The 288,358-nt window shown below is 43.1% G+C and overlaps 2 protein-coding genes across 3 annotated transcripts; one reads left to right on the forward strand and one right to left on the reverse strand.

Annotated features, from left to right (window-relative positions):
* The first annotated feature begins 103,475 nt into the window (after positions 1-103,475).
* LDLRAD3 (low density lipoprotein receptor class A domain containing 3) lies at positions 103,476-216,429 on the forward strand. The gene is given in 6 exon segments (XM_075712950.1): positions 103,476-103,590; positions 137,688-137,834; positions 160,618-160,743; positions 162,895-163,029; positions 214,198-214,543; positions 216,168-216,429. Coding segments are annotated over 6 exon segments (1,131 nt in total).
* A 40,119-nt stretch (positions 216,430-256,548) lies between these two features.
* COMMD9 (COMM domain containing 9) lies at positions 256,549-262,948 on the reverse strand. Of its 2 annotated transcripts, XM_075712745.1 has the most exons (6): positions 262,883-262,948; positions 262,653-262,778; positions 262,172-262,311; positions 261,349-261,383; positions 257,528-257,631; positions 256,549-256,691 (listed from the first exon to the last, which is right to left on the reverse strand). In XM_075712745.1, the coding sequence occupies exons 1-6, from the start codon at positions 262,931-262,933 to the stop codon at positions 256,551-256,553; spliced, it is 597 nt and encodes a 198-aa protein (XP_075568860.1). In that variant the 5' UTR covers positions 262,934-262,948; the 3' UTR covers positions 256,549-256,550. The 2 variants fall into 2 exon arrangements, with proteins under 2 accessions (XP_075568860.1, XP_075568861.1); XM_075712746.1 differs by lacking the exon at positions 262,653-262,778 and having other exon boundaries at positions 262,883-262,933.
* Between the last annotated feature and the right edge of the window lie 25,410 nt (positions 262,949-288,358).

Consider the following 288,358-nt stretch of genomic DNA (forward strand, 5'->3'; position numbering starts at 1 on the left):
ATCAGACTGTAAGGTCTTGTCTCCCCTAATGACAGCAGGTGATAGACTCTCCTGTTCCTAAGTGTTTGGTTCAGAAAGGATGGTTTTCTAAAGTGCTGAACCTAACACACTCTCATCTTTCTCTTTCTTTCTTTTCTTTTTTTTTTTATTCCCCCTCCCCTGCAGAGCCAAGATGAGGAACGTCGGCAAGAATACTTTTTTACCTCTGCTTTTCTAATCCTGCCGCCTTTGATATCTGAAATTCAGTTCTGAGAGCAGATGCTTTTAGAAATTTGTATGGGCCAGCAGGGACTGGTCACAGCGTTAATGCTGAAAAACCTCCTTCTAATCTCATTTGTGCCAAAAGGTGCTTGCTATTAAAATGCTCGAACACATGTTTCTAAAAGCATGCTGAAATGGTTTGTTCTTAGCCTGTGTTACATGACCACAGCTCCCATTAGCTTTGACTGGACCTGTACTTTGACTTTTGTTTATTTAGGGACCAGTTTTAACACTACATTCTTTTATGCCTGTCAAACACATTTAGACTGGAGTGGAGAAGAGAGCTTGTAACCATCAGATGAGGTAAGTTCTTGACCAAAAGAAGTAAAAGGACAAGATACCAAAGAGTTCTAGCATTGTTGTGTTTACTAAAGGAATTACGTGCTTGAATCAAGAATGAGCTTGGGCTGGTGGGAGAAGTAAATAAGAACTGGTGGACACATAGTGTTTTAAATAGCCATGGTACAAACGCAAAAGTTAGCAAATAAGTTTATTGAAGTCTTAGGTGTTTGTGGGTATGGGTTCTTCAGCTTACAGGATTACTTCCCATTTTATAGCTGTAAGCTAGAAGCTGGGGAAACCATGGATGCTGACCCATTGGTTACTAGTATTATGTATAACCTGTATTCAGTCTGAAATCTTTTCCCTTAAAATTGAGGAAATTAATGAGCACAGGAATGTGAGAAACAAGCACTGAATATGATGCTTCATACTACTTTCTATTTTTTATCTTATTTTTTTAGCATCTCCAGCCTCTTATTTATCTGCTTACAGAATTACTCATTCACAAGTCCATCTCCTAGATTGCATCTGGGAAAAAATGGGGATTCATCTGGAGAATATGATGTGACAACTTAGGAAGCATTTTTTTTTCTGGACTAATGTCAGCTAGTCAGCAATATTTAAGCTGTAAGCTCATAAGCTGACATGCTGAATAACTCTTTCTAGTTCTTCTTTTCCCAGATTCCTGCTGGACTTTTAGAACCCCTTTGCTGTTCTGCACTGAAGCTGTCTACTTCTGCACCGATGCCCATTGTTCTTAGATTCCCCAAGGAAACTAGTAGCATTTATAGTCCAGCTGAGACTCAGGAGGGATGCATACCTTTCTGAGAACCCACCCTCTCCTACCTGGATGAAATCTTGAAGATCTTTGACTTTGTGGATAGACCAAGTTGAATGCTGTGGTGAGAATGAGTTGATGAAAGTAACTGGGTGATGGAGAAAAAGCAGATCTTCCCGCTATATGGCTGTGGGACTCTTGGTCTGGTGGCATATGTTTTAATGTTATTTTGATACTAAAGCCAGGAAATTGGAAACAGTGCTAACTTCTTAGAAGCTGGTGATGGAGTGCTGCCTCCGCAGAGCTGCCCTGCTACACTTGTTGGTGCTAATTAGTTTGTGTCTGAGCTTCCTTGTGACTCAGTCTGTTCTAATTAACACTTCCCTGTAGATCGCTGCTGAACTCCAGCAATCTCATTCATTTGTGACATACATTTCACCATCCCAGGGAGACAAATATATTTTCTTGACAAAGATGCTGATAACACTATCAGACTGCAGTTTAATGTGTGTGTCTCAGAGATGGAGAGAGGTGACAAGACAGCCTGAATGGGAGAATGGAGTTAAAAATAACACTAAGTATTGCATCTGCAGTTTGTCTACTAGTTTGAATTGAGCCCCAGACTGTGTGATACTCTATCTGCTGCAGACAGTTATAGGCAGTGTTTATTCCTTCTATCTCTGCCTCTTTATCCTATGTAGTAACATGAAAACATACAATTGTTAGAATAAGAAGCTTAGGAATTATATATATACTCTATATATATTAACATGTAAACACAATCTATACAGATATAGTCTCTGTCTCTCTATGTAGTCTATATATGTAGTTTGCTTTAAAACATAAAATATCAGGAGCTGCTCTATTAGTTAAATATAAGCCTTGCAAATACAATATACCTGAAACTACTGCAAAATTTGCATCAGAGGCTGCAGCACCCAGGGACCTTGCAACAGGTTTTAGAAATAATTTGCAGCTGAATATATGAGACCTTTTTCACATGGGCTGTGGCAGCTGTCAGTGAGGCTGTCTGCTGCAGCAGAGGAAGGAGTAATTGCAAAAAGCAGGCTGACTGCATAGGTACTGATGAAACAGCACTGGGCGGGGAGACCTGTGCCAGCAAAGAACTCTGGAAATTCTGGAAACGCTTCCTCTGCCACCATAACTACTCCTGCACCCTCTCCATAGACACAGTGCATTGTCTACGGAGACTGAAGCCTATCTGAAAGTGGGAAGTGCTGGCCCAGGAGCTAGAGCATTTGGTCCTTTCTAGTAGGAGGAGGCACCAACTAGAAGGTACCACCCTTCTAGTTTACATGATCTACTGTATGTAAAAGTCCACCTCTTATAGTTAAAACCTTTGAAGTCAGAAGTTTGTATGGATGTTAATGTGTGCCCTTCATGAGATGGGCTTTTCCTTGGTGTTCTTGGGCTTTCCCCTTCTCTGCATCTTGTATCATTGACTTCTGTGTGGCCTTTGTGTTTTACTGCTGTTCCGTTGTAAGACAAAAGCTCCTCTGTAAATACAAAAGGCAATTTTTCTGCCTTAATGGCTAACTCAGAATGACTTTGCTTTTGCCATTTATCTTCAACCCTCTCTACAACATAACAAATGGCTCATCTCATAGTATTGTTTCCTTTAGCCATTTCAGTGTTGGCAATGTTAATATACTGCAGTATGTCAGAAACTATACTTTCTTTCCACATTGCTCATTTTCCTGGGTCTAGTTGGTAGTTAGCATCGCTTACATCCCTAAGAAAGCCGAAGAGACCGGCCTAAAACTGAAAAGGACAAAATGAGCCTTGAACACTCTGGTAGAGCATGGGGTGTATGGAGCATGCATGGAGTTCTCAGAATTTTGGTGATATTGGACTCTAATTCTGTTTTTTATGGCCATGGGTTGCTTTTGCAGCCCCGCTTACACAGAGCCTTCAATTTCATGTATCAAGAATGATCTCTGTTGTAAAAATAACTTCCAAAAGTGACTTTGGGCCCCCATTCAACCCTGGACTGCCTTTAGGGAATCCAAGCCAAGCTAAGGCTGTTTCCATCACAATAAAGACATGTTAACAGGATCCCAGCAGAAGAATAAATTATGAACTAGAACAATCTGCTCACCTTACACAGACCAATACTGAGCTAATAGCTTAGTTTTGCCACCAGGGAGTAGTTGTCCATTGTCTTTCCATCTGCACTTCTTCTGTCTCAGCTTGATTAGAAATAGCTTGAGTGGGGGCATATTGATTTGGCTGGAAAAGGAGATTTAACTAATGCTTAGTCATTTTAAAAGGGTTTTTGCAAAGAATAGGTTTTAAGAGTGGATGTTTAAACAGGAAGCTTCCTGTTTTGAAGAAACATTTTTTCTGTTTTCTTTCTGCTCTTTCTGAGTTTTCTTTCTGTTCAGCTTGGCTTTACGCTTCCCCTGCTTAATCTGAAGGGAAAATGTTGAACCATACCAGCCCAAGCACAAAATATTCCTGGGATGATGAAAAAGCAAGGGGTTTGCTTGATTTGACAAGCAAGTATTTACCCTATCTTTTATATATCAGAAAGCACTATTACACCTTACAGTCTCCATGTAATGCTCATCTCACTTTTCCTGTCCCCAGTATAAGCCATACTTTGCTTTAGTAGTAAGTTGTATACAAAAAAAGGCATGAAATAATTGGAAACTTGAGCCATAACATCTCTGCAGTTTGCACTTGCTAGATTACAGACCTTCAGGGTTTCCTACGCCAGGACTCCTCACGGAGGGGTAGCCTAGCTTTAGAAATACCGTTCTGCTCTTGTAGAGCTGATCAGCTTTCCCATACTGGGAACAGAGGCCCAATTCCTCTCATGCTGAGATGAGAACAGTGTAATTCAAAAATTAATCAAAATAGTTCCCAATTTCCCTGAGTATGCATAACAGGAGATTCTGGCTTCTGTTTTCACTTTAACATCAGCATTTTTATTAGAGATAGTTGGCTCTGAGTAAAGCATCCATACTGGTGACCTGAGCACCACCTTCTGCTTTGAAGCATGTTTCATTAATCCTTTGCCCACTGCTGCACGTTGGACACACAAAGTGCTTCTCCAGCTGCTTTGTTGCGCAAAGAGCAAAAGCATTACTTCAGCCACTTCTTTTTTTCAGTTACTGGTCCATTACTCTGTTGTTGCATTATCTTAATTTCAGTGCACTTGCGAAGAAACACAGGCTATGTGGGACAAGGCTAGGGAAGCATGGGATGTGGGAGCATATAGCCAATTCATCATTCAAAGAGATGTTGAGGCATTCATGTAGGACTGGTGCATGAAGTCCTCTTACAGTGCAGATAAGCTGAGTCTTTTTCCTCTTCTCTCATGTAAGATGAAAACATTTTGTATAAATTTAGGCAGTTTTTATTTTGGTTTAACTGCTAATAAAACAAAGTAGTAATTCATTTTCAGATTAAACAGCTCGGTAATCATAGTTCTCACTCTGTAAGCTTCAACATGCTTTTGACAGACTCCCCTCCAAAACAGAACATGTGAAGTGGTCTGTTAATTGCTTATTGTATTGATTTAAGGAGGCCATCTCTAATTTATGATAGTTTGGAGTTAACAGCAATCTTCTCCATAAATCCTCATGCCTTCATTTTCTACTAGCATCTTCAGTGGACTTGCCTGCATGCCACATAATTTTTAAGCATACCTTTTGCACAGTAATTAAAAAAGGGAAAGATGATCAGTGTTCAGAACAGGCAGTAATAAAACCCCAAGTAACAATACTTTGCTCTGTATGACTCGAGGCACTTCACAGAAGACAAATCACATCCATTTGACATAGAGAGAAATGGGGACTAGGAAGTTTTGCTAAATTTCTAGAGGTAACAGTGGCAGAAGTCAAAGTAAGATTTGAGGTTCTTGCCCAATTTCTCAGGCCGATAGCCCTTTTCTTACTCCTGTATGTTCTTGGTTATGTTGTTCAGTACTGTCTTTGAGGAGGAGAGATTTTGCAGAAGCCACAGCTGGTCAGTTGTCCTTCTCCAAGAGGAATGACCCTACTCTGTTTGTGGTGGTGTTCTTGTAGTGAGGAGGTGAGAGGGTTGTTCAGAGCAGCAGGCAGCCAGACAGTGCATTATGCTGCTTCTTGGAGAACAGCAGAGCACACAGGGAATGCAGCCACATCAAAGGGTTTCAGTAAATGCCTCAGTGTGAGTCCCTTTGGCATGTGTTGGCTATCTTCCTTTTTGATGTTAATTGTTTACCAAAAGTAGATCAGGTGTTGGGAAACCAATAACTTCTAGTCTGTTGTTACAGAGCTTTTGTTAGCTGTCTTCAGGCCATGGCCTACATCGTCTAGGCTTTGAAGCAACTTCTTCAACATCCTGAGAGCACCCTAGTTAGCGTGCCACGGGCAAACCTCAGGAGTGCTCAATCCATCCCTGTGTAGAATCCTCTGGTGTGGTCTGGATGACCCCACTCCAAGAACACATGTGGTATGCAGACGTACTCCACACATTGCTGGTGCAGCTGCGCCAGGTCTCCTGTGTCTGCCCATAGAAACATAGAATATCTCGAGTTGGAAGGGACCCATAAGGACCACTGAGTCCAACTCCCTGCTCCTCTCAGGGGAGCCATGGTAGGTTTGAGGTAGTGTGATATAATACAATCAATCCACCAGGCTTCCCCATATTGATATTTCAGCCACTGTCCTCTATACCAGAGAAGCTTTAGCCACTTGGCTGTTCGATTATGGTGCATGTTTTGTATTCATGGATAACCTGTGCAATGGTGTCAATGGTCAAGTTGCACAGTGTCCTCAGGATGGAAAACAGGTCTGTAGCTAAAACCAGAGTGGAGCCTTGTGCTGTCCCTATTCTGATCTTCACCGAGGTCTCTTTAGTATTGCTGACCAAATACTGACTGTTTTGTCTGGAGCCCTGACCACCCTGGTGCTGAGCTCCCACACAGCCCTGAATGGCAAGAAGCAGGCTTGTGAATATGTTTGAAACACTGCTGAAAAGAGAATAGGTTGTCCCAGAGTGGCACATACCCCAGGAACGGACACAACACTGTGCTTACAGGTATATATTGAAGGGATGGGGGTGGGTATCCTTCTTAAAGAAGGCTGAGCACCATGGAGAGCCAAAAGCCATTGGCTGCTGCTTGAGGGATTTCCATACAGCACTAGGTGCTCTTATCAGTCGCACTAGAGGCAACATTGCCTGCTTGAGTGTCACCTTTCAGAGTAAGCCAGGCTGAGCAACAAGACAAACTCCTCTCCCTCCAGTCCCTCTATATTAGTCTGTTAAGGGAAGTGCTTTTCTTTGAGAAGCAGTGACAATGGCCTTTTTGCCCACAGTTTATGCAAGCAGGGATAGGCAAAATGTTTTGGTTTTTTTTTTTTTCCCAGGCAGCCATAGCAGTAGTTCTGTGATCTTTGTAGAAACAACACATGAGACTTCAGGGTATCTTGGCCCTTAGTCAGACAGCAGTGAGGTGATGGAGGGGGCCTGCAAGACATGGAAATTGGTATGTTCTGGTCCTAAAGTCTTTGGAAAGAGCCAGCTGTGTTCCACAATGGTGTTCAGGTGGACCAAGCATATACAGGGAGTTTCTCTGGCCCACATGAGCTCCTAGAGATAGGTGCACACAGACCTTGGGAGAGCAGAAGAGAGATAGTGTAGGGGTTCAGCTCCTGGGCTTGTTCCCTCCTGCCCATGGAAAGCACTGGTCAGGCAGTGAGCCTTACTCAAGGCTGTGGAGTGAGTCACTGGGATGTGACAGAGCAGGTAAGTATGGGGTAGGGCAGTTATTTGGAGGCCTGTCCTCAGCTGTGCTGCAAAGGTTTGTGTGTACAAGGTGGGGTTTTGGGGTGCCTAAGAACTGCTCTGGGCAGTCTGGAAGACCTTGCTGTGTGGAAGCTCTGGAGGGGCTGCTGGAGCATTCCTCCCTTGTAGGGGGTTTCCAACACTCACTGGGGATGTGGCTGCAGAGTCATCAGTAGTGGCTGGAGGGGAGAAGAGATGGGGCACAAGGAGAAAAATTTCACAGTAAAACGTCTGTCTCTGGGTATGTACAGTGATTTCTCCAGGGGCTTGACTTATGGCAGAAAGCATCTGATAATTATTTATGAAATCTGGGAATTACTTATTAGGAAGAATGGCTCAGTGCCCTGACACAATATCCATCTGGAGTCACTGAACTCAATACCAACATCAACTGTCCTACCATCCCTTTTAGAGCTGCTGGTAGTGCCTTTTGGTACTGTTTGCATTAACGTCTGTTGTTTCACCATAGGAAAGCAGCAGGAATCAGTGAGCTACTTTCTAAGCCTGATTTAAAGGTAGGATTTTACTGAGGAGTTATAATGTGGTGCTCCTTTCTCACCTAACAGATGGTTTGCTGACTCTGACCTAGCTTTCTCTTTGATATATTTTCATTTTAATAGTTGAGTAGAGTTTTAGCAATAAATGATCAGGCATTTCATCCAAAAATTGTCAATACATCAGCTGGGAGCTGAAAGCTCACAAGTTCATGCAGATAAAATTAAAGTCCTTGGAGAGGCTCATGTTTTATTGTTAATTTTATTTTTGCCAGAGTTGTGATTGACTCTTCAAATGCCTGGGCAATTTTTTCATGACCACATTGTTTTCAGTTGAATGTTGCTTGACCCACTTTGCACATAATTAACAAAGGGCATTGCGCAAGGGCTCTTTCAGTGGGTGACCTGTCAGTATGGATGGGGCAGAAATCTGTAATGACAGTCTGACCCATTTTAATTATTGGCCAGTGGACTCCCTTGATTTGTGTAGGTTGGTTTGTGAGGCTGTTCCTGTTAACAGGGCATCATTGAAGTGATTGCTAAGGGAGATCTCAGCTTTAGAAAAGCCCAAGAAAACAAATAAAAGGGGAAAGTGTTTTTGTTTAGTGCCCAATATTAAACATTCATGCAGTTTTCAACTTTGTCTGCTTCTGTTGGTATCATATGGTTCATAATAAAATCTCATATTCATTTTATGATTCAGCCCAGCTGGTGGACTTTGTGCTGAGCAAAAGAATGAAAAATCAGATAAAATCACTTAAGTTTATCTGGGAACTTACCTTGTGGCATCTTTGTCAAAGTCCTGTCATTTCATGTTGCAGGAGATGTAGGCCTGAGTGAGGTCCTAAATGCCATTCATTTTTCCTCACTAACTTAAAGTAATCTGATCATTCTGAAGTACTGAGTAATTTCTCTTTCTTTTCTTACCTTTTCTTTTTTTTTTTTTTTCTTGTCCCTTTTCAAGTACCGCGGTGGTTAGGGGGTCCCTTTATTCCTTTCCTGTCAGGCAGCTGTTTTGGGGCCCCTACTTCACGGACTTCCCTGCAGGCAAGGTTTTTGTTGCTGGGTAAGTTTTCTGTTCATTAACGTTTTGCAACTGTTTCCTGTTTTCACCCTTAGTGAAAAGTGATTAAAAAGGCATAATTCAATTTCTTATTTTCTTCCTTCAAATACCTTCTTTCAAAGATATAGATATATATTTTACCCCCCCCCCCCGGAATCTTACTTTTTCTGCTCCCGCCTTTGCTTGTACATTAGCAAATGAGTGCTCATTAGAAATATGTTCTTTCTTATGTACTGTTTTCCAGGCTTACTGGGGTGGGAGGGAGCTCACTGTAAGGCAGTAGGTGCGTATGTAGTGTCAGAACTATTTCTGCAATTACTCTGTCTGGGGAGTTGGGGTGTGTCAGCTGGAGCTGACTAACACTTCTGAACTAAAAGCTATGGTCTGTCAGTTATCCTTAAAGACCCCTGGGGTGGGAGGAAAGGCAAACCCCTCTGTGGTTTGGCAGCAATATACAGTGATAACCACCTGTTTTTCCTGCACAAAGTACCTGACAAACAATTACTGAGCCAAAGTTGTTAATGTTTTACTAAGGCCCAAACGCTGACTTGCATGTTTACATAAAACCTTCGTGTGTAAACCCCGTTTTCCGATAGAGGCTGTGGAAGACCAATATTTTATTGTTTTACAATGTTTTCATTCTCAGACAAAGCGTCATGCTTTTATTGCAGATGAAAGTACGAAGAAGTTATGGCCGTATTTTTTCACAAGCAAAGCGTCATGTTTAGCTTCCTCATTCACACTTAGCCATGTTTAGTTTCTCAAAGAGATCTTCAGCCCCTTTTGTTACCGGATGGAAAGGTGGGAGCCCACCACCTTTGAAATTTATTTATTTCTTTAAGACAAACTGGAAACCTCAAATTTAAGAAGGGGGCTGAATTCCCTTACTGAGTACAATCAAGTCAGTGGCAGGGCTGCAGGTGCTAGGCCACCCCGCTGTCGCTGGGGCACAAAACCTCTTGCCATGGTAGGTCTTGGTCCCCGCCCCCCCTGCCCATGACACCTTGCCTCCCACCTCTGCCCAGCAGCATCCCTCCTCACCCTCCCTGTGCCTTCCCTGCTCCCCTGCCCCGAGGGAATATTAAACAGTCTCTAGGAAGCAGCTTCTCTTGGTCACATCTCTGTGTCTTAACTAAAAGATAACAGTGTGTAACTCCCTCCTTCTTGTTGCCCTGGTCCTTGGCTTAGGGCTGAGCAGAAGGACATGGGTGTCACCTTCAAACTTACCACGCTCCCCTTCATGGCACTGGTTTCTCCTCAGCAAGCCCTCTCAAGGGGCTTGACCCTGTCTCATCTATGAGACTTGACGGGTCTCAGGGAGAGCGGTATGGCTGGCTTCATGGGCCACTGCTGGGGCTGCGTGCCACTGTGGTGTCCCAAGGGCTGCGGCTGAGATGGTCTGGGCAGGAGAGGATATGGGGAGGAAATGTGGCAGATGGATGTGCCCTAATGAAGTGACCTACTTGTGACCAACCTGCCAGGATGTCTGCAGCTCCCACTATTAATCAATGGACTCCAGTCAGGCAAAGCCTCCCAGAGCCGCTGTTGGTTTTACTTAATAAGATGAACTGCATGAGTTTCTTTCCCCCTCCTCTTCCTAGAGTGTTACTGCTTGACAAGAAGCTGTTGGAATCTGGAGAAAAGCAATTAATGATGGAGTTGGGGTTTTTGACTGACATAGTAATTATGCTGGAAAATGTAATTTTCCCTGCATATTAGAGATGGGATTATTTCAAGGAGATCTCATTAATGTGGTGTTCACCAACAAAGAGCCCAGTAACCTCTTTCTTAATAAGATTAGTGTGGGGGTCATAATGCAGAAGGCTGCTAGGGTGATATATTCAAGTTTTTGTTCTAAAGAAATAAATTATCTTCTGCTGTCTGGTAAGGGCATGCAGGAGTAGATTTCATTTAAAAAGATGGAGACCTGACATTTACTCATTTCCTGATAGCTAGTGGATAACCTGTGCCTATTTTCCTTTGTCCAGATGCTGTACATCAGCAGCGAAACCCCAGGATTCAGGAGGGAGCCTGAAGCAGTGGTCAGAACAGCTGAGGATGGGCAGGCAGGTAGCTCCCCTGGCATCCCTCTTTAGATCAGTGACTTATCTCCTGTATGACTGTAAGCATGACCCTCTACTGTCTGCTTCTCTTTTTCTATCTATATCATGGATAATAATTGTCCAGAGCTCATCTAAGATTAATGACTCTTTGTGCAGTGCTCCAGCTCCCTCGGAGCAAGGTCTGCACCCCTTGTCAGGGAGCACAGGTGCTGCTATCGTGTGTGACCTGTTGTGCTCTGAAGGGGAGGGAAATAGTAATATAGAGGATTGGAAAGAGGTGCTGTCAGTTTGGTTGTGGTTTGATCAACGTGTGAAAATTCAGGCCTTTCTGGGACACTATGTAGGTGATGCAGGTGCTTTTTCTGGTCGTGCAAGACTTCCTACACTCCCTGCTGATGCCTGCGTGGTGTTTTTGGGTAAGCCAGAAAGGGACACTCCTAAAAACATTTCCAGGCAGCTTTCCCCTTCCTGACTCCATTCACATCTGTCTACCATCTGTTTTGATTTTGCCTCTGCTGTGCTACTTGTAAACATCCTCATGAAATGTCCGGGGCACGGGAAGCTTGGGAGCTCCCCACTGCCAGTATAGGATGTGAGGGGCAGTCTCCTGCTGCTGCATAAAATGTGAGTGATGCTGACCAGTGCCGAAGAGGAAAACCAGCTGCTATTTATTATTGGCACTGCCAGTCTGTGGAGGCATCTCAGTCATGGGTCAGGAATCCCTGTCATTGAGCTAAATGTGCGAACAACAGAGTCCAGTCCTGTAGTGTCCTGTGCTAACCCTTCCGCAGCAAGCTCTACCACTGTTTAGAAATATTTTTAAAGTTAAAACCATGAGTCAACTCTACCCCAAAAAGGGAGATGTGCCAGATAGTAGAGTCTTGAATGTCACTATTGATTTTTACCTGAAAGGCACTGATTTATTGTAATGGAGTGCAGTGGTGTAAAACCCCTTGATAGTTTGCCAAGGGAATTCAGAACCTCTTTTGCATACAAGCTGTGTGTTTAACTGCTTTAGCATTAAAATAAATAAATAAAGCATTGCTTATCCTCTTGGTTTCATGATACGTCATTTACCTTTCAGACAATGTGCAGAAATAGGAGTAGGGAAACACTACTTCAAATTTATGTAGGTTGAAAGTTTTTCCAGCACAGTGGTAATGAGCTGCAGTTAGGAAGTATATTTTGATGCAATTTGCTTATGAGCTAGATAGTGCCAAGTTGTAATGTTATGTTTATTATTCTTATGCATCTATAGGCAGAAGTGGTGCAATAAATTGCAGAGTCATGATGCTTTCACTTCTGCGTATGCTAGTACTGTACTGGGGTATTTGTGCACGATATTGTGTGTTAAATGCTATTAATTTATGGTTTGAGCCAGGGGAAGGGTGGTATGCCTGAGAACATCGCTTTGGTGGACTTCATGAAAACTTAGAGCACAAGATTGTCCCTATGCCCAAGAAATGTTTTTTGAAGGATATCTAACATAACTTAAATATCTTACAGTCTAAACAGGTAAGCATGTTAATGACAGGGCAAAAGAGCTGAGGTGAGCAGAGAAGGGCTTGCAGTCATCCTGTTAGTGCCACAGTTACATTTCTTGGGCAATGGAGAGTAATAGTTTCTCTTTTTGCCCAAAATACCTTTCTTAAAGGCCACGATGAGTTATCAGTTTAGAGTGAAGCAGTCATGTAGCTGAAAAATGTCAATTTTTTTTTTTTTTTTTTTTTAATATACTGCTGTGTCGCAGCTGAGTTGCAAATAGGATTCTCGTACTTCTGGAAAGGGAAATCATGGAAAATGCTCTTTTGGCTTCATAATATTTGATCACCTTCTTTTAGCCAGTTGCAGGTGTAACGGAATCCCAGTTATGCTGTCGTATCTGCTCATCCTCTCTTTGTTAAAACAGCACTAACTATTGAAGACAATGATTAGGGGTTCCTTGGTGAGTGTGGAAGGAATTGATAAGCAGCATAGCTTCTCACCACTCCAAAACCTTCATTCCAGATTTTGGAGGTTCCCAGTTTCTTCCCCCTAATGTATTGCTGTTACGTCTGATTTTAAAAAAGTCTATCTTGCTGAAGAGTAAGTAATGCAATTGCATTTTCAATGTAGATAAACCAGGTCAGAGTCTGTGTCAGCAGAGAGAGCACTCCACTTTAGTAAGTAAACAAAAACATTGAACATATTTCTTTAGTCTGAAAGCCATAAACATTGCTTCATCATCTGCTCAAAGACTGGACTGTTATTTATGGCTTAATCTATGATTTCAATGCTAAGGCCAATTAACTCTGCTGTTGTTTGTTAGGCAGTGCTTCCTTAGAGTAAAGTGAGTGTAAAGGCTCCACTGGATTGCAGTTGTAAGAAGTCAGTAAGGGAAATGGTGTGATTTCAGTGAGTTACCACATGTTAAGTTTAGAAGGGACTATTAGATCATCCCTCCTGTCATCCCCAGAAGTCAAGGTTGGAAATTTCATCTGGTGCTCCTGCAGTGGACCCATACCTTGTGCTCAGCCAAAGCATATCTATCCAGTGAGATCTCTGCGTGGGGCATGAGGGTTTGAGATATCTGTTCAAATTCATTTGAGGCTAGTCGACACCAGAAGCTGTTACATGAGGGTGGCTGGTTGGTAATACAGGTTGGGAGGTGATGAACTGTCTCATAAGACAAGTGATGTACCAAACTGCCTGCCTGCCTTCTGCTTTCAGGATCCTCTGTGTGTTAAACTAGCAGTCACACCACCCTGATCCCCTTTGGGTTTAACCCTTTCTCTGGCATTCACAGTATCACTTTTTTGCCTGTCAAGCTCTTTAGAGACATTACTTTTTTTTATCTGTGTCTCATTGTATTGCTGGGTGTTTTCTTATCGGTGTTTTACTGTCTGCTTGTACACCATAAAGCAGAGGGAAGGCCATTACAGGAAGGATGCATGCTTAGTGTTTAGATTTTTTTTTTTTTCACTGGTTTGTTTTTCTGATAGATATGGGAGGAAATGTGCAAAATGTATGTTCAGCCACTGTTGTAGCTGGGTTGTAATAAGACTGTAGAAGATTCTTGTATTTGAAGGCTAGAACTTTTCAGCTGATTGTAATTTGACTTCCAGCTTGAGTACCTGGCAGCATTTCCAAACTGACTTTTTATTATTTTTAAAAGTTTCCCATAACTTTTTTTAGCACTTTGACTCTGCAGTATCTGCAGTTTTAGTGTGATATGCTACCCTTGGTGCCTGCCTGTGGTGCCAGTGGTGAAGTCTGGCACTGTGAATTTTTTTGTTGCACTTAGGAAAGAGCCTCTCTTGCCTGCACTTCATTTGCCTTGGTAGTGGAGATGGCCTCCGAAAGAGGGAAAACTGTGTCCTGCAAATATAGTCTCTCCAAAGAACAAGAATTTTAAGATTCTCCCTCTGCATCCAAAAGCCAGACAGCAGGAGAATAAACCTCAGTGTGGAAGCCCCATAGTTTGGGCTTAGCTGGGCACTTATAGAATCATAGAATCATTTAGGTTGGAAAAGACCTTTAAGATCTTAAGGGTAGAGTACTAATTTCATGTTTCCTGGCTTGGTGGCTGGATTATTTATAATGAAAGTAAAAACTAGGAATCATTAAGGTTGGAAAGCACCTCTAAGATCATCAGTCCAACCATCAACCCAACACCACCATGCCTACTAAACCATGTCACAAAGTGCCACATCTACCCGCTTTTTGAACACTTCCAGGGATGGTGACTCCACCGCCTCTCTGGGCAGCCTGTTCCAATGCCTGACTACTCTTTCCGTGAAGAAATTTTTCCTAATATCCAACCTACACCTCCCCTGATGCAACTTGAGGGCATTTCCTCTCATCCTGTCGCTAACTACTTGGGAGAAGAGACCAACACCCACCTCACTACAACTTCCTTTCAGGTAGTTGTAGAGAGCAATAAGGTCTCCCCTCAGCCTCCTCTTCTCCAGATTAAAGAATCCCAGTTCCCTCATCTGCTCCTCGTAAGACTTACTCTCTAGACCCTTCACCAGCTTCGTTGCCCTTCTCTGGACACTTGGGTGGTTTCCTGGAGAGGTCACCATCAGCCTCTGCCTAGATGTAGCAGAAAGCCCGGCTCAGGTTCCTCCCACTCACTAGAGTGTTCAGACATGGAGCAGGGCAGCTTCATGGCTGTATTTGAAAACATGGTGTGAGAACTGTGTGACACATTATTTTCTCTTATACTGGGTTTGGATGCCAGTAAAAAATCACAATACTCTTCTTCCTATGAATTCACTGTAGCAGTAATTTTGTATATTATTGAGCAATAGCAGCCTTTCCACAGATTGCAAGTGAATTTCTTTGTTGCTTTCTTGTTCCCTTTTCAGAAACACACAACAGAGTCTCTTTGGGCCTGATGCATAGCTTGGGCATAGTGTGACATTTGTCTACAAAACCATTGATGTTGAAGCAAAGTGAAAGCACAAAAGCAGACCTGCTGAATGAGAGTCTCTTGTGTATTAGTACCCTGTAACAAATATGAGAGGGAGATGTTTTCAAGTTAGTTTACTGAGTTCTTGTGAAATTGGTTGTAGATGGAGTCACGTTTTAAAACAACTTTTTCCTAGTCACCTATTTCCAAAAGCAGCTTAAAACATAAAGACCACTAACTTTCATAGAAGTTTAATGAGACTTGTACATAAAGATTGCTTTTATGTATGAGAGCTCAAACCTATTTGTTCCTAGCATCTGAGCTTTTAATTTTTTAAATAAAATTGCCAAGATTATAAATGCTTTTGCTGTCAAAGCATTCTCAGGAACGTCATCTTAAGACAGCACCAGCAAATGGTTCTTCCCTTTTCAAAGACAAAAAAGTAAAGAGTTTCTAGCTCTTTTTCAGTTTATAGGACAAGCTTAAAACTTAACTCAATCACCCTCCTCTGTCCTGTCCATGTTAAAAACAGTTTTTCATCACAGGGAGGAGGTAAGGAGTAGGAAAAGAGGAGTAGGAAAAGATCCTTTTTATTGTGGATTATGGGTATCTCACAAACCCAAGGAGGCTCACAGGAAAGCTGACTTAATGTCCTCTGTGGGGAGGGCCACAGGCTTCCAATTTCGATAACGTGCTGAAGGCACTGAGCCAAAATCAACACTGGTGGTACAGAGCAATGCAACCACCCAGTTTTCAGTGGCACTGCATTCATTTACTTCAGCAATTCCACGTGCTTCCCATTGGGTATTTTTTCCCCAAGTTGTTCTGACAAATAGCTAACTACCTGGGATGCTTTCAATCTTTGATCATAGGGATGAGAAAAAAGGGAATTGCCAAATGCTGGCACAACTTCTGCTGGTGGTGTGATTTGGTTACAGCTGTTGCTGAAAACTTTGCCACTGAGTACTTGTCCCCATTTCCTTTCTGTGCTTGAGGGCTGTCACACCCTCCACTGCCCTCAGCATCAGCGACAGCCCATTGGCACAGACATAAAGGTAATGCAGGTATGGAGCAGTTCTCCCCAAGCTTTCTTGTGGTGTTTCTTGGTGGAAAACCTAAAAAGGTGAGCCTGTGTCTGAGTGCCTATGAGAGCCATGCACTCCTCCTGCATCTGAAGAGGAGAAAAAGAGGTGACAGAAAGATGCAGAAATTGTTCATCTTCCCTGCCTTTTGTTCTGAAGGCAATTGTGTGCTGCTGAAATGGGGTGGTGCAAGTGCTGCATGCTCCATGCCCTGTTGGTGTAACTTTCCTGGCGAGATACCTTTTTAAGGTGGACTTTCAATAACAGAGTTTAAGGGTTTCAGGGTGTGAAGCTGAGACTGCTCCAGGTATGGCATTTACAGGGGAGGTTTTGGATACCTGTCCCAGGGAATGTTTCTGGCCTTACTAGTCTGTACTGGCATGCTTGTACACTCCCCTCGCATTTTTTTGCACTTAGGTGAGCTTGATAGTAACTACTGCTTTGCCTTCAGTGAGATGACTTTGCTCTTTGCTGGCTGATTTGATCTAACAGTAGAAATGAAACTTGTGTGCCTTAGACATCTTCCAGATCTAATACTGACTGTAGATGAACAAATTAAGAAAAGAGATTTGGGTTCAGTTACAGGTGCTTGTTCCGATTCTTAACCTTTCTGACACCCTGTAAAATTTTCCAGGGGAATGGTCAAAAGCCTCTCTTTTTCAGATGTCTGAAAATTAGTTTGGATAAGGCAGTAGGAAGTATCCTTTAGGGAACATTTCTGCACTGGAAAGTGGTCTAGATGGCTCAGATTCGGAGATGGAAAAAGATCCATTACAGTACAGAGCAACAATAATTTTGCAGCTGAGGTGCTAAAAAACATATGCACTTGTATTTCTCTTTTGAGCCTTTGAAGCAGCAGCTTGCCAGTGCCTGAGTTGCTCTTAAATTTATGTGATGCACCCATTTCCTTATTATCACTTTTATAGACAAGGGATCCAGCAACACATTACTACTTAAATGTCCTGCCATTATGAATGAATTTGCTGTTCATTGTAATAGCGCCAATCATGATGAATTCATTTTGTATTCATGCAGATGTCATGAGTACTTTGGATTTTTTTTTTTTCTAATTTAAATCAGTAAATGGACACTTGAAAGCATTATCCGTACGCTGGTTGCTCTGTCAAGGGAGTAAGGGAAAAATGTTCCTGTAGATTCAGGCTTGCATAATCCCCCGCATAGTGGGACAGCTTCCTCCTTGCTAGAAATTAGCAACCAGCCCTTCTGGATTGATTGACTGTTCCTTGTGACAGCATGGACCTTAATCAATTTGTTGCATACACAAGAGGCACATCTGTTCATGCTGTAGGCGTTCCACTGTCATTTAGCGGCTGGCTCAATTTAATGGACCACTTACTGTATCAGATACCTGCTTTGACTTTTTTTTTGAGCTGGGGAAGGGAAGGATCTCTCTGTATTTATCAGAGGAATCATCCCCTTTATTTTTTTGCAGAGTGCTTTGGGTGCTTCCCCTCACATAAGCGCCCTTTAGCTGCAAAAGTTTGGCGCTGCCTGTCAGTGGATAAACTCTGTAGTTCAGTGATGCAGAATCTCTGCTCAATGAACCAGGAGAGAGAAATAATTTAGTGGCAGATGTTTGGAGTTCAAACAACACCTAACTTCCAAGTGCTGATGTGAATTGTAGAGTGTGTGGAGGGTACAGAAGGGAAGAAGCGCAGGGGGACCAGAGGGCTTGCACAGACCCAAGTGCAGAGTGCCAAAGGGAGTCACTTAAATGTCTCCACCACTCTCGTACTTGACCCAAGTTCTACTGGGTCACTGCCGAACAAAAATATGCAAGTTTTTATATACCGTGCACTCACATTGTTTCTTGATGGCCTCCAAGTCTTTTGAAGACCTGAGTGCTCCCGGTGGCTCTGGAAACCCACCAGAGCTATTTTGTGTATCACTGAGCCCATACTCATGAGCATACTGATGCTTGGGTTTCCTAACACTCTTGTGAGTCAGCTGAGAAAACAGTGACACTGAGGAACTACATGATCAGCTGAGGGTCATTGATGAGGTTAGCCGCAGGAAGGACTGGAATGTGGAAGCCCTAATTCCCAGATTTCTTAGCCCTTTTCAGTCTTCCCTGTTCTTTCCCCACGTCTTGATAGTTAAGTCTGAAGACAGGAGTCCTTGGTGACATTTTACCATATCAGATCCAGCTGGCCCCAAAATATCTGTGACTTTGCACCATGACTGTATGGTTCAGGTAGTGTCCTGAGCACTGAGTCACCAAACCGAGCATTCAGGTCTCAAACCGATGGGCTTCATTTTCAGATGTCGGAAGAGGGAAAGGCTGAAAGGCTGGAAAACCAAAGAACAGCAGACCTAGTTTGAACCAGAGCAACAAAATTAGGGAATGCTGAGTTGAGACCCATAGACTTGTTTGATACTACAGTCACGATTGCATCATGAATAAAACAATGTGTTTCACTTGACCACTCCATCTAATAAGGACTCACCTCCACTGGATTCCGTGATTTTCAAAGTAATGAAATCTCTGCATCACCTTGAAAGAGATAATTTGACCCCTATGTTTATATGCATGTACATGACAGCAATTTCTAGGGGGCACCCAGTAGGTCCATAGCTGCTTATGTTTTTGATGCAGGAGAAAGACTTCTCAGGTTTATTGGTTCAGGCAGCTAGCTGGGAATCATGGTTTTGAAATGACTATTCTGCCCCCAATGCATTCGATGCTCTTTTTCTACACCAAGAAGGCTGTTATGTGATTTAAGCATAATCACTTCAGGCGCTAAACTGCAAAGAGGAATCCTTAATGTGAAAGGGGAGTGTGCAGATGGGGAGTGAAAGCCAAATAGCTGTTGTGCCTCAGATATAGATTCTTAGTTGATTTTGAAATAGTCTTGAAATATTCCCTTATGGATAAGCTCTTAGAGGTGCTACTACCCTTTATTGCTGTTTTTAGGTGGAAATTTATAATGGTTAATATCTGCTGCTTTATGTCTGCGCTGGAAGAGGTTGGGAGGGCAATAAACTGCCCAGCTTCCATGGCCATTTGTTTCTGTAGTCTTAACGTATTAAGCTGAATCGATTCCTGGTGCAAAGACTTCCATGCACCTTATTTCATAACTGAATCTGAGACTTGTGATTTCAGGGCGCTTTTCTCTTTGGTTTAGTGGACGTGAAGGAAACAGATTTAGTCTGGTCCTCTTGGCATGACCCCCCACACCTTCCCCCTTATAATAGTTTTGTGTAAAGTGGCAGAGCTGTGGAGCTTGATCATACAAGCTGCTGTAGCTTTCAGTCCTGGCTCATTTTTTAACCATTCCTGAAAAATGCCAAATATTTCCAGCACTGAAGGTCTAGTGTCCTTCCTATCTCATCTTTCAGTAATTACCCCAGGTGAAGTTTGGGTAAATTGCACCTTCAGATGGAGATGGTATAAACCTTGGTGATTTTTTTCATGAACAGTTTTTATAGGTTTTTTGGAAGTGTCCAAGAATCAACTCCAAATCAAATTTAGGAGCAGAGGCAGGCAGTGCAAACATATATGAAGTTAGAATGGGAAGCAGTTTGTTGTGAAAGGATGCTTTTGAATTTTCCACCTTCTAGGCAGTCATGTAGCAGTGGTGGCACACTGAACCTCGGGAGATTACTGTGAGTAAGAGTGTGACTGCGGTGCTCTTTGCTGGTGATTTACTTGTGGTGCAGAACTTTTGCATGCAGTGCTACTCTGCAAAGAAAAAAAAAAGGAATACAATATACAGGCCAATGTTTACCCCATTGTCTCTTAAATTAAGTTGTTCTTTGGTGTCAGCACTTACAGACATGGCATCCAAGTGCCACTCAGAAATGCTTCTGGAGATTACAGATGGGAAATTACATCCTCTCTTAAGACAAGGCCAATGCTCCGTGGATGAAGGACAATTTCTTCAGTGCAGTGACAGCAGTGTAAGCATTAGTACTGCTTCTGCCAGGAACCACGTGTTGCCTTAGAGTCAAAACCATTAATGGTGCTCAAGCCTTGCAAACTACCTCAGTGACCTGGTGGCATTGGACTGTGAAGTCTGTTTAGAAGAACATTTATGGTAATTCATCCACTCTGTCCCCAGGCCACCAAGGTATACTACAACACTGTAGTATGTTGCTTGTCCAGTCATAATCAGAAGTGGATTATATGGGGAATTGTCCTGGTTTTGGCTGGGATAGAGTTAATTTTCTTCCTAGTAGCAGGCATAGTGCTGTGTTTTGGATTTAGTAGGAGAAGAATGTTGATAACACGCTGATGTTTTTAGTTGTTGCTAAGTACTGCTTATGCTAGTCAAGGACTTTTCAGCTTCCCATGCTCTGCCAGACACACAAGAAACTGGGAGGGGGTACAGCCAGAAGAGTTGATCCAAACTGACCAAAGGGCTATTCCATACCATATGACATCATGCTCAGTATATAAACTGGGGCGGGGGTTGGCCGGGGAGCCATGATCGCTGCTCAGGAACTGTCTGGGTATCGGTCGGCAGTTGATGAGCAATTGCATTGTGCATCACTTGCTTTGTATATTCTTATTGTTATTATCATTATTATATTGTTATTATTATCATTACTATTTTACTTTATTTCAATTATTAAACTGTTCTTATCTCAACCCAGGAGTTTTTCTCACTCTTACTCCTCCGATTCTCTTCCCCATCCCATTGGGGTAGGGGGAGTGAGCGAGCGGCTGCGTGGTGCTTAATTGCTGGCTGGGGTTAAACCACGACAGGAATGATAAGCAAGAACTGAAATTCTATGTCGGGTCATAGTCCTGCTCTAGTCATTTTGCAGGTTTTTTGTTTTAATTCCCGCTCTGGCTGTGTTCAGATGAGCCAAACTAGAGTAAGGAAGCCGCACTGTAAGAGGACTAGGGGCCTGACACTTCACCACTGGACATGGGGATGGTTTGATTGACAGCCCACAAGACGAGTGGGGTATGGGAATCCTGAGCTGGTCAGTCTACCCTGAAGATGAGATCCAAATGATGAAGTGGAATTATCCTACATAGTTTCAAGGGAGGTATTGTAGTCCTCACTCTGCATGCAATAAATGTAAATCACCCACTATAGTGAAATGATGTATGTTTGTATGGCAGAGAATCTTTTCCATTTTAAAGCTGTATTTACCCCTTGCTTTATTTGGTATAAAACTTTGCAGTAGCTGGCACAGTGGCTCATTAAAGATGTTCTCCAGCTTAAGCATGTGTGTGTTAGGGAGGCAAGGGCATGTGCCACTGTCAGCGCTGAGGAATGATGTTCTGCTCTGGCTTCTTGGGAGCAGCAGTTCCTGCTCCAGTCCTCTCTGCTTGGAGCAGGCCTGGAGAAACCTTTTTGCTTCAGAGGACGGTCACCACCCTGCTTTGTCTCCGTGCCAGGACTGTGCTGAGCAGTTAGGGCATATTATCAGGAAGGGGTTTTATGTGCTATGTGGGAACAGAGAAAGGTTTTAAGGCATTTGGATGTTCAGATCCCATTAAAAATTGAGGGGAACAGGCATCTGTAATGCCCAAGCAGCTTCCAAAACATCAGTCTTATTGGTGGTATTAATTTGGATTCATTAGTGTTAATTATAGAAGTGCTTCCAGAAATGAGCCAGAGGTCTAAGAGGAGAATAGTCACTGTCTGAAAGACCTTGGTTAGCCATGTTTGGACAAGAGTCCACTCAATCGCAGTGGGAATTTTGGTTTGCTTTGTTTGGGTTTTTGAGAAAATGTTAGGATTTGGTCAGTATAACAGTAGGCTCTTGCCAAGAGTTTCACCATCAGCTGCTTTTTCCAGCTATGTTAGAGTGCATACGTCTTTTGAGCAGCATAGCTGGTTCATGCAAGCAGTCGTGCGAAGCAGCTGTCTCCTGGAGCACTCAGGGGCAGGAGTCTGGTGGATACACAGGCAGCAGGATCAGGCCTGGGCTAACTTGCTGCATCTCAGCTTTGTGCCTGCAAACGTGTCAGTACTTCATGGTGGATTTGCCATTTGTAGTTGTAGTAGACTGTTCTTGTTGGTTGATCTGCAGGCATGCACTACCAATTCTGTCCTAGCTACTATCGCATATAACTGCAGCTCAGTTTTGATCAATAATTACTAAAAATGAAGATGTAAATAGTTGGCTATTTTAGTCAGATACCTTTTTCCATTCTGGCATCTAATGGCTCTGGGGTAGATAATTTTGTTGTCTGGTCTAGAAATGGAAAACTTTTGCAGTGCTGATTTTTTACCTATGGTCCCAGATGGAAAGCATTCAAGTCCTGAAATCCCTCCAGATGTCCCTGTTGCACATTTTCTCTACTCTTCTGAGGGCGTACAAAAGAGGGAACTCTATATCCTGCATATAAATATAAATGCTACCCACTTTCATCATTTCTTAAATACATTTCTTGGATGCTTAATAGTGAAAAAAGTATTGTTCAGCTTTTTCTGCCCTGCTTACTATATGATGTGAGCTGTCAGAAGAGCCACTTGCTGTTGCAAAATAGTCTCCACTGAAATCGCTGCTCCAGAGGAGCTTGAAGAAGAGGAGCAGGCTGAGATCCTGGGGCACCACAGGGTGCAAGACAGCTTAACTCTGACCTTGGAGTTGTTGCCCATTAGAAGCGATGGAGAGCTGCCACAGGTCAGGTTTGCATGGGAGCACCCGGTAGACCATGGTCGTACGGTTTGGCCCAAGATCCCTGGCTAAATGGAGGCCTCACCGCTCCAGTGCAATGCAGTGTCAGAAGCCCTCTGAGAACAGGGAATTTGCTTTGACATAAATACCTCTCTGCCCATTTTGTCTGGTTGTCATGGTTTAGCCCCAGCCAGCAATTAAGCACCACGCAGCTGCTCGCTCACTCCCCCTACCCCGATGGGATGGGGGAGAGAATCGGAGGAGTAAGAGTGAGAAAAACTCCTGGGTTGAGATAAGAACAGTTTAATAATTGAAATAAAGTAAAATAGTAATGATAATAATATAATAATGATAATAATAATAATAACAATATACAAAGCAAGTGATGCACAATGCAATTGCTCACCACCCGCCGACCAATACCCAGACAGTTCCCGAGCAGCGATTGCTGCTCCCCGGCCAACCCCCCCCAGTTTATATACTGAGCATGATGTCATATGGTATGGAATAGCCCTTTGGTCAGTTTGGATCAACTATTGTGGCTGTGCCCCCTCCCAGTTTCTTGTGTGTCTGGCAGAGCAAGGGAAGCTGAAAAGTCCTTGACTAGCATAAGCAGTACTCAGCAACAACTAAAAACATCAGCGTGTTATCAACATTCTTCTCCTACTAAATCCAAAACACAGCACTATGCCTGCTACTAGGAAGGAAATTAACTCTATCCCAGCTGAAACCAGGACACTGGTGTATCTGGAAATTACTAATGAGTCATGGTAATGGGTGTGAGCTCCCAAACATTTAAGCAGAGCTAATGAGCAAGCAATAACTGTAACCTTTTGTCTTCTGTTTTTCCCATCTCTTCCAATGCGTAGTAAAAAATTTTCCTGAGCCTTGTCATCTTTTGTTATTGTTGTTCATTATGTGGGATCCCTGGGAGGCATTCCTGTCTTTAATGTGAGCCAATTTACTACTTAGTAGATAATCATGGAGCTCATCCTTGGCCACTGAGAGAAAGTGGAAGAGTTAATTATGGAGACAATCAACTGTTCTAAGACTGAAACAATATCAGAATGTGGTACTTAATGAGGAGTGAAGCAACACAAATGTGTTTTGTTCTGGGATTTTTGCCTGTTCTTCTCAATCTTTGGGGCAATTAAGTTGGAAAAGTCTTATTCAGGATAGATGTTTAAACTATGGTGAACATGATCATTGGAGAATCTCAGCCTTAATATTTCTCTTATCCCAGAGGGTGATTCCCACTTTTGACATTAAAAAGTTCCAAAAAGCAGAAATAGAATTTTTAGGCCCCAGGTCTAAATTAATGGGGTAGTTTAAATAAGCACAAAAGTTTAAGAGGGAAATACCACATGGCTCCCTAGAGAGAAAGTAAGAACTGTCAAAAACCAGCTTGAGCTAGACTCAAAGCAAAGGGAAGTAAAGCAAATCAAATAGAAAAAAGATCTTGCAGTTAAATAATTACAAAGTGAAGAAACAGTGAGGGAATGGGGGGAGATGCACTGTGCAATAAGGATGTGTTACAGTTGAATGTAATGTAGGTGAAGCTCTAAAACTAAGAAACTGCTTTGCCTTTTTGTTCAGGAAAGATGATTCTGTCGGACCTGATCAAGCCAATACATTCCCACCCTTGTTCAGTACCTGGGTGGAACAAAGCGAAGGTGACTAGTAGCTCTGAAGTATGAAGGAGAGGCAACGACCACATTCAAGGTAGGTGCAAACTTTGAGAGTTTAGTGGACATGCCTGAGAGGTTGGTTATGTCTTTCCCAGAGTAATGCTACAATTTGTACATGAAGTCCTAGTGTGGAAATAAGGATTTTTTTTTTTTTTCTTAATAAGTCTGTGAAGTCTGAGTTTACACCATTTGACTAAAGAACAGGAAATCTCAGGGACAGGCAGACATGCTAATCTACCCCGAGTACATATACAGGACTATAGACCAATTTGGGAAGCAGAGAATGAGCGAGAATAAATGCCAAGTAGGGAAAAAAATGCAACATAGGGTTTTCAGAGATTGTGCCAGATTTATATGATACCTTTAAGTAATGAAATAACTGATCTCCTTGGCAAAGAAATGCAAGAAACAGAAATTATTTGATGCCATGATTCACAGGGAGTTAGACAAACTGGAGAAGACAGGGATTAGAAAGTAGTACAAGCACTCGGGTAACAGGGAGATGGCAGGAAGTGATGCTGTAAAGGGAAGAAAGGTTGGAGGGAGGTTATTGAGACTTTATCAAGGAGTAGTTGGGAGCAATCTTGCTTAATATTTTTATTACTGACTTTGGCTCAGAAAGTGGAGACAGTTAATGAAATAGCTTTCTGTTACTGACACAAAGTTGTGAGACACATCAGTAAAAGGAAGATCAAGATACTGTGCAAGAAGAATCAGATGACCTTGAAGATTAAGCAGTAGAAATGTTATAAAATGGAATGGTACCAAGTACAAGGTTATTCACCTAAGGATTAAACATAATCCACTTTGCTGTAAACTGAGCTCATAAGTTAGAGAGGAGTGAGGCAGAGAAAGATGCTAGTGGCTTGGTCCAGATAAGACTTGCTGCATTTCCTTTGTCTACGCAGAAAAGGATTGGGCTAATCTTATGCAATATGTTTTTTGAAAACCTGTACTCTGTTTTGCAGCATAAGATGCCAATGTGGTGCAGCTGGGGAAAAGGGGAATGCAATCCTATCAGTAGAGTTGATAGAGAGGGGCATTAAAGCTGTTGTGTATTTGGAATCGAGAGTCCAGTTCTGGTCACTCATGTTCAAGAATGATGAACTTAGACATATGTTCAGTGATGGTTTGCTTTAATGAAAAGGTAATACAAAGGGAGAAGATGATTTGTGTCATATAGTAAAATGATGGCAAAGCCGCAATATGATTGCAGTCTGTAAAATCAACAGGGGTTTGCCCTGTGTGTTGGAAGAAATAATTTAAGCTAATAGACAGTCTTGGCACAATAACAGCAGGGCATAGACTGGTGATGAATACATTTAGGCTAGAAATTAGAAGAAACTTTTTAACTGTAGGAAAAGTGAGTCTCTGAAGCAGACTTCCACTTACAGAATTTGGAACAGCACAATTTTGTTCCTGTCAGAGGCAAAAATACAACTAGTTTGAGATGGATCCTAGTCTGGACAGGATGTATTTACCTGTGGTAGAAGGAAACAGGGCTTGAGTGGTTTAGGGGGAATCTTTGCATCCTGGGTCCTGTATTTTATCCCAGGATGAGTGAAGAGTGAATGAAGTTGCCCATGTCCCTGGAGAACTCAGTTTTACATATATAAAGTAGGAGTCACTCCACATTTGTGCTAAAGAGTGTGATTTGACTGTATTTGGTGCTGCATTCTGAGAGCATGAGGGGAGAGGAAGCCATTTGGCCAGGGAGATGTTTGGTGAAGCAGGTGAGAGGAGTGTGCCAGCAGGTATGAATCTACCTGGCAGCAATGAAATTACAGGATTTCCAGCAGTCTTTTGAATGAGAGCATCCTTTGAGACCTCGTGGAAGTACATGAATGCATTATAAATTGCAACTCAGTTCTCTCTAGAGAAATGGACCTGTGATGAGCCAGTGCATCACGGCGCATGGTGTGTTTCTGGGGAGGGATGGCTAGGTGTGCTACAGGGGTTCAACTCACAGTCTTCATTATGTGGATTTTTCTTATCTTCCTTGCCCCTCTTTCTGTAGTTTCCTGTCTGTCTAGTTTTCAGATTGCATCATGAAATTTCACAGCTCCCCATTGGTTAATTGTTATATTTATAATTGCTATCACACGATTTATAGGTGTTCAGTTTTATAAAAGGATGCACCTGAGCATGAGACAAGGGCAGCCTAAGTACTCTTCTGGTCTGAGGAAGGCGAGTGACTGTTCCTGGGCAGAAGACCAAATATTTATGATTTAGCAAACAATTTATTTTCCACACAAAGCACACTAAAAAAAAAAATCCCATTTATTCATGAACAATTTTGAGATTAAAATGAACAACCTTTAGAAATAATGATCACAAGTCATGCTTCTGTTGCTGTTTTTGAGTAAAACCTTGCTTTAGTGTGTCTTTGTCTACCACAAAGTGATTTCTAACCCACTGCAGACACAGCATCCTCTCATATACTGTCACTTGCACCATTCTGAGGAATCAAGTAGGCTGACATTTGATTTAGAAGCACAGTTTAGTCATGTCTATGTGCTGGAAATCTAGCAGGTTCCTGAATATTACAGAAACAACAGTATCAAGCAGTCAGTTGGTTGAGTGCCTGAATCTTTCCCTTAAACTGTAGAAATGGACAAAGACACCATCTTTGTGTAATAATTCATTTTTCTGTCAGTCCCAGTGCCCCTGATCAGAGGCATCATTCCAAGACGCTGAGTGCAATGTTTGGAACAGCACATTCTTGTTCTTGTGAAAAATCAAGCTTGAATGGCACAGAATAGGGCTGTCTTTCATGAAGCAATGAAATGACTGTCAGCTGCTTCTTGCAGGTCACTTCTGTCAGGCAGTGAGAATGAATTCAAACTAGCTTGACATGGACAGCGTAGTGAAATGCTACATGGTGCTGCGAGGCAGGAAGTGGCCCTGGGGGAACATGTGGGGCGGCAGCACAGCCAGGGGCCTTGTGGGCATCCAGGACCTTCGCCACCCTGCTTGCTTCTCCTTAATATGCCTCTAGTGCAGATGGTTGTGACTGTTCCAGTCTCTCCTTTTTTGGATTTTTACATGCATCTGTGATATTGACTAAAAGCTTTCATGCTTGTGCTGGAAGTTGGCTTGGTTTAAAGGAAGCTGCCCTTACAAGAACGTTCTGCTGTTGCGAGTGGCAAAAAAGATGTTTCACATTGTTAAATGTGGTGGCTGTCCTTGTCCTGCTGCATCTCCAATGCAAATGACTAAAAATGCTCCGGCACAGGTTGCACAGGGGGGGAATGATGGCTTTCACTGGCTCTGAAATCATGTTTCTTGTGAGACGCTGTAACAATATGGAAAGAATACAGGTAGTGTAGATATGTTATTTTGTATGCTTTGCATTACAATGCATGTAGTGGTTCACAGAACACAATAGGAAAGAGGCAAGAGGTCTGACTTTTTAATGATATTTTGTAAGTACTTTGAAAAGATGGTAGCCAATCTCCATGCAAAAGGCTCTAGCACCCATACTGTCTGCAAAGCTTTACCTGGAACATCTATTTAACTTGCAGAAACAATTAAAAAAAAATATTCAGTATTAAAAACAGAAATGTGGGCTTTTAATTACTTTTGTCCCCTCTGGTCCCCTTGGACAATGAACACCAGCAGCACAAGTCCAGGGCGTCTCTTCCAGCATACTTTCATATTCCCCTGTAATGTGTCTTCCAAAAAACTTCTATCAGCTCCGTAGGAAGCCCACCTGAGGCTTCTTTCTGTGTACAGAGCAGTTGACATCACATCCCTACTGTCAGTATTTGGACACTTCATCATATAATGATGCTCTGTAGCACTGTTGGGAAGTCAAGATTCCCAGTCCTCTGATGTCCAGAGTTTTTTCATAAGCCTGGTCCTGTATTCCCTGGGGAAATGAATCGCTTCTTCCCGATTTCTCCTGGTCCAATCTCAGTGTAGGGCTTTGTAATGCTTAGGAGACAGTGTCTTCTTCATATTATTAAACTATTATTAATGATGCATGCTATTGATGCATTGCCCACTGAAGTTGGAGCTGGTTTCTGTAGCTTGGATCACAGTGCACAGAAGAGTGCAAAGTTGTGCAGGCCACCTCGTGTGCTGGGGTAGGGTCCAGTTCTTTCAGTGTCCCTGTCGACAGCTCTCAGGCAGTGATGTGTCCATGGCCTTTTGTTGCGGACCAGGGTCTGGGTTCGTAGGTCCTGGCTCTTAAGAATTGCTTGTCATGACATTAGATGATCCAGCAGTGCTAGAAGTGTACTGAAACTGTGGAAGTTAGAGCTGACTTAACAGGTTAATAAAAACAAGCATCCAGATTGCTGCTTTCTGGCTGTGTATTAACCAAACTATAGAGCGCAGCTTTCCTGCCCGAGCCCCATTTTGGAAGGTGTGCTGGCTTTTATGTTCAAGTTGCATTAAAAGCAGCAAAATAGGATACAAATTGTTTCCTGTGGATATCTGTATGTTTTTTTCCTGTAAATAGTTTTAATTTAATTTCTTAGTAGTATTTTTGTCCTTTTTCTGAGCAGAATGATTTTGTCTCTCCTTTAATCTGTTGCTGTGTGCCTCCTATTTCTGCTGCTTGCTGTGATGAAGCACCACTTGGGTATGTTCTCAATGCTGACTCCACTGGGAGGAGACCAGAAATCTCGTTAAAGAATTGCAAAGACTTCATGAGGCTGAAATGTCTCCTGTAAATCCATTAGTGTCCATATATAATTTACTCTTTGTGTTTCTTTTTTGGATCTGTCAAATATCTTTGACGGTATCCTCCTTTCTTTAAAAACTTAAACATGACCCTATATAACTACTTATTCTTAGAACAGTGAAACCATTTCTCTTTCATGAATTTATAAAGTGTTTTTAATTATAAATCAAATTATGCATAATTTCTTTTCTTTGGCAATCCACAAGAAGTATCAGTCAATTAACCTCATGTGCTTGGCAAAGCAGCATCCAAAGGAGAAGCAGTATCCTCGGTTTGGACAGCACCACTGAGCATACTTGCTGCTTGCACATTTACCGAACCACCTGCCCTTCAGTCAAGGGCCTAATTGAATTTCGGAAGTCATGGTGTCACAAAGGTATTGATATCTATACTTTGCTTTTCTACCTTTCCCTCAAAGGAAATTTTTTATGTGGTAGCAGCAGTGACAGTTTTGGTAGAGAACAGCTGCTGCTTTTGAATGGTGTAAGGGCCAACCTGTCAAACTGAGGTCTTAACAACTCTGGCTTCCTCTTTGTCCTTCTTCACTAGGCAGCTTCTCCTCCTCAGCAGCACATGAAAGAAAGAACAAACCCACAAACCCAGACGCAAGTGAGCAGTCAGTCTAATGCAAACAATGCAAGGGGTTAACCAGACCCTAAAGAAATGGGGCTTTATAGATTTTCATAAACCTTAGGACAAGGAACAACGGGTTGGTTGCATAAAACAATGTCAACTTAAAATGAGTGATGAGGGTTCCCTCTGGGGGAGAGCCTGTTAGCTGTGACTTCTTCCTGTGATTCATATGAAAGGAGACTGTGGCATCCTTCTGGTTGCCAGTGAGGTGCAAATCTAGGTAATACGAAGAAAGCAGTTCTAGCAGACACACCATGAGGCAAAGGGTAGATGCCCTGTGTCACAGGAAAAATGCCTCCTGGGCAAGTTGGAGGTGCATTACTGGGGGAGTGCAAGCATGGTTGCTGAACCTGTGAAATGAATCGTTTGGGGACTTTGCCCTTTATCCTCCCCTCTTTTCTCATTGTCCAGTCCTAATTCATTTAACGGAATCTGCATGCACATCATAGTCTCATCCCGAGAACTTGCTGTCCAGCTGTGGAGAGCCTTTAACATTGTCTGTCATTGTGAGGAGATGGTAAGATTTTGTGTGTGCTCAAATGAGTGCTGCCACATGCCACGTTTGTGCTGCAGCAGCTTATAATGAGGTAGACCTTAGTCATCCATCTGCCTCTCATAAAGGATCTTGCATATCTATTCTCCTCTTTTCCAAAAGAAACCGCAGGCAATTAAAATCATCCCAAGGTCTCCCTGGCTTTCTGCTTCTAATCTACATTCTCAAGAATGAATCAAAACCATGAGAGGAAATTGTGTTTGGTCCTATACTTTTTAGAGGCCTGGCAGGGAAGAAAAGAAATGAGATATATTTATAAACCAAAAACTCAGAGTACATTCATCTGACAATTCAAGGTCTTACTTGAGCAGTCACACTGATGTAAAGAACAGGTACGTGTGCATCATGTCCCTTTCCTTAATAAGAGGCTGCAATGCTGTAGCTGCTATTCCAAGTGACTTTAATATGTTTCTCCTATTTTATCTTATTCTTTTGCTGCAGTGTTTTGTACACAGTTGTTTTTGTGTTGAAGCATATATTTTTGTAGTTCCTTTCTGGATTGAAAAAGGGAAAATCCAATGAAATAAGTTGCTAGTTTAGGCTAAATGCAGGTGCGTTTGGTAGACACTCACCACCTCTGCTGTTGTCGCTGGGCAGGCTCTTACCTCTGAAGGCAAATGAATGTTAAAACCTGGTGTAGGACTGTCCACCACTTGAGACTGTGGCTCTAAATGAAAAGAAGCTCTGGAAGTCAGGTTGCCTATGAGCATTTGCACTGCTGAATAGCCAATGACATCAGAAAAAGCTAAGGAGGGATGTTGAGTGACTGGGGCTTTGGACTAGGAGTCTCCTCTCTGGACCCCAGTTAACAACTGCAGTCTGTTTTAGCTGCAGAGGCTGAAATGCTGCTGCCTTAGCCGTCTTCCTGCCAGAGCTTCATGCTAAAACAAATGCTGAATGGTGCACATTTCTAGTCCACAACCCTCTGTTTCAGCACAGATAGAAAGGAAACTGCACAAGCCAAAAATAAGCTGCAGCAGCCAAGGAGCATATATACATCCCTCTCAGCCATCCCTGCTCCACCAGCAGCAAAGTCTCAGAGAGTGCGAGATGGACAGTTGAAATTAGAAACCACTTTAGCCAAAAGGCAACTCTACCTTTGGCCACAAATACTGTGAAATGTAAACGTCCCTTTTGTTTATTGCCCTTTCAGGCTGCTTCTCCCGGGTGTTCACTAGGAGTCAGGTCTCTGAGTGGAGGACAATTGTGTATGGTGCTTTAACATAGGAGAGCCCTGATCTCCATAAGGGCCCTTCAGCACAACTGTTGAACCAGCTGTCCTATTTAAAAATACTTGCAGCAGGCTCTTGGGTGAAAAAATAGCATTTCTGTACTTTTATGTAAAGTGACCGTTTGTTTCCAGGGACCGTGCTCATGTGTGTATTATACATATTTACACTAAGGTGTGCAAGTGATGCATGAAACCAAGATTGCATTTCATCTACCGAGTGAGAAGAAACTTAGCTATTTGTGGGTTTTGGGGTTTTTTTTCCTGATACTCACTAGACACTAAAGTAAGAAGGAATACAGAAGAAATTCAGCTGGCTTCCTTGGTAAATCATGCCTGATGTTGTGGTCAGGGAAGGTGACAGAATCTGAATTTTCCCAAGCAAGTGTGAAACCTCTGGCAAACGAGGAGGCAGATAATAGTAACAATTCTAGGAGCAAAGAGAGTGATTTTATTATTGGCTTATCCTTGAAGAGACCTCTCCCAGTGACAGCCCGAATGGCACATGTGTTGTCATCCCAGCCACTTTCCCACTTGTGTGCAAGGTGTAGGACGGCTTTGAGAGCCCCTTGAAGTGTGAACCCACCGCTTGAACCACTCCTTGCCTGTTTTCAGACGTCTGTGTTTTTGCTGCCTCCAACAGGATCTCACTGAAAATGTCCCAGATTATTTAATAAGAAACTACTGAACCTCAGACTTCTCTCTTTCCTACAGGGCCATCAGCACTGCTTGGTTTCACTGCAAGATAAATAATACATTCTCTTCTTTGAATATTTCACCTCTTCTGTTTGCTGTTTTTTCGGTCTGTAGTCATACTGTGCCAAACATCGCGGTGTTCAAGCCAAAGCTAGGAAATTAAGGGTGTTCAGCAGTGCTACATAAGTATAAAGCTGAACCAGCACATGGGGCAGATTTCTGTTAACCCTAATGTCTTCAGTCAAAGTTTTTTATCTGAATGGGTGGCAGGGCGAACAGAGGTGATCTTTTCTTGGACTGCCAGATGGAAAGCACAAATTTGTACTGTTGGAAGAAATTGCTCAAGCTTCTTCCTTGCCGCTATGTACACATCCATCTAGGAAAGGGCAGCGTGTCTGACAGAAGTGAAAAGATTAGTCCTGGATGAGATTTAGCACAAAGCATTTGGGTAGATTTCTTAGGCATAGTCTCCAATGTGAAACTGTTCTGTGAGCTTTGGAAGTGCATGGCTGATGTGGGAGATAAAGGTACTGTGTCCGTTACTTCTGCGTTGGGGTTGCCCATCAATTAAGACTGCACGCAAGCTGATTCAAATAAGGCTTGCCACAAAAAAACTGGGGGGAATTTTCACCCCAGCTGCCTTGGAGGTGATGGCCCCTGAGATGTTCTTCCCAGACTCAAGCTCTTAAGACAAAGGCTTCATTCACAAATGACCAAGCTGGCCTCCTTTCTCCCCAGCTGCGTTCCCCCGCCATCAGCACTGCCCTATTCACTTCTCCCTTTCCCTCCCACCACTATCCACTGGGGAAGATCCCTGCAGCTCTGTCGCCGTATCTCCTGCCCTCACCCCCTTGTACAATGCATAAAATGTGGGTTGCATGTTTGTGTTTGTTTTCCTGCTCCCCACCCGCCGCCCTCTGTGCTTCTCAGATGATGGATGGGCTGCAAAACAGACACTGTGGAAGGTAAATACACCAGGGATATTTCAGCATGTGCTGCAAAGTGGAGATGACTTGCTGATATTCCCCAGCACAACAGTGAGCTGCTCTGCTGCCGCTCACCAAAACTGCTTGGGACAGGCCTCAAGCTTTCCCTCATGACTGCCCGTGACCGCCCTTTAGACTCATGTGCTGTCTTGGCATTTGTTATTGCTGCAGTCACGCCTGCAGTAATTCTATGTGCGAAGCACCTGAGCGCCCTGTTTGCAGCACTGCCACCACCATTAAAAGATATGGCTGACAATAAAAATCTCCATATTAAAGGAGTGGGAAAGCCAACTGAAACAGTAGCATTGTTATAAAACAGAGGATCCCACATATATCCAGACGGTAATTAAAATGCAGGAGGTTTCTGAAATCAGCTCTGTTTTCTAAACATGAGTTCGCTTCATGTTGAATGTACTTTCTACAGCAGTAGTGACTATAACTGGTGAATGGAAAAGCAATTAGCACCCTTTTTGTGCACACATTTAATAGATATGCAATGGTATTGAATACAATAGGCAGTTTTTTGCAGCAGAAGCATGCTATACAGAGATGCTGGTCTGAACATACATACATGCATGCAATCAATATTTTCAGTGCACAGTATAACTGTTCCTTACCCAGAATGTAGTGTGGTGTCACCCCACATATTCACCTACAGTGGACTAAGACATCTCTTGAGTCTTGAGCTTTTCTGAGCTCTGTGGCTTACTGAGGAGGGGTGAACCGCTCACCAGGACGGCAGAGCCCACCTCTGCCACTGACATGGTTTGTGGCTTTAGGATGTTGCCTGATCTCCTGCCACTGTGGTCCCTTTTGCTGCAAAGTGTATATGAGGGTGCTTGCCCTGTCTGTAGTGCTGTGGTGGAACTTTGCTAACATGCTCGCATATCCTCTGCTGAAAGGCCCAGCAAAACTGCAAAGGCAGAACTGTCTGGCTTCCATGCCCAGTGTCCCTGTGTCCCCAGACTCCCTGGGGACAGAGCCGACAAGACAGTTGTAGAAACTTGGAGGACAGGATAGCTGGATGCCTCAGTATCTCACCTGATGTTGTTTGTAGAGATCTGAACAGGCTTTCCTGGCAAGACCAGTGTGCTAAGAGAAACTGCTTTGAAGGGTTTCATCGTCGTGCAGGGGCCCAGCTTGTTTTACCTGTAGCTTGCATGATTGGAAGGCACTAAAAGATGGACAACATAAGGTCTGTTTTGCAGAATTTGTGATTTTTACTGTCAAAGTCCCTGGTGGATTATTAGGCACATAGCCATTGTACCAGCGCTCTGGGTACATTAGCTCTTGGTAGCTGCCCAAGGAGAGACTAAGAACTGAAAGGGCCTTGACACCCAACCCAGCTCGCACTGACAGGACTTTCTGCAGGGTGGGACATGGTGCCTGTTTTGAGGCTTAATGGGGCATCAGCCTCCAGTGCTGCATCAGCAGCATGTTTCAATGACTCTGAAGTCAGGCGTCAAAAGAAGCAAATGAATTTGTCATTGCAAATTAGAAATTGATCTCAAGGGTACATACTGCAACTAGACTTGTAGCATGAAAGGTATGGCCCAGCTCTCTCTTCAGTTGTTAATTGGGACTCTGTCCATACCGGCACCTTTCTTGCTTCTGTTAGTTTCCATTTTCTTTCCCCTGCATGTGTTAATTAGGCATGTAGATGCACGTAGATGTGCATGTGTGTTTGCAGCCGAACAGGAACCAGGCTGGTACATGGGTTCATACAGGCTGCTGAAGCCAGGATGTGCACTCCAGGAGGTTCCTATCGATGCACAGTGTCTGCATGTGCCTACTTTTCTCCTTTTTTTACTGCTGAATTTTTCTTAGCAGTAATGCAGTATTCTTTATTATCAGCCCATCACCCACTTGTGTTGCTAGTCTTGCTTATTTATGAAAACAGATTTCTCTGTCTAATCTTTTCCTTACTGTGAAGGTCTAGTTGTTCTTTATTTCAGTGTACAATGTGTTACTGACTACAGCGATTTGGTAGTCCCTGTTCAATGCCCCAGTCTTAAGGATGTTTTCAAGAAAGAGGGGAGAGAAAGAGGAAACCAAACTCTCATTTTACCTGTCTCTTGGAGAAATCACTGGACAGCCGAGGCTATGTCTTTGAAAGCAAAGGGGCTGCTCAGGTCATGAAATTCTCAAACATTAGCTCAACATGGCTGAGCCAGGGCATAGGGAGATGTGTGAACCCATTAATCATTGCAGGGCAGCTGCCAGCTCCTGACTTTAATTGGGATCTTCTAATATTTATGCTGTTTGGAGGGGTTTTTGGCACTGCTGATAAAGGATTTCATTCCTCTCTCATGAGGCCACACAGAGACAGCAGAGGTGTGAGCTTAATTCAAGGTTGCTGAATGACTTGCAGCTACTGGGGGAAATTATGTTACTCAGCATTGTTTTCCTTCTGAAATTGCTGCCTTGGCAGCATATCGAGGAGTTTTGCATATTTGTCTCTTTAAATTTCCCATTCCTCAGACCGCTCTATCTTTACAGTTTCCACTCATTGCATTTTTATTAAAGATCTTGGAGGGCGCATCCTTCCAATATCCCTGGCTTGAGAGGAGGAAGCGGGAGTGGAAGTGTTTCTTAATAAGGGGAGGAGGGAGGGGCAGATTGGGATGTATGCTATTGCCAATGTAATAGGCTGAAAAATCATAGAATCATAGAGTTGTTTAGGTTGGAAAAGACCTTTAAGATCATCCAGTCCAACCAGTAACCTAACATCACCAAGTCCACCACTAAACCAATTAAGGGTAGAGTAATTTCATGTTTCCTGGCTTGGTAGCTGGATTATTTATAATGAAAGTAAAACTAGGAATCATTAAGGTTGGAAAGGACCTCTAAGATCATTAGTCCAACTGTCAGCCCAACACCACCATGCCTACTAAACCATGTCACAAAGTGCCACGTATACCCGTTTTTTGAACACTTCCAGGGATGGTGACTCCACCACCTCTCTGGGCAGCCTGTTCCAATGCTTGACTACTCTTTCCGTGAAGAAATTTTTCCTAATATCCAACCTAAACCTCCCCTGATGCAACTTGAGGGCATTTCCTCTCGTCCTGTTGCTAACTACTTGGGAGAAGAGACCAACACTCACCTCACTACAACCTCCTTTCAGGTAGTTGTAGAGAGCAATAAGGTCTCCCCTCAGCCTCCTCTTCTCCAGACTAAAGAACCCCAGTTCCCTCAGCCGCTCCTCATAAGGCCTGTGCTCCAGACCCTTCACCAGCTTTGTTGCCCTTCTCTGAACACACTCCAGCACCTCAATGTCTTTCTTGTAGTGAGGGGCCCAAAACTGGACACAGTATTCCAGGTATGGCCTCACCGGTGCAGAGTACAGGGGCACAATCACCTCCCTGCTCCTGCTGGCCACACTATTCCTGATACAAGCCAGATTAAATCATTCATCTGAACTCAGATTATGCCTCAAATGATAGACTTTAAAAGATTATGTTGCTTAAAAGAGCTCCTTTTACTCACCATGATGTGTCTGTCTAGGGACATGCTTCAGTGCTCACTTGCAAACAAGCTGCACACAGAACTGTGAATTTTCACACCCCCATTTGTCTCTTTTACTCCTTCCCAGCTGTCGCTCACTGCCTTCTTCCCAGCAGGAAAAAGCAGGGATGTTTGTAGGAGGAGAAGGACCAAAACATCCCCCAGTACTTGGAAGGTGACAGTGGCCTACTTAAGCTCTGCATTCCCGTGGGGTGGCAGGTGAACTGGATTTTCCAGAGGGAGCTTTCTTCCAGCTTCACCCATCTGCATAACTGCAAATAGAATGACAGAAATATTCTGGAAACTGCCTTCTCCTTTTGCATTTAAAGTGTTGCATACTCTGTTACCAAGCATATGCAAGACAGTGGAGCTGAATCTGGGTGTTTATGCCAATATATCTGCTTTGATTTATGTGGCAATGATCATCTCTTTATAATAGAGGTAATGTGAGGGTAATCTATCCCCCTCAACATGGCTTGATGGTGTATTGCTTTTTCATCCGGTTACTTTATCAGTTCAATGTGCAGTCCTTTGTCTACACTGAATATCCTTTGTAGGTCAGCTGCCATGCAGGGACCCTACATGTGTGCAGTGCTTAATTGGTCTCTCAGCTCTTTCCCATTCTCTGCTTTGTTTTGTTTATGGAGCTCATCATTTCCCTCCCATTTCTCCTTCCCAGGAGAAAGGCAAGACGATGATGATGATGCATCCTCTGCTAATGAACCCTGCTGAGACAGTGATTTTGGCTGCAAGGGAGACTTTACAGTTATCTTGCACTTCACTTACCAACCTTCCTCACTGAACAAAAGAAAAGAAGGATTACATGCTTCCAGTGATTTGACCTTTTTCCTGGGACCTTTGCTGAAGCTCTTCCTGCCCTGGCAATATCTGTAAATCAGCCTGGGCTTGGTTTTTACCCTGCAACCCCGCAGCATCTCCCACAATGCATAAGGCAGTGTGTTCAGTCTATGTTGACTTCTCAGAGTTTCAGAGCAAAGAAAGTAAACCTAAAGGTGCTTAGCTGGGCATTTTGTAAGATTGTCATGGTTTAGCCCCGCCAGCAACTAAGCACCACACAGCCGCTTGCTCACTCCCCCTACCCCAATGGGATGGGGGAGAGAATTGGAGGAGTAAGAGTGAGAAAAACTCCTGGGTTGAGATAAGAACAGTTTAATAATTGAAGTAAAATAGTAATGATAATAGTAACAATATAATAATAATAATAATAAACAAAGCAAGTGATGCACAATGCAATTGCTCACCATCCACCGACCGATACCCAGACAGCTCCCAAGCAGCGATCGCTGCTCCCCGGCCAACCCCCCCCCAGTTTATATACTGAACATGACGTCATATGGTATGGAATAGCCCTTTGGTCAGTTTGGATCAACTATTGTGGCTGTGCCTCCTCCCAGTTTCTTGTGTGTCTGGCAGAGCATGGGAAGCTGAAAAGTCTAGCATAAGCAGTACTTAGCAACAACTAAACCATCAGTGTGTTATCAGCATTTTTCTCCTACTAAATCCAAAACACAGCACTATGCCTGCTACTAGGAAGAAAATTAACTCTATCCCAGCCGAAACCAGGACAAAGATGTTACATTGGCTAGGTTTCCAAACCCTCCTGAGCTGGAAGGGATTTTTGGAAGGGGCTTAATTCCTCCTAAAAATCTCATCCTTACCTAATATATGCTAGTTAGCAAACAATACTACAGACTTGATTAACTTCATATGATGAATGAGCAGGGTCTTATTGTTAGAGTCTAGGGATAATCTCCTCACTGTGTTTAAGCACCTTTACCCCATGTTACTTTCTGTGGTATTCTTCTTGCTATAACAATGCTAATAAATTTTTTTTAAATGATAATAAAGTTGATTCATATCCTTGGAGAAGTGCAGCTCAGACATAGTTGATTAGTCAGATATTTTTAAACCTGCTTTGATTTTCAGTAGTAAAAGGAAAGGTAAACAATAAGATAACAAAAACACTTTAGGTTTAATAACAGTGGAGACTGTGGATGCAGTTCAAACTCTGCAAGGCCTCTGGTGGGAATGTTTCACTAAAGACACTTTGTCTCCCTTGGAACAAATGCCACCGAGCAGTGCACTTTATTTCTTAATTATTTTTCCAGGGCCCCTCTGTTTCCAGTGTGTTCACAAACACTTCACATAGAGATTTGTGTCTTTGGAATGGCATGAGGGAGGACCAGCAGTGGGGATTTGCTTTCTGTGCAAGGCATGGTTTGCCTCGTCTGCATGAGCTTTTTCTTGTTCCTAGGATACACTTGCTTGACTTAATTTATGGGCTTGCTTTATTATCTTTTCCCTTTGGCTGAGATCTGTTTTGACTTTCTCACTAAGCTCCTTTTCTGAGCAGGGGCAAAACCAACAACACTGAATTTATTTAAGTGGAATTAAAGGGCAGTCCTTATGCTGAGGCTGGGGCTGGGCTGCTAAAGCATGCTCAGCCTCCTGAGGTGCTAAAGAACCTCATGTTTCATTCAAAAGCCAACTATGCTGAATAGCACAGAGCCACTTCTGAGGACTGCAGTGGGGCTCTAACACCAGCAGCACAGGATGAAAGATGGGGCTTTAGGAGGTGATGGGATATGAATTAAAAAGAGAAAAGAGTTGACCAACCATATTACATTAAGGGCCCAGCTAGTTTTGTTGCCCCAGAAGCAAGGTCTGGAAGATGATGTAGTCCCTCTGCTCCTATGGTGCAATAGTGACTATTAAAAATGGGTGGGATAGTTAATGCATATATAAACATTAAGAGCCATTTTCATTAATAAAAATGAAATTTACCTTCTTCAGTAGCATTATGAATTGCAAAGAGGGATCTTTCTGTATTGAATTACCAACTGATGGTCCGTGAAAATTCAGCCCTACTTTGTGTCTTCACAGATATTTTTCTTGTTCATATGCATGCTGTGTTTTGCTTTTTCCTTGTCCCCTTTTAAAATGAGAAGCAAACTAAAGCTTTCATCAGAACTATGTAGAAATGCAGAGACTGGACAAGAAAGCACAGTATAAAAACACATGGCTTTCATGAGCATACCAAAGGTATCAGGCATGTAAGAGGCACATCTACCCCAGCAAAAGAAGGTGTTTCTGATAGTGTTCAGAGCAGCTGTGGTAGCTGGTTCCTCATTGTGGCCCTGATGCTAACCCTCATGCAGTAGATTGAAAGCAGTTAGCTGAAGGACAGTTTTTCAGTGTAGTGCCCATTGTATTGGTGGGTGGAAGGAACTCCCCATGTATGTGGGACAAGGTCTATTTCTTTTCTCCTTGTTTTTTCCCCTAGAAGAGAAGAGCCAGAGGTAGAGTTCAAGAATTTACCTTTTTTCCCTCTTAACTGGTAGGCTAGAATTACTCTGGGAAACACTTCAAGGAAACACGATTATGTCTGTTTATCAAAATTCTGTCTCTCTGCCTGATGCTAAATAAACAAGGCAACAGTTAAGGTGAGTTAATGAATATTCCAGCCCTACCCTTGCAGGGCACAGATGGCTGAGGAGATCCAGTAACTCCAGAGAGGCAAAGGTTTAAGACCCCTTCTCATGCCTGCAGGAGGTAGCTGCTAGATCAAAACTGAAGCTGGTTGACTGGGAGTGTGTCACAAATGCAGATTTGTGAATCCTGCCTATTATGTCAATTTATTATGAATGAGTGACTTTACACAGTTCGATTTAGTAGTAGTTTAGAGTTTACTGCTAGCAAATTGCAGAATTTGATTGTAATATTTTTAATATCACTCAGTCATCAGTGATTAACAAAGTGATTAGACAAAATTGATCAAACCAGTGACTTAGTTACAGATTCGAAGATGGCAAGGTTCACTCTATTACTACATGGAAGTGCATAAAGGAAAATTAAATTACACTGAGTTGGAATGATTCACAAAGGGATTGAGTATGTAGGAGATAAGAAAGACCCTCCCATTGAGTCACGAGGTTCAGAATAGATCCCCTTGCTTTCTAAACTCCTTCTCAGAGAGGAGTCTAGGTGCAGCTAGGCCCACTCTTAGTCTCAGACTTGGTCAGCTATTTATGCGAATAAGGATAATATATATACACGTATATCTAGTACATAGAAGAAGTGCATAAAAGAAAATTAGTTCACACTCAGGTGAGAGAGATCATGGATGCATGGGATAAGGAGGACCCTCCCGTTGAGTCACGAGGTTCAGAATGGACCCCCTTGCTTTCTAAACTCCTTCTCAGAGAGGAGTCTAGGTGTGGCTAGGTCCAATTGTAGTCTCAGACTTGGTCAACGGTTTAACAGGAATAAAGATAATGCAGCAGTATAAGACTCACTTTGAAATTAAATTGTACATATACAGACTACTTAAACTGATTCACACATGCATACACACAAACATGAATGCATATATATAATAGTATACCTGTTAAAAATTCCTGTTGAGTTCAGTGAAATACTCATGTCTAATGTCTTGGCATTTCTTAACAAGCAAGGGTTGAGCCTCACGGAGTGAAGGGTTTCAGCCCAGGCTCCACTGTCAGTCTTCGGCAATGGATTTCTGATTGTAGCAAACTTTCAGAGTTTGCTGGCCCTGCCCTGAGATGTGTCTCGCTCAGAGGGAGATGCTGGTGCAGCCCACGGCAGTCCAGGAGAGCTCAAAGGGCCTCACTTAGGACTGCTGTTTATAGGATTGTGAGATGATTGACTGTAATCACCAGTAAATTTCCATCCGAGCCACAATTTGGATCAGTAGTTGCTGGAATTTCAGTAACGATGATACCACTCTGTTTCAAGGCTGTCGGCGGTAGCTGTTTGTTCTTGCTCCCCTCGTTAGCCATAATATTTTGATAAGGACAGGGCTGCTCTCTGCTTCAGCCATGTAGGAGTTTCTAGTACAATTAAGGGGTGCTTAACTGACTAACTTGCTATACAAAAACTGCGGCCTGGAATTCCTGAGATCGTAAAGCCGTTGAGGAGAAAGAGGGTAGCGGGGGTGGGGGGCTGGGGGTGGGGTGATTTGGGGGGGGGGGAATACACCACCACAGTGCGGCACAAGAGAAAGTCGTATTTCCCATCCTGTACTGCTCCCACTCTGTAGATTGCAGTAGTGGTTCATCCTCAGGGGTGGTTACTCCTGCATTTCCAACTGGCACTAGATTAGCTTGAAAAACTAACAGGACCTTTATATAAAACATCTCCAGAGTATCCTTCTGGTGGCAGAGGTCCCAGGAAACTACTTTTTCATAGCACCTTTAGTGCACATGCTGTGGGTTAAAAGTTTTTGACCCTGTCAGATGTTGGCTATGTGCAGCTGGGCTTGTGTTTGTCTCTTCTTATTAAAAAGGTTAGAAGGGGAATGAGAGGTATAATGCAATACATTATTTGTCTTGTATGGAAAAAATCTACTGTGGTCTCTAGATTATTCGCTGCATTTTCTACTTTATCTCTATTTGCTGAAGTCATTGTTGGTCCCGGGATTTTTACAAGTAGTGAAATTGAAAGCACACAAATAAGAAAGAAACCAGACAGAAAAAGAATGACTCTTGCTGTACTAGGTGGAGGCGAATTTAAAAAGGTGATGGCTGGATACATTGCTGCTCCTTGAGGAAGAAAGCCTATTACTGCATTTGACTTTAGGATACTGAGGGTGTAGTGCTGGGCATTTTACTGTCTCCTCACATGTGCTCCAACTTGAATGCTGGCGATAATTATTCTTGATCATCAGCTGACAGGAATTACATTAGAGAACGTAAAGACAGCTCTCCTGCAAGGCAGTGCCTGTACCATAAACCTATGAGGTGTCACAGCTGGCATGCAGGTGTGTCTGCACAACAAGGCAGAGGGGTGACTTTCACAACTGGCCTGAGTAGCAAAAATGAAAATGTAGCATGAGAGATGTCAGTATGGGCTAACAACCAAGGTAGGGACATGGTTTTCCACACACCAGTGTTTTGCAGGACCCTTCATCAGTGTGTGCTGTCTTTTTTTAAAGTGTCTCTTCTGCTTAGAGAAAAGCTAACACAGTTGGCAACCCAATGTCACAAACAACCCTTTGCTTTCCTAAGGAGACCTTTCTAGTTGCCCTGACCAGCTAACAGGTCAGTGGGATGCTCAGAAATGGGTTTGGCCACACAGATGACACTCTTTTATCATTCCTGAGTTAGTTATCATTCCTGCATACAGGTGCAGAGGGGTTTGTATGGTGAGCCTCCACCAGCTAGACCATTGACAGGCCTTGAGCATGGGATTTTCGTGACAAAGCATCTGCTCTTTGAATCAGAAAAGGTAATGGCAATCAGAGGACTGCAGTAGTTCATTGTTAGGAGCTATAGGCCAGATGAGGCTTACTTTGGGTTGGGGTTGTTTTTTGGGCGTCTTTTGTGGTTTTGACTAGAAGCGATCTTGATTTCTTCATTTAGGGATTTTAGCTGGGGAGCCCTTGTTATCCTTTTAGTCCACAAACTTACCATTTCTTACAAAAGATTTCTTTTCCCTTCACAGAAAAATTTCTACTCAGCCTCCTGGTAATGAACACTGGAAAAGTGTCTTGAGCGACACACACCTGGAGCAGGAGAAGCAGCTGATGTTTCCTCCTGTTACTTCACTTTGACATGTCTTTGGTTTGCCTAGATAACGTGATTTTTTTCCACATATTTCCCCTTCAAGAATTCACTGCTTGTGACATCTAATAATTTATTCACTCATCAACCTTTTTTTAGGTTGACAAATATCCTGCAAAGATAATGCACTGGCCTTTGAAAATATGGTGCCAGTAATTAAAATGAAGAATGCATTACAGTAAAAAGCAGAAATATAGGTCTAAAAGCCACACTGGTATTTTTAGTGATGGGAATAATTGAGGATTTCAGTTTAATAATTCAGTGCAGCTGAGATTAAGAAATGGTATGAGGTAGAAATGGTCTTTCAAGAAAAAGGATTTCAGGGGTACAGTTAACAATTTAATTTAGTATATCCTTAAAGATGCTGTCAAAATTACTGTATAATAACTCAGCAGTGTCCTACAATTTCTGAACCTGTTTTGTAAAAGGAGGAGCACACATCCTGAGTGAGGATTATGTAAAGTGAGGGGACCCATCTGAGAAGAAGCCAAAAAGCCTGGAAATCCCAGTCCTGGCGCTTGTTCCTGCCATAGTCTGCAGTGAGTTACTTTGCATTGCTATTGGTTCCTGCACAGGCGGCAGCAGAGGGGAGGCACAGCAGGCTGTAGGGAGGACCAAAGACCTGCCCAACCAAGAGCTCTCATGATGAAGATGTTCATGATACAAGCCCTCCAGAGTGAGCCAGAAGGAAATCCTCTCCTTGTTTCTCAAGGGTAAGTCAGTACAGAGAGTAGGGTGGGAAATCATAGATGTATGGGTGAAATATGGCAGGCCAGGGAGCAGTCCCACCTACTGTGTCCCACAGCAGAGGGTTGCTAGATGGAGCTCTCCCCAGGTGCAAAGCTCTGGGTGGGTGCAGTGGTCATGATCACTTTTCTCTTCCTTGATCCATCTCCCAAAAGTCTCAGAAGGTTTCAGGCCAGCCTCCCCCCCTTATTGAACAGGTTTTAGGGCATCAAAACAGCTTTGAAATTCAAGGGCCACATGTATCATTGGAGTCCAGACCTGCAAATCTTACTTGCAAACACTATAAACAGGCGGCTTCCTACATGTAGTCCCATGGGGTTCATGACCTTGCTGTCCTTGCATTTTCAGGTTGGACCCTTTAGTTCTCATCATGTCCTGCTCACACAGGACCTCTCCTGGCGTGGAAGCTGTGAGCTTCATCTGTTTATGTTCCTTGGCTCAGTAAAATTATTTGAAAGGATTAGCTCTGTGTAGTCAGCAGAACCACTTGTCAGGACAGTTTGCTGGGTGTCCCTTTAAGCATCACGGATATGTCTGATGAGAATTTTTCTCTTTATTGTGAAAAGACTAAACCTGATAAATGATTGTGTTCTCCATTTAAGGTGTGAGGCCAAGCAGTACTGAACCGTGGCAAAGAGGCAGGTTTATAATCTTCTGTTTGGCTACAGAATAGCTGTGCTTTGGTGTTGTCCTCTGAAAATAGGAAAGATGCTACTACCCTGCTCCCCTGCAAGGATACACTCATTCAGGGTTAAAAAGCAAACTGGAAATCCAAAGTGTTCGCTAAGGGACAAGGACTTGGGAAATTTCCATCAACTGTTTTTTTTCATGGCCTCCAGGAATGTGGTGTATTATGCTACCAGATGTAAGGCCTGTGGCATTCCCTTGGTGTCCTTCTGTACAGAGATTTGTCCCTGTGTATGTGAAACTAGGCTGCGATTTCTGGCTCCCCTTGGCAGTTTAGGTGCCTGTACACTCTAAGCTGCCTCCCTCTTTGTGGCTAAAACATGTTAGCAAGTCTGCTCAGACACAAACCTTAGGGTTCTTGTGTTTCTGCCCTCTGGGCTCAATTTTTTGCTACTTCTAACTAGAATAGCCCCGAATGAGATGCATGTGGTGTGCAGCAACAGAACTGAGCAGCCCAGGCAGTTCCTCCATGCCCCGAGCTGGCTGCAGATGGGGACTCTGCTCACAGCTGTGTGTGGGCTGGTCCTGAGATACTCTCTGCCTCCCTGTTTGTGTCTTCCCACAAGAGCTGCCTTCCCTGGTAACAATGAGGATGTCATCCTGTGTGAAGAGACTCTGAAGATAATAACCATGCCACGATCAGATGCTGGCCCTGGACCAGCCATTTTACTCCCCTGCCGAAAGGTAAAAACATCTGTCAACTAGATTCAGTTCAGATCCTGATTCAGCAAGAAGCCTTAAGCATGTGAACAGTCCTCTGGGCTTCTTCCTGCTCTAGTGGTGGTGTCAATAGGGTTAAACTCAGCTGCTTTATCTTGTTACACTCAGACACTGGAAAAACCTTATTTCCTGTCTATATGTTAGGTGGGTGAGTTACACTGCAGATGTATATTACAGCTGGAATGCATGTGTTGTGTGAAATGTACTGCCCTGACTTTGCAGTGATGATTATACATATGGAAATTATTCAGGCTTTCTCCCATTCGCTTTGCAAGGTTCATTGTATACCTTGCTTATACCCCTAGCTTTCTGTTGACAGCAATGGATGAGTGGAGCCAAGCTCTCTGGCCACTCTTTGAAGTCATGGAGTGATCCTACATGAGTGGTCAATTGATTTGCATATAATGTACAGTTTAACAACTTTCTACACTTCTGTTTCTCAAAAAAATCATCAGATTTTTTTTTTCTCATTAGCTTTAGCTTGTAATATCACAAAAAAATTCAAAGAAAGTAATGTTTTCAATTCAGGATCAAACATCTCAGCTTCCGCTAAGTCAAAATTTGCCTAATACTAAAGACTACAATCTAGAAACTTTCTGTAAAAATCAGTAATCAGTAAAGAGGCACCACAGTATTCTTAGGGGGAGTTTCTGATCTTTTCTACAGTTTAATACTGTCTAGGGCACCTGATAAACTGCAAGCAGCAAGTACATTAAATACAGCGCAATGGCTGATACAGAACAGGCCAGGGTTTCTGTTTTACTCATTTTATTGGTTTAAATGCCATCATATTTCCCCTGATTGCTACAGCAGGTACCCATAGACTACACAGTGCCATCTTAGCCCTTGAGCATAAAAATCACACTGTTTCCATTTTGTTCCTGGACCATGCTACTTAGGTGCTGGTACATTATTCAGATTGGACTGAATTATGTTTTGATTTGACCTGGCCTGCATTGCACTGTTTGCCAAAGTACTGACTAAGCCTTTATCGGGGAGGCAAGTAACAGCCTTAAATGGCCTGCTCTCCTGTTCTCAGGATCAACAACCAAGTTTGATTGTTAAGGTTATTGCTGTTATCATAGGAGCATGGAAACCTGCTCATTAACCCCAACTCCAGTGTTCTGGAGCTGTGCAAGCACAGGACAGAGCTGACCGCTGCCCTTAGGAGTCCTCAGTCTGAGCTTAGTGCAATGGTGCTCTCTCAGCAGAGCAGCCACTGAACTCCTCTCCAGACTTCTTTACTGCTGTATTAGGCTCACAGTATAGACAATACCAGAGAGGAGAGTCTGAAAGAAAAACAGCGATGCCAGTTTTTAAATGAAACTATCTATACCCTCTGATTCATACTTGGCAGTAGTGAGCTTGGCCACTGTTCGTGTGCAGTACTTCTGGCCCACAGATGATACCATTCAACTTTGTTTAGGCATACAGATCTTAACCATCCCATTATACCATTGCAGTCTTCCATGTAGGTACATATATTTTTGTCTCTCTGCCAAAAAGAGCATTTCTCCTAAATATTGCCACTAAAAAAACCACCTTAAACTTGCAAACATGCATGGAACAGAAACGCTGCAATGGAGATTTTCACCACCTCTGTGCAGATATTATGAGCCTCTCTGCTCATTTAGCTTCTGAGACTGTTGATTTGAACTCCAATTAATTTCTGTAAAGACTACAAATCAAGTCCTGTCATAACTAGAGAGCATGGTGCGATATCATTATTGCTTACCTCTGAATGAACCTGAAAAGCAAGGTGATCAATCCAGACATAATTGCCAGTGTCACCAATTAATTGTTCCTGAGCGACTGAGGGCCTCTTCCACTGGCAGCCTGTCAGTCCCAGAAACAGCAGTGGAATGTGGCAGCCCTCTGGTGGGATGAAAACAGCCTTTTGAGCAAATGTCAATTATTAGCAGTAGGCTGTTTTTTCAATGTTTTGCTGCACATCTCTAATTTCACTATGACCAGATGGAGATGCCCTGTGCCCATACCTTCCTGGGTATGGCCAGGATCAACCAGTCTTGGCTAAGCCCTACTTCAGCCATATGCTTAAACAGATACTTAGAGTAAAGCATGAGCTTAAGTCCCACTGAATTCAAAATTAATCAGGTACTTAAGGGTTTTATTTAAAAATGACCCCGATAAAACCCATCCTTGCTCAGTTCATAATCACACAGCATCTGGGCATCTGGGCTGGTAGAAACACATGAAGAACACAGTATATTATTTGTAGAAGGTTTTAAATACTTTTGCCACTTTTTAGAATGAGGGCCAGCCTTAGTATCCGTGAAGTTAATTCCAGCTAATTGGAGTTAATTCCAGCACTGATCTTCGTGAGCCTCCATGTCTCCATCTGTACAATGGAACCAAGAGCATAAGGGGCTTTTTAGGAAAGTGGTTTCACAGTAACCCATGTTACTTTCTGTAAGCTTTTGGGTTGATCTCACATTTAACCTTTTTCCAACCTTCCATCTGTTGAACATGAATCATTTGTGCCCAAGGTTTACAGAGCGAAGGTCACTTTTTCATAACATGACTGTTTAAAAACCCCTCAGATTATGTCATATGGCTTCAGTTTAAATGTAGTTCCCAGCTAATTAATCTGGTAAAGTATCTATATTTGCAAACAAAGAATAACTATAATATCATCCCATGGAGATCAGCAAAGGAATTTGGGGAATGCAAATGTTGATAACTGTAGTTCCTGCACTATAGTTAGCTGGAGCAGACAGACGGCTGCCCTTAAGCAGACCTCTCTTGGTGCCAAGAGTGCTACACATGGGACAAAAGGCAGTAGATCCAATTGCAGGATGAAAGGCCACATTCTGATGTCCTACGTCATTTTATTCAGTCTTTTCTCAGCTAAAGTTATCCTGGAGCATTTCCCAAAGATTCCGAGGAATCTTAAGTAGATGGAGACCAGGATATTTAATTTATTTTCTGAGAGGGGGATATAATTCTTCTTTCCTTTTTTTCTTTATTTCTTTTTTTTTTTAACCTGTGCCTGACTTGCTAACTAACCAATATCAGTAAGGTAATTCTGCCTGACTGTACAGGTATTCCTGTGTGTGCATTTAGGTGCTTTTGGTATCTTGAAGAATTATGTGTTTTTTTACATCTGCCATTCCCCTGGCTTGGAAGGTAAAGATAACCTTGTTTCTCTTTAAAAACAAACACACACCACTACCACCACCACCTCAACCCTGATGATAGCTGCCATTTTGGCTTTGTTTGCATTGAGCTTTCACTTCATAATATAGATTTTACAAAGTATAGGATGGTCTGCATATCCCAGATGACGAACGGTACTGTCCACTTCAGTTAGACTGTGTTTTCAGAAGGATGTAAAGGGCCCATCAGACTGAAGTATTAGCATATCAGCATTATTTTTAGTGGACTTACAGGCTTTTGTGGGTAAAACAAGCTTTTTCATAGTAAGTACTTCAAAAAAATTGTGAATCCTGGGGCTTTTTTTTTTTTCTTTTTTTGCATTTTCTGGCTCTGCATTGAGAACCTGCATGCTGCTGGTGGCTGCAGGCTGGTTGTCCAGAGGTGCCAGCTTTCAGCTTGCTTTGCTCTCTGAACTTACTAGGTACTTTCTCTGACACTAGTGCAAAGTCAAAGACTCATCTGTACAGGGAGGCAATGAATGAAACATGCCAGCAGTCAGTTGTAATGACAGAGGTAGAAACAGGGATAAATACTGCTTGAACACTCACACAGCATGGGGAACAAACAGGAGGAGTTGGAAGCTGCTGTGCTACTAGAAAGCTACGACCTGATTGCCATAACCGAAACTTGGTGGGACGAATCCCATGACTGGAATGTAGCTATCGATGGCTACAGGCTGTTCAGAAGGGACAGGCAAGGAAGGAGGGGCAGAGGTGTTGCCCTCTATGTAAAGAAATCAATACAGTGTGACAAACTGTCCCTGAAGAATAGCCACGAGCAGGTCGAAAGCTTATGGGTAAGAATCAGAGGCAACAAAGGGAACCTGGTGGTTGGTGTCTACTACAGGCTGCCTGATCAAGGGAAGCCTACTGATGGAGCCTTCCTGCAGCTCCAGGAGGCTTCGCGCTTGCAGACTCTCATCCTGCTGGGGGACTTCAACCACCCCAACATTTGCTGGAAAAGCAACACGACAAGCTGTAGGCAATCCAGGAGATTCCTGGAATGCATAGATGAAAACTTCCTAAGCCAGGTAATAGTCACCCCTACCCAAGGGGATGCAATACTGGACCTGGTGGTCACCAATGCAAGTGAGCTCATTGGTGATGTCAAGACTGGAGGCAGCCTGGGCTGCAGTGATCACGCGTTGGTGGAGTTCACGCTCCTGAGGGACATGGGAAAAGCGAGGAGTACAGTCAGGACCCTAAATTTTAGAAAAGCAAATTTCCAGCTCTTCAAGGACTTAGTCAGAAGGACCCCCTGGGAAACAGTCCTCAGGGACAGGGGAATGGAACAGAGCTGGCAGATCTTTAAGGACACCTTCTGTGGAGCGGAAGAGCTCTCAGTCCCCAAGTGTAAGAAATCAGGCAAGGAAGGGAATAGACCAGCATGGCTGAGTCAAGACCTGCTGGTCAAACTAAAGAGTAAGAGGGAACTGCACAGGCAGTGGAAGCAGGGACAGGTGTCCTGGGAGGAGTACAGGGAAGCTGCCTGCCTGTGTAGGGATGGGGTCAGGAAGGCCAAGGCGCAGCTGGAGCTGAATTTGGCAAGGGATGCAAAGAATAACAAGAAGGGCTTCTACAGGTATGTCAACCAGAAAAGGAAAGTTAAAGAAAGCGTACCCCCCCACACCCCCGATGAACAAGAATGGCAACGTAGTATCAACAGACGAGGAGAAGGCTGAGGTACTCAACAACTTCTTTGCCTCAGTCTTCACCAGCAACCTCTCTCCTCACCCCTCCCAAGTCAATGGGCCAAAAGATGGGGAGCAGGGGGCTAAAGCCCCTCCCACTGTAAGGGATGATCAGGTTCGAGACCACCTGAAGAACCTGAATGTACACAAGTCTATGGGACCTGATGAGATGCACCCCAGAGTCCTGAGGGAATTGGCTGATGTAGTTGCCAAGCCACTCTCCATGATATCTGGAAAGTCATGGCAGTCAGGTGAAGTCCCTGCTGACTGGAAGAAGGGGAATGTTGTGCCCGTTGTTAAAAAGGGAAGAAAGGAGGACCCTGGGAACTACCGACCTGCCAGCCTCACCTCTGCCTGGGAAGATCATGGAGCAGATCCTCCTAGAAGCTATGCTCAAGCATATGGAAGACAGGCAGGTGATTTGAGACAGCCAGCACAGCTTCACCAAGGGCAAGTCCTGCCTGACCAACCTAGTGGCCTTCTATGAAGGAGTGACTGCATCAGTGGACAAGGGAAAAGCAATGGATGTCATCTACTTGGACTTCTGTAAAGCCTTCGACACAGTCCCCCACAACATCCTTCTCTCTAAATTGGAGAGATATGGGTTTGATGGGTGGACTGTTGGGTGGATAAGGAATTGGCTGGATGGTTGCATCCAGAGGGTCATGGTCAATGGCTCGATGTCCAAATGGAGACCAGTGACAAGTGGAGTCCCTCAGGGGTCTGTACGGGGACCAGTGCTGTTTAATATCTTCATCAATGACAAAGACAGTGGGATCGAGTGCTCTGATCCTCAGCAAGTTTGCAGATGACACCAAGCTGAGTGGGGCGGTTGACACACCAGGAGGATGAGATGTCATCCAAAGGGACCTGGACAAGCTGGAGAGGTGGGCCTGTGTGAACCTCATGAGGTTCAACAAGGCCAAGTGCAAGGTCCTGCACCTGGGATGGGGCAACCCCCGATATCAATACAGGCTGGGGGATGAAGGGATTGAGAGCAGCCCTGCAGAGAAGGACTTGGGGGTACTGGTAGATGAAAAGCTGGACATGAGCCAACAATGTGCACTTGCAGCCCAGAAAGCCAACCATATCCTGGGCTTCATCAAAAGAAGCGTGGCCAGCAGGTCAAGGGAGGTGCTTCTGCCCCTCTACTCTGCTCTGGTGAGACCCCACCTGGAGTACTGCATCCAGCTCTGGAGCCCTCAGCACAAGAAGGACATGGAACTGTTGGAGCAGGTCCAGAAGAGGGCCACAAAAATGGTCCGAGGGCTGGAGCCCCTGTCCTATGAGGCCAGGCTGAGAGAGTTGGGGTTGTTCAGCCTGGAGAAGAGAAGGCTGTGGGGAGACCTTATTGCGGCCTTCCAGTGCTTAAAGGGGGCCTACAGGAAAGATGGGGAGAATCTTTTTAGCAAGGCTTGTTGTGACAGGACAAGGAACAATGGATTTAAACTAAAGAAGAATAGATTTAGACTAGACATTAGAAAGTTTTTTACAATGAGGGTGGTGAAGCACTGGAACAGGTTGCCCAGAGAGGTAGTGGAGGCCCCATCCCTAGAAACATTCAAGGTCAGGTTGGATGGGGCTCTGAGCAACCTGATCTAGTTAAAAGCTGTCCCTGCTTACTGCAGGGGGGTTGGGCTAGATGACCTCTAAAGGTCCCATCCAACCCAAAGCATTCTATGATTCTATGAATAGACCGAGTAACAAGCTTTCAGTGTGGCTTAAATGCTGCTGCCCCATCACAGCCAGTCTCACCTGGCTTTTGCTCTTGCAGTCTGAGTGTAGTTGCAAGGCTCTGCAAGAGCAAAAGGTTCGTCTCAACCTGATGCTCCCTAATCATTTGTTTTATTGGAATGCAAAAAAGGAACATGTACATCGACTTTATACCGTCTTTCCTATAGCAGAGGAAGTGGGGATCTCATTCGCACCCCAGTGCAGCTGGAGCAACCCCACTGGTGTTGATAGCATGTGAGGAGTTTACCACAAGCTCAGTGCCCTTGGGTGAAGCTCTGGATCCTGAACTTGTAGCACTGCAGCACTCACTCAAGCCTGTACTTGTGCTCCCAGGTGCTCATCTGCCTGCCTTCCTCTCCCTCTCCTCCTCACCAGGCTTCAGGTATAACCGCAAAAGGAACTGATGCTCTCCCATGGCCACATCAAATCTCTTTAAGGCATTGGAAGCTGAACGCTGGCCAAGAGGCTGAACACTGACAGCCTTCACCCCTTCTTTCACTAAGCCTTAAATAATGAAATCTTCCAGCAAGGCAAAGCGGTTTAAGGATGTACAGCATTCATTATTTCCTCTTTCCTTAGAAGGCATTTTGTCAGGCAACTTTCTGGCAAAGTTGATTTAATTTTACAAACATAAGGTGTAGGCTAGAGAGATATCAAGTGATACTTCTTTATGCATAAAGTCAGACTCAAAGCAGGGAAATAATTGAAGCAGATGCATGCATGTGTAGTATCCCATTTGCCACTGCTAGTCAGCGAGCACTGCAATATGGTGGTGCTTCACATACCAGTTCCTGTAGAGTGAGCTGAGAGGAGGGGAGCATGGATAAAGGCTACTGTTGTGCCTTCCTCTGCGTGGTTGCAATTTCTGGTGACTTTCCGCGTATTTGCAGTGAACATGAAGATAGTTGGGTTTCTAAAGCTGTGAAATACTTTGCACTGAGAGGGGTGAACATGGGCTGATGAAGAACCGTAGTGCTGTGAAAAGATGTTAAAAGTGACCAAGACAACTCTTTACCCAAAACCAGTGGCATGGCTGAGCCCTGTTTGTACCCTGGTGTGCCAGAGAAAGAGAGGAGATAGGAGATAAGGCTCAGCAGACACCTTCCCACAGTACCCAGCCTGCCACAGAGAGCAGTATGGGAAGGTCACAGACTTCCTGGGGACTCATCTTCCGCTGACGTCAACCCCTGCTGTATAGCAGGAGGCAGGGACAGTTTTGCTTCCCAGCTCATCATAGCACATCAACTTCTGTCCCTAGTAGACCAATGGGTCAGCTGGGGCAGCATCCTACTAGCAGGACTCGCAGCTCCAGCTGCTTTGAAGGAGGATGCAGCTTCCTCAAGGGGACATTTTTCTTTCCTCCAGCTTGTGGTCATCTTGAAGCCCTGAAGCATGAGAGCTGATGGACCTTGTAATTTTATCTCAGCTGGCAGAGCTGCAGATACTGTTCTGAATCACCTCGATGCCAGGTCTTTGTTTAAAACTTGCCTGCATGCTTTACCTCCCTAATAGCTGATGGCTCTCACAGGTCACAGAAATCATCTGCTACAGCAATACTCAGCCTATGTCTCTAGTGCCTCCAGTGCATCTCATGCAGCATAGCAGTAGCTCCCTTCACATTTACTGTTTGAGAGGCAGGGAGAGAGCTGATCATAGGAGGCTGCAGGGAAGAATGGCAGGCAGAGGAGTCACGCTTGCCTCCACTTCTGTTACAGCTAACTAGGAAGACAAACATGCTCCTTCCCCTCAGGCAGCCAGAGAAAAAAGAAACCACAAAGGACCACAAAACCATCACAGGACAACATCTGCAAATGCAGTGCACTGCCTCTAGCGGGCCAGGACACAAGCACGTGAAGACAACCCTGTGTGGCAACTTTGCATCAGTTGTTCTGTGGTTTGCTTTCACATGAGAGGAATTAAATGGAAGCTGACACAAGATCAGAGCCAACAGAATTATGTTTTCAAAGGCAACCCCCCAACATCTCACAGACATGTCCTTTCTCACACAGCTCCCACCCCACATAGTGCTCTCCCTCCGTCAGGCAAACAGGAGTGCCTGAAAGCAACCCTTATGCACCTGAGGCAGCTAGTTCCAATAAGCAAAGCTTTCTTCAAAGAAGAGTGTGAGCCCAGCTGGGGAAAGCTTTTCTCAGGCTGTGATTTTTCAGGTCCTTTATTTCTCTTATTATTCTCTTATTCTCTTATAAGTATTACTGAAAAAAAAAAATCCAGAGTTTTATTTCTCTTTAGAGCCTTCTCAGTTTAAAATAAGCCTTCAGCCTGATCCTAGCAAGAAGAAGGCCAGACCAGTAGCTGATGAGAAAAACCAGAGGAACATGCTTTCCCAGCATATACCCATTACAGGTATGTGATTGTTTCTCTTGGAGAGCTCTGTAAACCAAGCCCTGGACAGGGCTTTCTAAGGGCTGGTGGATCACATATTTCTACAGCTTGCAAAACTGACAAAGATAAAAGTGGGGATTGTCCATTGCTCTGGAGGATAAATATAGAAGTAGTATAAACAAATACACCTCAGAAGAAATTTTTTCTGTCTGTAGCCTTAACTTCCCATCAGGGAAAGAAGTAAAAAGTAATAAAGTGACCACTTCTCTCCTAGCAGCCATATTTCTACAAGTCAACAGCAAGAAAACTAGTATAAACACCTGCCTTTAATAGCTGGCTCACAAGTACCTTAATTAGTCCTCCAGGCTTAGAATCATAGAATCATAGAATCATTTAGGTTGGAAAAGACCTTTAAGATCATCCAGTCCAACCAGTAACCTAACATCACCAAGTCCACCACTAAACCAATTAAGGGTAGAGTAGCAATTTCATGTTTCATGGAATGGTGGCTGCATTTTTTATAATGAAAGTAAAAACTAGGAATCATGAAGATTGGAAAGGACCTCTAATATCGTCATTCCAATCATCAACCCAACACCACCATACCCACTAAACCATGTCACAAAGTGCCACGTATACCCGTTTTTTGAACACTTCCAGGGATGGTGACTCCACCACCTCTCTGGGCAGCCTGTTCCAATGCTTGACTACTCTTTCCGTGAAGAAATTTTTCCTAATATCCAACCTAAACCTCCCCTGATGCAACTTGAGGGCATTTCCTCTCGTCCTGTTGCTAACTACTTGGGAGAAGAGACCAACACCCACCTCACTACAACCTCCTTTCAGGTAGTTGTAGAGAGCAATAAGGTCTCCTCTCAGCCTCCTCTTCTCCAGACTAAAGAACCCCAGTTCCCTCAGCCGCTCCTCATAAGGCCTGTGCTCCAGACCCTTCACCAGCTTCGTTGCCCTTCTCTGAACACACTCCAGCACCTCAATGTCTTTCTTGTAGTGAGGGGCCCAAAACTGGACACAGTATTCCAGGTGTGGCCTCACCAGCACCGAGTACAGGGGGACAATCACCTCCCTGCTCCTGCTGGCCACACTATTCCTGATACAAGCCAGCATGCTGTTGGCCTTCTTGGCCGCCTGGGCACACTGATGGCTCATGTTCAGCCAGCCGTCAACCAACACCCCCAGATCCTTTTCGGCCAGGCAGCTTTCCAGCCACTCTTCCCCAAGCCTGTAGCGTTGCATGGGGTTGTTGTGACCCAAGTGCAGGACCTGGCACTTGGCCTTGTTGAACCTCATAGCTGGCCTCGGCCCATTGGTCCAGCCTGTCCAGGTCCCTCTGCAGGGCCATCCTACCCTCGAGCAGATCGACACTCCCACCCAACTTGGTGTCATCTGCAAACTTACTGAGGGTGCACTGAATCCCCTCATCCAGATCGTTCATAAAAATATTGAACAAGACTGGCCCCAAAACAGAGCCCTGGGGAACACTGCTCATGACCGGCCACCAACTGGACTTAACTCCATTCACCACAGCAGTCTGGGCTTGGCCACCCAGCCAGATTTTTACCCAGCGAAGACTATGCCCGTCCAAGCCATGAGCCACCAGCTTCCTAAGGAGAATGCTATGGGAGACTGTGTCAAAGGCTTTGCTGAAGTCCAGGTAGATGACGTCCACAGCCTTTCCTTCATCCACCAGGCAGGTCACCAGGTCATAAAAGGAGATCAGGTTGGTCAAGCAGGACCTGTCTTTCATAAACCCATGCTGGCTGGGCCCGATCCCCCGGTTGACCTCCACATGACTGTTGAGCGCACTCAATATGAAACGCTCCATACCCTTCCCTGGCACTGAGGTCAGGCTGACAGGCCTGTAGTTCCCTGGGTCCTCCTTCCGGCCCTTCTTGTAGATGGGTGTCACATGGCAAGCCTCCAGTCATCAGGGACCTCCCCTGTTAACCAGGACTGCTGACAGATGATGGAAAGTGGCTTGGAAAGCTCCTCTGCCAGCTCCCTCAGTACTCTTGGGTGGATCCCATCAAGCCCCATAGACTTGTGAGCATCCAGGTGGCATAGCAGGTCATTAACTGCTTCCCCCTGGACTATGAGGGCTCCATTCTGCTTCCCATCCCTGTGTTCCAGTTGAGGGGGCTGCATACCCTGGGGATGGACTGGTCTGGCTATTAAACACAGAGGCAAAGAAGGTGTTAAGTACCTCAGCCTTTTCCTCGTCCTTGGTGACAATGTTCCCCCCCACATCCAGCAAAGGATGGAGATTCTCCTTGGCTCTCCTTTTATTGTTGATGTACTTATAAAAACATTTTTTATTGTCTTTTCAACAGTGGCCAGATGGAGTTCTAGCTGGGCTTTTGCTTTTCTAATTTCCTCCCTGCATAGCCTAACGAGATCCCTATACTCTTCCTGTGTTGTCTGCCCCTTCTTCCAAAGGTGGTAGACTCTCCTTTTTTCCCTGTGCTCTTCTGCCTGAATTTGTAGCCAAGGGAAGGGGATGCACCTCTTCACCTGTCCTTTCAGTGCCTAGTCACCTAATGCATAAGCAACCTTTGTGCTACAGGTGTTTATTTTTGAATATAACACTCTCTTGCTACAGCATTGTGCCTGTGTTAGAGCACCTTCTCATCACAGCTCTCAAATTCTTTATTAAATGTAACTTTACCTGCTGTTAGAGGGGTTAAATTGTAGTATGGTCTAGTGACTGTACAACCAGTGGTGAAGAGGCAGAGCCTTACTGGGGTCCTGCTTTTTTGCTTGGTATCTGCTTTCCAGGGCACATTCAAACTGCACCCAAAGGATGCCAGGCACCTCTGGAAGCTCTCCAAAGGCAGGTGGCAGCCTGCATTGGAACTGTAATTCAGCAAAAGCCAGGCTGGACACATGTGCCTCTGCTTGGTGAATAAATTCACAGTGTTTCAGCTTTTCCCAAGACTAAACAAAAAGTTTAATAATTGCTTCTTCAAAGCTCAGAAGGAGGAGGGCCTGAGAGGGGAGCAGGTTAAGACAATATTAAATAGCAGGTCCTACTCTTGGAAAGTTGAAATGAGGTTTGGACCCACAACAAAAAAGACATGGTGATGCCAAAAGTGTCTGAAGGAAAACCCTTGGTCTTTAACATCAGTGCTCAGCAGCTGCTCTGCTCTTGGGCTACCTAACACAGGCTTTTACATTTCAGCTGGGAGGCTTTATAAGCAGCTAGTTGTTTGCAGATGGAAGTCCTGAGTTGCCGTGAGCTGAGCTCTCGTGTGAGGCCTGTGGTGCATGGGTAGGTCTGCAGGACCTACAGTGTAAATGTATGTGGTGGGGCTGTCTGCAAAACAAAGGAGCATGTGCTTGTAGTGCCAGTTCTCTTTTCTGTCTAATGCTTCTGCTGTAGTCCCTTTCCTGGGGCAGGACTGAATTGAGATGAGCTTCCTCCACTGCTTCAGAGGGTCTGACCTGCCCACCTGTAAGATGAATGCTGCAAGCAGCAAACTGTGGGGCATTTCAGTGCAGTTGCTGAAGCTTTGTGCTTCACTTTGTGTGCTCTGTTTTGGGTCAGGCCGTGCGTTTCTGGAGGTATCAAGATATTATGTTCAGAGCTGCTACCCTTGTTCTTTTTGGGGTTGTAGTCCAAAATGTGGTTTTGGGGTTGGTTTTGTTTGTTTTCTCCCTATGAAACTGTCTGCCCATGAATAGTTATCTCCAACGGACCCAAAGAGAAAGAGACCCTGATTTCAGGGAGGCAGCCCAGGTGGATGGGGCAACGTTTTGTCTCCAGGACAGGAATTCAGGGTCTTAGCAGCTGGTTGAGTGCCTAAACCAGGGTAAAGCACCTGCTGAAGCTGTGGGGAACAGGGTTGGGATCCTGCCTGGGATCACATGGATGCCCAGCTCCTGCTGTTCCCAGAGTTGCCAAATATTTAATCCTCTGTGGGCTGAGACTTGAAAAGATTGTGTTTGACCTCCCCTGAATGGGAAACACTCCTGACGGGGTACAAAGGAAACAAAATCAAGTTCAAAGAAACACAGGAATGTGGCTTGCTGGACTTGGGATTAGACTGCATGGATTTATAAGGATCTATCCCACCCTGCTATTTGATCATTTCCACATTGCAACGAGGGGTGAAAAGTCACCTTTTCCTTCTGCAGCATTGGGGGGCTCCCAGCAGCATGTCGGGAGGCTCCACAGACCACAGCAAAAGAGATCACAACCTTTTCAGCCTGGACCTACGAGGGTTTAAATGCAAATACTGCTTCTTTAAAACTTTAAATTCCCTTATACTTTGGTAAAATCCAAATTTGCATGTTGTTCTTCAAGCCTGTGACGGTGCTCCAGTGGTCTGAGTAAGCTTAAACAAAAAATAAAAGAGGTTTAAAAGAGCAGCGGTACTGAGCAGACCTTGTACGCAGTGGGTGGCTTCGTCTTTTCTGTACAGCCAAATGTCAGAAGTGCAAGCAAAAATATTTATCTCTGTACAGTACATGAAAAAGCTGTGAGGAGTCATGGTTTCTCCTTGCTGATCTCTATTCAGCAGCTCTGGGGAGGGTAAACTCCTTCCATGCGCAGATGCCCCAGCTCAGGCCATTGGGAGAGAGTCTCCCCTCAGAATATAATCTCCCTGCTGCAAAACTGCATTGTTAACTAATACCAGCTGTGATCTTTCCATAGGGAAGTAAATAAATAAGGGCCTTCCCTCCGCCACCCCTGACTTGTTGCAGAAAAAACACCCATGATATGTTTGAGGGGAAAAAAAAAGAAACAAGCTCCCTGATGTGCAAATCCAAAGAAACTGAAAATTATTAATTCCTCCCTGTTGAGGTATATTGCAAACAAGGGCTTTGTCTTCCAGCTTTCGAAAAGGCAGTGTCTTTCTTTAGAGCAGGTCTGGCTACTCGTAGCAGAGGGGTTACGGCAAGGAACAAGGGGGTGAAAGCAAAGCAGCCTGGCTGTGGGGGGCCCTCCAGCCCATCCCCCTCTGCAGCAGAGGGAGAGGTGGGGGATGCTGCCGTGGTTCAGGCAGGTCTGGGGGGCTGCCAAAGCCGCCCACTCACATGCCCAAGGAGTGCTGCAGCTGGGAGGGCAAGGGTAAACACCTGGGGCCACCGCAGCTCTGTCTGCTGTGTGCAGTCTTGCCCTGGTGCTAATGTGAATTTATAGTCTGAACTGGCTCCAAAGCCCTGTTTAATATTAGCAGACAGGTCCTGCAGGGCACCGCTGTGTGTGGCCCTGGAGAGGTGCACCAGCAGATGGTTCTTGTCTCCAAGAGCCATGTGGCAAAGAGGCAAATCATCCCAGAAGAGGCAAAAAAAAATCCTCTGTTTCTAAGTGGGGAAACTGAGGCATGAAGCAGCAGCCACTGCAAAAATGACAGAACTAAGTTCTCTGCCTCCACCAGCAAGGAGGTGGGGAGTGCAGCCATGTGAGGAGGCAGGCTGTGGGGAAGCAGCAGCACCATTGCCCTGTGCCTGGGTCTTGCTGCAGTCTGTTTAGGTACGCAGCAGCTGGGAAGTGTTTGGGTTTAGTCCTTGTGCCTCAGGCCTGGACGTGGCCCCGGTGGTTTCCCTGAGTCCACTGTGACCTCTTTGCTGGTGACTGTGGAGAGCCTGGGTCCTCACCTTGGGGAGGGAGCCAAGACCTGGTGCTGGAGCTTCAAGAGCCCACACCATGTGTGAACCACAGAGGACATTCTTTCCCACATTGCTGCCTGCCATCATTGGTGGTGTCTCCTCCATCAGTCTCACTGGCAAGACCCTGAGAAAACGGCAAGGCAGAAAGTGTAGCTGAGCACTTACCCTCTCCAATAAAAAAACAAACAATCCTTTGGACCCCTCCAGGGCTGAAGAAACAACTGACGTGTGAGGTGTGCTAATGTGTCCTGATGGACCTTTAGTGGGAGGCAGGAAAAGTAGTGAGGCCCTTGCCAGCAAGGATAGCTGGCTGCTTGCTCTGCTGAAAGCAGGGGAGCAAAGTGATGGATGCTGCTGTTCCTGCTGAGGGAGGTACAGCCATACAGGAGTGCTAAAAGCACTGGGAGAGCAGGGAGGTGGAACCAGCAGGCTCAGGTGAGGGTAGCTGTACCGACACTCAGAGGATGCTGCTCTGACAGATACCATGCTCCCTCTGGCATGGTGGGTCTTCTTTCATTTCTAAAGTTGCAGTTATTAGTCGCCAAACCTGAGGGCATCTCATCTCTGATACTGATTTCCTGCCCTGACTGCTGATCCAGGCCATAATCACTTTGTTTTTTCCCAGGGCCAGAGAAGAAGTATACTGGAAATGAGTCAAGAGCTGGGGTCAAATGAGGAAGAAGTATGATCCCCCAAGGAAAAACATTTCTCTGTTAATGAAGTGTGAACCCAAATGACAGGGAGGGGATGAGGAGCAGCAAGCCACCAACCAGTATTCATTAAACCTCTGAGTACTCTGAAATATAATGAGGGCCACAGCTGTCCTGGCTGGGAGCCACGGTGTGGGGCAAAGGGGCCAGCCTGGTGCGGTGAGATAATCGGAGGCATCAGGGTCATGCGTCTGCCCATGTCTTGTGTTCCTGTGCTCCTGTTAATTTCTCTCCCACTTTAAGAAGAGGTGAGGCAGGAGAAAAGGTGGCACAGATGCGTTTTCCTGGAAGGAATTGCAGTGCCGCTCTAGTTTGTCATAGATAGTGTCACAGTGCCAGGGGGACGAAATCCCAAAGCCATAAATCCCGCTGGCGGGCAGCTGAGTGTGTGGGGAAGAGGGCAGCTGGCAGGCAGCTCCTGCCCAGTGTCTGTTGGGTCCAGGATGCCTTTCACAGCTGCTCTGGCAGGGATCTGACAGCCACATTTACCACATGCCAGGGCCCCCCCCAAAAATGTGCCACTCATTTTATGGTCAGGAGTAGCCTGTTGATCAGCACTGCACTCTGTAAATATTGTGTCCCCTCTCCTAACAGGGAGACCAGCAGTAACTGGTTTCTTAGTCTTTTTGGAGATGATAGAGTAAATCATGAGATTAATTTCCTTTTTTTTTTTTTTTTTAAATATCCTTGTCAGCAGTAAAGTATATTAAATACACCATAAGCAAAAGCCCTCATGCTACCCAAGAAAATACATTCATTTAGGAAGCCACTTCATGCCAGCAGGTTTTCAGCATCTGTGTTCACCACTGGCTGGTTCTTTGTAGGCACAGAGACAGGTCATGGCCACTGGTGAATCACTTGAGCTCCACAGAAAAGCTTTTTTCATAAATACACAGCATTTTCAAATAATTGAAGTTAGTGGGAACTTACTATCGTCCCTGAAACATGGAGGACGCTGGGTGTCAAGCCAGGGCATTGCTGGAGCAGCAGCAGGGACCCAGAGCACCCTGTACAACCTGGGACTCCCTACTCCGAGCGCCTGTCCAGGCCAGGGCACCCTTGGGTCAACCTGAAAACCTGCTGACCCCTGTAGTGTAAAGACACCAGCTGGGGTTTGCCTGGCCTCTGTTAGTGTAAGCCCTCCTCCACCACCACCACAGTTCCAGAGGGAACAGCCTGGTGGGGAGCAGGGCATACCTAGCACCTTTGGAAACTCAACTCTGTCAAGCTCTGACCCCTAAAAATCAAAGCTCGTCAAACTGGTAATGAGCTTTGGCGATGCAGTGGCTATACTCAAAACTGGAGTAGAGCAATGTCCCAGATGGGATTTCAAGCGCACACCCTGGGGGAGCATTTGCAGAAGGCAATGAACAAGCCTAAGGAGAGGAGTCAGAGAGCTGTTTCCTTGGGCTGTGTTTTTTAATGCGACTCGGCCCCCAGCGAGCAGGGGACCAACACCTAACAGTCGCTTTTTGCTGTGTTCTGAGAAAGAGGCAGCGAGTCTTTGTGAATCTCCAGGGTGGACTTGGGTGATGATTTTGTTGTTGCCACAAGTATCATCCTGGTTAGACCCAGGCCTGCATTTGGACTTCCCCATTAACGTTTAATTCACTGAGATACCGGCCTGCTCCCACCTTCTATCTAGCCTTTGTACTGCTCTGGTGGCTTTCCCAGCGTTTCTGGGGGAGTGGGGTTTGCTGCATCCTGGGGTAATACTGACTGCAGACTTCTACCACCCATCTTCACAGGTTAAGAGGATTATGTGGTTTTGCAAAACCAGGGTGAGCAATGGGGAGTTATGAGGATACCACAGAGCTACCAAGGCATATGTACAGCAAAAAATGCGTCTCTGCTAGGTGGGAGTGAAGCAGGGGTGAAAGGAGGGTCCTGCCAAGCTAAACCCTGCCTCCTGCAGGCAGAAGGGCTGTGTGGTACAACCCATCATCTGGGCAGCTGTAGCTTATGAGGGCAGAAGAAGTCATTGGCAACCCTAAAAGACACAGAGTAAACTTTTCCCATGCCTCTCTGTTCTGAATCTTGTGGGACTATCAGCAGAGAGAGAAATAATACATAAGGCAACTGACAGCTCCCACAAAAAAGACAATAAATAGATTTCCAAGTAAAAAGAATATTTCCATGGCTTCTTCCCCATCTGCAGAGCAGACAGGACAAATATGGCCTAGTTTCCACAGGTGCTGGGCACCCATGAATCCCACTAGCTTTAGCAGGTGCTGCAGATGCTCAGTTCCTCTGGAAAACACAAAACAGGTCATAAATCTCTCTCCTTCTACCTGTGTCATCTTCAAACCTCTTAATTAAACCTCTGCTTATTGTTTCTGTGGTCTGGAAATTAATTGTCATTAATACAGTTTAAGGCTCTGTTGCTCAGATCCTTTTGTCCTTCAGGTGTGTGGTATGATGAGAAATCTGGAGCAGACCATATCCTTGCTGCCTTAAGAGAAAAAAATAATTGATTTTTGGAATTCACTTTGCAAGAGTTGTGAACCTCGGTAAGCTCAGTGCTGCTGCAGCTCCCCTACGGTGGCTAGTGGTATTTCTAGCAAGGTGGTTATGTGATTGTTTTAGACCCACACCACTACTACTGCTAAAGCACAGTCCTGTGAATAAATGAGGGAAGAGGGCAAGTGAAATGACATTGGTTTTCAGTTTGTTAACCTGGATGGATATTTTGCCAACATTTAATATCCATATTCATCTCTTTCTTTTTCTATCTCTTTTTCCTCTTGTTCTTTCTATATATGCATGTATGTAATCAACAGCTGTTTCTGCACTGTGTGGCTCCTTCATCTTTTCCTTTTGCCTATCAACACCTCCCAGACAGAGGACTCTCCCCTGACTTCTTTCTCTCCACTGCTAAGTAACCATGAGTAACCATGGCCATGGCACACTCTCTGCCCAGCGCACTGTCCCCTGAGCCATCTGTGGTCCATTTGGTATGTAGCCCTTATAGTGTCCTGCATTTGCTCAAAAGCAGCTGGTGAGCAAAGAGCACAACAGCACACACTGGGCCGCTGTGGCTGCATCTCTGTTTCTTGCCTGTTTTTCTGTGTATCATAGGAGGATTTCTTATTTGCATGTTCTCTACTTCCAGGCATGCTACATGTGCACAGACACACACATTCAAGTGAAAGACAGTTGTGTTTAATGCATTTTCTGCATCTTCATCTGAAATCCAGGAAAAAAAAAAAAATCTCAAGAGCATATTATCCCTTGGTGTATACTGCAGCTTCTCCAGATACAGCTTTTCTCTGTCACTTTGCGCTGCCATCTTATATCACTACGGTCCTGATCTGTCCCCTTACAAAAGGGCACCGCATTAGGGATGGAGCTACTGCTATTCATTAATATCTAATCTTTTTGACATTGGTCGCATCTGCAGCGTGGCAGGGGAAAATACACAAGACTTCAGTACAGAGAGGAAAAAGAGAATTTCCCCATAACCCTTCTGGCCTGCTTCACTGCCTGGGAAACAGAAAAGAGCAGGCAAGGCTGCTTCTTCAGAGTTGAGGTCTGAACCTCACAGATGCTGGATGGCCCAGATTCACAGAGGATACATTAGCATTTTGACCACCTTCCAGGATCAAGTCCGCATGTCACGCTAAACCATATGGAGTCATGCATCGCAGTCCGATATGCACAATCACATGCTTCTTCCAGTCTCTCTTTCAAATGCAGCCCTGCCCATGCTCATGTGGAGAGCATTGCTTGGAACATGGACGTCTCCATCCAACAGGCATGGGCTCTCATGGGTGGCAAGGGCAAAAGTGAAACTGAAGCTACACAGCTCTGTTAGTTTCTGTCTGATGTTGAGGTTGTTGAAGAGAAATGCCTAGATTTGAGCAATAGCTTGAGGTGTCATATATTCATGTAAATTTTCTAAAATGCTTACAGGAAAACAAGCACCTTACCCCATAGTTTATAGGTAACAGTACATAACCCCCAAGACAGAATACTGTCACTTCGAAAGCTACATGTTATTAAGCTTACATGGGAGGTGTATGAAGGAGGATTATAAAATATGCTTATCTGTAGTTGTGGGAAACTAGCCTTGGTGGTCCCTTCTTTATACTAGTAATCTTCAAGATACTTACCTTGTAGCCAGTAAACGTCCTACCAGCTTGTGAAAGATGGAAAAGCAGAATGTTATGGTTGCCCGTGCCTGTATCCAGTGTGTGTGTGGGTGGCTCTTCTGGGCACTTTGCAGTAAGGCCCCGGGCTATGTTTTCCTGCTAGGCTTTACTGCAAATTAAATAACCACATACACAGAAATCATTAAAAATACCTTTAAAGCAGACTACTGTTTTTCTTTTTCTTAATAACCAAAATGACTGAAAATGAGCAAAATGCAATCCTTGAGTTAGGGTTACAACTCAAATCAAATCAGTGAAGTCATGAATTGGCAGCAGTACGAAATGGAGTAAAAAGCTGATCAAATCATCAAAGAAGTGCATACAAGATTTGGGTAATGAAGCCCCACAACATATGGTGAATTTTATGAAACAATGAGCACTGCTCCTCCCTACTCCAGTTATACTTGTCACTTGCCCACACATACTTTCTTTCTCTTCACCTTCCTTAAAATCTTTGTCTTTTTCCTAGGAAGTAACTGGAGAAGCAAAGGTAACTTTGTTTATCCTGATCCAGTAAAGATTAGGAAAAATTTCTTTACGGAAAGGGTAGTCAAGAATTGGAACAGGCTGCCTAGAGAGGTGGTGGAGTCACCATCCCTGGTAGTGTTCAAAAAATGGGTAGATGTGGCACTTCGGGACATGGTTTAGTCTAGTCTACCCTTGATTGGTTTAGTGTGGACTTGGTAGCGTAGGTTAATGGTTGGACTGGATGATCTTAAAGGTCTTTTGCAACCTAAACGATTCTATGATTCTATGATTCTATGATCTGTTTGGTGTGAAACCATCTGAGGAAATACTAAGAGCTTGCAAAATGAGAATGGCTGGAGTTTATTCTTGTTATTATGTACAACGTGATAGCTTTATTAGATAAACCTATTTCACAAGATGGAGGATCAGAGTTGTTTGGGGAAGCAGGAGAGGAAATCAAGGGAAACTCTCTGTCTCCTTTTCTTGAGAGCTTAGAGAAGGTCCTGACCACAACCAGCTGTTGTGACTTTTGCCTTGGCCTAGCTGTGGCCCCTGAGCTACTCTGATGCAGCCAGGGCTATGTGGGCTGTGTTAGGTGGTGAAGGAGAAGCAGCACAAATCAAGCTGAAACCAAAAAAAGAGTGTGGAAATAGGGGGCTGACACCCTGAAAACATGATTGCCATACACACTGCAGTTTGACTTGAGATGTTCGGTGTGGGGATATAATGAGACATCTCATAGTTATTAAGCTAAAGAAAGTAGGTGTGTGTCTAGAGGTAGAGAAGAGCTGGGCGTATACATTTATGCAATATGTCCTCAGTCAATCTCAAATTCTTATTGGCCTAAACAGCACATAATATCTACTTTTTCCACTGAAAATTATGTTAGCTGTCTATGCATAATGTTTCTTCTTTCATTCAGATGATCAGAACTGCCCTGTGTGTATGTGTGTGAGAGAGAGAGCTCAAGGATTTAAGATTCATGTGGAAGTTCAGAAACATAGCATTTTAGATGCTATATATCTGCTGTTGTACTACCTGTGTAGTTTGCAGGCTCTTGCTGTCACAACGAAGAATAGCCTTGCAAAGGCCCCTCAGCAGTCCTAGTACCACAGAGGTTCCTTACTCCTTCCAATTTGTGTGTCCTATTTGCTCAGTTATTATTATTATTTTCAGTCTTGCATGGTTAACCTACCTTATGGACTGTCCAGTGCAAAGCAGAAGAGAAAACTTAATGAAGGCAAGTCAGATGGCACAGGATATTCCTCCAGGCTTGTTCTGGGGTGAGGGAGAGAAGTTAGGTGCAATTTTGCATCCTCTGCAGACAGGCTAACAATGCACCTGCCAGCATCGCTTGCTGAAGAGCTGGGCTGACGGCACTTTACCAAAAGAGGCTGCTGGTATTTATAGTAGGAGAAGATTGCCCAGATACTGAAACTTTGTTGGCTTCAAGTGTCTTGTTCAGCAACAGGATAAAGGAATGAAAGTCAGGTGAGAAGACAGCTCATGGGAGCTTTGTGGGGAAGCAGCATTGCTACGTTAAGCCAGACCAGGACTGGTGTCAGTGAAAGCTCTTGCTGTTAGCTTACTGCTCTGCAGGCAGCACGCAGTGAGCTCACAGCTCTGGATTGCTTACAGTGACCATATGTCAATGCAGAAAGTATTTCACCACTGTGCTTGCTGTTAATTAGTTCCAGTGATGCAAAGAAGCCAACGATTAAGTGGCAGCAGAGTCTTCAGCCTGCAGGGATAGCTGCATGCCCCAGGGCAGTTGGCCACCTATTTTGAGGCTGCTCCCTCCCAGGCTCCTAATGCTGTTTCCTGAGGTGACCCTAGCAGATCTCTCCACTGTCCAAGGAGTTCAAGATGAGTAACGTGGAGCTGCATCTTGCTTCCTAGTTGTGCAAATGAGAATTTTCCTTTCCAGAAAACCTTTATTTCTATTGTCCAATTCAAAGGAGGTTTGATTCCTTTCCAACAGGTACAAGATTCTTCAATATGTATATTGGCAGTTGTTGCGCATACTGGGGAGGTGGAACTGCAGGAGAGAAAGGGAAGGATCTTCCCAAGAAAGTCTGCAGCAGCAATATAATGGAGAAAATTTTGGTCCAGCAGCAGAAGTTAAAAAATCCCCTAGTGGAAATGTGTCTTGGGAACTTTAATAATCAGTGGTGGTCCTCTGTTTTACACCTCACTTGGGAAACAGCTGCTCTCATGGCAAATAGTCACCCTAAAACTATGGTAAAGCATTGCTTCCTCAATCAGCAGCTTTGGCAAGGGAAGCTCTGGATACAGCTGCAGAAAGTGGAGGAGGAAAGGGGGAAGGAGGAGGTAGTCTGTATCTGTGTGTATATGCATACACACCGTTCAGCCCCTGAGGCTGGGCTGCATCTTGGCTCCTTAATATTCAGTCCATTCAGATCTATTCTGGGACAGCTTCTCAGAATCACTCTTATTTGCAAGCATGAGCTGACCTTATTCCCCTTTATATTGCGGCTGTCTGAATGAAAACATCAGTGGAGAAAGCAAAGCAGCAAAGTGGGCTGCATTGTGTACAATGCGTGTGTTCCCATCCTGAGCTCCCAGGCTGTTCTGCTTCAGCTGTGCTCTCTGGCCAGCGGGTTGTGAGACACTTGCATGTTGAGCCACGTCCTGCCACCTCACACCAGCCCGCTCCCTGAGAAGCTGGCAACAAGGAAAACAGCTGGTGTCAGCACATCCCCAATGGCTGCATTTCCTCTGTGAGTGAGAAAATGGTGAGATCTCTTGGCAGGTACTTCCCAATGGCTGCGGCCCCAAAGAACTCATTAGTGACCAGGTGACCTTGATGAGGCAAGATGGGAAACCTCTCAGCCCAAGTATTGCCAATAAACAGAGTACAGCTGCATTGCCTGGTGTTTCAGGCAATTTGGATATAGGATCAACCAGCACTCGAGCTGAAAAGATGTTTTGGTGGTGAGCCTGTCAGCTCAACAGACAACCAGGGTGAGCACACCTCCTCCCTGACTTGCCTGTGTGGCTCTGGCCCCTCGCTATTGCACTGCATGTGGTCTGGACTGCCATCAGGCATCTCAAAATCCACCTCTGTGGATGTGCATGTGTGTGTGTGTGTAAATCCCTGGGAACACAGGAGCTTGAGCTGGGGAAAGACAGATGCATCAGGGGAAAGCAGGAAGGATTTAGTGCACAGGCATGGAGCTTCTCAAGTCTGGCATGAATGGGGTGGCTTTTGTGGAGAGAACCTTACCTCTGCCTCCTTGCTGCCGCTTCTTGGCAATACTGGTTTTGCTAACACAATGCAGGACACAGCTGGCCAAACACACAACCAATCCTGTGCTGCTTTGCGGAGACACTGAGCACTTTGCTGCGTGCTGTTGTATGTCCCCCTTGTGCCCTGAGGTGCTGCTGAGTGCTACCCTGGCTGCCAGTGCTCTCCTGGGACTCTCCAAAGTTCAAGCTCTGGGCAGTGAAAAGGTGGGTTGATCCATCATTTATTTCCAGTGTTTGTCATCCCTGAGTCACTGTACTGTGAAAACATGAAAAAGCCAGGTCCCCGCTGACTGCAGGTCAGCAAACTCGAGGGTCAAAGGCATAGCAACAAAATTAAATAAAACAAACAAAAAAAGGTAATGCTGCACTGGAGGCAATGCAACAAGACATTTCCAGGAAATTGCTGTTTTGAAGGAGTTTGAGAACATGCTGAAGACTTAATCTCTTAGGTCACTGTCTCAAAGACAACCGAAAACTAGTGGTGATCCAAAGTCATTGCTACTGGACAACAGCTTATAGACAGTAAATTGGTTATAACCCTGATTCCCATTGTTTGGGTCCCCCTTGCCACTGATTGTGCCCAGGTCAAGGACAGTGACTTTCGAGCACAGTTGGTAAGTGCTGCCATCTCCCTGACCACAGCTGCTCAGGGGCATGGCTGAGGCTTTCCATGGGTGAACAGTCACTTTCAGGGGTGTTGTGGTTTAGCCCCAGCCAGCAATTAAGCACCACGCAGCCGCTCACTCACTCCCCCTACCCCGATGGGATGGGGGAGAGAATTGGAGGAGTAAGAGTGAGAAACACTCCTGGGTTGAGATAAGAACAGTTTAATAATTGAAATAAAGTAAAATAGTAATGATAATAATAACAATATAATAATGATAATGATAATAATAATATACAAAGCAAGTGATGCACAATGCAATTGCTCACCACCCGCTGACCGATACCCAGACAGTTCCCGAGCAGCAATCGCTGCTCCCCGGCCAACCCCCCCCAGTTTATATACTGAGCATGACGTCATATTGTATGGAATAGCCCTTTGGTCAGTTTGGATCAACTATTGTGGCTGTGCCCCCTCCCAGTTTCTTGTGTACCTGGCAGAGCATGGGAAGCTGAAAAGTCCTCAACTAGCATAAGCAGTACTCAGCAACAACTAAAAACATCAGTGTGTTATCAACATTCAAATCCAAAACACAGCACTATGCCTGCTACTAGGAAGAAAATTAACTCTATCCCAGCCAAAACCAGGACAGGGGCCCTGTGTCCCTAGGTGTGCCGTATCCATGGTGCTCAGTGGCTTTAAATAGAGTTCTGGGTGTTTGGCGTCTCTCAGAATTAACACTTGAAGGCAATTTAAACAAAGGCCATGCTGAAATCTGCAGGGCTCATATGGTGCAGCTCCCAAATCCACGTGGCTGCCAAGGCTTGCAGAAGGCAGAGAGGCCATAGCACAAGCTACCAGACTAGCACAGGTGCAGGACCCGGCACTTGGCCTTGTTAAACCTCATACAGTTAATGATGATATTACAGACATGATGTGAGCTGAGCAGCACTGCCAACAGACAAGCTCTTGTGAGGCCAAGTAATCCCCTCACCAAGAAGATGGCTTTTCTTTCTGCTCTATAGAAAATCAGCTAGAAAATATCTTGGAAGAAAATTCTGTTTCCATGAAATACATGGGACAAACTTTTGCCATTTTGGAGTCTGCTAGAATCTGCTCCAGCTCAGGTTCTTACACTGGTGAGAAGTGGCTCATAAAAAAGCAGAGCATCTCTCTTCTCTGTCGGCCCGGTACAAACTGTTCTTTGTTCTCCCCTCTTCTCCTCACCCTGCTGCACAGGTGTCCTGTGCTTGGGCTGCAAAGGAAAAAACATTTTGTTTTCTTCTTGCTTTAATTGTTCTTTCCGAGTGTTTGTGTATAGCCAAGGGGCAACATGCACCTGCTTATATCAAGTTTAAATAGGCCCATTTGCTCCAAGTGATGACATCCAAGTGATGTCAAAGGTGGGCATGTGTTGCTCAAAGGAAATAGTGGTGTCAACTTGTCATACTTCGATCCTGCTCCTGCATCCTATGTAGTGAAGTGGCAACCCATGCACAGCTGGAATTCCTGCCAACAGAAGAGTGACAGTCGGTAGGTGAAATCCACACAGTGCCTCATTTGGGTCTTTGAAATTGGACTTATACAGGGCTCCAGTGTTGTGTGACCTTTTGCTAGGCTGCCAGACAGAGGTGAATTTTTCTTTTGTATGAAAACAAACAAAAAAATCATCTGAATTCAAAGGATTCATTGTCAAAATGCTTTCCATCTGTGCCGTATTCTGTTTGTTATTTGCTATTGTCCTCTGTTCCCAAGGGGTTAGTTAAGACATGTATCCTTCCTGGGCTATTTCTTTACTGCAGAGAGGCTGAAAACACAGATTTGTTTTTATCTATGACAAAATAGTCGTATGTCCTGAATCGCCACTGGCAGAACTGGAAGCAGCTTACGAGAGCAACCAATATAATCTCCCTCCTGACACAAGGTTCCTCCTTGAAGGGCTGTCCTTGTGTTTTAATCAATATGATATATAGGAGCTTTGATTACTTCCCTTGCTATTGCCTGTTTCTCTGTTATTCACAAATCCTAGAGTTATCTGGAAACCCTGAAGATTTTGACTGTGTTTATAGTTTTGGCAGTCCAAGGAAGTCTAATTCTAGTTGCAATTAATGTGTATTAAAACACATATATACAGATTTGTTTCACAGTTTGCTTTTAGACTCTGGGCAGGCTGGGCTGCTCTGCCATAGCATGGCCACTGATGAATGAAGGATTATATCCTTTGAGTTTTATCTCAAACAGTGAAGTTCAACATTTCCTGATTCCATAGAAGCCAATATGCTATCTTGCAGCTTATGGAGATGCTGGGTGAGCATCTAAATATCCCTGCCTCAAGGCCCTGGTTAGTGCAAGGGCTTGTGCAATGTGTTGTATTCACTTAGAGCCTCTCTCTTTAAAGAAACGGAAGTAAGAACAACAAAAACAGAAGGGGGGGTGGGGCACGGGGAGGAAGAAATAAAAAATCTCCAGAAAGGCCTGTGGGTCAGAAAGAGTTAGAGATGGGTGAACTTACAGGCCTGGTCCAGAAGACTGAAAAATTCAGTGGGCTTTGGCTTGAGTGCTGCATGTAGGGCAAGCTGTATGGTCTGTGCTCCAGTGAGGAAAACAAGGCTTTTGCCTCCAGGCTAATTGGGCTGCCATCATTTGCAACACAAATACCTATTTTGTGACAGCAAACTCAAAGTATGAGGGCCCTCCAGGTGATGCTGCATACAAGACGATGGAAAAGACCAGAGCCATACCCACTGCCAGCCAGCTCCCAGTCTGGAGATCTTCCACTGGGGTGCCATGGGTGGCAGGTTGTTACAGTACTACTTGCCAATGGCCTACTCCTTGCTGGGCCAAGAGAGATTTCTTATTTCAAGAGAAGGGGCTCTATCAGGACTACACATGGGTATGTTTCTTAAAAAAGAGCAGAGGTGGGCTGTCATCAAAGAGAGCCCAGTCCATACTGAAAATCTCAAGAAGAGTGAGCAGAAAGACAATGTTGGTGTAAGGATTTCTGCAGCACCATATCCAGCCTATAAAGGCCATAGGCCCTACTTTCTGGCTCAATGAGCAACATGGAAGATAAGGGTGTTATATCTCCATTGAAAAGATTAATGTCAAGTGTGAGGATTAGTTCTCTGCAGCGCTAGAGATTAAGTTTGGATTTTGCAAGCTTTTCCATTATCAGTTTTCTCCCTCTACAATCCCCACAGGCATGTACCACCCTCCCTGGCCAGTGTTGGCCAAGGAAGTCACCGAGGCAAAGGGCTCCAGAGCGGAGGATCATGCCGGGGCATCCTTCCTAAGGTGGCAAAAGCACAGGGAGAGAGAGGGCACCCCAGCCCCCCCTAGAGCAGGAAAGAGTGGGAAAGAGTGAGCTGCTGACAAGTGGCACCTCTGACGCAGTGTGGGCAGGGACAGGAGTGATGGCGGCCAAACCCCCTCACCTATAAAAGCAGCCCTCAGGGAGCGCGAGTGACCAGGAGCATGGCAAACAGGACGTGGTGTGTCAGAAGGGCGTGGCACATCAGTTTGCATGGCAGTTTGAGCAGGGAGGGTATGCGGGGAAGGCAAAGTCCCTCCTCCTAGCTTAAGAGGTAGGTTTAGTAAGTTGAACTGCTGAGAGGTAGCCTAGGCATGGCCATGGTATCCACCCAGTGGAAGGCTATATCCTCTGCACTCGCCAGAAGGGATGTATCTACCCAGACTGAGCTCCCAGCTCAGTCCAGGTCTCCGGCTGCAGGGAGTGCCACCAGCTTGCACTGGGAACAGATGGCAGTGGAGGGAACAGCTGTGTACGCTGTGACCAGGTGGACTATCTACTCCGCCTGGTGGCAGAGCTAAGAGAGGAAGTAGACAGGCTACGGAGCATCAGGGAGTCTGAGCAGGAGATAGACTGGTGGGACCACACTCTGACTTCCCAGAAACCTGAATAGGGACAGCCACCAGAGAAAGCCCATGACCAAAGGGTTCCAGTATCCTCCGGCCACCAGGATGTAGGCAGGGTCTTAGAGGGAAGCAGCAAGTGGAAACAAGTCCACAATCGGGGCAGCAAGCGAACCCTTTCCTTGCCCACCATGACTCCCCAGGTGCCTCTGCGCAATAGGTTTGAGGCTTTAGATGTGGAGGACCAGTCAGTGGATGATGTGGGTATTGATCCGTCTGCACCAGAGGAGTTGCCAAGACCACAGAGACCTACCTCCCATATTACTACCACCTCCACAAGGAAGAAAAGGGTCCTAGTTGTAGGACACTCCCTTCTGAGGGGGACAGAGGGTCCAGTATGCCAGACAGACCCTCCTCATAGGGAAGTCTGCTGCATCCCAGAAGTCCAGGTCAAAGATATCACTAGGAGACTTCCCAGCCTGGTACGGCCCTCGGACTGCTACCCATTACTGCTCTTCCACGTGGGTGGTGATGAAGTTGCAGTGCATAGCCCAAGGGTGATTAAAAGAGACTTCAGGGCCTTGGGACCGTTAGTGAGGGAATCTGGGGCACAGGTTATTTTTTCCTCCCTCCTTCCAGTAGTGGGAAGTGACATTGGAAGGAACAGGAGGACCCGATCTCTTAATACATGGCTCCGTGGCTGGTGCCACTGTCACAACTTTGGGGTTTTTGACAATGGGACGGCCTACAAGGCACAAGGCTCGCTGGCGTCAAATGGGAGCCACCTTTCTCAAAGGGAAAGAGGGTCTTTGTTCAGGAGCTTGCAGGGCTCATTGACAGAGCTTTAAACTAGATGTGAAGAGGGGGAAAATACCAGGCTTGCCTGTGACAAGCTGTGGGATGGTACACAATGGTTAGAGGGACAAGGTGCTACTATGAGCCCTCAACCTGTTGCCAAGAGGCGTGCTGGGGACTCTGCAGCACGGTCCAAGTCTTGTGGAGATGAGCTGGGGCTCCTGACGTAGTAGGAGCCAACAAGGAAACCTCTGTGAAACACCTCAAGGAAAACAAGGGATGTTCCACTAAGAAGGAGACACAGCCAACGGCCCAGGTGAAATGCCTCTACACGAACACGCACAGCATGGGGAACAAACAGGAGGAGTTAGAAGCTACTGTGCTGCTAGAAAGCTATGACCTGATTGCCATAACTGAAAGTTGGTGGGATGAATCCCATGACTGGAATGTGGCTATCGATGGCTACAGGCTGTTCAGAAGGGACAGGCGAGGAAGGAGGGGCAGAGGCGTTGCCCTTTACATAAAGAAATCGATAGAGTGTGAAGAGCTGTCCCTGAAGAATAGCCACAAGCAGGTCGAAAGCTTATGGGTAAGAATCAGAGACAGAGGCAACAAAGGGAACCTGGTGGTTAGTGTCTACTACAGGCTGCCTGATCAAGGGAAGCCTACTGATGGAGCCTTCCTGCAGCTCCAGGAGGCTTCGCGCTTGCAGACTCTCATCCTGCTGGGGGACTTCAACCACCCCAACATTTGCTGGAAAAGCAACACGACAAGCTGTAGGCAATCCAGGAGATTCCTGGAATGCATAGATGAAAACTTCCTAAGCCAGGTAATAGTCACCCCTACCCAAGGGGATGCAATACTGGACCTGGTGGTCACCAATGCAAGTGAGCTCATTGGTGATGTCAAGACTGGAGGCAGCCTGGGCTGCAGTGATCACGCGTTGGTGGAGTTCACGCTCCTGAGGGACATGGGAAAAGCGAGGAGTACAGTCAGGACCCTAAATTTTAGAAAAGCAAATTTCCAGCTCTTCAAGGACTTAGTCAGAAGGACCCCCTGGGAAACAGTCCTCAGGGACAGGGGAATGGAACAGAGCTGGCAGATCTTTAAGGACACCTTCTGTGGAGCGGAAGAGCTCTCAGTCCCCAAGTGTAAGAAATCAGGCAAGGAAGGGAATAGACCAGCATGGCTGAGTCAAGACCTGCTGGTCAAACTAAAGAGTAAGAGGGAACTGCACAGGCAGTGGAAGCAGGGACAGGTGTCCTGGGAGGAGTACAGGGAAGCTGCCTGCCTGTGTAGGGATGGGGTCAGGAAGGCCAAGGCGCAGCTGGAGCTGAATTTGGCAAGGGATGCAAAGAATAACAAGAAGGGCTTCTACAGGTATGCCAACCAGAAAAGGAAGGTTAAAGAAAGTGTACCCCCCCACACCCCCGATGAACAAGAATGGCAACCTTATATCAACAGATGAGGAGAAGGCTGAGGTACTCAACAACTTCTTTGCCTGATTGATTCTCCTGCCTGACCAACCTAGTGGCCTTCTATGAAGGAGTGACTGCATCAGTGGACAAGGGAAAAACAATGGATGTCATCTACTTGGACTCCTGTAAAGCCTTTGACACGGTCCCCCACAATATCCTTCTCTCTAAATTGGGGATATATGGATTTGATGGGTGGACCATTTGGTGTATAAGGAATTGGTTGGATGGTCGCATCCAGAGGGTCATGGTCAATGGCTCGATGTCCAAATGGAGACCAGTGACAAGTGGAGTCCCTCAGGGGTCTGTACGGGGACCAGTGCTGTTTAATATCTTCATCAATGATAAAGACAGTGGGATCAAGTGCACCCTCAGCAAGTTTAGAGACAACACCAAGCTGAGTGGGGCGGTTGACACAACAGGAGGATGAGATGTCATCCAAAGGGACCTGGACAAGCCGGAGAGGTGGGCCTGTGTGACCCTCATGAGGTTCAACAAGGCCAAGTGCAAGGTCCTGCACCTGGGATGGGGCAACCCCCGATATCAATACAGGCTGGGAGATGAAGGGATTGAGAGCAGCCCTGCAGAGAAGGACTTGGGGGTACTGGTGGATGAAAAGCTGGACATGAGCCAGCGATGTGCGCTTGCAGCCCAGAAAGCCAACTGTATCCTGGGCTGCATCAAAAGAAGCGTGGCCAGCAGGTCGAGGGAGGTAAATTCTGCCCCTCTACTCTGCTCTGGTAAGACCCCACCTGGAGTACTGCGTCCAGCTCTGGAGTCCTCAGCACAAGAAGGACATGGACCCTTTGGAGCAGATCCAGAAGAGGGCCACAAAAATGCTCCGAGGGCTGGAGCACGTCTCCTATGAGGCCAGGCTGAGAGAGTTGGGGTTGTTCAGCCTGGAGAAGAGAAGGCTGTGAGGAGGCCTTATTGCAGCCTTCCAGTGCTTAAAGGGGGCCTATAGGATAGATGGGGAGAATCTTTTTAGCAAGGCCTGTTGTGACAGGACAAGGAATAATGGTTTTAAACTAAAGAAGAATAGATTTAGACTGGATATAAGCAAGAAATTTTTTACGATGAGGGTGGTGAAGCACTGGAACAGGTTGCCCAGAGAGGTAGTGGAGGCCCCATCCCTGGAAACATTCAAGGTCAGGGTGGATGGGGCTCTGAGCAACCTGATCTAGTTAAAAGCTGTCCCTGCTTACTGCAGGGGGGTTGGGCTAGATGACCTCTAAAGGTCCCTTCCAGCCCAAAGCATTCTGTGATTCTATTATTCTATGAATCTCAAGGAGGCTCTTTCATTCAGCTGTATTTCCTTTTGCTCCAACTGCACATTAAAGCAACCATAGCACTGAAACTGTGCCTCACTGTGCAGATTTACTGGGCTTCTCCCACACACATCCCAGGGATAAAATTTATCTTCTGTAGTAGAAAGGGAAAAGAAGCAAGTTTTCTCCTTTCAGGCAGAGGGCCATGGCCACAAGTCCTATCCCCGATCCAGCTGTGCCAGCCGGAGGTGATACCTCCTCCTCCTCCAGCTATAGCCACCATAGTTCATCAGCTCTTCTGGCAAACTGGTTTGTGTAAGCACTCTCAGTCCTGCTCCAGGCAAAACCAACCAGAATAACTCACAGCATGTACTTACATTGTTTAAACTAATCCAGGTCTTTTTGCTGGAAGTGGATTAAGGGGTGCTCTGACTGGGAAGTTAGAGGAGAAACCATTTTGTCATTCTTTCTGAACCTGCTGAAAGAAAGGCTTCTTCTGTATTCGGGCATCTGCACTACCAAGAGCCAGGAGCAAGACACAGGTGTATGCCAGCTGGAGAGCTGAGGGGATGTGACAGTGAAGGATGTGCTGACAGCCCCAAAATGCAAAGTGCCTATGGTCTGACTTCACCCAGGAGCGTATGCTCCAGCAGCTGTGGCAGTTTCAAATAAACCTGGGTTCAGGAGGTTCCTCGATTCTTCTTCTCTTAAGATAATTTCCTGTGGTGTTTTTTGCCTCACTGGTTTAATAGCCCCCACCCTGGGCAAGGCTGAGAGCAAACCTGCCGCTCGCTGGCCAGGGTGCAAAGCCCACACTGCTGGTATCTCCAAGCATCTTGGCATCATGCTTAGCTTGGCTCTGTCCTTTGTTCTGGGTCTATGTTCCACCGGCCAAGCAAAGTGCATAGAGGAATGCTTCCTATTTAATTTCATGAGGCAGAGACCCTGAACTGGATCTACCTTTTGGCAATGCTGCACTTGAAGGAAAATCAGGGCTTTGTTTGGGAATCTCAGAGTTGCTTTGATTGTTTGCCTAGTAAGGCTTCATATCACAATAGGATGAAATACACTTTACAGATAGTAAAACTGAGTCACAGAAGAGAAATGGATGTCTGGCTTTACACAGGAACACATGCCAAGCCAGAGAACATGAATCTTAGTGTAGACAAGATCAGGCTCCCAAAATAATAAAATTATTTAATTGTCTGACACCTTTTCATTAATTATATATTTCTGTGCAAACTTGGGTCCATTTTTACTCTCCTTTAAATTAATGTTTTGGCAAAAGGGAAGTACTTCATGATGTAAGGTGGGTGGCCAGCTCTGATTCTCACCCCTTTCTGTTTCATCTGCATAAGTAATAGAAAGGGAGGAGCACAGCTGTTGCCTTCAAGCAGTAGATCTTGTTATACTAATGAAATATAGTCCTTGAGTAGTAATGAAGTAATGCATATTTTGCTACACTGAGGAGGAAGGGAGGATGGCTAAGCGGCTGGTTGCTGACCTTCCAAGATAAGGAGACGGTAAAACAAACGGGCATGCACAAAATAGGAGAAACTGGGTAAGAGGTAATTTGGGCAGGGGGAGATCGCCACCACCAACCCAATTAAGGACTGAAGCAAGTACCCCCCACACTACTCCTGCGCAAGCGCAGTGAATTAAAAAGACACTATAGCTTTAAACACTATGCGAGTAAGCTGTTAACCAATGAAGATGAGTGCACGGAGACAGGTTAATGATTGTGTATTAGAAAGGTGTGGAGATTGTATATTCAATGTATAAATAAGGGAATAGAATCCGAACTTGGTGTGCTTGATTTGTGGAATTCTTCCACCTTGCACCCTGCATAGAATAAAGCAGTATCTCCTTTCAAAACCATTTTTGGTTTCGGGAGCTTTATTTCCAGGTAACAGTTTGGGCAACCCAGATGGGACCCTGACTTTTTGACTTCTGCGGCTTGCGCCCACAACCAGGGACTGCGACGGGAACTCTGGCGTGCACTGGAACTATTTATCCAGGGACTTCCCCAAGTGATTCCCCGGAGTGGTGAGTAATACACCACAGCCGAAATGAAGAGATATTGCTTAATATTGAAAAATTCCCCAAATAAATTGTGATGATCAGAGCACGTGTTGGTGGAATATTGGTATTGGTTTTATTGGTATTGCAGCTGCATAAAGCTATTTCTGTTAATACGGTGATGACTGGAGCAAGTGGCACTGGTATTACTGTGCACAGTGGCATTGGTATTGATTGTATTATTGTATATAATTGTTTGAATAAGTAAGAGCACTTTTGTGTAACTTTGTGTAATTTTGGTTAAAGCTGTATTATACTATTTATAAGAATGGAAAATGTGCTATCCTCCCAGGAAGGGGGAATAGCTAAGGCTTCCCCATTAGGTTGTATTTTAAAGAATTGGAACAAGTTTGGAGGGGATCTGCTGACATGAAAGAAATTGATAGAATATTGTAATCAGTGGTGGCCTGTCTATGTGTCAGAAGATCAGGAAAAGTGGCCAAAGAATGAAACTTTGAAATATAATACTGTATTACAGTTGATGTTGTTTGGTAGATGAGAAGGAAAATGGGATGAAGTGCCGTATGTGGATTTGTTCTTTACACTAAGAAATATTCGGAATAGTCGGAAGGAATGTGGGTTAGTTGTTAAAGACTCTAATATTCTCGCTTTAGAGCAAGTGAAAAATAAGGGACCAAAACGATGCTGCTCAGCATGTAGCATCGGTGTTCTGGTTTTGGCTGGGATAGAGTTAATTTTCTTCCTAGTAGCTGGCATATGCTGTGTTTTGGATTTAGTAGGAGAAGAATGCTGATAACACGCTGATGTTTTTAGTTGTTGCTAAGTACTGCTTATGCTAGTCAAGGACTTTTCAGCTTCCCATGCTCTGCCAGGTACACAAGAAACTGGGAGGGGGCACAGCCACAATAGTTGATCCAAACTGACCAAAGGGCTATTCCATACCATATGACGTCATGTTCAGTATATAAACTGGGGGGGTTGGCCGGGGAGCAGCGATTGCTGCTCAGGAACTGTCTGGGTATCGGTCAGCGGGTGGTGAGCAATTGCATTGTGCATCACTTGCTTTGTATATTATTATTGTCATTATTATATTGTTATTATTATCATTACTATTTTACTTTATTTCAATTATTAAACTGTTCTTATCTCAACCCAGGAGTGTTTCTCACTCTTACTCCTCCGATTCTCTCCCCCATCCCATTGGGGTAGGGGGAGTGAGCGAGCGAGCGGCTGCGTGGTGCTTAGTTGCTGGCTGGGGCTAAACCATGACAATCGGAAAGCGGTGTAATAAGTATAAGGAATCGGAAAGCGAGGAGGATGAGACGTGGTTATTGATGGCACCAGGGCAAGGGAATTCAAGTAGAAATCTAAGGGAGAATGAAAACGGAGGAGAGAATTTCAGCCCAGTAGCAGGGCGAACTAGAAGGAGGGGAGCAGCATTGCAAGCACCCTTAAGACAGGCAGGGGGTCATGTATGTGAAGTGGCTAGAAAATGGACTGATTTAGATCCAGAAAAGGAAACTGATGCTTTGAAGTTTGTTACTTTGTTTGTGGGTCAGTCAAACCCAGATATTAGAAGGAAGTTGCAGAAGGTAGCAGGAGCAGCTGCTACATCTATAGACAGGTTATTGGAAGTGGCCTGGAAGGTATACAATAATAGGGATGAGGAGGAAAGGAAAAGACAGGAGAAAGATCAAGTGAGAAAGGAGAGTCGCAAGGCTCAATTGCTATCTGCTGCAATATCAAAAGGCAATCAGAATGGTAATTGGAGAAATAATGGGCAGGGATCAAGACACACACCCCCCCCCCCCCCCCAAAGGAAATACAAAAATTCCCTGGGGGCCAAGGGAACACCAGTTTTTAGGTAGAGATCAGTGTGCTTTCTGCAGGCAGAGAGGGCACTGGAAAAGGGAGTGCCCTCAAAATCAAAACTGAAACCCCTTCCAGAAAGAGAATCCTCGGGTAGAGGAACTGCTTACTTTAGGTCAAGATTCCGACTGAAGGGGACAAGGGGATGAATCAAAAGTACCCCCAACAGAACCCCTGGTTACCCTGAAGTTGGGGAATAATAAAATAAATTTCTTAGTTGACACGGGGGCAGCATACTCAGTGTTAAACACCTGTAAAGGTAAAATAAGTTAGCAAAGTATGCCTATTATTGGGGCAACAGGAAAAAGGGAAGTAAGGCCTTTCAACCAATCAAGTGTGGAACTGATAATCGAATTTTTACTCACAAATTCTTGTATATTCCTGATTACCCGATGCCTTTATTGGGAAGAGCCTTACTTAGTAAATTGAATGCCCAGATTGTGTTTGAAGGGGATAATATACAAGTACAAATACCTGAAGAAAAAGCCTTGGAGGCGCAAGTGTTTCTGTTACAGGAAGAGATACAAGAGAACTCAGAACCTGAAACTGTTCCAGAAGAAGTACTGAATGCAGTAACCCCCTTGGTATGGGCTTCCAGGATACCAGGACAATCCCATGCTGTGGAACCGGTAAACATCGTATTAAAGCCAGGAGTACGACTGGTAAGGTGAAAACAGTATTCTATAAAATTGGAAAGTAGAAAAGGTTTGGAACCTCTAATAGAGAAATTTGTAACCCATAGATTATTACGGGAATGTCAGTCGGAATATAATACCCCAATTTTACCAGTGAAAAAAGCCACACTCAGATGAGTATCGGTTAGTACAGGATTTGAGGGCAATTAACCAAATAGTGCAAGACATCCACCCAGTGGTAGCAAATCCATATACCTTACTGACTGCCATTAAAGAGACAGATCAGTGGTTCACAGTATTGGATCTAAAAGATGCCTTCTTTTGTATACCCTTGGAATCTGAAAGTCAAAAATTATTTGCCTTTGAGTGGGAAAACCCTAAAACGGGTCGAAAAACTCAATTATGCTGGACTCTCCTCCCTCAAGGGTTCAAGAATAGCCTGACAATCTTTGGGAATCAATTGGCTAAGGAATTGGAAACCTGGCAGAAGGAAAATAAGGGAGTGACTTTACTGCAATACATAGATGACATCCTCCTGGGAACTCAAACACAGGAGGAATCTGTACAATATACTGTTGATCTTTTGAACTTCTTGGGAACAATGGGATATAAAGTGTCAAAATGGAAGGCACAAATTGCCCAACAAACAGTCACCTATCTGGGTTTCACCATTACCAAAGGACAGCAGAGTTTGGGGACTGAGACGAAAGAAGCGATTTGTCAGATACCAGAACCCAGATCAAAACGAGAACTCAGGGCATTTCTTGGAATGGCGGGGTGGTGTCAATTATGGGTTGTCAATTTTGGACTGATTGCTAAACCTTTATATGAAGCAGTGAAAGGAACGGGAGAAATCCTGGAATGGACACCTGAGTGCCGCAAAGCCTTCCATCAACTCTAAATTGCTTAATGCAGAAAAGAATCAAGATGGATGGTGGATTACAAACAATGACCGAGTGGTAGTGACCCCAACTGTTATGAGAGAATTCATGGAAGAAGAGCATAAGAAAATACATTGGGGAATAGAAGCTCTTATGGACAATGTTAAACTTTATATTTTAAGTATAGGGATGGGAAATATAGCCAAAAGCATCATTGAGAAGTGTGAAATCTGTCAGTGAAACAATCTGCGAACACAACTTAGACCTCCACCTGGGAAAACTAAAAAGGGAAATACACCAGGCGATTACTGGCAAATAGATTTCTTGGAACTTCCCAGGCAAGGTGGGTATCGGTATCTATTGGTATTGGTGGATACATTTTCTGGGTGGCCAGAAGCTTTTACCTGTTGCACCAACCAGGCTAGAGAGGTAGTTAGGGTATTATTGAAAGAAATACCTTGTTTTGGGATTCCAATTGGAATGTCCTCAGATCGAGGACCACATTTTGTAGCAAAGGTATTTCAAACATTAGCAAAAATATTAGAAATAAAATGGGATTTACATACACCATGGAGGCCGCAGTCTCGTGGAAAGGTAGAAAGAATGAATCAAACAATTAAAAGACAACCAAATAAAATTTGTCAGGAGGCACAATTAAAGTGGCCAGATGCTCTCCCATTGGCATTTTTGAGAGCAAGGATTACACTGAGATCTAGAAAAAAGGTTAGCCTTTTTGAAATATGATATGGGAAACCTTACCAAAGTATAAACCATGAGCCAGGATCTATAGAATTAATGGGAAAACAGTATTTTAAGGAATATTTGATTTCTCTAGGAAAGGTTTTGTCTTCCCTCAACAGGTACCTACAATTGAGAACACCTTTGAACTTAGATACTGCAGTCCATAAAATTCAACCAGGAGACTGGGTCTATCTGAGAACCTGGAATGATGAACCTTTAAAAGAACATTGGAAAGGACCCTTTCAAGTGCTCCTGACTACGTATACTGCAGTCAAGCTTGATGGAATAGGACTGTGGATTCATTACACCCGGATTAAGAAGGGACTTCCACCAGATAAGTGGATTGTGGAAAAAACAAGTGAAAGCTCTCTGTGGTTAAAATTTAAAAAGAACAGTTCATGAATTGTACATGGAGTTCGTGGGTACTTTACTTTGAACCAGATTGTAAATAAACTTGGGTTACCTTAGGCCTAGCTACTATTACAACACAGAATAGAATGGTACTAGATATGATATTAGCCTCTCAAGGAGGAGTGTGTACCATTATTAATAGCAGTTCTGTACCTATATCGACCAATCAGGAAGGGTAACCACGGATTTGAATAAGATTTGAGAGCAAACTTGGGTTTTTCATGAAATTCAGAAAGACAACACGTCCTTAGGGTTTGGGTAAGTTTGGAAATGGTTAACTTCCTGGATTCTGGATTTATCTTTGTTAGTTAAGAAAATAATTGGATTAATAATACTTGTAGCGATTTTGTTAGTGTGCATTTATGTTATTATTCAATGTGTAGTTGGGTTTTATAGGAGAGGTGGAAGTCTCAAAAGAAGATTTTGAAACTTCCAAAGGGGGGAAATGTTGCCTTCAAGCAGTAGATCTTGTTATACTAATGAAATATAGTCCTTGAGTAGTAATGAAGTAATGCATATTTTGCTACACTGAGGAGGAAAGGAGGATGGCTAAGCGGCTGGTTGCTGACCTTCCAAGATAAGGAGATGGTAAAACAAACGGGCATGCACAAAATAGGAGAAACTGGGTAAGAGGTAATTTGGGCAGGGGGAGATCGCCACCACCAACCCAATTAAGGACTGAAGCAAGTACCCCCCACACTACTCCTGCGCAAGCGCAGTGAATTAAAAAGACACTATAGCTTTAAACACTATGCGAGTAAGCTGTTAACCAATGAAGATGAGTGCACGAAGACAGGTTAATGATTGTGTATTGAAAGGTGTGGAGATTGTATATTCAATGTATAAATAAGGGAATAGAATCCGAACTTGGTGTGCTTGATTTGTGGAATTCTTCCACCTTGCACCCTGCATAGAATAAAGCAGTATCTCCTTTCAAAACCATTTTTGGTTTCGGGAGCTTTATTTCCAGGTAACACAGCGGCTGCCCCTACCGCTGCCAGGAGGCAGGTCGTGAGAGGGACACGGCCACGCACATTCACGCCACTGCCTTCAGCAAAGTCCTGCGACTCCTCACAGGCTTTCCCCCTAAAAACTGAAGAAAGCGTGAGGAGGAGAATTTGTGTCTTTATTTATCACATAGGTTTTAAAACACTGAGGTTTTTTAATCTTTGTATTTCCTACATTGCTATTGCCCATGGCAACTCTACATCAAGTTCCAGCAGTTAGGCTGACGCCAGGCAGCCGGAGACATTAGAACCCACTGACCTGTATCTCTTTTCAAATGACGTCACTCTCTTTGTGTACTTAGTCTGTAGGACCCCACAGACTTGTAACCTGACCGGGAGCTGTGCAGTTCATGCCCTGTCCCCACTGAGCTTGTGATGAAGCACTGAAATCTGAGAGCTGTGAAAAATGCATTTCAAGTTGAATAATCAAGAAAGAGTTGAAGGAAAGGTCCTGTTCTATTATGACCTATAAAATACTAGTAAAAGGCCCCATTCATTTTCCCCAGTTTTATTTTTAATAGATTACTTAATGGGTTGCTGCTGAGGTAAATATATGTGTGTATAAAGAGAGTTTAAAAATGATTATGCCCATACTAATGCCCCCCTCACAAGATAAAAAACCAGAGTATGTGAAAATGCAAATACCTCTATATCTTTCTTGTCAGTTTTTATTTTGCACCTTGCAGGAGCCCCATTTAATCTCTAGCAATAGCTAATTTCCCCTGGGTTCTTAGCTTTGTCCTTCCTGCCTCTAATACCAGGTTGGTAAACCAGTCACAAATGGTTAAAAGCGGTATCGTAGGGTGAATATAATCATGGCCAGTAACTGGGCAACTGCCCGCTTAACCTGATTATCAGCCTGTGACGCACTGTAGCCTGTTAACCATGTTTTGACCAGCTTCCTGACACTTGTGGCACAAATGAAGTGTGACATGATTAAATGAGACTGATCAGTTTTGCTCACCAGGACAATACCCAGCAGCTGCTGTGCTTGGGATTTACAATGCAGTGAAAGATTGGAGGTCCCATAATTTAGTTGTTACGATTGCTTTCCTCTGGCTGGAGGGGTGACTGTCCTCTCCAAATATGTGTAGTTCATTGTGGACGCAACAACTTTTCTGTGGTGGTTCCCTGTAGATCTCTGCAGGGCCCCAGCTCATCCCCCAGAAGTATGTCCAAAGAGCAGGGGTGGCTTCGATACGCACCTGATGTAACTAGCGGATGATAAACTTACCACATGAGAGAAAAGCAGGAGAGTGTGATGAGAGAGAAAAAGCAAACACAGCTCTATAAACGTATTTGATAGTCTAACTATATTTTATCATGTTTTTTTGGGGTAGCTTTTGGCCAGATTTTTTAAAAAGTGGAAGTATTAGTCATGTACTATCCAAGTACTTAGGTTGCTTTCTAATGGCCTGAGCTGCATTAGGTGATGATAGCCTTTCTGCTGCAAAAAGATCGTTTCCCTTACTTGAAGCTTTACATATTTTAAGGCCAGAAATACTGTTACAATCGTCCTCAGCTTCTGCATAACATTTTGGAGCATTTCCCCTGGGCGGTGGAGGACAGTGCCTTTGCTGGGGAGTGCACTGGTTTGCCTACTGTTGGTGCTGTTGGTGCAGTGTTCTGAGCAGCTACAGATATGTACATGTCTGATAAGTTAATGTGCTGATGTGCCCTTCATAAAGTAAAAAAAAAAAATCTCTGCTAACCTTGCAAACCCTCTATTGTTTTCTGGTAAAAGCTAATAGGAAAAAAGGAAGGAGATACAAACAAACAAGAGCATCAAGATGAAAAGAAAATAATTACCTTGGATGGGATATGAAATCAAGGACAATATTTTTCCTCTCTGCTACAGGCATTTATTTTTACCAGTAGAGTACTGGGATAAGGAGACATTGTTCTCTTAACGTAGTCAAAACAAATATAAAATCCTCACTCTGACATTGAAAATGACTGATGCTTGTGCAGGAGGCTGGGCTCAGGCAATCCAGATCACTATCGCCCTGTCTTCTCATACATAACTTTGCACGTTTCAGTCCACATAAACGAATCCTAAATTCCTGCTCAAAGATGAGGCCAGTCAAATAAACATGCATCTGTGATTCAAAGCAAAATGCATGCAGAATAAAAATACCTGAAATTAGCAGTATAATATAAGTTCTCACTGACTAGATTAATTAGCAGAGCTTTAGGAGCTACAAAAAAGGCTGCATGTGTGTGCAGGCACAGGATGGCATGGGAGAGCACCGAGACACTGAGCTCAGTGGTGGCAGGCCAGGGGAAATGCTCTTCTGGAAGACAGTAACTCAACCTTCAGCTTCTGGTAATTTTGGGAAAGATTTCATGGCCAAACACTCACATGTTCAGGATTACCTAGCAGAAAATTATATGGCTGTCAGCAAACTAAATCGTTTTGAATGAAGATGAACAAGGCATATAAGCCAAGTCACTGTTAACTAATCACTTTTCTGACTGTAACTGCTCTCTAATTACAGTGTCTAGGTCCTGGGTGCCTTAGACAAATGCTTATAATAATATAATGCCTGTTACAGAAGGACCAGCAGTGCTTTGTATGTAGACACACGAAGTTGAGAAGGGTATAAAGTCCTGTGAGACAAAGTGTTGGCAGGTCTGGTGCCTCCTGCTGGCTTCTCCTCCCTGCCCACTGCCTGGGGTGATGCTGCCACGGGACCCAGCAGGACTTAGGCGTCCTCCCGGGTCCCCTCTTCCCCTTCATCTGCCCTTCCCCTCTCCCCAGGGTACGCTGCCTCAGAAGATGGAGCCTCAGAGAGCCCAGGCGTGGACAGGAGCACTTCATTGCTCCTGTGACACGTTATTAGTGGGCACTGGCAGTGCCGGGGACAGGCAGCAGGCCATGAGGCCGTTTTGCTTGGAAGAAGCCACCCCATGTTGTGGCATTTTTAATGTATAAGCACAGTACTGCATCCACCTAACATGCGCCAGGCTGCTTGGCACTGCCAACCATGGTGTGGATGGGGTGGTCTGGGGGACCAGGGTGGAACCTCTAATCTGTGAAATCCAGGTCAAAGCAAGACAAGTCCGATCTGATGGCTCCCCAGTGTGACATGAAGCCCTGGGAAGCTACCACCAGCCACAAGCCCAGGTTTCTCTGCTGGAAACCCCTTTGGTTATCCAGCTCTAGGAGAGGAAGCCCTGAACAGGTATTAGAGGCCCGTACTTAGCCTGGTCTAGCAAAACTAGAGCCTGGGGTCTCCCAGAGTCTGTGCCTGGTGGTCCCTTTCCTTCCCCAGGGAGGGACTGGTCTCTGCCATGTTTGTAGGCTTTGGCCATCTGAGACCTCACACTGAACATCACCCGGCTGCAGCAGGAAGGCAGCTGTCTGCCTCCCCAAAAGCAGAGAGGTCGACTCATCACTTAAAGCAAATAGCCAGATGCTGCACCGCACTTAGAAGCACATTTTTTTATAGCAGTGTTGTACAGAGGTCACAGTTGTGGGTGAGGTCTTCCTCAGGCTGAGCACAGGGCTAGCACATTGGGAAACTATCATCCACACAGGTGAAGAATAAAGGAGAGATAAAAATGCTAGAATTAGCTGTTGGCTCACAAAAGGGAAAATGAATGGAATAGGATATCCTCTTTGTCTACTAATATAACTCACTCTGGGAATGGATGCCAGCACACCAGTACTCTGCCAAAGGCAAAGACCTTCTGGGCTAGTCCTACAGTGTGAAATTATTTTCCCATTCCTGGTGTAAGTTCCCATCCTCTCTTCTGGATGCATGTTAAATCCAAAGATGTGTTCTCTATTTTTAATAGCTTTCTTGGTTTTTTTTCCAGGTGCCTCCTTTTGCATTTCTCTGATGTTTCCTGTAGGGATAGTCCTCAGTGATTTGCTACAATGACACTCATGAAGACAGATTGTTAACTATGAATCACAGATGCCATGAAGAATTCCCTGATATTGCTACCAAAAGGGAGGTGGAGGAGGTAAGAGTAAAGGGCGAAAAACAGTATCATAGCAGAAGAAGTTTGTTCAATCCTACATGCTGCAGGAAAGAATATTGTTAATGTAGTGTTGCAATCTTTTGAGAGTATCCCTCTCCTGGAAGAATTTCTTGGAAGCTCTTAAGTGCCTTTGGTAAGTCTTTGCATTTAGGCCATACGTCTCTGGTACAGATGACTTGGAAAGTCTAGCTCCTGCTTCAGAACAACAGGTCAAACCCTAAGCATTGGTTTAACTCTTTATCTTTTATTTGGGACAGGACTGATGCAAGGTAACAGTCTGTAATAATATGCCAGACAGAAGTTGTCCTGACCTGGTGATTTTAGATCACCTGATGCTTCTTGGCATTCCTGTTGCCTAGCTTCCTGTTTACTTACCATTTGCTTTAAAGTATCCTAACAGACTTCATGTAGTATCAATTCATTAACTACTCCTTCCTCTGTACCGAACAGAAAAGATTGTGTCCTCCTGCCTTGATGATGAAGACAGGAAATTTGTTATGATGGACTAATGCTATTGAAAAAAATACTTTTACAACTTGTTTTGCTCTTTTAGAGTCTCCAACTCTGCTTGCCATAGGATTCTCCCGATTTTATATTTCTTTACTCATCCATTTTCTGTGCTTTACAATCTTGACTGACTATATAGGACAGAAACTTACACTCAAATGTGTTCGTAACTTGGAGCTTTTGCACCATGGAGAAATTAGAGTACAGACAGCTATCTTTTAAATGACACCTCTCAGCTGGTTTCAGGCCAGCTTAATCTGACTTGCTACATCTCAGTGCTAGTTGCAATTTAGCCATTAATAAGGTCAAACTTGGAAATAATTGACTGACTCAAAAATAGAGCTTTAAAAGACAGTTAATAAAGATAAATTCCATTTTTGTGCCATCCCAGCAAGTCCAGCCACCAGCATTGCAAACATCTCCGCTAGGGCCTGATTTCTGCTAATGTCTGCAAGCTCAGGGGAGCACTCCCTGTTTATATCACTAAATTTTTACAAGCTAACCCAAAGGAATGCCTATGCAGTGCTGTAGTCAACCTTAAGAGGCTTCTAACAATACACAGAATAACTACTCAGCTGTTACCAAATAACCCAATCAATCAATCCGGTGGCCATGTAAGTGCAGGACAAGCCCATGCTAAGTATTAGTGCAACATCTCATGCAAAACTATAAGTGTAATACAAACAGTAATGAAGCTATTTCATGGGCATTAGCACTAGCTTCTAAAAAATCAATCCATTGGACTTTGGGGACATTTTGTTTTCAGATCCAAATTTGCACTGGTTTCGTATGAAATTCCAAGCCAGTGAAAACTATCTTTTCTTTTCAGTTCAACTCTGACTCACACTTGTTAGACACTTGTGTGACCAGAGCTGATTCAGATCCACCGGTATTCAGGCAGGGTGGTTCTCGGGGATCTGAGTACATGCTGTTGAGTGGGGAAACCTAAACCTTCCCTCGTGCAAGTTCTTAACTTTCTGCACAACCCCTGTTGTTGTGCAAACACATGCAAAGAAACAGGGATCACTGCTGCTTTCTTCTATATCTGCTCCTACACCTACTGTTAAACTGGTACCTTTCGTCCGGACTTAGTTTGTGCTGAGATTTGATTGTAAGCCTACATGATAGAAGTAGCTTCCCTAGTAGTGGTTCTGTGGTGTTTCCCTACATCCATGAAGGCTGTATTTTGCCTCTTGAAGTCAGCTGGATAGTCCTTTACCTGATACTTTGCCATCCCCTTGTGTAACATGAGCTTCATCTTGGTGTCCCACCATGTGCGGACTTTGCCCAGTGCTCTGTTAACTCTGGCTGGAGTATGAGCAAACATGGCTTCTCTCCTAGTCAGTGAGACAGGAAAGAACATTTCACAAACATAAGCTGTGCTGTACTATAACCCAAACCTGCTCCTTTTGTTGGACAGAGAAAGAGAAGGAGAGTGTTGCTGAGGGAGGCATACCAGCCAATGCTGGGCCAGAGGGATCTGCTGGCTGGAGAGTTTCGGGTGCGACTGGAGCTGCTGAGGTTCAAATACCCATTCTGGTTTGTAGCACAGTCATTCATTTTGCTATTTGCCCTGCTGACGCTCCCAGCAGCCTCTGGATCTGAAAAGCCCTTTGTGCTTCTGGCAGGTGAAAAAAATACAAAAGCATGCATTAGAGAGGTCACTTTGGATTTCCATACAAACAGGTTTTCCTTTTTTTTCTCTTTTCTTTAATGAGATTTCAGGAGAGGGTGAGGGGAATTGGCTGATAGAACATTATTATGGAGCTTGTAATTGCTTATACAGCTTTCTAACCTACCTGTATTAACAAAAGCATGATGGAAGAGAGGCAAGGGGCTTGCTGCTCTCTGGAGTGTGGTAGGGAAGGGCAGGGATGCACACAGGGGTGGAAAAGGCTCTTCTGATACTACATGCATAATCTAATCTAAGCCATAATAATTTCCTACTGGCTCAGCATCAGTCACATCATTAACCTAACACTGAAATTAGATCTTGCCTGTCAGTGACATTTGCTTTCCTATCTGGACCATCTCTGTACTGCAGTACTTCCTGGCTCAATTCATGTGGGACCAACAATCCCAGTTATGTCGATCCAGACGTAGCAGAAAGCTTTTACTGAGCACTCCCTGCAGACCAGGGAAACCATCAAAGTGAGTGTTTCAATATGCCATTGCTCTCTTGTGTAAAATAAGAACAACTCCATGTTATGACTCAGGGTCTTACTCCCTTCCAACTCCCTACATTGATCACAAACAGCAAATACTAAAAAGATATGTGAAGCATCTCCCTTATCTAAATCCATATTATGTCTATGTCTATGCTGTGTGCAGTCCAGCTGAGACAACTGAACTGGTGGGCCAGATTCATTCAGCTCCTCTTCTGTTAGGCACTAGGAAATAGAGATGCAGTATCAGACCTCTGATCATACAAGCTTGTGCTGTGATCTTATATATTATGCATGGTTTAGCCAGTACATTTCTCAGTTAGGAAGCCTCAAACTGTTCAGAATTTGTGGCAAGGAAATGGGAAATGCGCTTTCCTCAAACCACATCTGCCAGAGCCACCACACTAACAATGCTGCAAACACTGAAGTTTTCCCTTTTCTCCATGGAACCAAAATGACATGTCATTAAGGGGTCCTTGCAATAACGAGCGAGTTCTTCTCACTTCTGAAACTAGAGAAACCTGGAAAAGTTCCTGTGTGGGTCATAAATTTCTACTGAGCCTCCTGTGCTTCCCAGGGTGCAAACTTCTTGCTGTACTCACTACTGATGGTTGGACCTCAGGGGCAGGAGAAGTGATCTGAGCCCCAGTTTGAGTCCCCCCCTCTTGCCCCAGGAGGGCTGCAGCTCACAGGGTGCTGGCTCTGGATCGGTAAAGAGGATATGCTTCACTTCAGGTACAGTCAGTCTGATGTCTGACTGTAAATATATGAGCTATCACGCTGCAGGGGGATTCATCTCCTCTTAGCTCCAGTCATTTCCAGTGCAGTTGCTTCCACTGGAGCCAGACATTGTGGGCTTCTTTCCAATTTGATGGAGAGAAATAGGCATTTCTGGGGATTTAGCTCATCCTGAAGCAGACATTTAAAAAGTCAGATGAACCCTACAAGCACTTTCTAGAAGGACTTTATCCTTGAACAGCTTGAGGAACATCAGTCATTGAAAAGACTGAATTTTGGACAAACTCCAAATTCCAGATTACCATTTAAAAATATAACATTTTAAACAAACATTTTAATGTAAGCAAACATGCAATTTACCCTTGTTAACAAACACAAAATTACTTAATTCACAGTTTTTCAAATACCAGCCAGGTTCCCAGTTAGGAACTGCAAACACCATATGATTATCTTCTCCTGACATCTTGTTGCCTTGCATTTCAGGAGGGCTTAGAAGAGTTAGAATCATAGAATCATAGAATGCTTTGGGCTGGAAGGGACCTTTAGAGATCATCTAGCCCAACCCCCCTGCAGTGAGCAGGGACAGCTTTAACTAGATCAGGTTGCTCAGAGCCCTATCCAACCTGACCTTGAATGATTCCAGGGATGGGGCCTCCACCACCTCTCTGGGCAACCTGTTCCAGTGCTTCACCACCCTCATCGTAAAAAATTTCTTGCTTATATCCAGTCTAAATCTATTCTTCTTTAGTTTAGATCCATTGTTCCTTGTTCTATCACAACAAGCCTTGCTAAAAAGATTCTCCCCATCTTTCCTATAGGCCCCTTTTAAGCACTGGAAGGCCGCAATAAGGTCTCCCCACAGCCTTCTCTTCTCCAGGCTGAACAACCCCAACTCTCTCAGCCTGGCCTCATAGGAGACGTGCTCCAGCCCTCGGAGCATTTTTGTGGCCCTCTTCTGGACCTGCTCCAACAGGTCCATGTCCTTCTTGTGCTGAGGGCTCCAGAGCTGGACGCAGTACTCCAGGTGGGGTCTTACCAGAGCAGAGCAGAGGGGCAGAATTACCTCCCTCGACCTGCTGGCCATGCTTCTTTTGATGCAGCCCAGGATACAGTTGGCTTTCTGGGCTGCAAGCACACATCGCTGGCTCATGTCCAGCTTTTCATCCACCAGTAGCCCCAAGTCCTTCTCTGCAGGGCTGCTCTCAATCCCTTCATCTCCCAGCCTGTATTGATATCGGGGGTTGCCCCGTCCCAGGTGCAGGACCTTGCACTTGGCCTTGTTGAACCTCATAAGGGTCACACAGGCCCACCTCTCCGGCTTGTCCAGGTCCCTTTGGATGACATCTCATCCTTCTGGTGTGTCAACTGCACCACTCAGCTTGGTGTTGTCTGCAAACTTGCTGAGGGTGCACTCGATCCCACTATGTCATTGATGAAGATATTAAACAGCACTGGTCCCCGTACAGACCCCCGAGGGACTCCACTTGTCACCAGTTTCCATTTGGACATCGAGCCATTGACCGTGACCCTCTGGATGCGGCCATCCAGCCAATTCCTTATCCACCAAACGGTCCACCCATCAAATCCATATATCCCCAATTTAGAGAGAAGGATGTTGTGGGGGACTGTATCAAACGCTTTGCAGAAGTCCAAATAGATGGGTTCCTTTCTTCACCTCTTACCTAATCACAAAGTCCTTTTGTGGTCAAGATCATTTTTTAAGGTGTCTCATTAAAGACCTTAGGGTTCAATTCCAAAAGAATTAATTTAAGATCTGGCACTCAGAAAATTCAGTTTTAGCTTAGGTCTTGTTTTCCTATCAAAACTGTAGACAAAGGCATCAGTGTGAGGTAGCACCAAATATTTTGTGACAATCTAAAAAAATAAATTTCCACATATGCACATAAATTGAGGCTTTCATGAACTGGGTTTTTCATGACCTAGAGCAAAAAAGAGGCACTCTACTTTTAAAATAGGTGTTAAACCAGAGGCATGAGTTAAACTCTCAGATCTTCAGGTGGCATAGACACCATAGGTGGTGTAGCATTTTACTTTAGCTGGGGATTTACATGCATAATGTAGTTTTATGGCATTTTCCTGCAAATTGCAGCAAATTTTCATCATCAAGACATATCAATTTGACTTTTGTTATTTATTTGTTAGAGCGTCTTTAAGGGACAGCTGGAGCTAAATTGCTGTGGGCCTGCTATGATATGTATTGATCTGGGCATTCATTTATTGATTATCTACTTAACTGCCAAACAATCCTCTCTGTCTGCTTGTTTTATCTACTTTAGATTCTGGAGGCAGCCTGGAAATTTCACACACTGCCCATTACATTAAAGAGAGTATTGATATGCTAATTGTCCAGGAGGTGATCGGAAGACCTGGGGACAACATAATCATCTTGCTGTTCTACATGCTGTCTATAATTACTTATTTTGAAATCATTAGCTGAAAATATTGACATTTTAGGTAATGAATAAAACTCACCTCAAAGAAACAAAATTACTTTTTGGATTAAAAAAAACCCCTGCAAATGCAATGGATTTCTAATGTGTCCTGACAGAACACACAAGTACTCAGAAGGTCAAATATAATAAAACTGTGACCTAAGTAGGTGAGAGGTGGGGATGAGGAGCTTGCAAACAAGAACTCTGTCTGGCTTTGTAGCTAGAGAACTGTAACTGTAGAATTGCCTAATTTGTATGTACATTTATAAATATGTAAAATGGAAAGGATGCAATGTTTTTGAAAGTGCTTTTATTTTGAAATTGAATCTGCTAGTGTAGCCCCCTGTTGCTCCACAGAGTAGGATTAAAAGGTAAAACAGGCATGAGAACTTTCCACCAGCATTTCTGATTTCAAACTTTGTCCTTTGTATCAGAGTAGCTGGAATTGGGAATTTGCTTAGCTTGCAAGGGCTGTGGGGATGTGGGGATGTGGAATTGTCTAGACAGACTGGGGCAACCACATATGCTGTGGGGGGGTTGGGAGTGGGAAAACCACTCTGAAAATGCTCCAGCTGAAATTTAACTAAAATGGGGAGAAGGAAAAACAGCCCTGTGCCACCTGAGTGATACAATTCAGGGGTGAGATCCTGCACCTTTTGCGTTATCATGGAAAATACAGATGTCACCCACTCGCAAGTTGCCGTCATGGTGGGCAGAGTGATGAGATAAGCCCCTTGCCCTGCTGTCAGGCTATGCTCTAGGACATGCTGTTACTGCCGTGGCATTACAGCCTCCTACCGTGGCTTTGGCAGTAGGGGCGAGCTGAAAACCAAGTGCATCCCATTGCGCTAACAGCAGAGCAGTCACGCACCACCACTGATGCAATTTGTGCTAAGGAAGGGCAGGACAGGACTGGAATTGTGAAGCCCAAGGTTATACCTGTGGCACAAAACAGAGGAGGAGAAGGATTTTTGCCCCCGAATCCCCTTGAGTCCCAAAATCAAAAGTGAAGGGTAGGTAGGAGGTAGATAGAGGAAATCAAGCAGTCATGAGCCAGAAAGAGTGGGTGAGGGTCTAAACACATTCTCAGAGTGTGGGGTGGTCTCCTGGAGCACGATGTGGCAGCCTCTTCACTGCAGGTCAGTAAGAGGGACCTAGGCAGGGGATGTAGAGATTTACTGTGCAATGGAGAACCGTCCCGTGTTGCCCAGGGTATGGACAAATTGACCCTACGAGCCTTTTCCATCTCCAATTTCTGAGTTCCAAGTAGAGAACGCCGTTACAGCTGCAGCTCAGGCCAAATGGGAGCTGCACAGCCGGGAGTTCTTTGCAGATTGTGTGAAGAAAAAAAAAGAAAATGAATGGACTAGAGCTTCAGGGCCTTCCCTTTCCATAGCACTAGGACAGAAAAGCCAGCGGCTATCGTAGAGCAAGGAGTTTCTGTGCATTTTCTAATGTGCTGAGCCCACAGTCTGGCAGGAGAGGAGGAAGAGGGTTTAACACTTAAACTAGGTTAATTTGTACTAGCGGAACATCCCAGATTGGGTCAGTCATAACATACTCTTTCTGGATGCTCATTAAAACCGTTTTTGCACACAGAATAGTAGCTTGAATTGGTATCGACTGTTCACGTGCCTCAGGCAGCTGTGAGGAATGACTTCCTGGAACCACAGAGGCAGGCCACGGGGGCTGTGCAGATGCCTGAATCCAAGCCTGGAACTTCTGGAGCTCAAGGAAAGGTGTATTAGTTTGGCCAGGTGCTTCCTGTTGCTGCAGGCTCTGGAGCCCATGGTATGCAGAGGATGGGGGAGGCTTGTCTCACTCTCTCTTTGAGCTCCACTGTAGTTCAATTTCCTTTTTTGAGAAGGCTGCCAATGTAATTGCACATGTCTGAGAAATGTTTCTTACTTTTGATTTGATCCTTATGTTTTCAACTGGCGTAGTGATGAGGACCACATCAATGCATACAGTTAACAACCCTTTACATGTTAAGATGTTATGAGAGAAGCATACGAGTGATATGAGGGAATCTGAATGCCTATTATGACTCCTCCTTTGAAAATGGATCTCCGACTCTGTTTTCTAAAGAGAATAATGTTGCAACAGTCAGGAGAGCTTCAAGCTTGATGCAGAGTTAAAGATCAAAACATTGCAAAGCCATAATGGAGATGAATTCTAATGGATAGATGGATATAGGCTGATATGCTAATATACCTGTTTAACTTGATAGATGTTAATAATGATGAAAAATTTATAAATGTATTTGGATCTACACTTATCATTTTGCTGCAATATATTAAAAATGGAATTATTATTATTATGAATCCATCAAAAAGCTGTTGCTAAACACAGCTCCAAACTCCCTGGCTCGCTAAGTGGCAGTTCAGTCATATACAAAATATTGCAATATATTATTACAAATGTTTATCCTTAATTAACACAGTCCTGACTTTTCATCATCATCAATCCTGTCTCTGGGCATGACACATATAAATGACTAGAATGAATTTTTTTCAGAGCACTATTTCCAGGTTGAAGCCAGCAAATTTAGACAAATACAGACATTATTGCATTTTGCTTTTTTGCCTCAAACCAGTGTGAACTTGCTAAAAAATCAACTTCTAGCTTATAAGAATGATTGTGAAATTAAATATGAGTTGTATACTGAGCTGGTTAGAAATGAGAAATGAAAAACCTGAGCTTCAGTTTACAATGTGCTGAGCGCTGGTACCTCCTAGAGAGGTCAGGTTCTCTTGGAGATGCAGATCCTCTGCAATGTACTTATGAATAACCCTTTGTCCCCCAGAGTAAGACTGGCAGGTCTGCCAAAATGAGTTGAAGACACTCCATCATCTACAATAACCTAAAAAGAGCAGTCTTTAGTTAATAATTGGCAGAGATTAGTTTCAATAAACATCTGGATATTTTTTTCATAGGAAAGCCTTTATGTTATTGATTATCTTTCATCTGGGCATCTCAAAAGAATATCTAACCAAAAAGGGGTTAAATCCCACAATCCTGGTGGCAGGTTTGCATTACAAAGTTTAAATGCCTGCCCCCTGGCAGCATAGTGACAGGAGAGAGAACTTTATGCCACAATCAGATATCCTGACACCTTTTCTTCTACTGTCCTCAGACACCCAAACTTTGACACACAGTTTGCTGCAAGAGCACCTGATTTATTCACAGATTTGCCACAAAGAAACTTCTAAGCAGGACAGAATACAGCTATGATGTGGGTGGAAACAAAGACTGTGTATCTCTTACACCCAATTTGGCACCCACAGAAGACAGTACTCACTCAGGATATCCCCAGCCTCCTTAGTACTTCCATTATATCTGTCCCTATGTCAGCTTCCCTGAAGCCACCTGCAAACTTCCTGTGGAAAAGTGCAACTACATGAGCCATGGACATCGCTGTCACATGCAGTTTTATTAAATGCTGTGTGCGTGGTGATACATCCCCCCCACTCTGTTTTTCTGTTCTGTTTTTCCCCTTCACTTCGGACGCTTTACAATCTCAGGAATTCCAGGCCGCAGCTTTTGTGTAGCGAGTTGGTCAGTTAAGCGCCCCTTAATTGTACCAGAAACTCCTACATGGCTGAAGCAGAGAGCGGCTCTGTTCTTATCAAGATACATATTATGGCTAACGAGGGGAACGAGAACAAACAACTACCCCTGACAGCCTTGAAACAGAGTGGTATCATCATTACTGGAATTCCAGCAACTACCGACCCAAATTGTGGCTCGGATGGAAATTTACTGGTGATTACAGTCAATCATCTCACAATCCTATAAACGGCAGTCCTAAGTGAGGCCCTTTGAGCTCTCCTGGACTGCCGCGGGCCGCAGCAGCATCTCCCTCTGATCGAAATGTCTCTCAGAGTCAGCGAAAACTAGCAGATTCCGAAAGTCTGCTGCCACCAGAACTTCATTGCTGGAGATTGACAACGGAGCCTGGGCTACTGATATTCTTCACTCCTCGAGACTCTACTCCCGCCCGTTGAGAAATGCCAAGGCATTAGACGTGAGTATTTCACTAAACTCGAGGGGAATTTTTAACAGGTATACTATATTCATATATGCATTTATAGTTGTAAGTGTGCATGCATGAATCAATTTAAGTAGTTTGTAGATGTATGATTTAATTTTAAAAGGAGTTTTATATTGCTGTATTATTCTTATAGCATTACTCTCCTAAACCATTGACCAAGTCTGAGACTAAGAGTGGGCCCAGCCGCACCTAGACTCCTCTCTGAGAAGGAGTTTAGAAAGCAAGGGGGTCCATTCTGAACCTCGTGACTCAACGGAAGGGTTTCCGTATCCCCTACATACGATTTCTCTCTCTCTCTCATATAATCCAATTTCCTTTATGTACTTTTCCTATGTACTAGATATACATATATGCATATATATACATTATCCTTATCCATATAAACCGTTGACCAAGTCTGAGACTAAGACTAGACCTAGCCGCACCTAGGCTTCTGTCTGAGAAGGAGTTTAGAAAGCAAGGGGGTCTAGTCTAAACCTCATGACTCAACAGGAGGGTCCCCCTTATTCCATATATATGCAATCCCTTTATGAATCATTCTAACTCAGTGTGATTTAAGTCTCTTTTATGCGCTTCTATGTAGTAATAGAGTAAACCTTGGCATCTTCGAATCTGTAACTAAGTCACTGGTTTGATCAATTTTGTCTAATCACTTTATTAATAATTGATGATTGAGTGCTATTAAAATATTATAATCAAATTCTGCGATTTGCTACAAGTAAATTCTAAACTGCTACTAAATCGAACTGTGTAAAGTCACTCATTCATAGTGAATTGACATAATCAGCAGGATTCACAAACCTGCATTCGTGACAGTGTGATGTCAGGAGATTGGGATGTTTATACATTAGAGGACTGATGAATTTATTTCAAGATAGGACAGAAGGTGAAGCTGCATTTGGAAATTAAAATCCAGCAGCAAAATCCCACATTTTTTTAGAGTAGTGAAGGAAGTGCCAGAAACTTTGGCTAGTAGCAGTTGTGCTAATATAAATGAGCCTTCTCTGACAAGCTTGGCTCTGAAGAAAATTTCCCTTTCTAGCCCTTAGCCATAGTGCACAAAGCTACAATAAGTGGCTTTCTCATAATGGATCCTGCCAAGACCACAGGACAAGCACAGCTCTTCATTACTCCAGCATAATTTATGATGAAGCTAACAGAAGCAAGAAAATAATCTTTTTTTCAGAGTATATTCCTTGTGTGTTCTGATCATTGGCTGGTACCCTGCATTACTGGTAGCCATTCAGAATCTGGCTACATTCTGGGAAACCTGAAATTATTTATTTATCCTTGCAATATCTTTGTGGTGCAGATGGCCTGTAGTTTCATCAAGAGCCAAAGCATGGGTTGATAAGAGTGACTTGCTCAAGGCCACACAAAGTCTGCAACAGAGCTGGTATCACATCTTGCTTCCAGGTACAAAACCAGAAATCCACCCCAGTGAATATGAAGGCAGTCCGTACAAAGGTAAAGTGAATCAGAGTCTATATTGTTGACCTGAGGTCTGTGGTCCCACTTAGTTACAGATGCTCAGACCTCTTGTTTGCTGGCTAATCTAGTTTGAAGTTTGCTAGTGTTCACACATACCCACTCAGACTCGACAGTGCACCTACATGTAAGATAGCTAGAAACAGGACTTAATTAGAATATAGGATAGGCTGAGGTAATCATGGGGCTCAGCTATACTTGGCCAGCCCCTTTCATCTCCTTTTCGCTTTATTTTCCCATGTTTTTTCCTCCTTGATCCACCTCAAACCTTCCCTCTCCCCTCCTTTGGTCTTTGCCCTAAACATTGTATACTAAGTCTTGCATGTTCCCCAAGTGCTGTTCCTGTTGCATCCCTTAATGTCCTATGGTATACCATAGGCAATAATTGCCTTTAGTTTGCAAGACATCTGGGAGACAGTTTCTTGGTTGACTTGTAACTGCCAAGGAGGCACCCATCCACCTTGCTTTGCCACTTAACCCCTATTGCTGCATGTAGTCAGGGGGAGTTGGCTGGAGCCTGCTGAGTGGTGAGATGGGTCACACTGGGTTGTCAGACTGGGAGCCCAGGCATGAAGGGCAGCGGCTGGGGATCAGTGTCCTGGCAGGTGGAGGAAATTCCCACAGGGGTCAGAAACCACTCCTCCATCTCAAACCCCCTTCTGAAAACTAGTTCCCAAGCTGACTTCCACGTGCAAATTAGCTATCAGGGGTTAAAATACCATTCAAGAACTAACAGAAGCTAAAACTAGATACTCAAATAAAAGTCTTGTTTTAAATAAAAAAATAAATTCATCCTTACAAATGATGTGAAATCCTTATCAATAAATCTCCTCAAGCTCCTCTGACTATATTAAACATGGATTGTAAGAATTCTGCTTGAAACAGTATTTTTGTGCAGATTAGCTGAGCATAGTTTTAGAAATATTTGGCAGCTTTTTGCTGTTATAAACTGGCTTTCTTAGCTAAAATACCTTCTGCACTAAGCCTTCCTCTTCAGCTATTAAATACATGCTTCAAGCTTTTTAGAGAGTTAAACTTTATTCTATACACATGCAGATCTACTTATATACTTGACACACACACATGGGAATACTTTACAACCAAAAGATACCACTTAATGTACAGGCAGCGATTTTCCCATAAAAGTAGAATGGCTCACGTGCGTGAGTTTCTTCACTCCTGGTCATTGTATACTGAAAAATAACGGTCCTTAAAACAAAGCCCACTCCTCCTCGCATTGAAGACAAGTGGGATCAGGATTGGGCCCCTAGACTGAAAATGCTACGTTTCCTAAATGCTGGGTTTCAGAGCTTTACAAGGATGTTAAATCCCACAGGCTGGGTCTCATTGACTGGCTATAATGAAAATCTCTTGTCTTCCAGCTAGGGAATGAAGATGAGAGGAGCATGCATCAGAAGATGGAAAGGCAGTCTTTTTGAGAGCAACATACCCCTTCCTTATTGCAGAAGGGTCAGAGTGAGCATTTATGTGCCTCAGGAAGGTACAGCCTGTCCGCAGGGGTGCAGCTCTGACCCAAACTCTTCCAGGCATCACTAAAGGGCTCCTGCCTGCTGCTACACTGCAAATGGAGGGTTTATTGTATGACACGCTAATGCCACCACAACACTCCACAGTCCTCGAAACTGGCTGTAGGTGTCTGATGGGCAACAGATTTGAGAAAGATGAGGCAGCTCTCAGTGGTTAGGCGTGCTGCTGCGATGCGCTGCAGGCAACTCGCTGGTGCTCACCAGCAACAACCTCCCAGCGCCATCAGCCAGGCTGAAACAGAGCCGTGCGATCCGCCAGCACAGCAGACCACAGCCGTGGAGCAAGAGGCCGGGTCACCGGCACGGCCTGCAAGGGCTGTCATGCTCGGCGACAACAGGAGCCGCGCTGCCCGCTCTCCTGAGCAGGAGACCGGGATGACCCTGCGGGGCGGGCTGCCGGCAACGCCCCATTCACCGGGGTCCCGGCTGGGCTTTCCCGGCTGCGAGGGCGGGCAGCGAGGCCCGCGGGCCTGCAGCCCCCGCAAGACTTCCCGGCCGGTTCCCGGGCCCGGGGCGTGGCCCCGCGCCGGTCCTCAGCGGCGCCCCGGGCCCAGGACCCGCCCGGGCGGGGGTGCGATGAACCGCAGGCGGGCCGGGCCGGTGGCAGCGGGTGGGCACGACCGTCCGGCGGGGCGGGGCGGCGGCGGGTACCGCCCTCGGGCCCTCCCCCGCCCTCCCTCCGCCCCGCCGCCCCCGGCCGCAGGCTCCGTCGGGACCGGACTGGCGGAGCAGCCCCGAAGTTTGCGGAACGGCCGGCGCCGGGGCCGAGGCCATGTGGTTGCTGTGGCTGCTGCTGGGTTCGGCGGGTGAGTGCGCGCGGTGGCGGCGTCCCGGGGCGCTGCCCGGGAGCGAGGGGGCGTGCTCCGCTCGGCGGAGGAGGGCGCCGGGGCCTCCCTGCCTCCGCCCGCCTCCCCTCGGTGGCTCGTTGCGGGCCGGGCCGGGCCGGGGGCGCCGCCGGCCTCCCCTCCCCTCCCCTCCCCTCGGCTCCTCTCCCCTCCCCCTGGCGGGCCGGGCGCGGGGCACCGCCTGCGCCGTGGCTCGCTGGGTGGGCCGTGCCGTGCCGTGCCGTGCCGTGCCGTGCCGTGCCGGGATGCCCGCGGCGGGGGCGTGCGCGCGTGTCCGTCCCCTCCCTCCCCACAGGGCGTGCTCGGGGTCGTCCCGGCGCCCCCGCCGCCGGGGGAGTGTGTGGGGCCGGCGTGAGGCGAGGCGCCCGGAGGGGTTAGCGGGGCCGGGGCGGGCGGGAAGGTCCCGGGGCGGCCGTTGGGGTCGGGCGCCCCTGGGCCGAGCCGGGCGTCGAAGCCGCTGCCGGGCCGAAGAGGCCGCGGCCCCGCTTGTGCAGCCCGGGCCGGGCCGACCCGGGGCCCCTTCTCCCTTCCGAGGCCTCGCCGGGGCGGAGGAGGCCGTCGCGCGTGCCGGTCGGCTGGTGGGGCCGCAGCGGGCTCTGGCCGGCGCGGCGCCGGGGTCCGTGCACCCCGGTGAAGCGCTGGAGCCCTGCCTGGCTTCACTTGGGGTGTTGAAAGGGGATTTCCTACTCTTTATTCATATTCATCTTTGTAGAAACTCTTTTTTTCCCCCCACGGTCGGCATATGCCTGTCAAAGTTGGCGAGTTGATGATGATTTGTGCAGCTTTGCTGCAGGTGTGAATTATTTCTGCAACATGATCTTAGCGGGCGCTTTTCCAGACAGTGTAAGTAGCCTGGCTGCATGCTGCTGTGTCTGTTTCTGAATTGCGCCTTGCCGATGAAGTGATGACACACAGTGGGTAAAACTCAGATTATCAAGTTCAATTTCTTTTTTTCTTTTTTTTGAAGAGTATTTGTTGTCATGAAGAACCGATAAGTTTCACAGCTTCCACGATAAAAGTTTGTTTCGAGTTTGGTGTAGATGGCTAGGAAGGAGGAGAAGCCTAACAGGACTTACACTGTTTTGTAATTACATAACCGCAAGCTTCATCTGCGACATTCATGAGTCTTGTGTAGGTTTGGGTGTCTTTGCGAAACTATTTCAGCAGTTCCTTTTTTGGAAAGCTTCAGGCAAAGCTCAGGTTTGTTTATGTGGATTGTGTTGCCTTCTTCCTTATTAATTTCCATTTTACTACAGTAATGTTGCCAAAATTTTACCTAATTATTAATAGCAAGGTATATACCTTTCCATGTGTTGAATGTATTTGCTTGCAATATCACCCGTAGATGAACACGGAGGGTTCCATGCTACAAGATGCTGATCTTTACATATGAAGATTTCCCAGCCACCCAAATCCCATGTTCCTGCTCCACCTTGGCCTGGGGGCAGCAACCAAGAAGACCTGTTTCTCATATGGAAGTTAGTTCTTCAGCTTTTCGACTGCAAACTGCCGTTCTTGCACAAGTTACCCTGCAGTTATTTAATCAGAGGCTCAGGCTTACTTTGGGACGGATTCAAAGAGCTATCTGAAACCTTTTTTTATAATGTGTTCTGTTTTTATTTCGAAGAGTAAAGTATGGGGTCTTTGGGGATTTGTTTTTTAAATGTTGCTTCTTATGTGTTTTTGGCATCCCCTGCAAGCTTCCCACAGGGAGAACTAGTTTGTCTCTGTGCGGCCTTCACTCTGTTTTGAATTTTAGTTCTAATAACTCGTGAAAATATTTCTTTTCCTATTGAGTCTTTTTTGGGTACAGATGGGAAACCTTGAAACCCTGGGGATCAGTTTCTGTTAACAGAAAATAAACACTGTATAGTGTCTGTCTAAACAGTTGTTCTGTTAGCGTGCAGAAGTAACTTGACTAGGATTGTGTCGGTGAAGATTTGCAAGGCAAAGTTTGATCTTTTATTTGCATCTTTATTCTTAATATTACAGTTGGGTCAAATAGTGCTTCTCATCCTGAAAGACCTAATCTGCACGGGAAAGGTTTTATCTTGTTATGATGTATAGTGTGAACTTATACCAAGCTGGTTTAATTTGTTTGTAATTGCAACTGATAATTGATCAGAAAGAGACTATTGATCTGAACCTTTAACCTCTGTTCCCTGCACAGGAGCTCCCTAATTCCCTTGCTTTCCTTTTCTAGTCCCCACCTCATTTCAAGTCTCATCAAGCTCTCGGGTGCGTGCACACACATGCACACACAGCCTCTGTCATCTCTCTGTGTTCTTGCCCATATAAGCAGGTTATGCTCAGCTCTGATCCCCTCCTGCTGCCCTGCATGTGCCACGGTCTGACCTGGTTCCCAGTGCTTCACTTTGGCTCAGTGTCAGCCCAGGAATTGGTTGGTGAATGTAGGTTGGGTCCTGCAAGGCTTCCAGTTACCAGCTTAGACTGTAACAACATTATCAGGTTAAGTAGAAGGTTTGTTAGTTAGAAAACAGACATCTATGTTTTATCTTCTTCCACAGTTTGTATTACTGAAGTAATACAAGCTGAGCTACACACAGTTACAGTGAGTTTAGGAAAGGATTGCCTCAGAGAATTGCAAGTATGCTATAGCTGAATAAACCAATAAAATGTAAACAGTCCCTAAAAGAAAAATGAACTCTGTAATCCTGACTATCACTGTGCTGTATCTTCAAGACTTTTTTTTTTTTTTTTTAATTCAAAGAAGCCTAAATCTACTGGACACGTTCTGAATATGGATTTATGTAGTATTTTCTTTGTAGTATATCATCCTTTAAGGAGCGAAATGATGGCAGGAGTCACAAATATTTAGCTAAATGAGCTGCTTTGAAAAAGTATGATAACAAAGTGAATGGAACAGGAAGATTACTTTTTTCTGACAACTACAAACCTTCCTGTTCTAGCTGTGAAGTAGGTCTTAAAAATGTCAGTCTTCAACTGGCTGGAGAGTCAGAATGCAGTACACAGCTGGAATTCCTGAGTATGGTCCCCAGGATGTCACAGTTCAGTGTAAGGACCTTTCTGATGGGTAAGCCAAATATATAATGTAGATATTATAGCTTTTAAAATATACTCAACTTGCTCTGTAGTAATGGGAGGCTTTTGTGTCTTGTTCCCTCCAGTCTTTTGGTCTAATATTGTTGGAATGGAGACCCTGTTCAACAGACAGCATAAACATGCAGGGCCACACATGTACTTGCAATTTGCAACTACTTCTCAAAAGCTTGGGAAAAAACAAAACATCCCCAAAATCAAGCAGGTGTAGGAGCTGCTTGAAGACTGATGTTACCACATTAATCTGCATTGTGTAATGTCTGCTACCTTAAAACTTCAACATGCTACTAAGGATATTTCCTTACATGAGTCTTCATTTGCACTGACATTCAGAGGTATAGCTTTTAGCAGAATTTTTTTGCTGAAAACCTCTATGTACTGCATGGGAAGAGCACTGCTGAATACCATTCTGCTTTACTGCTGTATAAGTAAAGAGAGCAAGAAAACCACTCTCTACTTGGAGACTCGTGTCTGTCCTGTGTATACACTACATCTATTTCATATTTTTGATGCAGTCCTCTTAAAAACTCTTAAACTGGGTCTAGTGCTTCGTAACCGGTGTTTGTCTCTCTCAGTACACAAGCCAGCTGCGGGCTTGTGTAGCACATCAGTGCATTAGAGATGGACAAGGATTCCTGTAGTAGCTTTGGCAAGTCAAGAAACTTCCAACTTGGCAAATAGGAGAAATAGGGTGATACACAGCAAGCATGGGATATTTGCTGAAGACATGTCTGTCAGCAGGAAGGACTGACCTTAGTGCAAAGGTCCGCATCCATGCTGAGGAGAATGTTTACAATTTCTTGCAGGAGGTAGTGCCCACAGACAGGTTCTCTCAGATCAGTTTCTGGTTATCAGACATTTGAGGTTTGAGGCTGTTGTCAGACTTTACTCTTGCAAGTACGTTTTTGATGCAGGGACTGAAGTAAGCAGATGATGATTTTGTGGGTTTCATGTAAATTTCAGGGATTTTGAATAGTGTCAGGGAAAGGGATGTGTCCGTGGCTAGACTTCTGTAGGTGCCTGGTGGGGAGTTGCAGGGTTCAAGAGCTTCCAGCTGTTCCATCCCACTTGGGATAACTTTCCCACAACAGTACCCTGCAGTTGCCAGGGGCTGTGAGGGTGAAAGCATGATTGCAATGTTGCAGTCACATGTTGTGATAGGAAGTGGAGACTGTTAACTATAAAATAGGTAGTAAAAATGCACCTTTTTTACAAATGTGAAATAAAACATTACAAGCTTACAGTCAGTCTGCAGTGCCTGATACACTGGGAGACTAGCAAGCTCCATACTTCTTTGGATGAAAAAATTTCCTGGTGATACTATAATATGGTTATTGTGACAACAGTAACCTGCATCCTACTTCCATTTGTATGCTGATTATCTACCGGTGAGAAATAAAAAGGCTCCCTTTGCTGTAAATCTGGTAAACTGTAACAGGGAGATGATGGTTTGTTAGGCAGCAGTGATGAAATGAGCTGAGGTTCAAGCACCTCTGTTTCAGGGCAGTAGTGTAGGAAGGCCTAATAGAAAATTAATTTATCACCTGGGGACAGACTTTGTTTTGTGTTTGGGGTTTTTTTAAATTTTATGTTATTTTTCCAAACTGGTAAATCTTAACAGAATAGTTTCTGTGATATATCCTGTCCTGTGGTTGCTCTGTCTGTCTGTGTAAGCAGAAATGCAGTAATGGAGCAGGCCTGAAAAATCTGTAGTGTGAGATCTGCTGTGATGATAGCAGTGCTCTCCATTTCAATGTCTTGTCCGTTGTGGAAGCTAATGATGAGTTTTCTGAATTGATAGGAAACCTTGTAGGCTGTCACTGTTCAGTTGTCCTACGTGCTGCAAACTGAATCTGTGGATGTCCTCCCTTTGGTAGAAGGCGCTCTGTGATAAGTATTTAAATGGGCATTTTCAGGGTTTGAACTTGAAAACAGTTTCATTATCAGCAGGTAGGTTTTGAAGATGAGGAGGGAGAAATATGTCTAAATATTTGTTCTTGGTTTTGGGCATTTTTGTCTTTTCAAGTATTGAAGCAAAACTCTTCTGCTCTGGCAAGATCTCATAACAGATTATGCTAAGATGCAGAATGGAATATTTCAAGTGAAACCAGTTTTAATGATGTATTTTAAGGTATGTCTAAAGTGAAACATTGAATGATGGACTGCCTTTTGTCTGAAATGTAAGCAGATCATTGCTGGAGGTATAGTCAGCTGTTAGTATAATCAGTTTATCATAAATTTACTGACTGCTGAAGAATTTTTGAGGGGGAGCTCATATGTGTTTAAAAAATAAACAAAAAAGATGAAAATTCAAACAAATAGCTTAAGAAGAACAAAAATACTTGGCAAACACCCCTGCAGAAAGCATTTAACTAAATTAATATTTCTGATAAGGAAATTTCTAACTTACATGATCAATGGAGGTTTGCATTTGCTGTGGACTGAGTGTGTATCCAGATACTTGCTGCTTTGACATGTAGAAACCTGTTAAACTGCAGTAACTTGATCACGTGTTTGAGTGGGTTTTTTCATGCAGCCTCTTGTGCTAGTAAAACTGTCAGATTAAAAGGCAGTTTAAGCCAACCTTACGTTGCATGCAATGTTGGCTATCAGGGCAGAAAAGTCCTTTTAAGGGAGAAGATGGTGCAATGCTAATCGGTTTTGGTGTGTGTTTGTGTTTTAATTTGCACATGGGAAATGTTGAGGCAGTTGGTCTGCTTGTTCTTGTTCTCGGCTGCTTGCACAGATATCCACATTTTGATTCCAAAGGAGCATGTGAAACATGATATAGACACACAAATTGATATAGTTATGAAAATCCATGTATTTGGCAAGTTGCACTTTTTCCCCCCCTTTTGTAAAGCAGGGCAAGAGTTGGCAACTTGTAGTACTCTTGCTTGTCCAGGGTACTCTTCACAGGTAACGTGTTGTGCAGCACTGTATTGAACGTGCTAGCTAGTGGCCGTTTCATAGGAAACGTGGTCATTGCCCGCACGTGGCTACAGAAGGTGATACTTCAGCTTGTGTTTCTGAGTTTGGAGGCTGCAGATAGAGTACAGTCTTAGGACTGGTATTCTGCTGCTGTTCTCCTGATGCATGAATAAGTTATGTCATGGGCTATTAAACATTGCTGCAGGTCTTTCTATAAGCTTAGCTAAAATTCTGCAGCTAAAAATAGCCATTATTTCTCAGATTGTGAATGCCTTTCTTGTCAAATTCAGACTTCGTTTCCTTTCTTTCTTTGCCTGTATCCTTGTTCTCTTGTTCCAAAGCTGCATGCTGAGGACTTAGTCTACACTTGCTTCTTTCCATGCTTGATTTGTCTGACCTCCCTCCTCTTTGCATCTCAGTATCCTTTCCTCTCTTTTTTCTTTGTGCCTCATGTCCTCACCTGAAATTGTACCCATTGGTGCATAGTTCTAGCCATGGATTTCCTCATCATGCTTTTGACTCTGTACTTATAAAAGAAAAAAGCTGGCATGTATGCTTATTATACCTATATGCTATATGGTAGGATTGTATGCTTCTGTAGGCCAAACCTGCAGCTAGGAATTGTCATCTTTTCCCTTGCCTCTATCTATTGCAAGTGCTTTGCATCACTCTGCTGCCCTTCTTTGGCTGCAGTTTAGTGTCCCAATTCATGTTGCTATAATGTAGTGAGTACCTTTCCTCTACTTTGTGGTCCACTTCATCTTTCTTCTTGATTTGGATCTTACATTCAATGGAATATGAAATCGCTGATATAGGAAACTTTGATGCATAGGATGATCTTATGCTGCTGGACTTGCCCTTCTCCTGCCTGTCTTTCCCCCTATCCATTGCTTAGTTGTGCTGTTTGTTAAGGCTCAGGTTTGGGCTATCTGGAACTTCGACTGTAGCTGAGTTTGGAAGGTGGTGTTTGGTTAGAGCAGACTGCTTGGGACTTGGTCTCCCTATGTTCTTGATACAGTTTTACAAGTGAATTGTGCATCTTGAGCAAATTACTCAATTTCTCAGGGATCATTCATGAAGTACAGTTAATATTTACTTGACACACAATGCGAGGTGTGCACGTATAAATGGCTAAATAACTTGTGAATGTGGGCACTGATATAAAATATGCTAGAGCAGTTCCTTGTGTTGTTAAATATGCAGTGTAGCTCTACTTTGCTTCACCTGCCAAAGCACATCAGTTCTTCATGAACTGATACATTGATAGAGTCAGTACTTAAAACCTCCAAAGGAAAAATGTTGCAGTCAATTAACTTCAAAGGCAAAATAACTCCTCTAACTTGCTAACCAGTCTCCTGTCAATGGCACAAGTTGCTTTTGTGGCTAGGGCCAAAACTATATGATCTTAAGAGCTGGGTGGAACTGCACACTACTTAAATATATGGTCTAACTGGAACCTGAAGTGTATGTATTTTGTCTTGAGGAGAATGGCTGTCTACCAGAAGAGTTTGGGGCTCTGATGCTGATCTTGTGTGGGTGATCTTGGGGATGGGGGACTAAATCTTCTGTGATCCGAACAACAGTAAGAAACATGTCTTATCAAGGACTTGGCATCATGTAAAACAGTCTACAGCTTTGCTTGTTTGGGTAACTGGAAAAACACAATACAGATGCTGAGATCAAGATCCACTCAGGCTGGCAGAATGCAAACTGTGTTTGTGAAATCCTGGAGTCTGGAAGAACTGTACTTACTACTCAATCAGTTTTAAAAGACTAAGTCATTAAACTAATTAGGCATAATTCAAAATTGGCTAACAAGCAACAACAGCGTGTTTGTGGTGATTGCTGTCTATTCAAACTCAAAAAAAGGATTTTTTTTTTTCTTTTTCTTTTAAGACAAGCTTTTGAAACGTGGAAAGAAGATGGAGAGGGACAAAAAAAGAGACGTGGGTGATACTAGTTACATTTCTTAATAAAGTGCTGGCTGAATTTCAAATACCTGATTGTGAGTGAAATAAAAGCCTGTATGGAGTTACAGGTAGAACTGTAAAAAAAACCCGCCACCCCCAAAAAAACCCAACAAAAAACCCCACAGCAAAACCAAAAAAACCAACCAAAAAACAACTAAAACCCGAAAAATGCCCCAAAACCACAAACAAAACCCCAAACAAAAAACCCCCAAAAAACCCACTGTGAACTTTTAAATGAACAGATCATTCACTTTACCATGTAACCGAGGTTCTGCATGTTAAACTTGACCTTTATGAAATCAAGTCCTGTTGGAATTCTGATTTACATTCTCCAAGAAATTTTTGCTTGCTAGCCCTCTCTTAAAAGGTGAGATCTACCACCACTTGTTAGGCATTTTCAATCTTGCAAATGTACTGGCTTTGAATATCAGCAAGTGTGAAGGTAAGAGAAAAGTGAAGCCCTGTAATGTTTCAGCCTGTGCGCTCTAAAACAAACCACAAGCATTTGTCCTTTTACAGTCAGATGGAGGGCTTCCCAGTAGATCTTCAAGCAGTATGTGAGTTTCAGGAATCAATTCTTTCTTGCTCCTCTGAAAAAGGAGCCACCATGTGCAATGAACAAATCAGGAGTGTACTTCTGATCAAAGATCAAAGTGATCTGACTAGAACATTAATAGAGTACCTGGAAGATAAAAAGGACATTGATAGTAGAGTTCCTAAGAATATTTATAAACAATACAAACTGGCAGGACCAGTTGTACGCTAAAAATCTTCCATGAGAAGTGCTAGCTTCTAAACTGGAAGTTTGAGGTAGACTGTTGTCTGCTTTTTTTTTTCTCCCCCATAAGGACTCGTGACAGCATCACACTTCTTTGAAATATTTTTTTCATTGCAACCTTTCTCTTCCAAAAAAGAGTCCAGAATAGTTTCAGTGACCTTACTTCATACTTGAATTGTATGTCCAAAGAGCACAATAGCCATTTTTCTTCCTCCTTCCAGTTTTCATAAAATGTAGAAACAAAATGTTTTACAGCTTAATTTCCTATTTGCCCTGCAACTTGAAGCAATTTTTCTGAAATACCTGTCCTTTTCAACAACTGAGATGTTAGTAGACATTTCATGGAGAACTCCTGATTCAGAGTTCCTGGATGTAGGCTCTTTTGAGGTAACATCTAAAAGTGTTTGCCTCATAGTTACATCAAGAGTCCAGTCAAAAGTAGTGGGTACTTGATGACATTGCTTTGCACAGCTATACCTTTTCATCAGTCTCACTTTCTAATAGAGCACAGAAAGCTTTTGCCATTCTTATGCAAAACTGTGCATATTAGTTACAGCAGAAATGCCCAGTGTCTCTTCCTGCAGCAGCTTTCATAACTTTTAAGCTTTCAAAGTTAAAGGCTCTCTACTTATTAATGACTTCTACATGAGTTAGACTTAAGTGTCTAATCAGATTGGGTATCCTTAAAACTTCTAATGGGACGCTTGAAAATCTGCCAATGGACTATATATGTTTTCTGATTAATTGTTTTAATGGAGCTCTGCCTTGCTGTTTAGTTAACAATCTACAGGATAGTCTTGGGCTGCTTACTTTCCAATTTCCTTGTGTTGTTTGTAGATAAATGTCCACCTTATTGGAGGTTAATGGCCGATTAGCTGAGTCAAATGAAATCTGAAAATACAAAAAGCAGTTCTGGTCACTGGCAAGATATTCTTGTCCTAACTGAGGTTGAATCCAGTGTTGCTGGCCTGCTGACTGCCACTGTTCCTTCTAAGTAGTCTCATGGGAAAACTGTGTTCAGCATGTAAAGCACAGTTTAGCTAATTTTTCCCTGCAGTCTTGGTGCTTCATCTGTTTGCTCATCAACAATTGCAAAATTAGGCAGCTAGCTTTTGTGAACAGACTTTCCCATTTAAGAAGTGATCAATGTAACTTCCTTTGGGCCTGTACTGAAGAGACATGTGTAAAGCCCATCAGATCCTATAAAAATTAAACCAATGTGACTTAGACTTCTAAAATACCTGGTCGTTATCTCTGTTTTGGATGAGAAGCATGTCTGATACAGGATATCTCAAAAGGCCAGTGACTTTTGGGAAATAGGGTGCCCTTTCCAGCTTTGTCAGTCTGGCCCTTGAAGGTGGGGCGAGTTGGGTGTTTGCAAACACAAGCCTTCCAAGCTACTTTGCGCAACTCTATAAGAAAACTGACTTGGCATAGATTTAGTAAATATTCCAGTGTTGTTTACTTCAGTTTGGAAGGACTGTGTTGGCCTGTTGTTTTGGAAAAAATGTGTTATTGAAATGCTGTAGTAAATGTTCTCTAACCAGAGAACAGTTTGAGTGAGCTCAGCTGTCAAAATTAAACCCTAGGTGTAAGCAGTTGTACCAAGAGCTAGTCATTGCGTGTTTCCAGTGCAAAGTCATGCTGGATACCTTGAAATGTACAGATTCATAATCTGTTTTCAAACAAGCTTCCCAAGTCGTTCCCTTTTCCTCCCACGAATCATGCACCAGCATTAAACAAAAGGTATAGGTATGTATGCATGCAAGAGGAAAACAAAAATTGACACCATACCAGGGGTTCTTATTGAGCCCCCATGAGTGTAAATAAGAGGGCAGTCAATTTCTGCATCTAAAATTACTTGAATTTTCTAGGTCCAGGGGATCACTTATTTCTCTAGAGTCACTGTGTGAACTGAGTCTAGTTGGTAGTTGAGCAGGCAGGAATTTGGGAAGTTGGAGTTTCATCTGTTACAGGGTGGGCCTACCTGTATTTTAATTAGAATCCTTGGCTGCATACCTGCTGAAAGATTTTTGGTTATGACTTTGCCTGTTTACTACTGAGGAATAAATTATTTAAGATACACCTGTGGGCTTTAATAGTATACTTTGCATTTTTTATGATGCTTCTTAAAAACCAGTTTATATATTTGGAAAACTACCGATCAGTATATATCTTCAGGTACCCATCTCCTCCGCATCTGAGCAGCATGGAAACATAAATTATGGATGCTTGTGGCATTCCCATGGGATAGGAGAGCATTAGTAATCATTAACAGATAAGGAAAACTGAAGCCAAGGAAAGCAGAGTAATATGATCATGTAAGACATCTGTGGCAGGGCTGAGCCCTGTCTCCCGTCTTCTCACATTCCACCCAGAAAGCTGCCCTGTCCTGAAAGGGATCCTTTTGGCAAGGCTGAACTATGTTGCAAGTACTGACATTACGTTTCTTCCTCCTGAAGCTTACATTGCCAGCATTCATGTCGGGGAGCAGACTAGGAGTTGACACACTAGCATTAAACCATTGTGGTATTTAACCGGGCATCGTGGTGTTTAATGCCAACTGGATGACATGGCTGCCAGTTTGTAAAGCTGAATCTGTGTCTGCCTCAACTCTGGCAACTGCTGTTGACAGTGAAAGCTCTATGAGTGTGAGAGACTTAGGTTTAAGTGCATGTAAACAGTACATAGGGCTGTCTGCTTGGTGAGCTTGATGAAGAATTGGGAAAGGGCAGGATAGATAACACAGTGTGCAGTGAATGCTCGTGTCCTCCTGTGTTGGTTTGGTTTTTAATAGTACAAATGGATAATGGCATTTATACTGGAATGCCATTAATGGCATTTGCATGTGAAAACCTCAGGTGTGAAGTACTGTAGGAGTAGACTGAGTTCTCTTTCCGATAATACTTTTATGTGTTAGTGGCAGGAAATGTGCCTGTGTGGTATTACTGACAGCCTTGAGTTGGCTGGCTAGAATGTTTTAAATCCAAGACCGAATTCCTCGGCTTTCTGCTGAGCTTCTAGTTGAATTTATTTGCACTGGCAAAAAAGTTGGCTGACTTGAAGACATGCTATGTGCAGAATTAAAGTATCTTGAAATAGCAGGGCTTGAAGACCTTCTTTGCTTTCTCAGGGGCAAATTCTGCCACTGAACATATGTTGTGGATCACATTTTAAAGTGTTTTTTTCCCTGGCTCCCATTTTGCTGCCCTTGACTTTGAACACAGCCTTTTTGTTTTTTTTTTCCTGGGTTTTCCTTCCTCTTTTCCTTCCTCTGAAAAGGTAGTAAGATGTGGTTACTGAAAGGATTGAATTTTGTACATGGAGCACTCACTGTGCCTCTCTGGAGTGGGAATATTTTGCACATGGGTAGAGTGGGACACAAATCAAGGTGAAGTGTGATTATGTACAAATAGAACTAAGATAACATTCTAGAGATAATGGTGATCCTTGGCAGTGCATAATGTCAGGCTAATTGTTTGCTGTCTGCCTTGCTTTGTGCCTTACTTAAAATGGAGATACCCACCGCAGTTTCTTTAGTTTCATAAATGCTGGTAAGTGCTCAGTTCCCCAAAGTGAGTGCCATCAATAATTCATTATCACTTAATTGCTGGAGCTGATTTCTGATTGATTTGGTAAGTAGGACGCTAGGAAATGGTATGTTTCCCCTGTCAGTTCCACTTCACTGCTTTTGCTAATATTTCATGGGGGAGTTGTCCGCATGCCTTTTCACTCTTCTTCCATGATCTTTGCCCTAGGGCCACAATAAAACTGGAGAAGCTTACAAAAAGAATGGGGCAAACAGCATCAGATGGGGTTGTGGATTTCTTTTTGCATCAGGAATATGTCCAAGAAAGGCTGAACCCCAGACAGCCTGGAGTTGGAAGGCTCAGCCCTGCATGTACGACACACCATCACTGTGTGTCACTTCTGTTTCTCTTACTTGTTCAGACAGAGAGGCTTTTCCTGGTGTGCTGTCTTTTCTTCCTGCTGGTGCTCAAAAGTGCTTAAAGGTCTGCTACTTTTTTCTGATGCTGTTGTCTATAAGCTTGGCAGTTTCAGTTGTCCCTTTTATATCCCTACTTTGAATCACATGTGAGCTATTTCTGATGGTTTTCCATCATAATGGGAATACATAGTTTTGGAGTAGATGACAGTTCTAGTTATAGTTTGCTTTCTTTATGTGAGGGATGTACTTCAAATTATACAATCAGAGGTGAGGATTTGGAATTATGCAGGTTCTCCTTCCGATGTTTCCTGACTGCAAAAAGAGTGAGTGCCTCCAGTCTCCCAAGGTGGAGTATGGCAGACTTCTTTTCTGGCAGCAGTTTGGACACTAGAGTGGGGAACTTTAAAATAGAAGTCCTGGAAAATACGTGGTACTTGTTTTTATTAGCATAGAATAGCCTCTGTTCTGTGTAAGATATGAACTAAAATACAAATGAGGAAGCAGTGCAGTACATGCCTACATTCTAGGTCTTACGTACGTAGAAATGAGAAGTGGGGACGAACTGTTGGTTTATTTATATAGTTTATCCTCTAGGGCTACTGTAAGCATCTTTCAGCCGCTTTGTTGGATGAAGGTCCAAAGGTAAGTAACTTATAGTATCTTCTGATCACTTTCTTATAGTTTGGGATATTGCAGAATCTGAACTGTTTGAACACCTGTGCAGGGTTTGGCAATGCAAAATGTTCTCAAAGGCTGTGCTACATCCTAAAAACCAGCACACAGTGTGTTGGAACATGTCCTTAATATGAGTCTGGTTTTCCAAGGAGGCATTGGGAATCCAAGGGAATATGTTGTAACTTTTTTTGTTGTCTTTTTTTTGTTGTTTTTTTGTATAAACCTACATAGTTTCCAAATGGATTCATTTCTACCTTAAACACGTATCAAGAATTATTTTGTTACTATTTTTACGCATTTTTGAGGCCATGTGTCTGGGTTCTTCTCTTCTTTAAATGAACCTACATGGATATGTTTCAGTGCATTAACTTTCTGTTTTAAACTGCTATAAATAGCAAAATGAATTGACAACCCAGTTCTCAGGAATAAGTCTTTGTTTTGAGGTATTCTGATGTCTTTAAACTCCATTGAAATGACGGGGCTCGAAAGAATGTCACTGTTGCTAAGCTACTTTGTGGGATTCCCTAGAGGCTACTTAATTCCTGTTTCAATTTCCAGTTAGCAAACTTCCTTTGAAAAGTGTTGGTTTCAAAATGAAATTTCAAATTATGAAATTTCATTAAAACTGAAAGAAGTTATCTTTTCAGCCAGCTACACCTTATTCTGTTCAGTGTCACTCTTACCTCTCCTCGGACTAAGAGGAGGAAAATAACCGGACACAAAAGATGCTGTTACTTTGAGTGAATTGTTTTCCATGGAGGAGTTGCTAAAACTGAGAGTTTTGACTTGAGTTTGTTGTGGCTAGGATATCTTGAGTAGTAATGTGCCTGCACAGTATGTTCCTGAATCTGTTCTTCAATGTCTCACGGAAAAATTTGTAGACTTTTCTAGGCAGCACACTGAGAAGGGGAAAATAGTAATTTTAAGGTCTGAGTACAGTGGCTTAAACCTTCACTTCCACAAACAAAATGCTTGATTCTGTGCTTCTTTTCAGACGTGAGATTTAACAGCTTCAGAGGAGCAATTCCAATGTAAAACTGGTGCAACAGAAGGAGGAATTGAGACTTGGGCTGGACTATGGGGAAGGAGTAATGGGATTTTCAGTGGCACACTGAGTTTTGTGCTCTGGTTGGGGGATACATGGGGGGAAGGAAGTTTATTCTGTCTATACATTTAAAGTTTTACTGCGTTTTTCATCTTGCCATGCAAAATTTTTTGTGCTAAGTAAGTGTTTGATCACAAAGCATATCTGTTAGCATGTGCTTCTGGCTGACAAGGTGCTTCTGAAACACAGAAGGTATGTTGACATATTGGAAAAGTTGTGGTGTCACCCGTCTCTAGCAGTCACTGTGAATGACATGACAATCTGCTGTGTCTGAGCCTGATGAGAAATGTCATCCAGGTACCCAAGTCTGTTGTGTTGGTATTGTTTCAGGAAGAATGAAACATGTTATTTACAGGGTTATCTGAAATACGCTAAGAAATTCTTAATGGGCACTCAAATAATGACAGTGATGAAGCTGCAAAGTTACCTTGCTGGTAGCAGTCTCTGTGAGAAAGTCTTCCTGCCTTTGAGATGAACCTTCCTGACTCCTGAAAGATACTCTATGCCATTGGCAGTAGATTTCTAGAGGAAGTAAGAAATTAGTTTTCACCAGAGAGCTCATTTCTTTGGCTTTGGATTTCTGATTGTATCTTCTTTACAGCCTCCAGCTAGCTGAGAGGACTCATGTTGCCACGGCTGCTTGTTCCTTCTGTGTTACCCCCTCCTTCTCTTTGGAGTCAGCATATGGCATGTTATATATGAGGTACTGATCATATGAGTAATCTTAGTGACCGTGTAAGTGGAACAGAAGCAAAAACTTTCATTACCAGCTTCAGGACGTCTGTGTTTGAGATAGTGTATCATAGATGTGTTCATGTGTCTTTCTTTCAGTTCACGCATGGAATGAACTAGTTTTATTTGGTGGGGGTAACACTTCAGTTGGGTTTGTGCAGTCATCAGATGTAATGCAGTCAATACTTAGAATCATAGAATGCTTTGTGTTGGAAGGGACCTTTAGAGATCATCTAGCCCAACCCCTCTGCAGGGACATCTTTAAGTAGATCAGGTTGCTCAGGTGGTCTCAAACCTGATTATCCCTTACAGTGGGAGGGGCTTTACCCCTCTGCTCCCCATCTTTTGGTCCATCGACTTGGGAGGGGTGAGGAGAGAGGTTGCTGGTGAAGACTGAGGCAAAGAAGTTGTTGAGTACCTCAGCCTTCTCCTCGTCTGTTGATACAAGGTTGCCATTTTTGTTCATCGGGGGGGGGGTGGGGTACACTTTCTTTAACCTTCCTTTTCTGGTTGACATACCTGTAAGAAGCCCTTCTTGTTATTCTTTGCATCCCTTGCCAAATTCAGCTCCAGCTGCACCTTGGCCTTCCTGACCCCATCCCTACACAACCAGGCAGCTTCCCTGTACTCTTCCCAGGACACCTGTCCCTGCTTCCACTGCCTGTGCAGTTCCCTCTTACTCTTTAGTTTGACCAGCAGGTCTTGACTCAGCCATGCTGGTCTATTCCCTTCCTTGCCTGATTTCTTACGCTTCGGGACTGAGAGCTCTTGCACTCTATGGAAGGTGTCCTTAAAGATCTGCCAGCTCTGTTCCGTTCCCCTGTCCCTGAGGACCGTTTCCCAGGGGGTCCTTCTGACTAACTCCTTGAAGAGCTGGAAGTTTGCTTTTCTAAAATTTAGGGTCCTGACTGTACTCCTCGCTTTTCCCATGTCCCTCAGGAGCGTGAACTCCACCAACGCGTGATCACTGCAGCCCAGGCTGCCTCCAGTCTTGACATCACCAATGAGCTCACTTGCATTGGTGACCACCAGGTCCAGTATTGCATCCCCTTGGGTAGGGGTGACTATTACCTGGCTTAGGAAGTTTTCATCTATGCATTCCAGGAATCTCCTGGATTGCCTACAGCTTGTCGTGTTGCTTTTCCAGCAAATGTTGGGGTGGTTGAAGTCCCCCAGCAGGATGAGAGTCTGCAAGCGTGAAGCCTCCCAGAGCTGGAGGAAGAAGGCTTTGTCAGTAGGCTTCCCTTGATCAGGCAGCCTGTAGTAGACACCAACCACCAGGTTCCCTTTGTTGCCTCTGATTCTTACCCATAAGCTTTCGACCTGCTTGTGGCTATTCTTCAGGGACAGCTCTTCACACTCTATCGATTTCTTTATGTAAAGGGCAACGCCTCCGCCTCTCCTTCCTCGCCTGTCCCTTCTGAACAGCCTGTAGCCATCGATAGCCACATTCCAGTCATGGGATTCGTCCCACCAACTTTCAGTTATGGCAATCAGGTCATAGCTTTCTAGCAGCACAGTAGCTTCTAACTCCTCCTGTTTGTTCCCCATGCTGTGCGTGTTCGTGTAGAGGCATTTCACCTGGGCCGTTGGCTGTGTCTCCTTCTTAGTGGAACATCCCTTGTTTTCCTTGAGGTGTTTCACAGAGGTTTCCTTGTTGGCTCCTACTACGTCAGGAGCCCCAGCTCATCTCCACAAGACTTGGACCGTGCTGCAGAGTCCCCAGCACGCCTCTTGGCAACAGGTTGAGGGCTCATAGTAGCACCTTGTCCCTCTAACCATTGTGTACCATCCTACAGCTTAGAGTATTAATTTTAGATGTCTTTTCTTCAGAAATCTGGAGAAAACATAGCCATAGTGCAAAGAGCTAGTGGATCATTTAAGTGCTGCTCGCTGAGCCACATCATCTGTTTTGTGTAGGAAACACATGAATATGGTGTAGGACACTTACAGCCTGCATTGTGTTTACCCAGAACAAAGTTGTTTGGTGCTAGAGTTCTGGGCAAGTTTTAGCATTCCATTTTATTTTCTGTATCTTAGTTTTCCCTTTATCCTTTCAGCTAGTTCACAGAATAGGGGTCAGTGTACATGGTCAAAAGTAGTAGTATTTTTGTGTTAACTTCCTGAATCAGAAGTATCCATATATGTAACTTGCAGTGAAGCAACGAGTGCATATATTTTTCCTTTCTATGTTATAGACTATATTGTGCAGAGGAGGTTTAGGAAAATGGGAAAGACCCATAGTAATCACATTCAGACTTTTTTGAGTGATTACAAAATTTAAGTTAAATGAATTGTATTTATTAATTGAGCTTCACACCTTTTTCCTTTTTAAAAGGGACTAACCCTTGAACAAAAGAGAAGCCCTGTTGCTTAAGTAGAAAGCAAAGACAATTGAAGAGAAGTGCTTTCAATATCATGGACAAGTATACAGTCCATTTCTCCTGCAACCACTGCAGTTACATGGCCATTAACAGTTAAATTATTAATGAAGTATTGCTGAAGGAAGCCACTCGTGACTGTTAGCTGTCCTGTTTCCTCTGTGCTAGTCGCCAGGGTCACAGGAGTCTTGTTCCACATGAAGCAGTGTGAGATGCAGACAGGCTTTCTTCCAGAGTTGATGTGGACAATGTGGCTGAGTTGTCAATGTCTTTCACAAAACTCATTTTTTCCAGTTCTTGAATGCAAGGAATTTACTTTTGCATTACGATGAATGACAACGATCCTTTTACATACTGGCAAAAGAAGGCCTGTCTGGAATGAATTGATCTGGGAGGCACTTGCATGGATCTCTCTGAAAACAAAACAGCCTGATGTATTGTGTAATATGTGAGGTCACATATTATCCAGTGACATCTCCTGTCTCTCATGATGGTGCTTATCCTGTGTCCTAGACAGTATGGCTTATTGGCTTGTGCTAATGTGTAATGTCTCCTGCTAACAGGACAGTATAGTTGTCCTGTTAAATTGCTGTGACAGGGTGTCACTAAGCATTAGTGTTTATAAAGAGGAAAGTGCCCTTTTTGGAAGCATCTTGAAGGATAGTGATTTTTTTTTGTTTGTAATAAAAACAAGAGTAAAATAGGTCTCAAATTCATGGTCTGTATGATCTAAGCACAGGATTCATCTTCTTGACCAAATATTTTTGCCTTTAAGAGTGATTTTTTTGTGCTAAAGTACTAATCCCCATATACCTCAGTTACTTGCCAGTATTGGGAAGTATAAGTGAAGGGAAAACTTAGGGAAGATAATTGTGTTAAATGAAAGCCCCCTCCTACCTCTTTTGTAGGAGGAAAGTCTTTGTTTAAATTTTTTTTTTTTCATTTGCTTTGCATCTTGTCTGAAGTATGTGATCTCTTTCTGAAGTGTTTAACTAATTTTCCAAAGTTATAGCAGGGTCTGTTACCTCAAAGAGCTTTGTACATCACCTGTGAGGCCTGTTTCTCTCATCCTAATGAAGTGGATTCAGAGAAGAGAGAAAACCTCAGCGTATGGATGATTGCAGTTTACCAGGCTTTCCAACTGGGAAGGTGGGAGCTGTGACTGCAACTCTTTGACAGAAGATCTGAACAGAATGTGCCAGCTTGTCTTTTAAGAAAAGTAGAAATTATTGCAGTAGCTGGGAATCAAAACTAAAGAAATGAGTCTATGAAGAATCTGGGGTGCCTTTTTAAGGATCTTTATTGGTCCCAAGTGTTTTCAATTCAGGTCTCCCCAGGAGAAAAAAGAGTTTTGAATGTTCAGCAAGATTCCCATTCTCTTAAATATGGGCCTGTGTGTTTAAAGCAAGAGTATGTGTTGCAGTGGCTCCTGTGCTGAGAGACTGAAAACCTTAGTAAGTCTGGAGTAAGTCTGCTTAGGTACTTTGTTATAAAATCTAAACCCAAATGAGCAGCAGGAAGTATGGACTGCAAGTGGGTTGAGATATTGTTCTGTCAAGTGAGAATCAGAGTTAGCGTAACAACAGTGATGCACAGACACTAGGGCTCATGGAAATGCAAAGGCTGCACACTGCTTTGCTTGGTCGCTGCTGTTGCACGCTTATGTTAAGTGGAGTAGGAAAAACCTTGGCTAGTGCCTGTATGTGTTACACTAGTGGTCTATTTTGATGGCAATGGCTGTCAAGTCTTAGAACTAAATATTACCTACCAGAGCATCCTTAAAAATATTATGTACGGTTTTCATTGTCTTCTGAACTTCTTGTAGTGTGTGGGAAGGACAGAAAGGAAAGGTGAGTGGTAGTGGAGAGCCACAGTTAGAGCTAGCCAGTTGCTGATTTCTTGGGGCTGTAAAAGAAATTTGAGCGTGGTTGTTACAGAGGAAAATATGTTCAGGTTGTCCCTGTATTCCAAAGACATCTCTTCCTGCTTGCCTTATCTTACTCAGATTTGATAGCTGCTTGGCAGAAGTATTGGCGTGGCTTGGTACTAGCAATTCTGTGCTCATTGACCTGAAAGAAATGACTGCTGAAACTCAGAAATGCAGTTTTGAGCCGTGTTGCCTTTGTCATTATCCAGTCAATACAGTCTGATTTTTCTTATTTCTTTCTTTCCAGAGATTAGGGGAAAAGATAGATAAGCTTTGATAAAGTGTCATCTCTCTCTTTTAATTCTGATTAATCAAATACAGTCTCTACCAGTAAAAAAGCACGACGTGTGAGACCCACTATGCTAAATTTACACCCTGCAATTTTCAGACATTAGTTGCTGCTAAATTGGCAGAGTGACTGGAGCCAAATGCAATGCAAATGCAAACTGCTTTGCAATTATGTCTGCTGGGCAGGTATTTATGGGAATGGCCAACTAGGCCAATGAGGCTCAAAATTAAAATTAACCCTTAATGGCAACATGCTGAAACTGCTGTTTCATTAGTATATTCATCAAGGCTCTCAAGAACATCTGTTATGGCCAGTCTCAGGTGCTACTGCAAGTGATACTTGCTTCCCTAGAACCTTGAAAAAAAGATTGGCAAATCTGTGAACTTAGTGCATCCTGAGTTTCAGTTTGGGTTTTGTGTGAAAACAAATGTATCCTGCCTTGGAACCAAGTAGATATGCACTTTGAGAATAGAAACTTTATTATCAAATATGTAGAAGCCATGTCTATTGCCTGAGCAAAAGAGAGTTCTCTGGGGTACTGAGATATTATGGCCTTCCATATTGGTGGAAAATTTTCATGAAATTCCTGAGATATTGCTCCTTCTGGTCCCCATCTGTAGGTGATTCCCCAGCTCATCAGTTTGCTCAGGAGCCCTCGCAGTGTTTGGCACTCTCTGGACATGTCTTTGCCCCAGTTTCTTCAGAAAGTACACTTTGTAGCATACAGAAATATGACAGATGCAAGGAGGAACGTGGAGCTTTCAGAGTTTGTTTAACCAGCAAAATGATGCATGGGGTTATAGCAAGGTTTTAGAGATCTCCTGAGTTTTGATTTGGCTCAGTGGAAGAATACCTGATGCAAAAAATGTTGAATGAAGCCTTAAAAGGCAAGAATAGTTTTGTAGTTAGCCAGAAACTTACTAATTTTTGTTAACTGTTTGTCCCCTGTTTGACCCATCTGAGTAAAACACATCCAGGTTTGGAAGCTGCAAGTGGCTCAAGTGAGACACCGAAAATATTTGGATTAGGGGCTGAAGTATATAAATACTACTTCTTTCATAACTAGAATGTGCTGGGAAGCTTCTCTTTGAGACTTTTGTCTAATGAGCAGTTTGAGTAGGGTGGCATAATTTTTTTTTTTTTCTCTTTTGAGGCCAGGATAAACTTCTAAAAAAGCAGGTGTTACATTTCTTCATTGGAAACTGTTCAGAGAATTTTAGGAAATAAAGGAAACAGAATGGGCAGGAATCAAAGAACCAAAAAATGGGAAAAGGAAGAAAGACGCTACCCCACATAGACTAAATGCTGGACTATTTCTTGTGTGGTCCTTTCCAGAGATGTTGACCATAGTTGCCTCCAGTGCTCCTGGGGAAACATTGATTTTTCTCATGCGTGCATCAAAAGTTTTTCTGCTTTTTGCTAAATCTTCCTCTGTCTATCTTCATTCCAGTGTTCTTCACTCTTCACTGTGCTGTTAAACATAGCAACTGCCGAAAGAGCCAAAATCCAAGATTGCCTATATTGCAATCAAACCCCTGATTTCACTGCTAGCTCGAAAGCAGTTTGTAATATATGGTGTGCGTGGATGGTATCTTGCTGTGGCAGTATTTGCTGGAAAGACTTGGTCAGTGGTGCCTTGCGGAAAGATTGCACAGCCACACTATGCACCCCGCATTAATGTCCCGTCTGCATGGGGGCACTGTATATGTTCCTCTGCAATGGAAAAACATCATTGCTCTTGGCTAGGGCTTCTGGTACAATGAATAATTGAAATAGATAAGGTGAAACTAAACTCCTGTAAAAAGAGTGAGTCTCTCGCTTCAATATAATCCCTGCCATGTATCTTCCTAACAGCATGTTTCCCACTGACAAAATGCAAATGCATTTATTTTTCTGTTATTGATATGCTTACAGAAAGCAGCAGAAATCTAACCTGTGCATCAAATACTGAGCCACTATCTTCTGTATAAATTTTTATTATTACTGTATAAAGCACATCAAAGAGCTCAGTTTGAATGGGAGAAAATCATGCTTCAGGTAGGTGGTTATAAAAGCTGTTATTTTTCACTTGAAGTGATTATTTTCTAGGTCTCTGGTAGTGCTAATGGGAAATTCCCAACTTCAAATAAATAATCAGTTGTTGTATACATCTGTCATTCCTGAGCCCCATCTTCTGCCCCCACTTAACTCTCTTTGAGGCTTGCCTAGTGGAGGACATGTGACCAGAGCTACGGGAAAAGGGCAAATGCACACCATCTTTTATAAGATAAACCTCTCAAGTCTAAAGTAATGGCAAAATCACTTCAAATAGACCTAGGGCATGACATTTGAAGAAGCTTGTGTCTTGTGATGTCTCACGGTTGGGTTAGACCAGTATATTAGCAGTGATCTCCAACATATCATGAGTGGTGTGAGGTCCTGGGCAGTCTAAAGGGTGTTGCTGTGGCTGTGCCATGGCTTGTCATGTTTTCAATATAGGGTAGATGACAATTGGCTGATTATAACCCAATCTGGGGATCCTCTGAAATCAAGGCTCTAGTTTGGCTTGTTGGGTTGAAATTATTTTTTTTAAAGGTGTATATGTCCATTGCTGCATTATCATTGCAGCTGGAGAGGAATGAGTTGCCTTTCCCCTTGAAGATTCAGGCATGTTCTAAGTTTGCTTTGCACCATGTTTTGTCATGCAACTCACGTGGTCTTGATGTATGCTCTGTTTTCAGTCTAACTCTTATCTCTTAGTTGGATTTGCATTCCTGTTTGAAGAGGTTACCATCTATTTCCAGGTAATGCTTCTGTTTAGGAGCAGCACTCCATCTTGACAGGCCATGTGCTGTCACTAGCACCTAGTACAGTTGTTCTCCTCTTAAACTGTTGCCTGTCCTTGACTCTGATTGTCTTCTGCTAGTTTTTCTCCTGGCTTTAACTGTTGCTTCAATGTATTGTTTGGAAAAACATTCTTGTTCCTCTTCCAGAATTTTTTAGGAGCCTCAGGAGAGAGGTTTCTGGTCTCCTTGTTTTCTGTTCTTAGGGCAAGACTTCAAAGCAGGAGCTGAGTTGCCTTCCCAGGGTAGGGAAGTCTGCAGATCTGTCTCTGTCTAGATTAAAATCATGGTTATCTGTCATCAATCTCCTCACACTTGAAAATTAGCTCAGTGTTTCTGAGTGAGAGGTTATGAGCTTTTTCTTTGTTGTTAAGGTCATTGTCAATGTCTTGTTTTGTTACTCTGGCCTGCACCCTGGCCTTTCTTGGACTTGGCCCCCCTGCAGAGCCTCACATCCCAGCTGTGGCTTGCAGGCTCTTTCCTAGGTGTGGCCTTTTCATGTAGTCGCACAGCCCGAATTCTCCCCCTGTTACTAATACCACACCTTACTTTCCCCTCCTGATGTGCTGTACCGACATGCAGTCAGATCCTAAATGCATAAATTGCTCTCCTGATATCATCAGGAGGATATCATTATCATAACTTCATCTTGTTTTGCTTTCTCCACCATGCTTACACAGTGGGTTTGTTTTCAGAGGCCTGCATGTTCTGTCTCTAGCACATCTGTCAAATGGTCATTCACCAGTAAGATGTCAGCATGGGATACCAGCCTCCACCACCTACATGCTTGCTGGGACACAGCATGGCATGTCTGGTTCTGACATGTAGCTTTCCTTACTGGGGAAGACTTTGATATGCAGCTGCCAAGACAATTATTGCTCTTGAAAAGTTTCCTTCACTGCTTAAAGAAGGAATTGTGGCATAGTTGTTAAGGAGAAGCAACTTTATTACGCTAAGTGATGTCTGTTGGAGTTGAAAATGGCAGGAGTGTGTTGGTTTTAGGTTATTTGGTTTAGTCTGAGAAAAGACTACAGTCCCAGACTTTCTCTTAACCTAGGGTTGCATTTCCACAGCAACATAAGGTGTTTGGGCTGTCCCTCCTTCCAGGGCATGTGTGTTCCTCTCCCTCTCTTCTGTGATGGCAGATGCTCTTGAAACTTGGTGGTGGCTTGATTCAGACAGCACTGAGAATTAAAGGCTTTTAGGTTAACTTTTTTTAAAGCTTGCTGCCCGCCTGTGGTGGAGTTTATGCAACTGGATAGTAAGGGGGAAGACAGGAATTTGTAGTGGGGGTTGGAGAAAGATGGGGCTATTAACTCTGATTTAGCTAAAGGTGCATCTCCTAAACAGCTTAAGCTGATCTAATCACGGCTATATACAAAAAGCAGCTATGGTTAGTTTGATGTAGTGCTTCTGCTGCTGACCAATAATATTACGTAATGTCATCTACTCATGTATTTGAACTCTAAGGTGCAGAGTTTGGTGTTCCCTGCCATCATTCCTGCCCCTCCCCCCGGGTGAAATATTCTTCTGCCTACCAGTTAACAATTTCTGTTTATATGGTTCTTTTTTTGTAATGCACAGCTCTTGCTTAAACTGCATTCATTTGCAGAGGCTGATTCTGTGTGTGATCTGTGTGGTGGGACAGAAGACTGCAGAAATGCTACATACTCTTGTAAGTGCTGAATGACTACTCACTGGAGAAGGGGCAAGATGATACCTCCTTAGCATCCTGCTGAGGGACAAGACTGGCATTCTTCTTTGTAGTTACCACTTTTCCCTTCCTCTCCTACCTTTCCACGTTTTTGTATTACTGCATATTTGGGCATTTTGGTTTTGTGTCCTGGTACGTAGACAGGGATAGTGTGTCCAGTATCAGCTACAAACTGCAAAAGACTTCAGTGCTTTTTATGCCTGTAAGTTATGGCATACTTTAACTACTGCCATAGTCAGTTGCTCTAGGAGCATTTCACTTTACAGATTTTTTTTTTTTTTCCAAAGAATTAACACTGACATTTACAGCCTCACAGTTAACTGCTGCTACTCCTTGTGATTACTTCTCATTGGAGCACCCTTTAAGTCATAGTTATATGGCACAACAGAACAGATTGAAGTAGCACTTGCATGTGGGGAAATAAACTAATAGCGAATTCAGTTGTTTCCTCCACACAGAACAACTGTGGGATTTTTCTTACATTGGCTGTAAGACCTAAAAGAATCTGTTAAGCTAGTAAGGCTGAACATCCCAGAGTTTGCACAGTGAACCGTCATCTCTGAAGGCCCCTAAGTACAGGTAATTTGTTAGATGTTTTTAAGCAAGAAAATTTGGTTAACAGCAGCCTTTTATGACCTCTTGCATCTGCATAGTACAGAAAATGTCCTTGCAGAAGCAAGTTTCAAAGAGCAGTTAAAAACCTTTCATCTTTGAAAGCAAATGTTCACATTCTGTGATTGGGAAACTTAAACTTAATTGGGCTAGGTGGGTTTTCATTGACATAGAGTATTGTGTGAGGAAATTTAAATCTAGCCCCTTCCAACTGTTAGAAAAACAAATTAAAAAACCCCACAAAGTGCTTGTTGTTAAATGGAATTTCTGTTCATCACTTCTGTTGTTCTAGGTTATTCCTTTAAATTTGATTAATTTTGGACATTGAATTCACTTTTGTTCTGGACCTGCAGCTTGCTAGGTATTGTTTGGACAAGTGTTTCATTACCAGCTTGTCTCAAATGTGTGTACCTGAACTGAACTGACAGCATTTCTAATGGTTCTGCAGCCATGCCACAAAATCACAAATATAACTTCAGTTCAAACTTTGTCATTCTGTATTGCTTTTCTTGCCCTTCCTATAATTTAGTTGAATGATACATTCTTCTTTAATCTTGGCATTCACTTTGTACAAGATTTACTGTCCAGTTCTGCCATTTGTCCTTACCAGTTTACACAAGCTTATGATTTATACCAGGTGATGCTGTCGGAAGTATCCTGTTGCCAAGGAAAATGTTAGACAAAGAGGGCTGTGTTTGCTGAGCGAACAAGTAGCTAAAACCTGGGCATAACAGCAGAAAGTAACTATATACAGATCGGTATGTAGTGGTTTGGTTTCATCTCACATGAATATTTAAAGGCTGGATTTATGGGTGACTGATTAGGTCCTGCATCGTGAGAGCATTTTAAAATTTCATGTTCTATTGTGTTTTGCAGACAGAATGTAATTGTTGCAGCAGCTTGTGAAATAAAAGCAAATTTGTACTGAATCCGTAGGAAAGATCCTTGAATAAACTAAAACTTATTAGTACTCCTCCCACCTTCAAGGTGTTTATCAATATGAGACTGTATTTCTTTTCTTTCCTCCCTATCAATAGGCCATTCAAGATTAGTGCTCAGACTTCCTCCTGTTGAAGAAAGAAGACAGGATTCAGCTTGGAAATCTTATTGCTAGGTGAATGTTTGCCATGAGTACATTTCTCTTATGCTTAGCAGAGTAAGCAGTGAGATGAGACTGGTGGAGGAAGAGTTTCAGCATTAAGGGTTTTTGTGGACAGAGAAATGTAAACATCTCCGTGGCTGTGATTTGTAACACTGAACTTTGCAGTCAGCTCCCCCTGCCTGCCCTGATAAAACATGGATTTGGTTCTTGTGGTGGGTCAGACCAGCAGCCAGACCTGATGTTGCAACCTGCAACAGTCCTGTTTCACTAGCAGGTATTTCAGATATCTCTGTTCTAAGTAAGCTGACATTTAAAAGCTGTGAAAATCAAGTGGTTTTTTATCTTCCAAAATGATGGCAAGTAGTAATTTGAGCATGAGGTCTACAAATCCAAGATTTTCTGCAGTCATGGGGGGGGGCGGAGGGGAGTGTTGATACAAGGAATTGATATTGATGGTAGTTTAGGACATGAGAAACAAGACTGAGATTACTTACCCTCTATTTACTCTTTTTACGTCCATGCCCTCTTGAGAATAATTTAGGCTGGTTTTTCAGGGTGAGTAATACCAAATGACCAGATAGTGCAGGCTTGATGCAGACAGCATATTTATAGTGTTTGGTGAGATGCAGCAGTGTTGTCTGTGGGAGGATACTCTATTGACCAAGGCAAAGTCAGACTTCCTTCCCTTTTTTAAATCCAAGCTTTTAAGGAATAACTGGCAGACTAATCTGACACTAGTTACGGTATAACTGTCTCTTCAAAGCATAGTCTGAATCTGTCCAAGAGGGGGATAATATATCTAACTGTATCATAAGGGTGCTGCAGAGAAATCTTTCATCAAATGTAGAGTGGCTGCGCAAAACAAGATAAAATACTCTCTTCTGAGATGCTAAAAACAATTATCTTTTCTGTCCTCTGTAGGTGTCTGTAGTTTGTAATGTCATCTGTGAGGTGACTTACTGTTGCCCTTTGTTGGTAGCGGGTGTATAGTGATGAATGTATGACATACATGGTTCATGAAGAAGCTGGATTCTTTTCTATATGCACAGGTTCTGTCTCTTACTAAGAAATGTGTTGAAAGTTACTGAGTATGGAGAGTATAAAATCAATAGGATTCGCTTTGCTTCTAACGTGTTTGAATATAGAAATTACATCTTTAGTTTTTTGTTCTTTCTTGCTGTTTTTGCTGCTACCCCATCAAGATGCTCAGTTGCATTTTTTGATGTGTATTTATATTGCTTATCTTTTTGCCACCAGTACTCTCGTGCTCTTCCATCAAATTCAAGCTTGAAGTTAAATTTGAAAAGCATGCATTTCTAGCCAGGGAACATCTGGAAGAGGATTATACATCAGACACTAACCTCGTTGCAGTCAAAGCAAAGTTTCATACAACAGTGTCTCTCTTGGGAAACAGCACTATGATATTCTATAAGGGCTGAAGCCAAACTGTTGGCACTAGTCGGGACAGGAGAGGCAGAGCTGTTTCAGAAATGGGCAGGTCTGTCACAGCCTGTGAAGATGACTGTTGTTTTCTGATGCTGAAGTTGAACTTCCAAATAATCTGTCTGAATGTGGGACTGTGCCTTCAGAAGCAGTGCCTTCCACTAAGAAGTGGAAAGGCAAGTGGTCCTATTAACATGCTGGTGTTTGGAGTAGAGCTGATAAATGGTTAGGAGTGATATCGGGGGGGAACCCCACTGCTCTGTGACTCCAAGCACTGTGCTAAAGGAGGTATCTTCTGAAGACTGAAAGCCACAAGTCAGTGGTCATCACTGACTGCTGTTTGAAAGCCTTAATGGCCTATAAATAACTGCTCACTGCCATACTGACATACAAAACATGAGCTTCTCTTGGTGCAGCAGAAACTAAAAGAATCCCCCAAAGTCTTCTGGTCTTACCTTTTCACTTTGCTACCTATGCACATCACTTCAAGAAACTGAAGATCCTGTAGACTTGTGTAACAACCGTGCAACAACCCCTTGTGTCTTTCTCCTCATTTTGTTTACCAAGATGTACAAATGTACACCTGGCTTTAAGCTGCACAGAAGTTGAAGTGATTAAGAACCTGATTGTGGAGCTGATGTGGAGACAGTAACTGGTCAGCTTTTCTCTGTCAGAGAGTAGGTTCCCTCTGGACTTGGTGTTTCCAGGCGATCAGTGTGGTGGGGAGGGCTGTCTGCTTTTGTTCAGTTGCACTGCTGTGGAATATTTTTTTTTTTTTTTTTTTTGACAGTGCCTTCTGCTCTGTTGGAAGATCAGAAAGATAGTAATAACCTGTGGGTAAGATGAAATGATGAGAAGAGAGTAACTGTTCAATAACCTGAAGATGACAATTGGTGGAATATATTCTTTGTATTTCAGATTTTTATTCTGGACTGCGTTAACTTTCTGTTTAAGCGCCTGGAGATAATAGCTAAGCTCTTCTGAGAGTATGAGGAACACATAATTAGGGAAAATGTTTCCATTCCAGAGGATGTTAATTATTAGAGAGTTCTGTGTAAATGCATGCTCTAATTCATTGCACAGTAATGGTTTTCATAGTTTGCTTAGAATCACTGTGGGGGAAGGAACTGGAGAGCAGTCTGGGATAAACAAAACAATCCTGCATTTGGAGTATTGATCTTGCTCTAGGGGTTGGGTGGATGAGTCAGAGTTGGTCTTCCACTATAAGTTAGCTGGGGGGGATTGAGGGTAAGCAGGATGGGGAAACTGTTCAGTAAAGATAACCATTTACTCATGTGGCCATTATAGTCAAAAGAAAGAAGTTGGAGGTCATGTACTGACCCCTTTTGCCATGCGTATCCAGGAATCTCCACTAACCAAAATTAGGGAGAAAGGTAGCCATGTGATAACTCCATTACCTTGTGAAGGATCATGAATGTTATTCACCGGGGGATAAAAAGGGCTCAACTCCATCATTCCTTTGTTCTTGTCTGGAGCCACATATGCACTTCTTGGCATTAAATGCTTAAATTAATAAGTGAATGAATCAGATTCGGCCTCGCTGCTGTCATGGTTCAGGCATGATCTCTGTATTTTCCAGGCAGAATGTCAGCTTGGCCTCGTAGTCAGGAGGCACGAGTAGTATGATGGGACACAGAAGCTCCTCCTTCACCCCTACCCCCCAATTTAATTTCTCTTATGTACAGCTGTTTGATGCAAACACTCCTGTTTGACTCCTGTTGGCAAGTAATTACAAATATATTGCTAAAGCAGAGATTGGGATCATGAAATCTAAATTCTGTCCCAAGATCTGTTGTAGGTCTTCTGCACTACTGTGTATAAATCCTTTAGTCTTTTCTTCTTGTGAAGACAAAAATAATGTTGTCCTCAGGGTGGTGTTACAGCAATACATCCCTCTAAGGTATTAAGATAGATTTACCTCTGCTGCTTCTGTAAGGAAGTGATTGGGTTGGTAGCTTTAGTTTGGTAAGAACAGCATATAATCTCCATTTGACCTGCTTGCTGGGGAATGTTTCTCTTTCGAGGTGCACCCGTATATGTCTAAATACATATTTCCTCCTCCTCTCCTCCTCCTTTTTCTGTTTAAACTTGTACTAGTTTGGAGCTGTGTTCACTCTGTACTGTTAATGGCCTGTAACCTGTTTCTCTTCCACCACGCTAACTGTGCTGAGAGCCTGCAGACCTAGGAAATGTATGCAATTTTGGTGTGCATTCAAGCAGCTGCACTGGAGACATGCAAATGTGGGAGCTCTAGTGAAATGCCCAGTCCCACAAATATAGAATCCAGCCACGAAGGCTGTAGGATTCAAGTAAGCCTGTTCACCTCGGCTCACTTCCTGCACATGGTGTTGCAAGGAAAAGGCAAATGATTGTGTATTAGGGAATGATTTGGAAGATTGTATTTAATTCAGGCGCTTGCATGGCCAAGCGCTGAAATGCAGCCACCTACTATAGGGAATGCGCCAATTGCTTTAAACGAACACTATAGGATATTTAGAAAAAGATACTCTATTCTATGCATATTGTATTATTTATGGTGGAGATCATGATGTGTTAATTGCTCTCCAGTTCAATAAAGGCAGCTTTTGCTGTGAGGAATTAACGGGTGAAGGATGGGCATCCGATCGTAGTCTGTGTTCCCTGCTGCCATAGCTTTTCTGTCTAAATTGAAAGAAGCTATCCTTTTTAGTGCTCTAAAAAGGGTTTTCCCATTGACTTTGACTTGCCTCAGTAATATTTAGTGTTTAATTGGAAGTAACTGTAGGAGTTTCTATTCTTTTGACTAGGCCTGATCCATTTGAAATCTTGAAAATGCTAGATATCGAATATATCATGTCTCATGGATCACAGTTGGAAAACTGAAGGAGGGGAAGTTGAACCTGAACAGTGAGTAGTTCCTTGAATAATCACTAATTTACCTGCTGCTTCATTGAAGAAACATTTTTGAGCACCTGTATGGCAGTAGGGCTGTCATTCTGTCTTTACAAATAACCCTCATAACTTCTAATGTTGCATAAGCAATGTAATCATCAGGCAGTTTAAATGAGGGTGGGGGAGGATAGGGATTAAAGCTGTTCAAGGGGATTTAAGTTGTCAGATAATCACTGGCAGGTGTCCTTTACTTGTGACAGAAGGCGTAGGTGTTGTCAGAGGCTTCACAGCAGAGCAAGAGAGTGCTTGTTTTATTCTTTGCTTCCCAAAGCCAGCCTGAATGTGCAGTGGGATGCTTTTCTTCTGTTCTGGCAAGACACCTTTGCAGTAGTGCATGGGAAAGCAAATCAAGCTGAAGACTAGCATTTATGTGGATTTACAAGGTATGCTTATGAACATGCAGCTGCAAACAACTTTTTGGGTGGTATCAAAGGTGTTTATTTAAGAGATGTAAACTTAGCCCTCATTAGTGTACTTTCCTTACCTGTTTGGTGCTATTAATGGGCAATCCTTTTACACCCTACACACTTGAATTCAGTATGGGACTTTACTCTTAAAAACTAGTGCCCTGTTTTCATTTTAACACTGGGTAAAGTACAGTAAATAGGTTGAGTAAGTTTGTTGCCGCAAACTCTTTGGGTGGCTGCAGGAGTCCTGACTTTGGTGTTCTCTCGTAAGCACAAATTGGCTCTGCCTTCCATTTCAGTGCAGTGAGTGTTAAGCCAAGTCTACCTTAATTCCACTGGTGTTGTCTTGCTGACAACATGCTTCTGTTGCCAGTGAAGTTTATGCATGCACATGCTAAACTGAAGTTTTTTGAATTCCTCTTCTGGGTGCATCCATCTGCATTAGTACATATCTGTAAAGTAGATGTGGAGTGAGTCAGATGCTTCATGTCAACATAAAGAAGTATGATAAGATACATCTGTCCTTAGCAGCTAAATTTACAGAAGCAACTGGACCTGAATGTAAGCATTTGTAAATAGTTTTGCAGTCTCTGAGGAATCAAATCTTGTAATATCCTACCAGGCACTTAACCCTGCTTATTTGCTCTCTTTTAAGATGTTGGAGGAAGATCAAAAAGTGTTTGTTAAAGTCTGCCATTATTGCTCACTTTTCTTTAGCTGTGATATGTTTTGTTGGTGAGCAAATATTGGCAGGTATTGAAGGTATGTCTTTTTGATGCCATCTTGCTGCAAGTTCCAGCTACTGACTTGTTCTAGTCTCTCTCCTTTTGTTTTCACAACATGTTGCAGATTTCAGTAGAGTGAGAACAGATTTCTGATGTGCTGAAATCAAACCTGGTGTGCACTTATACCCAGCAAGGGGATAAGCAGAACGAAAGAATGAATTTATTCACGTATGGAGCATACTGTGTGCATTGTGTGATAGGAGGGTATCATGAGTTCCCCTTCAGTCTCATAGCTACATACCAGCCTGGATCAAAATAATTATCTTCACATTTGAAAAACTTTAAGCAGCGATCCACTGAAAGTATCCCAGGACTCCCACAAAAGACATGCCAAAGGTTTGGCAGTGAAGCATGCTTCATCCTTGGTGATAGATCCTCTTTGCAAAGAGGATGAAGTTACTGGCATTGTTCATGAGGGTGCTGAACACCTAAGCGTCTTGTATTTCTTCCTCAAAGCCTCCTTGGCCAGGGTGACTGCCTGTTCCTACTGATTACGCTTTCTGATACAGAGGCAGCAGTGTTATTAGTAGTGATCTGTTCTGTAATGTGCAGTTCTCTGGAGTGCTTTCAAGTAAAGGGTTTTTTTGTGAAAGATATCCTTGACTTGCTTTCTTAATACAGTGTGAAGTCATAACTTGTCCTTTTATTTATTTTTCCCTGATTCTTTTTCAGGGAGTATTAAATACTTAGATGCTAACATTCTTGGAAGTGGCTGCTAAAACAGATTGACTTTCCTTACTCAGTCCCCTTCAAAGTGAAACACGAGTCCCTTTTTTTATTCAGCCCAGATGGTATGCTTCTTAAAGTGAGCAATGTGTTGCAGTGAAAATGGACTACTTCTTTCCCCTTCTTCCCTTCCTCCTTTACTTAACTGAACACATCCATGTAGCTGATATTTGGGTTGAATTCAAAATTAGTCAAAGAGGCTGCAGTATAAATATGTCAACTATTGGAAAGCCAGCTCTGCCAGATTGAAGGAATTTTTGCCCCTGCAAACAGGCAATAATAGCAAGTTGGCTGCACAGGACCTGACATCTCTATAGACCTTATTAGAAAAATGGACAAGATGATCTAGTTTGGTCCTTTCCATGTCTGTCTTGTGTGTGTCTGTAACACTGCTTCTCCTGATGTGTGCGCACAGAACCCCCAAGTCATGCAGCGGGCTTTGTGCTGAGTGGGCAGGAACATTGCATTCCTGAGGGTTGGGAGGTGATGACAGCACTGAGGATTTCTTTTTGAGATTTTTACATCCAATAGAGGAGACTTGCTAAGTGGAGGAAGCAAAAGGAGCAATACAATTTAAAAGTCCCACATGTGCAATTGTTTTGACAGTTCTTTATCCACCAATGGACTTTTTTGAAGATGGAGTAATGCACGTAACAAGTTTCTAGATGTGTTGACTATGACTCTCATATTGCTGTCTGTAACCTGCAACTCTCTTCTAGCAGCTGATGAAGGTCATGTTTTAAGAGAAATAGCTGTTGCTTTGAAATTGGATTGAGTCAGAGTTCTGTGTTCCCATTCCACAGCAAAGCTTGCTTAGGGCTGTTGGCAAGTAACTTGATCTGCCAGTATCTTGTTTCCTGTTTGGTGAAAAGGTTAGTAGTACATCCTTGCTGTAGAAGAACATTGAGGGTAAACTTATTGTATGACAAAGGAAATCCTATAAACAAACAACTTACTGGGTAACAAATAAAATTTGGTATCTGTTCCTGGAATGATGTTTCAGTTTATTAGGGTATAAGTATAGCATTTATTTAAAGGTAGTGTTAAAAGTAACAGGGACTCGATAGCTTTTGGGGTGGGGTGTTTCTTGGCTTGTGTGTTTTGCTTTTTAAAACTCTAAAAATTTCTTAAATGATTTGGCTTGGTCTAAATTTTTTTCATTGAAGAAGTGTGGAGATCATGGGTAAAGCTAACAACTTGCCCAAGTCTGAGCGGGCTGGAGCTGAGCTTCTTCCAGCGTGCTCTAGGTTGTAGCCTTTTCTGGATCAGAAGAGCAGTGATGCAGGGAATGAAACAGAGGTTTGAATGAAACTACTAAAAGCAAAAAGACATAAAATTCCCAGCTGCATAGCCTGGGCTTGCTTTTTGCTATCTGTCACTTTCTTTCTTTATGGTGCTACAGCAGGAGAGTTATAGGTGGCTCTGGGTTATGTGGCCAGTGGCTGAGATTGCCCCATCTGCCTCAGAAGACCTTATTTCCACCTTTTTCTGAGCTACCTTGTCTTTTAACAGCTCAGGACAAATTTACATTAAAGTATCTGCTCTGTGCTGGCAGATTCTTAAAACAACCCCAGGAGAGTATTTGCAAGAAATAACATTTGAGAGGAAATACGTTGTTTGGGGCAGACATAGGCATAAAAAATACCTCCGTGAAGCATTCCTATCGTGTCTTTTGAAACAGTGATGTAAAACTTAGCAGTTTTGCCTGTGTCAGGCATGGAGCGTTTTGCTATATTGCAGGGGAGGAAGGGAACCATCTGCATTTGGCTGATTAAGGAGTTCCTAGAAAGCCTCCTGCTTAGAGGCTCATTGTTTTGGCAGCTCAGCGTTCTCCAAAGATGCCTGTATGGAGCAGGTTCCTCCCTGGGACTGCAGGAACGAGCTAGGAAAGTGTCTTCCCTGAAACTGCTGATTCTGGCAGCTGTGATCTGCTCTGTGCCCTGTGCAGCATTGAAGAGTGGGGCACTTGCCATGCTGTGTTTATAGTGCTTCTCCTTGCCCCTGGAGCTCAGGCCTTCCTGGGGACAGGAGGGAGTCAGACTCCAACAGGATCAGGAAGCAGGCTAGTGTAGGATGGGCAATGGAAGGAACTGACTGCAGCTCTGCCACTCCCCCAGGGTTCCAAAAATCATGCAATTATCCCCCAAATAGGTAAATGATATGTAAACGATTAAGCTGCATGTCAGCTTAATTTGTTCTTCCTGGTTTTGAACAATGAAGATATCGGGGCGGGGGGGGGCATATTTTCGTGACACCTCCACCCTTATGTGGGAAGGTTTGTATTTCTGGTTTTTGCCTGGTCAAGTGCATGTTGCCTGGGACTAGTCTCGAATGTGACAGAGTAAGATGAAGGGGAAGGATATTCTTTTCATCTTCTGTCTTTTCTTGCAGCTTCCCCCCAGCTTGGTAACGTGACAGGCCATTTTGGTGCTTATTAAAACCATTGAGTGTCATTATCTTTCTTCACTGAAGTTTGTGTTTCTGTGATATCTGCATTCCAAAAACAATGCACAAAGTGGGAAACATGGTAGATAAACACAGCTCTTATTCAGTCATTTTAAACCTTGAAGGCAAATCTCTAGGTTTCCCTCTTGCACTGTTCTCTTGATCTCCTGTGTCCTGCTACCAAACCCCCTCCACTTGGCACGCTCTTAGTGTGCCAACTGTCTTACTAGCCTGTGGACAGATGTATGCCTATATTAACACCAAGAAGCTCAATTCTAACTTTGATCAGCAGCATTATGTTTAAAACTTAATTGAAAACCTAGTATGAATTAGTTAATGTGTTACCTAGGTCCTAGTTACCTAGTTTCTAGCCCTTGGGTAACAATAACAACAACAAAATATTCTGCAAGCTAAGTACTGATCTGACAAAAGCATGGGAATATGGAGCTGAGTTCTTGTAGCCTCGTCTGTTTTACTTATGTGTAGGCCAGCCCTGTGAAGAAGAGAACAACAAAGAAGTCTGTAAAATGGGGAGTGTGAATGGAGAAAGGTAAAATGATAATTTAGGAAAAAGAAAGTGCTACCAAGTACCGTACTCAGGATACTGACAGGAGGATGGCAAAATAACCAGGGTCAAGATCCATTTGTCTCATCTTCATTTAACCACTGATAAACACCTTGCTCAGTGACTGCTTTTGCTGCCTTTTTTAAAATACCCTGTAAACTTTCCTCTTCCTTGTTTGTCGCAGAAAGCCAACTGTTGCCTGGGAATAATTTCACAAACGAATGCAACATTCCTGGAAACTTCATGTGCAGTAACGGGCGCTGTATCCCAGGGGCCTGGCAGTGTGATGGGCTGCCGGACTGCTTTGATGACAGTGATGAGAAGGAATGCCGTAAGTGATCATTGCTATGACCTTAACATGCTTAATATCACAAGGCTTGGTTAGGTGGTGTTACTGGTGTGTTCTGTAGTGTATATTAGGTAAGTAACAAAGCTACTGCTGATTTAGCTATTGTTAGAAAAAATGTACAGCCTTTCTTATTATTTCAGGTCTTTAACGTTCTTCAAATTGTCCAATTTTAATACAGCACATGGTAGCAGGTAGCTAAACCCCTGTTCACTGATGGATAAGTTGAGACAGACTTGACTTAACAATTCTTCCAGTGGAAGGGTGATGCTCTGTGATTTTTCTTTTTTTTTTGGGGGGGGAGGGGGGAATCCTGCATATACTGCTTCAGCACACTGGCCTGGCGCTCTAAGTTGACCTCCACTACCATCAAGATTAGTTCCTTTCATTTCAAAATTGTTGACTATATCCTGTTTGTTTTTGTTCTCTTCTGTCAAAACGTAATTTTTAACCCTTTGAAACTTAATACTAACGTTCTGGAAAACAGACCAAAAGACTGCTTTTCAAGATGGCTGTACTTCAGTTCAGGCTGATAAAGGAAAAACAGGCCTCATGATCGAACATGAACCTGTGGGCGTAATAGCCTCTGGACCACAGACAAGAACATGAAACTAGTTTAAACCAGATTATCAGAGACCTCTGTCATGGTTTAATCCTAGCCAGCAACTAAGCACTGCCAGTTCACTCACTGCCCCCTGGGGGGATGGGGGAGAGAATCAGAAGGGTAAAAGTGAAAAAACTCATGGGCTGAGATCAGTAGAGTTTAATAGGTAAAGCAAAAGCTGCACGTGTAAGCAAAGCAACAAATTCATTCACTAATTCCCATAGGCAGGCAGGTGTTCAGCCATCTCCAAGAAAGCAGGGCTCCATCATGTGTAACGGTTACTTGGGAAGACAAACGCTGTAACTCCGAATTTCCCCCTCTTCCTTCTTCTTCCCCCATGCTAAGCATATAGTATGGAAGATCCCTTTGGTCAGTTGGGGTCAGCTGTCCCAGCTGTGTTCCCTCCCAGCTTCTTGTGCACCCCCAGCCTACTCGCTGGTGTGAGAGCCAGAAAAGGCCTTGACTCTGTGTAAGCACTGCTCAACAATAATTGAGAACACCCCTGTATTATCACTGGTGTTTTCAGCACAAATCCAAAACATAGCCCTGTAATAGGTCCTATGAAGCAAATTAACTCTATCCCAGCCAAAACCAGCACAATGATTTACCCAGACAGCAAGATTATGCTGCAGCGTAACACTATGATTTGAAATTCAGTTGGGAGTGGAAAAACCCCTCAAATTTCATGTGATTCTAGAGCGACTGAGAAATTTCTGAGAGGTAAGTTACTGCTTTTTGTCTAACAAATGTTGTTCCTTTACGTATCTACTTTATGGAGGTTTTCGTTAAACTGCGTTATAAGAAGCTTACCTTTCCCAGGACACTTCCAAGACATCATTAGCTTTGCTTATGGAGCAGAAGGAAGAACGAGTAGCTTCTTCCAAATTAACTGACTATAAATACCATGTTTTGTTAAATGCTGTTGCCTTTTTTACGTTGATGCCTCTTCTTTAACCCCAGTTACGTATCCCTTTTAAAATACGGGGGCTTTAACTGTGCTGTGGAAATCTCCATACATAGTTCTGCCTTAAGCCAGTGAGCTTTGCTCTCTTTCTAAGGCATTAAAAGTATCTGTATAAAATATCTGATGCTTAGCAGTCTTTATAAATCATCAGGCTTGTGTTGCAACATTGAAGACAGGTTAATATTTTTTTTTCTTACTTAGATTTTAACATCTTAGGAATGGATGGACCTGTGGTAAGGATTGGTCATTGTTTTTTTAAACCCTAGCAGAATTTACATTAGTGGGAGCTTTGGCAAGAATAAAAAATGTCCAAAGTTCAACCTGTACCTTTTAGCAAGATGTTTGTGATGACAACAGCTGTGTGACTCTCAGGCTCCTCATTACCTGGCTCTTGAATATGCTGCTAGCATGACTTTTGGTGTGCTGTTTCTATTCTTAAAACAAGCTGAATGGTGGCACTTCTTTGTATTTATAGGATACAAACCAGAGGGTTTTCTGTCTCTTATTGTCATCTGCCTTGCATGAATTTTGTTTCACCTGGTACAATTAGAAAATCTTAATGAAGATTTTCTTAATGAAGGCTGGGCTGGGTATTTACCCATGAATTGGTTACAGGAAAATACACTTTGTGACTCTGTTCAAAAATTTCCTTACCAAAATTAGTTGGATCTAGTGAATTGCAGACAGTGATGAGCATAGTAACTGACAATAAGAATATAAATAGCTGCAAAATGACAGTTCATAAAAGTTGTTCTTGTCACGACAGACTCAAACCTCACTGATCTAGGCTATGCTGCAACTATGAATTTAAGTTTCTGCAGAATTGTCCTTTGTTGGGTTTTTATTTAAATACTTCTAGCCCACTTGATTGGCTAACAGTTTTCTGGATGAGCATCCTTTTAATCCTGCCCAAATTAATGGAGATAATTGGACTCTTCTTTCCTCTTCCCATACATCTATCTGCTATCTGATCACCTTCATAAATGTATTAACATGGAAAAGAGACAACAGGGAGAGCAAGGGATTCATACCCTGTGCTGGCCTGCTGTTGACATGTCAGATAAGCCAAAACAGACTGGAGATAGTGCTCATTTGAATCTCCAAACAAAAAATTAATATTCACGCAAACAAGGTTCTGTAATACATTCAGAGAGCTTCAAGCTGCCTGTTCTGCATCTCCATCCTCTATTTTAGTAGGCGGCTTTTAACTCTGTGTTTGCTGCCATGAGAAGCATGTCTAATGAGCCAGCCACTGTGTGGGATGCTGAATGTGCCTGTGTAGCTACAGTCTGTGCACCATGGCAGAGACATGGGGCATGAGAGGAGTCACTGGGAGAAAGAATTATGGCATTAGTAAGGAGTCTGGGAAGGTTTTGCCTTGTTAGTTGTTGGCTTATGTCTGGACTAAGGAAGATGGCTTACTGTCTTATGGATGGATGATCCTTCTAACCCAGAAAAAAGTCCCTCTTGAATCCTGCTAAGCACCTAGACTTGCTAATAGCTTCAAAGGGACAGTTCAGTCACTCATGTATGTGAGTATATACATACAGTGTGTGTAGCTAAACAAGTTTGGTTTACTATTTTGATGAATTTTGAAAATTGTTCCATTCTTATGGTGTACTGTTATAGTGTTAATTAACCAGTCTTTTACATCAGAATGCAATCAAAATCTGGATGGGCTTGTGCAGCCCGAATCTGGTGTTAGAGGAGTTCCAGCTCAGAGTTAAGGCATTGAAAGCCCTAGCATCTTGTCTGAGAAGGGCAAAGGAAGAAGAAAAATCACTTCTCTCTTCTATCCCCTTCAGTCATCTGTAAAGATAGCCTCCTAGATTACTTTAGGCTGGAAAGGACTCTGGAGGTCACTTGGTCCAGCTGCCTGCTTAGAGCAGGACTAACTTGGATTAGGGTTGCTCAGGGCCTTGTCTGGTCAAGTGTTGCACATTTCCAAGGATGGAGAGTCCACAGCCCCACTGGGCACCTGTTCCAGGGTTTGAATATGCCCACTGGGAAAATTTTTTTCCTACTACACAATCAGTTCCCAGTGATGAGATAGAAGCTGAACCAACTGATTTTTAAAGATGTGCAGTGTGGTTAACATTCAGATCCTCTGGCCTTAGAGAGTGAGAGAAGGGAATGTAGGAGCCCAGGAATTGTTCTTGGCTGCAGAAACAGCAGCTGACAAGTAAGAACAGTTGACATTCAAAATGTGTAAGTGTGTATATCACATCTGGTTGTGTCATTGTAGCAGCGTGTTGTGTTACTTGTGACAGGCAATGCCAGGGAGGACAGCCATGCTTGCAAGTGTCATGCTAGCGTCGCAAAGGTTGGAGTGTGTGTATAAATATAGGTATAAAACTTTTTTTAAAATAATTTTAGGCTAGGCTTTGTTACCTTTCTCCTATCAGAATAGGGCTCTACTTACTAAAACTTACCTTGCAGCAAAATTGGAGTCCGTTGTTTTCTGCTGTGATGTTGCTTTGCATTAGCTGAGCTGTTGACAGTGAAGACAAAGCTGTATGTGTTGCATTAGCAGCATGAGATGGCTGAGTTCCCAGTGTGTTACTACTCTGAGCCATGCTTTAAGCTGCTTTGTCTGTGATTCCTCATCGACTAACTCATCGAAAGGCTTTAACCTTGCTTTAAAGCGTTTGTGTGTGAATAGGAGTTTGGTTACAGGATTCATTTGATACCGTGGACTGGTATTTCTGTAAAGACAAGTATGCTGTGTTTTGGTGTGCCCACTGAGGAAGTTTCATGCACACGTGTGTGGTTATGTGCAAAGTCTTTCTCTCTCTTTTGGATTGCCTTACGGTTGAACGTGGATGTCCAGCAATATTTTATCAATTCCATTGTTGTAGCATCTCATCCTGTCTGTCACCCTTCAAACAGGAAAACTTACAGCTCATGGCCTGGTTCTTATTTTCTGCGGCCAGCAAGTGACAAGTGCTGGTCTGGGTGTGAGGAGGAAATAAGGTGCAAAGCAGAATTACCTGCACCTTGTCCATTCATGTCTTATCTCTTCCCTCTCTTCCTTTTGTCCCTTTTCTGTCTCTTACTATGCAGGACCATTTCTGTTAACCATGTCACTTTGCTTGTGGGCTTTTTCTTTATCTCCTACACTTGCCATAATCCATACCATCTGTCATCTTCCTTGCTTCCTCTGTGCCCTGACCCGTGATCAGTTTAATACTTAGAATCATAGAATCGTTTAGGTTGGAAAAGACCTTTAAGATTATCCAGTCCAACCATTAACCTAACATTACCAAGTCCACACTAAACCAATTAAGGGTAGACTAGACTAAACCATGTCCCCAAGTGCCATGTCTACCTGTTTTTTGAACGCTTCCAGGGATGGTGACTCCACCACCTCTCTGGGCAGCCTGTTCCAATGCTCGACTACTCTTTCTGTGAAGAAATTTTTCCTAATATCCAATCCAAACCTCCCCCGACGCAGCTTGAGCCCATTTCCTCTTGTCCTATTGCTAACTACTTGGGAGAAGAGACCAACACCCACCTCACTACAACCTCCTTTCAGGTAGTTGTAGAGAGCAATAAGGTCTCCCCTCAGCCTCCTCTTCTCCAGACTAAACAACCCCAGTTCCCTCAGCTGCTCCTCATAAGGCCTGTGCTCCAGACCCTTCACCAGCTTTGTTGCCCTTCTCTGGACACGCTCCAGCACCTCAATGCCTTTCTTGTAGTGAGGGGCCCAAAACTGGACACAGTATTCCAGGTGCGGCCTCACCAGTGCTGAGTACAGGGGGACAGTCACCTCCCTGCTCCTGCTGGCCACACTATTCCTGGTACAAGCCAGGATGCTGTTGGCCTTCTTGGCCACCTGGGCACACTGATGGCTCATGTTCAGCCAGCACCCCCAGGTCCTTTTCGGCCAGGCAACTTTCCAGCCACTCTTCCCCAAGCCTGTAGCGTTGCATGGGGTTATTGCGACCCAAGTGCAGGACCCGGCACTTGGCCTTGTTGAACCTCATACAGTTGGCCTTAGCCCATTGGTCCAGCTTGTCCAGGTCCCTCTGCAGGGCCATCCTACCCTCAAGCAGATCAACACTCCCACCCAGTTTGGTGCCATCTGCAAGCTTACTGAGGGCGCACTCAATCCCCTCATCCAGATCGTTCATAAAAATATTGAACAAGACTGTCCCCAAAACAGAGCCCTGGGGAACACTGCTCATCACTGGCCACCAACTGGACTTAACTCCATTCACCACAGCAGTCTGGGCTTGGCCACCCAACCAGATTTTTACCCAGCGAAGACTATGCCAGTCCAAGCCATGAGCCGCCAGCTTCCTAAGGAGAATGCTATGGGAGACTGTGTGAAAGGCTTTACTGAAGTCCAGGTAGATGATGTCCACAGCCTTTCCCTCATCCACCAGGCGGGTCACCAGGTCATAGAAGGAGACCAGCTTGGTCAAGCAGGACCTGCCTTTCATGAACCCATGCTGGTTGGGGCTGATCACCTGGTTGAGCACACTCAATATGAACCACTCCGTAATCTTTCCCAGCACCGAGGTCAGGCTGACAGGCCTGTAGTTCCCCAGATCCTCTTTCTGGCCCTTCTTGTAGATGGGTGTCACACCGACAAGCCTCAAGTCATCAGGGACCTCCCCTGTTAACCAGGACTGCTGATAGATGATGGAAAGTGGCTTGGTGAACTCCTCTGCCAGCTCTCTCAATACTCTCAGGTGGATCCCATCCAGCCCCATAGACTTGTGAGTGTCCACGTGGCATAGCAGGTCATGAACTGCTTCCTCCTGGATTATGGGGACTCCATTCTGCTCCCTGTCCCTGTCTTCCAGCTCAGGGGGCTGAAAACCCTGGTGATAACTGGTCTGGCTATTAAACACAGAGGCAAAGAAAGCATTAAGTACCTCAGCCTTTTCCTTGTCCTCAGTGACAATGTTCCCCCCCACATCCAGCAAAGGATGGAGATTCTCCTTGGCTCTCCTTTTATTGTTGATGTACTTATAAAAACATTTTTTATTATCTTTTACAACAGTGGCCAGATGGAGTTCTAGCTGGGCTTTTGCTTTTCTAATTTCCTCCCTGCATAGCCTAACGAGATCCCTGTACTCTTCCTGAGTTGCCTGCCCCTTCTTCCAAAGGCGGTAGACTCTCCTTTTTTCCCCTGAGTCCCCACAAAAGCTCCCTGTTCAGCCAGGCCGGTCATCTTCCCTGCCGGTTGGTCTTACAGCACATGTGGACAGCCCACTCCTGCGCCCTTAAGACTTCCTTCTTGAAGAATGCCCGGCCTTCCTGGACCCCTTTGCCTTTCAGGACTGCTTCCCAAGGGACTTTCTCAACCAGCGTCCTGAACAGGCCAAAGTCTGCCCTCCGGAAGTCCATGGTAACAGTTTTGCTGCCCCTCCTCCTTATGTCACCAAGAATCGAAAACTCTTATCATATTGTGGTCGCTAAGCCCAAGACGGCCTCCGACCACAACATCTCCCACTAGTCCTTCTCTGTTTGTAAACAGCAGGTCAAGTGAGGTACCTCCCCTGGTTTGCTTACCAGCTGCATCAGGAAGTTATCCTCCACACACTCTAGGAACTTCCGAGACTGTTGCCTCTCTGTTGTGTTGTATTTCCAGCAGATGTCCGGCAAGTTGAAGTCCCCCACAAGAACAAGGGCTGGCAATTGTGAGACTTCCGCCAGCCACTTGTAAAATGCTTCATCTATCTCTACATCCTGGTTGGGTGGTCTATAGCAGACTCCCAGCAGGACATCCACCTTGTTGGCCTTCCCCCTCATCCTTACCCATGAGCACTCGACCTTATCATCACCACTGTTGAGCTCTATACAGTCAAAACACTCCCTAACATACAGAGCCACCCCACCGCTTCTCCTTCCCTGCCTATCCCTTCTGAAGAGCTTATAGCCATCCAGTGCAGCACTCCAGTCACGAGAGTCGTCCCACCGTGTTTCTGTGATGGCAACTATGTCATAGCTATCCTGTTGCACAAGGGCTTCCAGCTACTCCTGTTTGTTGCCCATGCTGCATGCATTGGTGTAGATGCACTTGAGCTGGGCTATCGATTTTGCCCCCAACATTGCCATGCCACCCCTGGGCTCCTCACTAGCGAGCCCGTTTATATCCCCTTCCCACTTCAAACCTAGTTTAAAGCCCTCTCAGTGAGTCCTGCCAACTCATGAGCAAGAATCCTTTTCCCCTTTGGAGACAGCTGATCTCCATCTGTTGCCAGCAGGCCCGGTGCTGTGTAAACCTCCCGATGATCGAAAAAACCAAAATTCCACTGACAGCACCAGCCTCTGAGCCACCTGTTAATCAGGTGAGTTTTCCCATTCCTTTCTTCATTCTTCGCTGCAATTGACAGGTTTGAGGAAAACACTGCCTGCACTCCTGATCCTGCGACTAATCGCCCCACTGCCCTGAAGTCCCTTTTGACTGCTTTAGGACTTCTCTCTGTAATTTCATCACTGCCAACCTGTACAACCAGCAACGGGTAACAATTGGAGGGCCTTACGAGATCGGGGAGTTTCCTAGTAACGTCCCTAACCCAGGCCCCAGGGAGGCAGCAGACTTCCCTGTGGGATGGGTCCGGACGGCAGATTGGGCCCTCAGTTCCCCGCAGGAGGGAATCACCTACCACAATTACCCTCCTTTTTTTCTTAACAGGGGCAGTCGTAATCCGTGGGGGTGACTGACTGGCCCTTGGCAACCCCCTGGCTGGACCTTCACCTTCACCTCCCTCCCCACTTGCCTGGCCCTCAACTTCCAGAGCCCCGTATCTGTTGTGTGGGGGCAGCTGGGGAGGCGAGGGAGGCCGGGAGGGGATTCGCCTGCCTCCCCGGGCAGGGACCTGTTTCCATTCCCCGCTGCCTTTTGGATCCCCTCCTTCTGCTTGCCGGCAAGAGGGTAGGGGATCCTCCGCTCCTTGTGGTGCCTCCATCTGCTGCCTTGGCCCCAGGGACGGTATGGTGTGGCTCCACCATCTATTTCCCTGTCACACTCCCTGATACTCCTCAGCCTTTCCACCTCCTCCTTCAGCTCTGCCACCAGGCTGAGGAGATCATCTACCTGGTCACAGCGAAGACATTTGCTGTCTCCACTGCCCTCCGGTACAAGCGACAGGCTCAGGCACTCCCTGCAGCTGGCGAGCTGGACGGCTGCATGTTTGTGCGGGAGCTCTGTCTGGGTCGCCACATTCCTTCTGGCGGCGGCTTTTGGGTGAGTGGTAACCATAGCTGCCAGGTATTCCCCTGGGAGGACAATGACCACTGCCTGAGTTTCCCTTTGGAACCTGGGGGCGGGGGGGGCACTTGGCCTTCCCTCCCGCCCTGCCTGCATGAACTGACGCGCCACACCCTGTTTGCCGTCCTGTCCACCACGCTCCTGGTCGCTCACGCTCCCTGGGGCTACTTTTATAGGTGGGGGGGTTTGGCTACTGTCACTCCTGTCCCTTCCCACGCTGCATCAGGGCTGCCGGATGTCAGCAGCTCACCCTTTCCCGCTCTAGGCGGGGGGGCTGGGCTGCCTGCTCGCTCTCTGCGCTATTTGCTGCCTTAGCAAAGGTGCCCCGGCATGAGCGTCCGCTCCGGAGCCCTTTGCCTTGGTGACTTCCCATGCCAGCTGTCCGTATGCTGTTCAGTGCACAGAACATTTCTCGTACTCTTGCCTTCTGTCATAGTGATGTGATGACAGAAAAACTTTACCTGGTTTTACCTGGGGAAGAGGGTTGAGAAAAGGCATAAGCGGGAGGGAATAAGCTGTGACTTCTCATTGTTGTTAATAAGAACTGCTTGTCCTTGAAGCAGAGTATCTCTTCGGCTTTTCGTCCAAGTCACTAACTGAGCTTGAAAAAGAATTAATTGACCATAGCAGTGTAAATGTTTTGTGAGTATGTCCAGGTCTCTGTAGTTTGAGTAATGTGCTACCATCAGTGCATCTCCCAAAAGGGAGAACACTTTTGTAGTTCCTTCTCCCTGGCTCTGCTGGTTCTCGTCTGTTGGATTTCTCATCAGCCTGTGTAGTCCAGTATCTGTCATGCAGGTTTCTTTTAAATGTTAGTGGGCTTTTAACCACTACTATTGCTTTTTGTCTGTGAAGATGATTTATAATGGAAGCTGAGGCTTCTCTTGACAAATGCAGAATCTTTACCAACAGAGCTTTCCTGTGGAGCTTATAGGTGTTGATTGTGTAGCTCCTAAATCCTGCTCTGGTTGCATACCAAGCATATATATACCTGGGGTTAGTGCTTGCACTAGTCAAGGTGGGAGCTGCATACTGTCAGCCACTCTGTTCTCTTTTATCAGATATGGAAGACCCAAAATGGCACAAAGTTAGGAACCTGAATGGAAAGAGCTTAGAGGTGTGTGCTTGCATGTTTCAAAACATTTGAGGTAAATGGATTATCTTTAGTGCTGACCTTTTTACCTACCTGCTGACATACTCCTTTGGGGCCAAGACCTGCATCCTGCTGTTGGAAGGATTCTCTCCTTGAGATGTAAGAGTACACTAATGTTCTTAGTTAAGCTCATAATTTACTCTGTCATCTTTGTTTCATCTTTTCTTTGCTCTTTGTACATCTTTGTATTAGATTATTACAGAAAGAACAATGTGAACACTGTGAAAATGGCTTTTGTCAGCTAATGAGCAACAGTTAGTGGAGAGATGGCATGCTGCTGCCTTTGTCAGCTAACGAGCAGCAGATGGTGCAGATTCTGAGCATGGCACATCATCTGTGCTAAGTGTCTGGCATGACAGCAGCCAGAATTAGAGACATACCAAATACCCCTACGTCTAGATTTTCCTTCATTACTCTTCTGAGAACCATTTCTTACATGCCAAGTTTGTGTGTTCAGCTATGAGCAAATAGTGGCACACAGTGAATACAGTGATGAGCTGTGTTTAATCCAAGGGCTAAAGAGTGTAGACTGTGGGCTAGAAAAAAAATCCTGTGTGACGATATAGCCTTGGGGGCGGTGTGGTCTCATATTGGGAACTTCTGTCTCTCACGTGTTTCTGTTTCCAGTTGCCAGTATTGCTCATTCAACACAAACATAAAGGTAAAACAAGTTTTTGAGTAAATGCTAAAGGCTGTGTGATTGGAGTGTATAGATGTCGTAGCAACAGGGCATCATCCATGCTTCTAAGAATGTGCTGCCAACACCTGCACTGGCTAGCAAGAGCTGGCCTCTGTAGGAACATCTGGAAGTGTGGTAGTAAAAAGCTCATTTCATCACCGTCAATCCATCATCATTAGACCTTGCTCCAGTTGTCCTTCAGACAGAGTCTTTATGAGCAAATCTTCTCCACGAGGAAGAATGTCTTCATTAAATGAAGTGCTGCATGAAAATGGTCAATTTTAACTAGCATTCTCCAGGCAGGTATTGAAGCCACTTGCCAAGCAGGCTTCCTCTAAAGGTCAGCTTTGTCTCTTGCCTGAGACACATGTGCTTGCAGGGGATCCCTTGCAGTCAAAAGGGTTTATAATGTCTGCAGTCCTCAGTTGCACTCAGCATGGTGTGGTGAGCCAAGCTTTTTGGGAGTCCCACACCAGCAGGCTAACTCTCGTAGCCCTGAACACCATGACTTATATTTGGGCAATCTGAGAAACCTATTTAATCCAGGTGTCTAGCAGATCTGGTAAGAGCATTTCTGTTTCTGTATCAGGGAATTGAAGCCCTTGGAACCCCCGCTGAAGCCAGGGTCCTGGTGACAAATACCCTAGGAACTCCTAGATCTGGTAGGCTGCATGCTGTAGTGCAAAGATGAAGGCCTGAGAAAACTTACATTTTCTTTTTATGTTCAATTCCTTAAAGTGTTTTGGGGGGCTTTTATTAATGTGTGGTGGAAGTGTTTTCTGATTGTGTTTTTATGGTTATAACCATGTTTCTATTGTTGTTTTTGCAAGCATTTTTAACTGTCTTGGGCAGGTTAGTAGAATAATATTTGAGATAGTGCTGTAATTACTTGTTCGTTGCTGAGGTGTTGGCGTATTAATCCTTGATTTCGTCGTCTTTTACGTGTCTCTTAACCACCATGTTCTTGGTTTTACCCTGTAGAATTTGAACTGTGTGTTTACATATAACAAAGATGCCCTATTTTTTTCACATTCCATTCAGTGTCTGTCTTTTCTATTTTCAGTTCCCTGTAATCTATCTGAATGCACACAGTGTTTTGTATAAATGCTTTGTAGTCTCAGAAGACTTTATAAATCTGGTGTTGTCAGGAGGCGGGGTGAGGGGGTGGGAGATGTGGCACAACTAAGTTTACATCATTCAAAGTGTGTGTATCTGCGCACTTGCTCTTACTCTTTGTTGACCCTGCACTGGTGGGGAATTAGACTGGATTAGCAATATATTGTAGTTTGAAAATACAGCCCACAATAACCATTTTTAAGTTTCCCCAAGGTTTCCTGTACCTTATTGTTCCATCTCCAATTTAAAAACTATCTACCAGACAAATGTTTACTGCTCCCCCTGGTGTTCACTTGCAACAGGTTTTACTGCTCAACACATCCAGGAATGGAGAGTGCAGGGAAAGTGTTTGTAACAAATAATTACACACAGTTGTGGATGAGATATAAAGAGTCTTTTCACACGAATGCCAAATGAAACCCACACTCCGCAATTAGCAGCCTGGGTTTCCTAGATTATGTGAAGAATCTTGTCCAGTGCTTTAAAACCTTTCAGTTGAGGAAACTGAAACTCTCACAGAACAAAGGCATGTTGGTTAGGTTTGCATCTTCAGACTGGTACTTCAGGTGCATTTTGACTGACTTAATTACATCCAGTTTCTACAAAAGAGGTAGTTTTTGAAGAACTCTGTGTTAAAAGCTTCACAGCGTCAAAGGGATGGAAATTATTTAAAAAAGAAAAAAGCCCACTGAAACTGAAGTCATGGCTGAGGAAGTTGCTCTGTCATTGGAGAAGCTCTTGAGTGCAAGAACTCCTATGCTGCTCAGTGCAGCCTGCAATAGGAAGGAGGAGGATTGAGTGGGGACTGTACCAGCTTCAAACCCATGTCATATGCCTGGAAGCCTCAGATGAGGACTGTCAGACTGCTTTGTCTTGCCCTCTTTGATGTGGGGTAGATTTCAGAAGGAGGCCTTTAGATTTGTTGCTGTTCACTGCTTTAAAAAAAAACCAAACAACTTCATGGAGTTTGCCCTGGATCAGGAGCATGGTTTGAGTCTGCTCTACAGGAAGATCACAAACTGGAATTATATTAAGGCACATTATGTACCCATGTTTTTCCCTTTGTAAGTCCCAAAATTAAAATGGAGGCACAGACAAAATTTACTAATTAATGGTCATTACTATCAACCCAAATCATTCTGGTGACACTCTGAATTCAGATGTTTGTCCTTTCCTTTTCTTATGCTTTGCTGTGAGAGCAGTCAAATTCACGACTTCCACACTACTAAGAATAAGTAAGCAGATCTAGTAGCCACTTTAGAAGACAGAAAGAAAAGGTCCTGTAGAGACAATGAGTTCTGCAATCTCTGTAAGCTATTTAATGACTGCTTATTATGATAGTACAATTATTACGGCTGAAGATATTTTGCTTGGATTTAGCCTCAGCAGAGTCAGTCTAATGAATGGCTTTCATGTACAGGAACAAAGGGCACAAGATAACTCTGGTTGCTCTCCTTTTAAATACTAGGCTTTAGGCTCAACAAGCAGAGCTCAGTGCACTGAAGAATGAGAAGCAGCATTTTGTTAATAAGAAATGTCTGCCCAATTCAGAAGCAACATCAGTAAGCTCTAGGGATTGTCTAAACCAGCTGAGATCTCCTAGAAATATAGCAATGGGCCAGGACCCCAGGTAGGACTAATCCTACCCATCTGACTTTGAATTGTTTACTATATTAGTGGCCCCGAAAAATTATTCTTAAAGCATCAGTTAAAGCCTGGTATTAACTAAGGCTAATGCTATAGATGATGAGGGGCAGGGTGTATTTTCAAGAGACTCATTCACGTTCCTGGGATTAAGATCCAGCATTGCATACCTGCAACAATGTTTTGGACTGCCCCATCATGTGTAAAGGTGAAGTCATATCATCTGCTGCAGTCTAGTCTGTTGCTGCTAGCCAGGTGCACTTCTAGTTTTGAGAAGTTTCCAGTGCTGGTTTCTGGTAAGTTTGGATTCTCTCCTGCTAGCTAACACCTTATAGTAGTGTGAGCTAAATAGCTGTGAAGTGTGTGTTGTATCAACACTCACCACATTTTGGAAAAGATAAAAATAAGCAAGTGGTTTAGCAACCTGTCACTTAAAAAACCAACAACCCCCCCCCCAAAAAAAAACCCCAAACCCAAACAAACAAAAAAGACACCCCCTACCCCCCAAAAAAAGGGAACTCCAGCATCAAAATCACTTTCTCACATTTGAGGATTTTATCTTATGATTCTGGCAGCATTCAAAAGTATTAGAGCTGAGCTTGTACTCTTTAGTTCATCAAATCTATATCCACTACTTTGGGAAGCATGGAGTGGCTGTGACATGGCTTGTGGTACTCACTAGAGGCTTAGGTGGCTGTGAACTTTGGTCATGGCCTTTGTGCAGTTTTGGAGATGGTGACGAGCCTCTGTTGCAAATGGATGTGTCCAAAGACAGCTGAATGGTTGATACAAATAACCAAGCTAGCCATCACATACTGACTGATTTAACATGCTCTGTAATCCCCCATGAGCATGAAGGAGGACGATACAGGCACAAGGATCAAGGTAAAGGCACAGAGATAAAAGCAGTATGCTAAAATAACTAGTATAATTACAGCAACTTGACTACTTTAAAACTCTGCGTTCCTGCTAAACTCTATGTGAAATGGTGGAAGTGTGGGATTTGTGGGTTTTTTTGAGAGTATGATCTGGGAATTTAGCTCTCCCTATTACAGGACTAACAGTCTACCTTTGTGGTGTCCTATCTTACACTACATCTCCATCTAGTGCATTTTAAATGTCTGTGGAGAAAGCCCAAGTCTGTAAGGAAACCTGTAAGTAGGTAATTTTTTTTACTACATATGGCAGGGGTAATATATGGAAAGAGAAAATCTAACAGCAGGGCCAGAACTAAGGAAAAATGTTCTACCAGAGGCTGTGGCCTGGAAGGATCATAGCGATAAAAAGCTGCAGTCAAAGTAGATTTTGTGTATTTATGTTAATGGAGTAAGCTAGGGTTCCAGGCTGCCAGGTGTTGTGCAAGCAACAATCTTACAACAACTGTACAAAAACAATCCTTAGTGGTCCCATTCTTATTTAAAATCCAGTAATAATTCGTGTAAAAGGCTAATGAAATGAACAGCCTTTTTCTAAATAACTAGAATATATAGTAGAAAGCTAGGAATTCCTCTATAAAAGTCGTTGTATGTATTGTAGTATCTGTACATATGCCTGTGGAAGACCTCTAGACTTCTGTTCACAACTTATGATCACTGAGTGCTTTTAAGTCTCCTGTTTTTCTTGCTGCTTCCTGTTATCTCCTGGTTGACCTGGAATATTTGTTGCAGGGAGGTGACAAATGTCAGAATTCTTAAGGAAAGCTGAATATTAAACAGTGCATGAAATGAGCATCTGCGTTAATTGGGAAGATGCTGTAAGCCAGCTGCTGATCTTTTTGTCAGATGGCTCTCAAACTTGGAATATCAAACTGGAATTAACTCTTGTTTTCACTCATGATTAAGCAACCAAATACTTAGTAGTTATAATAAGATTTATAACGAAATGACTATGGTGAATGTTTCATTTGAAGCTCTGTTACAGAAATTTACACATGAGTAAGGGCAAGTGCAATAGCTACTTACATTTGATAGTTTTTATGCAGGGAGATCAAGAGGGTTTGTGGTGCTAATTATTTAATCCTCTTGATGGTCTCCTCTAGATGGGGGTCAGTAAATAGCCCGACTGGAGATCTTGGAATTAGACAGGTTTAACAGGATGGAATCAGTGGCACAACTGAAATAAAAAGATCAGGTAACTAGTAGCCTGGGATGGGCTGAGGGATCGTAGCTCATCAGGCACACTGATGTCCTCTGAGGAGGACTGCCCCTACAACTGAAGTCCCTTAAGGGCAGTGTTCTGTCCTGTCTGTATGCATCCTGAGTAACTTAACAACTTTGAAGTTGTGCTTAATTTGTATGGTGTAACAGTTAATTTAGAATTTGTCCTTTTGTATGCTATTACTGTTCAGGTTGTTTAATGAGTAGTAACTCCTAAAATACTTCTTTTTGTGAAAGATTGCTTTACTGAATGTCTGAAACAAGCTTTTTGCCTGTACTCTCTTCTGACATCTCATCTGCTTTGTGATGATTTTGAAGGACTGAAACATAGACTTCTAGACCATGAAAGATTACTTTAAGGCCTTATTGTCTGGCAAGAAGTAAAGGCCACTGACCCACAGCCCAACTCTGAAGTGCATTCACTTTTTCCCCTTTTCAAAGGAAGCAGTTTACTCTTCATGGCAGCAGGCTCTGTTGGCTTTTTTTACTTTACTGTTGTCCTTTCTCTCTTACTGTAAACTACAGTGTAAATATTGCCCATGGAAGTGGGTGATAGTTTACTCTGTTGGAGGCAACCCTCTGATGTTTCCTATGGGGCTAATTTCGCTACTTTAAAAAAATAAATAAATTGCTGCCTTTAAAATAAACTACTTTTTAGGCTCACTTTCTGTGAGTTTACATTAGCCATTTATGACTAGCAACTCTTTCACCTGAGTGGTTAAACGGGGAGCAAAGGTAAGAGTGACCCAAGGGCTTTTTGTAGGTGCAATGAATGCTCTGCAGTTGGCTGTGTTTTAGATCAAAACTCATTAAATTAAGTTGTTTTGTCTTGAATTAGAGAACTTCTGGCATAGTAGATTGTTGGGTGGATTTTATACTGGGAATAGTACTCAAGTGCTATATTTTTTTCTAGCTAGGAAGAAGCAAGCAGAGGAAGTGAAACTTCTCTGTGTCATTCTGCAAGACAGCCCTGTTGGAAGAGCTCTGTGAGCCAACAAATGATGCATTTGCTTTCTGTGCTGAGGCAGCTGAATGACTGCAGGTAGCAGTGGCTTTCCCACTGGGAACTGAACTGAAAATACTGTAGGGTCCAAACAGCAATTAACTAACCCAAAATAACTTAGTATTAACTGGGTTTGGGTTTATGTCAGTTCTTGGGCTGAAAGGGATCGTATTCTGGTGCCATCCTGCTTGCGTTACGTAGTGTTGTGAAATCGAGCCTTCTCTTCTTTGTAAATTGAAGTTAAAACCTGTTTTTCAAAGAGCAGGGGCAAAATGACTACCTTTAACTCCTTCATGTAGAGTCTACTGAAATGCTGCACCTCGCCACGCATGCATCAAGAGAGAATGGATTTACAGTGTTGTCTGTGGCTGTGGCATCTCTCAACATAAATTAACAACAGCAGAGAAGTTTAAGGTGGTTCATTATCAAAGTCGGGAAAATACCTGTGGCTCTGCAGTAATGCAGCATCTGCACACAACAGTTTCTGTCTGAAGAGTTGCTCTTGTCGAATGCAAGTAATCAGGTTTTAGCTGAGTAAATCATCATCTGTTGTTGGATTGAGACGTGTGGGTGTAAAGCAGCATAATGTTATTTTGCCTGATTGCTATCTGGAGGGGTTCTAAGGCAACAATTTGAGTTCAAAGATGCTATGCTGAAATACTGTGCAGTTTACTTCTAGCTGCAAGTTGTCACAAAATGTCTGCTGTTGGATCTGCTACATGCCGTTTCCCTCACACCAAATTGCAAAATAACTGAGAATATTTCAAAATAGAAATGTTTGTAGAGTTAAAAGAAGGAAACGTGCTTGTTCTAGTGGCTGCATCACGTGGGGTGCCTGTTGTGTGATATCTTTGCATCTGTCACATGCAATAAGCAGCGCCTAGCTCACTGTAACTGGGTGTGAAATGCTGGAGACATGGACTAGCTGGCTCAACAGTAACAATTTAGTCAGAAAGTTTCTTCCCTGAAGTTTCATTAGCAAGACTGTGTAATGGCCTCTGTAAGAGAAACTCAACCTGTTATAAAAATATAATGTTTTCTCTTTAAGCATTGTGTCATTACAGTGGGGTACAGCTCTAAAATTTTACTGTGATATCTAAACAGTAGGTTAGTTATCTACTTACAGTTACATACGATAAATTTTTTTCCAAGAAGATGGGCCATGCCATCTTGTCATGGCTTTATTCTTTAAATCTGTAGTCCACAACTTCACTTTACTTGCTGATTATTATAGAAGACATTTGATGTCTTTGCTGCTCTAGCTATGGAAAGAAAAATCACCTGCCTATCACAGAAGATCTGTTGTAACCTTCTAGTTGGTTGTAGCCAAGTTGAGAGTGTCAGAATTACTTTTATGCAAGGGGGTTATCTATATACAGTACAAGGTTTTACACAGTATGTGCCAAATCTGATTTGCCCCCCCCCCCCCCCCCCTTACTGTTGTTCATCTCTGCTGAGAAATAATAAAATGGATTACACTTTTTGAAAATAGTGCTGTTTCACACTTGGTACCCTAAAGATAGCAAAATGTTTTTTCTGTTAATGCTGTAGAGCCATGCCTGCAAAGTGTCACATCTTCAGTGGAATGTACAACCGGTCCTGATGGGAAGTTACTATTTTTTTAGAGCCTTAAAAGAAGGGGGTGGGAGGATTGGTTTCTGCATAGCATAAGGAGTGACTTCACACACTTGCACATGAAACTGCCAAAATAGTTTTCTTGAACTTAAGCAAACCAACCTGGGGGGAACATTTGGCAAGCTTATACTGTGGCCAGCAGTTCTCTGCCACCATCTTCACCACTTGCTTCACATTTGAGTTTTAAGAGATGAGAAGAATATTTTAATGAAGAGCTTATCAAGGCTGAAGTCACTGAAGGATCTAAATAGGTAGCTGCTGTTAAATAAATGTAAAGTTTTTCACATATAGATCTGCCTCAAAACTTGAGACCTGTGCAGTAGAAGATACAATGATGAGCAAAGGAGACGAAAACCTTTTTCATATCAGTCATGTAATGGGAGTAGGCATTGCAGAGGAGTGCTGTGAATAGTGCAGCACATGACTTGAATCTGCTACAGGCAAGTCATGATCCTGGTATACATATCTGTTACTTGTGAGGGTGCTGAAGACCTGAAGAAAATAGATAGCCCCTTCATGTTAAGGGTATCTCCAGAGATCATTGCAGAATGGGAAGGTGTGCTTCTGCTCAAGAAGAAATGATTGTGCTTTCCATAGGAACTTTATAAGCAATGACCAAACAACACTTGCTTGAAAACCTTGGGAAAACTGTGGCGGAGGACAAGAAGGATGTCAAATTGAAAATAAAGCAGAAATTCCCCAGTGGAGTTCTCCAGAACCGGAAGGCGTGGCTTGGACTAAGCCATTAATGGTTTCTCATTTTTCCTGCATTTATGCACAGCACATGAGAAATGCATTTTGTGTCTGGAATTGGAACTTGGAAAATTGAGTTCTATTTGGGAGCAAGACTTGTGTCTAGTAAACAGCTAGCCGTGTGACTAGTGAATCATTATGGTGTTTGAAATGCTCTTTTATCTTTTCAGGGTGTCTAAATGTAAGTTTGGATTGGGATTGGCTTGTATATATGTCAAGCCTGATGCAAATATGGAGAATTGCATTTGGGTTTTGTTTGTTTTTTCCTTCCCTCGGGTTTAAAAAAAAATAAAAATCAGTGGACTATGTAAAAGGGAAACTTAGAGATAATTTGAAGGTGTTTAGTTTCTTGTTTGTTTTTGGTCTGTGGTTACTAGTATGCACTCTTTTGATAAACAGTTATTCTAAACCAGAATTTTCTTGTTCTCTGGCTGCTGTTTCAAGAGGAGGAGGAGATAGGAAAAGGTCTGGGGATAAAATGTTTAACTAAACTTTATATAACTATCTAAGTAATACTTCCATTAAATCATTGTCCTGAATGGTTTCTCCCTCTTTTTGATGGGGTATCAGGATGCTTTGAACAGAAGAAAGAGTGCATTTTCCAGAAACTCAACTTTATTCCTGGTCATTCCAGCACCTTTTTCCTCCAGATGTGGTCAAACATTAAATATTGCTTATGGCTTTACTGCGGTAGCTCAAGGTAGTGCACCAGATGTGCTTTGGGCCTTCTTGCTTTAGGGACCAGGACAGCTGAGGTTGCTGTGACATGTGTGTGTGGTACCTGAAACAGAGCTCCTGCATCATTGACCACCGCTTGTAGCTCTGGTCAGGAAAGTGCAGGCACATGACTGCTGCTCTTCAGAGGGCCAGAGGCTCACGTTTTGGTGATTCTCAGTCTGAAGTCTGTCTGGAAGAGTAAGGCTGTAAGAGTAAGAGATGATCCATATTAGAGATTTTAGAAGTAAATAATTTTGAAGCCTTAATTTGGCAGGATTTTCAGAGATGGCAAAGGGCATCTCTGAATATGATTTGCCAGAAAGTTGATAGCCTCTGAATTCAGACCCCAAATGACTGAAGTAAACGTGCTTGAAAAAATGGGATCCAATAAATGTTAACTGGGGCAAAACCACAGTTGCTTCCCCCTTTTCTTATTTCTTCTCCCTCTCCTCTTCTTGGAACTGTTCTGGCTCAAAATATCTCTCTAAAAAATGAAGGGTGTCCAGAGGCAGTCATTTGGTCTGAGGAATGTAAATGCACTGCATAGTTTCAAAAATGTTAGCTTTTAGAAAAAGAAAAACAACAAAAACATAACATGTGAAACACTGAGCACCTCTTCACATACATGTGTCATTACCACATGCTCCCAGCAGCAGCTTGGCTGGCTGGTTAGTGTGCTGAATATTGGTCAAATGCTAATACAGACTACTTGCTTCGGTGATGGTCTCGGAATCTGTTGATGAGGTGTTTGTTTTGCTGCTTTTGTTTAAAGACTGGGGGTATGGTACTGCTTCAAACCTTGTGGTTACTGAATTATTTAGCTGAGATCAGTCTGCCTCAAAACTCTAACACAGAAGTTGCTCTTTGAAGTTGTGTGAAAAATTACAGGGGCTCGGCTGTCTTGACTGAGGGTTTTCCATTGCCAGTGGTGTTAAGCATGGCAGCTACTTCAGGGTAATTTTATCACCTGTTTTTCTACAAAGTAATGGTTCACTTCCCGCCCCCCCCCCCCCCGCCCCCAAGTGGACCTTGGATACTCTTCAGAAAAAGTGGTAGTTGGTTATGTGAAATTTAGTAATACATCCTATTTTACACTTCATAATTCTAACTGAAAACTACTGATAAAGAAAAACATGTAAGAGAGGAGCTGCAGAAATTTACTTTTGGAGGACACTAAATCAAGCGAGAGTTCCTGTAGCCGTAGTTTAAAACAGGTTATATGCACTCTGCTGAGGGATGGAAGAAGGCTTTGTTACAGCTGCGCTTATTTTTTAACCCTGGAAGAGAGGATTCCTTCCAAATTAATGCTGCAGCTGTTTTTCCCTGTTGGATATACTTTTTTTTTTGTCTGTGTTCCGGTTGTCCCTGACCTTGTCCTAGCTTTATAAAACTGCGCAGGTTGGCATATTGATATGCCATATGACTACATAAAAAGACTGCCTGTTGCTGTGATCTTCAGATCCATCACATCTTAAAACCTGGGAGCTGTAAATGCATCTTGTAGATTTGGTGTAGGAGTAAAAACATTTACTCAGAAGGCCCGCAAATTATGGAGCTGACTTCTTTTCTGGTGTTCTCCCATCAATGGTCTGTGCATGGTATTACCGCGTGTTTGCATTGCACCGTACACACCTTCCTGCAGTTACCAGCATGCTCTTCTCACAGTGACTGGCTTTGCTTTAGAGTGGACTTTCTGAAGAGTTCAGCGTCCTGTGATGTGGTCCATTGTGTCATGTGCTAATTTGAAAAAGCAAAAGGGAGGAAAAAAAAATCTAACCACGTGTCTCGATAAATTGTTTTCTACTTTGGGAGTTGCTTTGTTCTAGGCTGGTGATACTACAAGATTTAACTGGTGCTTGCCTTGAGCATTGTGGTAGAAGCATCTGCATCACTCTAGCTGAGGGCAGTTTTCTCTTCTTGCCATGAAGAGATGCTGTGCAGTGAAGTAAAAAATGTGAAGTACTTGAGATCATAACGAGATTCTGTAATCATTTGTTAAACCCATTTTGATGCTATTGTTAGTATTTAGTGTTATATGAATACCTGTGCTGGTACTATGAAATAGATGTAGTTTCTGTCCTGAAGAACTGTATAATGGATGATGGAGAGAAGTACAGCAAGAGATGCAATTCATGTAACTCATGTTTCTTTTGCACCCAATTTTATATAAATCGTGCTGAATAAAGGCAGTGTTAATTATAGCATTTTCTTTTTTGAGTTTGATTTTTACAGCCTGAAAAATACTTTAATGGTCTCTTGTGTTTCTTATTCTCACAAAGACACGAACTTGCTTGATATCTCTGTATTCCTCTTTCCTTCTCCAGATGTTTCCTTACTCTTTGTATACCTGCCTTTGCCCAAGTTTGCCTCCAGATCCCAAATTCTCTGAACTTGCTGCCATGTTCATTATCTCTGTCTACCTTGGGCTCTTCACTGTTTGGCCTCTCTGAGCAAGCAAGAGAAGCTTGGTGGTGTACAAAATCTAGCCTTTTGCTGCCATTTAGTGTTTGTGGACTCAGCATGACATATAGCCACAGGTTGGGGCAGGGGGCCTACGACTAGTCCAGCTAGGCCTTTGCCTGTGACGGTTGTTGTCTGAGGACCTGCTTAGATGTCTGTCCCCAGATTTATGCCTGGGGCAGTGACATTTACAACAGACTTTAATGCAAAGAGGAGACAGTTGCTCTTGTTTTCTGTGAAGTATGACCCTCTATTTTTATATTTTTCCTCCAATGCTTCTAAGCTGGTCAAATTCATGTGGGTCTTTAAGGGACTTTTAGGAGTACCTGCTTGCCAAATTTACAAACTTGTACTCCAAAGCATTGAGCAATTTAAATTTTAGTTTAAGAGGTCATTTGACTTGTTTTAAGCTTGAATGTTTTGATCATTCTGGAAATTGTACAAATTGGAAAAAATTCAGCCCAAGCAAGTGAAATCTCTCAAAAAAACCCCAAACCTTACAGCAGTTGAAAGCAGGCCATAGGAAGCTGGGAAGGCACATAACATCAGTGCCACCAGCACTGCCTTGAGTACCCGAACCTGCACTGCTACAAAAGTGTCTCTAAACTTTGTAAATTGTTTCCCTAACTTTGTCCTCTTTTGTCTATATCTTCTCCCAGCAAAAGCCAAGTCCAAATGCGGTGCCACATTCTTTCCCTGCGCTAGCGGGATCCACTGCATCATTGGTCGCTTTCGGTGCAACGGCTTCGAGGACTGTCCTGATGGCAGCGATGAGGAAAACTGCAGTAAGTGTGAGCCTGCTTGCCAGGGAGGGCGCTTCTTTTTCTTTTAACTGATTAATACTACTTGGAAAGGAAGCATTTGTTAGCCTTTAGTTTGAGTCAAATATTCTCCCTGTCATTTACAACCTAGATGATCCTTGTTCTTTTCACTTTGTAAATGACCATGTGTCTCTTTTTTTTTTTTTTTTTTTTTAAGGTCTAGCTCAGTCTTCTTTTGTATGATATGCATGTTTGATACTTCAAGCCCCTTTGTAACTTTGAAATGAGATTTAAGCTGCATGTATGCTTTGAACAGGTTCTCTGTACTCAAATATAACTCAAATTGGGCAAATATTAAATATGACTTAAAATTGTTTAATTTTTATTTACCTATTTCTCGTCACTGAAGAATATGACTTATTTGTTCATCAGCACATTTAGGCTTCTCTGTTTATACATGTTCTCAAACAACAAAAAAGCAAATACAGGGTTATTTAGTGAAACAGGTTCTTGGAGGAGGAGGTTCTTTAAGTCAGAGGTGCCTGCCAATGCACTAGCTTGAGCTGCTGTCAGCAGCTTGCAGGGAAATCACAGCAGAGGGATCATCTGAAGTACTACTTGACTTGGGCTAAACCCCCTGCATGTGTCTGCATAGATCCATTTGTATCTGTAAGTCTAGCAGGGATGTGTCATAGCAGTAAGGAAAGGTTATGTTCGATCCAGCAGCTCTGTTGCTATTATCAGGAGCTGATAAAAGCATGGGTCTGTAGGCCGAATCTTGCAGCAAATACTTGCTCATTCTCTTGTTGGAGCATGCTGAGTTTTTCCTTTTAATGACATTTAAAGGTCAGGAGGAGGACAACAGACACTAGCTTTCAAAGATAATAAAAGGGGAGATCTTTACAGTGATCTATCACTGTCTGCTTCTTGGAGGACTTGCCTTTCTTGTTTGTGTGGTTTCCCCCACAGCATGACATCTCTTAAGGTGCCATCTGTTGTTGGCCTAGAGAGTCTGCTTTGGGCCCTGGGAGGACTCTGGCAGGGAGACAGCACCTCTGCGGAGCAAGTGAAGCTAGAGAAAGAAGATTAAAGGCTGAGGAAATGACTTTGGGTTATGCTTAAACAAGTGGACTAGAAAGAAGCTTTGTCAAAAGTGCTCTGAATATGCTTGAGGTGGTGGACTGACAAGTGGCAGGTTATGAATTACGTAATCTCCCATGAGTTTATAGTGTGTAGCTCCAGCGGGACCTTACAGCTGATGATAACATGCTGCTGATCTCCCCGTTTCTCTGTGCCACTTAGGCACACACTTGGTATTTTCTAGCGTATCCAAGTGTCTAGTCACTGCTTTGCTTATGTAGATGAACAACACTGTAGGACCTAAAGTGACCTGGAAAATCAACGTGCTATGCAAGTGTGCAGCAGTTTCAGACCAAAGGAGATTTAGCATGTTCACGATAAATGTGCTTTTGGGGAGCTGGAGGAGTTGGGAGTGTTTGTTAGATATACTGCAGGTTATAGGCATAGCTGGCTTTAAAGTTTTTTTTGGTGGGTTTTGGTTTTTTTTTAAGACTCTTTAAAGGCAGCTCTTACTTTAAAAAATAGGAAGCCAGTTAGTATTTAGGAGCTATAATCCCCTTTGTTACTGTGGCAGAGAAGTACTTTGAAGTAGACAAGGCATCTGAACAGCTTTTTTAAGGTTTTCGATTGGAAGGTTCCATTCCATTTCAGTCACCTGATTACAGAAGCAGAAGTAACTAAACTATGGCCCGCAGTTCTCAGCCATGGTTGTTGGCTTATAATATGAAATTTGTGCTAAACTGAGTTTGTTGTAATGGGAAGCAACAGGCAGTGCTACCCTCCATATGTCTTCAGTGTGAGCAAATGCTGAGCACCGAACAGTGACTGTGATAGGGGCTCTCATGAAAGTGAACAGAAGGCTTATCACAAGTGTAGGTGGACTAGATCTCTGCTAATTGTAATGAATCTTGCATGAATTAGAAATTTCAGCTCTTTCTGTTTAGAGAGAAAAGGTTGGTTTGATTGCCAAGTTACTCCCACATATTCAGCAAATTGACCAACTGTTGAGTTGTGACCTGTTGTTGATTGCTTAACAGCTGTTTCACTGCCTGGGTAAGAGAATTTCTAATGAAAGATCTCACTTTCTCTTCACAGCAGCAAATCCCTTGCTTTGCTCTACTGCCCGATTCCACTGTAAAAATGGTCTTTGCATTGATAAAAGCTTTGTGTGCGACAGTCAAAATAACTGTCAAGACAACAGTGACGAAGAAAGCTGCGAAAGCCCTCAAGGTAGGCACAGAGTTTTTATTCTATTCTGCAATATTACACCAACTCCAGTTAATGCGGAACAGGCTCAGTAGAAAATACAATTCTGTTGTCTTGCTCTGTGTTGGCTAGAGCTGTGGTTTCATAATTCTGCAGATACTGAGAGTGAAACATGTAGAGTGTGTGTGTGCATGTATGTGTTTCGTTCTCAGTGCTCAGAAGGCTGGTATCTTTTCCAGATTAGTAACAATGCACTTTTATAGGAAGTGCTTATAATCTGTGATCCACTGCTCACTGAAGTTTCTGGGAATCCATTTAGTGATTTCTGTGAGAGATGGATTGGACCCAGAGGGATCAATAATAAAACTTCAGTTTGAAGTAGTTCACTGGTCTGTTTACCAGATGAGTAAATCTATGTAGGCTTAAAGTTTTAGATCCTCATTGCTCAGTTACTTTCTGAAAGGCACGTTTCACTGCAGGACAAGTCTACAGTGAAAAAATTTATTCCTACCCTTCCTTGTTTCTGTATTTAGAGAAGAGGATGAGGACAGGGAAGAAAATGTTTGTTTGAAAATTGTCGTGTATTGAGTTTTGTGAGAATCTCAAAACACAATCTCTGACATTGTTTTTCTTTTTACTTATAAGTCTACATCTAGTGCTCCTCAGTTTTGTTTTCTGTAACTTAATACCACAGTATTTTACAAAACATGAAGCATACATGAATGACTTGAGGTTAACAAATGATGTGTATTGGGCATCAGCTGCTAAATATTTTCATGTCTGAGTTACTACTGAGAAGATCAGAGTAGGCAAAAAATGGGAGATGGTGGGATATTTGCAGGGGAGGTGTGATGTGCTTGGGCCTATAGAAAACAGGACACATGAAGAGAGAGAAAGCAGGGTATGAAGGAATAAGAAATTGGGGAAATTGAAGGAGAATGGTGTTAATATCTAGCTGCACTGATGATTTAGTCCTTTGTGGAAAAGAAAATAATTCCAAGCTTAACATGGTGATAAATATTCTTGACAGCTCACAGGGGAAGAGGGAAAACATGCAACAGCAATGCTAACAAAACAGGTTTTATAGCAATGGTATGTGATAGTCTTTTCTGTGCCATTCCTCTGCCTAGCTCTTTCCTTTGGCCCCATATGTAAGGGCGGAAGGGGTCATCCTAGTAACTCGCCTGCTTGCTGGGCTACACCACAGCCCGGGAAAATAGCTCTGCTCAGATCAGAGCCTCGGAGTGTGGGGTCTGGCCTGCCTGGGCGGGGAAGAAAGGGCTGGTAAGTAGTGTGTGTGTGTGCTGCTGCTGCAGCAATGCTGCTGCCCATGTGCCAAGGGCTGAATTGTTTTTCACTACAGGCCTAAGGCAGCCTAATAAGATTAATGCAGGTGGTAAGGTTTCTTGTTGGGGTTTCTTTTTTTTTTTTCTTTTTTTTTTTTTTTTTTGGCTTCTGAAGCTTAAAGCAGCAGTGTTCTTTTCCAAGGTTGGGAGGACTGCTTCCTCTGCAGATTAATTGGCTGGATTGCTGCCAGGTTGTTTGTTGTCATGACAATCTGCTTTTGGAAGTGACTGCCAGGCTCAGCAGAAGAGCTGTATTTCATGAAGCTGTTACTTTTGTTTTTATCTTTGGTCCTTCTGGAAAAGTCAGATTAGTTAGAGGGTTAAGCAAAGTAATTCTGTCTGATTCTATGCATGAAAGAGCCCCAAACAAGGAAGAAGGAACTCTCTCATTAGGATCAGAGCAGCGGTGGTTTGTGGGCTTTTTTATTTAAAAAAAAAAAAAAAAAAAAGTCCAAGTGCAGGGTTAGGAATGAGGAGTTTCCAAACTGAAATGCTGGCTGTGGGGAGTGTCTGTGATTGCCTTTGCTCTTTGGCAGCTCAGAGCCTCCCTGAATTGCCATTTTGCCATCTGTAAGTGGACGATGCTCTTGTACCTGTCTTTCAAAGCGAGGATTAAGCAGTATAATGTGCTCAACTTCCCATCTGAATGTAAATGACGATTCCCGCTGGAGTTTGCAGCCGTGGGTATGTCTGTCCTGGCTTCCAAACACACCAACTACTTTGTGTTAATTGAGAATTAGAGGCTACAGTGGACAGTCTTTCATTTCTCACAATTTTTTCTACAGCAGATCTAATTACTGTAATTACAATGAGTTTTGTGTTCACACAGTACCAAAGAATCCTGGTCGTTAACTAGAACTCAAGTGCTCTGGGTACTTAGGGACAGAGCAAAGCAAATCTGTAGGCTATTATAAAAATCAAGCTAGAGGGTTTTCTTACCACTAGCTATGTTAATATGTTGAATGTGGTAGCTTTAGTTCAGCGTAATTGAGTGTTGTCTGACATACGAGATTGCCCTATTGTGCTATTTTTCTGTCTAAAAATGTGTTGATTTGGAAATCACTAAGCTTCTGAACCACTGTATGATAGTGTATCACCATTTAACAGGTGGGGAAGAGGGGGCATAGATCTGCTAAGCGAAATGCTCCCAGAGTGACACCCTGTCTGGTAGGAGTAGAGCTTCATCTGTGCTTGTCTGCTTCAGGGGGATGTCATAAGAATTAATCAATGTTTGCAAACTGTTTTGAGATACTATGATAACATGTGGAATAGAAGTGTGAATTATTAATTGGTCCTTTGCTCTCCTTCTGCTCTTGGGTATACTGACAAGCTTTTTAAATTAACACCTCTTCCTATTCCTCCATGAACTTCAAAGGCCTCCTTTATCCTGCTTGTCATTACTGGAAAGCTCCAGTAGCATATCAGTTTGGTTTATGTCAATTACTCCCCCATGCATAAAGATCCTTTCAATCAAGAAGGGTCACTCTGCAGGCTAGGAAGACAGGAATGTGACCCCCTACTGAAAAAGCTATTGACCCAGCTTTAACATGGAACACTTCAAAATGTGCTGTCCTTGATGAATAATAGCTTTGCTAGCATGTTGCAATTTGAGATGAGCCTAAAGCCGTGGGTTTGTAAAGATTAATTTTAGTCATACGTAGGGGCAGATTCATTTGAGGGGAGGGAGACAGAGGCCCCAGGATTTAGTTGTGAAAATGGGAGGAAGGTCAAATTTTAGAGAACAAGTTCCCCTCCCTCCTTTCTCCTTGTAGCGAAGTATTGCACATATTACAAAGGTTTGTATGTTGTGGAGAAAGTGTCAGTCTAAAAACTTAAACCATGACAATTTACCAGCAAGTCAAATAATTCTGCTCGAATTCCCTATTAATGAAGTAATTATTTGTAGCTCTCTTAGCTGCCATGGTAAACTTCAGAGCTGTTCCTTTAATCCTACCCCAGCTATACTTTGGTAATCTCCGGCATTGAAATAGTATGGCCAGATGTTTCCCTTAGTCTGGAATGTGGTGTATTCATCAAAGTATGTGCCTAAGTTTTGGGATTGGATGGAGGATATAATTGCTTGCATTATCCACACAAGTCGCATATATGAATTGCTCTTTCTAGGGTGTTATTCCAGTTTTAACAACAGTTGCAGCGCTTAGAAATTTCTGCTCCTATTCTATACTTAATGGTCTTAATCCAGGAAAGTTCCTTTCCCCCATACACTTTTTTTCTCTTACTACTTTAAGATCTCTCCCTCTGCCTCCAATTAGCTGAGGGTGCTAATCATTCACAGCAGCTACTCTGGGTGTACTCCTCAGGCCCGCCTGTCACTGGGGGGATTTTCTGCTCTGCAACAGGCATCCACTTAATTGGAAAGGAATTCCTCCTTCTTAATATTTTTCAACAACCATGTAAATTTGTTCAGCTCTTGGACTGTATTTAATTTATTCTTTTAATTGCTTTTCACCTAAACATGTCTTCACAGTGCTTCTTCCTTTAGTTTCTCCTCCATTTTGTACTTTCAGTCTCAAAAGCTTTAACACCAACAAAAGCATACTGGGTATTTTAATTCAAAGTCTTTTTCCTTTCATGGCCCTTCTTTTCTTTCCTTTTAAGTTTGCTAAATACCTTTATTAGCTTTAACCCTGTTGCCTAGGAAAGGGGGTTTTATTGCTGTAAGTCTGTATTCACTCTGACTGGTGCTGCAGAGAGAGGCTCTTGGCTTCAGTAATGTTCCTACAATTCTAGCTCTGCAGTTGTTAGTAAACAGTACTGTTGTGGTCAAGATATAAACCAAATGTTTTCCAAGTGTCCTGAAGTTGATTCCTGCCCTGTGTTTCTACAGTGTATTTGGTAATGTCCACTGTTGCACGTGTGGATACCTTCTTTTTTTATTTTTGCGTATTTTTTCATTGAATTTGTGTTAGGATTTTGATAAACCCCAATATACTAAAGTGGATTTAGAAGCATACACAGTTGTCAGAAGTCTCTGTTCTTTCCCCTGTGGCATGTATAAATTGCTTGTATAAAAATTGGCAGCATATTAAAAAATGAAAAATCTGACCCTGTGTCAAACAAGTGCAAAACAGTTCAAAAGGTTGACTTATTAAAATTAATTTTAAAGTGATAATATAAATTCTGTAATGATAATTTCTGTGGATTTAGGTATAAGCAAGACAAAGGTGGAAGGGGACTGGCTGTAATTGTAAACACTATGGCCCATTGCTGGTGTTTGCACAATTTGAGTTGCAGTGCAAAGTGGGTTTTAGAACTGACAGCCAAGTGGAACAGACATACTCTAAATTTCAATGAAATACCACAAACTCTAATTTATGAAACACAAATAGGTCCCAGAACATCCCAGTCCATGTGGAGCTTGTAACCAGCCCTTTGCACATGGCAAATTGAAATTCTGAAATTTCCAAATGCTGTGGTATCACTTAGACACCCCAAAGCTTTGTAGTCTGATTCTGGCTGCATACGTTTCCTTTCATTGAGTTTCTCTTTGACTCATTATTTACTCAGTCTGTAAACTGAAGCTCAAATTGCCATTATTGTGCATCAGTTTAGCCCAGATTCAGCCTACAGCAGGAATTTAATACTCAGAGGCAAACTAAATAGAAGCAGAAACTTAAGGAAGGATACAAATAAAATGTCACTGAATGTTTTATTAAATGAAGGCTTCACTTGAGCATATTTAGCTCTCTAATATCCCTGTTTTATAACACTTGCTAGATGGAAATGTTTTTGTCAGTTGTGAATTCCTTCTTTCCTCTGTTCCTCCATTCCGTGATTAAGTCCAGACTTCCTCTTTCCCTTTTTGCCTCCTTGTAAGATTATTTATTTGAGAGGGGTCTTGTCAAGAAAAAAATCGATCCATCTGCATGGAGAAAAGTTAAGGTAAACTACAGTAGGCAGATGTTCATATTAGTTGGTACTGATATTTCAGATGACAAGTAAGTTCATCTGTGCACTTATTTCAACAGAATGCAGACTCTATGGTCCCTGCTGCCTCCCAGGCCAGTCTGTTGTTTGTAAAATTGATTACTGATCACTTCATTTGAACAGCAGGTAATAACACAGGCATTCTTGTAGATGGTCCCAGACTCATTCAGAAGCATGTTAACTTCTGAGTGGGACTGAGAGAGGAATTCTTACCTTACTGTGTATAGAGGCTTTGCAATTAGTGTAAAATGTGGGGATCTCAGGGAGAGGTCCAGGCAGCTGGTACAAGTGGATTTGAGTTGTGAAGTCTCGCAGCTCCCTCAGCTTGTGAAGATGCAAGGGTTTTGTTGCAGAACAGGTGTATGTACCTGAGGAATAGTCATCTTGTGGATCAGCATGTTGCTCCTGCAGGCACTTTGGCCTAGCATTTTGGCAGAATAATAGACATGCTGCCAAAATGTTAGGCTACCATTGTTTGGAGAGCAGCTATTCTATTAAGAGCAACTATAAATGTGGCAATAGACAATGACTTCAGGTCTTCAGATTGACAACAGACTTACTTAAAAGGGTGTTTGTAGTTCTGGGAGGTGTCCAGCCTCTTCACCTGATCTCGTGTTCAGACCACCTTTGGCTTGAAGCTCAAAGCAGTTACCAGGAGATGATGATTTGGCTAATGTAAAAATCGGTTTTATGACCTAGGTCAAATCTTAGACAAGGTATTGTATCACTGGGGGTTCACCATGTTTGTCAACAGCTCTAGCAGGGAAAAAAAGGAAGAAAAAGAGGATCTGGCAACAATCACCTTGCCCTGAAAACAGTTCCTTGAAGATAGTAAGGACAGGGAACTGACTTTGTGTCTCCAGGTCATATTATGCCTGTTCTGTAGACAGACGTACTTCAGGATGCTGAAGTAAGAGGTACAGTTTACTCCCGTGATGGAAGTGCCATTCTTATAGGAGTGCCTTGTTGGACTCTTGCTGTAATCCCATGAATTTTTTTTTTTGGTTGCTGGGGCTGCAATTGCGGTTCTCAAGCTAGTTAACAAAACCAGTACGTGCAGCTACTTTCCTTTCAGCCAGTGGCTGATGAGGGGAGCTGAGAATTCAGGCTGTAAATGGCATGGTTTTTTTCTCACCTGTGCAGAAATGAAATATGATCTCTTAACAGTTGTGTCAAGATATTTTTACGTTCACTTTGTGGCATTAACAGTTCCAAAAAAAGGTGATGACATGAATATCCAGTTTCTTTGCCCATGTTTCAAAACTTCAGAAACAGGTGATAAAATGTCATGTTAGAGGAAGACAAGTTTAAAATAAAGGGCATTCTTTTTCCCCATTGTTTTTGAGGCTAATTAAATTCTCTCTTGAGCTCTCATTAGTAAAAATCAATTCCTTTCAAATACATTTTCCACAAATTTTTAACAGCATGCAGGTGTTTGAAATAAACAATATGTTTTGGCATGTCACACCATGTCCCGGCTGCTGAATTGCATTAACTTTTCATAGATGTCAGTGTCATTTAATTGTGCAGAAGGCTCCTGTTGCTGGACTGTAGGTGCCACCCCCCCAGTCTTTTTGCTGTCAATGGAGGGAATCCAAATAAAAGGCACAGATGTTAATCTTTGACTTGCTGTAAAATAAAACCAATTCCAGGTAAGGTGACCAAATGCTTTTTCTACAGTTATTGTACAAGAGGATTATAGCGTTTGTATTTAAAATGAAACATTAATTTTTGTTAGTACAACTTCAGTGCTGGGACAGCCTGGTCTTTGTTGGAAAATGGTAATTGTCATAGCAAACGGATGTCAGGGAGGAGCACAGCAAAGGGTTCCTGGGTTAAGTACTGAAGAGAAGCTCTCGCTACCACAGTGGGAGTTAGCTTGGCTGTCTCTTCTATTTCTAGTTCAAACCCTCATTCATCAGACCAGCCTGCCCCAACCTGTAATTCTACTTCCAGGCCCAGCTGGGAGCTGGTCTGCATGGCTCTCTCACCAGGTCTGACCCGTCAGTCCTGCAGTTTCAGTCAAATGGCAAACCTTGATTCTTTAGCCTGATTATTAACATTAATCTTGGCTAAGTGATAATGCTTCAGCCTAAATCTACTTTTGAGACCTGCCTGCATTAACCGGGGCAGCAAAAAGTCTGAGGTTAATTTATGCTTAAGTGCCCTTGCAAATCTTGGTCTGGCATTGTCATGTCTGTAACCAGTAGTTAGAAATGATTTCCCAAGGTGAACTATTGAGGAAGCTTGCTACATTCAGCAGTTTGCACAGGGACTTGGGCAGAGAGCTCAAGAGTTCTCCTTCCTTGCTCTTTAGGAGTTGGGCTGTTTTTATGCAGCAGTGGAACTGAACAGAAGATCAGTTTTGCTGCTCAGACCTGTGTGAGCAGGAGAAACAGATCCCAGCATTCTGTGTGTCAGACTTTGGGGTAGGTTTTTTGTTTTGTTTTGTTATTTCCCCCTGCAGCTGCCAGCAGTAAAGTTGGAAGATACAGCTCCTAAAATGTCAGGCTGTCACTCTTGTCCCCAGCTGAAACTAGTTTTGCACATGGTTAAAATCTGTGTCTCTTCACAACTTCAGTTATATGTGGGAATAATTTGTGACAGGGTATGCCCCAGGGTATTCAGTCCCCTGCACTGGAAGACAGAGACGGGGAGAAGAATAGAGCCCCCATAATCCAGGAGGAAGCAGTTCATGATCTGCTACGCCACCTGGACGCTCACAAGTCTATGGGGCTGGATGGGATCCACCCGAGAGTATTGAGGGAGCTGTCAGAGGAGTTCGCCAAGCCGCTCTCCATCATCTGTCAGCAGTCCTGGTTAACAGGGGAGGTCCCTGATGACTTGAGGCTTGTCAGTGTGACACCCATCTACAAGAAGGGCCAGAAAGAGGATCTGGGGAACTACAGGCCTGTCAGCCTGACCTCGGTGCTGGGAAAGATTATGGAGTGGTTCATATTGAGTGTGCTCAACCAGGTGATCAGCCCCAACCAGCATGGGTTCATGAAAGGCAGGTCCTGCTTGACCAAGCTGGTCTCCTTCTATGACCTGGTGACCCGCCTGGTGGATGAGGGAAAGGCTGTGGACATCATCTACCTGGACTTCAGTAAAGCCTTTCACACAGTCTCCCATAGCATTCTCCTTCATTCATAGCTGGCGGCTCATGGCCTAGGGAGGTGTTCTCTTCGCTGGGTAAAAAACTGTCTGGGTGGCCAAGCCCAGACTGCTATGGTGAATGGAGTTAAGTCCAGTTGGCGACCAGTCACGAGTGGTGTTCCCCAGGGCTCTGTTTTGGGGCCAGCCTTGTTCAATATCTTTATCAATGATCTGGATGAGGGGATTGAGTGCACTCTCAGTAAGTTTGCAGATGGCACCAAGTTGGGTGGGAGTGTCGATCTGCTGGAGGGTAGGATGGCCCTGCAGAGGGACCTGGACAGGCTGGACCAATGGGCCGAGGCCAGCTATGAGGTTCAACAAGGCCAAGTGCCAGGTCCTGCACTTGGGTCACAACAACCCCATGCAACGCTACAGGCTTGGGGAAGAGTGGCTGGAAAGCTGCCTGGCCGAAAAGGACCTGGGGGTGTTGGTCGACAGCCGGCTGAACATGAGCCATCAGTGTGACCAGGAGGCCAAGAAGGCCAACAGCATCCTGGCTTGTACCAGGAATAGTGTGGCCAGCAGGAGCAGGGAGGTGATTGTCCCCCTGTACTCAGCACTGGTGAGGCCGCACCTGGAATACTGTGTCCAGTTTTGGGCCCCTCAATGCAGGAAAGACACTGAGGTGCTGGAGCGCGTTCAGAGAAGGGCAACGAAGCTGGTGGAGGGTCTGGAGCACAGGCCTTATAAGGAGTGGCTGAGGGAACTGGGATTGTTTAGCCTGGAGAAGAGGAGGCTGAGGGGAGACCTTATTGCTCTCTACAACTACCTGAAAGGAGGTTGAGGTGAGGTGGGTGTTGGTCTCTTCTCCCAAGTAGTTAGCAATAGGACAAGAGGAAATGGGCTCAAGCTGCGTCGGGGGAGGTTTGGATTGGATATTAGGAAAAATTTCTTCACGGCAAGGGTAGTCAAGCATTGGAACGGGCTGCCCAGAGAGGTGGTGGAGTCACCATCCCTGGAAGTGTTCAAAAAATGGGTAGATGTGGCACTTTGTGACATGGTTTAGTGGGCATGGTGGTGTTGGGTTGGTGGTTGGACTGGTGATCTTAAAGGTCCTTTCCAATCTTAATGATTCCTAGTTTTTACTTTGATTAAAAATAATCCAGCCACCAAGCCAGGAAACATGAAATTGCTACTCTGCCCTTAATTGGTTTAGTGGTGGACTTGGTAGTGTTAGGTTAATGGTTGGACTGGATGATCTTAAAGGTCTTTTCCAACTTAAAAGATTCTATGATTCTATGTGAGCTCTGTCAAAGCTCGTATGTGTGTTCTTACTCAAATGTAAAGCCACAAGCAAAGCCAACATGACCAGGTGTAAAAGTGTCTCTATTCAGATGTTGTAGCAGTTTAATACATAATCAGTTATGTAACAGACCTAAAGCAGCATGGTTTTCGTGTAGATAGATAGTCCCCTGGAGCAGGGTTACCGAGGTCTGTTGAAAAGTTGTAGTGACATCTGCTCAACAAGAATAAATGCAGCGACTCAGGTCAGCCAGACGTCTCTGTAGTGAGAAACTGTGCTGGTGCAATGCACTTGACTCTAGGAAGAAGAGCAGCTAGAAATGCAGAATTGCCCTCAGAAACGTAGGCGACCCCATGTGTGTGGGACCTTGATAGGTCTGGGCAGTTTGTATCTGTTATTTTGAGAAATCCTTGCTTAGAGTAATTCTGTTTTTTCTCTAAGTGGTTTCACTGTGCTGGCATAGCTACAGTTCTACTCTGCCTTACAGAAAATATGATTTTATATCATCTTATAGGAGAAATAAGCGTATGGAAAACTGAAGTTGGGGTGGATACCTCACAACTGAGGTGGTATTAATGTCAAAGTGTGTCTATCAGACCTCATTATGTCTTAATGCCCACTCCTTCCAAATGCTAGTCCCAGCCAGGTCAGCAGAAGTGTTAACTTTCTTGAACTGAAGCAAATGGTATTTGTTTCTTTATTGCAGGTCACACTGAAGTTGCTATACCAGTGTGCTGTATTCACTGTGGAGCATAAATTGCTTCAGGGTGGTTTTTAAAATCTGAGCAAGCTGCCAGCCAGGGTTCCAGAGAAAGCTATTTCATACTGCCTGATCTAAAACTAGCAAATGAAACTTAATAAGCAAGTGGATTACCACAAAAAAAAGAAAGTTTCTTGCCAGGCTTTAGAGTAAGCTGAGATTCATCCTCAGTCAAGCATTTCAGTACCTGTAAATTTGTGAAGCTGAGGCTGTTGAATTCTAGCTTTCCCTTTGTTGCTGCTCGTGCGTTAAAACTTGTGTCCCAGAGTCTGATCAGGCTTTCTTGGAAAGCTGGGCACTGCAGTGGATTTTCTTCTGCCTGCTGAAGATTGTGAAGTGGTAAGAGACATCACACCAGTCTTTAGTCTCTGTGCTGTTCCCTGAGCTTGCCAAATTAACTGATGCTCCCATCTCACATTACCAGATATTCTGTGCTAATTTGCTATAAAGAATTGTGTTAAAATCCATATTCATGAGGAATGTTAAAAACATAAAGAATTATATGGTTTTCAATTATATAAACGTCAACACGCAATGGGAATTAGAAGCTGAATAATTAATTTTCTGTTTGTAATACAGAGTCTATGCAAACAGTAAAACCTGGTTCAGCAGGGGGAGGAGTATGGAGGGTACAGTGCCATAAAATGCTTTTAGTATCTCTATTCAAATTCAGTTCAGATGTCAAAGTAGATATTGGCCGTTAAGGGAGGTAGCAACCTGGTGAGTGGGAAGTATTGGGTGCAGAAGTCCTGTTAGGTAAGTAGTGTTTCCACTAACATGGCTGAAGGTTGGGATAATGGGGGTGCCCATTCATGTATCCTGAGCACAGAGGTGGCAGCAGCTAGAGCCGCCTGATGCTTCCTGCTATTGGCGTGGTAAATGACCTTGGGCCTGATCTCTATTTTACAGATGAAGAATACCAAAGTTCTAACTTTTGAAAGCTTTATGAAAGATTATAAAGGCATTTGAAGAAAATAAATATAATTAATAATTTCTGAATATTTGTCACCTGAAATGCACCAACCAGTCACTGTGGGGTCTGGGCATGGGTGCTGAATTACATCCTCTGAGGCTTCAAAGCAGAAGTTTTCAAGGCTTTGTTTATTCTATTAACATTATTGCACCATAGTAAATGCAGTGATTACCAACTAGTTCTTAAGTGGAAGTAATTCTGAGGATCTGGTGTTTTTGTGAAGAGGTTAGGAAATGTGTTACACTGCACTAGAACCTGTGGGAATTAAAAACTAGCTTGTTCCATTTGTTCAACTGCTTGTTCTTAGATCATCATTTTCCTTTGCCTCTTACTTGCTGAATAGCTAGCAAACACCAATGTCATTTTAGTCGTGGCTGTCCAGGAAAACACTTTTAGACTTTTTGAGACAGGTTTTTCCATGGCAAATGGTGCTCATGATTTACCCTCTGCAAGAGTAGACTTAGGACTGTCCTTCTACAGAACAAGTTTTAGAGCTGAGAGTTTTCTTCGAGAAAGGTTTTCTGAACTAAAACTTGAACTATTGTGTCAGTTAACTTTAAAGTCCATGGTGGCTGGAGCCTTGCTGACTGGTTTGCAAGGAGGCGGTTTGGACTTGGCTTGAGGGAAAGGGATCATTATGTACAATTAAATGGAAGCTCTGCAAGGTATTTGGCACTGATGCTTGTAAGAACCTGTAGCTGTAGAAATATTGTATGGGGAAGAGAGTGTCATTATGGTAAGTGACTAACTTGCTGTCAAATCTAATTTTCTTTTTTCATACTCTAGAAGCAGAAAACAATAAGCATGTGACTTCAGGAAAGCAGTGCTGTGGGGGAAGTTATCTCCTTGTTTAGTAACTGGATGACTGTGATCAACCAGGAAAACACAGATGAGAAGACCATATGTTCTGTTCAAAAGCTAACAAATTCCAGGCTGAATTTTTTTCTGTTGTTTTTGCTTGCTATTAAAGCCAAATTTGTCTGACCAGATTGGAACAGGTATGTTGGTGACTAGTTGGATAGAGAGGTTCTTCAGAGATAGGCTCAGACAGCAGGGTGGCTACAGCAGGTATGAGAGGACTGAAGCAGCTGTTGCAATAAAAACGAGACATGGTGGCAGTGAGCAGAGCCTGGCTTGCAAGTAGGGCATGGAGATCACAGGTAGGGGCTTAAGCCATGTTCCTCCTACTTTTTGTTTTGGTTTTTGTTTGTTTTATGAAAGGATCACTTGGCCGTAATCTTGTCACTTGCTATTGTGTGGGAGCCAGCTCATATAATTAAGACTGGGACAGTGGTAACCTTCTGCTCTTACAGACACATGATCAGTTTTGTGGTGAATCAGCTACCAAGGTTTAGATTCCTGAGCCCAAATTCTTGCTCTTTCCATTGAGCTCGCAGCACAAGTGTGATTGAATCACTGAGTGTTTGCAAGAAGCCACTGCCAGTCTCTCCCTTGTTTTCCAGACTGCCTTTTCCGCCACCTCTTGATATATAAATCCCAGAGAGTTGATGATTAGTTGGCAGCCATATGAGATCAGATTCTAGTCATGACTAATAATTGCAAGAAAATATCCAGAGAGTACCTTCCTGGCCAAGCTGGATGTAATTCAAGACTCTGTATGTGAAGGGCTGTCCTGGAGGTGCCTGAGCAAACATGCAGAAGTCGTATCGTGAACTTGTGTATTGGAGAGAGATCACAGCATGCTGCCTTTGCAAGCTATATGGCCCATCTGAGGTGGAAATGAATAAATATGGAAAAACACTGTGACATGAGTTACCCTTCAAATAATGAATTTCCCAGGAAGGTACAGGAGTGCTTTTGGTCTGTGCCTTTCTTACCTGTACATCAGTAATGTGGTCGGTCTTTCCAGAAAGCCTAGGGTAAATAAGGAGTAGAGAAAACATACTGAACCTGTTCCTATGCTCTTTCATTCATCGTTTCATTCTCACTGTATTCTCTACTTTCTCTTGTTGGAAAAACTCATTGAGCATTTTATTAAGTTTCTGTTTATAAAGAAATCAAGTCAAATTTGTGCTTCCCCCTGTTTTTTTTTTGGGGGGGTGGGTGCTGTTTGGTGGTGGGGTTTTTTTAATTGCCTTCTTTCCTGCAAGCCATCAGGGGCTTTTCCTCACTTGTTCCTGTTGCTTGTTTGCATTCTGGTTTCTTTCTCTCTTCAGTTTTTGTATCATGCTCTTTCTTCATGTGTTTGTTTTTGGCTTTTCTGGAGGTATCAAGGAAGATGAACTACACATTAAGCCATATTCAGACTTCAGTCCACTACCTACAGTTAAAATACTACAAAGTTTGGTTGCCTTATTTAGGTAAATCTTTCCTACTCAATCATTGTTCTCATATTTTAGTGTCATCCTGGTGGGGCAGAAAGTGGTCTAGGCTTAAAACACACAAATACAAAAAAACCACTAAAACCCACATGCAGGAGAAATCATAGATCTCCCTGAGAAGACTGGGTATACATTCCTTTCCATTCCATCCAGCTCTCTGAGATGGACCACATCTCTCCTCTCTGATATGAGTGCCAGACAGTGGCCCTCTGAGAACATTGCCAACTGGCAGTATTCATAGAAAATGTGTGTTCCTTGATTATAACTTCAGCGGAGATTTATCATTGCAAGTTTAATGGTGTCTGCAAGTCACAATCAGGTGAGAAAAGGAGTCAATTTCTGCTCTGGTTGTGCTAAAGCTGTTAGAGCAGGAATTTCCTTTCCGCCTATTTTACCACATGATTTGTACTGCTTATTTTTTATGGCCATGATTTATAGCCTATGTCACGAGTTTCTCTGATACTGCTAGCAGTTCCCTGCCTGTGGTTTGCTAGGTGGGAGCAGTCTCCTGATGCTTTTGTCATGAGGTGTGTGCATTGGCTGCAGCACATTCCCATTGGACACTGGAACCAAGCCCTTGCAGTGGAAAGGATGGTCTTGAAAGAAGTTACTGCATTAAACATCTGCTAGAGGAGGAAGTTTCCTATTAACTGGGTTAACAGTCCACTTCTGGAGTGTAAGCTGGGAGCAACCATTTGGCCAGCCCCCTGCCACACCGCAGCACACTGCAGGAAACACAGCATAGCAGCAGTTGGTGCGCAGAGCATGAATTGCACTAGTTAAAGTTGCCCACTCATATTAAAGGGAAGGAGGGAGAGGAAGCCTTTGCAGTTGGGTTGAGGGCAGGCTGCCGCCAGCAGTTGTCTCAATGCTGTGATATCCATGAATGGTGCCTCTGAGAAGAATCTCCCCTGGGTTTTTGATGCTTTTAAACCACAAGTCTGTCATTTGCAATGGGGTTGCATTCTCTGCAGTGCTCTTCCCCAAGCTCTTCAGTTGTGGGAGCTGATTGAGGAGAGAGGGGAGGGGAAAAAATAATCAGACTTTTAGAATTCCTTCCTTTCCAGGGGCTACAGGACTGCCTCTCCAAAACTGTTATGTTGCTCTTAATGGCAGTTGCCTCTGGAATTGCAATCACAACATATTCTGTCTCTTCTCCTGGTAGTTAGAAGGGGCTTCTTAGCTTTTTCCTTTTCCTTTCTTTCCTTTTCCATACCGTTTTCCCTTCTGCTTTTGCTATGAGAGCGCCAGGGAAATGAAGAGGGTGCTGTGCACCTCTGCCCTTTTTATACTGAGAAAGGAGTGTGTGTCTCTTGTGTATGCTATGGCTATGTCCCAACAAGAAAGCCAAAAACTACGATGGTGGATTTTTTCCCAAATTGTCTGTTTAGATGCAGAAGTAAGGTCAACTTCTAGTAGGTTCTGTGCTCTTAGGCATATTTGACAAGATCACCATTTTTATGTAAAGTCAGTATTTTTTTTTTAAAGGAGGTAAATAATGAAGCACCAAAGAAAACAATGCAAGCAAAACTTCCTCCTCCTTGCAAGAACACTGACTTGAGCAGATATCACACAGACTTTATTTTCACTTTCCTCCTTGTTAGAGGCTTCAAAGAGCATCTCCATTGCTTGACAATTCAGTTTGCCCTGTGCAGCACCACCCTGTTGTGCTTTGTTCAGTGTAAGTTTCAAGGCTTCAGGTCATGAGGATTTCCTTACCATTCTTGAGTGATTATCATACCTGCAGTTCTCACAACAAGTTTTCTTGTTCTAACTTCACCTTTGCTCTAAAGCCAAGTAAAACTCTTGAAGTATTACATTCCCTGCCTGGTTTCTGGGCCTCTGCAAGCCTGTAGTGCAGGTCACTTATTGCAGGTACAGAATTACTCTAACCTTTACCTTTCCTTTCTGTTTTGCATGCAGAACGAACTCTCTAGTTCTTTGATTTCCCAAACAGGGGAGTGGATTTATATCAGCTGTTGTGGGTGAAGACTGATGTTGAGATTGAGAGCTCTGCTGTACACTGGGCTGCTTCCGCTCTTCCTGTGAACTGTACAGTGAATATACACCCTGCATTTAATGAACACTCCGTCCTGTCTGCATTTTTTTTATGACGATCTCACGGACCAGTTGTTGCTGAGTCTTCCTAAATAACTCTCTTGCAAGAAAATTCTGCTTGTCCTGAGGTAGGATCATGTAGTGCTGAGCTTGTCTGCTGACTTGATACTTTTCCAGTGGTTAGATCAATCTGAATTCAGGCCTGTTCTGACATTAGGAACTTACTAAATGACTGCTCTATGGCTTCATCTTTAAACATTGACCTTTCTGTTAACATTTTGTGTGTGGTTCAACCTGCCCTGATCTCCTTCTGTCCTCTGCGTTTTATCTGTTGTGGGGTTTTTTTTCCCCTCCAAGTCATGTGCATGGGTGCTTCATTTCAGAGGAGTACAGGAGGGATGCAGATGTTATGACTTCATTTTTTTTATTATTTATTATACTGTTTGGGCTTTTTTGATCTCTGGAACTCAAAACAGTGATCAAATAAGGATCCTCTTCCATTTTTCTTGGCACTAGTTTCTCTCTCCATGGATGGAAGTGACAGAGGGTGGTTCTCACAGAGTCAGTGACTGGTAAATCACATCAATACATACTCAGTCCAGCTGAATTTATTACTTATTTCTGCTTTTGCTGGATCTCAGTTTTTAAACCCTTCTTCTGCCCTACGCAGTTTACATTTAGTGTTTCAGGCTGAAAGTGTATCTTGTGCGTCTGGGAGGAAAAGATTGGGGTTCCCCCCTTCCCGTTTTTCTTGTTCCTTGGGGAGGATCCAGTTCCCGGTGGCCACCATGGAGATGCCCTGAGGAGCAGGGAGGGGGGCAGGGTCCAGGCCCTTGTCCCCAGCCTGGCCCAGGGAGTGGCCAGGCCCCTCTGCGGGGGGGTGGGGGGCGAGGGCGGGACTGTGCCTGGCGTCCGGCTGCTGCGGGTGAAAGGCAGCTCTGCAGCAGCCTCGGAAGTGCTCGACAGCATCTCTTTCTTAGGCACTTTCAAGCTGCATCAAAATGATTTCAGGAAGCAGAAACGTTTTACTTGCCAAGTATTGCGTGAAATGTCCAGAAAACAGATCTGGTTAGGAGGACACCTTCCCTGGGAGGGTAGAAGGAGGAGAGGAAGATAACAGTTGTGTATCTTTTTTTACTGCTTTGAAACAGCACAGCACAGCTTACCACGTACTTAAATCTGTCTGCTTACTTATTTGTTTGTTTCCATTTCAAACCTGGATATAATGAACATAATTTTATATACATGAGTGTATAGAAAAAGGGTAATAGAACTGGAGGGACCTTGTTCTTCAGAGCATTACATACACTGCTTTCTCTGGGAGTTCCTTTTGCAGAGCAGTTGCAGTGCAACCAAAGTATTTATCCTGCTTAAGAACAATGTTAAGTATCTTAATGAGCTTGGAAAGTGTTCTCATCTTTTTTGTGCTTTAATATATTTTAAAGATATTTTCCGTGGTGGGACTTCAAAGTGACGTTTCTACACTTGCACCTTTTGACTGTGCAAGCAGGCTGTCATATTCTCCAGAACTGTTTAAGCTACCTGCTGACATTTTTTTGCTTTCAGGATATCACATCAGATGAGATGGGGCTTTTGCAGATACGCCCACAAGCCAGGTTTGAAAGTGTCAAGAAGAGTTGGTGCCACATCGCCAAGCCTTTCATAGGAAGAGGGAGAAGGCTTGAGGGAAGGTGTATATGCTTTACTGGTGTGGAGCACATTGATGTGTTTGCTGCCTATGTCCCCCTTGTACATGGCCCAAAGCAAAAGCATAACCTGCCCAGAGGCTGGGGTGAGCACAGGCAGTACAAGCCTCATCCAGAGCTCAGCTGCGGGTGCTGCGCCTGCCCCCTTCAGCCCTCAGTTCTCTGCACCGCCTTGTTTCATCTCTGTGCAGGTGGCATGTTTCTCTTCATTAAAATACATTGCTGGAAGAATCTGCTGGAACATCAGGCAGAAACTTCTACATCTGTAAGTGTGTAGATATCAGAAGCTGTCAGAGGGAGTTCAGTGAGGTGGAAAGGGGGATCTCTTTGGCCAAAATAGTGAAGTCCGTGAGAGTCCCCCTTTTTCTTTCTCCCCCCACCCCAGTTTCTTAAAACTTCCAATTGTTGCTGCTGCTTGTTAAAAGGCATTTTTGTCCTGTCGGTCATTGCTCCATCTCACATTTGTTCACTGGTGGGGCTGCACTAGTCCCCTGTCTGACCACTGTTGGTGAAAGAGTACCTTGAAGTGCAGATGGGTGGTTGGTGGCCTTAATTTGCTGAGTTGGGGGTGCTCTGCTGAAATGAGGGAGTATTGGCTATTGTACAGCACAAAAAGGAGAGGTTATTGCTTGTATTGGTAATTCTGAAGGCAGTCTGTTCTCTTCTTAATTGGGGATAATGCTCTGGTGTCCTCACACCAGCTCATTTGGCAGTTTCTGGTGAATATGAAAGGGATGCTTCCTGTTGAACAGCATGTCTCAGTGACATGAGAAGCTCTGGGCTTTTCTGGTGGGCCCTGCAAGCTTGGTGATTCGGTGTCACCATTCCCTGGGGCAGTTTTCCACCTCTGGTGGTAAATGGCCTGTGGGTAAAATTGCTGTTTGGCTGATGTGATTTTGGTTCTGTTAGTGGAGAAGTGGTAGTGGGAAAAGTGGAAAAGTAGATGTAAGTGGGAGATGTGGCCCTTTACCACTGTGCAGTCTAAGGGAGGGAAGGCAGGGGGCTGATCTGTGACAGCAGAATGTGAGTGAAGAATGTCTGCAAGCTGCAAGTGAATGCATTTTCAGAAGAGAGTATCGACCTGTCTTTTCCCTCTGTCGTGAATATGATTTTTTTTACGCGGCTTTGGTTTAGCAGCAATTTTAAGATTTAGTAATATTTTTGAGATAGATCACAGAATTAGGTTGTATAATTCTTAACAGCACTTAAGCATCAGCCAATTAAACAGAGCAATTCAATGGAATTTGTTACAATCAAAATAGCAACTTAGTTAAAGATTCGAGAATGGCAAGGGTCACCCGCAACTTACAGCAGGGTTGCACACACAGATGGGGTTTAAATCAAATCACAGATAGACAGACCGACCAACAAACAGCTCTAAATCAAATCGCGCATAGACAGACAGACAAACAGTTCTGAGTGAAATTGCACACGCACACACGCCGAGGTTAACCTGAGATTAAAATTTCCCTTTTCATGAGTTTCATGAATTACTCAGTTTTATGTGCTGGTGTGTCAGTGAACCTTGTGAAAACAGGCCTTTGAGTCCTCGCGAAATTGTTGACAGATGATTCTTCAATCCTCGCAAAATCTACCCTGAGAGGCGTCCCAGCTCAGAGGGAGATAACTCGGTCATACAGCCTGCTGTGGTCCTGGAGAGCTCAAAAGGTCTCCCTTTTGGATCGCTATTTATAGGATCTCAAGATGATTGTCTGTGGTCAGTATTTTACATTCTGGCCACAATTCGTGCCGAGTCATTCCAGTATACAATTCACGGTGCAGATGGCCCAGGTGTGGACAGGGAGTGTCTGACACCCAAGTCACTGCACTTAGGACCAAGATAACTGCACAATAGGGCTTATCCTGAGACCTCCAGAGTGGTCCTGATGTACCATTCAGACAGAAAGTGGCCCAGGTGTGGACAGAGGCTGCCTGACACCAAGTCACTGCATTTGTGACCAAGGTAACAGCACAACAGGGCTTATCCTGGGATCCTAGAATGGCTGGGGGAGGGGGGGCTGCACCACTACACCCTCTTGATTTCATGCTGCATCTTAGCCATATGTTCTGTCAGCCCTGGGGAAAGTTGCTGCCTTTTCTTGTTTCACGTGCTTAGCTAAGGTTACAAACGTTCATTCCTTGCCAGGAGGAAAACTCCTGTCTGTTGTCATTTAAAAGCATTTGCTAGTCTGAATTACGATGCCACCTCTTCTCTGCCCAAGTGTGCTTTAAATGAAGCACAGGTTTGGTTCATTGAGGGAGAGCTGTCACCGCAGCAGGAGTCCTTAGTGTTAACGTAGCACTTGTTCCTACAGGACAAAGTGAACTTCCCACTCTACAGACTCACCATCAGTTCATACAACCTATCACTGCATCTTTTGCCATGTTGCATATAAATATACATTTTTAAAATGCTTCATGTAGGCTTCCAGTGCTCAGGTCGTTCAGTCTCTGTTCCTGCACCTAACAGGTGCATCCTACTTTCAGTTTTTCCTTGCAAACTAGCGAAAGCCAAATTGATTACAACAGCTTGCTCAGAAGAGACATGTTGAGGGAAGTCCAGAAGGCAAAGAGCTCGCACAGAGAAACTGCTTTGCTCTCTGTGAAAACTTAGTGATGTGATGGTGGTAGTTCTGGTTTTAGGTATCTTTCCAGAGGAATTGCATTGAGACCAGTAGGGCACAGACTAAGATAAATTGTTATCTGAGTCCTGTGAAAAATACCAAGTAAACTGCAAATCAGTTATTGAAACTTGAAATACAGGACTGTATTTCAGTTAGGACCTTGTGTTTTCATCTGAGATGAAGCCTTGAATATTGTGGAAACTTCTAGCACGGTGGTGCAGCAGTGCTCCTGATAAAAGTGAGCACTTAACTTGCTGAATTTCTATTTCTGCTGTTTGCAGTAGCTTTTTTCTTCCCTTTCTTCCTCTCTTCACACTGTCACAGGCATCTCAGGAAACTCATTTACCCTAATCCCATGTTTGACTCATGAGACCCAATGAGATAATAGTTTGAGAATAAATTGCTGTAGCAGTTGCATTCATAAATATCATGAATAGCTTCCTTAAAGTGCTGTTTGATTACTTGAGACAAAGCTTTCAAAACATTAAACCAACGTAAAAATAATTACTTGGCTAAAGCAATAAAGTTCTGTGGATATGTTTAATTTTTCATAACCCTCTATTTTTTTCCCTTTTCAGAAAATGGAGAAGCCTGTATTAAAAAGTAATTAAATCTGCAACCCAAGCAAGATACAGAAAATTCAAAATTTAATGCTAATGTGTTTTTTTCATTTTGCAGATGATTGTTGCCCACTCACATGCACACAAGTATGCACATCATTAGCACTGACAGAGAGCTGACTGTTAACTTTGAAATTCTTGGTTTTCAGGAGTTTATCTCACAATCTCATTATGTAAATATGGTTTGTTTCTTGGTTTGGTTTTTTTAACTTGAGCAGTTGCCATGAGAATAAGTGTCTATCTAGAGCACTGCATGGGATGCATCCTGCAAAACCTAGGCAGAACTATCTGTTCAGTTGAAAGAGAGTCGTGTTGCTTTGATTTATAATTAATCTTTGACTCTAAAGCATCTTGACAATATAAACCAAACAAATCTCACTGTCTGACCATGGTGTTTGCCAGATGAGATGAAGTGTCCCACATTGCATTGTATGCATTGCACTGAGGCTTGGTGGATTACTGCTGTGTGCTGGCTTTCCTAAAGAAAAGGGGTGTTGTGTGAGGCCGTGCTCCTGTTGAAAATGTGTAGAAAGGAATATGCTTTAAGAACATCTGGCTATCTGGTAAAAAAAAAAAAAAAAATATTGGATCCCTAATTTTGTCTAGCACAACACAGGATGTGTTTGTTTGGGGGGTGATATTTGGCAACATTTCCCTGGAGGCCTAGTGTATTTGTTGTTGATTACCTGTCTGATCCAACATGAGGGGAAGGAGAAGATCCTGTGGAGCACCCTGCTGCCTGAAGCTCTCCTGGCTGGAGGGCAGCTCTGAGAGTTCCCACGTCAGCTGGCTCACCTACCAAAAAAATAGAAGAGAAGCCTCATTAAAGTCTACTTTGTGGGTGATAGTCATGTACAGGCAGGAGCTGGTGGGGACAGGTGATGGGCATGGGAGGATTTATTTGCACTGGGAGAACATTGTACATCTGTGAAGCTGCAATGTACGGTACATGGTGCCAAAATTACTTTTTGTGAACACTGTCAAATGCTTCTGGAAATAACGTATGCAAAACTTTTCCCATCCTTCTGTGAAAATAAATTCCTTCTAGCTTTTCCTGGTGGGGAGGGGGATTGAATAGGCAGATGGTTCAAGACCATACTTCAAGGCACATTAGTTAATGTGTCTTTAACCTTAAAACCTTGTTAGTGTTAGTCCATGAATTCTGACTTTGAAGCTTGCAATGGGTGACGTGTTATTTTACCAATCTTGTCGTTTCTAGAACAAAACAACATACCCTTAGGTGGGATTGCTGCTTAGGATGAGAGGTGAAGTGCACCTGTTAAATAGAGAATTTTATGTTTGGCAAAGAACTTTCCTCTGCAGGTCTGTGTTATGCCAAGAACATGGAGAACGGGGCTTCTTAGCACTACTAGACTTGTAGTTTGATTGTTGCAGAATATTTAATAAGCAATGCAGCTAGATGTGAGTGGTGATTTTTTACATATGGAAATATCTTCACTTTCATGTGGCTTTAAGTTTAGAGTGAAATGCAGTAAACTCAGTATAATCTCTGCAGTGTCTTTATGGCGCAGTCTCGTTTGAACACTACTCTGCTAGTTCCAATCATACAGTGGATCCTTCCACTGATGCTTCATCTTCCTTTATCCTCACACCAGCAATGTAAATGAGTTGCATTTTGTTGTCCTGGCCAGATAGTGATAAAGATAATGCTTCATTCTGAAGAAGTGAACCATCACAGGCGTCTCGCCAACAGCCATCTCGCTGTCAGGAGAGACTTGTTAGCTACAGTGTGAGTGTTCAGTGGCAATGACTCCCATCTTCTGCAATGAGCATGACCTTGTGTTCCAGGGATCAGCAGATCCAGAGCATCTCTGCTGGTGTTGGTTTCTTTTTCCATGATCTGGTTCATGCATATGCAACTCACCACTGTGGGTTTTAACATTCAAAACATTTTTTTTTTCCTCCTGGTCCAATACAGAAATTGCTTTGAAAGCTGAACTAATCTTTGGAATACTTCCTATATTTTGCCCCAGACCTGCAGATACGTTTCTTCATAATTTGAAAATGGGTCACTTCAGACACTTTCCTGTATAAAAATTGAGCTAGATCTTTCTCAAGATGAACCTTTAAAATTAGAAACTTCACACTTGAATGTCAGAATTGTGTATAATTTGCTACGATGGCAGCCACATGGCCTCTGTCACAGAAGAGTGAAATGTCTTGGGCTGTTACTGAATAAGTTTGTGCCTGTTTCAACAGCTTCCGTGCTCCTGTAGCACAGATAAAAAAGTCAGCTCTGGGTTGTGTGGTGGCTGAGCTTTTCTGGTGTGCTACAGTCACTCTGCGGGGAATTATTAGCCTTTCATATATTTGTTCCATGCCAGGGTTATGCTAGTTATATATGTAGTTTCTGTTTTGCTATTAATGGTATCATGTAAATGCTGAGTTTGGTTTGTGTTTAAAATTATTAGAGCAAAGGGAAGATCATTCTTCTCTGGGCTACATGTAGAAATCTCTGGAATAGTATGTGTGATTTGCAATCAGAATAACTTGCCATCGCCTCTGTCACTCCAGAGGATAATGTTTTCCCTTCTGGTTCCCATTACTATAATTAGATGCATTCAGAGCATTCTGTTTCTGTCTGTTAACATGTAATCGTGTGATTGATTCTTGCATGCCAAGTAGATACTTTTTCCAAAGGAAATACGTATTTTACATGAGTTTTCAGACCAGCTATGTAAATCGAGTGCTTCTGAGAGGCACTGTGACATGCAGCTTGAACACTAAGTCTTTCAAGCTTCTGTCCTCTGCACTTCCCCCTTGTGTACCTCCATAGCTTTCTGCTACTTTAATTGTTGGTTCTCCTACTGTGATGCTTAGTCAGATGTTCAAAGCACTGGCTATTTAACTTGTCAAGAAAAGATGTTTCTGTATCCTGTGGATTTTTTTATTGATCAGGATTTAGTGGGAGGCTGACTTGCCTTTCTGAATGGATCACTTGTGTCAAGGAAAGCTGCTGACCAAGGATATTTTTAGACATTGTTAATGATCCAGAGAATGTACTGTCAAATATTTTCTTTTCAGTCCTTTTTCTTTTTTTGGCATCACATCAGGTTAACATTCAGTTTGTTGTGTCTTCATCCCAAAGGGCTATGAATTCTTTGCATACTTTGGAATAACTGTCCATGCAAACCCTGTGGCTCTGATTATTTCTGTACTCTGTTTCTTTTGTTCTCTGATGAAAGGGGGTAATATTGCTTCTGAACTATAGTAGAATCTCTAAAAGTAGCCAGTAGCTGTAAAAATAAACAAACCTAAAACACCCATACAAACAAAGCCCCTGTTTTTCAGCCCCAAAGAATTAAATTGTGTGCCCATGGATAAGGCATGGATGATCAATGCTGTCTTCCTCCAAACTGCCTTGTGCCAGAGTATAGGATTGGTCTGAGACTGTGATTCCAGAATCATTAATGCTGGGGATGTTCGCTGTTGTATCAGCCAGTGGTAGAGATTTCACCAATATTTTTGTTGATAGCCATGACACTGGGTTTAGGTCAGCTGAAGGAGGACAGATGATACTATCTAGCACAAAGTCTTCAGATAAGTCACTTACTTGTTTTTAGTAAATTTCTTAGACCCAACTAGCACCTTGCATAATGTGGCCCAGGTATTTTTCATTTCAGATTACAGTCTGTGGCCTCAGGACTTGTGCTGGGGATGCAGTGGCTTGACAGAATGTACCTAATCTAGGAAGGGTGCTGAAGCCCCATGGGTGAGCAGATATTCACTGTGTGCTTCATTTACCTCAGCATCCTGAGCTGAAATAGACCTTCTCACCTAAAAGTGGGAGCTTTCTTAATCTTCAGAGATGTAAAGAAGGATGTTTTAATGTCATTTCCTTGTCCTGAATTCTCCAGTCCGTTATGGCTTTGGAATTTATTGTGGTTTGTGGTATAGGTCAATTGGAGAGTAAATGAGAACATCCCAGCTGCTTCTGCTAGCGTAGCCCACTGCTGCGTTGACAGACCTGGGAGCAGGGTATCTGTGGTAAGTCTTGTGATCTTCATCGGCTGTTGTATTGGTATGGTGATTCTAATGATTCCTCTATAATAGAGCCTCTTGCTAGGGAATGAGCATTTCCTAGGAGTATTAGTGGAGTTTAGCTTTATGAATGCATCCTCCAAAGAAGGAAGAGAGCCTGCTGGAGGGAGTTTGACATTTAGTCACACATTTCATAGTGAGACTCAGAGTGCTTACTTGCTGAATATGTGGAGGTATTCCTTGCTGTTGAACCCCTCTATGTTTTACAGTAAGAGGATCTGCATTGTTGGCAACTGGTTTTGCAAGTCAAAGATTATGTTGGTTTTATTTTTAAAAACACTTTTCTGCTATTGTACTAGAGTAGAAATATAGGGAAAATCTGTCTGTAGGCTTCCTGGCATACTCTAATTGTCATGAGAGATCATAAAGGTAAAGATGAAAGAAAGCACCCCTGCCACTTGGGCCATCCTAGTCAAAGAATTGAGAGACTGAATGCAGTTCATTGATCGTCTGTGATCCTACTATGTGACTTACAGCAAGTTTCTGTTTTGATAATTTCCCCCTCGCCCCCCAACTTTTAAAATAGTAGTAGTGCTTCCTCATCTCCCAAGGATGTAGTTGGAGATTATATAAACTATTTGTTGATTGCTTACTTAATACTCTATCTTTAGGTAATGAGAGTCACAAAAGTAAAAAAAAGAAAAAAATTTAACATTATGCTAAGAAGTTTCTTAGCATAAGAAGAGTGTGTCCTGGGATTTGACTCATGCTTGCTTGGAGTTTTTCTTGATTATTTGAAGGAAGGAGACTCTAGATACACCAGGTTTAATAGTGTTTCTTAGTCCTTGTGCTGCTGTGCTTGTTCAGTATTTATCCAGTGGTGGAAGTTAGCAAAAGCAAAGAACAGCCTTTGCCCTGTCCACCAGACAAATAGAAGCAAAGCACAGACCTGCCAACTCGCTGCCTTTTCTAAGAGAAGTTTGAAAAGAGGCAAAGAAGAGTTGTGTTTCTGAAAGTGACATGTGTGTTCATGGCTCTTGAACAGATAGGAGGGGGAGCATGCAAGTACCGTGACACAAGCTGCAACCTGTACTAGTGCTCAGTTGTGCGCAGCTGTGGGAAGCCATTGTGCTGCTGCAGGAAGATAAGCACTTCTGGTTTCTACCACTGCAAGATTCAGCCATTACCACTACAGCATTCTGGTGTTTGATCTCCCTTTCTTTAGGAGAGCTTCACTCTCAAAGTTGATAGATTTTATGTAATGCCTGTCTTCAGCAGACTTTCACTTGATCTTTGGAAGACTATGGCCATGGTGGTGTTTTATACATGTGTGTAACATCTGCATGTTCTAAAGAACTGATGCTGAATTTTGGGGTTTAACATAGCTAATTTCACTACTCTCCAAATTGTCAGAAAAGAATGATAGGTGATAAACGCACACTGTAATCATCTGATCATGGGTGCTTAACAGATGCATTATTTGATTTACAGTGTTTTCAAAAGGCTGCATAAATCATTTTTAATTGTCAAACTGATATGTTAGTAGAAAACAGGTTTTTTCTTTGCAATCCTGAGATTTTCTTGTACTGAATATCTCTTAATGCTTGTTACCATCATGGCTTATTCATTTTTGACAGCATACATATAAAAATAAGTTCGTCTCTCTTCTTAAGGGCTCTTACAAGTTTTAAGGGAGGAGGAGAACCATTTACCTAATTTTAAGCTTGACAGAATAGCTATAATTTCAAGTAATTAAAAAAGAAAAAAAAAAAACCCCAAAACCCACAACAGAAAACCAAAGTTCTGTTGTAAGTAGGCAGTCAATTGTATGCTGACAGAGGCAAAATCTCCAAGTCATGGTGTTTGGGTAATGTTGTTCGCACCTTAATGTGGTATCCAGAACTTGCAGTAGGTTACCTATTTGCTGAAAGATAATATCTCTGCTTTTAGCAGGGTGTTTTGTATTCTGTACACAAGCTGCAAAGCACAAAATTACTATCTAAACAGAGCAAAACTTCTAGGAAATAAAAAAAGACCTAAAATATATTTTTCCTAAGTGAATGGGGTAATACCTTGCATTGAGATATGAATGGGTTTGTGCCAGTGGTCTTTAACATGTCCTGCAGATGAATTTTAGTGGACTAACCATCTGAGCATTAGTGTCTTGTCTTTTAGTATCCAGCCAGGGCAGAAACACACTGTCACAAGTTCACTTGAAAACACTGTTCAAGAAGAAGTTGGGAGTCCATGTTTCCTTTGGATGTACCCTTGGAAAGGTTAAGAGTTAATTCCTGCAGTTCCCCAGGGCACTTACAACAAGGTGTTTTGGAATAGGGTGATCTTGATTGGATCCTGCTGTATGTTTTGTGGTTTGATTCAAATTGTGCTTCTCCTAGTAGATTATTTCACTAGGAATGTGGAGCTTGTGTATTTGGAGTTTCCCAAAAGAAATCAAAACTTCATTACCCAAAATCCTAGCAGAACTGCTGTCTGACCTCTGCATGGGTGAAATGGGCATCTTTCTGTGTGTTGAAAATGCTTGTATCACTCAGCAATTTGAAGTGCAACAAAAAAATGTAGTTCCCCTTCTGATCAATACAGTCTGATTCTAGCCTTTTCATCTTTGTTTTTTAGTATGACTCTTTTATCCCTCATTAATCCTCTTGAGCAGCGAGAATACAGTTTAATACAGAAAACCCATTTCACCTCGGAATTCCTGGAAGCTAACACTTCAGAGTTGTATGAAAAATATAATATGGGGACAAGAGGATATTTGCAAAATAAGCATTCACATTCTGATCTCAAAATACTCACTTAGACCTCTAAATCTCTCAATCAAATGTTTTTTATTCTTATCTAGCAAAATATGACAACATACAGTCACTTATCCCTTTTTGTATTTATACATTTTCATTTGAAATCAGTCCAGCAGTTGGTAAATGTAAGTATCATATTATCAGAACATAATTAAGTCACTCTTTTGCTTCTGCTGTGCAAGTAAATAATGATGAAGGGAAGTTTATCAGTTGTCTCTTTCTTTTCCTTTTTTTCTTTTTTTCCCTTTTTCTTCTTTCTTCTTTTTTCTTTTTTCTTTTTTTTTTCTTTTTTCTTTTTTTTTTTTTCTTACATGGGTAAGGAATTTATCAGTTTGTGTCACTTGAGAGGATGAGGGGCTTAGGTAGCCTTTTCTAGTCTTGCCATATACTTCTAATGAGTCTATATATGTTATCCTCTGCTTCCAATGAAGTCTTTCCGATTGTATGTTAGATTTTTTTTTTTTAATTAAGTTTGGTATGTATTAGAAAGGCAGATTTAGTTCTTTGAAAGACTGTCTTTATTAATCAAATCCACTACTCATTGGGAAAAGAAACATACCTGTTAGCTAAAACAATGCAGTTAGTTAAGAGTGTTTTCACAGTGGTGTTCTTTGAGAGCTCAATTTATGCCCCTTCAGGGCAGCTCTCCTTGGAAGTCAGTGATACAGAAAGAGGATTTTTAGCTGTGAATCAGTGTTGAAGGCCAAAACATGAAGTAAACATGAGGCATAGAACAGGGAAGGCACTGAGGTTTTTTCAGTTGGTAAAATGGCTTTTGTTTTATTATAGGGGTGGGGGAGGATTTTCGCTGTTATTAATTAACGACAGGAAGAAGCATCTGGTGTTCTACAGAAGTTTTTTACTTGGAAAGTAATTTCTTTGTTAGCGTCTTCATAATGATCATGTTCACACGGTTTGTGTACATGCCAGCCTCTGTTCCCCTGAAGTTACAACACACAAGCCCCTTGGAATCTGGGGGATGATGCAAATGCTGTGGAGGTACTAGGGATAAGACACTCATTGCTCCTTGATTTTGTGACGACTGAAGCCTGTACACGTATGAAGATGCTCCTGTCCCCCCCTCCCTCCCTTCTACTCAACAAAGAACAGCTCTTGTTTGTTGTTTCTAATCTGTATGTGAGAAGACACTGTTTCATTTTGGCATCTCCAAAAGTTGTTTGAGTGTGAAAGCATGCTTCTAAACAATTAAAATTAAAAGCCATTTTCCATTCTGAAGACAATTCTGAATTTTATATGTTTCTGTACATACTGAAAAGAATTAATATAAAAAACACATCATTTAAAACATTATGTGGGATATACAGTTCATTGATGTGAATTTTGTATTCAGTGCTGCTCATTAAGCTGCTTCTGTTAAATTTCTTTGAATAACTAAGTGAAACAGTCCTCAAGTTACCCAAGTTTAAAAGATATCAATAATTCTTTCATGGGTAAATGTGGTGGAAATACAGTGTCTGCCACTTTAAATCATCATTTCAAAGAAGACACCAGCCAAGCTGAAAATCCAGCAAATGGGGTCAGGACATTGTGTGAGGTGAAAACACCATTACATTAAAGAGTATGGTTTTCTAAATAGGAAAGGTCAAGTGAGAAAAATAGAGGCTGGAACTATTATTAAACTTTATAGTAGTCAGTGAACAGCAGTTATCTATTATTGCATTTCCTCATGGTGGACACACTTTCAAATTAAAATGATTTACCACAGAGCTTCAATACATAGCTCTTTAATATTAAGCTAAGCAAAAATTGGAGCAATGCGGTTATCAACTCTTGAGGAGAAGATCTGATGCTGGTGGTGCCAGCAGTTTTTCACTTACCTGTTTGGGTGCTGGTGGATGCCATCCTGAGATCCTCTGGGTTGTGTGGTCTTAGAATTGCCCTTTTGCTTGAAAATAGTATATTATTAAAAGTTTTGTACCAAGAGAAATTTTGGGACTTGAATAAATTAGATTTGTTTCATGTCTGTAGAGGGGTGGGGGGAGGGAAGGAAGAGAAACAGTGCAAAAAGAAATAAATTTTTTTTAAAATGTCATGAATGCCAAGTCTTGAGTTATTTTCTTTGTAAGTGGATCTGCAGTGCATGTCATTACCCACTGATTTGTATTTCCTTTTAACCCAATTAGAAGAAATGCATACGCTAGCAGTCTGTGTTTTGAGGGGAAATGTGCTAAGAGGAAGGATCTTGATGTTACCCCTCTTGCAATCACTCCTCTCATAGGCCAGTTGAATTTTATATATAGTGTAGGGAAGAACTGGTTGAATCTTTTCCTTATTTTTCCGAAATTAAGTATCGATCGTCTTAAGATAGAAACAAGTATTGGGCATTGCAAAATGGAGGCCAGGGGTGAAGGAAAATGGAGCTGTGCAGTCTTGTGTGTGTGAAGACATGCCCAATAATTCACTGCTACTAGCATGGTAAGTTAAACTCAGCCATACATATATATACCTTAACTTAAATATTCAGTTGACAGCTCTTGGATCACTTGATCTCTGCAGGAGGGGAAGAGACTGCTTCCCTTCCATTATCTAGATTGATTTCTGCCAAAGGATATGTGTTCTCATCCACATGTCCTAACTGGAAACTATTAGCTAACCTGGAATCTACAAGATCAGTATCACATTCAGATGGAGGCTGTCTTATCTCAACAGCACAGTATGATAATGAACTTACATTTGCACCAGTCCAAAAAATGAAATGTCTCTCTTGTTTCAAGCTTCAGCAAGTGCTTGAAATTCAGTGCTAATATTGGAGCATGAAACTGCTACCAAGTACCAATTAGTGTGACAGTATTTGTTGTGAGAACTTGTCAACAGTCTTGAGATTTTTTGTTGTTGTTGTTTAAAAAAAAAAAAAAAAAAAAAGGAAAGGAATACCTAAGTAGTTTAAATTGCTTTGTAGATGTTAGTGAGATAAATTCTCCAAGACTAGTTGCCCTAGGGGAATCAATATTAGGATTGTCAAAATATTAAGGACCTGATCTCAATGTAACATACTCCATTTTAAATGGGTGGTAAATCATCTGGTATTGTTGTAATTAATCTGGTGTAAATGAGATTAAAATCAATATCAGATTAGTGGCTAATTGGAGGCCTCTGATTGGTGTGGGTATGTCTTCAGGGCCTGGGGAGAAATTCCCATGGCCAATTCTGCTGTGCAAACTCTGTTCTTTCCCACATTTGCTACCATGCTTTTCCTCCATGCCTGAATTTGCAAGCTCTCGTAATCTAGAGCACTGTATAGTACAATTGAGGAGTTCTCTTTGGGGGAGAGTATTTCAAAAATTGTCTGCTAATCTCTACTAGGAAAGATAAACCTGAAACCAGAGCAGATGGTGAAAATTTATATTTATTGAGAAGTAGATGTTAAAAAACTCAAATCTTTCTGCCTAATATTGGCACAGTTGGCTTATATTCTTACTGTTCTTTGTCAAGTCCCAATTCTGTCTGATTTTCTCACAGGCTTGCTTTATTGTTCTGTGTTCCTTGCATTCAGGTTGCAGTACAGCTGGCTGACAGATGAGGGGGAATTGGATTTGTTTTTCTTTGAACAAACTGTATTAATTAAAATGCCTCCCACCGGGCTTGCAGTTTGCTCTAAGTAGCACATATCATTAGCTTTTAAAAAGCAACAGGATCATAAAGTGAATATTATTTTAGCTTAAATGCTCTATGATTTAAGATGCACAGCATAACCCTGAGGCAGAACAGCAAACCTGGACACACACCTCTGGGTGTCCCACAGAAGAATGTATCTTTTTGTTAATGGAAAAGAGCCTGTATTGAAAGGGGAGAAAGTTAGGGTTTTTTAAGCAGCAAAGCAGGTTAATTTGTTTGACCAGAGCAACCAAATGTGAAAATTAATACAGTCTTGCCAGATATGTTCTTTTTCTATATACATGTACATATATTACTGGAGAATAGGGTGCGTGGCATGTTTTTTTCCTGCCAAAATGCTTTCAGTAATGAACAGCAGGCTTCATCCATGGACAAATTGTGGCTTGAAGAGTATAGGTCTGTATCTTCTGTTTCCTGCTTTTCAACCTAGGTCAGAATATTCTTCTAAACAGGTGAAAGCATTTGCTTGCATCTTTTTAGGACACTTTAGTGATCAGAGTTACACTTAGAGCGTGAGAAACTTTGGATCCAGTAGGAAGAAACAAATTGATTTCTCTGTGAAGCAGGAAGGGGTGAAAGGAGAATTCCGAGGTACCTCGTTTGCTATAAGATATCAAGAACAATAGTAAGGAACATGTACTGTGTGTTTTGGGAGAATGTGTCATTAGTTACAGGAGAAAGTCAGAGCCTTGGACTATTTCTATACAATTCAGTCTGGGTTAGGGTTTACTGATCTGTTAAAAATACACAGTATACAATGGATGAATGAATAGGAGCTTTCCTCTGCTGAAAAAGAAGGAATTTGCATATAGTATTTAAAATGTTTATCACACACCAGAAGCCCTAGCACTGAATGTATTGCCATGGCAAATGCTTATGCTTTGTGGCATGCATTCACTGAGTATAAGTAAATAGAACAGATGAAGTTGGTCTGCTGGGCTTCAGATTAAGGGAAATTTCCCTTATTTAAGAAAGTATTGGCCTTGGGTGATGTAATGCAGTATTTTTTTTTTTTTTTTCACTCAGCCCATTATTAAAAATGCAGTGCAGTATAAAGGATCGTTAAATAAGGATGTGCAGTTCATTAAATGAAATGCCTTATATCCAGTTAGTAGTGAAACAGTAAGCAACTAGTAAGCAAATGATTAATTATATTTAGAGTTTCAGCAAAGAAACTAGCCAAAGACAAAGTAAGTTTGTTGCTAATCTGTCCCCCATAATTTAGAACTACACTGATTATAATGGTGGAGACAACAGAATGAGAAGGATGCATGTTTGAAAGATCTGTGCCACTGAGATGTGGCAAGTAGTTAGTAAAAAAAAAAAAAATAGGCCTAGATTAATGCAGTTGAAGTGTTCTGTCTCTGCTTCCATTTGGGCAGGGCAAAGCAGTTTGGCTTTGGTTTCACACCTATATCTGATTGGGATGCTCTCAGCAGGAGTTCATTTACCAAAGACGCCCAAGGTGGCGGACTCACATGCACAAACAGGATTAAGTTCCACCAGAAATGTAGCGTTTGCATCTACTTAGCTCAGAAAGACCCAGGATAAGCTGTTTTTCCCTTTCATCCACTATCATAGTTAGTTAAATCTTTGTCCAAGAGTATGGAACACCTTGCTGCCCTCATCCTAAGGTAATTAAGAACAAAACACCTTAAGAGAGAGCCTTTAACTGTACAGCTTCAGCTATTTGGGTGTAAACACTCTTTTCCTTCTCTTTTTTTTTCTTTTGCAGGAGAGAATTTGAGAGTCCTTGGGCTGGTAAGGGGGAGAAAGATGGAAGGATGCTGCAAAAATTACATGGGAGGAGGCAGCTCTGTATTCCATTCTCCTCCTTAAGTATGGCTTACGTATTTGTATGTTGCACTGTATAGAAAAGCATCAGCAGTCCTTGGACAAGAGATCAGAATTGCCATCTCCTGTTTCCCAAGTGAACTCTCTAATTGCTAGGTTGTGACCTACAGCCTAGGTAGGTTCAGTAACTTTGGGGACATAAAAGAACATGAATCTGAACTCCCTTGACCAGATAAGATCACACAACCCCGATTTCCTTTGCTATCAGATGCTAGTGAAGGAGGAGAATAGAGAGTACTGCTTTTGTGTTAAATGTCATAATGCTGCAGTTCTGTTATGGAATTAGCAGGCAATGAAGAACATGCATAATAATTGTTCTGTACAATGAGTGTCAAGTTTGGAGTCTTTGTGTAAGATGCAACACTGAAAAGAGGTTGTGCAGCACAGAAATTGTCATTATTTTCTCCTTCATCTCTACAGATACTATTACTTCAATACTGGTTTAATTATTTTCCTGGGTATGGTCTCTTGCTACTCATCCTTAAAGCATCATGGTTTTATTCCCAAAGGCAGAAAACCTTTCCTTTACTGAAATTTGGCAAGTCACTTGCAAAAGGATGCAGTTTTTCTAAGTCTGGAAACCTGATTTATTGGTTAATCCCTACAGAGGATGTAGAAAGTGTCATATGTTATACATTCTATGAGTTCTTTGTCTAGACAGAGTATTAGAGTAGGGTTATAGAGATACTCAGGAACATCTGCAATTCTTAAATGCAAGAGGACTGTATTACTAAGTACCTTCTCAGCTGCCAGTTACTTTTCACTGAATACTTAATGTTTTTTGAATAAATCCAAATGCCTGTATTTGCTTCCTACTAAACAGCTTTGGCCTGTGTTCAACTAGTCAGGTATCATTAAGCAAGTAATTGCTTTCATTACTTGGGTTTTGCCCAGAACCAGAATCACTGTCTCCATCTGACACGTAGCCTTTTGAGATTCTTGGTCCAAAATCTTAGTGCAGAAAAAGAATGAAGACGTACACAAGTTTTACTTTGCAGAGGACTGGAAATCGGTGAGGTGGGTTTCAGATTGCTGACAGCTAGCCTAGAAGTCCGTTCAGGACATACCTCAGGAGAGAACAGAACTTCTTACTTTCACCGGGTTGGGTATGTTCTTGGTCTCTTCCAAACTGTTGATGTGAACAGGAAGCTCTGTAGAGACTCTGCTTAAGGTGACAATCCTCATTCTCAGTGTTTGATGGGAAACACTTTGTACTGATGCTGTGTGGCCTAAAAGATTCTTCTGTCCCTCAGTCACCTCCACTCTCACTCCTGGCTCAGAGTTGTTTCCTGGGTTTCCTCTTTTCTTTCCCCTCTCTTGTACTGCCCATCGTCCCCTATGAGAGCTCTGACCGATTCACTTGAAATGACCTGACCTTTGGCTCCTGTACCAAGGTGGCTGAGTGAAATGGTCAATGAAAATAATGAGTCAGAGGAGAAAAATACCAATCAAACCTGAAGATGTTTAGGGACTTCTGACATCAGGTCCACTCTTACTGAGCTGACAAAGTTAAGGCTGAGTAGGCCATTTCCCTGTAACGGTCCAGTTCGTTTATTTCCATCAAATGTTCAGCTGCCATAGACCTCGGGTATGTTTGGATTAAACTTGTTAAACCAGTACTTGTTTGTGAGCATTGTATTACTGAGAATGGTATTTAAACTATGCCATAAGGGACAAATTCCTCTGTCCAGTGTTTTGCCATACTGAGGATTTTCCGTTAGACTGAGGTCATCCTGCTAACCTTCACTGGTTTCAAGGGGAAACAAGCTCATTTTAAACCGCAGCAGTAATTAAATCTGCATGCCTACTTGAGCAATTTGATATTTAATTAAAGCAGAAGTATTACGGTGGCGTAATTGAGATAAATGACAGTCAACATTTGCAAGACTGACATAATCTGATTTTTTGTCCTTTTTTTTTCTTTTTTCTTTCTAGGTTTTAAAAATGTTTCTTAGTATAGTACATAAGTATGTGTGGAGAAATCCTTAGGAAATGTGCACTAGCTTGGAATCTTCCGAGCAGGTATTTTCCAAGTTTGAATAAGAGCATAGGAATCTTCCATCAGATGAAAGATGCAGAGTACATAAAAACTTGAAGAATTTCACACCAAACCATTCACTGTATTTTTGTGTATATATCTGTGCAATATTATTGCCTGCCATTAGCAGAATGAAGAAAAAAATGTCTTTGGTTAAGAAATTTTTAGACCTGTTTACAAAGAGCTTTGCAATTTTGTGTGATGAGAAGTATTTAACTATAGTCAGTCTGTGAAAGTATGCAACTGAATTTATGTTTTGCTTCACTTTTTAAATTGGACATGATAAACAAGTAGGGATTTTTCCCCACTGAATTGCAAATTATCTGTAAAACAGAAATCATTGCTTTCTGACAGTGTACCAGTCTAGTTTGTTCAGAACCTCCTAGTTAATAATACACATGCAGCTCACAGGTTCAACAGCTCTTAAGACTACTGAGACAGAACAAATACTGTATTCATTTGCTTTACTGGTAAGGGATCACTAGTCATAGGTCTTTATGACACTTAACTGAAAGTGCTTTTTCAGCGTTCTTGGGCTCTTGACTTTCAATGCTTTTTCTTTTTAATTACTCCCTATTCACCCTGGGAACTCACTATTGGCTCTTCACTCAGGAGTTTCGAAATGCGGAATTCCTCTTGGCTATTAAGTTTCCATGTTCCTTATACTAGCTACTCTGGTGATTATGATGTACACCTCCTCCTGACTTGATGCAAGTCCCTTTCTGTCTTTCACTATAGATGTGGTCCAAGACATCTTTAGCCCTGTGCCCTGTCGTACAGCTTTGTATTGCTCAAGCCTTTAGCACTATTGTCACATGCTCTAATAAGCAGTTTCCAACACAGGTGATGGGATTAAGTGTCCGGGATCTAATTTTTGTTGCAACAATATTTTGAAACATTCTGGACATATTCCAGATGTAGTTGCTCTTATCAATCTTTTGGAAGCTCTTGTTTATTGGCATGCCATATCTGAGGTATTCCTCTTAAGCCTTTTGCTTTTTGAGGATGCCAGTCTTCACCCTAGATAACTGGAAGAAAAGTTAGTGCTAACAATTCCCTTCCTGGCAGGATAGTCTGCACTGTGGATCTTTGTGACAAATCTATTGTGGACAGATCTTTTGCCCTGTTGGAGCAACATGAATTTTTGCAGAATTCATAAACTTGGTTTATTCCCTTTATGTAGTGATGTCTTGCTCATGGGGTGGTTGCTAAGTAAAAGCCACACTTTTGAGAAGAAATTGCTTTCTGAAGGAGTCAGCCTATAAACTGTCCACCTTGCGTTGTTGCAGCTCACTCTCTCTGGTTCTTGTAGTGAAGCCTTGAAAGCTTATTAGAGAAAATTTACCCATTAAGTGGCTTATAGAAATTGTGGAGGAGTAAGGAACAAGTGTTCTGTTTGCAAACTTCCTTTGTCCTTCTGAAAATCTGCTAGCTGATTAGACATTTGCAAGATTTCTTGACAGGTGAAAAAACTTAAATTTGATTAAATTCAGTGAGATTGAAGCTTCAGAGTTAAGCTAGAAAAGGTGTTTGAAATACAGATGAGTTGACTCTGTTGTTTTGGTTTAAACAGTAATGAATTACTTTAATGGGCCAAAAGGCTAATATTGCCATTATTATAAGGTACTAAGGACATGGGTTTAAATGGAAATAACCTTAATAGTTGATGGATTTACGTGGGGCTATGTGGTGTGGGCCTCTGAAATGTCCTCTGGTTTGCCAAGACATCTTGCTGGTCCTGTTCAAGTACCAGTTGCATTCTGGAAATTGCTGGGGCCCCTGTCCAGGGCTTCTGCATCTTGCATCTGCTGTCACAGCATGGAATTGAGATGCTTTTTAGTAGACAGCAAGATTTCACACTGTACATGGTCCTTCATAAAAGGCATATCCCAAATGAATAAAACACCACATATACAATTGTACTTCCCTAGCAAATGAGGAGACCCTGTTAAATGCTCGCTTATAGCTTTGAAAGACTTTGACCTGTTGATTTAAAAGTTTGCCATGCACACAGCATGTACTCCTGGGCAATTATTTTTCTAGGCTAAGTCAAAATTTTTCAGGCAATTATTTTTCCAGGTCAAGTCAAAATCTGGCTTTCCTATTTAATTCTTCCTCTTCCCCCACCTCTCAAGGGAAGAAATGTTTGTTACTTTTTTCAAAATCCATTGTAGAACTGGATATCCAAAGTCATTGGTCACTCTTGAAATATTAGGCACAATGTTTGAACCACAGTCAAAGAAAAATTCCAGATTTGAGCTTGATCTAAGGTAACTGTGGCACTGATGGAGTAGCCTGTGTCTTGGGGGATGACGTGCTAATGTACTACATGAGATGCCAAGTGGCAGCAGGCAGCTTGAATTCTTTGAAGAGTATACAACTAGCAAGCATATAGTAAATGTGTATTAGGGCAACACTCTTATTTCAAATGATAAAATTTACAGTGCTACTCTATGCTACATTACTAAAAGCAATTAAAAGAACATTTTGGTGTATGGCACCATCTGAGGTAAAAACACCATGCTTACAAGAATGACCTGGTTTGAAAAATTTTAATTTTCAATTAAGCTTGAAAGGACAAAGTGCAAAATTAACTAACTTGCAATTAATTTCAGTAGTAATTATGTTAAAAATTCCAGGCATATAGAAGATGAGAAGCATGGCATAATTAGTTATGGAGTTTTTTACTGCTGTAATTACAGTGATGAATATGCATGAGGCTGTTTGGGGAAGGGAAGCACAGCAAGCAACTGTATTTAATTAAACTTTTAGCTGGCTTAGTTATGGAGGCTGTTCTTTGTTTTAATCCCTCCAAAACTGCTGTGAAACTCCTGAGGTAGGTTACACTCCAGAGTGTGAAAAAGACTTTTTAGGATCTATTTTTCCTATGTAGAGGTCTCCCAGGTCATCTGTCACTTCATGAGTTGTAGGTAACCATTGTGTTCCAGTTTTCCAGCTCTTGAAAATTCTGTGAAAAGCACGATGAAAGCAAATTGCATTTTCCATTGTTTGTGTATTTAAAGTGTTAAAAGAGAAAGATGTAGAGTTGCACAGGTGAGCATGAGGTGGAGGAACCATCATGATCTTTAATAGCATGAAGCTGTCGACAGTGATGTTAAGATCCGAGTCAGGCCCTTGGTTTCCAGCAGTCTTTTTTTGAGTCCTTATCTATAGAAACAGAAATTAGCTGAAAAATTAAAGAAAAATGGTTTGTAAAGGGAGCAAGGAGTCATGATGGGCGAGTATATGTGATTTGTTTTGTGTTTTTATTCAATATTTTCTCGATATTGGTATGTTCCCCTTAGTCTAGAATCCAGTGTGATTTTTGCCCTTTTTTAAATTTTCTTTCCTAATTTGTGTTTAGTCAAGTTTTTAAGCTGATACACAGGCACATTAAATCAATCTCTGTCTTGAACTTATGGACACTGCAGATGGCTTGTTAAAATACCACAGAGTGCTGGGGAGGACAGTACTGAGTTGCTCAAGGATAATTAAGTGCACCTTAAGAGTAAAGCAATAAAGCTACCTCCTTTATGATAGTAACGTAAAAGTAAATAATCCATTAAAGTATGTGTGTGGAGAGCAGGGTATGGCTGGTAAAAGCAGAGGACTCCCATTTCTGATCCTGGCTGACAATTTTTAGCTCTGCAACTTTAGGTGAATCATTTTATTAATTTAAGCCTTGCTTTTTAGGTAAGGAATATGTTTACCTGTCTTGTTGGATTACTGTAACATTTCTGTGATTTGTCTGTAAATACTTGAAGGAAGAATACTATAAAAGAAATAGTATAGTTATTTGCATTTGTACTATAAAAGGAGTAGCAGTAAATGTTTGAAATTAGGTAAACTCTTAACCTTTTTTGTTTTAAGAATGATTTTTAAAATTGCTGCAGATGCTCTTGTGTGTGTATGGAAACATGTCTCAGCTATTACAAAAGGTGCTCCCTAGAAGCTTTTCCCACATGATGTGGTTATTATTCCCCAGCACATATTCTATATGGTCACCTAGCTTTTGTTTAAATATAGTCAAGAAACATCATTTCACCTATTTTCTCTTCTTTCTGTGAAGTGTATCATTAAATTTGTCCTGCATCTATTCCCTTTTACCCTTGTTGCCTTTAGTTCTGGTCTGCCCAACAATCTAAAAATGAGTCACTGAGCTTAATTTTTATAACCCATGGCTATTATAAATACTTCCATCATGTCTCCTCTTAATAATCTTTTCTCAAGACTAAATAAATCCTACTTTTTTCTCTCTTGATATTTAAGCCCTGTTTCCCCATTCATCATCTTTGTTTCTCATGCTGTACTCTCACCAACCTAATTCTGTCTTCAAATAAGCTGGCCAAAATAAGATGCCAGCGTTCAAATGTGGTTTCATTGGGGTTTTGTAGAATCATGCAACAATATGTTTAATATCCTTTGCTTGTGATAAGCAAGTTTTCTATTAACCTTCTTTACCACTGCTATGCATTAGACCAAGATTCTGTCAATAAAGGTTCGTTTTCATGTGACACATTAGCTAATTCAGTGCCTTTTAAACTATGCTTAGCTGTACTAATCATTATTATTTGCCTCCAGTCTTTCCATGTAGAATGAGAACTATAAGTATGCTACCAAAAATATCTTAATTTATCCCTGCATATAGTAATTATCTTGACATAGTGATTAATAATTATGATTCTTGCCTCTTAATACAAATTTTAAAATACGTTTTTCTTTCTTGCATTGTAGACATGCTTTTCATATCAAGAATTGCACAATTCAGTATGACTAGTTCAGTCAGTCAGCCAGGGTCAAAGGGAAAATAAATGTTTCCACAATCTCTGTGGAAACAAAAAGCAAGACTGCATCTTCAGCAGGAATAAAATGCGGCACTCTCACATTCATTAGGCTTCATTTGTCAGTGCTGAATAAACAAACTTTCATCAAGTGCAGCAATTTTCTTCATTCTGTAATTAAAGATACTTTTTGCTTTATTTATTTATATGAAAACTTGCTGAAGTGAGACCAAGATTTTTATAATGCATATTTCAAAAAGAAGAATTAAAGTTCTGGATAAAGTCCCAGGTACTATAATATCTTGATTTACTGTCTGGAATGTTATGCTGAGTCCATCCACAGAGGAAAGCTATCCAAGTTTCCTCTACACATTAAAGGAGGAGATGAGCTCCTTCTTCCTTTGTGAATGCATAGTTAGCTTCTAAGGCTTGTAGAATTTATAGATTTGTCAACAAAGTATGAACTTCTACTGAACTTGGCAGTAGCATAAGATCATGCAACAAGTGAGATAAAATTCTTTAAAAGAGGAGATCCATCCTTGTTGTTAGAGGGTGGTTTTGGTCTTTTTTCTGTTTATCTGAAGACAGGCTTGGTGAAACTAATGCAGGCTTGTCAGCTCACTTGGAGAAAACCCAAATTTGGGTCTTATCGGGTGGTTTAGGTTATTTGATTGGCAGGGGTGGAGGTTTGGTTTTTTGTGGGTTTTGTTTTTTTGACTTTAGGCCAGCATATACATTCAGGGCTGTCAGAGGTCTCAGGGTACCTCCAAAGAGGCGTTTAGACCATTGTTAGCTCGAGGCAATCTATTCCAGTGCTTCATTTTCCTTGCCACTTAACAAGATGTATCTGACACCAGACCTGCACCACGTGGCTTAGGAAGTTGATTGTAAGTTGTGCTTTGCCTTTGGAGGTAAGTGGTTCAGATTCAGCCTGGCTTGTAGTTGCTTAAAGTGGGATTTTTGATATTCTTCAGAAAAACTTCAGGAAACTCTCCTGAGGACATAAAGGGATGATAGTCCCTATGATAAAACCATCAGAGGGGTCAGGGTAACTGGAAGTCTAAAGGCATAGAGGCATGTGGTACTACTACTGTTCACTCACAGACAAAGGTAGCAGCTCTAATCAATTAGATGTATGAAATAAAGCTGTGATCTCTCATGTTAGTCATTTGGGACGCCTTCCTGCAGCTTTTGAAAGCACTAAGTTTATATTGTTAGTCGGAGCAGGCATTGTTTTGATTCTCTTTCATTACAAACTTATGTATTTAAATATATTAAAAGTTTCCTTGCAATGTTTTCTTCAGCCTAAACAACCGTGATTTTTTCAACCTTTCTTGGTAGTTAGTGTCTTATGGACATCTGATAATTCATGTTGTTCTCCACCAAGCTCTGATTCATCTTTGCTTTTTTTAAGTGTGATGTCCTGAGCTGGGTAAATACTCCAGCAGACACCTTGCTAGGGCTGAGTACTGTTTGGGTTGCATTTTTCACTGCCAGTTAACACCCCATTCTCTGCTGACACCTGACTACATGTGATCCTGACCATCTCTGCTATTTTCTTCTGATCATTTTGAATTTTAATCTTGTCTAGCAGGGTGCTTGTGTTGTTTGACAGCAAGCTGAACAAGCATATTCTTTCCACTTTGTCATTCAGGTAGTTATTAAATAGTATCAGATTCAGAGCAGAGCCCTTTGGCCCCCGCCTGAAAAGCTTTCTATTTTGTAATGAAGAGCAGGCAGCCACAGCCTTTGAATGGTTCCATCCCACTCCTTATTTTCAGTGTCCTATTTTCTGATCAAGTGAGATTTTTAGCAGAGAATGAAAAGCACAAGTTTATCGTCTTTGTCGTGTTAATTCCTTCCAGATGCTCATTGGTGTCCCATTTGTGTACACTAGCTTTCAAATGCAGCTTTTTTCCCTTTTTTCCCCTCTTCGCTTCACTTGCTTCTCTTTTTTTTCTTTTTACTTCCCTCTTTTTCTCTGGATTAGACATTTTGTGTCTTGTGATCAGGAAGGCCGAACAGGGCTGTGCAATAGCTACTTTCACAACCAATTGTTGTCATCTTTGCTGTTGTGGTTTAGGCTTTATTTCTTTTTTTTTTCATAACATTAAAAAATTTAGTTTGATTTGCAACCAAATATGATGTTTGTTAAGACCTTCCTGAAGGTGTAACCTGAACATAGTGAAGCTACTGAGGCCACCATTTGGCAAGACTTCCTTGCTGTTTACACTGAGTTTACAGAGCTTGTAGCTGGAAGGAAACATTAGTTTGTATGTCAAACAATAGTAATGCAAAGTCAGGATGACTTTAAGGAGCAAAGCTTCTCATGATGTAACTTCACGCGGGTGCTTTCTCTGGTGGAACCAAGCACTGAGCTCCATTTTGGTTTGAACTGCGGATCTACCTAAATCCACTCTGTTGTCGTGGTCTTACTTTCCTCTCCAGTCTCCTTTTCCTTCCTAGAGGTAGACAGGGCAGCCTGCAAGACTCTTGCTAGAATCTATTTGCCACCCATTTACTCTGTTGCATCCTAGAAGCAGTCAGTGAAGGGGCGTTGGGTAGGTATGAATGGATGATGTGAAATGTGACCCTAGGAGAGGGATTAGGTGACCTAGCACGTCTTGTCTGTCTCTGTTTTCTGTTCTGATTCTTTTTTTACTCAGGATCACAACCTGCTAATGGTTGCTAAATTGTTAGGACACTATCTTGAATGAGTGAAGCTATGTGGACTGTATATCTGACAGTATCTCTTCCTCTTCACAATTCTAGAAAAAATTAGGATTGATAATAGTAATATATAAGACAGGGCATGGACTTTGTACTAACACTTTTTCAAATAGCAGAGGCATTAAAATACAGTCCTTGAATGATTAGACTAAATTTAAAAGCTGATTTAAAAACTTACTTTACAGTGTATCTAAATCACACTTAAGCAGTATTTCTTGCCAAGTATAGATGACTCTGCAGGCTCCATAAACCCTGCATGGCATCTCTTCAAGCCTTATTATCCTTCTTATGCACCAGCTGTCCATACCACTAATGCAGCATCTAGGAACAAGTTAATGTGCACATTCTAGCTGAACAGTATGTGTCTCTTCTTACCAACCTCCAGAATAAACACTGTAAAAATGCAATTCATCTGTCTGTCCTTACAGCATCCCATGTTCAGCTTTTCCAGACATTCTATTGAAATAACATGCATTTTGGCAGGCATGTAGATCACCCAAGATAAATTGGTAACAGTTTTGCAATGTGGTGTATTTTAGTTTCAGGGTTGGTAGATGATTAAACCACAAGCATTTAATCCACTGATTTTCATTTTAATTAATTTACTTTTTGTTTTGAGTTGGGTTTTTTCCTCCCAGGTATTAAAATGATTCCAGGGAATGTTAGTGGAGCATGTCATGGAAATTTGGATTCTAAACTCTCAGGGTCAGACTGGAATAGGAAAGGCAAAGCCTCCCATGGCCTTTGACAAATCTATTTTCCTTCGCAATTTTGACTTGACACTGCTTAAGACCTTTAAAAGTTAACCAAGGTAGAGCATGCTTCTGTGCTTGCAGGGAGCTGATACAACGTCCAGGCTCTTACGTACCGCACAGCTCTGTTTTTCCAATTAACCTTTGCAGAAGACAGGACGGTGCACTTGCACATGAATTTGCTGGTGTTCCCAAGGGTATTTGGTAGAAAATATACTTGTTATGCCATTAGTTAAAGAAGTGAAGATAAAGCTGATGTTGGAGACTAACTGTGAGTCCGCTTGGGTCTTGCTGGTTGAATTTCACAGTTCTGTTAACTTTTCCATTAAAACATTCTTTTGTTTTAACTTTCAAGACTATACAGTACTACTCATTAATTGTACACAATGGATTACACAGCAACCAGAGACCCAAAATCTGGACTTCTCCTGCAGTTGGGGAATACTGTTTGTGACTTGAACAAGGTGGGGCTGGAATATCTCTTGGAAGGTTAGGGGGAAGGACCAGGCTGTGGTACAAGATCAATGGCTGTTATCTCCAATTTAGGCACAGTGCTTGCACTGGGGCTAGAGCGTGGCATGCTGCTAGTTGTCATAGGTCTTGGCAAGAGCATCAAGGATGTATTTATGCTATGAAGACAATACAGTTTTTCTTTTTGAGGCATGTTCTTCCTTTATTTTATAAGCTTGGTCCATGAAAGGTGCTGCTGTTTGAGATTTTAATTCTGCAGAACAGGTTTAATTTAGTGACTGGGAGGAGGACGATAGTAGTTGGAAGCGCCTCAAGCTTTCAGTGCATCAGGCTCTTGCTGAGTGGCATCTTCCTGTCATAAAATGGGAAGTGTAAGTAACTAACTTCTTGGCGGTCTCCTTGATGGTGACACCCTCCATTTTCAAAGGAGAAAGAAGAGACAAAGAGAAGTAACTGAACCCCTTTATTTAGAGAAGAGGACTTTATTAGGAGAAAGCTCGTCCTTTTTATGTTCTGCTCCTGCTTTTGGGCCTAGTTTCTGTACTGGCTGTGAATTAATCAAATTACACCACTAGCCTTTTGGGCTGTCACGTGTCCAGGAAGTGCTGCTTACATCAACGTTGGAGTGATCTTGAATTGCATTTCATTTCCTCCTTGGCCTCCCTCCAGCTGCCAAGCCTGGACCTTTTGTTTCCATGCTTGATGGCAGATTTTGGCTTTGCAGGTTTTTACATTGCTGCCAAGTTAATTTTAGAGCTTTAGTTGCCACGGCTACTGCTAAGTATTTCTTAGTTCTCTACTTATTTGCTCAGTTTGCTGCTTTCCTTTTTTTTTTTTATTTTTAAACGTTTAAACTGTGATGTGTGAAGTGCATGGAATAATTATCCTACCACGCAGAAGATAAAAAGGAGGGCATGTGAGAGGTGAGGCTCTTGATCTTCAGTCTGATGACTCAGCTGCTCTTTCAGCAGCTGCAAAGACTTGAAAGCACTGCTCTTGTAATGCGTGGTCAGGATGAGGGGTTAAAGTCTGGGGAGGAAGGCACCGGTAACACACTCATTCTAATGCACTGAATGAGATGTGCTGAGACTGCTGCTAATTCTGCTGACTAATACTGTCTTGAGGTTTATCCGTGTCTTGCTGGCTAGTTGTATAGACTTACAAGTACATATAGTTCCAAGTCTGATGCTTAGCTTTAAATTCTTTGGAACAATGGCCATTGTCTTGCTCAGGGCCGGTACAGTACATTATACAGAGAAGTCCTATTTCATTACTAGAGCTCCAAGGTGCTACACTAATACCAAGAATGATTAAAAAAAATTATATGTAGGTATGGATGGATAACAAGTTCTCCATATTGAGATGTCCTACTCTGTTTATGCAGGCAAGGTCATGAATGTCTTTTCAGTTATCTGAAATAATAAGCAAAGACAGAGCACCCAGTGGTATTAAGACTTCTGATTAATATTTGAAACACTTATGCTTTTGAGGGAAATGTAGTTCTTGTCAGTACAGAAGAGCTTGGGGGAATGTCTTGAGAGCCCAAGAACATCATTACCTAGTTTTCAGGTGGGGATGGCAGGACAGGGAGCCAGGCAGAGGTGGAGAAAATTACCTGATGGGCAACTTCAAGACCTGGGAATAGAGCCCACCCTCTGCTCCAACTTCTTAGGGTGGGGGCTGTGCTGGCTGCTGTGGTTCTTGTCCGTGGGTATTAGGGATGCTTGTGATTAGCACAGGGTGAAACACAGAATAACCTGGTGCCATTTCAAGCCTGGACATCTGTGCAGATCGGTGTGGTCTGGATGTGAAGCCATCACTGTTGTAGATGTACCTGGAAGGAGCCTGGGGTTTCATCCTGCTGCTTTCCCAGAAATCTTTTTTTTTTTTTTTTTTTACCAAGTACCTGGTAAGCAAAGATGTAATCATGTTGTATTACTTTGGCCAATTCCCACAGAGAAGGTCTACTTAGTATGTGTAACACTTCTATTAACAAATCTCTCTTCTGTGCCTGAAAAGGAGAAAGCCAAAGCAGGGCAGAAACACACTTTGAATGCAGTTGAAAACAAATCCTTGTCTTGGGTGTCTAAGGAAAATATGAACCTTCTTGGGGAGGGGAACAAATGGTAACTGAGCATGAAACTCCATGAAGTCAAGGTGCTGTACTGTCTAGGCTAGATCTTGTTTGTAGCTTGGAGAAATGCAGTAGGGAAAAAAGATAGTTGGGTTAGAAAGGACATCACTCGAATATTCTGAAAGTCCAGTGCACAAAATCTACATAAGACTTGTTTTAGTTGGACATAAAATCATCAAGGATGAGAAATTGAAGAGCTTTTGGAGACTTAGCCGGATGCCATAGGAACTCCTAGCACAAAAAATAAATAATGTGCAGAAGCTCTGTCTTTATTTGATTTTTGCCATCTTTAACCTTCCAAGCTGCAGCTCTGCTCTTTAACCAGTTGGAATTTAAATGTGTTGTTACAGTAGTGTCTTTGTTGGAGATGTACTCTGACTTGTGCTCATTAAGGCTACAGATGTCTGTTCAGATTATGTGTTTCAAAAGCTTTTTCTCTGATGAACTGTGAAAAACCAGGCTTGAGCAGAGGATTGCGACAGATAAAATAATAGTCTCTCATCCCTGTGTCTGGCAGACTTAATGCAGTCACTCTCAGATCTTTTTAAAAACTTTGAGACAGCAAATTTGTTCACAGTCAGTAAGATAGCCCTCTGAGCACAACCCATTATGTTTCCTTTATCAGTCTTTCCCTAAATTATTCACAAAGCTTTTTATACTCCAAAAATCTCTAATCTGCGAATTCAGCATTTCCCAGATAATAAGGTTTAATAGGCATAAGTGGCATTGATAAACTGTTTATATGTGGTGTGATTAAAAAACACAGATCTTCTTGGTGGGGGGGAGCACGAAAGAATAAACAATCCATAAATTTAAGCTAAATTAGCTCGCCCACTCACCTTTTTTGTGAATTTGCATTTAATAGCAGAGCAGACAGAACTTTTTAAACCTGCCTGGATAATACCTGCTTCTTCTGGGAGAAGATGACTGAATTATCAAGAAATTCAGTTCAGTGAGTTCTGTGATGTGTAAACATTTGCTGAAAGTTACTAGAGCAGAACTAAAGAGTCATGGTTTTTTCTTTCTATAAAGGTTTCTTTCTATATTTTTCAGGTGTTCTTATATCTTACCTTCTCCCTATTACAGTGTGCACAAAATGGATAGAGGTTCATTGGGCAGTCTCTGCTAGGTACCCCTCATTCCCTTCCACACCTCTGTGTACTCACCTGGGTCTACAAAACCCCAGAATTTTACCAAGGAATTACCAGAACTTATTCATTTCAACATGATCAGATATATAGTAAGAGAAAGAAAAAACTTGATGTAAAAGTCTCTTGTATGCAAAACTGGCTCATAGTTCTGCTACTTTTGTTTTAGCTGTGCTGTAGAGCAGTTTTCTTGCTAGAGACTATTAAGGGCAGTTCATTCCTTTTCCTTGAATGGCAAGTGCCTTCTCTAGGGCTACAAGCCAAGCAGTGCTGATAGGCTCAGGTAATGTTACTTTCACCTTTTGCAGGTTTGGATTTACTGGCTTTGCTAGAAAAGGGAGGTTAGATGCAGGTTGGTCTTTCTTGGTTTAAACTACACCACAGCAGAAGTGAAATACCACTGGACTTCACTTGTGATTGTGTTTTGCTAAGGGACCTTAAGATGGCCTCTTCTTGGCCCAGAAAACGCACCTATAAGGCAAGAATAGGGTTATGGTGGTGGAAGAAGACTTTGTTTCGATGATAGCCAGATCTTCCTTTGCAGAACTTTGTCTCAGAGATATGGTGCGCTCTGTGTCTGTGTAAAGGTATAACGACTATGAATGATTAGGGAGCTGGATTCTTCATATGGGGAGAGAGAGTGTCTCCATGCAAAGTACTCAGCGCTGCCCAGGGCACAAGAAAGAGCACTTGACAGATAAACCAGACTCTTGCCTCTTCACAGGATATATCTGTACGGAGTATCAGTGCAGCTCCATGTTAGAGACACACAGGGTAGAACTAGCTGAACTGATGGAGATGCTGATTCAAATCCCAAAAGCAATATTGCTGAGCTGGCTGGTTCAAAGGCTGCACCAGATAGCAGTATTCAAAACAGCACCTTCACATCTGTATTTCTGGTTCAGAGATCTCTACACAGACCTGTAGTCCCTTGTGTAGGCATGCCCTTAGATCGCACTTGATCTCAGAGATGCAGTGAACGAAATGGGAATAGAAGCAACAGATCTGAAAACCTGAAAACGAATAGAGACTTACTGGTAAACAAATGATGTTTCATTAGCCACAGTAATCCCAAAGGTCCAAAACAGCATGATAAGTGCAAATTTACCCAAAATCTATGCAAGATATGTGGGTGGTTGTTGCATGAAAAGAATCATAAAACCAGATAAAATAGATGTTTTTTTCAGACTGTCCTAAAGCTGGTCATCAGATCCCATCTGACTTCTGACAAAATATTTTTTCTTCAGCAATCTGGTTAATCTGTTTGGATTTATGGAGGCGTTTTGTGCAGGACCTAGAAGATGCTATCCTAAACAGGTAGATAACCTCAAAAGTTTTGAAAAGAAGTTGACATAGAATTCAGTCCTCTCATTTTTCTTCCCTTTTAATAAGATGGAGGTTATAAAGAGAAGGGACTGTGCTGCTGCAGAATGATGTCATGATAACTAATTAGGTCTCATCAGGTCTGCAAAAGCATCCTGTTCTCAGTCTTACACCAATGCGCTGTAACCAGTGAGCTGAATTAAAGTCTTGCGGTATTTTACTGGGATATCATAATACATTTACCTTCCTTGCACTGAAGAATTGCAGGTAGTGGTATTTATCCATGGATCATTCCTTGTAAATAAACTTGTTGATGTTTGCATAAAAATTATCTATCTGCTTGTCACTATACTCCCTACGCTGGCCCCTGTCCGTGATATGTGACAACGCATTCGTTTCTCAGCTGGTGAATTTAGGGAGTGTATTAGAGAAACCACAGCAATATGTGATGAACTGTAATTAAAATTACTAATGCATGGAAATTCCTTTCCTTCCTTCTGCTTTGATTTACATTTTTCATGCAGACTTTGTTCACTTTGCTGGCTCACTCAAGCCAGAGACCTAATGTTGACTGGTAACAATGATTTCTGCTTTCTCTCCAGCACAGTTGCATGGAGAAATAAATTTAGTAAGGAACCTCGCTGAGGTGTGACACTAGGTATCGAGAAAACTGTGTGGCTTGCAGCTGGCCTTCAAAGCTCTGGTCTGGGGTCATAGTGGCATCATCAGTAAAACAGATCTATTTGAGTGGTAGTTTTTGTACTCAGTAACAGGACCAATAATTATGTTTTCTTAGTTCTGGTACTGTCTGTCTTTCCCATCTCATCCCTTCTTACTAAAATATCTGTGATTTAAAATGGAGATGTTGAAAGGATTAGCCATTTTATGTTGTATCATGTTACCTACCTAATGCATAAATTATTTTTAGTGATGCTGGAAAATGTGGCTCGGTGTTTAACCATGGAAGTGAAATACCAAAATCAAATATCGAGAGACATACCCAAAGCATCCTGATGCAGAACAATGCGTGCTTGAGGAACGCTCTTCTATTATGCCAGACAGAGTTGGTATATATTTCATTATTTTGTTGTTAGAGAAATTTGTAAGTGGCTCAGTTGCAATTCTGAGTGACCAAAAAGCGGTTTTGGTTGATAGGCGAAAGAAAAGAAAATCGTATGTTAAGATTTACTGTCCCAGCCTTCTGCCGTAGGAAATGAAGAATTTGGATGGATAGTCCTCTTGTAATTGTGTGGATTTTGGAGGTCACGGGGTTGGGTTTGTTTTTTTTGTTTTTTACTCAGCCTCTCATTTTTCTTCAGGTAGATGAATATCTTGTATCAGAATAGTATTTTTCTTTTTGAGTCTATACGGAGTTACAGCCTGCACAGAAATAGAAATTCTCCCCCAAAAAAGAAAACAGCACTCAAAGGCTGTATGACCTTGTGAAGAGGGGGCTGAAATGGAGTTGGGGGAACATGGTTCTGTGGTGCTGGCTCTGGCCTCAAGTGTGGCAGAGTTGCATCAGTGTGTTTATGCCATTTTGCTTCTCTGAGCCTCTTTCCTCCTTTGCATTGTGTTGCCTTTTATTGTGTTTTCTTATAAGATTTGCATGCAGTTCAAGATCCATTCAGATGTTGTCCAAAGTCGTCATTCCATTACCTTTTTGCTGCTCTGGGCCCAGAGGCCAGGCAGGAATTCCTTCTTCTGTATCATGACTGTGAATAAATCTAACTAACTTCCCTTACAATTCTTGGTAACTTCGCTGATTTGTCAGTGCCTCCTGCAAATAAAGCATATACTATATGCTATGTGATGTACCTCTTCTGATCTTCTCGTCTCTTCTCATCACCCCTCTAATACTGCTGTTGAGGGTTGTGCTTCTGCTCCTGCTCCCTGCCATTCAGTTACCATTTCCAACCATTCCCTTCACTATTTCCATCTCAAATTGAAGCTCACTTGTGTGATCTTTTGTGGCTTCAGCCCAGCTCATGTTTTTTTTTTCCTCATCTTGTTCTATCCTAACCTGGTTTTTTGTTTGGTTTGGGGGTTTTGTTTTGTTTTTACCATTCACTTCTTTCACTGCACTCTTTGCTTTTAGGCTTTCACATCTCTCACTGGTATCATATCTACCAGGCTTACATTAATGTTTTTGCTGTTCCAACACCCTTTCTTCTTTTGAATTTTTTCCAGAAAGAGGTCTTCTGATCACAAACATCCAAATAACCACCCTTGACTGAGCAGCTGTCTATATTTTTTCCCATACTTATTTTGGACTGTTAGATCTGTGGAGCACAGGATGTAGTTGCTGCCTTTTTTGATAAACTCCATGTAAACTTTGCTGGCTACAGCTGAGGTACTGTGCTTATGCCTCGGAACTGGGTGTCTCACCTCTGGAAACAAAAAGTTATAACTGATGGGTAGGGATGGGGCAAGATACTTCCGTGATAGTGCACATGCTTCCTATTACAGTGTGTGTTTTCCTGTTTCTCATTTTGTCTCTCCCTAGTAGTTTATCCACTGGCACTTATTGCGGGTGAGGATGGACTTGAGTGATAGTCAGCCAATCTCTGATTTGCATGTATATGCTTTTAATAAGCTAATTTTCCACAATCCAAAGAAAAAAGGAAAATTTGCCCTTGTCACACAGTGAGCTAGCAGAAAACACAGCATAGGTTAAGAGCAGTTTTATAGTGAAACAAATCTCAGGCTTCCTTTTCCTTTTGTCTTGCAGAGGCAGGCAGTGGCCAAGATTACGTGACCTCAGAAAATCAGCTACTTTACTACCCTAGTATTACCTATGCTATCATTGGTAGCTCTGTCATTTTTGTACTTGTGGTGGCCTTTCTTGCCTTAGTCCTGCATCACCAGCGGAAACGCAACAATCTCATGACCCTGCCAGTGCATCGACTACAGCACCCTGTCCTGCTGTCCCGGCTGGTGGTCCTCGATCACCCACACCACTGCAGTGTCACCTACAACGTCAACAATGGGATCCAGTACATGTCCAACCAGGCCTACCACAGGCCAGTGGACCTGGACTCTCCGCCATCCTATTCAGAGGCTGTGCTTGACCAAAGGTATGTATAGGAGCTAATTCTGCGCTCATGAAGTCTCACGCTACTGGTTGCAGCTCTGTTAATCTGTGCTTCTGCTCCCCATTTATTCTTATTACTGCTTTTGACAGAAGTACAGCATTGCAATTCTGTCATATGCATAGGATCAAATTTGGGCAAATTTGAGCTCCTCCTGCATATGAAAAATTCATGGTCCTGAGGTCCCCTTACTGTTACTGGTATTAAAGGGATTTAAGGCAAACTTAAGTTATGCTCTCTTAGCACATGTCGTTGGTAGTAGAGATTTTGAGGATGGCAGAAGAATGCAAAGAAATGTATCACTTGTCTAGTAGTGATATCCTGTGCTAGTCTGGAATCAAAACATGAAAATTGAATTTGGAGTTTAGCTAAAAAACAGCTAGGCTGTAGGTCATACTATTTAAAAATAAATTACCCTGGTCATATGTGATAAGTATATAAAGGTAAGAGGTCTTCAGTTCTTACATAAAGAAATTTATGCAGTGCACTACTTTCCCTTTACCAATAGAAGAAAAGAACAAGGGCTCTGAAATGGAAAGTGCTGTTCTCATTTGAAACAGCTGAAAGTGCTTTGAAGTTTTGTGGGTGGGTGTGGTTTGGGTTATGATATTTTCATAGTATGACACTGGTTTTATTTGTAGATAATTAACCTTTGTTTTAACCTCTGTCTGTAAAGTCTTTCCAAACAAAACTCCTGGACTGACATCCTCTGTACATAAAAAGGCATGGTGTGATCTTTAATGATCCAGATTGTTCGCTGTCACCCTGTCAGGATTTTTTAGTATGAACTCTGGGATCTAAGAATAATAGTATAATCATTTACATTCCTATTTTCTGCTGCATTTGGCAGCAGCTCCCTTGTCTTAATGTTGACATTCATAATAATTATATCTTTTTGTTAGTAAAGACAACTAAATGAGCAGCTGTATAGATTGTAATCTCTTCTCACCTGAGATGATACAAACCATTAGCAATTTCAGAGCTAATTGCTCCCAGGACCTGTTATCAATCGGCTAAATCCTTCAGTCCCTTTACTTGTTTACTATCAGAACTGAAAAACAGTTTTCCTGAATCCAGGACTTGTCTATGCCTACTTAGCAGTTGCTCTGCATGTAATATCATGACAGTAAAAGTGATTTGTTGTGTGGAGAATTCAGTTCATTATTTATTTGTAGACCATAAGCCATTAATCTTTGTCACTTAATGGAGGTTTCCTCAGAGCTTTTTTTGTGTTCACGTCATTATCTATAGGTGTAAATCCACTACTTACCTTATTTCTTTTAAAGCACTTTCTCAGGTTATATAAATGTTATGCAGGAAAAATTCTTACCTCTTGCAGCTGTCTTTGAGGATAAGCTGAGATTTGTTGGAAGTGCATACCCATGAAAAACAGTAGAGAGTGTTAAGCAGCATGTAATTAGCTATGTTGCATCTTGACCAGAAACCTTGGTGCCCAGTGGTGGTATGGATGTTTTGGGATGACCTGAATAATGTAGGCATCATGGAAAAGCTAAGAAATACTATTTGTTTTTTTCATAATTGGTAAACTATGTACTATCTTCCGTACCACTGTTTTCAGTAACCTCTTACTATGTTGTGTATCTTGCAGCAGACCACCTTGGTTTGACCTTCCTCCACCTCCATATTGCTCTGAATCTGAACCCCCTAATCAGCCAGATCTTCCTCCTTACCAGTCTCGGACGGGAAGCTTGGTGAGCACAGACACCCCCATGGCAGGAAGCCCTCTGGGCACAGCTGGCAGTTGGACAAGAGAAATCCATGACAGCATGGATAGCCACAGAACTCTTCTCGAGAGGACAGCAGATCAAAGCGATTCTCTGGTCAACCACATTGCTGAAAGAGAAGTGTAACTGCTCCAGTATTTGGGATGGCCAGGAAGGCATTTACTTCTTCGAGTCTATATGGGTTAATCTGCTGTGGCTAATAGGTTTCAGGGGCACATGTGCCTGAACGATGACTTGATTTGAATCCACACTAAGTTAATATTTGAATTCAGCATTTTGGACTCATCAAAGACAGAGCTGTAAGAGCTAAACCTAGAGTCACATCAGGTCTCCACAATATTTCTGCGAGCAAGTTCTGGTTCAGACTAGTAAAAGAAGCATCAGTGCTGTGTCAAAGAACTGATGTGATGTATTTCTTGGACTATTTACTGTATATGAATGTATATATGTGCATGTATAATACATACACATGTTGCACACAAAAAACTATGCCAGAAGGACTCTTGTTTTCAGACTGCCTCCCGTCCTGTTGACATGTGAGCTGTTTCTTCTTACTGCCTAGTGCCAATTGCTGGTCACTGAAGCACATGAGAGGCAGTGTTTCTTCTCGGAGGTCTGGTGCCCAATGCTAGCCCATTGGCAGTGCTCAAATTGCAGAAAATGCCCTACTTGACCCTTTTTTCATGGCCTGGAACATTCTCACTGTGAATGTAATTTTCAAAGTTTAAGCTTGTGAGGATGCAACAATTCTCTAACTGAGCAAATGAGGGTTTTTTCCCCAGATGCCAATATCTAGGCCAAATTTGCATGGGTTTTCTCAGGAATGCCACAATGGTCGGCTTATCTGTCAAACTTCAAGACTGAGTACAGAGGCACTGAAGCTTCTCAACAAACCAGTGCAAGACTTCTTTTCAAGCATGGCAAAACAACATCACTGCATGTGTTCCTTCTTTAAAACAAAACAAAACAAAACAAAAAAACTCATAACCAAACAACAAAACAAAACAAAAAAACAACCAAAAAAACCCCAAACTGTTTCAGCTAAATTTTGAACACCAAAACCAACCTGAGACAAACACCCATAGTCATAGAATCATAGAACTGTTTAGGTTGGAAAAGACCTTTAAGATCATCCAGTCCAACCATTAACCTAACATTACCAAGTCCACCAATAAACCAGTTAAGGGTAGAGTAGCAACCCCACGCCACCAATGGAAAGCTTTACTGTGAATGACTAGTTTGTAATACTTATAAAATAACTGAAAGCAGGTCATGTAGTGAAAGGTGTTGGGCTTGTCAGCCCTGTCTACAGCCTGTCTACGTACATGCACGGATACAGGTTTAATACTATGTGTGTCTATGTAAGTAGTGTATTGCATAGGTTTAGTTCTGCTGCACCAGTAGAACTCTAAAATGTCAAAGCTTCACTTACGATATTCTCTTTTTTTTATTTACGGAGTTGGCATTATGCGAGTTCATTTGGTTGAAATTCTAGCTTCTGCAGCAAAACAGAATTATTTGTGTCTGTGTCACAGTTTAGCCCCTGTTGGCATCCAAGCACCTTACAGGTGCTCGCTCACCCTCCCGCCCCGGTGGGATAGGGGAGAGAATCGGAAGGGCAAAAGTAAGAAAACTTGTGGGTTGAGGTAAGAACAATTTAATAATTGAAACAAAGTAATAATAATAATAATAATAATGGTACTAATAAAATCTGTAATGAAAAGGAGAACAATGAGAGAGAGAAACAAAACCTGGGGGGCGGGGGGTGGGGGGAAGTGGTGCAACTGCTCACCACCCGCCAACCGATGCCCAGCCAGTCCCCAAGCAACGATCGCTGTCCCCTGGCCAAGTCCCCCTAATTTATATACTGAGCATGATGTCATATGGTATGGAATAGCCCTTTGGTCAGTTTGGATCAGCTGTCTTGGCAGTGCCCCCTCCCAGTTTCTTGTGCACCTGGCAGAGCATGGAAAGCTGAAAAGTCCTTGACTGCTGTAAGGACTACTTAGCAACAACTAAAACATCAGTGTGTTACCAGCATTCTTCTCCTACTAAATCCAAAGCACAGCACTATGCCAGGTACTAGGAAGAAAATTAACTTTATCCCAGCCAAAACCGGGACAGTCTGTTTTGTCCTAACTCTTGGCACGGTCTCCTGTGAAGTGTGTTTCAGTGCACAGTGAATCACCCGTGTGAAAGCATCTCGGAGGTAAAAGTATTTGGAGTGGCAAGAGGGAAGGTAAGCTGTGAATTTTAATGGCACTGCAGTGCTGTGCTTGTGCTCAGTATACAGGAAACAATGTAGCATCTTCCTCTTGTCCAGAGAGAAATTGGCCTTGAAAAATTATTTGTATTTGTCTATCAAACACATTTCCCATTCCTTGTATATAATGAATGGTGTCATTAAACAGACTTTGCTGTTTAATGGAAATGAAGGAAGCTGACTGCCCACACCTTCTGCTTTCTTCCTCCCCATCTTTCTAAAGTAACTTCTTTTGCCCAAAGGTTATATGCTCAGAACCCAAGAAGTTTTGAGCTTGAGTGTAGGTAGGGGAACGACTCAAATTCAGTCTCAGTTCCCACACATACACCTGAATTTTTTTTGTGTGGTTTTTTTTTCATTTCCAGCTCTGGAGTCTACTGCCATGGTATTTAAGAGGCAGGGGCCAGATGGATTTACAAGCACGGGTCATTCCAGGGCTGAGACTACATGGTGGGGAGCACTGGAGAATTCTAATGCTGATGGGCTTGGCTGATTTTGGAAGCAGATTAATGGGCAGCCTTTCATTATAGGATTAGGCAGCCTGTCTTGAAGTGCACTGGTGAAGATGCTCCTAGGTCCTTGTAAAGCCATGTACAAGACTGGGACAGATTTCATCCTTGCTGGGAGCTCAAGCAATGTAATTATGCTGTCTTTCACAAAGCAGGACTTGGCTAATTAATGACTCCGTATGACTTGATGACTGTTGTCATTGTCACATAGCAGACAGTTATTCTTTGTTCGACAGGTAGGTTAAACTCAGGAACATAGCTGAGTTAATAGTAAAGGTGGGTGTGGGGGTGTCTCCTGTGAGCACTGGGTCCTGGTGTCCCTCTTGCCTTTCGTTAAGGTTCTGCTTGGACTCTGTAAGAGAGCTATGTAATGCTGTATCAGAATTAGCCTTAACATTTTTCTGTTGCAGTTTTTAAAACATTATATTGGACTTTAAAACATACTATTGAAGTGTTTGCAGTAGTTTCATTAGAATTAGACATCTTTTTAATTTTGAAGTTGTCTAAGGCTGTATTAGTGAAACTAAATCCTTGTGTCCAGTGTAACTTATGTGGCACGTGTCCCTCACGCAAGGCTTCCACGGGGGACTGCATTTCACCACGTGTTCTAAGATACCAGGGAGCATGCAAACCAAATACTGTTTGCCTATGGCATCTGAAAAACATTGCCTTGCATTACTACGAAGTATGAAAAGAGTGGACATAGCCTGCTGCTTCTGCCTTCTGTGTCAGTCACTGTCATATATGTACATGTATCTTTTTTTCTTTTTAATATATATATATTTTTTCAGGTTGTATATATTCATGTAGCTTTTGCATTAAGATAATCCATTTGGGCTTATAAAAAATAAGAAGGAACAAACATTCTAAATGGTGTGACATTTTCCCTTCCAGCTAAGGGTGAATTTAGCTTTGTATAGGAATCTTTTAGTTTTTGAGAACACAAATTACAAAAGGAGATTGTGCCTTTCTGATTGATTGTTGATTTGGGAGGCTGTTAACTACATTTCTGGGTGTTGTTACATATCATTATCTAGAGATCCAAAAAGAGAAACAAGTCTTGTCTTCCTCTTTGTTGTTACTTATGAGGACCACTGAACTTTGAGGATTACGGAAGTTCAGTATCTTGTTCCAAAAAGGCATGCTAAAGCTTTAAGGGGGGTGGGTTCATCTTACTCCAGTTTTCTGGTTTGTAGAACAGATTTGCTAGCTGGTTTCTTTGGAAATTGCTGTAGTATCACACAGAAATTATTTGTAACATGTCACTTTAGTAGTGTTAATACAGCGTTATACTGCATTATTCAGTGGAATCTTTGGGAAAGCATGGTAGCAACAGGCACACTGATGAAATTAAATATTTTATTGAAAATCTTGCGGCTTGTAAGGCTGAAGTTAAATGTTCATGAAATACCATGTGGTAGGATTTCTTTTCAGTGGCTGGTAAAATTGGAATTAATCATTCTGTTGTTTGCAATTGCTTTTAACCTTTTAGTTTGAGGTTAGTCCTCCAGGAGCTTTTCTTTATACTTAATATTTAAACAAATGGATGTTATTTCAAAGACCTATTCTTACAAAAGTAAAACCGATTAAAGTTTTGTTCCAGGGCCAAATTCTGATTCCACATCTGTATTGAATGGTGACCATTGTAATGAGTAGTTCTTCTCAGTGCAGGCATTAATATATTTGATTCCAACAAAACAATTTGAATTTAATGACTACTTGAGGTAAAGGAAGGAATGTGGATTAGCCTGTTGGAAGTAAGATTGGGGTTATTTAAAAATAAACAAATAAATACATTCAGGAGTGTCTGTAACCTCTGCTGAAGTCAGAGTGCTGTCTATTTAAAATTTAGGCCATTAGTAAATCCTCCTGATATAATAATCTGAAGTTCTTTGTAAGGCAAGTTACAATTTACCTCTCTGGTAGTGTGCTAATGGAAAACTGGCAGTAATGCTTTTAAAAGAGATCCTGTGAATAATTTTCTCAACTCTTGTCTACAGCGACATACATGACAACACTGACTCCACTGCGAGTTTTAAATAACTCTGCTTTCATTCTTCTCTCCTTTTAAGTCAAATCAGTTTTATTTACACCACTTCACTTTGATACAGCTAATAGGGCCCTTGTGATAGATTTAGAAGCTGGGTGGAAGAAAGAGATGATGACTCTCATTGTAATTAATGCCGCAGCTTGTTAATCTTGTGCGCTTTACTTTTTAGACATCTTAGGAAAGAAAAATGGTTTTAGTAGATAAGAAAAACTATTAACGATTAAAAGGATAGAGGGACATTAATTCTGAATTTAATTTTTAAGGAATATTTAAAATTGTATAAATGAAGGAAGAATTTAATGCTATATTTTTAATGTCATGGTCAGATGGCAAGTATTGTTTTTAACTGTTGCTCATCAGAAGGTACTTTGCATATAATGCCTGGAACTAAAATGGTAAGACAAGTGCTCTTCTTGCAGCTCATACTAGATCTGAATTTTTTTTATTATTAATGCAAGGCTATATTGCATCTGTGGACTAAAATATGTGACTGCAGAAAGAATTTCAATACCATGCTGGATTCTGCCTGAATGTATCCCAGTACAGGACTGTGGCCTTCATTTGCCCTTTTGGTTTTTTCCCCTCATTTGAGGGGTTTTGTCAACTTGAAATGGAGATGTTACATAAGAGCTTTAAGGGAGGTTGTATGTTGAAACACAACCTTGTCTTAAACTTTTGTAAACTGGAAACCTTCAAAAATGTATTCTGTATTCCTGAATAAAGTTGGTGTTTTAATACTGTTCATAAGTGAGGATGTCCCGTGTCTCATAAAGTCTCAGTTGCTTTAGTTTTATAGCCTCCTACATGAGGTTTCTTCCAACTTTTTTTGCATTCAACATTAGGTTTTGTTAAATCTTCATGGGTTTTAAATGTATTTTTAAAAGGAAGTGATACTGGAAATCCACATGTACATGTGTGTATAAAAATTACTGATACATATGTCTCTATACAAATGAAAATTGCTTAATTTCATAATTTCTCATTCTCAATTTGCCATTCTGTTTGTACTATCAAAGACAAGGCATCTGAAGCAGTCGTGTTTTGTTGTTTGTAGCAAAGCTCTAGAGGCTTCAGCAGAGATTGGTGCTCTGTGCTGGTTGCTGCATATGGATTTACTAGCAGAGCTAAGGGGCCTTTAGCATCAGCTTCTACCTCCCCCTTTCCACCTGCCACTTTCCCACCACTTGTGTTCCCAGCACAGCATCTGTGTTTATCTCTGGGTCTGTGATCCATGTGCTAGATCCATGAGCCAGATTCAAGTTGAGATGCTCTGTGGAGGCTGTGTGTCTGGCTGAAGTTCCTTGTCAGGGCTCTTTCCCCAGCAGATGCCTGATGCAAGCACCACCAGTATCATGGGAACCATCCAGCCCCACGAAGTCCAGACCCACTTGACGTCTGGATCATAGCCACTCCTCTTGTCAAGGTACTTCATTAGAGACAGGCCTATCACTCAAAGGACTAGCATTAAGAAGTACCCCTTATGTTATGAAGTTATTTTCACAGATATAAGGAGAACAGGTTCAAATGTTATGTCTAAATATTTCAATCTATATAAGTATATAGGGGTTGAAAAATTTCACTTCCATGACTCATCTCCACTTGCTACCTTCACAAAGGCATGTCAGTTTTATCATTATCCTGGTTAATTAAGTCACATACCCTCACCAAAATTCTCAGATGGTAATCTTTGATGCTGGCGAACTGCCCAAAAATAAATAGCTGTGGATCCAGAATTCACACCAGTGGCACAAGGGAGACAGAGCTGTTGAGGCTGCCACAATGGACCCTCCACAGGGGAGGGAATGCTGGGGTTCTGGAGCTGGCTCATTCAGTCATGTCCCAGCAAGAGCTGTGCTTGAGAAATGTTGATTCAGAAGACAGCCACTTATGAAAATAAATAGCATACTCTCCAGCTAAGCTCCCTGATTAACCATTTTTATTTTCTCTGCTTTGATTTGTTTAAAGATCTTAGTTTTTATGCCTTAAAAATTAAATATGCAGTTTATTTCAGCAGTGAGTTCTGAGTGATTTTCTTGCTGATTTGCAAGCAGTCTCCTAATCATTCAGCCTCAGTTATCTATTGGTGAGAGAACTAAGCAGCTTTTCACTTTTTGGGGAGCTGTAGTCCAAACTGATGTGGTGTTATTAATTTAAGTAAAGGCATCCTCATGTGGAAATTCACAGCTCTTCTGTGCTTTTCAAAGCAAAGTTGAGGGTATGCATATTGCATAAAGCACTTTGGAAAAGTACTGGATTGATCTCTCTAGGGAATTAATTTTGCTGTTTACCTGCCAAAAATACTGTGAATAGATAAACTGAAACATGATTCTCTGCTTCCCAAAATTCCAACAGTATTCTTTACAGGTTTACTGAGGGGACCACTGCAGATGAAAAGGTAGAGCAGTTTGTGGCTGATCCAGCCCTTAGTATTTCGGTGGGAATGGACACAAAGTGGTTCAGTAGTGCAGTTGCGTTGGTGCTGGATACCATGCAGAAGACCCCTTTTCACTGAGAACTGATTTGGGACCATCACTTCCTATATGCTTCCCAACAGCCACTGTCCAGGTAAGTAGTTGGGGTTTTTTTGTTTGTTTGTTTGTTTGTTTCTGTCGCTCTCACCTAAGGTTAATTCCTACCAGTTACCCTGAGGTAAAAAACTTCCTATCTCATTACTTGGTACCACAGCCTGTAACTCCTTCAAATTTAAACCATGGTCATTTCTCAGCACAAAAATACAAGAGCCTTTATCTGTGTAAGAACAACAGGAGTAATAGCTCAGCTTGACCCAAACCAGCTCACTTTTAGAGGAGCGCCCTGGCAGCGTCAATTTGATTGAATGAATGAATGGTCTATTGCATTTATTTGGAATACCTGCTATTTCCTTGACAAATGCGAGTAATGTTGCAGCACAGTGATGAAGTAGTATGGTGGTTTATTTGGCAGAGTAGATTTTTCTTCTCATTGTTTGTGACACAGTTATCTTAGAAAATACTCTTCACCCAACACTGCATCCAAAGAAGCACTAGCTTGCAAAGATGCAGGGTAAGGGGAGGACAGTAAGGTTGGCTGTTTGATTCAAATATAACCCCTTTGGAGGTTTCTTAAGTGTTCCAGCCGTTATACCTGAATAAGAAATATTTAAATGCCACGCAATAAGTGCGTTTGTAGACTAAGGAAACATGGCTGATATTTGGCTGCTCTTTTGCTAGTTTCAGTTTGCTCAAATATGAAGCAAAGTCAAGAACAAAACGTCTCCATGCACCTTTTGCTGTATTTATTGTTCTGCCTTGGCAGTCTATGCAGAGCAGAGGAGTTAGCAGAACCAATGAATTATCCAGAGTGGATTTGGAGGGTGCTCTGCTTCAGAAATAATGAAGCTGGCTTAAATATCCGCTTTCAAGGTGTTGTGTTAGATATGCTGGTTAAGACATGGATTATGTAAGATAAAATCATACCTGAGCTTCCACAAGAAAAAAGCCAACAACCCTGTGCATCTGAGAGATGCAGCAGATCTCTATTAGCAAAGCCAGTCTCTAGAAGCTGGCTGCAGGTCAGGGTTAGAAATTCCTGTGTCATGTCAAAACATGCGTGGAGCTGATGCTGATGCAGCACTCACAGTTGAAAGCAAATGGCTGTTAAGGTCTTGGTAGCATGAGTTAGTCTGTCTGGTATCTGATACCTGAAATATGTGAAAATCGTTCTAGACCAATTGTCACCTTCCTTCAGGAAGCTAGATAGAAATCCTCTGGCTGCTTTGTTGAAGTCATGTTTCTCAAGCAACTAATCACTGTTGTTACTCTCTCTCCTTTTCATCAATTGCAGGTCAGGAGAAAGATTTGCACTGTTTTTTTAAGTGGGGACACCTGAGACAGGAGAGACACCAAGATGAGTTTCAGGAGTAATAGAACCTACATCTTCCAAGATCCAGCCTCCTGACCACTGGGTAGTGCTGTCTTATCCATCCATTTGTCATCTTTTAAATCCATTCATTTAACAAAAGATTTTTGCAGATTTAAGGAAAAAAAAAAAAGAAAGAAGAGGTAAGTCTGAACCTGCAGATAACTGTTTCAAGTTCTCTTCCTTTTTGCAAAAATTAGGGCAGTGATCGAAAAACAGAACAAATATTTGAATTCCATATTTTCTTCTAACCTCTTGCTACTTGTTTGCCTTATTTACATTTGCAGACTTATTGAAACAGTTATTCTGTGTAGCTCTTTGTGTGGAGGAAGATTCTGCTCTAGAATAAGTTTCCAGGCTGGGACTTAACCTAGAGTAGGTATTTCTGTAGGTTTCCACAGGTTAACATATGTGGACTGTGAATGTCTCCCAGAAGGGAGCTAGGCTGTAATGGAAATGGCTTGCTGTAAGTAATGCTGGTTTAAAGATGCAAACTGTAATTGCAGTGTGTGGAGGGTAGGGGCACAGTTTCCTACAGGGGCTGTGGGAACACTTTGTCAGATGGCCAGCACCAACATTTGTTGCTTTATCCAATTGGGAAGGGAGGGAGAGGAAGTGGGAGGGAGGAATGACATTTTGACCGTGAGCTTGTAGGTAGCCCAAAGTGATACAGGGAACTACAGAGAGAAGAGACACACCTGGCTGCCTTTTATGCTGGCATTTGAAAAATGAGCTCAAGATAGTGCTTTGAAGGGTGGCTTGGTAATATTATTTAAAAAAAAAAAAAAATCCCCACTTCCTTTTCTTGATATCGGTATCAAGAACCAGATGACTAACGTGTCGGGGAGAGAGCAGTTTGAAATGATTTTTGGATTTTTTTTCTTCCTTTAAAAATTTAGGTGAAGTTAATTATGGAATGGCAGCAGTGTCTGATCTGAAGCGGGTGCTTTCATCTCACCTCCTGCTTTTAAAATAGCTGTGCTCTTATCTCTGCTTTAAGGAAGAGGATGCGGGGGGAGAGCACCCCAGTGCTCTTGCAGCCTGGCCATTGCCAGATGAATGAAATGCTTTGTGAGATCCAAGGCCATTAAAGACTGCCAGCAAAGAATTAGTAAGAATTTAGGAGTTAATTTTCCATGGTGATGATGACTGGAGGATGGAAAAAAAGCCATGATCTGCAAAAGACAAATGAAAACCATAAAAAATTAATGAGCCCAATTACCTTAATACTGTCTAAAATATGTTCTGTTTAAAAGAAAGTGGAAGCAGACAAGAACTTGGAGATGTGATGGGTGTTTCCCCTAATCCTCACTGACAGCCTCAAGTCACACAAATGCTGACATTAACTCTTCCCTTTGTTAATCATGCCTAAGTTGCAACTATTAATCGTTATTAAGAGCTTGCCGCTATGCTGATAGCATTTTTTTGTATTAATCTGATAAAGTAAGCAGAGGAGCTCTGTTTCCAGCATAGACCAGGTGCAGCGTAGAGAAGCACTTACTGTGCACAGCAAGGTGGGCTTTGAGCATATGCTTCGGGCTGTAAGGGGAAGGTGTGATGTGACACAAAGACAAAGGATGGAATGCAAAATCCCAGGAGGATGAGGCCCCAGCTGGGGAGGAAGAGGGAGGCAGGGAGCTGGAGAGCTAATAGTATTGCTGCCTGCTAATTGCATCAAGGCAGAAATTGCCTTCACCCTTGTGTCTTTTTCCTGGGGGCGTGTGTGTGACACATGCATGGTGAGATCCCGGCTAGCATGAGAGCTGAAATCAATACTGCTGTGTCAGGGTGGGCCTCCATTAAGCTGCTGGGTAATGAGGCTTATAACCCCTCTGCAGAGGTTAATACTGCTGCATGGTGTGCTGGGTAGCACCAGTGGATTCAGGGGTTATCCATCATTTCTGAGTGACAGAGAACTCGCCTGCACAGGCACACCTGAGGGTTTAAAGTTCTTTTGAAGAAACAGGTGCTTACTTCAGTGTCCTGGTTTCAGCTGGGATAGAGTTAATTTTCTTCCTAGCAGCAGGCATAGTGCTGTGTTTTGGATTTAGTAGGAGAAGAATGTTGATAACATGCTGATGTTTTTAGTTGTTGCTGAGTACTGCTTATGCTAGTCAAGGACTTTTCAGCTTCCCATGCTCTGCCAGGCGCACAAGAAACTGGGAGGGGGCACAGCCAGAATAGTTGATCCAAACTGACCAAAGGGCTATTCCATACCATATGATGTCATGCTCAGTATATAAACTGGGGGGGGGTGGCCAGGGAGCAGCGATCGCTGCTCGGGAACTGTCTGGGTGTCGGTTGGCGGGTGGTGAGCAATTGCATTGTGCATCACTTGCTTCGTGTATCATTATTATTATTATCATTATTATACTGTTACTATTAGCATTACTATTTTACTTTATTTCAATTATTAAACTGTTCTTATCTCAACCCAGGAGTGTTTCTCACTCTTACTCCTCCGATTCTCTCCCCCATCCCATCGGGGCAGGGGGAGTGAGCGAGCGGCTGCGTGGTGCTTAGTTGCTGGCTGGGGCTAAACCACGACAGTCCTTTTTGGCGCCCGAACAGGGACACGAAGGGTTTGAGATAACAACAGTTTAACCAGAGTGTATTAAGGAGTCTGTTAACAGTTGCCGGTCACGATATTAGTTCTTCTGATCTGCACCATGTTCTTTTTTTTGCAGCACGCATTAAAGATTGCTGTCAGTTTGTGTAGTGTGCTATGCTCTGCAGTGATTCATGATCTTTTGCTTGGGAGGCTCCTTATCAAAACCCTGACCTTGAGCATTCTTTGGTATTTGGGTTTCATACAGAAGTCACTACTGTACTTCGGGTACTACCTCATAGAGAGAGTTAGCAATTATACTTCTTACTCTGAGAGGCTTGTTGTGGAGGAAATACAGAATGGCACCTTTGCTGCTTTCTTCTATGATGTTTCCTCCTTCATTACAACAACTTTCCTGTATCTTGAACACCCCTGGGCAGTTAAGATACTTCTATTGATAATTCTTGGGAATGTTGTTTCCGTTTTGATAAAGGTCAGTAAGCAGTTTAAAAATACCATCCAGAGATCTACCCCAAGGCTGGATAATTATGAGTGGCAGGGTGTGTGGGAACGTATGCGCAAGTACCTAGGGCAGTGGGGACCTCCAGTGTTTTGGAACTTCACCCCTGAACAAGTGCAGAATCCTGAAGAACTAGTAAAGTATTTGGAAGAAGTATGTTGTCACCCTGGTAGCTCCAGAGAGACACAAATCATTGCAACATGCTGGGGACTGGCCCATGCCTATCGAGCCGTGGTCAACGCTAATCAGTACCCTCAAAAGAAAGAGAAGGTCTCTGGATCTGATGACAAAACAACAAGCACTGTGGCTACTCCAACCCCCACTACAGGCCCTGCGGCTACTCCAACCCCCACTACAGGCCTTGCAGCTACTCAAACCCCTGCCCCAGGCACTGTGGCTACTCCAGCCACAGCCATGAGCACTGCGGCTACTCAAACCCCAGTGACAGACACTGCGGCTAAACCAGAGAACCAACCTGCGCCGGTATCAGTTGCCCCTATACAGAAGAAAAAATACACGAGGAAATCAGTTCGTTTAGTAAGGGATGAAGATGAACCAGGGCCATCACGAGAACCAGAGGAGGAAGAACCCATAAATGAGATGGTGACCACCCGATCCCTATCCCTGAGTGAGCTGCGAGATATGCGAAAAGATTTCGGTCGTCATCCAGGCGAGCACATCATCACCTGGCTGCTCCGACGCTGGGATAACGGGGCCAGTAGCCTGGATTTAGAGGGTAGGGAAGCCAAGCAGCTGGGATCCCTTTCCAGGGAAGGGGGCATTGACAAAGCAATTGGAAAAGGGGCAAAACCGCTCAGCCTCTGGAGGCGACTTCTGTCAAGCGTGAAGGAAAGGTATCCCTTCAAGGAGGATGTTTTATACCGCCCAAGCAAATGGACCACCGTAGAGAAAGGTATCCAGTACCTGAGGGAATTAGGCGTGCTGGAGGTGATTTACAGTGACCTGAATGATGAGCAGTTACCCAAAGACCCAGATGAAGTCAGGTGCACACAATCCATGTGGCGGAAGGTGGTACGGAGCGCACCAGCATCGTATTCCAACTCGTTGGCAATACTAGCCTGGAAAGACGACGAGGCACCAACGGTGGATGAAGTGGCTAGACAACTCCGGGACTACGAAGAAAAGCTCTCTTCCTCCCTACGGGCCTGTGTCTCGGCTGTGGAAAAACTGTGCCAAGAGTTCCAACAACTCAGAGAGGATCTGTCCTACTCCCCGCCTGCACGGACCAGTGTCTCAGCCATTAGGAGTCAATGTCCCTATGCTCAAGAGAGAGGATATAGAGGATACACACCACGGGGCACCCTGTGGTTTTACCTGCGTGATTATGGAGAGGACATGAGAAAGTGGGATGGAAAACCCACCTCAACCTTAGAGGCACGGGTGCGTGAGTTGCAAGGAAAAACTATTAGAAAAGGCGGATCTCCCAGGAAAATTGCAGCTCCAGTTTCCAGTGAGCAGTTCCCCAGACAGAGTAAGAGGGCTAATTTTACTTCCGACCTTGATCAGGGGACTTTTGATTCACATTTACAGGAAGTGAACAGCGAATACTGTGACCAGTGTTAGAGGGGCCCTGCCTCCAGCCAGGTGGAGGAAAGGGACAACCGGGTTTACTGGACTGTGTGGATTCGATGGCCTGGAACGTCAGACCCACAGGAGTATAAGGCTCTAGTGGACACTGGTGCACAGTGCACGCTAATGCCATCAAACTATAGAGGGGCAGAACCCATTTGTATTTCTGGAGTGACAGGGGGATCCCAACAGCTAACTGTACTGGAAGCTGAAGTGAGCCTAACTGGGAATGAGTGGCAAAAGCACCCCATTGTGACTGGCCCAGACGCTCCGTGCATCCTTGGCATAGACTACCTCAGGAGAGGGTATTTCAAGGACCCAAAAGGGTACCGGTGGGCTTTTGGTATAGCTGCTTTGGAGACAGAGGAAATTAAACAGTTGTCCACCTTGCCCGGTCTCTCAGAGGACCCTTTGATTGTAGGGTTGCTGAAGGTTGAGGAACAACAGGTGCCGATTGCAACGAAGTTACACCGCCGCTGAGTGCTGCCGTGCCAGACATGCTAGAACTTCAATATGAACTGGAGTCAAAGGCAGCCAAGTGGTATGCCACAATTGATATTGCTAATGCATTTTTCTCCATCCCTTTGGCAGCAGAGTGCAGACCCCAGTTTGCTTTTACCTGGAAGGGTGTTCAGTACACCTGGAACCGACTGCCCCAGGGGTGGAAGCACAGCCCCACCATTTGCCATGGACTGATCCAGACAGCACTGGAACAGGGTGAAGCTCCAGAACATCTGCAGTACATTGATGATATCATTGTGTGGGGCAACACAGCAGAAGACCTTCTGAAGGCTGGTTTTGCCATAAAACAGAGTAAGGTCAAGGGACCTGCACAGGAGATCCAATTTTTAGGAATAAAATGGCAAGATGGACGTCGTCAGATCCCAATGGATGTGATCAACAAAATAACAGCTATGTCCCCACCAACTAGCAAAAAGGAAACACAAGCTTTCTTAGGCGTTGTGGGGTTTTGGAGAATGCATATTCCAAATTACAGCCAGATCGTAAGCCCTCTCTATCAAGTGACCCGGAAGAAGAACGATTTCAAATGGGGCCCTGAGCAACAACAAGCCTTTGAACAAATTAAACGTGAGATAGTTCATGCAGTAGCCCTTGGGCCAGTCCGGGCAGGGCAGGATATTAAAAATGTGCTCTACACTGCAGCCGGGGAGAATGGCCCTAACTGGAGCCTCTGGCAGAAAGCACCAGGGGAGACTCGAGGTCGACCCCTAGGGTTTTGGAGTCGGGGATACAGAGGATCCGAAGCCCGCTATACTCCAACTGAGAAGGAGATACTGGCAGCATATGAAGGGGTTCGAGCTGCTTCAGAAGTGGTTGGTACTGAAGCACAGCTCCTGCTGGCACCCCGACTGCCGGTGCTGGGCTGGATGTTCAAAGGGAGGGTCCCCTCTACACATCATGCAACTGATGCTACATGGAGTAAGTGGGTTGCATTGATCACACAACGGGCTCGAATAGGAAACCCCAGTCGCCCAGGAATCTTGGAAGTGATCATGGACTGGCCAGAAGGAAAAAACCTTAGAATATCACCAGAGGAGGAGGTGACACGTGCTGAAGAGGCCCCACTGTATAATAAATTGCCAGAAAATGAAAAGCAATATGCCCTGTTCACTGATGGGTCCTGTCGTCTCGTGGGAAAGCATCGGAGGTGGAAAGCTGCTGTATGGAGTCCTATACGACAAGTCGCAGAAACTGCTGAAGGAGAAGGGGAGTCAAGTCAGTTTGCAGAGGTGAAAGCCATCCAGCTGTCTTTAGATATTGCTGAACGAGAAAAGTGGCCAGTCCTTTATCTCTATACTGACTCATGGATGGTGGCAAATGCCCTGTGGGGGTGGCTGCAGCAATGGAAGCAGAGCAACTGGCAGCGCAGAGGCAAACCAATCTGGGCTGCCGCATTGTGGCAAGATATTGCTGCCCGGGTAGAGAACCTGGTTGTAAAAGTTCGTCATGTAGATGCTCATGTACCTAAGAGTCGGGCCACTGAAGAACATCAAAACAACCAGCAAGTAGATCAGGCTGCTAAGATTGAAGTGGCTCAGGTGGATTTGGACTGGCAACATAAGGGTGAATTATTTATAGCTCGGTGGGCCCATGATGCCTCAGGCCATCAAGGAAGGGATGCAACGTATAAATGGGCTCGTGATCGAGGGGTGGACTTAACTATGGACAGTATTGCACAGGTTATTCATGAGTGTGAAACATGCGCTGCAATCAAGCAAGCCAAGCAGTTCAAGCCCCTTGGGTATAGTGAACGATGGCTGAAATATAAATATGGGGAGGCCTGGCAGATTGATTACATCACGCTCCCACAGACCCGCCAAGGCAAGCGCTATGTGCTCACCATGGTGGAAGCAACCACTGGATGGTTGGAAACATATCCCGTGCCCCATGCCATCACCTGGAACACCATCCTGGGCCTTGAAAAGCAAGTCCTGTGGCGACATGGCACCCCAGAAAGAATTGAGTCAGACAACGGGACTCATTTCCGAAACAACCTCATAGACACCTGGGCCAAAGAGCACGGCATTGAGTGGGTGTATCACATCCCTTACCATGCACCAGCCTCCAGGAAAATTGAGCGATACAATGGATTGTTAAAGACTACCCTGAGAGCAATGGGTGGTGGGACGTTTAAACATTGGGATACGCATTTAGCAAAAGCCACCTGGTTAGTCAACACCAGGGGATCTGCCAATCGAGCTGGCCCTGCCCAATCAAAACTTTTACGTACTGTAGAAGGAGATAAAGTTCCTGTAGTGCACATGAAAAATATGCTGGGGAAGACAGTCTGGGTTACTTCCCCCTCTGGCAAAGGCAAACCCATTCGTGGGATTGCTTTTGCTCAAGGACCTGGGTGCACTTGGTGGGTGATGCGAAAGGATGGGGAAGCCCAATGTGTACCTCAAGGGAATCTGATTTGGGGTGAAAATAGCCAATGAACTGAATTGTATAATATTAATTGCTTTATAATACTGTATGTTATCTCTTAACTATATGTTATCTCTTAACTGCATGTTAATATAATAATATAGTAGGTTAATATTAAGTATATAATACTATATATTATGATTGCTATATGCCGCATCAATGGTATTGCAGTAAGAATTGCCCAGCTTAATGAAAATGAACTTTGATGAAACCATGTTGGAATGAGAACTGACTTCAGCATGCAACAGTCCAACACTGCACACCACCTCTCCTGCTCTGAAAGACTGTGATGACAGATGGAACCCAAAGTCATGGGCTAAATGAACTCAATGGACATTTTAGAGGGATGGGCCATAGACGAAGGGAATGATATCTGTGTGTATATCAAGATAAGGAAAGCGGTGGTGATTAATTGGAACACATTGGAAAGGGGAGGGCCTGTGCATGACGTAGATGGTATAGAATAAGGGGTGGATACTGTCCTGGTTTCGGCTGGGATAGAGTTAATTTTCTTCCTAGCAGCAGGCATAGTGCTGTGTTTTGGATTTAGTAGGAGAAGAATGTTGATAACATGCTGATGTTTTTAGTTGTTGCTGAGTACTGCTTATGCTAGTCAAGGACTTTTTCAGCTTCCCATGCTCTGCCAGGCGCACAAGAAACTGGGAGGGGGCACAGCCAGAATAGTTGATCCAAACTGACCAAAGGGCTATTCCATACCATATGATGTCATGCTCAGTATATAAACTGGGAGGAGTTGGCCGGGGAGCAGCGATCGCTGCTCGGGAACTGTCTGGGTATCGGTTGGCTGGTGGTGAGCAATTGCATTGTGCATCACTTGCTTCGTGTATCATTATTATCATTATTATACTGTTACTATTAGCATTACTATTTTACTTTATTTCAATTATTAAACTGTTCTTATCTCAACCCAGGAGTGTTTCTCACTCTTACTCCTCCGATTCTCTCCCCCATCCCATCGGGGTAGGGGGAGTGAGCGAGCGGCTGCGTGGTGCTTAGTTGCTGGCTGGGGCTAAACCACGACATTCAGTGGAAATAGAGTCTGATCTGGGCTTCTACAATCACCTGTAGCCTGTGGTTTATCTCTTGTCCTGCTGAGCTGTGCTGAGTGGACTTTTGGTGGTGGCTGTTCTGCTTCTGAAGTAAGAGAGACTTTAAGGAATTAATCATTCCTAGGATTTTTATTTTTCATGTCACTGAGGCTAGATCCATGTGAGGGGAGATCTTGGATTGCTAGATATGCTCAAGATGAGTGCTTTGGGTTTCAGCATTCTTCCAGTGACTGAAGATGGTAGCTGAGCCTGCATGCCAGCCCCAGCAATAAGTCTGTCTGAAAGCCCTGAAACCACATTATGGGATCCAAGCACCCCTTAAACAGAAGCAACGCAGTTCATCTTTACCAAATAGACTATGACAGGTCCAAAGGCAAAGAGGGGGTGAAATGAAGGGGAGGGAGGAATAAGAACATGAAATGTCATCTGGAAGCAAGCTTGTGCTGTACTCTTTGGACAGTATCTGACTTCACACTGTCAGCCAAGCAGGGGCCTATGAAGGTTCCCTGAGGCTACGGGGGGGCTTTCCCCCACCACTCTTGGCTGCTAGAAAAACGCCACTGGGTCTATCTGCCCTCATCTCTGTTCAGTCTGAGAGCTTATTAAGATGCCTGAAGAATTTCTTGTTTTATTTGTGCCTGTGGTTAGATCTCTTCTGTGAGCTTCATGTTATGTGTCCCTTTGGTGAAGGTCTGGTGCTTCTGTGCGTGCTCAGTCTGAGGACTGCCTTCTGCCCTTGCTTTGTCTTCAGCTTATGTGACTGCTTACGGTGCCCTGCTGATGAAAGGTAATTCAAGCAATTAAAGGCCATCTCTGAACTTTTCTGGGATATTTTCACAGCCCAACATCTGCCAACAGTTCCTATCTCAATTTGAGATGAGGCCATCTTGTATGGGTTTTGTACCCTCTTGTATGATGGGTTTTAGAATCATAGAATCATTTAGGTTGGAAAAGACCCTTAAGATCATTGAGTCTAACCATAAACCTAACACTGCCAGCTCCACTACTGTATCATGTCCCCAGGCACCACATCTCCACGTCTTTTAAATACCTGCACCGACGGTGACTCAACCACTTCCCTGGGTAGCCTGTTCCAATGCTTGACAATGCTTTCTGTGAAGAAATTTTTCCTAATATTCAATCTAAACCTCCCCTGAGGCAACTTGAGGCCATTTCCTCTCATCCTATCACTTGTTACTTGGGAGAAGAGACGGACACCCACCTTGCTACAGCCTCCTTTCAGGTAGTTGTAGAGAGCAATAAGGTCTCCCCTCAGCCTCTCTTTCTCTGGACTAAACAACCTCAGCTCCCTCTGCTACTCCTCATAAGATTTATTCTCTAGACCCTTCATCAGATTCATTGCTCTTTAGATATGCCCCGGCACCTCAATGTCTGTCTTGTAGTGAGGGCCTCAAAACTGCACACAGTATTCAAGGTGCAGCCTCACTAGTGCCAAGTACAGGGGGACAATCACTTCTCTAGTCCTGCTGGCCACACTATTTCTGATGCTATTTCTGACAGTCTTGTCCCAAAGCTTACCAGCATGGAGTAGGTCTGGCTGCACTGCTGTGGCTTGAGCAACTGCTTGGATCTCTGTTCACTGTCTTTAGGCTGCCAGTGGGAAGAGGTGAGTAAGCATCCCTCTTCTGAGGCAACAGGTTGGAGAAGTCTCTCCCTAGCAGTACACCAGCAATGGCTTGGTAACACCAGCACCTGGGGCACCACTTATCCTTTTCTAATGCAGTCATATTTTCAGTCAGCAGCCTGTGCAGGTAGAAGTGGTAGCATACTTCTCTGTAAGCAGGACACTGGATTCAGGCAGGTTAGCAGCGCATTAGTTATGATGTGTTTGTGTTTTTAAAGTGTCCTGTTTTTTCCACTCATAAATTTTAGCTTCGGCTGTAGTCTGGTGAGTCTAGGAGTCACAACTTAAGGAAGAACCTTTCAAATCCAGGATCTAAACCAATAAAACATCTGTGATGGTTACTGCTGAGTTAATGGCCCAGTGAAGAAACCAATCACTGTGTGACCCTTCATGCTTCTAGTCTGCCTGATCTCCATTTTCCTCCTGCAGCCAAGCTACCCTCATCACCAAAAAATCAAATGCAATGCAATATAATCAAATGCAATGCAATAGTCTCCTTTTCCTTCTCTGTCTGGGCTTATTTTTCATCCTGTGCTACAGAACAAGGGGGGCATGATACATGAAGCTGAATTCATTGCTCCCTCTCTGGTTCAGCAAGAAATTACTCAGATTTTTTCCTAGATCAATGAGTTGCCATCGTGTCTCAGCAACCTTGCACTCCCTGGTAGAGACATGAAAAATGATCCTTTGTCTTCCATGTGGCACTGGCACTGTGGGTGACAAACGCTTCCCTTTTTATACTTGCTTATTTTATGGCATTGTGTATTTCTCTAGATAAGCTGTGTGGCAGCCCTCTCATTAACCAAATGTGTTGCTGGCCTATGAACTGCTAGCCTAGAGTGATCTCTGTTAGATTTGACCCCACTGAAGGCAGGGTAGAAGGGGCTGGTTGTTCTGGGGGGACTGGGGTTGTGCCCAGTAACATCACATTTCTTTGCAGAGAGCCATGCACTCAGATAAATAAGTGAACCCACTGAGTATTAGCCTGATTATTTAACAACCTCTTTTCAAAATGTATGAAGCATTTAGTCCTCTTTAGTCTGCAAGTAAACCAGTGATTCTCAGAGGTAAAAGAGAAGGGGGAAAGTATCAAGAAATTGGCACTGGGGTGCTTTTAGACAAGCTTCTGAAAAATGCCAAAGAGCAGAACTTTATCATTTTCCAGTTGAATAATGTTAGTTCCAAGGCTTTTAATTTTCGAATGTTGAATGCCCTCCTAAATACACCCCACCCCCCGAGTGAGACTGCTAATGAAACAAAGAGATGGTGATTTGAATATAGTAAAAGGACATCATAAGGATGTCCTTTGAAACAGCCACACAGGAGACTGGGGAAAAGAAAGTGATGGAAAAGGTGTTTAATTATCTTCCATAATCTGTATTAAAAAAGAAAAAAATTCTCTCCTGAAAATGTTGGAGGTGATAGATAGGGAATTGTAGTCTTGATCAAACACAGGGGCCAGTCGAGTGCATCTGTCTGTGCCTGTGCATCTCACTGCTGTCTCTCAGGCTGTGTGTGTCAGCAATGACATTTGTTTGCTTTCTATTTTAAGCAATGCCTCGGAAAAAAGATAACTTTTTTTGTTTGCCTCTTTCCCAAACTAACACAATTTGAAATGCTGCACCAGAGAGTCTGGAAGGCCTGAGGCAAAAGTTGAAACTGTGACCCTCTGAATATTAGACTGTATTGTGGCAAGCTGAGTATCTTCTCCCTGAGTCAGAAAAGGGGCTGGGGAAGGATGGCCCTTGGGCTGGCTGCCTCATCACTCCCCTCTTTCTGCTCCCTCTGCACAGTCTCTGGGCTGCCTTGTGCTCCATGATGGCAGGCTGGCTGATGCTGGTAGTTGGCCTTTCAGCCATACTTTCTCTCTGGAGATCACAGACTGCTTTACAAACACTATGATTTAAGATTTATAAGCTGCTGTGAGGAGAGAGAATGCAAAACCAAATAATTTACTTATTTCAAGTCCAAAGTAAAAATAGGTGGTGGAATCTGCCCCAAGACTGCAGGCTGAGGAAAAACCCTGAACTGGTTTTATTGCTGCTCTTCCCAAGGCTTCTGCTGCTGGAGCAATGGAGCATCTCCCCTTTACACCCGCTTTCCCTGTCCTAGTTTGTTGCAGCCTGCTTTGCTGGCCTCTACCATGGCACTGGAAGTGGTTACCTAAGTGTTGAGCACTTTGGGAAGTTACAAACGATTCACTTAAACTAAGATGAAGTCCCTCAGGGTGGGAAGAGAGGGGGTGACAGTTTTGTTTCAGGCCCAGCTACCAAAGCTGGGAGGAAAGGAATGAGTTTTGGAAGTGCACTTAGCTGTAGAGTAACCCCCTCCCTCACCTGCACTTGACGACATGGAGGTAACAAGTAAATCAATATCCAAGACACACATGTCTCCAAAGCTTTGGTATTTCAGTGTTTGATGTTCTGATACTTCCAGTAAAAATTAATTGTGCTCTTCTGTTGGCTGAAGTCTCCACAAGCAGCCTCATTAACACACAGCCAAATGTTTCTCTCTTCCAACTTGCTGAACAGAAATCAGTTTTATTTGCTTGGCATTTGTTTGCTGTGAACAAAACACTTCGTTGTTTCTGGTGTGCCTGCGATTGCACCTTGAAAGGAAGAGAAAGACAAAGCAGCCTTCAGTCTCTCCATAATCATCAAATGACAGTTTTGCAGCATTTGAGCATCATCTTGCACCTCCCCTTGCTGTATGGCAAGTTCCCTGGTTCCCTTCTGCACCCTTCTCTCTGATTGTTAAAATTGTTATGATCACTTCTCCCACAGCAGAAACAAGTAGGAACTATGGGTGCCCTGACGGCCCGCCTCACTGCTACTCAGTTTTGTGCCAAAACAACTGTGGCAGCTGCTCAGACTCAGAGAGAAACTGTTTACTAGGTTTAGTGAATAATAAATACATAACTTAAGCAAGAGCAGTTCCCTTTCATGCAGACACGCATCAGTTTTGTGTGTGTGCACCCGCTGCTGTCTCTCTGGAGAGAACTGAAATAACCATCACCCAGTCCTGGCTTGAAATCCTTACACAGGTAATTATGCAGTCCCTGACAGAGAACTAAGGCTTTTCAGCTTCTGTGTATAAGCCAGGAAGAAATTATGATCCAGCTTTTATCCTGATGTATCTCACAGAGAGACGTGAAACAGCTTGAGCACAAGGCTTGCTACACAAGTCAGGACAGGACCCCTGGATGCTTCCATGCTTTTCCAACAACTGAGTTGTATGCACTGGCTTCAGCGAAAAGGGATGATGATGGGGACAGAGGTCTTCGAAAGCATCCAAGGGATTTGGAAGCACAACGTGTGTTCCAAAATATACCACCTTGTGCATGTGACTGGTTGCAGGCTCGGGAGCACAGGTAGTGTTTTCCTCTATCCCATCAGTGGCAGGGAAGAATGCTAAATGGAACAGGAAAACTCACCTGATTAACAAGTGGCTCAGAGGCTGGTGCTGTCAGTGGAATTTTGGTTTTTTTGATCATGGGGAGGCTTCCACGGCACCAGGCCTGCTGGCGGCAGATGGAGATCAGCTGTCTCCAAAGGGGAAAAGGATTCCTGCTCATGAGCTGGCGGAACTCATTGAGAGGGCTTTAAACTGGGTTTGAAGCGGGAAGGGGATATAACCAGGCTTAATAGAGAGGAGCCCAGGGGTGGCATGGCAACGCTGGGGGTGAAATCGATAGCCCAGCTCAAGTGCATCTACACCAATGCATGCAGCATGGGCGACAAACAGGAGTAGCTGGAAGCCCTTGTGCAACAGGATAGCTATGACATAGTTGCCATCACAGAAACACGGTGGGACGACTCTCGTGACTGGAGTGCTGCACTGGATGGCTATAAGCTCTTCAGAAGGGATAGGCATGGAAGGAGAGGCAGTGGGTGGCTCTGTATATTAGGGAGTGTTTTGACTGTATAGAGCTGAACAGTGGTGATGATAAGGTCGAGTGCTCATGGGTAAGGATGAGGGGGAAGGCCAACAAGGCGGATGTCCTGCTGGGAGTCTGCTATAGACCACCCAACCAGGATGTAGAGATAGATGAAGCATTTTACAAGTGGCTGGCAGAAGTCTCGCAATCACTAGCCCTTGTTCTCATGGGGGACTTCAACTTGTCAGACATCTGCTGGAAATACAACACAACAGAGAGGCAACAGTCTCGGAAGTTCCTAGAGTGTGTGGAGGATAACTTCCTGATGCAGCTGGTAAGTGAGCCTACCAGGGGAGGTACCTCACTTGACCTACTGTTTACAAACAGAGAAGGGCTTGTGGGAGATGTTGTGGTTGGTGGCCGTCTTGGGCTTAGCAACCATGATATGATAGAGTTTTCGATTCTTGGTGACATAAGGAGGAGGGGCAGCAAAACTGTTACCATGGACTTCTGGAAGGCAGATTTTGGCCCGTTCAGGACATTGGTTGGGTAAGTCCCTTGGGAGAGAGTTCTGAAGGGCAAAGGGGTCCAGGAAGGCCGGGCGTTCTTCAAGAAGGAAGTCTTAAGGGCGCAGGACCGGGCTGTCCACATGTGCCATAAGATGAACCAGCAGGGAAGACGACCAGCCTGGCTGAACAGGGAGCTTTTGTGGGGACTCAGGGGAAAAAAGGAGAGTCTACCACCTTTGGAAGAAGGGGCAGGCAACTCAGGAACAGTATAGGGAACTTTTTAGGTCATGCAGAGAGGAAATTAGAAAGGCAAAAGCCCAGCTAGAACTCCATCTGGCCACTGTTGTAAGAGATAATAAAAAATGGTTTTACAAGTACGTCAACAACATAAAGAGAGCTAAGGACAATCTCCATCCTTTATTGGATGCAGGGGGGAATATTGTCACCAACAATGAGGAAAAGGCTGAGGTACTTAATGCTTTCTTTGCCTCTGTGTTTAATAGCCAGACCAGTTATCCCCAGGGTTTTCAGCCCCCTGAGCTGGAAGACAGGGACAGGGAGCAGAATGGAGTCCCCATAATCCAGGAGGAAGCAGTTCATGACCTGCTATGCCACGTGGACACTCACAAGTCTATGGGGCTGGATGGGATCCACCCGAGAGTATTGAGGGAACTGGTGGAGGAGCTTGCCAAGCCACTCCCCATCATCTGTCAGCAGTCCTGGTTAACAGGGGAGGTCCCTGATGACTTGAGGCTTGTCAGTGTGACACCCATCTACAAGAAGGGCCAGAAAGAGGATCTGGGGAACTACAGGCCTGTCAGCCTGACCTCGGTGCTGGGAAAGATTATGGAGTGGTTCATATTGAGTGTGCTCAACCAGGTGATCAGCCCCAACCAGCATGGGTTCATGAAAGGCAGGTCCTTCTTGACCAAGCTGGTCTCCTTCTATGACCTGGTGACCCACCTGGTGGATGAGGGAAAGGCTGTGGACATCATCTACCTGGACTTCAGTAAAGCCTTTGACACAGTCTCCCATAGCATTCTCCTTAGGAAGCTGGCGGCTCATGGCTTGGACAGGTGTTCTCTTCACTGGTTAAAAAACTGGCTGGGTGGCCGAGCCCAGAGAGTTGTAGTGAATGCAGTTAAGTCCAGTTGGCGACCGGTCATGAGCAGTGTTCCCCAGGGCTCTGTTTTGGGGACAGTCTTGTTCAATATCTTTATCAATGATCTGGATGAGGGGATTGAGTGTGCCCTCAGTAAGTTTGCAGATGACACAAAGTTGGGTGGGAGTGTCGATCTGCTTGAGGGTAGGATGGCCCTGTAGAGGGACCTGGACAGGCTGGACCAATGGGCTGAGGCCAACTGTATGAGGTTCAACAAGGCCAAGTGCCAGGTCCTGCACTTTGGTCACGACAACCCTGTGCAACGCTACAGGCTTGGGGAAGAGTGGCTGGAAAGCTGCCTGGCTCAAAAGGACCTGGGGGTGTTGGTCGTCAGCCGGCTGAACATGAGCCATCAGTGTGCCCAGGTGGCCAAGAAGGCCAACAGCATCCTGGCTTGTACCAGGAATAGTGTGGCCAGCAGGAGCAGGGAGGTGATTGTTCCCCTGTACTCGGCGCTGGTGAGGCCGCACCTGGAATACTGTGTCCAGTTTTGGGCCCCTCACTACAAGAAAGGCATTGAGGTGCTGGAGCGTGTCCAGAGAAGGGCAACGAAGCTGGTGAAGGGTATGGAGAACAGGCCTTATGAGGAGCAGCTGAGGGAACTGGGGTTGTTTAGCCTGGAGAAGAGGAGGCTGAGAGGAGAACTTATTGCTCTCTACAATTACCTGAAAGGAGGTTGTAGTGAGGTGGATGTTAGTCTCTTCTCCCAAGTACTTAGCGATAGGACAAGAGGAAATGGCCTTAAGCTGCGCCAGGGGAAGTTTAGATTGGATATTAGGAAAAGTTTCTTTACGGAAAGAGTAGTCGAGCATTGGAACAGGCTGCCCAGAGAGGTGGTGGAGTCCCCATCCCTGGAGGTGTTCAAAAAACGGGTAGATTTGGCACTTTGTGACACGGTTTAGTGGGCATGGTGGTGCTGGGTTGGTGGTTGGACTGATGATCTTAGAGATCCTTTCCAATCTTAATGATTCCTAGTTTTTACTTTCATTATAAATAATGCAGCCACCAAGCCAGGAAACACGAAATTGCTACTCTACCCTTAATTGGTTTAGTGGTGGACTTGGTGATGTTAGGTTAATGGTTGGACTGGATGATCTTAAAGGTCTTTTCCAACCTAAAAGATTCTATGATTCTGTGTTGAATATGCCACTGACACGGCTCTGCATTACTACAGGGTGTGTAAAAACATTCATTGTCTGCAATAGTTTTGAGGACAAAAGTTGGCTTATCAAGCACCAGGCATAAATAAATGTCTAGTTGAAAACCTGATTAACACATGATTGTTTTTCATTACATGGAATCAGATTTTTGCTGATCTGTGCAATTGTAAGCTCAATCCTGCTGACAGTGACTGGAAAGCTGCTTTTAGTGAAGTATCTCTCTATCTTACCCTTGCTCTCACAGCCTGCTATGTGCCGTGACAGCTGAGGCATCCCGGTAGCCATTCATTAGTTCTAGCAATATGTGTTGCTACATTTTTGCAAGGAGTAGGGAGTCATTACAGTGATGTATAAAAATGAATTTTGCTGTACTTTGGAAGACTGTTGGGTCAGCTCTTGGAGAGGTCAAAACCTCAGGCTAATGTGATTCGAGGCTGGTTTTATTACTTAGATTTTCGTAGAGGTTTGTGTGCAATGCAACAGCTTAATCTCATTTCCACTTGCTTTGCTTAGGCAAGGCAAGACCACTTTTCTGTGGTCTTCCTGAAGAGCCAGGGCCAGACAAGACAGCTCCAGGATGGCTAGGACCTGCTCAGTTTTCAGGAGTGTTTCTTCATGGCCTCCAATGGCATATGACCCTGTCCTGGATCACAGGCAAGCAGCAGCGTCTGCAGCACGCAGGAGGAGAGTGGGGGATGGACCACAAACCTCTGCTACCAAGATCACAGATCCACAGGGAAACATGAGTTTGCTTATCAAAGGTGGAAATGGTGTATTGGAGTATAGCAGCTGGCTTAACTTAATAGAGCTGGTCTCTCTGTGATGGGGCTGGGATGGTGGATGGGGTATCTACTGAGCTTCATCACCCAGTATTGCCTTGTTCAAGCTGAGCTTTGAGGGGAGGGAGGGACACCGACCTACTTCTGGGGCTCCCCAGAGTTTCCACATGTGGAAACGACTCCTTTCTTAGGGGTAGTAGTTGTGCTGGGGATTTTAGCAGGGCAGGAGGCAGGATGAGATGGAGCAGGGCAGGATGGCAGCAATTAACATGGGCCTCTTCCAAGGAACAGGGAGAAGGCAGATGGCTCTGAGCCTCCAGAATGATGTTGAGGTGTCAGGGCCTCAGGGTGAGGGTTGGTCCCCAGGGTGACCTTGAGTAAATCACTCTGTTTCTGTGCCTCCTTGTTTCACAGGGCTGTCTCAGGCAGCCTCAGGAGCTGTGAAAGGGGATGTGAGAGGAGACTTCAGTGGCAGTGGGGAGATGGTTCCTCAGTCTCCCACTGCCCAGGTGGGACAAGAAGCAGTCAGCTGAAAAATTCACATCCAGGCTGGGGACTGGGAAAAAAGTCTTTCTGAAAAAGGCAGCAAGGCACAGGTTGGGCTGCAGGAAATGTCTTCTTCCAGCTGAGGGAAAGAGTCATCAGAAGCGGCGGTGCACCCGTCTCCTGCCCAAGTCACTCTCCAGCACATGCCCGCCCGACTTTCCACAAGCCCTGGTATGGGGACATCTCACTCATTCACTGACCCTGTCCTGGTGTTACATTTGCTGTGGAGTCTTATCCAGATGTTAGTACTTAGGTTGCTATCTTGCTGTCCTTTCCAAGCTTCCCCTTACTTCAGGGATTTCAGCTTGTGGTGTGGAAAAAACAGAGCACGCTCTCTAAAGAAACTTATCGTAGCTTTGAGCTGTTCCTAGCCTGGCCTGGTGACATGCAGGCAACAGTTTCTGTATGAGAGAAGTAGTGCAGACATGGTAAGGAGTTAACCATTGACCCTTGCAAAGTGTTGTAATAAACTGGTGATGGAGGAAAGATGGGAAAAAAAAATCAAAGGGTCTTTACATCAAAGGTGGAGAAAGAAGCTGCAATTAACATGGTCAGATGTAGGAAATTCAGCAGGGGAGAGGACCGGTACCCAGAATTTGCACTGATGTCCTCCTGTCCAGAGCCCATCAATCTTGCCAGGGAATTTGACAGGCAAGAAAAGTCAAAGAGCAGCTGAGGGATTCTGAAATCAAAGGGCTCTGAAAGCTGGATCAGGGAGTGGAGCACAGTTTTCCCATCTGCTTTGGATTTATTGTTGCTAATGAGGAAGCAGCCTCTGCTCTGAGTGAACATGCTGGACCAGAGGGGTCACTTGACATTTCATCACATTCAGAAGAGGGTATAGAGGGACTCTCTCCAAGCTAACCCTTTCACTGTCAGGCACATACAAATGAGCAATTCAGAGTGAGATGGCACAAGGAGGGAAGCGTTGGCCCCTTTCAGGCTGACAGAACATGCCATTTGGACTCCCAGATCACATTGTCTGTCTGACTGGTGGGAGCTCCTGCAGGCAGAGCTGAAAATCCCAGCATCGGTCCCTCCTGCTGATCACTTCATAAGCATGTGTGTTTCTTCTGCTTTGTTGCTGATGTTGGCTGTGGTCAGTCCTTTTCTGCGGGGCTGTGAATCCAAGATCTGCAAGTACCTTTGCTCAGGTATATACAAAGCTCAAAGTGGTTGTTTCAAACACTTATTTACAACTAGGCCCCACATGCCCCTCAGGTCAGATGCTGCCCCTGTCAGCAGAAGTTGTGTGAGGGGAACAGACCTTCCTCCCCAGCCTCCCTGCTAGGGTTCCTAACCAATAGGGACCACACCATGTTTGGGTGAAGGAGCAGATGAGAAAATAGGCTGATGAGACTGTAAGGAGTGTTGGAATTAATTTGAGGCCTTTTGAAACCCATTAGAGTTTATCTTGAAATTGGTAGACTCATTATTTAAATACCAAACACTGACCTCCCCAAACCAGATTCCCAAAAACTTTTCTGTGTTCCCTGCCCTTTCCTGCCCACTGCCCTAAATGCTGATGCCATCACGTTTTATTTCCTCTGAATCCTTCTGATAATGTTGAAGGCACAACAGCCAGAGATGAAAGCCACAGGGATCTGCTTGCTGAGGTTATGATCCCCAGTTATTATTCCAGGCTGCTGCCTGTCTGCGAGGCAAGAGCTGTAGCCAAGACTCACAGAGCTGCAAATCTTCAGAGGGGGACAGAGTGTGCAAGAAGAAATGTTGGCATGAGAGCCGCATCCCTGACTCATCAGGGAAGATCTCATCATTGAAGAGCTTGTCCGTGCAAGCCAAGGGGTCTCTGTTGCAACAGGGGGTTGGGTGGCTCACACTGCAAAATTACACTCCATCTCTTCTCTTGAGCACTGCAGAGCTCTGAGCCAAGTTGGCCATTGGAGTAGACACTGGTCGCAAAAATTGAGTGTAGAAGACTTGCAGAGCAGGTGAATGGATACTTAAGTGGGTTCATCTCCTGTGAATCCTTTTCTAGCAAAACACATTTAAACCTAGCACACAATGCAACGGATTAGACACAGCCATTCAGAAGGGGATGCAGTATGGCTTTAACTTGGCATTTCCAACCTGACCATGTCCTGTCTGAATGAGGTAAGTGTAAGGTGAAAGGTGTTAACCTGCCTCTTGCTGCAGTTTAAGTTAGTGCAGTTGCGTGTGCTCTCAGGTGCTGGAAGCAGAAGGCACTAGTGAGTTAGCATGGCTCAGGTGACATGCAGTAACTTGTTAAATGGTGGTAGGTTGATTGTGTGGCTGAACCCTGAGATTTGCATGAGCTTAAAACTGTAAAATGAAATTACTTTCTAAGGATTCATTCACAACCAGTCTCAGTTTGTGATCAGACGAAAGTGTGTGACGTCTCTGCTGTGCCCTGTATATCTTTCTGCTCCTCTGAAAGTCTTTGCCTTTCCTGAGATATTTCTTCTTTAGTTGTCTCCTTGAATGTCTGGATATGTAGTTTTAGGGCGATCTGTCATCTGACCTCAGCAGTGTTGCACTGGATCTCTTAACAGCACTTCTGAGGCTACTTCAGTGGACTGTGATAATGTGGTAGATTGTGATAATGTGGTAGATATCAAATAGAAAAGGGTCCCAGAGTAGATGAAGGATGCTGTGGCCGTTGGTTAATGTGATATTTAGGATTATGTTTTCAAGTGTTTGGAATTAAAGAGACAGCAAGTTTTCAAAGACATTTTATCTACTGGGACATTTAAACCTGGAAATATAGTGTTGATAACAGCAGGATTAAAGCTTGTTGCATCAGAAGCAGCACAAATCTTGTTGCCAGCTAATAGCTAGATCACAAAGCCCTTATGTGGCAGTTAATTCTCTTATTTGGAGGCCTTCCTGCTGTTTAAAGCACTGTCTATTCTCAACTCTCCCCTCTGAACTGCTACCTGGATCCCTACTGCTGTGCCCGGCCCAGCTCACCAAACAACTGAACTCAGCACTCAGATCCATGGGACCAGGTGCATCTGCTACATACTCTAAACATTGCACAGCTTGGGGGGGGATCTAGCCTTTCTGGGTCAGGCCAGAATTAGTAGATATATTTTTAATACACGCTGGTTTTTGAGGTGAATATAGGTATTGATCTTCTAAATCAAAGGTTTTGCTAAGTCTAAGATTAGTTAGGTTAGTTAGCAATCAGTTAATGTGTGTTGAAATGGCTGAGGGGCTGTTTTATAATTATAAAAGAGCTTGTGACATTTTCTGTATAAGTCAATGTACAGTAGATTTCAAGGGGATAGTAATGGACCCATAAACCCCTTTGTGGGCCAGCCCTAATAAACGACAACACCTGAACATAACTAGTTCATTGCAGGCATTTCTCTGTGAGGTGTGGGATGTCTAAACATCATAAATGCTGTAATAAAAGTAGGTTAATAAGGCAATAAATGGCAATGATGAAGTCCCTGGATGATTTCAGCTAAAAAAAAAAAAAAAAATTCTGTGTTTATATTTCACTTAGGATGGCTGAAGCCTTATTAGGTCCCTTCCCTGTGCATCTGCTTCATCTCAGGTTTATTTGAACAATACATCACTCTACCCATGAGACACTGCTGGTATCTGCAAGCTCTGCAAACCCTCCTAATGGCCTGCTGAGGCTATACTGCCCTCCAGGACATATTTACTTTGTAGCAAATCCTACAGCAAATGACCCGAAACCAGGCAACTCTGACAAAAACAAAACACCCTGGGTGACAGAGAGCTAGCTGTGAAAATGAAATTCATGTCAGTGAGCTGATCAGAATCATCCAGGCTTGACTCATTCAGAAGTGCCACAATTCCTTTCTTGCTCTACATGGGCGTGTGCATCACAGACAGAAGCAATTTAAATACATGAAATTTCTTCCCTGTGCCTATCAAGTTCATCTTCCTAGTCACAGCTATATGAAAGGAGAGGCAAGGCCAAGGGACAAGATATATATATTTTATTATCTGTCCATATATATCTTATATATATCCAGAGGAATCATCTCGATAGTTGCCGGTTTACGTGGAAGGTTTGAAATTGAGACAAAGCGAAGGGGGTTCTTCCGAAACAAACAGATGAGCTGCTCTTTCATTGTGGCCTCCATTCACAGTTTCCTTCTGAAGCCTTTCATATGAATGAGGTAGAAGGACAAACTTTTAGAGTGGGTCAGGGAGAGGTGAAGATTTGCTCTCAGCTATAAATCCCAGCAGGATGCAATCCCTTTGAAGAGCACTGTAATAGTGATTTAGGTTTTAGTTCAGGAGTCGAACCTGGTTGTATTTTCAAAGCTGTGTGGTACTGTGCTCCTAAGGAACTGGAGAAAGTGACACATTCTGCAAAGCACTGTTTTCTTTGTAGGCAGCAGAAAATCATTTCAGCCTGTGCTGTCATAAGGAACACAATACTCTGACATTGACATCTTTTTCTTGGCAATAAGCTCAGTAGACTTGTAAGTTCCTTTGCCTACACACTTCAAGAGGCTTAATACCAAATGGATTGGTTAATTATCCTATCTCCCCCAAAATAGGTGTAACCTAGCTTTCTACCTGCTAGGCAGAAGATGGAAGTAAAGTGAGATGCTCAAGAGTCACAGCAGAGACAAGCACGCAACTCAGAAGTCTGCATTTCCAGGCCTCGCTCCCACCCCCACCCAGGCTACCTGCTTCAGTTTTGCTGCAGTTCCAGAGGTGACATCAAGGCCTCCGGTTCTGCTATAAAGGCCAAACTCAGTCCCATTGCCCAGGGTCAGATATGGCTGACGAGCCTGGAGAACTGCAGCTGCTCTCCTGGGCCCTCTTTGTTTCTGCATCCAAGGAGTAGTGAGAGGTTTGATTTCTTGTAGGGCATGCAGAGGTCTAAGAAAAAACAGGCTGTGGTTCAGAGTTGTACCAGTGCCTACCGTTAGAACAGCCCTATGCTCAATGATACTTCTTCCCCAGAACCTGCTAATAAGAATAAGCTGCCTGTACTTAAGAATAAATATTATTAGTGGCTAGGATATTTATTTTGTATGCAGTGATCACCCCCAAAGCTTTTTCCCCCTCTCTAGAGAATTACCAATAAATTGAATTTCATCACCTGAAAGTTGTTAATTTTCAGTTACTAGCAGACTTCATAGCTCTCTTCATTGCTTCAACAGAGGCATTAAGACATTAATGTTGTAAATTTGTCGGTGGTTTTTTTTTCATTTTGGTACTTTTCATTTATTATTATTGAATTCTTGAAACAGGATGGTGTTCTTTCACTGCCAGAGTGCAGTCTGCTCTGGAGTGGAGGATGACAGCATGTATGACACAGAATGATTTAAGAAAAAGGAAATGTAGGGGAAGAAGAAATTTTAACCAAAAATGCCACAAAAATTACTTCTCTTGGGGAAAATTGTACTGGGATCCCTTCTGATACTACAGATTGAATGGGCCCAGAGGGAGGGTTATCAGAAATATCTGAAGTTCCAAAGAAAGTACTCCACCCACACCTCTGAAAATTGGACTGTTTGTGAGCTGTCACTGGGGACACAATCCACCCATTAAACTGCATAATCAGCCTTACTTATCTAGAAAAGGATAAAACTACTGCATGTCAAGCAACTAGAAAGCCTGAAATCTGATCCTGAAATAACTAAACTATCTTGGTGATGCATTACAACTAAGGGACAGAATCCTTGTTATTGATTAGAGTACCAGTGGCAGCACTGGCCCCCTACATGGGGCTATGAAGACAAGGTCTCTGCCTCAGAGAACATGCAGTCTAGAGAGGTGGTGTGCAAACTAGGACAGACGAGGGAATGACAGGTGCACCTTGGTTAGATTTCTTGCTTAGCTATTTTATTTTATTTTTCGAAAGCATAGGAAAGTTTTTTAATTTGTTTCTTGCCTGAGGGCAAGGCAAAAATGTGTCTGGCCTGCATTTCATTAAAGGGTCTTTGCTTTTTTGGGAACTATGTTACCACACCCACAAGGGTAGCTTTGAATGTCTCTATTTTAGTGCCTTTAATATTAGCCAGAACTTCTGAGATAGCACCAAAGGGAGAAATGAGGTCACTGGAAAGCAATGGGTAGAAATTGTAAATAAGATTGCTTACAGGGCTGATGTGGTAGATGAGAGTGATAGTGATGTTTGAAGTTTACCATCTGTGCCCAGGAAAAGGAAAACATCCTGAGACACAGCTGGCCAAGTACACTTTCATGCTGTCCTTTTCAGAGAGGAAAACCAAAAAGTTGTCTCTAAATGCAGTTCGCATAACTTTCAGTTATGCAGTGCACTTAGTCATGCTTTTGTGTTTCTTTGATTTCATTCTGATCTTCTGATTATTTGTCACTTGTCACATCTTTACAAAAGTGTATCAGCTATCTGTTGACATCCAGTGCAAACTTTCTAGATTACCCATGAGTTTTTGCCATTCTGGTTTAGTAGAGCATGGAATAATACTGACTATTATTAGTGGATTTTAAAAAAAAAAAAAAAATCAAAAGTAAGGGTCCTGTCTCTATTTGGGCACATAAATGAGATAAATGCAGAAAACAGGCTTGGGAATGAGGCACCAATGCCTAAATGCCATGAAGCAATAAGGAACCAAAATACTTAGGACTCTGTGTAACTTACTGATTCTGGTCACAAATCTCCAGTGAACTTTATGCACGCTGAGTCCTGCCACTATGTGGAGCAGAGACACAGCTCAGGGAGCCTTGCTGACTTGTATAGTGCTTTGTTTGGAAGTGATGATGACATTTGCCTCAAGACTTACTGATACAGAATGTGGGTTTGGACACCCCTGGACCTACAGTCACTGATACAGTTGTAAAGATGTCAGCATTTCCAATTAGCCCAGTTCCCTGTCAGTGCAAAGGTCACGCATTGGTATACTGCGGTCTTCCCATTTAGGTTCTTATCTCTTCCTTACAGCATGGTCCAGAGTGTCAAAGTAAACTTGGTTGGTTTTTTTTGTAAGAAACTAAAAAGCCCACTGCAAGGTCCATATTTTTAATGTAAAGTTTCTCATGCATCTTATTTGTGTAGCTGAGTTATAACCCTCTAAATTACAAACAGAAGCACCGGCAGACTCTAGCTAACAGTTCTAATGGATGCTATTACATTTCTCCTGCTAGTTGGCACTCAGCCTTCACCATCTCATCAGCATAAAGGGGTGCTGTCAACTTGAAAAATTGTGTCTTCCTTGGTGGGGGGGGAAGCCATACCTACTATTGTTCTAAACCAGCCTTTACAACAGTTACAACAGCAGTAACCAGAAGAGAGCAAGGATGCAAATGGGATGCTATTTAAGTGTCTCTGTTCAGTGTGTTTACTTTTATATTTGACAGCACTTTGTGGCATGTTAGTGTTGCTGGTGTGCATTAGTACATCCTCTCTCAGACTCCAAGATGATGCCTCCTGGGAGGTGGGCATGCAGAAGGGTCAGTGAGGAGAGGGGGGATGCTTTCGTCCCAGGCCTTGTATTAACAGCAGCAGCAAAAGTGAGCGAAAAAGCAACAAGTTGAATATACCTGGAGATCAGAGATCAAATATACAGGATGCCATTGTTCTTAGTGCACTGTTTAAAACTGGTTTGTACCATGCTTGGGAGAGAAGGCACTGTCCCTCCCCACAACTTGCTTCCTTCTCCAGAGATGATTTTTACAGTGCCCTGCTCACTGCTATTTAAAGACAAATACATGCAAAACTTGCATTTTCTGAGATGGGCCAGTTTGGAAACATTCCAAGTTGTCAGCATCTCTTTAAATACAATACACAATGCTGTTCTTTCCCTTGCGGGTGCCAAAGCCGTCCCCAGAGGAATTTGCATCTAACCTGGCAAAAGCAGGAAGGGTTCCTACTTCTTTGTGATTGAAATGACTGGCACACTGCAGACAACCGTCTGCTACTACCGTCTCTGCCAGCTTCCCCTAGAATGTGCTCAGCTGCCTCAGCCCACAAATGTGTGAGCAGATGAGAGACCTTTTGCTAACCAGTGAATAATATCCCCCTTTCTGTTTTGCTGCTAATGTGAATGGTTCCATTTGCTATTGCAGGCACTCGATTGCTCCCAGCTTCTGAGGAGAGCCCAGACTGCTGCTTCCCGCCAAGAAACTGGTGAGGGAACAGAAATAGGAAACCAAGCTCGCCATCTCCTGGGGAAAAGGCATTTATGTTTCCAGGAAAGTTTAGTTTATTTCATTCCCAATCTTGTTTCTTTGTGAAAGCCCAAGGCTGTACAAGAAGGCTTAGGAAGCTGACCCTACTGTAGTCCCTCTTCTTCCTGTGAGACTCAGTAAAATAAGACAGTGAATTTATGTCACAGGCTGGGTACAGTGTTGGTATTTTTGTTACATACTTCATATGTACTTCAGCAGCAGCAATGTCAGTGGCAAGACTCATATGCATTAACAACCCCAGAAAAGAGGTTTCTAGATTGTTGAGCAGATGCAGGAACAGTCAGGGTCTTACATACTTAAAATTGCAAGGACTGTTAAGCGACTGCCATGTATGCCCTGTGGAGTACAGGGACATTATGAAAGCTATAGCAGATGATCTGGTTACTGACTAGTCACAGAGTAACACCTTAGTTTTCACATACAGTTATGTCACTTCAAAAACTGATGCCTACAGTGAGGCTTCTAAGGATACCTACGGATTTTTGCGTGCAACGAAAAAATTCAGGACCTTTTGCACATTCTCATCAGGCTTGCTACAAATGTCCCCCTGCTGTAGTTTGTGAGGTTTAATTCACCAGTGTTTGTAATGCAGCTGTAGTGCTTTCAGGCAGGAGCCAGATGAATGCGAACGGAGTTGTTTGAAAATGCTGGGCAGGATTACCAAATACTGATGGTGGGTAAGCCAAGGTGTTGCACTGTAATGCTACAGGGCTGTGCTAGTGCAGTGGTATTCCTGATGTGGTTATTGGAAAGTGGTAAACCAACTGGAGACTAAATTACGTAATGTTAATCAAGTTACAACTTGGAGGTGACAGTTTCTCAATAAGCAAGGCCCAAATGTCCCAAGCATTATTAATCTCTTACCTTAAAAATAGAGCAAAAAACCAGCAACTACCTGCAGAATGTCTGTGTAGATGCAAAAAAATATATGACAGTTAGTGTTAACTACTGTGTCATGGAATAAAGTTTCTGACTAAGGGGTCAAGAAGTTAGAAAAGGGTCTGGGGAGGTGGGATTCCTCAACTCCTAGTGCTGCCACTGATTTATTGCAACTGTAAGCACCTACTTTACCTCTCTACAGCTTAGTGAGATGAATCTTTTAAGGGGTATGTGAGAAAGATTGGTGAAGTCATTAAACTGGCTACTTTTGTAGTGGTTATTATGAATCAGAATAACTACAGTTACAATGCAGCTGAGGAAATTACAGTGCTAGATATGTTGTTCCTAGTACCAAGAACTGAGATTAAGCTGGGCTGTTGTGATTTTTAAGAGATCAAAGAGATCTATCACAGATTTGTTACCAAAAAAGCCTTTGTCAGTCCTAATCTGGGCAGGGGGTCCCATACATATTGTTAAATATAAACTATTATCTCCAGTGAAAATTAGATACCAAAAAAATTGAAACTAACATTTTTTACTTAGGTCAAAACAATTCTAAACCACATTAGTAGTAATGAAATAGCTTGTTAACACCACCTCAGTTATAAAAAAAGTAAAAACTTTGTATAGATGATAGTTTTGGAAAAGCTTGAATATGTAAATTTCATGCATTAAACCCAAAACTTGAATGTAGAGTAACTACTCTACCTTTACCACACCATTGTAAGTCTTGTAAAGTCTTCTACTGTTTTACACCAATGTTTGAAGATCATTAATTAAAGTGGAAGTTAGGAATCATAAAGGCATTTTCTTCCTCTGTTCTTGCTCTCAATCACAACATCTATACAACTTTCGGCCTGAACACCCTAAAGTACACATTTTCTTGCAGTAAGAGGAAGCAAAATTTTGTTTTGAATAATACGAAATAGGATTTAGTGTTTTAAATGCTTCTCCAACACTCTGACTCAGATCCAACACTTTTGACAGTCAGACCCAACACAATGTCTGACTTGTGAAATTGCAATTTGAATTTAACTAGCATACTTGTGTTTTACAAATAAATTTATCATTGTTTTGCGTAGTGTAATTGAGTTATCACTTGATAAACAATGTACATCTAGGAGGTGGTTTTTCTGTTCCTCAAATACTGGAATGAAGAGGGAGTTTTTGAGCTCTACTTCAATGAAGGCTTGTGGTTTCCTGAGAGGAGGAGTTCATTCAGGTGATTCACTTACTGTGACAGGTCTATTCTTTATTAATGTCCTTGGACTATTCTTCTCCAGAAATGAACAATTATGGTGACCCCATTCAAGGGAGATACAAACTGTAAGTGAAGAATGGCCACTATAATGTTGAAAGGCACAGAATACAGAGCTTACTAGGCTTAACCATCAAAGGTGGTGGGGGATTTCATAAGTATGAGGGAAAAATGGAAAGGTAGGAGAGAAGTAAGCTAAAGAGGACACTGTTGGCACAGGAACAAGCTGATAATAAAGTAGTGCTGAATACATTTAGGCTAGCCTACCAAATAGCAGCAATATGTGGAGGGACGATAAAAATCTAACTGATTTTAAGATACATGATCTTTTTCATAAAATGATTGCTATGATTGCCTGCAATAGCAAGCCTATTATTCTCTCTCTGTGTAGCAGTCTCCATAAGCAGGACTTTCATGTGAAGTACTCTTGCTGGTCAGGTAATGACAGTCCTACTGAGCCTCTCTTGTTTTATATACCTTTTTCTGAGCAGTCTCAGCTCTTCTGGCAAAGGTGATAAGAGCCAACAAGAAAATACCTAGGCAAAGATTTGAAGGCAAGCTCTCATAGCCTCCTAAATCTTAGGCTAGAAAATACCAGTATCTTCTTGCAGAATGACCTGAGATATACCCCTTGAAGTCATCAAATGTCTGTCATGCCTCTGATCGAGTGGACAGCCCCCTTTGTTAAGTTTCTATGATCAACTTTTAGCTACCTGCAGATAGCATCACTCTGACACTGGAAGGGCCGTTTCAGTTTTAAGTCTGTCTTTTCTTTCAACTATTCTATAGTTGTATAATGGGTTTGTATGAGAACTCTATGTAGCTATCAGTTCTTCATTTCATTGGGCCCTACAGCATTTTAACTATAACTTCAGTATTTACCTCAAGGAATTCTTCTGTGTATTGACTTCCTCAGCTCCTCTAACACTAGGAGTACTTCATTACGCATTATTTACCTCCTCCATGATTCTTACCTTCTAAAATAAACAGTACAATATAAACTATTTGAGATTTTTTTTTAAGGCTAGGCTGCAAAGGCAACAAAACTTCCTCAAACTGAAGTCTGTTACAGATATTTTTCACAGATTGAATCTTATGGAACAGATTCTTGAATATCCATCTTCTCCTTTCAGATTTCCCTATTATATATTAAATTTACCAGTCTACCTTGACACTGTACTAAGCGTTACAATCTTTGCTAAAAGTAGACCTTAACAAGTGACTTGTCATAAATCTCATCTTGATGCACAAGCTGTATTACGCCAGTATCTTTTAAAGGCACAGGCTTCATCTACACTTATGCCTGCACTCTGTGGGAATGTATAAAATTAATTAACAAAGCTCTGTAGTTTATGCACACTTCTTGAATGATTTCACGTTTCCAAAAAACACAAGAGACAATGTTTTGTGTCTTGAAGGAGAGCCAAATGTTTTGTGAAAGGTGGGACATTGCCATAAACAAAGCATTTGGATCCAGTCTTCCAGCTTGGAGCATTATAGAAGCTCATCAGAAAGAAGAGTCTGAATTTTGTTCATTTTCTGCACATACTCCTCCACACTTTCAATGCGCATATATTTTAGGTCAGGGTCATCACTTGTAATATTGCACAGAGCTGGTGCCCATGGAAAAAGGTGTCCTGAAACTGTATTATAATGAAGACAGTTTAAAAGATGAATCCATTTGAACAGGAAACAAAAGATCCCTCTTCAGCAATAAACATGAACATCCATTAAACCAGCCTAGAAACTAGGCACCATCACAAAGAGGCTGAGGTAACCCAGGACAACATCTCTTCTAGACCGAAAAGGATTAACAAGATCAATTAGCAGTTCATTTTTTAATTGAATGAAGATTTATACAAACAACCGAACCCTTTGGGGAAGTATAGGCATGTATTGCCACAGAAGGGTTTCCCACAGTACAGACAACGACCATCAATTCTTTACTTTTCCAGTCTGTTTTTTGTGCAGTGAAGGCAAAGCCCAGAGTCCAATAAACCCAAACATGAATTATCTGAACTCCTTTTTTTCTTTTCAAACAGAAGGGGGAAATTACCTGCTGCTAAAGATGTTCAGACTAGTCATTTTGCAAATGGTGCTATGAAGCTGATCAGAAGGCAATGTGTTGTAGCATAATTGCTCTATTTCAAAGCATTATCCTGTAATAACAATCAAGCATGGACATGCTTCATTGAAAGGGAGAGAGTGCTACATCCAGCAGGCACCTCAGCACATGCACATTGGAATGTGTCTTCTCTGGAGAGAGAAGCACCCTCCTTGTCTGCTAATGCTGGAAAGCAGCCCATTAACCAGCTTGAGCCTTTTAGGTCCTAATTTCAGGCCAGAGAGATAGCACTTACTTCACTGACTGCAGCTATTTGCTATTTCCAGTTATGACCCTTGTGATTAAGCCAAGCTCTCAAATCCTTTTCTGAAATAGAGACCAGCTTTTCATAGAATCATAGAATTGTTTAGATTGGAAAAGACCTTCAAGATCATCAAGTCCAACCATTAAACGTCCATGACACCTGCCAGAAAAGTTAGGCTGCAAAATGATCATTCCAGAAGCTATTTTTAAGCAGGCTCAACACTCAAGACAACACCATTTCCTCTCTGCCCCCCAAGAGATGGAGAAAATGAGATGTCAGTAATCAACCGGGCCAATACAGATTTGTTCAACAACATATCAGGAAAACATTTTTTGGCATCAGACCAAAGGAATGTTTCAGTGTTAGCTTTTCAAAAGCTATCTTGTTAACTCAGTAAAGACATGTCTTTAATTTTGTTTTGTTAAAACAGAAAACATGTTACACTAGGCTGCAGCTCATGAGAGCTGTAGGTAGAGAATACTTCCCTTCCTCACTGCTGGAATCCATGCCCTTGAGTATTCACTTGTTTGCAACAGCAGAAAGTTGGTCCCGGATCCTTCCTAGACCTTCTAACATAGTGTCCAGGGTTTCCTTGCTCAGTTCCAGAGTCAGTGCAGAAACAACAGGACTATTTCCACACAAGGCAACATCTTCCTGAATCTGAAAATAGGAATGCAGACATTAGCTATATGAAAAATTCATTCATGTTTTTCCAGTGACACTACAAAAGTCAATGTTTAACAGATAAAGAAAAATGCATTAAATTTGGTATCCAGCTCCATCCTGAAGGACCACGGCACATTTTCTAAGCTGTGTGCCTCACTAGTGAAGTGCAATTCCATTGACAGAGTGCAAGTCAGCATATACTGCCATGAGTATGGTGAAATTCTGAAGAGACTCATGGCAGGAAGCCACATCCGTGTCAAAAGCATCTTAGCAGATACTGCATAGGATACTTAACTCCATCCCACAAACAGAAATTAGGTTTTTTTCCTCCTCCTCTGAAACACACCCATCCCATTTTTACTGGTTGGGGGGATCCAGAACTCTGTAGAATACAAGCAGTAAGTTTAGCTATAGTCCTCAAATGATAGACATGGCCAGTGAAGGAAGTTATTAGTAATCAAAAGTCATTTCCCAACTAATGCCATGAGCTAAACATGCTGATGAGTGGCTTAGAATTAAAGGGCAATGACTTCACAATTTATCTTCTTTCTTTCTGTAGAGAACAATGGTGACCAGGAACAAATACGCTGTCTTCTCGCATCCTCATGCAAAGAAAACTCTCCCTTGGAAGAAAAAGGGGGCTTTCATCAGAGACACCATTCTCAGGCTCTGTGGTATTTCAAAGATAATCTCTAAGAAAGTCTGTTAATTGCCCACCAGGCAACAGGCAAGCACCAAATGCCTATCTGAACTGTTTTGCACTACCACTGCTAAGTCAGGTGTTGGACTTTATTTTTTGATCCCGTATCCCTTACAGCCACTCACATTACCTTTAACTGAAGCAGGCAAGTAGGGACTGCCATTCTGCTGATGCTGTCTGAAGATGTCTTGATGTCCACCCTCCAGTCCATGTCAACCAGCTGAGGCAGGGAGACTGAAGGATTAAAAAATGGGTCTGTTAGGCCTGGCAGCACATGATGACACCAGACCCCAGAACCTGTGACCACCACCACATACATGCTTCTCCACTTCCAGCCCTGGGAAGTATACAACTTCAGTGCTGCTGCGTGGTTTCACATCATTTTTACTCTGCAATAAGCAGTCTCTGAAGGCCACCTCATGACACTGGAAGGACAAACAGGGTTCTCCCATTGTTGTATGCAAGGATGGTACAGTACAAGACAAGCATAGATAAATTCACAAAGCAGCTTGGAGAAGAGGAGCAATAAGATGTCCTCTGCACCTCTTCATCCCCTGCTTTGTTGCCTGCAACACTCAACTAGTGTTTCATCATGAGTTGCTCTGGGACCTACATGCTTATTGCTCTGTTCTGTAACTGATAAGAAAGCACACAGGAATGCTCTTAAAATCCAGCAGTATAAAACATGTTATTTCAAGCTCCCCAACCTGTGAACCAAAGCATCCTGCAGTATAGCATATGTATTGGTAAACTACAATCTTCATGTGTCCTGCCAATTTGTTAAAAATATTGAAGATATCCTAATTAGATGTAGCCTAACAGAAATGATTCAACAGTCTGGTGCAATACTGACATGAACAGTTCAGGGCTAGAGACCCCATGAGCCTTCCAAGGGAAGGAGGACAGGTCTGACTTGGCTGCCCTGCCAAGAAATTTGTGCAGCTCTCTCTTGCAGAGAGAAGATGGGGATATTCTCTCATGATGGTGTGTACTTAATGGAGCTCACTGCACTATGAACCCTGAAGAGTCCCTAAGCACTGTGCAAACTGGCATAAAAGCTGAGATTAAGGTTCTCCCAACAAAACTCTGGCACCAACAGGCTGGCTGCAAGTCATCTTTGTCAGTTCCTGGGAGCATAATATTTTTCAACAGTGTCTTTCAGCTGCCAGTAATAAATACAAGGAACTTCTGAAGAATATATTCAAGTGAAACTGAGGCAGGTACTTTAGATGGGTGGCATGCAGGTATCTTTCCCCCTTGTTTGAACAAAACAAAGTTTCCTATTTTCATTAAAAAAAATACATTTTAACCCAGAAGAAGAAACAGTATTGACATTTTCATCTCACATTTACAGGTGTTTTCTCACACAAACTGCAAACCACAGGAAAGCATAATTACTTATCCAACCACATAACAACAGCCAGTGTTAAAAGATGAGGCTTGAACCCTTGACTGCCCAGTGGTAAAGCGCAATTTATCACCAGAATCCAGAAATTTGGAAAATGTCTGTAAGGTAAATTCCTTGTTTAAAATATATGTAAAGAAAACAAGTTGTAAGGTGCAGTTTAACAGAGCATACTTAAAGTCATTCCCACTTCAGTACTGTCACATTTGTAAGACTCAGAAAACCTCTTGCACCTTTTTCAACTCCATTTTCTGGTAAGAGCTGAGCAATACTTCCTATGTTTGAATGCGCAGCATCCAGTTTCCTGGGAAAAACAGTAAATTCTCACTAGAAGAAAGTCCACACTACGGACATGGAAACACAGCCAAACCCATTCGGTTTGAAAAGGGCATTTGCAGCTAAGGGGCTTAAGTCTGCTAACTATGTCAGAATAAATGGCTACAGGGTGCCTGAAGAAACATTGTTCCTGTTTATGTCAGCTAGGGATTTTCAAAGGAGCCTGAATGAAACATAAGACCAACCCCATAAAAGATCTGTAGGGAGGTGACTTTATTCTCAGACTCAGTTTAAAATCTCAGCTGTGGTGCTTGGTAGGTTTCAGTATCTTTGTGAAGCCTTATCAAACCTGGTTGTCAGCTGTTATTTGACATCTATTTAAGGGTACCAGAGGGGCATGAAGAGGCAAAGACTAAACCTATGTCGAGTGCTATGGAAAGAGCCATCTCAACAGGTAATTGCAGCCTGTCTGGATTCTGCTAAGATGCCTAGTTTCCTCCCCAAGGGTTGATTGCTAGCCTTCCTACTGACTCCAGATGCTCAAGTTGCTTCCTAACAGTGCTTACAGAAATTTCTATCGGGGGAAAGGCTCTTCCTCCTCATCCTGCTCCCCTGAGCAGAGCTCCAGGGGGCAGTGCAGAACTGCCTGCCTTGCTCCTGCTTTTGGAACAAATTCCAGTTCACAGTCTGCCAGGGCCAGCACTTGGCAGCATTTGCAACAACATAAAATGCATCTTACAGAATCATAGAATCGTTTAGGTTGGAAAAGACCTTTAAGATCATCCAGTCCAACCATTAACCTACACTACCAAGTCCACACTAAACCAATCAAGGGTAGACTAGACTAAACCATGTCCCAGAGTGCCACGTCTACCCGTTTTTTGAACGCTTCCAGGGATGGTGAGTCCACCACCTCTCTAGGCAGCCTGTTCCAATGCTTGACTACCCTTGCCGTGAAGAAATTTTTCCTAATATCTGTTCAGTTTTGTATGTTAATTTGCAAAGATTGATTGCTGGTCGCTTGGGAGGGGCAGGAAACCATACACGTTTTTATGTTAACATAGATCAATCAGTTGGAATGCCTGTTCTTTAAATCACTGCCTTCGTCCCTATGTAATATATGTCAGATATTTCATGACTACAATACTAAAATAATCCATCATTTTCTAGAAGACAATCTCATTCAGACAGGGTTAAATATTCATCTAATGAATACAAAAACACAAGTGTCAGAGCAGAGCTCCTGGGTGGTGCTCCAAGAGCCACACACCCAGCCTTGCTTCTGGGTTGCGAAGACCTAGCTAGTGTGTCATGCTGGTGTGTCATGCTTGCTCTCATTTCCTTTAATGCACGATATTGTTAAGGATACAGGAAGAAACATTATGTGTCTTGGTAACACTAGAACATTGCTTAGTGTAAGCAACTGCTGTATTTACTGTATTAGCATTACGCAATGGTTTCTTCCCTCTTCCTATTTATACTCCACTAAAACTTTGAGGGACAGTGTATTTCCAGGTCTTGCCATACTGTTTAGCTGTTGGACATTATCTCCTCTGCAGGCAAAGAAAAGGGTAAAGAGATGCAGATCTCAAAGTACTCTCAAAGTATGAGACATATTATGTATCAGCTCTCATTTGTAAACTTAAAGTGCAAAGTACAAAGAAAAGCTCTTGGGGAGAAAACAAAGTGTTGTAGCTGCATGGCACACCTACCTGGGATGTACCTCACTGCCCATGATGCTATTGTTAAAGTCTGCATTCCTTAATTACATCACTGTTTAGAAAAGTGAGGAAAAAAGCAGCTATGAATATATGCAGTGTACTTCCTGATGCGTAGAAGAGCAAGAATGCACGGAATTGACTAGACGTACAAAGATAAGGGTATGTATATATTGGGGAATACCTTTACAGTGCACAGTTATTAAATATGGACATCACTTAATGACCTGAACAGGGAGGTCAGAGTGCTTCACTTTCAAAAGTTTTGCAAATACTTGCTATACACTGCACTCTGCAAGGTAGCAACAGACTGAGCATTAAATGGAACTTGAGGACTGGAAACAATTTAGCACAGCAGCATAGATCTGCATACAAGCTTGTTGGCCTCTGTGATGGCTAAGCTCTGTGATACCACAATCATACAGCTTCATCTAAGGCAAATGGGGGTATCCGTGTGCTACGTTACAAAAACATGTTGTGATGCACTCTTCTAAACTCTAAGCTCCAATGACCTCAGGAAACAATTGCATCACAATGTGAACTACTACTTACTCTGACTTGCTTGTGCTTCATTCCTCCAAGCAGAGCTGTGAAAAAGTGGAAAAGAGAAAAACAGTATCAGCAGTGCTTTGGAAAAAAAAAAAGAAAAAAGACAGGAAAAGCATTCATTGGCTTATCCCTGACAGAAGGGTCACCAGGACTGCAGCAGTAAGCAGGGGAGAGGGACTACCTATGCTACTGAGTCCTGAGGAAAGGCTGTCGCTGGTGGGCAATGGCAGGCAAACGGGTGACCAACTACTGGTTTTTTTGTAAGTGTGGCACTTATGGCATGTACCTTTCTCCCCGGTTTTATCAAAGCAGTGGGCTACCAAGCAGTGAGATGTACAAGCACGCAGAACTGCTGCCTCTGCCACCACCTCATGTATTGCTCTACTGCATACAGTGCCTCCTCACCTAAGCCAAGGTAGTAAGTGGATTTAGATTCTACCCAATCTAAGGATCTAGATTCTACCCAATCAGATTTTGTAGTGCTGAATTCTAGCCCTCTAAGTTTGATCATCATCTGTAGCATTTTTCCACCACACAGGTGAGCTGTTAAGACAAAATGCGATTTGCATTATGTGTATGAGACCCACACCCATTGCAGAAGTCTTGGGAAAACCCTCTGTGCCCATGGCTGTGTTTTGGTTGCCATTCCACTCAGATGACATATTTCATTCAACTCTGCTCATTCCAACCTGTGTGATTATGCCCAAGGCACACACAAAACTCATAGAAACAAGACTTTGCATGCTGCCAACTATCAATATATCAAACTAGATACACAGACTTTAACTTTCCAGCTGAAAGCAAATGGCAGGTGGGTAGCACTCACATATTCTCCAAGATTATCTTAGTCAAAAGGTTTTTCAGATTTTGGTGGAAGTTTTCTGGAAAGAGAGAAAGGATATCTTCTGCCCTTGTCAAGCTGTGGTACACAACGTGTCTGGTGAGGCTGTGCAAAGCAGATACTAGCTGTAGGAAAGGAAGAGAAGAAAGGAGTCCGCTGGGTTGAAAAGTATTACATACAGCACAGACAGGCTTTCAGTACCCGGGAGAGACACTGCTTCTGCAGTGAGGGGCCTTGAACATCCAAGTACTGCCCGAGAGCCTTAACAGGTAAGGAGCTCAGGCCTGCTCCTCCCCTCCTCTCCCTCCCCGGTGACGCCCAGGCGGGCAGGTCCCCTTCTCCCGCTTCTTCCTACGCGCCCCGTTTCCGCGCAGCGGAAGGGGCCACCCCCGAAGGCACCCCACTCCCTGCCGCGCCGGCGGCTCTCCTTCCCGCCGGGGCCCGACGCTACCCTGCTCGGCCCTACCTGCTCCGCTTCCTCGGGGCCGGTGGCGAAGCCGGGGCAGGCGCGCTGCGCCAGCGGGCCGAGGCCGGCGGGCGGGCTGGAGAAACACTCCTGGCACAGCTGCCGCACGGCGTCCCTCGACGGCGCCTGGCGGGGAGCAAAGCGGGGGGTGCTCAGCCGCGGGCCGGGAGAGGCAGCCGCCGCCGCCGGGCCGGGCGCCCCGTCCTCCAGCAGCTCAGCGGCCCGCTTACCTTCAGCAGGCTCTGCAGGGCGGCGAACTCCCCGTCCCGCACCGCCGCCATCTTGGCACTGTCAGCTGAGCCGGGCGCCGAGCTCCCCCTGACGCGCCGCCACCATCTTGGCGCTGTCAGCTGAGGCGGGCGGGGCCGGGGCTGAGGGCGGTGCGGCCGGGCAGCCCGGGCGCTGTAGTCCCGCCATTGGAGGGGACTTCGCGTTATTGCGGTCTCAAATCCCGGCCCCACGTTGGCGGCTTAGCGGCTCCCGCCCGCTGTGGAGCGTGTGGGAGCGAGTGCGCCGTGCGATCGGGGCCTGCGGCCGGGGCCCGACAGGGTAGCGGGACACCAGTGTCGGTAGCGAAGTAGCAGGGACGAGGGCAAGCGCTAAATATCTGGCCTCGCTCTCTCCAGTCTACTAATTTTTTTTTTACTGTGAGTCCAAATCTCTACTTTGGATGCAGAATTTAGCTGTAGCCGCTCTGTTTTCAGCCAGTGGGAACTGAAGGCAGAAGATTTATCATGGCACTGCTGCAATGATATGGACCATTCTCTTAGCAAACTGTGTGTATTTTTCACTTTGTAAAGGATTTAATAAGTCCTCTTTTTGAGGAGAAATAGTCTTTGTCTTGTGTAATTCCCAGCACATCTGGTTTCAGGGTGTTGGTAATCTATGATCTTTCCGCATCACTACTGTCACAGCACCCCCCCCATCCTCATTTCCATTTGTGTTGTTCTGTAAGCAGAATAATACATGGTAAGAAATGCAAATATGTAATGCTGTTTGCATTGGGCTTCACAAGCTTGGCAGGGAAAAGGGCTTCCTCTTGCAGAGGAACTGATTTCCTTCTCATGCTGGGAAACCTTAAAGGGCAGAAGAATCCAAAGGGAGAGGATTTTATTTTCCATCTTTTTTCATGAGCAACTGGAAACGAGTCTCTGGGGGAACTATTCTGGGGTATGAGTTTACCATCTGTGGTCTCTTGAAATTAATTAGTATGATTGATCAGTTTGGAGAGCTGCCATGTATTTGTGCTGCTTTCTCTAGCGCTGTCTCACCAACAAGCCTAACCCAGTGTAGGCAGCACGTTACGTAAAGCTGAGTGTCTGCCATGTGGAGTCATCATCATGGTGGGACCTTCCTGGGAGAGCTGGTGTGCTGCTGAGTTTAGGCGGTAGGACTGAGTGGGCAGTGGGTCTTGTGGATGGCAATTGCTTATCCAGGTGACTGTACTATACAACTCAAGACTCTGATCAGAAAAGGAAAACAAGCTACATGGATGACATTGTCTATTCCTTCCTGAGAGGAAGTATCTGAAAGATTTGGTGATCATCTTTATTCTAGTGATGCCACAGCAATCATTTTCCACCTACACAAATACAGCAGTATCTGTAAACTACATACTGGAATAGACCAGAAGGTGAAGGGAAGGCCAGTGGGATCCTAATTTTTGTTTCCAAAATGAAAGGTTTGCAGAGTTAGTGGGCTAAACAATAGCATCCCAAAGGAAAAAAATGGGGTAGTGGTTAGAGGTCAGGGGTTTAAGAGCTAGGAAACTGGAATCATGTTCTCTTGACCTTGCTTCAGCCTTCAGATGAATCAAGGTAGGTCACTTGTGTCACCTGAGTGACAGGAAGGTAATGTATCTAACTGTATAACATAAAGTCCTGCATTAATAAATGTGGGCATTTATTAACATCAACAGTAAGCTTAGAGGTTGTGAAAGGATAAACAGAATGAAGGCAGTATGAAAAAACAAGACTGTGTTACAATCTGAGCAAGTAAGCCTACTGTGTTACAATCTGAGCAAGTAAGCCTAAAGGAAACATAGGGATTGTTCACAGGATATCACTTAATATTGTAATTGCATCATTGACCTCTTGTAATCTGCCTGCTTGTCTTGTTCCCAAACCAATAAAACTAGCATTTTCTACAGTCAGAGGTGAGCAGAATTTTTCTAAGCAGTAAAACTTCTGAAATGCCATATCCAACTGGGGAAGAGGGTCACTGGGTGTTTTTACGGCTTTTCTAAAGCAATGACTTTACAAGACATGTAAAATTAGACTGATCCATGCCTAGGTTAGGGACGTAATTGTACAGAGTAACTTTGTTGGGCAAGTAGGTGGAGAGATGCAAAGGGGGGGAGTAGATAACTCATTGCTAACTATCACAGGATTATGTGGCAGGAGGGAACATTTACCCATGAGTCACATACTCAGAACAAAGATGCTGCCTGTCAGTAAGGACAGCTGGCATCATACTGAATTAGCTCTCCAGTCCACCTCCTATTGTTGCCATTTCCTCACTCTGGGAGCCTTCTAATTATGAGGAAATAATGACAGGTTTGATTTAATATAAAAACTAAAATGCTATTTGTAGCTCATGGTCAGAAGCCAACGGAAGTGCTTAGTAACATGCTTTATATGAGGGTGAGCAGATTTTTTTACTTTCTTTTCTTTCTGTCTGTCTGTTTTTTCTTCCTTTGGTACTGTCTGTAGCTGTCTTCAAGGTCCAGACCTCCAAAATGAGATTATAGGGGGTGAACGGTAAGACTGTATCATGTAAGGAAGGATGGCCCTGTGATCAGTGTGCTTATCAGGAAGTTCTGAGAAACACCAGTTCAATTATCTGCTGTGCCAGAGCAATTCTCTCCAAGTTTGAAAAAAAAAAAAACCCCAACACTTAGAGGAATGACATGGATTGGATGACCTCCTTAGGTCTCCTCACAGCCCTTTTTTTCTGTGATTTCAGAAAATCAGAAAAATTCTGTCTGTATCACCCAGTGGGACTCGGCTGTGAGCTCTGAGCCTGCAGATGTGTCTGCACAGCACTATGTGCAGGAATTGGCTTGGATCTCAAGAGCTAAACTGCTGTTAGTCCAGTTGTTGAGTCTGAAAATTAAATTCTGCTTCCAAGTTGGGCAAATTTGCCTGCACCCAGGCCTGGGTGATACAGCTATAGTACTGACTGATTTGGCTCTCTTGGTTGAGCCAGCCTGGGGTATCTGCAAATTGTCCTTCCTGAAGTAGTGCAGATAGGCCTATAAGAAAAAGCACACGGGCAATAGCGCTGCAGGGAGGCTGGGTGAGTGAGCAGTCTCTGGACTATGAGACTCTTAAATACTGTTGATAACTTTCTAAATTCAGGATCTCCTGGGCATGGGCATATGGGTGTATGGGTATGTATACCTACCTGCTGTCTGCTGATCTTGTCTGTGACCTTTACTCCCAGCCATGTAAAAAAGCCTCCAGTAACTGGTATTTCATGTGGGAAGAAAGGATCAGGGACCCTGGCTGGGAATCACTTGAATGAGAAGGGAGGTGAGGCAAGAATTCTGAGGGGTGACTTCTGAGGGCTAGGTGGGAGGTTTCTGGTGGGAGTTGGGGACCTCCCAGGTCTTGCAGTAGTAGTTCTTCATTTGCCTTTTCACTTAAAATAGCAAGTTGTCCTGGTTTTCTGTATCAACTGGTACTTGGCAAGGAACAGCCAGGGGAAATTCCCTTGTCAGGTATATATGTAGCTCTCTCTGCTGGACTCTGAGGGATTTAAACTTTTCCCTACCTGGAAAATATCAGGAGGGAAGTTGCCTGTGTGCCCTTCACCTTTTTTGATGGAGAGGGACTGCCAACCTGCCAAACCTTTTTTTTTTTTTTTAAAAAAAAAAAAAGAGAGGGAGGTAAGGGGAAGAACTGTGTGTATTTCATATAAGAGGCATTGAAAGAACTGCGTGCATTTCATGTATGAAGTATTTATATTCAACAGAAGTCATCTATCATGACAATAAATTCTGTGATACTGCAAGGTAAAAATCAAGAGATGGAAAGCTGAATGGAAGAATTTCAATAAGTCAGTGTAAAATATGTTCTCTGTTTTTATACATAGCTATATAACTCCAATGATGGATAAACCCTTTGCAAAAATGTCATCTTTGTTATAGTCCATCAACTAAAATGAGAGCCCAAAATAAATGTATCTGAGAGGGACTGTGTTGTGAGGAAAAGTCAATCTTGCTGTTCCTAATATATTCAAGGTAAAAAATAAGCATAAAAAAAGCAAACAAATTACTTGATAAAACCCATTCCAGCCAGTCCCTTTGTCCCTTTTTTTTTCCCCCCCTTTTTTTCCCCCTTGAGAAGTAAAAAAGGAAAGGAATAAATTTAGCTTCCCTACAATTCTTGGCTGGAGAACTGTGACCTTCTACACTCCAGGGAAAGAAGCACACAGCTCTTGCTCACTTTGGCCATTCAGGGCTCCCTGGGAGAGAAATCCTTGTGTCCTGGTTTTGGCTGGGATAGAGTTAATTTTCTTCCTAGCAGCAGGCATAGTGCTGTGTTTTGGATTTAGTAGGAGAATAATGCTGATAACACACTGATGTTTTTAGTTGTTGCTGAGTACTGCTTATGCTAGTCAAGGACTTTTCAGCTTCCCATGCTCTGCCAGACACACAAGAAACTGGGAGGGGGCACAGCCAGAATAGTTGATCCAAACTGACCAAAGGGCTATTCCATACCATATGACGTCATGCTCAGTATATAAACTGGGGGGAGTTGGCCGGGGAGCAGCGATCGCTGCTCGGGAACTGTCTGGGTATCGGTTGGCTGGTGGTGAGCAATTGCATTGTGCATCACTTGCTTTGTATATTCTTATTACTATTATTCTTATATTGTTGTTATTATTATTTTACTTTATTTTATTTCAATTATTAAACTGTTCTTATCTCAACCCAGGAGTTTTTCTCACTCTTACTCCTCCGATTCTCTCCCCCATCCCATCGGGGTAGGGGGAGTGAGCGAGCGGCTGCGTGGTGCTTAGTTGCTGGCTGGGGCTAAACCACGACACCTTGGGATATGAAGGATTTGATAGGAAGAACTATTAGGTTTTTCCCTGCAGTGTAGCCTGTATTCACTGGAGCATGTGTTGTAGAACAATGGTCTCTTCCATACAGGCTTTCTGCTGCAAGGCAGGGCTGTACTCTGTAACTGCACCCTGCTGGGTGTGTGTAATTTCCCTGCTGCAAGGAAAGGTGAAGCTGTTCTCTTGCCCTGAAGAAAAGAACTCCATACTAGGTGATTCTGGTTTAGAGATCGAGCAAGATAAAGTGAGAGAGACATCTTTTCCTCAGTTACTTTTGCATTACTTGTTTTTTTAGCAAACAAAGAGCAAATAATAGGAAAGAAATCTTCACAGAGCATGCAGGCAAGATTGGGTTTACTAGTACTAGCTGCCTACTTGGAGTCATATTCTCCAACCAGGACTTTCCTGAAATGTCTCCAACTTTCTAAAGTCCCATTTATACTATCTTAGGTATTGATGGATATGTCAGTCTTCCCATGCCAGGGCTAAGGCCGATGTTTCTTCTTGTTGCAGTTACTGGGAATCATGCTTAGATATATTACCAGGAGGGCAAATTTCCCCCTAGATGTCTGGTTGCAATGACACTAGTAAACTAAACAGTGGCAGAGAACATTCCTGAGGCCTTTACTGTTAAATTGCTAGTGCTGTTCTTGGCATAGTTTCCATTCACACTGACTGTCATTTGCCCAAGCAGCTCCAGGGTATGGTTCAGGAGTTGGCATGGACTAGGAAGCAACCCCAACGAGCACTTTGCATGTGTCCACCCTGTCCAAGAGGCTAAGAGCCCAGTAGCTATTGCAAACTGTCCTATGCCCATTGGTTTCTGGGCCAGAAAACAGTTCATAGCATGTTTAATTTACTAGCACAAATCTAACTTCCATGTTCTCGTCCTCACTCCTTTTGTTCCAGTTAAAATAAGCTTTCCAGCAGATGTGGTCTCTCTGTTCCACTTAACCCACTACATGAACATCAGTCACCAGAGGTTACCACAGTCCTCCTCAGCTTTTGTGCCTAAGGGCAGAGAGAGGCTGCAGTTCATGAGCAGGCATAAAAGCTTAAAATCCAGAATTTTAACCCTCAGGCTACAAAATGCGTGTTCTTTTAGGTATGTTGGCAGAGCCCTGCAGGGGAGGTGCAGAGTGCCCAGGCCAGAGGCGTTTTTCCTGCCCACAGGTTACCTGCCTGCAGGCTGCCTGCATCACTCAGCTGGGGGCAAGACTCTCATCCATACTGGAGGTACTGCCAGCAGAGCTATGATTTTTTTTTCTTTATATTTCTAGCTAGCATTGCTGTGTTGACCAAACTTTGTAGACAATTCTGATGCTTCCCATATCTAGTAGGGGAGTGGCCTTGAATTTTAAATATGATTAAAACCTGCCCTGGGACATAAGACAATAGCAAGTGTCTTGACACCTTGACTCAAAAAGTGATAACCAAGCATGTTGTGATTGGCCTTGGGGTGATGACCAATGCAGAAACTAAGTAGCAAACAAGATGGATTCACTTTCCATTCAAAGAGTGGGAGAAAAATGCTTGCAAAATGGATGGAGCAAAAACCCAACAATGAATAAAACACAGGTTGCTTAAACTGCCAGATGATCCTGTATTAGGAAGCTGAAAGCCTCTGACTTCAGTAGGAAATGTAGATTCCTAAGGACTTACTAGCTGTAAAAATAGTGATGAACTTAGAGAAACCATAATAGCCTCCTCAACCAGGAAGATTGAACTGGCTTGAAATGTGAAACGTTGCCAGCATAAAAATGTTGGCTGTATAAGCAGACACCATGCCCTCTAACCAGTTTAGCTCTATTGGCAAAACACTTGACGTAGAGCCAGCTGCATCAGAAGAAAAGTATTTTGCTGGTTAAGATGCTCAGGAAGCTGAGTTATTAATGGTTCTGAAAAACTCACTAGATGCTATGAGAAATCCTTTGTGCTAATGTAGCTGCTCTAACACAACCTCAAAAGTATAGAGAGACCTTTAGAACATAAAGATCTGTTTTTAAATTGTAGCTGTTTCAGATGCTTCTGATGTCTGCTTTGGCCCTTTCATGCTTATTAAATGCAGGTGCCAGACATGAGGTAGCTGTGGTTAGATACCAGCAGGTCTCTAAGCAGACACAAGGGTCTACCCCTGCTGAGAGCACTGCAAGACACGAGTCATGTGGACCTATAACTCAAACATCCTACATGCAAATGTCCTGAAGAGGGGCTTGTGGGGACCAAATCTTGTCCATATTTTCCAGCTATAACAACTGGACTGAAGGAAAAAGCACTACATTGCTGTAGTGTTTTCCAGGTAGTAGTGATTATTTTTAAGGTTGCTAGTGAAAGCAATACAAGCAAAATACCCCAACTACAAAATAATGCGTTGGTTCTCATTATTTATGTTATGGGTACAGCCAAGGTTTTCACAGTTCATACACAGAATGGAAAAAAAAAAATAGTATGGACTTTGAGACTTACTTATAAAAGATTACCAGTTAGAAGTTAGGAAGTTTGTGCTCTCTCTTTTTTTGTTTCTACTAGGTAAGGTAAGGTAAGGAAAATGCATACAAAACTTGTAAGGTGGTGTTGCATATCCAGCACCAGAAATCCCTGTGCCAGAAATTCTCCCGCTGTGTACTGAAAGAGCTCATCCGTGACCATGTTTGGTGTTAAACCACTGGGGGACAGAGGTGGAAAATGTCTGGCAATTCTGAAAACAAACAAACAAAAAGGCAAGGAGACTCCTCTATTTTATTTTATTTTTCCTTTTCTTTTTTCCTACTAGAAAACTTCTGGAAATTCTATCAAAAATTAAAATAAATTAAATACACACACAGAGGAACAAAACTATTTGCTTCTTTAGGAATGAGATATGCATTGTTACCAATATAACTTGCTTGCAGAGATTACTGCTAAGAATATTTATGGCATAGCATTATGACCGATTTTTCACTTCTAAGTAGCTATTCACATACCTATTAGTAGAGATGGAATCCTACTACCATGGGGGTATTTATTGTCTCTTTCCTGTTGATATCTCTAAAATGGAGGGATATTTTTCACAATGGAAAGCATTAATATTGTGGACTTGTAAACAGAATGGAAAGTTGTAGCCATAGGGCCGAGAAATAATATGTAAATTAAAACTGATGTTATAATGCAGATAGAGAAGGAACTCATTTTTAGAGAGCTTGGAAAATAACCATGACATTCCTATGTATTTTCATTGCACTGTGATTAAATAGCATTAAAGACTGGAAATAAATCTGGCCTCCACTATGTGAGAACTGTAATTGCTCAGTACCAGCAATTTTACAATGTGTTGTCCTTATTTGAAATAGCTACTAGGAACAATTCTAAAAGCACCAAGAATTCTAAGTGCAACAATAATAATAGAATTTTAAAATTCACTCTAAAATTTCTCTGCATTATGAGTGAAAATATTTAATATCAAAGCAGATTTTTTCTTCCATTTTCTGCAAAAGAAATAATAATTTGCCTTGTCTTGCATTAAAAAAAATAAAAATAAACAGGGAGCTGTGCTTGTACCTTTTTCCTTTACTTCCATACATTCACGTCACAAGATGAGAAGCTGATACAATGTCAACAGCATCCTAATGCTCTTAAGAAAAAGCAAATTCCTAGTAATAAAGTTGCTTATCCTTTTCCAAATTAGAATATGCAGGACTTCGCTCCTAAATTAATGCAGTAGAGATATGACATCAAGTATATGTTGATCAAACTGGATGTAGACTATGTGGTGAACTGAGAGAAAAGCTTTGTGCCCCAGCCAGTCTGTGGGTAAGCCTTGCAGAATTTCAGGGTACAGGATTTCCAAACTGTCACCTGTCTGCCTGCCAGCACTTACCAACTCCTCAGGAGAGTCAGCAGAAGAAAAGCCTACTTGTGCATCATCCACTGTGGTGCAGACTGATACATTAGCTTCAAAACATCTTTGTCTTCAGCCAGTTAGACAGGAGACATGGCACTGGGGTGTTAAAGCATCAGGTATACCTTCCCTTCTGGCAATCCTGCTGCAGAGACAGCTGTATCCTGTAGAGGGAGAGGGAACTGGAGTTACCATTTCTCTGGACGCTACAGCAAGATTTGTCACAGCTTGCCTGTTCAAAGCCCTTTGATTTCTCTGAGGTAAAAGATGGGCAAGACTACTTATATCTACTTTTGTGAAGAAGTTTGAGATTTACAGACAGAAAGCATTAGGCAAGCACTGAGTATGTTTGTCTCTTTGAAATAAAGCACCAAGCAGTTAAAATTATTGAAAAGCTATACAAATTGAGACTACTAGACAGCAATTTTTGAATGTGCATTGATATAGACACCTTTGCAGCCATGAAAACAAGGCTCTTGCATTTAGCATTTTGACACATATTTCTTTTTACTGCAGTTCAGACAAATTGATTGGTCTGCGTGATTGGGGAAAGTTTCTGTATTGATCACTGGACCTGACAGGTAATACTTGCCTTAAGTATTGTCTGTGTTAGACTCTCATAGTCTGAAAATTTCCTACATTTATTTCTGCTGGTGAAACCTGTTATTTTTGTGAGAGTGAGAGTAGGGTAGGACAATTTGGGGTACATCATGGGCATGGGTAGCAATGTTGGCCTGACTCTCCATGGCTGTGCACCCTGTGCGTTGTTGGTATGTTGTCTGTTGCAGTGGCTAAACAAGGTGCAGGTAATGTAGAATCAAGATCTTTCCTGTTTGCACTCATGTAGCATTTGGGCCCATCTCTACTCACTAAACAGCTGTCATCCTGACAGGTTTTTATTGTTATGATTTTTTATGGAATGGAGCACAGCCACCTGGTTACTACACGGGTTTGTACTCTTCAGTGTCAGTTCTCAGTCATCTTTCAGATGACAGTGTTCCTTCTTCCCTGGCCTCTCAGCTGAAGCAGCTAGTGCCTTTTCAGTTTGAATTGCTGATACTTGAGACTCTTCAAATGGGATTGCAAATTAGAGGGTGAGACCATTGCTGACAGATGTGATCTGTAAGGCTCTGTGCTAGCAGATACTTCTGTGTACTATGTAAGTCTGTGGGCGCTTGTTGGTATTAAAACTGGAAAGTGAGCAGTCTAACACTGTTGTGAAGAAGGCACTGCATGTTAACAGTTCATCTAAGGTAATTTTCTTCCCCGCCCTGCTGTAAGACGGTCCCTATAAAATTTGATAGACAGGTCAGACTGTGCCAGTTCACAAGATTATGAATGTGTTCAAACTGTAAGGTGTCATTGGGACAAAAAGAAGCTGGGTATTTTCCAGCAGAAAGCATTTGGCCTAAGCATCATACCAAACTTTTATGACTTTCTTTATCCAAGGTCTCATCCAGATGTTAACAATCATTCGCTGACGCTCACAAAACTCCTGGGAGAAAATTCGGCGTAACGTATCTCAAATCAATGGAACTGCACCTGCTCTTTTAAAGCAAATTAAAGCTGCTTTGAAATATTTTCCTTGAAGTATTTGCAACCCTGACACCATAGCAGAGTTAGTTCTGGCAAGAAAGAAGGAGCAAGCCACCAGGGACAAAAGCAAGACATTTAATCTCTCTTATAAAAGCAAAAAGGTAAACAAGCCGCAAAGTTGGCAAAGGATAAATATAAAGTTTGAAACTCATTGAAGGGGACATTTCTTCCTCCCCACTCTCCTTCTGAATGTCAGTGTCCCTCAGCATGACTTAGCCGTGCTGAGGATAGACAACAAAGCAGAGGCCAGCACCAGCACGGGCTCCCAGCTCTCCCTTTCAGCCACTGAAGGCGACCGCCACACCGCAAGCAACAACATGGAGGGGAAGGCAGCAAGGGAAAGCTCAAACATGCTGAAGTTCATTGGTTAACTGTGTGGTTGACAACAGCTGCCAGAAAGGGCTCCGTCAAGACATGGTATGTAAAACAGCAAGCCTCAAGCATGTATGTTTCAGTTGCATGGTTTCTTTCTTTCAACAGCAGTTTCTTTCTTACCTTCAGCAGCAAGTAGTTAGTAGATCTATTACTGGGAACCATTACTGGGAGGAGAGCAGTTTCTACACGTCAATGGGGCCCCAGGCCATCTTGGTGACCTCTGGCCAGTTTAGGCTTCAGAACTGAGTGAAACATCAAGGACCAACTCAGAGTGCAGTGATGCCAGTATCAACAAACCAGCTGTAGAAACATTTCATCAGTTTAATATTCTATATTTATTACAAGTCTTGCTACACCACAGCCCATTGTAGTCAGCTGCAGGCACAATTCAAGGTCGCTGTGACACAACCTATAATCTCTGCTTAACCATTTGTAGCCTGCTAAAGTTTCTTGCTTCCCTTCAACTTCTCCACAGCCTGAACCCCACTTGATCACTGTCCTCTGCACTGCCTGGCTTTAACCACTGGGTGCCAGGGGCCTTCCAGCAAGAAGCCACTCCTGTACCAGCTCATCCTCCTGCAATGGGAATGCTGCCTAAAGATAAGCAAAGGCTTGTGAATAAACCAGTGTGATGTTCTCCAAAGCAAGGCGTAGAGTGTAAGTGTAGAGCACACAGAGTTACTGGCTTCTGTAACGTGAATCGCTTGTAGATTGACAGGGCACCGCAGAAAATGCACCAAGAGGCCAGTGCTCAACCACTTCACCTAGCTGTGCTTGTGCTCTGTTTGTATTTGTGATAAGGGCAGATGTGTGAAATGTGCTGGGTTCACCCTGAGCAGTGCCAGATCAAGCTGGCCTCAGTGCTTACAGACTTCAGGAAACTGCATGTCCACATTCACCTCGTGTTGTTGGTCCTGCAGCTCAGGCTGCCTGCAGAGCTGGGAGGTAAGGACAGCTGTAAAGTTATGACTGTGACCCAGAATTGCAACAAGAACACCATCACCTCATTTTGTATGAGAATAGGTGAGAGAACAGTCGCCATTAGTTTAAATTACATCTCAGTAAGCAAAAGGATTCATATCCCATTATCAAGGAAATGCTGGAGTCATTCAGGCCCTTTTGTTGCAGTTGCTAACTTTTAGTGGTTTGAAATGACAATTATGAAGGGCTTATTTCTGCCTTACTAGCTAGGATTCTCTTTTCATTCTGTGTTAATATGCTGGCTAGTTCAAAGAAGTCCAGGTTTAAGTGCTAAGAAATAGTAATAAAATCATAAAGCCTCAATTTATTTCAACAATGCCTTGATCATGCATATAATTGCAACAGAAAACAATCAGAAAGCAGTTTCTTTCTCTGATTGTTTTTGAGTGGCTTAAAACTCAGAAAATATAAGGTATACCCCATACTCTCTGTAATGCCTCAAAACGGAAGAGCAGAATTGTAAAAACTAAGAAACTGGAATATAAATTATATCCCTCTTTCTTCTAATAAAGCTCTACCTCATCACAACCACATGCTTAAATTACCAAGGCATCATAAGGGTAAATGTCAAGATAAATACTTTAAAAATGTCTTTCCCTGTATTATTTACATCACTATGGACTATCAAAATTAAAGGGCTCTTTAAAACATAATTGATTTTTCATTATTTATCTGCTGTTGCCACTGTTCACTTCCTCGGGTGTAAGTAGGAAATCCTCAGAGGGGTGTTTCATATCTATATTAGAGTATATTAGATACTTTGCCTCTGGCCTTTTAGCAATAGCACAAATGCAGCTGTGTTTGTGCATCTATAATTCCAGGACATGAGCCAGCTTCTCAAAGAAGCTTCCTGTTGGCAGCCTATACTTTACTGTCTTCTGCAGAGTTTTGTAAAATGACCGATATTAGTGACTGGGGTGTGAGGTGACGAGTGCTGTACGCTACTGATCTGCTCTGTCTTGGAAGTTCCTGTCTGTCGTGGTTTAGCCCCAGCCAGCAACTAAGCACCACACAGCCGCTAACTCACTCCCCCTACCCCAATGGGATGGGGAAGAGAATTGGAGGAGTAAGAGTGAGAAACATTCCTGGGTTGAGATAAGAACAGTTTAATAATTGAAATAAAATAAAGTAAAATAATAATAACAACAATATAAGAATAATAGTAATAAGAATATACAAAGCAAGTGATGCACAATGCAATTGCTCACCACCCACTGACCGATACCCAGACAGTTCCCGAGCAGCGATCGCTGCTCCCCGGCCAACTCCCCCCAGTTTATATACTGAGCATGACGTCATATGGTATGGAATAGCCCTTTGGTCAGTTTGGATCAACTATTCTGGCTGTGCCCCCTCCCAGTTTCTTGTGTGTCTGGCAGAGCATGGGAAGCTGAAAAGTCCTTGACTAACATAGGCACTACTTAGCAACAACTAAAAACATCAGTGTGTTATCAGCATTATTCTCCTACTAAATCCAAAACACAGCACTATGCCTGCTACTAGGAAGAAAATTAACTCTATCCCAGCCAAAACCAGGACACTGTCTCAAATTGTTCGGAGGCAAGAGGTGTCATTCAGTGTCTTGAATCTGCCATGGCCGGCCAGTCGTGTCTACAGCGTGCATGTGTGTGTGCATGTGTGTTTGCACACGCACACAGGGACTAAGGGCTCTGATGAGGACTCCTATGACTGTGTCAGTACTAAACAAGCTGGCCTGAGACAGCCATCACCCTCACATAGATTTAGTCCTTTCTAAAGGGGGAATAATGCAATTTTCTTACTTGACGCCTATCATAAACTAAGAGCGCATTGTTTGCTGTGAGAGCTGCTTAATTTTATGCTTACATTTCTGTTCACCTCAGAACACCAGAAATTATCTGCCCAAAGAAAGCCCAAAGCCAGATTTGGCCAAAACTTAAATATTCCATTTCACTTCAGTCTCTGACAGCCTTTGATGTCCATGTTGCTATTCTTCTACAGTAGTCAGCACAAGTTCCCTCCTGATTAAGAAATGGAACAGACTGGGAACGAGGTACACCAAGATAAAAGCATTAGTGTATTTTCAGAGCTGTGGGGACCCTAACTCTGTAATGGTGACAGGCACGGAGCAGTAAGCATGAGAGAGGTGCTGTTTGGAGTTGAAAACAAACAAAAAACATTTTCCATATGTCACTTCATGGTGCTGCGGGCAGCAGTGTCCTGGGGCACAGAGCTGTGCTGTGCTGTGCTGTGCCCAGCAGCTCGGCTTCTGCAAGGGATGCAGAGCAGCAGCTGTGACACTGAGCACACAAGGTATGAATGAAGTTGTGGTGTGGCAGGAGGGGACTGTCAGTGGTGTGACTCTCACACTCAGCATGTGAGGAGGGCAGGGTAACAACAGGAGTGGGTGCCATGGGCAACGGGTGGCAGGCCACCACCCTGGACAAGGGGGTCAGCGGCAGCCAGCAGATACAGGAACTGTACTCTGCATTGGTTGTTCATTTGTGAAAGCATAAAGTTCTTGTGTTTATATACTAAGTATCCCGTTGGTTCTTATTAATTTAATTTGATTTTTTTTAAAAATTCAGAACATTTTATGGCTATGGTGATTCATGGTCTTTTCCTCTCAGTAAACTGCAGAATGGAGCTTTCAGAAACCCCAGCCTGTTAGGACATGCTGTATTTAATCCTGGCACCAAAGATATGGAGTTTGATGTGTTATCTGAATCTTTTGCCATGCTGAGAAGAGCACCTAAGCATTGGTGTGCTTGTTGGTTTTTTTCCTGCTGACTGGTACATCCAGCAAACAATTCAACCTCATTCCTTGTCCCCATAATGACAGCATTGTACAATGCCACAGATCAGCATCAACTGATGTATGGTACCAGAGACTGAATCAAAGGGCTACTGAGGAGTGTCACAGCCTTAAAAAATGATGTGGCTGAACCTAGAATTTGTTTTGATAGCTGTTTTTTAAACCAGGCTCCCCAGTATTTCTCTGTTAAAAACATCATCTTCTGACATGGTTATAAAATTACCTGAGTTGAAAGGTAAACCAAATGACTGTGAGCCTAACATCAACCCTAGGAAATCATTCCTTGGCTTATAGCTACTGATGTTGCCCTGTCACTGGGGTATGTGGTAGCTTTTACCCAGGCTGTGCATCCTCACTGTGACAGATTGTATCGGCAGAAGAGCCACTACCTGGGGAACAGGAGCTCAGGGAAGACAACTGCTAACATGGTGTTATTGGTAGAGTGTTCCTCTGGCAAGTATATGTTTGCTGAGGATTTATGTCAGCTCAGGAAGAGAATTTAAGCATGCAACAGAAAGGCTGGATGTGGCACTATAGTTTCAGTGTATCCACATACTTGTGCTTACAAAAGGCAATGTAAATACAGTGGTGTAAACCATGCCTTAAAGGTTTCTCTGCTTTCGCCTGTAACTGTTCATGCCAATGCTACATGGGAGCATTGCTGCCTGAATCCTCGTGTTGTGATATCTTGCCAATATACACTGATGTAATATTATGTAACTTCATTATGCAGTGACACAAATACCGTGGACCTAAAGCACTACTTTTGAGAAAAATTGCTTCCACCAGTAAAAATAATGCTTAAATCAACACAAACACATGTTTTTGATAGTAAGGCAGCTTCAAGTCACCAATGACTCTGAATCAGCGTGTCTGGAAATGAATCAGAATGAATTCTCATATCTTCAGATACAAACTGGTTTAGTTTAGACAAGTATAGTTACATTATACCTCAGGAGATGTGCCTAAAAGTAGGACCTCATATACCAATCTGGAAACAGCAGAACCATGTGTCAGTCTGTTATGCCTTTTCTCTGCGTTGTGGTTGTAATGTGTAGTGAAATAAGGTAAATGTGGGACAAAGTATAACCATTACAGCAGTCCTGCCAGCAATAATTATGATGTGTCCGCACTAGTGTTTTATTTCAGATCAGAAGTGTATTTCTGATGCAAATCTCCTGATCATCTCTGTTGCCTGTGTTTCATTTTGCATCAGGGGCTAGATTCTGTTGAGTGAAATTAAACTGGAAAAAATTCTCCAGAAGTGTACCTAATGTGCTCAAACCTCAGTAGGCATTCAGTCCAGGGGACCCAGATGAAGGTGGTTTGAATTGGAAAAACCTGGAATATGCATAGTGTGCATGTCAGATACTCAGCATCAACTGTGTGTGTATAGCATCTGCTCTACAGATTGTTGGTCTACTTGACCCAACCATGCAGATATAACACTACCTGATTTTTAAAAGGAGTTGGGAGGACCTACTGAAAATCAGGCTCCTAAGTTTTTCTTTCATCTTCCCCATATATGAAATGGACCTAGTGAAATTTTTGTTCCTCCATAGACTATGATCATTAGTGCATTAGTGCCGACACAGTATCACTGCAAGTGACATGTCATTGCTGTAAATGTACTGGTAACGGTGAAGAAAAGATGTTATTTTATTCTATAGCTTCTACTTTCACAACTTTCACAACTTTCACAACTTTCACAGCTTATATAACTGGTAAACATTTCAGTTGTTGCTGAAAATGCATCCACTTTAGAGTGGAAAGTGTCGGCTAAATCAGCACACAAAATTACAATATAACTATAGGAAGAGGAGAAAAAAATGGGAATTGCATAAAAATTGCCATGTCCTAGGTAAAAAATCAGCATATTACCACCCAACTTGGATTTGGACTAGCATTTGCCTCTGCTTTTATGGTAAGATTCAATGTGATTTTTAAGTACTCGGGATCCTCCCAGCTACATTTTATTGGGAAATATAGTCTGGAAATGCTCTAACTCTGTAAACTCAGGCAGGGGCAGAAGTCCTAGAGAAAAATGGTTTCTACAGTAGAGCAAAAAGACAACTCATAGCATCCTTGATATTTTTCCTGTCTGCATTTCTAAAAGGAAAGACATTTGAGATACTGGTTAATGTAAGGATTTACATTGATAAGTAAATGTTAAACAATGTTTGGAGAAATTGGGATGTTAATTAGTTACAGAAAAATATGCTGCATTTCCAACAGTTCATACTAGAACTTTTTTTCTTAAGCAGAAGCAAACAAGAAGCATAACCCTTTCAGTATCACTGTTAATTTAGATTTGATTCAACTAGGAAAGGATAGTCTGCAGTAAAAAAAATTAAGAAACCCTCTTTCCTTCCTGGAACAGGAGGTGTAAAAATAGGAATAGTTTACTTCCAAATCCTGCTAAAAGAGGTGAAAATATCTCATTTCTTTGCCAAAAAAAGGCTCTACCTTGGTTTTGAAAAGGCAAGTATAATGACCTAACCAGTTTCAGATATGAATATGCAGCATATTAAAAAAGCTCTTTCTGAAGTGACATTGAAAACACTAAAGCACACAGAGATCCTAACTACCTTGATTTTCAAGACCACTATCACAAGCTCCAAAACAGTGTCAATCAATTCAATCAATCTGTGAACTATGAACCACTATTGATCCATAAAATTTAAGAGTATAGGCAATGGAATACTTGCTGACTTCTGACTGTTGGAAGCCAGCGAGCAGTATCAGTACTCCAGTTAAAATCTCCAGTTGAAATGGCTGTTTAATTTAATTTTTCTAAAATCACAGCATTTTATTAACTAGATTTCAGGTGCTTTATTTATTGAGCTCCTAATTGACAAACACTAGTACTACATAAAATGTTCCAGACTCCCCACTTTTTTTTTTTTCCCCCAGAAAACTATTTGGCTTGTTAATCACAAAAGGTTGAAAACCACTTTTCTTACAGCCCAGATTTGGGCTTGGATATTGATTCTCAGTTAGAAAATTCCTGCCCCAACTCTCTCTTTCTCTTGGTCAGCTTAAAGCCACAGTTTGAAAAATAGATGCCTTAGTTTTTCATGCACTGAAGAGAAGCTTCATATTCAGAAGACTAACTAATCCAAATAGGTAAGCCTCAAATACTGTGCAGTTCAAACCCCAGGCATCTTGAAGTGGGAACCTCAGAGTCTAAAAATCTCCTTCTGCTGGAGTCATGAGAATTGCTGTGTTTGGACAACCATTCCCATTTACCAAGATAAAGAGGCAGGAGAGGAGTTCACAATTTTTTAGGTCTGACGCGTGGCCAGAGACTTGACTAAAGAAGCAGACACGTTTGGGGAGACTTGAACAGATGAACCTGTCTCAAAATGCTGAGGCCAAGTTTTCTCCCACCTAGAGCAGGGAGGTTTCTTCCAGAATGCTTTCTTGGTTGCATCCTGCACTCATCTCCTTCTGCAAATGCGATCTACATGATTAGCTGGAACTGAGTTAACACCCCCAGACTAGGGCACAGGATACAGGAGAATTTTATTACGAGTTGGGTTTCCTGAAGGGAAGTCCAGCTAAAGAGGAGGCTCGAATTCTCCCCAATCTATTGTTCAGTCAGACTTGGACCGTGGCCTTTTCTGTTTATTTATTCAGACAGGCCCATCTCCTTGCATACCAATCTGTATGTGTACAGTAAACACTGGAAGCTCATTGTAGTGGTAATAATGCATTGCAGCTACAGGAATCCAATCTTCCCGGGTCAGCTGCTAATCTTGGTTCTTTCTGCCCTCTTTTCCCTGCTGCCAGGCTCATGCAAGAAGGTAGGTGCAGGCAGTCTGTATCCTGTGCATACAGACTGTCATTCCCCTGGGCACTGTTGCATACTGCAACTTTCATCAGATGAAAAAATTATCTTTATCTCAGCAAAATGTCTTTTTCAAGGGTAATGGAGGCGACAGAAGATTTCATTGCTTAAACTTACGTATTTATAACAGAGAAAGAGGGGTTTTTTGGTTAATTTTACGACCACTGTGTGTAGAGAAGGGGACAATATGGAATCAGATTACAGCTAGTTAGAACTGACTTCATTGACTTTGCAGTTCAGGCTGTGGCTACATATTTGGCAGCAACACAGTTTAACTCATGTTAACCCAGTTATTTCTCTTTGCCTCCTCCCAGGAATGTGTGCCATCCTTGTGCCATGGAGTTTTCCCCAGCAATACATCTGCCCTTCTCTGACTTTGGAAAATATACATGTGAAAATAAATTCAAACACATCTGCAATTGTAGAGGAGGAGTGATTGAAGTGCAGGGAGCACCTCTTGCTGGCTTTAACTTAGCTAATACAGGTAAAAATAGTGGTGGAGATGACTGAGAGAAGTCATCTTTCCATATGCTGTTCCTATGGTCCATCCAAGGCATCTACTTTTGGCTATTGTTGGAGACAGAAAACTGAGCTAAAGGGGCCCATTCTGGCCATTAATATGTTAGATTGCCTGGTAACCAAATGCAAGCTGGCTGGGGTCCCTGCTAGCCTGCCTGAGCTGAGATTTATGCAATCAGACAGGTTCCCTATTTCCAGTTGCTTGTAACAATTGTACAATTAGACTAAGCAAGCGTCTCTCAGTGGTAGAACTACTCATTTTTAAACAGGTTGGTCATTTGTGGTGAAAATGGCTCTGTCAGACAACATGTAGCTGCACTTGCTTTTGCCTCACTTCCAAAATCCCCTGCCTAGGCCTGAACATCACCTCTCCCTCACTGAGCAACCCTATGCACTAGGTGCAGCCTAATACAGAGTCTTTTCATAAGGCACGATCCCCAGCTGCAGGTGAACACCACAGTCTGTTGCTCTTTGCATATGTGCCTCATTTGGTAGACCTCCTGACTCATGATGTAATGCAGTGCTAGCCCAGGCATTGCTTTACTGAGGTCTCATTAAAGCTATGGGTTTTTCCACAGTTCAGGACTGTGCCTTTCCTTAGCCATGACCTAGCAGATGCACTTTCTGTTGCAGAGGGAGGATGTGAGAGAGGATGCCTGCCTAGGGCATGGTGCACATGGATCCGGTGAGCAATAATCCAGAGTAAATTACTGTTTACTTGGAATGTTTTTGCCGTTTTGATTTCACATCTTTCAGCAAGGTGTGAAAATGGTGGGGAAGAGAGGGAGAGAGGGAGGGAAGAAAAAGAGGCAGGCTGTTGTATTTGTTTAATTTTTTTGTTTGCAAAGCCCAAGTGTTGGCCCTCACTAGAAATCTCAGATTTTCTTTCTGAATGGCTGAAATTCCAGTCTTGCCCGGCAGAAGGGTAAGTTCCACATAAAGAACAGTCTTTGTGGAGAGTTTTTGAAAGTAAATCAAAAACCTGAGAGACTAAGAAAAATTCTGAGAACTGGAGATGTGTCAAACTGATTTGCCCAGCTTCATATTGGCACAGTTAGGATATGACTCTCTTCCACACAAATGCAGAGCCCTAGACACAGATTCCACAGCCAGTGTTCAAACACCCATGTTAACTCTCTGGAGGAGTGTCTGTACACACAGCCATTTGGCCACCATACAGTATTGCTCGTAAGCAATATGAACATGTGCATATCGGATTCTCTAGTTAAATGCATTTATTGTGGCAATCACAAGCTGAATTCCACAAGTGCATAGGCCTTACTGGCTTCCAAAGACTCATCCTATGCAGAAGATCGATACACAGTCTGCACCTTCATTTGAGCAGCACTTTTAGCATCTTATATCCTTCCTCCCGCTTTATGGTGCCTTTGTGGTACAAAGGCTCTATCTGATAACAATAGATAATTTGGGATCAGGGGCATTTGATAACATGGAAGAATACTCCATGAAACTGTCCTTCACTTTACCATGCACATAACTACCACAAGCCATGCATATTCTGGGTATTTGCATCTTACTCTTACTCTTTATATTCAAATGCAGTCCACCTTTCAAATGCCCCCATTTGTCCACCAAGCCTTCTCAGCCTCTCTAGTTTAATCCTACAGTTTAGCCTCACTATATGCATCACTTCTATGCCAGAAGTCACTGACATTCCTATCCCAGACAAGAACACCTATTCAAGGAGTTTAACTGGTCAAGAAATAGGGATATAGTTACAAGGTTATAATTCACTAATTCTGCCAGTCCCTTTCTCTGTGTAAACTCTGAATGGCTGAGGGTTTTCTTCTCCCCCGTGACACGCCGAGCCTTCTCCCCCACAACACAACCCCATTCCTGCACAGAGAACATAAGATCCTTTAGCTACTGGAGGCACCTCCCAGTTTGGGTCAACCTCAGCACTGCTACATCTGGAAGAAATGACCTGGCATTTACAGTGGGAGTCAAGAGCAGACGAGTAAATAATAAACACTGAGCTGTAAACCCATAAATTCAGACTATGGCACCTGGCTGTGTTCTGTCATTCCTCCCTTTATCAAGGAAGGCAGGGTCACCCCTGGGAGGTGAGGCTAAGTTGTCAGCAACTGTGCCAAATCAGTGGCATATTCTACACGACAACAAATGAGAAACCTGCTCTGAAGGGAAAAGGCATGTCTGCTCACCATCCCACCAACTCTGGAATGGCTGGGAGGGTTCAAGTCTCTCCGACATTCTTTCTGAATATAAATATAGGCAGAGCCACTGTGATCACTTCTGGTGTGACACATAATTTCTTCTTGGCCTCTGACTAAACTGTTTCTTGTGCCAGTCAGCTCAGGAGGTGAATGTGTATTTCTGCTCTGTCCACGCAGATTTGTTGACTTCAGCTGGCTCTGAAAGCTACATCAAAGTGATGGTGGTGAATGCATTTAGGTGTTTCAAGGAGAAAACCCTGTTTTTTTTCTCACTAAGAGAGCTCTACCCCTGGTAGTGGCTTTCACTGCGTCAGAGTGCTTCTGTCCCGCAGAGCATAGCGTGGTCAGCAAGTGAGGTGTAGGAAGTGAAAAAAGGACAGACTGGAAACCAACAGATGAATCACAGCAAGTCAGGGATGAATAAAGGAAGGCACCTTAGAAACCTCCTGTAATTAGAACAGTGTGATTTGGCATCCGTTCACCAACAAAGTCATCTAACACCTAGTGATTCACTTGTTTTGCCATATGAAAGATGTCTTATACCACGTGCATACTCTTTTGGGTGTGCAGCTTTGAAAGACAAGCTAACCCAAAGTTGTTGCCAGCAGACAGCTGATACATGAAATATCAGACCTCTCTGCAGCCAGTAACTGAGCCATTGGTCACCTTGCCAAAATCACCTACTGTGGTGACCTCTTTACTGGCACAGCCTACAGATCCTAAATGACCTGCAAGTGAGCCCCATGGAGCAGACTCACAACAAGGCAGCACACACAGCAGAGAATTTTGCAGTGCTGCTTTCGGGGCTTTCCTCACAGAAAAGGCACATACTGAAGTTCTCCTGGGCTCTTAGGCTGGTGTCACTGGTATCAACAACGGGTCTAATTGCCTTTTTCCAATGCCATCAAGAGAACAGAGTCAGGTCAAGCTCCCTGTGAGGAGCGAGGGCGGTGTCATTTTCGTAACCCAGTTCATCTTCCTGATCCGATTTGCTGTGCAGTCAAATAGATATTTGCTGGCACAAGGGAGGGACAGTGCTGGGCAGAGCTAATGGCCAAAGCCACTATGAGTGTGAGATGGCCTTTTTCAGTGGCAATCACAGCTAATATCAGCGAAACTATGATGTGACAAACTGCAGTAACACAAAGACAGGCTGAGAACTGTGGTGATAAGTAGAGAAAGATGGGCCAAGAGAGGGATGGAAAGTAAAAGGTACTGCTTTCAACATGAGAAGTGAGGGCAATGACATTTGTAACACTGTTCTGTGTAGATATGAGTGAAGATTATACTTCTGAAAGCTGAAGAAAAAGATATCACAGTAATTTTGATATGAAGTGACTAAAGTAAGGCTGAGATATATTGCTCTGTGAGTAAGTAAGCACATTATTTGAAAGAAGACACACAGAAAATATCTGCAAAATTTAGACATTGCTTGAATATGAGGACCTAGAGAAAGAAAGGTCTCAGTTAAAAACAATGCCTGAATAAATGTATATAGGTGGGGAGGGGAGGGGGGCATGTCTAGCATACTATAGTAAACTGGAAAAGGAAGAGGTAGGACTGGAGTAGACAGTACAACCATGCACTGGTAGTTAAACTTTTTGTGTACATGAAATTACCTCGAGACAAGATGAAGGAGAAGAAAAGTAACCAAAACAAAAAGCCCTCCATTACGAAGCTGAAGGAGGATACAATGATGAAGCAATTAAGGAGGTAGAAACCACAAGATGACCATCAGGGAAAACAAAAAGCAAAAGGATAGTTGTGTGTTTCAAAAATGGCTGACATGTCAGAGAAGATGGGAACTGCTCTGAGGATTGACTGAAAGGTGGTATTTAGAAAATGTGGCATACTGCTCTGATGCCTAAATTATAGAAACTAGATTGGAGAGTGTTGAGGATAGATGTATAGGATTCCAAGTAATGAATTTAAATGTTCAGTTTACTGACCTTGGGGATGAAAGGCAAGATGGAGATGGAGCGGATGGAGACGCTGGAGAGAAAAATGAAGTCAGGAGTGGGGTGGGAAGAATTAAAGCAGGAGGATGGAAAGAAGGGTCTGTTCTACTTGCTTGTGTCCTTTAGAAATGTATATTATGGTTTCTAGCAGAGGTCAATATAAGGAAGACTGGTTGCCACTGCCTTTGCCTGGCTATGATTTGTGGTGTGACTGTGAAGTATCACACACAAACATGCTTTAGTTCTTTTCTTCATTAAGATCTTCTCTCCCTGTGGGCTAGTTTGTTTGTCTTCTCCTCAGAGGTTTGCCACTGACATGACAAACACTGCTCTAGAGAGGAGGAAGCTTTAGAAACACAGAAATTAGTGATGGAAAATTCCTCTGTAAAAGAACAACTAGCCCACTGTGCTTGGTAGGCCAAGGGATAAACACTAGCGTTGTGCTTATTTAAAATACCGCAGGAAGAAGTATCCCAGAGCAACTGCTCCACCAGGCAGTGGATATTACAGCCAAGCCATTGTAACAGTACTCATCCTAATCTTATTGCCTCATTTTATCATAGTTTCTCCTTCCTCACAATAATAATGCTCTCACTTCTGCAAACCAAAACAGTTGTTCTCCCACGGTGCCTACTTTTTGTGGCTTTGTCCCCTACATGCTGGGCACAGCTGTATTTAGCTCTTTCAACTCACATGACAGCATCTCTAATCTCAATCCTCATCACTTCTACTTTTTTAAAAAATTAATTCCTTTATGTTTGCTGATGTCTTTTTGATGAGAAGATGTTCAGGACTGCATGCAGTGTTCCAGGGGGTTTACACTACAATACTACTAACAGAGGCCTTTGTTACAGTTTCTGTTTATGAACTCTACTATCCCATTGTTTTCTTGTTTCTGTTTTTTTTTCCCCCTCTGTCATCTCAAATTACGGGCATGTCTAATTTACTGTCTGCTCTCTTGCTATTTTAGGTCTCTTTCAGTGTTACAGCTTCTGAGAATCCTTCTTCCCAATGAATAGCTGTGATTTGAATTATTTTTCACCAGATGTAGTATAGCTGCATTTTTCCCTGTGGAATTACATTTTGTTTCCTGAATGTAATTTGTGCCAGAGCTTTGACTTGTAAAATTAATAGAATAATGTACCTGCAACCCCACAGCTTGGAGGTGTTTCCCTCCGTTTCCCCCCCCAAGCTTGAAACCGTAAAAATGAGTATTAAAAGAAAAACTAAAGAAAAAAATCTTTTTTTTTTCTCTTTGCAGGAGTTGTTTAAGCTTCTTAGCCTCACTGATACATGGAATTTTCTCACTGCAGCCCCAAGAGAAAGGTGAACCGCATTGTTAAATATTTTGCACAATGTCATTGGGGACTGCCAGACTTGTCTTCACTGTCTGAGCTGGGCAGGAGGTTGCTGCTCCCAGCTTATCCCCAGCCGTCTGCCCCACACTCCTTGCTAGAATCTGCAAGGTAACTTCAAGTGTAGCTACTGCCTAATCCCTTGCTATCAAATTATCCACTTATGCTAAAGACAATTTTTTCTTGCTTGCTTGTGTGTGTCCCCCCCCCATTGGACAGCTGCAGAAAATACATGCAATTCTGGCAGATGGAAAGGGAAAAAGATCTTTGGTGGATAGGATAAGAATAAATCGGAGGACAGTGACCTCTTAACCTGGTTCAGCTGCAACCCTCAGCTCTTTGAAAACTAGTGCCAGAATTAGGAATGCTCTTCAGAAATTATGAATGTCCTCATTGCCCTCCTCATAGATCACACTGTGAGTCTTTTCCCAGAACTCATTTTTGGGAAGCACATGATGCTGAAGACCTGTTGGATCACACAGCCAAAGCAAAGGTGGTATGTTGTGGATTCATCCCATCATCAAATGCATTATAAAGCAAACCAATAAAAGGTCACATCCGTTAGTCACAACTCTTGTGGTTTGGCTCTTATTGAACACCAGGCTGTGTGAGAGCAGGACGTGTGTGTGCTCAGGGCTGTCTTCATTTAGAGTGTGCTGCAGAGAGGATGTGTGGTGTTGAGGCAGAGTGTCAAAACCAAAATTAAGGCTGTAGCTTATTTTTCACATATCTGTTCATTATATAAATATCTGTAGCAACATCATTGATGTTGTCAATTTGACTGCTTTTCAGTTCTCTGGGATGATGCTGTAGACTTGAACAAGGCCACAGAAGAGTCTATTCCTCTCACACAAAGTGCACGGGAGCCCATTTGCACCATGTATTGGCTTCGGTGCTGACAGCAGACGTCTGTAAATTATCCCTTGTCTGTGTAAGGCAAGAAGCTTTCTTTGGAAATCACATTCTTCTCTTTTTGCCCTAACCAAAGCTAAAAGGGAAAAAGGAGCTATTAAAGGTCATTTTTCTCATCTGTCAATCTAAATATAATTCTTTTCTCTTCAGATCCCTTTCATTGTAACCCTGTTCCACTCGGGTAAGGTTTAGGGCAGGATTTTCCTTACCTAATTTTGAAAGCTAAG

This window comes from Pelecanus crispus, chromosome 6, assembly GCF_030463565.1.
Source record: "Pelecanus crispus isolate bPelCri1 chromosome 6, bPelCri1.pri, whole genome shotgun sequence".
Taxonomy (NCBI): domain Eukaryota; kingdom Metazoa; phylum Chordata; class Aves; order Pelecaniformes; family Pelecanidae; genus Pelecanus; species Pelecanus crispus.

Coding starts and splice junctions, on each gene's coding strand:
- COMMD9 (XM_075712745.1), bottom strand. CDS start 262,933: ATGGCGGCGGTGCGGGACGGGGAGTTCGCCGCCCTGCAGAGCCTGCTG. Junction 262,312..262,652: donor GCCCCGAGGAAGCGGAGCAG/GTAGGGCCGAGC, acceptor CCTTTCCTACAG/CTAGTATCTGCTTTGCACAG. Junction 256,692..257,527: donor CTTGCCTGCTTCAGTTAAAG/GTAATGTGAGTG, acceptor TCCTATTTTCAG/ATTCAGGAAGATGTTGCCTT.